This window comes from Ursus americanus, chromosome 23 (genome assembly GCF_024610735.1).
Source record: "Ursus americanus isolate L20-20 chromosome 23, mUrsAme1.1.p, whole genome shotgun sequence".
NCBI classification, from domain to species: domain Eukaryota; kingdom Metazoa; phylum Chordata; class Mammalia; order Carnivora; family Ursidae; genus Ursus; species Ursus americanus.
The window spans coordinates 24855842-25133887 of record NC_142149.1 but is presented as its reverse complement, the minus strand read 5'-3'; the positions used below and the strand labels follow the sequence as shown (position 1 = coordinate 25133887).

The 278046-nt window shown below is 54.2% G+C and overlaps 9 protein-coding genes, 1 long non-coding RNA gene and 1 other non-coding gene across 26 annotated transcripts in view; 3 read left to right on the top strand and 8 right to left on the bottom strand.

Moving 5' to 3' along the window:
• WFIKKN2 (WAP, follistatin/kazal, immunoglobulin, kunitz and netrin domain containing 2) overlaps nucleotides 1–1890 on the bottom strand; it is a 6872-nt gene extending 4982 nt beyond the window's left edge. The window contains exon 1 of one of the 2 annotated variants that reach the window (XM_045773084.2): nucleotides 1738–1890. Coding sequence is in view for 1 of the 2 variants with exons in the window: in XM_045773083.2 (XP_045629039.1) it covers nucleotides 648–848 (201 nt within the window). In the remaining variant the exon portion in view is untranslated. Of the gene's footprint in view, nucleotides 1–647; nucleotides 1559–1737 lie in introns of those variants that run through there. The other variant, XM_045773083.2, reaches the window with a different exon arrangement.
• A 44881-nt stretch (nucleotides 1891–46771) lies between these two features.
• Nucleotides 46772–52286, top strand: ANKRD40CL (ANKRD40 C-terminal like). Of its 2 annotated transcripts, none has more exons than XM_087854711.1 (4): nucleotides 46772–46811; nucleotides 49763–49831; nucleotides 50425–50609; nucleotides 51947–52286. In XM_087854711.1, exons 1-4 carry the CDS (start codon nucleotides 46772–46774, stop codon nucleotides 52088–52090), a joined length of 438 nt encoding a protein of 145 aa, XP_087710837.1. In that variant the 3' UTR covers nucleotides 52091–52286. The 2 variants fall into 2 exon arrangements, with proteins under 2 accessions (XP_087710837.1, XP_087710836.1); XM_087854710.1 differs by having other exon boundaries at nucleotides 49763–49837.
• Nucleotides 52287–55019: 2733 nt separating this feature from the next.
• On the bottom strand, nucleotides 55020–55128 carry LOC123776828 (U6 spliceosomal RNA). The gene has a single exon (XR_006775503.1). It is a non-coding gene; the product is annotated as a U6 spliceosomal RNA (small nuclear RNA).
• Nucleotides 55129–59430: 4302 nt separating this feature from the next.
• On the bottom strand, nucleotides 59431–86298 carry LUC7L3 (LUC7 like 3 pre-mRNA splicing factor). 7 transcript variants are annotated; one of them, XM_045773010.2, is made up of 12 exons: nucleotides 86055–86296; nucleotides 73838–73904; nucleotides 70717–70756; nucleotides 70031–70175; nucleotides 69590–69664; nucleotides 68498–68602; nucleotides 66968–67129; nucleotides 66288–66571; nucleotides 65283–65443; nucleotides 61540–61680; nucleotides 61329–61434; nucleotides 59431–59975 (listed from the first exon to the last, which is right to left on the bottom strand). In XM_045773010.2, exons 1-12 carry the CDS (start codon nucleotides 86151–86153, stop codon nucleotides 59942–59944), a joined length of 1419 nt encoding a protein of 472 aa, XP_045628966.1. In that variant the 5' UTR covers nucleotides 86154–86296; the 3' UTR covers nucleotides 59431–59941. The 7 variants fall into 7 exon arrangements, with proteins under 7 accessions (XP_045628966.1, XP_045628969.1, XP_087710632.1 ...); XM_045773013.2 differs by adding an exon at nucleotides 72675–72760 and having other exon boundaries at nucleotides 59431–61434; nucleotides 86055–86118; XM_087854506.1 differs by lacking the exon at nucleotides 61540–61680 and having other exon boundaries at nucleotides 86055–86297.
• Nucleotides 86299–94131: 7833 nt separating this feature from the next.
• On the top strand, nucleotides 94132–104880 carry ANKRD40 (ankyrin repeat domain 40). Of its 2 annotated transcripts, none has more exons than XM_045773108.2 (5): nucleotides 94132–94504; nucleotides 99335–99483; nucleotides 99863–100345; nucleotides 101404–101576; nucleotides 102432–104880. In XM_045773108.2, exons 1-5 carry the CDS (start codon nucleotides 94371–94373, stop codon nucleotides 102576–102578), a joined length of 1086 nt encoding a protein of 361 aa, XP_045629064.2. In that variant the 5' UTR covers nucleotides 94132–94370; the 3' UTR covers nucleotides 102579–104880. The 2 variants fall into 2 exon arrangements, with proteins under 2 accessions (XP_045629064.2, XP_045629063.2); XM_045773107.2 differs by having other exon boundaries at nucleotides 94135–94504; nucleotides 101404–101585.
• A 1503-nt stretch (nucleotides 104881–106383) lies between these two features.
• ABCC3 (ATP binding cassette subfamily C member 3) lies at nucleotides 106384–150304 on the bottom strand. Of its 2 annotated transcripts, XM_045773104.2 has the most exons (31): nucleotides 150182–150304; nucleotides 138735–138911; nucleotides 138243–138368; nucleotides 137889–138026; nucleotides 136358–136483; nucleotides 136088–136149; nucleotides 135262–135393; nucleotides 133847–134038; nucleotides 130637–130814; nucleotides 130377–130538; nucleotides 129736–129828; nucleotides 128488–128691; nucleotides 128235–128381; nucleotides 127770–127857; nucleotides 127357–127423; nucleotides 126988–127114; nucleotides 126731–126907; nucleotides 122820–122987; nucleotides 122315–122507; nucleotides 121162–121276; nucleotides 120840–120987; nucleotides 120533–120740; nucleotides 119932–120242; nucleotides 118257–118456; nucleotides 117968–118094; nucleotides 116603–116704; nucleotides 113588–113734; nucleotides 113287–113445; nucleotides 112517–112683; nucleotides 109586–109780; nucleotides 106384–107004 (listed from the first exon to the last, which is right to left on the bottom strand). In XM_045773104.2, exons 1-31 carry the CDS (start codon nucleotides 150209–150211, stop codon nucleotides 106896–106898), a joined length of 4575 nt encoding a protein of 1524 aa, XP_045629060.2. In that variant the 5' UTR covers nucleotides 150212–150304; the 3' UTR covers nucleotides 106384–106895. The 2 variants fall into 2 exon arrangements, with proteins under 2 accessions (XP_045629060.2, XP_045629062.2); XM_045773106.2 differs by lacking the exon at nucleotides 137889–138026.
• On the top strand, nucleotides 146422–157497 carry LOC123776817 (uncharacterized). The gene is made up of 3 exons (XR_006775488.2): nucleotides 146422–146619; nucleotides 152914–153094; nucleotides 157275–157497. It is a non-coding gene; the product is annotated as an uncharacterized LOC123776817 (long non-coding RNA).
• Nucleotides 157498–157546: 49 nt separating this feature from the next.
• CACNA1G (calcium voltage-gated channel subunit alpha1 G) lies at nucleotides 157547–219154 on the bottom strand. 2 transcript variants are annotated; one of them, XM_045773109.2, is made up of 37 exons: nucleotides 218435–219154; nucleotides 211280–211391; nucleotides 210926–211059; nucleotides 210420–210517; nucleotides 208262–208421; nucleotides 207454–207754; nucleotides 207204–207296; nucleotides 204285–205068; nucleotides 202030–202406; nucleotides 190197–190348; nucleotides 189233–189418; nucleotides 189023–189137; nucleotides 188774–188929; nucleotides 184272–184356; nucleotides 183994–184187; nucleotides 182729–183160; nucleotides 181716–181816; nucleotides 181388–181511; nucleotides 179571–179639; nucleotides 179242–179426; nucleotides 178308–178434; nucleotides 176603–176728; nucleotides 175917–176006; nucleotides 175146–175338; nucleotides 173188–173241; nucleotides 168018–168169; nucleotides 167129–167238; nucleotides 166350–166483; nucleotides 165988–166058; nucleotides 165773–165851; nucleotides 165556–165677; nucleotides 165014–165367; nucleotides 164197–164340; nucleotides 162122–162256; nucleotides 160191–160368; nucleotides 159736–159905; nucleotides 157547–158595 (listed from the first exon to the last, which is right to left on the bottom strand). In XM_045773109.2, exons 1-37 carry the CDS (start codon nucleotides 218674–218676, stop codon nucleotides 157861–157863), a joined length of 7074 nt encoding a protein of 2357 aa, XP_045629065.2. In that variant the 5' UTR covers nucleotides 218677–219154; the 3' UTR covers nucleotides 157547–157860. The 2 variants fall into 2 exon arrangements, with proteins under 2 accessions (XP_045629065.2, XP_045629066.2); XM_045773110.2 differs by lacking the exons at nucleotides 162122–162256; nucleotides 164197–164340.
• A 4890-nt stretch (nucleotides 219155–224044) lies between these two features.
• SPATA20 (spermatogenesis associated 20) lies at nucleotides 224045–232013 on the bottom strand. 4 transcript variants are annotated; one of them, XM_045773077.2, is made up of 17 exons: nucleotides 231862–232002; nucleotides 231029–231147; nucleotides 230721–230900; nucleotides 230520–230584; nucleotides 230221–230375; nucleotides 229991–230134; nucleotides 229687–229888; nucleotides 229173–229303; nucleotides 228968–229072; nucleotides 228666–228740; nucleotides 228359–228568; nucleotides 228085–228277; nucleotides 227601–227769; nucleotides 227093–227304; nucleotides 225534–225733; nucleotides 224600–224680; nucleotides 224045–224429 (listed from the first exon to the last, which is right to left on the bottom strand). In XM_045773077.2, exons 2-17 carry the CDS (start codon nucleotides 231103–231105, stop codon nucleotides 224259–224261), a joined length of 2370 nt encoding a protein of 789 aa, XP_045629033.1. In that variant the 5' UTR covers nucleotides 231106–231147; nucleotides 231862–232002; the 3' UTR covers nucleotides 224045–224258. The 4 variants fall into 4 exon arrangements, with proteins under 4 accessions (XP_045629033.1, XP_045629034.1, XP_045629032.1 ...); XM_045773078.2 differs by lacking the exon at nucleotides 231029–231147 and having other exon boundaries at nucleotides 230242–230375; nucleotides 231862–232013; XM_045773076.2 differs by lacking the exon at nucleotides 231029–231147 and having other exon boundaries at nucleotides 224046–224429; nucleotides 231862–232013.
• A 4068-nt stretch (nucleotides 232014–236081) lies between these two features.
• On the bottom strand, nucleotides 236082–245837 carry EPN3 (epsin 3). Of its 2 annotated transcripts, XM_045773027.2 has the most exons (10): nucleotides 245337–245836; nucleotides 241569–242245; nucleotides 240549–240667; nucleotides 239746–239826; nucleotides 239193–239324; nucleotides 238165–238252; nucleotides 237429–237698; nucleotides 237134–237250; nucleotides 236769–236999; nucleotides 236082–236557 (listed from the first exon to the last, which is right to left on the bottom strand). In XM_045773027.2, the coding sequence occupies exons 2-10, from the start codon at nucleotides 242104–242106 to the stop codon at nucleotides 236223–236225; spliced, it is 1911 nt and encodes a 636-aa protein (XP_045628983.2). In that variant the 5' UTR covers nucleotides 242107–242245; nucleotides 245337–245836; the 3' UTR covers nucleotides 236082–236222. The 2 variants fall into 2 exon arrangements, with proteins under 2 accessions (XP_045628983.2, XP_045628984.2); XM_045773028.2 differs by lacking the exon at nucleotides 239746–239826 and having other exon boundaries at nucleotides 245337–245837.
• Nucleotides 245838–246264: 427 nt separating this feature from the next.
• On the bottom strand, nucleotides 246265–265690 carry MYCBPAP (MYCBP associated protein). Its single transcript, XM_045773023.2, is given in 21 exon segments — nucleotides 246265–247025; nucleotides 247027–247107; nucleotides 248547–248717; nucleotides 248897–249036; nucleotides 249462–249577; nucleotides 250239–250360; nucleotides 250716–251141; nucleotides 251604–251750; nucleotides 252711–252898; nucleotides 253357–253546; nucleotides 254596–254704; nucleotides 255150–255265; nucleotides 255355–255470; nucleotides 256383–256533; nucleotides 257289–257404; nucleotides 257658–257712; nucleotides 257714–257842; nucleotides 258688–258791; nucleotides 258931–259090; nucleotides 259708–259835; nucleotides 265481–265690. Coding segments are annotated over 21 exon segments (2898 nt in total). The 5' UTR covers nucleotides 265557–265690; the 3' UTR covers nucleotides 246265–246968.
• Nucleotides 265691–278046: the final 12356 nt, after the last annotated feature.

The window sequence follows — 278046 nt, the reverse complement described above, 5'->3', positions numbered from 1 at the left end:
GAGAGAACTGCCCCAGCACCAGGCCTGCCCTGCTTGCCCGAGGCTGCTCTCATGAGAGCAGAAGGGAGAACCGAGGGATCTGGCAGAGTGAAACTTAGTCTGTTCCCCTCGCAGGGACAACCAGAGAGTCTATTCAGAGCTGTTCCCTCCCACTCTCCCCATCGGCCTGGCCTGATCTCGGGGTCAGGGTGTGAATCCCTGGGGGAGCGGGCCGGTCTGGAGGCCTCAGCTTTGTCAGAGAGGTGCAGGCATCAAGCCCACCCTCCCATCCCTGGCTGTGGGACCTCGTGCGGCTCACCACGCTGTCCTGAGTGTCTGCTCTCACCACCGATGCGGGCCTGAAGGGTCGTGCCAGTCCCCGCGATGTGCCTGGCTTGGTGCTGGCTCAGAGCAGCCCTCCTCAGGCATGAGACCAGGAATCCCAGGACTCCACGTCCCTGATGAACTTGGACATCACACCCACCTCTTCGTCTGATCCTTGGACTTGGACAGACATCACGCCCAGTTCATGTGGCCTGGGGCCCAACTTCCTTCCCGTTCCCAGATCCTGCCAGGGGGGGCTCCTGAGTCTCCCCAGCCCACGGCTCCCACTCGCCCTCACTAACGCACTCACGTGGTCCACGTCAGGCTTCTGGACTCCCACTCACCTGGTCCGTCTCACACTCGCGCTTGCAGGTGCTCTGGGCATCCACCCAGAGGTTGGGGTTCATGTCGTTGGGGCAGATGCCAGCATGGGAATAGCGGATGGGCGGCAGCGCCAGGCCCCTCGGGGGCACCCCAAGCAGCAGCAGCAGCAGCGCCGCCTGCGCCCAGTGGGACCAGAGCCGGCAGCACCCCAGGGCCCACATGATGCGGTCTGCGGGGGCTCGAGACCTCCCCGGCGACGAGGCAAGGAGCTGGGGCCCACCGGGGCCTTCTCCTTCTCTGGGCTGCAGGCACCTGCCCTCCCCACCCGAGCGGGCTTCCTCGCGGCCGCCGCGGCTGCCTCCACCGAGTCCGTGGAGCCCGCTGGGCTGTGCGGCTTCAGATAAAGGAAAGGTCTTTGCAAGGGAACTCCCTCTCCTGAGTGTGCAGGGAGAAGAGCCGCAGCAGGGGCCCGAGGCTGGATTTATATCCTGGGCGCGCCACCCGAGTGGGAGCGAGCTAACCTGATGCCTGTCACAGGCAGGCTGCTGGCTCCTCTGTCCCGTGGCTGATCACAGACTTGTTGCAGAAGGGGAAAAAAAAAGCTGGAAGCGGTTTAGGCGGCGTATCTGGCACGGTGGGACACCTGCTTGTTTTTGACTCCAGGAGGCCTTTAACCCCTTCAAGGGCCAGAAATGGCATGTGCTTTGGGGGGGAGCTGGCTCCAGGACACGCAAGCTCCCTGTAAAGGAGCAGTTTGTTTCCCTTTCCCCCACCTCCTCGGGCCGGGCCCCCTCCTCCCCGTGGCCACCTCCGAAGAACACACAATCGCTTGTTACAAGGAGGGACCTGCTGCCACAGGGTTAGCATCGCCCGGCCCGATAGTACATTTGAGAGCAAATGACGTGGAAAAACAACAAGTTCACGGCCATTCCAGGGCGGGCCCAAGCAGCAGCGCTGTGCTGTGTCCACCGCCTCCCACCCCCGCACCAGGTCCCTCTGCGGGGGGTGCGTGTGCACGGCGACAGCTCCCTATCTCTCGGTTCCCCCGCAGTTCGCGTCTCAAGTTCCAACTTCAGTGAATTTTCCCCAAATCATTCCAGAGACACATACCAGATATGCTCCGGCTCCCCCAGCTGCCGGGACGTATCACATTCCTTGCTCCTCCATTGACACACTCGTCGGCTCCAAGAAAACCTACCGGGGTAAGTGTCTCAGGACGGCGCTGGGCAGAGGCCGCCCTCGCTAACGACCACTTGGCCACTGCCTTGAGCTCTGTCGTGTGCCGGGCACCTCGGCCGTCCCCTGGGTTCCCCCCCGCTTCACAAAGGAGAAGGTTCAGGGCCAGAGAGGGCCAGCGACTCGCCCAAGGCCAGCCACCGCGGGCAGGAAGAGTCGTCCTAATTGCTAATATTTACTGGGCTCTTGGTGTGTGCCGGGCTCTCTGTATGCATCACGACTCTCCATCCTCAGGACAAACTACCTTCATTGCAGAGTGGAGGAAAAGACGCCCAGAGAGGCTAAGCAACTCACCTCCGTCGCACAGCTATGGGATGCCACCGTTAACACGGGAAACGCCAGCTTGCAGGGTGCAGGCAGGGGCCTCTGGGACCCCCACCCCCGCCCACCTGGCTGTCAGAACTTCTATCAAGGTACAGCTCCGACTCTGGTTTTATAGGAGAGACAAGAAGTTTGTGGAAACATCATGCCGTATGGGGGGTGTGGGCAGGGAAAGAGGCAGAAGCTGCCGCTGGAGGGGGTGGGGGCTGTTTCTCCCCCCTGTGGCAGGAAATGTCAGGTACCTCAAACACCACAGAAAAGTGAGCTGGCTAAACATATTTGCAGGGGTCACTTGACCAGAGGGTGTGAGGGAGCGGGGACACCGATCCCTGCAAGAGAGATGGCCTTCTAAAGGCCGAACCACAGAGGGTTCGAGGGGTGGTAAGTGAGCTGCTGCGCCCCAGGGATGGTAGATGGGGCAGGTCCAGCCCACGCCAGAGCCAGAAGGGACCTGGGAAGCCCCCAGCAGTGCTCTCATTTCAAAGGTGGGGAAACTGAGTCCTGAACCCAGGCCCCTTCTCTTCCAGGTCCACTCTCACCTCAAGGGCTAGGGTTCATCATCTCATTTGACTCCGAAAAGGCCGCACAAGACTTCTGATCACCCTCCAGACTTTTCCCCGAGGGGTGGCATGTCGCCTTCTCCGGGCCTCCGCCAGTTCTTCCCCATCGTGTGGGTCAGTCTGCAAGATTTGTCTTTTCTGCTTATGTCAAAGAGCTAATGAAGGGTGTCAGATCCTAATCCCCTAAATTATTGGAATAAACTTCTCTCCGAGGCCGGGCCCGGTAATGAAGTCAGACAGCGGGCGATGCCGGCTGCTTTGAATTCCCTGTAATTTCATAAACCCGTGTTCCAGCTGCTCCGAGCCGGCCTCAGCCCCGCGTTTGACGAATGCGGCTCGCGCAGCCTCCTTTGAAATCACAAAGGGGAATGGATGGTGACACATGTCTAAGCAGGACTAAGAAAAATTGTCATAGCCCTGTTACGTGAGGACAAGTGTCCAGGGAGAGGAGGCTTATCTCTGGGGAGGCACCTGAGACCGCCAGAGGTGATGGGAGGGCCTGGGGGTGGGCAGAGCAGAGGTGGGCGGCAGGGGACAGGCAGAAAAACAGGGGAAGCTCCTCCACCCCACCCGCTCCTCTCTCTCTCTCTCTCTCTCTCTCTCTCTCTCTCTCTCGTCGGGGTTGACTGAAAAAGGCCTCCATCCGCCCAGCTCGTCCGCCCTGTCAAGAGCCACGGGCCTCTTTCCCTCCCAGGGCCCCATTTCTGGCCATTCCACCCTGAGAACTTTCAAAACAGCATCAGGGAAGAAGGGGCCTAGAACACCCCGGCTCTCCCTCTCGGCGCTTCCAAGTCTCCCACAAAAACACGGCTCAGAATAATAAATAACATCTGATCAAGGCTCGGAGCCCACACAGCGTTTTCACCCCTATCGTCCCACTGACCCTCCCGCCAGCCCCAGGAGGGAGCCCGGGAGATGTCGCTGGAGCTCCGTTGTACGAGAGAGGAAACCGAGTCACAGAAAGGCTCGCTGGGCCTGCCCAGGGCCCCGCGGCTCCCAGCCTCCCCTCCCGGACCCCAGTTCTGTGCTCTTCACACAAGCCATGCACGCTTCCAGCCTCTCCAGAAAGGCCCCCGCTGGCCGCCGCGCCAGCCCAGCGTGTTTCTCAGCTGTTCTGGGAGCGCTTTGAAGTCTCCTCCTGGGCCCCTCCCACAGCCCCTCAGATCAGGCTACCCTGCCTCGGTCTTCTCCGGAGGGTGGCAGGCACCCCACCCTCACCAGAGCCCAGGTACTGAAGGAGGGCTCTGCGGCCCCTTCCCACCATCCCCCCCAGGCCTCCCAACCACCAGCAGGAGTGTCAGGGGAGCATAGCCGGGGCTGAGTCACCTGAGCAAGTGACCTGAACTCAGCTGTGTCACCTGCCTTTCCCCCTCCCCAGGGACATCGGGCTCAGCTTGGTCACAAGAGGGCTGGGCTGTGCCTTCGACTCAGAAGAGCTGCCTCCAGCTCCCACCAACGTGGAGGTGGAAGGAACACGGCCCCCTCACACTCCCCAGGCTGGGTTCAAGGCCAGCTCTAGGGGCAGCTGCAGGAAGTGACCCTGGGCAGTGGACTCTGGGTGACCCTTGACCTCAGGTTCACCTTTCACAAAACAACTTCCCAGCCACTGGGGCCTGGACAGGACAACACAGCTGACATCATTTTCCCGATCGGCCAGGCCTCTCCCCTCCGGAGACCAGCCGCACGCGTGGTGGGGACGACGGTGAGGCCACGCCAACATCTCAGATGCCATGGTGCTCACGCATGGACCAAACCTCTTGCCTCTTGCAGCATCTCCTCTCCTCTCTCTTTCCTTACTTGATGGTTTTTAAAACACCTACTATGTGCTTCGTTCTGGGTATACAGAGAAGACGACGGTCCTTATCCACAGAGAGAGCACAGCACGCAAACACATGACTTATCAAGTGAAGTCCATCTTGGAGGCCCCCACAAGTGCTGGGGGGGGCAGTGAAGGGGAGAGAGGCCCGGAGCTGCAGACGTGAGGTGGGGTGGGTCCTGAAGCCTGAGCGGGAGTCTGCAAGACAGAGCCCAGAAGGCGCTTTCCTCCACTCCCCGTTGGAAAGACCTGGCCCACACTGCGGCCTCCTTGGCCAAGGCCCTCCCTCTGCAGGGCCCAGGCCTCCAAAAAGGGGAGGTGAGAGGAAAGTCAGTAGGTTTGGGAGATGGGGTGGGGGTGGGAGCTGCAGGACCTGCTTCTGCAGGGGGGCGGCCCCAGCAAAGTCAAACCAGCAGCCCGTTCTGGTCCACCCTGCTTGGGCCCCCAGATCTCAGGCAGCTACACCTTCTCCCAAACAGTTGGGGGAGGCCAGCCTCCTGGGAGCCCCCTTGCCCGGATCCTTGATTTCAACATATTTGAGAGAAGGAAGAATGTAAGGAGCAAGAATCACGGCGCTAGGGAGAAAGAAGGCCCCAGCGAGGGTGCTTAGATGGGGTCTCAGAAGGCCCAGACTCCCTCGGCTGAAGGCAGCCTTTAGTCAGACCCAAGCCGGGGAATTCAATAAAGCGGGCAGCTCATTACCCAGCTGGGGACCCCCGCCTGAGCGGCCGCGGGCCTGGGTTACATTACAGGGCTGTGTGAACTCTCCCCTCAGAGTGAGACGCCACCGGGTTTTGGAATAATTATGAGGCCTCAGCAGATGGTGGAGGCCGACAGGGGAGGCCTTCAGCTGTGGGACACGTGACTTGTCAGCATCTGTGCAGAGCAGGACATGGGAGGGTCCCCATTGGGCCTCGGGAGAGGCAACACTGAATCAAGATCTGAGAATTACGGGGTTGGCTGTGGTGGCGCCTGGCCCAACCCCCTAGGCCAGCCAGGACTCCTTAGACCCCTGCCCGGGCTCGGAGGGGGGGGGAGTCCTGCTGGTGGGGCTGAGTCCCTGGAAGCTGGTTGGTGTCTGAACGGATCTGTGTGTCTTGAAGAAAGAACAGGAGACACAACTTCTGGGGACCTGTGAGCCCCCAGATGCCTTCCTGGAGAAGGTGGGCAGCAAGTGCTCAATGGATCTCAGCCCTGCGTCAGAGTCCTCAGCCACTGGGGCAGCTTCGTGGCACTAAGGTTGAGCACTGTGTGAGGAGTCCTGGATTCGCAGCCTGGTCCACCATCAACCCACTGCACAACCACCTCTACTTCCCCATCTGAGGCCCCTTCCAGCTCCCTCCTCTGTGATCCCGTGTCCTGATTCCCTTGCCTTCACAGACTCAGCTTCAAAAAGCCCCGAGCTGCTCTCAGCCAAGACAAACACGGGAGTGAAGAAGCCAGAAGGCCCCAGGGCTGTGGGGCTGCTGTGGGTCCCCTGCTCCGCTTTGCTGGGGGAGAGCAACAGCCCCTGTTTCCACACTTTCCAGGCCTGGGGGCTCAGGGGGGAAGGCCACACACTGGGGCATAGCCTCCCTCCTGCTCAGACCGTCCCTATCCTGGAAGCTTCCTCTGGCTACTCTACCCACAAGCTCCCTCCCTCTCTGCCTTACGGTTTTCTTCCTCCAGATGAGAGAGGAATGAGAAGGTCTCAGACCCATGGGTCTCCCTGCTCACCTGCACGCTGCTGCGCGGGGGGGCACGTGTGCTCTGAAACCAGACGCATTCCTAATCCCCGCTGCAGGGGTCCCACATGGTGGGGGGGGGGTGGCGAGAAACAGGCCTTTTCCCGACTGACCGTTACTTCAAGACTTCCGGCTTCAAGATGGCTTCCTTAAGGCTTCTCCACGCCTTCGAGATGAAGACCGAAGCACTTAACCTGGACCACCACGAACTTCTGCCTCAGTTTCCTTCCCCAGTCTTATCATTTGCTCCTCTTTCTCTCAAACCCTGGAAGCTGCCACATTGCTCTTTCAGATCTGTAAAAGCTCCACGCCATCTCTCCCCCTCAGCCCCTCCTATGTCGTCTTCAGCCATGGACACCCTCCCTTCTCCGGGCCAACTCCTACCCAGCCTATTCTAGAAGCCCCGAGCCTTTCAGGAGACCTTCCCGATCTCAGAGGCTGAGGAAGGCCCTCGCTACTTCTCAGTTGGGGAGTTCCTGGTATTGTTTTTACAATGAAAAAGCAAAACAAAACAAAAGGCCAAAACTCGGTTATAAAACCTGGGGTAGGGGCACCTGGGTGGTGCAGTCGTTAGGCGTCTGCCTTCTGCTCAGGGCGTGATCCTGGTGCTCTGTGATCAAGCCCCACATCGGGCTCCTCCACTGGGAGCCTGCTTCTTCCTCTCCCGCTCCCCCTGCTTGTGTTCCCTCTCTCGCTGGCTGTCTCTCTCTCTGTCAAATAAATAAATAAAATCTTTAAAAATAAATAAATAAATAAAACCCGGGGTAAGTTTTAATCATTGCACCCCGTCAGGACATATCGCTGTTCGAGTGGGTATAAATTGGTTCAGGGATAATGTCAAAACTCCACATTTGAGGCCCTTCGTGAGTGTGGCCTGAGCCCGTGACCTTCCTGGGATGCCTGTGATATCCCTGGGCACAGTTTACGTGGCATCGAAATGCCTCATCTATCACCCAGACCAGGCTGCGAACCCATGGCAGGCGGAGAGCGCATACTCAACCAGTGTATGTTGAATGAATCGATGATCTCATCAAGCAGACAGTGCCCTTGCAGAGCAGGGGTGAATATTCCTGGGTGTCAGTCATACCTGAGAGAGACCAGTTGTCCTAGGGCAGGAAACCAGAACTTGGAAGACCCGCTGGAGGCAGGCAAGGGAGGGTATGCTCGCCCCTGGGCCCCGCCAGCCACTCTGGGTGAGAAGGAGCTTAGAGTCTGCAAGGGGCAGCCCTGGGCTGTTTGGTTGGAGAAGGCTTGGGCATCATGTGGACAGCTCTGGAGGCAGAAGAAAGATGCCCCCAGTGGGGTCCACCACACACCCCCCCCATGCCGCTCTTCCTGCATGCATCCCCTGGCTCCTCCCCAGGCTTCCACGAGGCCCTCTTCAACCATGCTCTTCCCTGCTTCCAGAGCGATCTTTTCAAATTCCAAACTCGAACATGTCACGTTCCTTGCTCTAGAAGGTTGAATGATGGCTCCCCAGAAAGATATGTCCGTATCCTAACCCCCAGGACCTGTGAATGTGATCTTGCTTGGGAAAAGGATCTTTGCCGAGGAAATTAAAGATCTTGGAATGCGATTATCCCGGATTATCCAAGGGCGCCCTAAATCCAGTGGCAGCTGTCCTCATAAGAGAAAGGCGGAGGGAGATCTGAGATGCCGAAGAGGGGAGGGCCACATGTAGACAGAGGTAGACGGGAGGGATGCGGCTACAAGCCCAGGAGAGCCCCGGCCGCCAGAAGCTGCAAGAGGCAAGAAAGGGTTCCTCCCCTAAGGGCTCCAAGGAGACCGCAGCCTGCTGATCCCTTGATTGCGGCCTTCTGACTCCAGAGCTGCGAGACAGTACTTTTCTGTTGGTCTAAGCACTGTGTCTGGGGCGGGTTGCCACAGCAGCTCCAGGAAACGAATACACCTGCCTAGAACTTTTCAAAGCCCTTCCCAATCGGAATTGAATGGCCTCCGGAGCCCTCTGAGATCTGCTCCTGCCACCTCCCCAGCCTCACAGCTCGCCTTGCTGGTCCAGCTGGCATTCTCCCAATGTCCCACGAGGGTGTCCTGGTTGGCCTGCAACTGGCCTAGTTTTAGCATGAAAGTCCAGTCTCCAGGGAACACCTTAGTCCTGGGTGGAGAAGAACAGTTGCTCACCTGTGGGTACCATGCTGTCTGTACGTCGTTCAGGCCGTTCTCTCTGCTCAAAATGTCCAAGAAACTCTACTGCTGGACACCACCAGGAACAGTGCTGGCAGGGCAGTCCAGAGGCCAGGGGTAGGCCTCTGGGAGCCCACGCCTGGACCACACAGTGAACCCTGAAGACACTGCTTATCTTGCCAGGGACCCGGAGTCGGCTGGCAGCAGAGACGCGGGCCCCCATGGCCAGGAAGGGGAATAGAGGCCCAGGGTGGCCGCCAGCGTGAGGGTCCAGTCCCATGGGGATCTAGGTGCCAGTGAACTGAGACAGAGGAGTGACAGTGGGCGGCTCTCACTGCCAGGTCTGGGGGAGGTGTGAGCACACGCATTTGGTCAGCGGGAGCCCAACAATCCGGAGGGTTAAAGATCCAGTCAAAGGAACGGCCGGTCAGGAGTGCGTCCAGCTGCACGTGTCACAGAGCCTCTGACCCATGTGGCTTCAATGCCTAGGTGACCATTCTCACAGAGCAAGAAGTCCCCGGCAGCTTGGCTAAGTCCTCAGGGCCCTGGCTTCTGTCTTCTCTGTCCTCCTCAGCACGTGGCTCTTGTCCCTTACAAGCAGGGATGGCTGCCCCCCCAGACACTGCCTCGTTCCGGACCCGACTAGGAGGAAGGGCCAAAGCTCGTGGAACTGCATGCGTCTCCTCGGGGAGGGGACACCCACACAGGGGCCAGCACCGTCCCACATGACTAGCTGCATGGGGTCCGGAGGGTGATGGCCCTTGCTGTGCCGCAGGGGAGCAGGGAGTTCTCACTGGCTTCGGGCAGGGCGTCCACGGCATCCGCCACAGCAGGCTTTCCTGGGACCCACTAGCTGGTGGGGTGGCTCATTCTTGCAGCTCCTGGTTTTGTCTACACTGTGAACTAGCCTCTGCTTTTAGAATTGGAGTCAATGGCTATGCAGGGCAATGGGCTGTTAGGTAAGGATGGATGTGGGTTTTCGGAGATCCCCGTGGTTCTGCGGGATACCTGCAGGCTACAATAAAGAGGGGCCGAGCCAGGCCCAAAGGCCCTGGAAGCGGAAGTTGGAAGACTGCTCTGCCCACAGAGGATATGACCCGCTTTTTGTTAAACAGAACTTGCTCGCAACTGTGACCCCCAGGAGAAGCTGAGCAAAGGAGGTCCCTAGGAAGGGGCCTAGCCCACCTTGACAGTGACCATCTCACAATGGAACCCTGCCCTAAGGAAGGAAGGGAGGCCAGTGTCAGGTGAGAGCAGAGCTCTGGGGGCGTGTGCACGTCCACGGTCACAAGCCTGCATCAAGATGGAGCCCCAGACACGGAGGCAGGTGGTGGGAAGGTGGTTTAGGTGAGAGCGGAACTGCTGGGCAGGTCACAGCATACCACGCATACCACGCGACGATTAGAGGGGGTACGGGGCCAGCCCCAGGGAAAGGGTTTGTCATGCAACACTCATGCACTCGGGAAACATGGATTTTATAACTATGAGTGGTGCGTGCTAGGAAGGAGGCCGGGAGGCCGGGGGCATCCAGGGAGGGGAAGGCGTGGGTCAAGCGGAGGAAGCAGGGTCGAACTGAGGTGAGGAGGGTCTTAACCAGGTCAGCAGCAAGGCTGGTGTGACTGGAGTGCAGAAGGAGAGAGAAGTAGCCAGTGGCCAAGGCTGCCGAGGGGGCTAGACCCTGTTGGGTCTAGAGATTGTGGTGAGGAGTTTGGACTCAATGGTAAGACTAGGCTATGCCACTGGGACTCTGAAGGTGGTGAGGTCCCATGTGGCAAAGAGGGAGAGGGCGAAGAACCTTAGGAAGGCCCTGGGTTCATACAACGTAGTGGGGAGGGAGGCAGGCTGTCTGCTTGGGGCGAGGCGGGAGGGACGGCGGAGAAGAAGAGGGGGCGCTGGGCATGGCCCATATGTGTCAGTGCCTGGGGGCCCTCAGGGAAGTGGCCTGGGGGCGGGGGGGACTAGGCTGATAGGCCGGGGACTGCCCTATGCTTTCGCTCAGCTCATGAAAGTGGTGAGGGAAGGGGGGGAAGGGGAAGGAGGCGAGGAAGGGAACGCGGAGGATTACATGACTGCCCCCCAAAGCGAAGAAGAAATGTGCTCCACGGGGGACGGCCCTCGCCTGGGACAGTCAAGGCTGACAGCAGATCTCCTCACGACTCCCTCCAGGCAGCCGAGGCTGAGGAAGGACAAGTGTCGGAGTGACTCGGAGGCCAGGCTGTTGCCGGACCTCACTGAAGACTTTCCTGCCCAGCGGACAACGGGACTTGTTTAAATCAACACTATACAAACCTGTGGGCCCATGCCACCCGCTCCAGAAGGCCAAGGTCAAAGCTTCATTCGCACCCCCACCGGGACTCGCCCCTTTCAGTTCCTGCAAAACACCTCGGCTCATGGCTTTCCCTGGACTGTGTTCTCATCCTTGTTTTCCTCTTTAACAGAAACCCATGGTCAAAACGGTCTCAAAGTAAAGACACCCAGCAGGATGTGCATGGCCAGAGCAGTCGAGAGCTGAGCCCAATGGCTGGAAGCCTGGACCTACCCCGCAGGGCAAGAGGGTTGCTGTCCTCGGACAGGCTTTCCGGAGGCCGGCGCTGAGGAAAGGCTGCTTGGAACCCAGCCTCCCTGCCATCTGTGACCCCTGGGCAAGAAAACTGCTCCACGGCCGGGGTCCCCAGATGTCCTGACAGCAACACACAGCAAGAAATACGTTCTTCGTTGTGATTGGAGACACACAGGCGTAAGCACGCCTGAAACCAGAGTTTCACAACCTTTGTTTTTCTTTTAACCTTCAACAGACCCTAAGCCAACAGACCCAAGTCACCCTTTGGGTGATGATTATTCACTATTTACTCAGCAAGCATTTCTGAGGAGTCACTGTGTGTCCCGGGTTGTACTTAGACCTGGGGAGACGGGTGGAGTGGAAGAAATGGCCTCGTCGGTCACGGATTTGGAATTTCCGGGGTCGGAGACAGATCCTGGACAAATGCTCACACGAATGTAAATGGCACATTTCGGGGGTGCTTAGAGGTGCCAGATATACCCGGCAGTTGGGCCAGGCCGGCCTGCTCTCCTTGGCCCATTTCTCCACCTGCACAGGGCAGGGGGTCAGCTGGAGCTGACTCAGACCACCTGGCTGGCTCAGATTCCAAGGAAGAGCATCAGGGGTTAGGAACCCCGTTTCCAGTTTAGAGCTGGGGTCAGGGAAGGGCTTCCAGACGAAGTGGTGTGGACACCAAACGATGAGCCATAGGCAGCCAGGCAAGGAGGGAGCAGCACACAAGCAAGCTGTGAGGTGTCAGGCGACCTATATGGAACATTCCAGAACTGGACCACAGCCCCGGAGACTGGAGAGGAGTGAGTCCACACAAGTCCCCATGGGCTCGACTCAGAGGGGAGAGTCTCTAACGCAATGTCTACACCACCACCAGGAAGGAGGCCCTGATTTTACGTTCCATTTAAAAACATGTTTCCTTTGCACTTTGGATTTTGTTTGGGCAGGTGTTGGGGTGGGGATTTGAGAAAACAGACAGACACACAGAGACAAACCCAGCATGTAGCTGAGTGGAGCGTAGACCCCAGGAGACTATTGCGTAGGCACTGCTCTAGCTTGCCGGCGATGGAGCATGTAAGAACCACTCACCGTGTCAGTATTTGGGAATCTCCTGGGAGCATGAAGCAGGCTGAGGTCAGCTGGACACAGAATAGGGGCAGAACGTGGGCCAGGCGCATTTGTCAGGAGCCACCAGGAGAACTTCCTGCCGGCGAGGGGCCTGGAGGAAGGTGCCTCAGCGCCGTGGGCAGGCATCACAGCAGAAGAGAGGGGAGGTGCTTCCCCGAAGTCTTGGGAGGTGCTGTTCCTAACCTGGAGTCAGCAGCAGAGAAGTGGGGGTGAGCTAGAAGGTGAAGAGGGGGCACAGGATGCCTGTTTAAGGGAGTCAGTTCCTCCATACGGTCAGGTTCCAACCCGGGGACAGTGACCTTGAAACCCAGGGACAGTGACCTTGAGTCTGCATGTCTGCCCAATGTGGCCTCAGGTACTCCAGGATCAGAGGGGGCAAAGACCCCTCCAACTGAGAGCGAGGGTATTAGGGTGTCAGGATGAGGGTTCCATGACTGGACCCTCCGCCCCTCGGGGTTTCCCGGCCAGGGACCGCACACACAAAAGACAAGGGCCGGCAGGACCAAGCACAGTACCGCGTCCATCAATGTTAGTGTCTTAGGGACTGTGCCCGAGCCCCTCTCTGTCTGCAGAGACCCCCTAGTAAAGTAGACCCTGACTGAGGGGGGAGCTCAGGCCGGGAGCCTCAGGGCGGGCTTCAACCTCCCGGCGTCCTCCCAGGCTGCGCGCCGCGGGTCAACGCGGGCTGACTGACTGGACACCCAGCAGCGGGTGGAGAAGGTGGGCGGGAAAGAGGGGATGGTGGGGACCTCTACCAGCTAACCCATCCTGGGACAGTGGCTCCTGGTCTGGCTGCCACTGGGGAGAAGAGAGGAAAGAGAAAGGACCAGACTGTTTTCATGGAAGAGCAGAAGTGGAGAGAGGGCTTGTGTCAAGGCCAAGTACCTCTGTAAATAACCCCATCCCTGAGTAAACCGGTGTGAATGTGGGATCTTGGAACCCACCCTGGAAGGTGAGCCACTTTCCTCTCTCGCCCCATCTTCTCCATCTTCCATCTTGTCACAACAGATGAGGTGTCCGTCGATTGATTTAAGGTTGATGCTGCCACTGGTGTGCTGGATGTCTCCCCCTCCCTCCCCTTCCCTCCACTTCCCTTCCCTCCCTTCCCTCCACTTCCCTCTCCCCCCCTCCCCTTCCCTTCCCTCCCCTTCCCTCCACTTCCCTCTCCTCCCCTCCACTTCCCTTCCCTCCCTTCCCTCCACTTCCCTCTCCCCCCCTCCCCTTCCCTTCCCTCCCCTTCCCTCCACTTCCCTTCCCTCCCCTTCCCTCCCCTTCTCTCCCTTCCCTCCTCTTCTCTCCTTCTTTCCCCTTCCTCCTTCTTAACAACTTGATGCCATCAGTTACACCTCCTCTCAACTGGATCATTTCCATTAGCATTCAGACACCCTCAAGTCTCTCGCATCCTAAACAAGGAAAACATTCCCTCCACCCCACATTCCCCTTCCACCCACAACCCTACCTCTCATCGCTGCCAAGTCGGTCTGCATTTTCTATGTCCCTTTTCCTGCCCCCCCCAAGTCCACAAGCTCCGATCCAGCTCCCCACATGCACTTTGCCAGTGAATCTGCTACCAAAGCCACCAGTAGCTGCCTGTGGCCCCCAACCTGGCTTTCTCCATCTCTCTGGAGCGCGTGACCTTCTGACGCTTTGCTCTAGGGATATGACCCCCCCGCTTTGTTTCCACCCACCTCCCTCCCCCATCTCCTTACTACCCACACTGTTGTGCAGAGGGTGGTGTCAAGGCTGTGTGTGTCCTCACCACCCCTCCTCTTGCACCGCGCTGCCCCTCCCCCCACAGCCAGGGCTTTTCAGTGCTGGCTGCCCAGGGGAGTCATCTGGGAGCCTCTAAAAAGCACCAGCACCTGAGTGCCACCCTAATTAACTCGAAGTCTCAGGAGTGGGGCCCAGGTGTGACAGCTTTCGAGCTCCCAGACGAATCTGAAGGCTCAGCCAGGGTTTTGAGCCACTTGCCTAGATGGCCTTTCACACCACGACTTCATGACCATGACTTCGCCAGGAGACTTCAGAGGCATCTCTGCAGACCCTGAGACCTCCAGAAACATTCTTCGTTCCCCAAAGGCGTCTAGCCAGTTGTCTTCTCATACAGGAAGTCGATTCCGCTTACAACCCACTCCAGAGTCCGACACCTTCTTCTAACCTAAGCTCGTACAGTTCTTTTTATCTACGGGTCATCTTCCATAATGGACTAATAGGGAAGATATTTCCTCTCTGGCCTAAGACTTGAACAGCATGTCCAGAACCAAGTTTATTATTTTTTTTTCCAGTAAGGTCTATGCCCAACTTGGGGCTTGCACTCCTGACCGCAAGATCAAGAGTCACACGCTCTACCGACTGAGCCAGCCAGGCACCTCCAAACTTATCATTTTTATGTCTTGAATCATGACTGGAAAAAAATCTAGAATGCTAAAATGCCTTTGACTGCATTGGTGTAGGTCTCTGCTTCTCAATTTCTCTCTCTCTAAAAAGAAAAGAAAAAAAGAACTGCTTTCTGCTTCACGCTTCCCTGACCTGGGGAAACTGTCCTGCCATCCTGCCAGTCTCAGTCATCACGCTGCAACGTGACTACGTGTCTGCCCAACCAGACTTCCAGATCTTTGAAGGCAGGGACTGTGTCGTAGTCACCACTGTGTCTCCCACACCTAGCCTGGTGCCTCGCATACAGTTTTGTTGAATGATGAATAAAACTTTACAGGCGTAGCCCACAGAATAAGACACCACTCTGGTTGGTGTCCTTGCTGGATTTATAAAAAGAATACATGAGCTCTCAGCCTAGAAGCTATAATTTGGAAGATAGGCCTATACCGGCTGCAGAAAGTACACGGTCCCCCTCTGGCCCTGAACTTGAAGGAGGGTCTTGCAGAGAACCCCAAGCCTGGTACACATAAGAATCGCCTGGAGGCCTTGCAGAGCTTGTCCTGATACTACCGGGAAAGGGAAGTGGTCTTTTCACACACTCCCCCTGGCTGCAGACCACAATCGAGAAGCAGCCTGGCACTCCCCAAGGACAAAGTTTCGATCACTCAAATATTTGAGAAGTAAACCAAGGGAAGAAAAACACTGCAAGGTGGAATTTCACCAGCAGCCTAGGCAGGAACCAACTTTCTAGAACCAAACTTGTCCCGGCGCCCCCTGCTGGGGTGGGGAAGCCCCACGTGGGCACAGAAGGGACACTGCAGACAGAACACAAGGCTCACCGATCTGGCAGCCTCCCCTGGTGGGCAAGGAGACCTCCTATCTCCCCCTGGGAGGCTCGAATAAGTCATCTAAGGGAAGGAGACACGGCAGGGTTCAAAAGTGCTTCCAGGGTCATGGTGCTCCTGGCTGTATTCACCAGCCCCCAGCATACACCTGCCCTGCAAGGAGGCTCTTCTCCCTTCCAGTGGCATCAAGAACAGATCTGGAAATGCGGTGTCTAGCCGTGCGATGGACTATCACTCAACCACGAGACCACGATGCATGCTATAACCGGGGTGGACCTTAAAATCACTATGCTAGGGGCGCCTGGGTGGCTCAGTCGTTGAGCGTCTGCCTTCAGCTCAGGGCGTGATCCCAGGATCCTGGGATCGAGCCCCACATCGGGCTCCTCCGCTGGGAGCCTGCTTCTTCCTCTCCCACTCCCCCTGCTTGTGTTCCCTTTCTCGCTGGCTGTCTCTCTCTCTGTCAAATAAATAAATAAAATCTTTAAAAATAAAATAAAATAAAATAAAATAAAATAAAATAAAATAAAATAAAATAAAATCACTATGCTAAGTAGAAGGAGCTGGACTCCAGGGTCCGGTGCTACGTGATTCCATTTATATAAAATGTCCAGAGCAGACGCCAAGGAACAGAAAGCAGACTAGCGGTTGCCAGGACCTGGGAGGAACGGAGAGTGACTGCTAACGGGCCCAGAATTTCCTTCGGGGGTGATGGAAATGTTCTGGAAGCAGGTGATGGTGATGGTTGCCCCATACTGTAAATGTACTAAATGCTACTGAATTGTACACCTGACACATGGGTAAAATGGTAACTTTTATGTTATGTGTGTTTTCTCACAATTTTTGGACACTTTGTGGTTCTGTGAGAACCCCCGGGGCTGGGCACCCCTGGTCAGCTCAGAAGCTTAGGAGATCAGCCTGGAGATGGGTCTGGTTCCCCCAAACCAGGGCAGCAGCCAGGGCGCTGAGAAGCAACGAGCACCCGGTGCCTCCCAGTCACCCACGACTGTGGTCTGTTTCTACCCACAGAACACTTCCATCACCAAATGTGTGTGGGGAGGGCCCCCCACTAACCCGTTCCCCATCACCACTGCAGCTAGGTCTCCCGCAATTTAATTCGGTTCTGACACTGAGTACCCGGAGTTCACGTCCGACCCCGCAGACTAAGGGCTCCATCCCCCAGAACGGCCCCCACTCCGGATGCCAGGACTTCTGATTGACCAGCTGTAAATTTGGGGGGTTCCCACAACCCTCTCCCCAGATTTGAGAATTTGCTGGAACAGCTCACGGAACCCAGGGAAATAGATTACTTACTATTCCCAGTTTATTATCAAGAATGCCACTCAGGAGCCGTCGGATGGAGAGATTCGCAGGGCCAGGTATGGGGACATTTCTGTGCCGTTGCCAAGGGCACCACCATCCCAGCACCGTGATGGGCTCCCCACTAGAAGCTCTCTGAACCCCCTCCTTGCCCCATGATCTGCGCTGGGGGGGATGGAGATTTCATGACTCGGGCAGGGTTGAGTGCGTCATTGGCCGCTGGTGAGGGACTCAATCTGCAGCCGCGTCCCCTCCTGGGAGGCCGTGGCAGGGCTGTCGGGAGCTGGCCTCGTCCTGGTGGCACTTGCAGAGCCGTGAGGGAGCAGCAGGCTGGACTCGGGTTCATCACGGGGCGGGGGGCGCTGAGGAAGCCCAGGATGGTGGGTGAGCCAGACCAGCGCTGTCCCGAGCACCTAGGAGGAAGAAGGTTGAAAAGTGAGTCGGAGTCTGGCAGGGAAGGGTGAATGGAATGTTCCAGGCTGAGGGCAGAGGGCAGAGGAACCTGTGAGAAACCAAAAGATGCACACAGCTGACTGGATTCTAGAGACGCAGGAGGTGAGGGGGGAAGGATGTATCTGGAAAGATGGGCTAGAGCCGTGGAGGACAGGGCTGTGTGGTCGGTCCGGATGAAGAGGAGCGTGTCCCTTACTATAGGGACATCTGTGACTCCTGTCTGCTTCATCCTCTCTAGTCAGGTGACTACCAAGTTGCTTCCAAGATACCCGTTGCTTATCCACTTCTCTCTGTTCTCCTCGTTAGGCATCTGGTTTACGACACCATCGTCCTGGCCAAGAGTGGTTCCTCTACTCGTTTCATCTCCTTTCTGGCCCCTCAGAGGTCCCTCAACATCACGGTCCTGAGGAATCATAGCCTTCCTTGACTAACCCCAAGGCCTCTAGGCCTCTTCCCACCCCCTGTCCCCCAGGGATGGCTCCGATGAAGGATATGATGGGATGTCACCTGCCCTCGCCATGTTGCCTTGACTCCTCATGGTCACAAAGTAGCTTCCACCATTCCAACCCTCCACAGAGACCAACACACCCAGAAAGAGTTGGGGCATTTCCCTCAACAGCTGTTTCTAGAAGAGGAGAAACTCCTTCCCAAAGGCATCTCCACAGGCTTCCCTCCCTTCAGGTCCCGTGCCTAAATCAATCACTGTCCCGAGGAGTGAGACATCATGATTCCCCCACTGGGAAGGAGCCCACAAAGCCCAGGACTGCTGACACAAGAAAGAATCGGAGCTTCATCGGTAAGAAGGGCGGGGACAGCTAACGTCAGGAACAGCAGGTCACATTACTTCCTGGGAACTCGGCATTTTACTCACAAATCTCCTTCCCCTCTCCAGGACAAATCCATCCCAAAAATATCTTTGTTGGATGCCGCAGACACATACCCCCCGCCCATGGCCTTTCTTCGGCAGCGTCTCTCAGGGAAGGTCTGTGAAGACCCCCGCCCGGTCCTCCAGCCTCTGACCACACTGCGACATCCACCCTGAACGTCGCTGCGGCCCTGCACCCAGACCTCACATTCCTCTTCCAGAAGGTCATTCCAGATACCCACAACTCCTGCTCTGTCGATTTTCTCTTTTCTACAGTATTCTGCCAACAGTTTCGCAGAGATGGAACCCTGATGCATTTCTTGGCTTAGTTCCCCTAATACTGTGATTGGAGTTAAACACTGCCACACTTCCATCCCCAACAAACCCCCAATCTGACTGTGTCCTGCGTGGTGGAAGGGGGGGCTGGAACTCCCCCATATTCAAGGAACAGCTCTGGCATTGGCTGGGAAGGGATGCTCCGGGAGCTCAGAAGGGTGTACAAAATGGGTCTTAGGATCGGTTTTGATAGTGTCTCCCCCGTACAGACATGGAGTGCTGGCAAATGGCTAGTAACCAGTTTTCATCTCTCCCCCCCAGCACCTCTCGCCGTTTCATCTATCTGTCAGGAATTTGACTCACACAAAGTAATACATACTCAAGACTAATCATTTTCTAATGATTCTACTATATGGCTGGGAATGGGGGAGAAATATATTCCCAAAAGGAAAAATCAAGGTGCTGTTGGCAGGAAGAAAGCTAGGCAAACAAATGTTAGCATAATTCTGAGGCCTTTCTGCTGGCTCCCACCTTCTCCTCAAGCCTCCTGGCACAGTCCTCCCCCACTGCCCCCAGCAGTAGTTCCAAGCCTTACTGGATATTTCTCCATTCCCGGAACCTGCCTCACTCACACTCAACCCTGGACATTTGCACATCGCACAGCTCAGCCAAGCTAACTCCTACTCATCTGTCAGGTCTTGGTTTAGATGCCACTTCCTCCAGGAAGCCTTCTGTGATTTCTCAAACTGAGTTACATAGATCTCCTACGAGCTCCCATATCCATTTATATTTTATTTAACAAATATTCATTGGTCACCTCCTTTCTGCCCAGTTCTTCACCACTGTATTATCCTTGTCTGTATGTTTCACAAGATCTTATCTCACGGGGGGTCAGCATCTCATGTATCTTCCTCTCAATATGTCTCCATGACATATAACAGTACATGGAACAGTCAACACGTGACAAATTTTGTTGGAAAAGAAAAAGAATAATTTTTTAAATTGACGTGAAATTCACACATGACATAAAAATAGCCATTTTAAAGTGAACAATTCAGGGGCATTTAGTACAAATGTGCAAGCACCATCTCTGTCGAGTTCCATTTTCATCTCTCCCAACGGAAACCTTGTACCCACAAAGCTGTCACTCCCCATTCCCTGCCTCCCCACGCTCTTGGCACCCCTAATCTGCCGTGAAAGAATTTTTAAATAAATGAAAGTTGTCTGCCTTTGAGTTGGACAAATAATTTGCCTTTCTCTCTAAAAGCCAGTGGAGGCATTGCTTTAAGCAAGCTGCGCCTGTGTGGGATGGGTACACCAGAGACTTTCTCTGCTGCCGGCTGCACCCCGCCTGGCACCCCGAGGCCCCCTGAGGCAGCCCGAAGCACGCGGCCCTTTCTCTCTAGGAGGTGGACCCAGCTCTTCCAAAATTGAGTGTTTCTCCTCAAAACCTCCCCCTGAACTGGAAATGGTCCAGCGCAGTCAGCGAGTCTGGTCCCAGGGGTAGCTTTCTTGGGAGAGATGAGCCTTGAGTGCCTTCTTGAGGAATCTGTGCCTTGGGAACGTTCCCCAGGGAGGGGGATCAGGCTGCCAGGTGCGGGTGGGAGGAGGCTGTCAAGGGGGGCAGAGAGCACTCCGCTCATCGGGTCCACCACTGCGGGAAGGGGCAGAGCCCAGGCCTCAGGGCCTGCCCTCCCCACTCTTGAGGGAGCGAGCCTGGCTCGCCACAGCCCCCTGGGGGGGAGTGGGCTTAGCAGGGGCAGGATGGGAATGCAGGACGGGAACGCAGGCCTGCACGCAGTGCGCAGTGCGTAGGGAGGAGGTCTGCCCCCGGGGCCTATTGCCCTGGCGCTAAGAAGCAGGGCACCCTTCAGGGTCCTTGGATCCCCTACCATGCTCCTCGATGGCCCATGTTGACCCTGTTCATCTTCGTCTTGCCCATCGCCCTACCCCAGCAGCCTGGCTTTAGGTCAGCTTCTGGGGAACTGTGGGGGAGTGGAGGAAGGTGGAGGAGGAGAGAGGAATAGAACCTGGTGGCGGGGGAGGGCATCCTTACATCTCTTCTGGAAGAGGTGGGAGGATGAAGGAGGACCGGGGGATGGGGGTGACAAACCAGCAGCCCACCAGCATCTGCACCTCCACCCGCCTCTCCGCTGTCATGGCTCCTATGCAGGCGCCTCCCAGCCAGAGCAGCCCACCCACAGACCGTCAGATCATCAGGTCCTGCTCTAACACCGCGCAGTGTCCCGCCTTAATGTCACCCCACAGCGTGTCTTTTCACATCCCACATATTTCCTGTGGCTCTGTTACCAAATCGCTACGAATCTCCTGGCTTTAAACCACAGACTCGCCTGGGCAGCTCAGTCGGTTAAGCGTCAGACCTGCAATCGGTCACCATGTACCCAGAGAACCTTCCAGATGCTGTCCAGTGTGATCTTGAAAGAGTTCCAGGCTGGGGCAGGGTGGCTTCTGAGCCAGCCGGCCGATCCTCAGGCCCGTGGGTCCCAAATGTCGCCCTCCTGGGCCCTGCTGGGTCTCGCCAGGGCCTCTCCAGGGGCAGCCAGGGCCTGAAGCTCGGTATTGACACTTTCAAGGTGGATTCCCCTCCCCCACCCCCCGTGATTGCCTTTGATCAGCAACCCTCCCCGCCTCCCCTTTGTAAGGAGTTGTGAAATCAGAAAGTAGAAGTCTTCCCTTTCAAGACAAAAGCGCAGAATGACAATTATAGAAATTTCTTTTGTTTAGTCTTCTTATAAGGGAACAATGGACCAAGCAATTTCCTTGACATCCCCCCAAAAAGCAGTATTGTGGTTATTAAAATAGTGTGCTTACTCTGTGCTAATGGGAAAAGCTGGGGAATATTAATGAACTCCCGGGCTCCACAGAGCCCTGATTATCTGACTCATCAGGCAAAGGTCCCAAGGACAGTTAAAGGAGACTCTTCTCTGGCCTCTATCACTAAGAGACTTTGACTGCTGTCCCACCACTCTACTTAAAAAGATGAGAATTTTTTTGTTGTCATTTTTTTTCTAGAGTCTGCTTTTCCTTCTTTCCTTCCTTCCTTCCTTCCTTCCTTCCTTCCTTCCTTCCTTCCTTCCAGTAAGCTCCATATGGAGCCCAATGCAGGGCTTCAACTCACTACCCTGAGGTCAAGACCTGAGCTGAGATCAAGAGCAGGACGCTTAACCGACTGAGCCACCCAGGGCCCCCTGTTTTTCCTTTATAAATACAATTCTTCATATCTCTGTACATCAGTTTCCTCATCTGTAAAATGGGAGAAGCAGGGATTCCTACATATTTCGCAGGAATATTTTGAGGATTTAAGGACCAGACATCACTGAAGAGCTGTATCTGAAACTTAGAAGCAATAAAAATATTCGTCATTATCATCACCATCGTCACCATTATAAATATCAAGATTGCAAAACACAGTTTAGATAATTGCATGAAATCGTAAAGCATGGATAGGAGAGGATGCAAAGATTGTTCGTGAACTATACCTATTGTCAATCACTTCAGACAGAAAGCAGCTCGGGGAACTCACTAGATGCTTCTCCTCCCCCCCCCCCCCCATCTAAACTAGGTTCCTTTGTTTCACATACTAAGAAAGATCAAGCAGGAAAGTAATTCAGTCTGCTTTTGTCTGCAGACACAGGTTTTAGAATAAAGGTGCCTCTTGCTATTTCTGAATGTTGGTGAAAGCGAAGCTTTTATTTCTCTCACCCAGCCCTGCCCAGGCTGCAGGGTCAGGCCGGGACTCAGGCTGAAGCCCATTCTGGCTCCGGTGATGGCCACGCCAACCCCGTCAGGACCGGCTCTGCTCCCGCCTCTCAGCGGCTGGGGCTGGAAGCCATGGGGTGGGCATGGAGTTGCCGCCGGCTTGGGAGCCCCGGGAGGCCACGCTCTTCAGAGATGCCCCGGCTGTGGCCACTCTGGGGCTCTCCCCACCGTCCTACCGACAGAGGCCCCTTGGTCTGTTTTGACCAGTTTGAGTCGATTCTGTCAGACACCCCAACATTTCTGGGGATCCACAGAGATGAGAGAAACTCCATCACCATTCCCGCAACCCTACAGCCCAAAAGCCAAGCTCCTCAACAAGGAGAGAGGCCTGGCCTTAAGTGGCAGCCATGGGTCCCTGGGGGCGGGAGTCTGGGAAATGCGTTCACTTCCGTTCACATCTGCGCCCCCTGCTTTTCTCTGAGCTAGCCCCACCGAGAGTGGTGTCTTTTGTGCTGGGGACAGAAGATCAAACAGGATCCGAGCACAGATGCGCCATCACTTTGGAGACAGCTGGTCCTGGCTGAGGTCAGGGTCCCAGGTAGGAGCAACTCAAGCCACCTTCAGAGGACAGACTGACCATTTTATAGGGCCCCGGCTCCACACGCTGGTACAGCAGACCACAGCCCAGGGACCCGAAGCAAATGACTCGGCTTGTGCCCAGTGTGATCGGCAGTGTTCCCGAACATTTCCACATCCGATCGAGGCTGGGAGCCGAAAGTGCCGAGCAGGTGTCGGAATGGCTGGGGGGGACAGGAGCTAAGCGATCTGGTGGCCTGCAAGCTTTGTGGCTCCCTGGATTATCAGTCTGAGTTAATGCTGCAGTGAACAAGCCCAAGGATGATAATGGCAGAAACCCAGTGGAGTTCGTTTCTCATTCACATAAACAGTCCCAGGTGGGCCGGGTGCTGGTGGTTGGTTGGAGGTGGAGATCTCCAAATACCTGGGCTCTGCCGCTTTCCACGGGGCTTCCAAGATCGCCCTGGTGTTGACATCCGGTAATGCAAGGGGAAAGAGCGCGAAGAGCCACACAGGTGAGGATGACTTGTACAGTTACAGCAGGTCTAGAAGAATGGGCATATTTCACAGGCTAGAACCCAGTCGCGTGGCCACATCTGACTGTAGGGGAGGTGGGATGCGGTCTGGCTGTGTGCCCAGAAGGGCAAGGACACCAGTTTGCAGAGCAGCTCGCCATCCCTGTTGCACCATCCAGCTGTGGTTGCCATGGATATGAGGCTCAGCTATTTGCTGTGTCCGTGCTCCCCAAGTCCAGAGCCACCGGGCAGCCTCCACGGGGGAGCTCCTAGGCAGCGCCAGACTGTAAGTTCCACGAGATGTTAGCCCCCCCACCCCTGCCAACCTCCCGGGAAGGCTGGCTCCTCAGGGCTCGGTCGTCAGAGGGCAATTCTGAGTGGCCCTCCCGGATTCTGGATGTTCTGCCCTTCGTGTAGGACCTCGTCGAGCGCTTGTGACCCTTGACCTTGACTCCAAAGTGAGAGCCCCTCTAGGGTACCACGGCTAAGGGTTTTCAGATGAGCCTCTCACCCGCACTGCACTGCCTTCGTGACCAGGTCACCGCCCCCAGAGCACCCCCTCCTTCCCCCTTGACCCCCGCCAACCTCCCTCCAATACCACTTGCCCCACAGAGGCTCTTTCCCTGAAGGTTAGGCCGCCCGAAGTCACGGTTTCTACCCCAGGTGGGACACGCATCGTCCCCCATCCACTACTCGCCACCCAACAACCAATGACCAAGGAGAACATCTCAGCCACGTCTTTCGGGAGTTGGGGCGACAGTAGGATGACACCAAAGAGCCTTGGCTACGAGTAGCCCTGACCTCAAATGCCCTCTCGGCCGCTCGCTGGCCGGGTCTCTCGGCTCAATTTGCCTACCTTGCCGAGCCTCAGCCAACCCGGGGGGGGGGGGGGTGGAATACCTCTGTGCGGAACTCCGGCCTTCCAGGAGTGGGGGAAGTGGTGCGGGTTAGGCCTGGGGCGCAGTAGCCACATGCTTGGTTGCTGTTGTAACTGGGGGCTCCTGGCTGCTGCGGCGGGTTCCGGGCTTCGAGATGACGGGACGCTTAGGCCTCTGCCCACAGCAGGAGTCCCCAAGCAGCTGCAGCTCCTGCTCAGCCAGAGAGCCCCACTCCTCCGAGGAGGTGTTCCCCAACCTTCCAACGGTGCAAGGACAAGGTTCCAGCCGCCAGTGGCCTGTGACAAGCCGGGCCGCTCTGACCCCCGCTCTGACCCCCACTCTGCCCCCATCTCCCAATCGTCAAGCCCAGAGACGTTTCACTTCTTACCTTGCCTGACTTCTTGCGTGCATCTTCCAACGCTGCTGACAAGCACGTGTGCCCAAACTGCCCCCTCCAGCCTTCTGAATGCCTTTCTTTCTCTTCCTTCCTTCCTTCCTTCCTTCCTTCCTTCCTTCCTTCCTTCCTTCCCTAGGCTCCGCGCCCAGAGTGGAGCCCAGTGCGGGGCTTGAACTCACAACCCTGAGATTATGACCTGAGCCGAAATCAAGAGTCAGATGTTTAACCAACTGAGCCACCCAGGCACCCTGTGAATGCTACTTGCTATGGTTTCCAGACACTCCTGCAGCCTCCTTGGCCAGCCCCTCCTCTTCTGCCTTCCGTTTCCATGCCGGCATTCCTAAACACACATCCTTGGGCCTCTTCTCTTCTCTGTGCATCCCCCACATGACCCCACCTCTCCCTGGGGCTGATGACCACAGACGAGCCGATGACGCCCGGATCACTCCCAGGGCCCAGCGGCTTGCCCACAGCAGCGGGGATGACCTAATTCACAGACTGGATCTAGTCTTTAGGCCACTTCAAACCCCTGCATGCTATCCCATTGCCCAAGAGGAGAGAGGATTCAGTCTGGACTCCAGGGTCCAGGAGTCCTCTCATCTGGCCCTACCTCTCTCCTCCCCCCACCTCCCCCCACATTGCTGGCCCCGACCCTCATTTTGGTTCTTCCTGCCTTTGGAGTGATTCGCATCTTGAAGGCACAAGCATTGCCTGGGTCTCCACTCCTTTGACTTCCAGAACAACCCCATTCACCCCTCAGTAGTCATCCCAAAGGACAGCTCCCCGCCTCTCCAAGCCTAGCTGGGGTCCCTCCCCCAGCCCTCCCTCCGGTGAATGTTTCTCCTTGTTGTCACTTTGCTTTTGTCTCCCCAGGGGTACTGCTGAGTGAATGGTGCAAAACACAGGAAGAAATTAATGACGAAGCTGAGCCCGACCCTGGGGTGGCCCTGAGGAGACCCCCAGTGCCTGCTAGAACCTGGCTTTGCACCCAGCTCCGCTGCAGCCTCCCCCCAAGCCAGCTGGCCAGGGACCGTTGGTCAGGAAGCTCAGGCTACAAACCCTGGCTCCCTCCTATGTGTTACCAGCACATTGTCACTCATAACATTGTCCCAGCAGCGAGGGTCTGTGGTTGCCCGCCTCCCTGCTCAGCGGCGTCCGCAGTTGCGGGGGGTTCGAGGGGGAAGGGAGATGCCAACGTCCAGAGGGTATTCAGGGTGGAGGCTTGCTGGGGAAGGCCGAATTAGCTCATGGAGTGTATGGGTTGACCTGTGTCCCCAAAAAGATACGATGACATCTTGACTTCCAGTCCTCGGAATGTGACCTCATTTGGAAATAGGGTTGTTACAGGTGTAATAGGTAAAACGAGGTCATACCGGAGTAGGGTGGCCCTTCATGCAGGATGACTGGTGTCCCTGTAGGAAGAGAAGAGACGCACAGAAAGGCAGAGACCGAGTTGTGCCGCCGGGAGCCCAGAAGCGAGGAAGTGGGAAGTGCTCCCCAGCAGGATTCAGAGGCAGCTCGGCCCGCCAGCACCTTGACCTAGGATTCCGGCCGCCAGAGCCGTGAGACGATCCATTTCTGTTTGTTGAAGTCACGTAGTGTGTGGTTGTTACAGCACCCTGGAGCAAACACGCAGGGCAGAGGGCAGGCCTCCGATTTGGGGGAGATGTCTCTGATTACCTACAGTGGTTTTTGGAACCTCTGGGGACATTCCTGTCCCCAGTTGTTCTTCTCGTGAGGCCAAGAGGAGCAAAGACCCAGTAATGGAATTGCCAGGCCGAGAGTCTGGGGAGCCCAGGTCCCGGACCACTGCTTGTTCAGGGAGAGGAGAAAGCCAGCAGTGGGCACGCCAGGGCCCACGTCTTCTCACACCTGCGGCCTGCCACCCTGGGCCCAGGGCTGGCCCTGCCCCAGCCACTTGCACAGACCACCTGCTGTCCCCTCACTGCTGCCCCATCGCGTGGGCTTTGGATTCCAGTGGGCCAGAGCTCAGCCCTGTCCACCACGACCTGAGCAAGGCCCTGCCCGTCTCCAAGCCTCAGTTTCTCTCCTGGGTTTGCTTCAGCACCGGAGGCCCCTGCGTCGGCCCACCTGCTGAGCCCAGACGTCTCCTCCCTCTTCATGGTGGCAATGCCTCGGGACAGCTGAAGAGGCCCCATCATGTCCTGTAAAGAGAGCAGGAGGAGGGTCGCAGGCACTTGCCTTCAAACCCAGGCTCTGCCCATTCCCAGCTGTGGGACTCCCAGCTAGTTCCAGCCCGTGTGTCCGTTCCCTCCCTGCAAAGCTGAGCCAGCTGCAGGGCTGGGGGAGGTAGTTGACCAAAGTTAGCAAAGGCTCCTTCCCTGGCTCCTGAGCGGGCCTCGGGATGTTTATGAGAGCACCGGGGCAGCGGGAAAAGAGTGCGTGCCTGCTGCGGGCATTGCTCCGGGGGGACGGTCCTTAGCCTTTCTCTGGTTTGCAGAGGGGTCCGGAAGTCAAGACCCCTGCACAAATCCCTGCGCCTGAGGCCCTCAGCACACGGCCCACGTGGCGTCAAGCATCCTTCCCGGGCTCCCTCCTGCAACCCCGCACGTGCTCCGGAGTTCTGGTGGCCTGTGTCCCACACCCTTTGAGGAGAGGGACTCGCACAGGTTCACCCTGTTCACCACCCCCGACCCAGGGCTTGTTTGCAAAATAGGCTCTTAAGAGTGTCCCTTCCCTTCCCCCAACCCGCCTTGCTCCCCCTTGGCGTGCCCCAGGGTCCCGCCTGGCTCCCTGCCCGCCTCGCACAAGCCCTCTCCCCAGACGGGCTTCTCTGCTTCCGTCCCTTTGGCCTGGTTTCAGTGGAAGTGATTCCAGTCACCCTGACACGCAACCCCGAGGTCTTACAATAGAGGCACTTTTTTCCCCCCATAAAATCCGACTGGCACCGTGGTCCGCAAAGCCATCAAGGAGCAGCCCCTGCCGTCTTTACCATGTGGCTTCCCAGTGGCCTTGGGCATCCGTGTCCAGCAGCTCGGAGAGCACACGGAGAAGGACGGGGAAGGTCTTATGGGTTTTTATGAGACATATGTCACTCCCACCCACTTTCCGTCCCCAGAACTCCGCCTGTCTTAGTCTGTGGGCAGTTACAACGAAATAGCACAGGCTGGGGGCTTATAAACAACCAGCATTTATTCTCGCAGCTCTGGAAACTGGCAAGGCCAAGATCAAGTGCTGTGCCCTCACACGGCAGGAGCTGCAGGGAGCCCTCTGGGGTCTCTCTCTAAGGGCACTCACCCCATTCACAAGGGCTCCATCCTCATGACCCCATCACCTCCCAAACATCCCACCTCCTGATTCCATCACATCAGGGGTCAGGATCTCAACATATGAATCTGGGGGGGACACAAACATTCAGCCCTCGGCCAATGGCCACATCTAATCACAAGGAAACTAGGGGACAAGGTCGTGTGGTGTCACTGGCAGCAGAGGGCTTAGGTTGGGTGGGCGGCCAGCTAGTCCCCACCACGAGCTCTCCATCCGGTCACTGACGAGCCACTCCCCTCTTCTTCTCCTTCGCGGAGCACACTCATCGCTCCCCATAGAGACAGCCGAGTCCCCTGCCCTCCCTGTCTCCTGAGACCTGCGCCACAGGCCGGGAAGCCCAGAGGGGCGTGTTCTCCTTCTGGGTCCCCTCTGGATCCGTGTGATCTGGAAACCGATGAACTAAAAGGACAAGTTATCTGCGTCCTGCCCTCCCCTCCCCCACACCAACCCCCCACAGTATTGGACAGTAGGGCTGGGACAGAGCAGGCACCAAACAACATCCCAAGGGGATCTGAACACTGGGGGGCTCCGGGTGGGGAGGGGGCGGGGAACCCCGAGCAGGACGTTCTCTCTGGGACCCCTGCCTCCACCTTCCAGAGCTTCTTGCCGTTTGCTCCAACGGCCTATTTGAAGTGGGTGTGTTGGGGGTGGGCCCTCCTTCGCCACCTCCAGCCCCAGCTGGTCAAAGTTGTGAGGCCCCAAGGTAGTTTTAAGGCCCAAAGGGTTAAAGGCTTGTCTTTGGTTCAGGTCTCTGGCTTATGAGACAATACAGTTCCCTCAGAAGCTGAAGAGGCCCCTCATCTCGTCCCTTCCTGCCAGCATCAGGTGCCAGGGACCACATGCAAAATTCATTTTGAGACACAGTTCTCCAGACTGATTTTTTTTTTTTTTTGCTCGCTGGCCTCGGGCTCTCCTCTCTCAATGTACTAACGGCGATCCTGAGACTCGGGCCGGGAGGGAGGACGCTCCCCCCGCCTGACCCTGCACCAGGCTGAGGCTTAATGGGCTTTTGCCGCACAAAGCCTTGTTCAATATGATTTCCTTCTGTTTGGCATCTAGAAGCGGTTGACTTTCCCAACCAAGGCCCCACATTTCTGGAATCGTTCTATTTCATTTTAGCTGTGCTCGCAAATCAGCCAGTCCGGCCTGGGTTCATCTTAGCCTTCTAATTCCTTGCTAAATGCTGCCTGTGACAGCCCAGGCTCACTGTGACAATCTGTGTCACAGCCTCTTCCCCGGGAGCGACAGGCTCAGAGGACGGCGGTCCTGCTTCCCTCAGGCCACTGCACAGGCTGTTTCTCCTCCCTTCCAGACTCCGACCCCAAATCAATACCATACACTGTAGATTTTCGTTATGGTAACACCCGGCTCCTAGTACCAATTTCTGTCATACTTCGAGTAACACTAACTTCTCTAAGAGAGAAACCCCCAAATTTCGTTTGCCAAACACACTCTATTTTTTGTTTTTACTTGCCTAAAAGGCAGAAAGGCGGTGGGGGGAGGGGTTAGGGCCCTGGGTTCCTTGCAGTCGGTCCCCCAGTGACTCAGACACATGGAGTGCCATTTTCAGCACATGGCTTCTGAGTGAGACCTGCACCTCAGGATCCCGGCACAAAGAGACAAGAGCAGAGCAGGGGTGAGCCTGATTCTGCAGCAGAACCAGACCCCTCCGTCTACATACGGCTTCAGGGCTGCTCTCATGCTCCAGGGGCAGAGCTGACCCGGTGCCAAGGAGATTGTATGAGCCTAGAGTAGTTACTCAGCCCCTTGCAGGAAACGTCTGCCAAGCCCTGCAGGGGGGAGCTGGCGCTCTGAGGGGCCAGGGCCGAGTCTGGAAGGGCCATTAGGATGTCACTCTTGTTCCATCGGTCAGAACTGAACCACATGGCCCCCCAGCCGTCAGGGAGGCTGGCAAGTGTGTTCGAAGCGCACCCCCGGAAAGCAGGGGGACGAGGCAGAGTCACCGCCCAGCCAGTCCCCGCCGGAGACACCCTCCAGGCCATGTGGCTTCTGACTCAGCATGCTTTCCATGCTGCAGATCCGTGCCCGACGCCACTCGCTCCACATCCTCCAGCAGACCTTGATTCTTTCCCCCCCAAATCTGTTTCTCCCGCTGCAGTTCAGAATTCATTCACTGAAGGGCCCAAACCAGAAGCCTCCCAATTGCCCGTGACCTTCCCATTCCCTCGGCCCCATGGCCACGCTCTCCACGTGCATTGGAACTTACATCTCCCCAATCTGCCCCCCTCTTCTCTGGACCCTGCTGTGGCACTTGCATTAGCCTCGTGACCTGTGGCAAGGACCCCAACTGCTCTAAAGCTGGCATGCAGGGCTCCGGAGTTGGCTTCTTCAAAATCTGGTGTGCCTAAACCACTCCCCTGTATGAACTCCGTGCTGTCCCCAAAGGACACAGACCTGTCACCTGGGACCACCCATCTATGCAATGGCAGAACTGAGGTGGGAACTTTGGTTTATGAACCTCCAAAGACCCGTTGCTCCACTCCCCCATTCTTTGCAGGATAAACCTCCAGGAAGCACAAAGAAAATTCTTTGCATAGCAGAAACTCTCAAACCAGTACAAGGGGAGCGGCCCCCTTTGCACACTCAGGGAAGAATTTTACCATGGTCTGAGCTGTTGTGCTCTGCAGGGATGCAGCCAAGTACCTCTCACGGGTTCTGTCCCCTAGCCTCTCATTTTCACCTGTTCTGTCTGTCAGAGACGGCTAGTTCCCACAGCCTGATACCCAGGACATGTTCACAGAAGGAAACTTCACAGAGAGGCTTCCTCTGGGGCAAGCCCTTCCCAAAGACCCCTGAGGGTCACCGCAGCTCCACTTCTTCCTCTGCCCCTGCTCACGACATTTGAGGGACAAAAAGAAACCAAACTGGGCCAGGGTCCTCCTGGAGAATCTGGGTTTGGTCCTCAGCGCTGCCTGGGTGACCATTTTGTCTAATCGTGACTCCCCTGGTCACTCTCTGCCACTCTCCAGAGATTCCCTGTGACACCCATCCCTCTCTGAAACGATCTTATCTCACACAAGTGTGGGCTTATTCACCAGCCTGTCTCCCCACTAGAAAGCAAGGTACCAAACCGGAGTGATAACAGTGTCTCTCTTTTCCGCTGCTTCCCCAGCATCCAGGCAAGTGTCTGGTTTCTCCTTGGCGCTCAATAAATTTTTGCTGATGAGTGAGTGGATGGGTAGATGGATGGATGGATGGATGGACGGGTTTAGTGGCTCATGATACTCTGATGGCCTCTTGCTTCCCCCATGGAAGGTGGGGTTCCCCCAGCCTCCACACCTCCCCCCTCTGTCACTCTGCATTCCCAAAGACCCTTTGCTTCCAGGGAATTTTCATATCCAAGACTGAGCCCCTCTCCTGGCTCTCATCCAAGCAACAGTGACCCCATTTACCCATCTGTTTAGCAAAATGTCGGTCCTCCTTTACTCTTGCCTCCCTTTCCTCCAATGCTGTCTTGCAGGTATACCCTGACTCCGACCATCTCCCATGGCCCACCACCACCACCAACTCCCCTTGACAAACGCAAAAATCTCCCACAGGGCCCCTGGCTTCCCTGATGGAGTGGCCTGCAGGAAGGGAAATTTAGATGGCCTCACCCCCTGCTGGCCACCCTCTGCCAGCTCCCTTCACACCTGGAAGGTGTGTGTGCTCGCCAGACCCACAAAGCCCCACGTGGCCAGCCCTAGTTATCTCCATAGTCTTGCTTCCTCCCTCTCTCTGCTTCATACGCTCTGCTCCAGCTTCCCGGGCTTCTCGCTGCTCCACGATCATGCCTAACGCATCACTCACATGCTGCCCCCGTGCCTTTGCACCTGCTATTGCCCCGGCTTGGAACCTTCAGCTCCACGCATCCCTGCAGCTCACACTCTCACTTTGTTAAGTCTCAGCCCAAACATCTCATTACAAGGGCTTCTCTGGCTGCTCTGTCTACAACAGGGCTCATCCCTGCTTCCCGACTCTCATAGCACCTCCCAGACTTTGTTTCTGCATTTACTGTGTGTCATAACCTCTCAAGCATAAAACACAGGTGCTCTGTGTGCTGTTCTGTCCCCAGTTGCAAATGCCCAATAGACAGTAGTTAGGTGAGGGAGGAGTGGGATTCGGAGTTCGGGTCAAGTGCACAAGAGCCTCCACCCCCGCTGTCGTCCCTCCCTGCCTCCTCGCACTGGGCCATCTGTGGTCCCAGTGCCCGCCCCCTTGGAATCTGGCTCAGCCATGTGGCATTTTGGCCAGGAGGACTCTGGCAAACAAGACAGGAGCATAGACCCGGGCCTTTCCCTCTGCTCGTGCCCCCTGCTGTGCCGCGAGAACACACCCGGGCAAGCCTGCGGGATGATGAGAGACCTGTGGGTGTGTGGGGGGTAGAACATTCCAGGCCAAGGGAACAGCCAGTGCAAAGGTCCCCCAGGCAGGAGCTTGCTTGGTGTGTCTGAGAGAGCAAAGGGCCGGCGTGGCTGCAGCCCGGTGAGGAGGGGGACAGCTGCAGGGAGCTCACGCGGACCAGACCATGGAGGGCTCTGTGAGCTCTTGGGAGACGCCGACTGTTCCTCTGAGTGAACTGAGATGCTGAGGCGATGTGATCTGACTTAGGGATCTGAACGGATTCCTTTAGTGCTGCTGGGAGGCAGATTCAAGGTGAAGCGGAGCTGGGAAACCAGGGGGCCGGGGACATCGCACTGAGACCAGGGTGGCCACCGTGGAGGTGGGGAGAAGAGGCCGGATTCCCGCTGTGCTGGAAGCTGTGCGCTTAGAGGATTTGCAGAGGGACTGAAGGTGCGGATGAGTCCGTGAGATACGACAGGAGTTCTGAGCTGAAGACAGCCCAGAGACCCTGCCTGAACAGCCTTGAGGTCCCGCCCAGCAGTTCTCCACTCTCCCTTCCAGCTGCGTTGGGCTTTTTTTTAGTCTGCAAACACATGCAATTCTCCCCTGCCTCAGGACCTTGGCACGTGCTGTTGTATCTTTCTCCTAGGTCTTTGCTTGGCTAAATTCCATCGTGGGGTCATGGCTTAAAAGCACTGCACAGAGACCTTCCTGGGACCCCCCCCCCATTCACCCCTTTTTGTAGACTGTCCACGCTGTTACTCTTCCTCCTTCCACCCTGCTCTTTCCCTTTCCGGTGCTCGTTGTAATAACATACATAACCCTGTGCTTACTGGTTTGATGTCTGTCTCCACTGGACCACAGAGAGCAGGGCCCCTTCCTAGCCAAGCTCCAGAGACAGGCTGCCTGGATTCAAGTCTCTGTTCTTCCCATTTAAACCCGTGTGAATTTGGAAAACCTACTGAACCATGCAGCCTCAGTTTCCTCCTTGAAAACATGGCGGCAACTTTAAGGGCAAGACCCAATGAGATCATTGACATAAAGCACTGAGCTCCGTGCCCAGGCCTTTGTTCAATAAGCGTTAGCTATTCCGCTAGCCTGGTGTAAGAATTATCTAGAAGCACGTAGTCTGTTTACATGATTTAACTATATTTGGCCAGCTCTCCGAGTGGCATAAACAAACAGCACTCCAGGTACCAGACTGCTGAGATGAGGCAGGTTTGAAACTGCCTTTTGGCAAAGGCACATTTGGGGAAATAAGAGAGATGTGTGGCATTTGTTGTTTTTGGTTGCTTAGCTTCCAAATACCCATGGGGGGAGCATGAATCCCTAGAGGGGCGGGAAGCAGGGTAAGACCAGTGGGGCCAGACTCCCTCGCCCAGATCACTGCGGAGAGAGCCTGGGCACTCAACTGGACTCATCCCACCCAGGACTTTGTCACTGATTGAGGGTCACGGAGAAGCTGGGACCATTGAGATGTCACTCCTCTGGTGTCAGGGCACCAAGGGGTAGGGGCTGGCTGTCATTCTCGTTAGTCCTTCCCCGTGCTTCTGCCTCCTGGCCTTCTGCGTTCCTGCCCAAATGACCATCCTGGCTCTCCAGCCTACCCTGTGATTCTATGGGCCACCCATCATCCATCCAGAAAATTCCTTTCAGGCCGTCATTAACTCGAGTTGTTTTCTGTTGTTGCAAGCAGGAACTCTGACTCGTCCACCCTCCCAAAAGGCGCTGAGCACCAACCCTCAGACAACCTCCACCGTCCCCGTCGACTCCACCCTACACATTACTAGGAGCACAGGACTTCCCTGGAGTGCTACGGACCGTGAGTCAGTCTGTACAGCACTCAGAGTGCCCAGAACGCAGGGGAAGAGGTGTGGCGGGCTGCTATTTGGAAATATCAGTCAGGCGTCTGCTGGTACGTCATCCCACCCTGCCCCGCTGCAAACAGTAGCCGGGATGTCTCCAGGGCAGGGCTGTTCCAGGAGACGGGGAGAGAAGCGAAAGGAGCTAGGTATTGAACCTTGAGCTTCAAAGCCAAGGTCCTTGCCTCAGAAGCAATGTAACCCTGCAAGAGCGTGTTCTCCCCGCCCCCCACTCCCATTCCATCCCATTCTCTAGGTGGGAGTGGGGGGCACGCAGAACTCAGGCAGAGAGGGCCCGCTGCCTGGGTGAGGGCGTGGAGGGGCCACCCACTCCGAATGCCCGACATGTATTTACAAGTGAAGCGTGGCTTGCCTGGGCAAAGAGGGCCTGAGCTGGCCCCCTCCCCGGTTTCCCATCGAAGCGGCTGAGAGAGGGTTCTGGGGCCCGAAGAGGCCGGAAGTCTGCAGAATACAATGACAAAAGAGGCTGGATGGAGCGCAGGCCTTCTTGGTGAATGCTGGCAGGTGTGGGCACCAACAGGGGTGGGCACCAGCCCCGACACACGCCAGTTAACACGGGCCAACGGGACCAAAGCCCATCGTGATCAAGGCCAGTGGAGTGACCGAGATCAGAAGCCCTCTCCTACTGACAGCACGAGTTGGAGCCCTGGGGAGAAAGGGAAACTTGAGGAAATCCAGAATTCTTCAAGAAAATGTTTCTGCAGCATGCAACAGGAAAAACTGAGACGGGAGTTAAAGTCAGTTATGGAGGGACGCCGGGGTGACGCAGTCAATTAAACCACCCACTCTTGGTTTTGGCTCAGGTCGTGATCTTGGGGTCCTGGGATGGACCCTGGCGTAGGGATCTGCCCTCAGTGTTGGGGGAGGGGGTCTGCTGGAGATTCTCTCCCTCTGCCCCCTCGCCCTACTCATGCTGTTCTCTCTCTCTCTCAAATAAATAAAATCTTTTTTAAAAAATAAAGTCAGTTATGGAAAATAAAAATGTCCCCACGTCTGACTGCAAAGTCCCTCCCCCCACAAAGTATCCCACCTGAGCAACCCCACCACAGTCATTGCCCAAGAGAAAAAAGGGTGGACAGATCTTCCTGTGGCTCATTTAAGGAGAGTGTGGAGACATTCGTCGAACTTTGAAGCCTTGCTATAAAGCCTTGCTTTTATTAAGCCCTCACTGTGTGCCCGGCACCATGCTAGGCGCTGTCCATGTTATTTCTGAGCAAGGTGAGAAATTATTCCCATTCTACAGGTGAGAACACTGTTGGTTGGCACACAGGTATGGCACGAAAGTGGGGTGCACCGGGCTGATCTCCCACGGACGGTTTTCATCGTGGCAGCTGCAGAAGTGGGCTCCTCGAGCAACCGGGAAAACTGCTCTGGGGCTTTAAACCCGAAGGTGTTGCTGGGAGATGGGAGGCCTGGGAGGGACGAGGTAAAGGAGAGCGCAGGTTCTTGGAAGGCACTCAGGCAGGCGCGGGGCGCCCCCTGGTGGACATGACGAGAACAGCAGTTCGGTGGCTCCGACCGCGCCCAGGGCCCTGAGCAGGAGTAGGGGGGAAGCTCAGAGGAGGCGCTGAAACAGGCCCAGTGTCGGTCTGGACAACAGTGGCTACTCCAGGGGGACCAGGTCTGGGGAGGGGCATTCTCTGAGGACAGACAGCAGGAAAGAAAGCCACCTTCACTGAGCGCTGGCCATATGCTTAGATACACAGGCCCATGCGAACCAAAAGAAAACCAAGGTCATGACCTGAAGATTAAAGTTGAATTCAACTCAGAAAGAATTACATGGGACAAAGCAGATCTCTTTATAATGCGGAGGCGGATAAGAGCCCAGAGGACACACTGGGCACCAAATAACAACATAAAAACATATGTCCATCAAGAGAGTGAAAGCCAGGGGCGCCTGGGTGGCACAGCCGTTAAGCATCTGCCTTCAGCTCAGGGCGTGATTCTGGCGTTATGGGATCGAGCCCCACATCAGGCTCTTCCGCTATGAGCCTGCTTCTTCCTCTCCCACTCCCCCTGCTTGTGTTCCCTCTCTCGCTGGCTGTCTCTATCTCTCTGTCGAATGAATAAATACAATCTTTAGAAAAAAAAAAAAAGAGAGTGAAAGCCAACCACAGGGTGGGAGAAAATATTTGCAAATCGTATACTTGATAATAAGGGGCTTGTATTCATAATGTGTGCAAACATCTCTTACGACTCAACAATGAAAGGACAGCTCAACTTAAAAATGGACAATGAATTTGGGTAGCCATTTCTCCAAAGAAGATACACGATGGCCAAGAACATGAAACAATGTTCAAGGTCAATAGTCATTAGGGAAAGGCAAAACCACAGCGGATGACCACTTCACACCCACTAGAATGGCTCAACATAAGTGTGAACACGAGTGAGCGAGAATGTGGATAAATAGGAACCCTTTGACATTGACAGTAGCCTTGTAAGATGGAGTGGCCACTTGGAGAACAGGCTGGCAGTTCCATGAAATGTGAAACATACAGTGATCTTACGACCGGGCAAGTCCACTGCTGTATATACACTCAAATGAGATTTTAAAAAGAAAAATTCGTTTTCTTTTTTTTTTTTAAGATTTTATTTATTTATTTGACAGACAGCCAGCGAGAGAGGGAACACAAGCAGGGGGAGTGGGAGAGGAAGAAGCAGGCTCATAGCGGAGGAGCCTGATGTGGGGCTCGATCCCAGAACGCTGGGATCAGGCCCTGAGCCGAAGGCAGACGCTTACCGACTGTGCCACCCAGGCGCCCCGAAAAATTCGTTTTCTGAGAGAGAGAGAGCACGCACATGAATGCACAGATGGAAGAGAGGGACAGGGAGACAGAGAATCGCTACGCCCAGGGTGGGGTTCGATCTCACGACCCTGAGATCGTGACCTGAGCCGAAATCAAGAGTCGGTGCTGGACCAACGGAGCCACCTAGACACCCATGTTTTGTTCTTTTTTTTTTTAATTAAAAAAAAAATTGGGGGGGGTCACCTTACTGGCTCAATCGGTTAGGCCTGCTTAGGGTCCTGTCTCTCCCAGACCCTCTGCCCCTCCCCCAGCCCCTTTTGCACACACATGCACGCACTCTCAAATAGATAAATAAATAACATAAAATACACGTGTCCACGCAAAAACTTTCACGGAACGTGGACAGCAGCATTATTCATCACAGCTGAGACCTCACAGGTGCCGGTGGTAGAGTGGTGAGCACAGCGGCCTTCCTCAACAGCCCAACAGCCGAGACAGCCCAAACGCCCATCACGTGCTGAATAAAATGTATCATCTCCACCCCCTGCAAAATTAATCCGCAATAAAAGGCAATGAAGCGCGTACATTCTCTAATCTGGATGAACTCTGAAAATCTTACGCTAAATTTAAGAAACCAGACACAAGAGGCCACATATCGCATGACTCCACTTAAAAGAAATGTCCAGAATAGGCACACCCATAGAGACAGAAAGCAGATTAGCGGTCTCCAGGGGCTGGGAGAGCGAGAAGCGACTGCTCATGGGTCCCGCGTGTCTTTTTGTAGGATGAAAATGTTCTGAAATAAGACTGTGGTGATGGTTGCCCACCCTTGGGAGTATACTGAAAACCCTGAATCGTACATTTCTAAGCGGGGAAATTTTACGGTATGTGAATTATATTTTAATAAAGCTGTTAGTAAAAAACGTATACAAAGAAAAACTGTAGAAAATGCATGGAGGGGAGCCTGGGGGGCTCAGTCGTTTAAGCGTCTGCCTTAGGCTCAGGTCATGATCAGGCCCTGGGATGGAGCCCCACATCTGGCTCCCTGCTCACTGGGGAGTCTGCTTCTCCCTCTCCCTCTCCCTCTGCTGCTCTCCCTGCTTGTGCTCTCTCTCTTGCTCACTCTCTCTCCGGAAATAAATAAATAAAATCTTTTAAAAATATATTAAAAAAAAAGAAAATGCATAGAAAAATTGACAAATGGAAATACCTCTCAGCCCTTAACAGATCAGATATTTGAAAACAAGAAAAGGAATCATGCTTCTCAGAAGTTATATGTGGGGGACGCCTGGGTGGCTCAGTCCTTAAGCGTCTGCCTTCGGCTCAGGGCCTGATCCCAGGCCTGATCCCCTCCCTCTGCTGGGAGCCTGCTTCTTCCTCTCCCACTCCCCCTGCTTGTGTTCCCTCTCTTGCTGGCTGTCTCTATCTCTGTCAAATAAATAAATAAAATCTTTAAAAAAAAAAAAGGAACATTAATGCTTTCTCATAAACAACCTTTTGTTCAGAGAGAACACTGAGACCCCGTGGCAGAGCACTTGAAAAATGCATTTATATATAAAACGTACGCATACATACCTGTACTGTAACAGATTTTTTTCCAAGGACACTGCTAACGTCAGAGCCAAAAGGGGGCTCCTCGTGCTGACTGCTGTTATTCCACATTTTCCTGGAAGGAACGGTCCACACGATTCTACAAGAGAACAGAACCCGAAGGGCCGGTGCCCACAAAGGGCACAGTTTCGCGCAAGCGTGCCCTGGCTTCCGTTCGGCAATCCCACTTCGGAAAAGTGTCCTGCAGAAACACACAAGCGTTCGGGTGGGCCTCGTGCAAGGGACTGGAAGCAGCTCCGCCTGGTTGACAAATCCGCTAAAAAATTCCACAGCCACGTTCTGGAACACTCTGAGACACAGCCAAGGGTGGAAGTAGGTGTATGCATCTGTTGTTCTCCGGCAGAGGCAATTTTGCCCCCCAGGGGACATCTGATGACACCGGGAAACCTTTATTAGTATTACCCTATGGTGGGGGGTGGAAACCCGGGGTGCTTCTCATCCTGCTGGCACAGGACTGCCCCCAACAAGGGCTGATCCGACCCTGAGTATCCATGGTGCGGAAGCTGAGAAAGCCTGGTGTAAAGGAACAGGGAGAAACACCCACAAGGAATTGTGTCAGTGTTTTTCAAAGTTCAGAACCACACTAACACCATGATGCCATATATTTTCTAAGTATGTTTATGCAGCTATGCACATAGAAAAAGACATGAGAAAACTCATCCCAAACTGCTGATTCATGCATAATTCTTTCATTCATTCCACAAACATTGGGCACCGGGTTGGGGCAGGGGTCCCAGGCACCAGTCTGTCCTATGGCCTGGGCACGCATCAGGGAATAAGGCAGAGGAAATGTCTTCGTGGGACCCCAAGGTTTCTGGGAGGTGCCCGGGAGGACTGAATTTTGCACTTTCCAGGCTTTTGAGGTTTTGACTTTTTTTTTTTTTAACCCAGGAGTGTTATATAACTTTGTTGATAAAAAACAACAAATACCGCAGCAACCAGGACACGCACAGATGCAGAGGGGAGGGCAGGAGTCGGGCAGGGCGAGTCCCACAGTTCAGACCAGCAGGTGGGCTGGGCAGGTGCCGGGACGCTCACCCCTAGGTTTTCCGGCTGCTTATCCGAACCTCCTGGGGTGAGGAAGACACCCAGGACCCAAGAGAAATGCAGCAGCGGCCACACCAGGGGAGAAGCCCACAGAGGCCTGGAGTTGTCTTCTGACCCGCTGAACATTGTCCTGTGACGGCTCTGTCATAGCCCATCCTGCCGCCCTGCCGAGCTAAGCTCTTGGACTGGCCCTTGTTCCCCGCTTCCTAAATTCAAATCCCCTGTCCTGCAACCACCCCGGGGACGCGGCTCTCCACCCGCCCCTGGGGCTGGAGCACCACAAGATAGTTAAATCTCCCAAAGGTCTGTCCCGTACAAAGTCAGCATCTTTCTCCAGGGAGCCTTCTTGCTGATTCCAAGACCAAAGAAAAGCCTATATGGCCACAATAGTGCCCCTTCTCCCCAAGAAGAAGACAACGCAAAACAGCTGAGGGGAGGCGGGGCCTGCAGGTAAAGGGTCCTCGGGTATATGAAGGCCCCTGCACCTCCTGCCCCCTAGCGTGTACCCCAGGCCTTCGTGGGAATTGGCTTAGGGCCACCAGGACTCCCAGCCAGCGGTGACAAGAGACAACAACAGATATGGAAGGTATTTTTGCATATTCTACCCTTGAATTGTCCCTACAAGTAGAACAGATGGAATCACGAGTAACGCCCATTGCATAAATGAAGAAACTGAGGCTCAGGGAGAAGTTAATCACCGATGGCCTGCACTCACAAGTAATAATGACTCCTTCATCCACCCCCTTCTCAGCCCTCCCTTCCCAGCGCCCACACCCTTTTTAGAGAGCCCAAATGAATTTTTAGCTGGGTCTCCAATCCTAGAAGCCAGCATGGATTTTTCCTCGTTGATTTGACAGATCCTTATGAGGGCCTACTAAGGGCCAAGTACTACGGAGTGGGGCCACAGTCTTACCTCCCAGGAGCGGGTGCGTCCAGGAGTGAGCAGCCCGGGTGCACCTGCCTGGGCCCTGAAGGGTAAGCACAGGGCATGCGTGTGGTTTTAGCCTCCCTCTCCCTTGCAGCCTCAGGTCTGTTCAGGTCCAGTGGTGGCACAACACCCCTGGGTCTTCTGGGGGTCCCAGGAGCCCCCACTGTCTTCTCTGCAGCACACAGGTGTGGGGAGGGGACGCTCCATGAGGCTGCCATCTGGACCGCCCACCTTGATACCTTCCTCAGCCATTAAAAGTCTTCTTTTTTTTCAAAGTAATATACACGAATACTTAAAATAATAATAATAATTAAAAAAATAAAGCAGCTTACAAAGGGGGATCCCCAACCTCAGGGAACCAGCATCTTTTACAATGGTCAGTAGACCCGCCTGACCTTTGCCCCCAAAGGAGTCATTATCTTTATTATACTGGGCAGTAAAGAAACCCGCCCTTTGCTCTGGAGAGAGAGACACTATCTCTGCCTTCCAAGATTTTTAAGGATGTTTGTAGAGTGAACATAGTCCAGACAGAGACAGCCAACGCCTATGCCGTACTCACTGTGTGCAAGAGACCGGGGGAGACTCTCCCCACCATGAGAAAGACCTAGTAAATGATAAAGCCCAGACAACAGAAGAATGAGGAGGCTGCAGGGTATCAAGCTCCCACCCTCGGGGCCACTCTCCAGCTGCCCTAATCAATCTGGGTCTGGGGAGCAGACAATTAGGCCGCTCCCCCTACACCCCGGAGCCCAGAAATGTGCTGGACCTAAACCTGCCTAGCCATGCTTGCCATGCGATAAAGGCTCTGGTCTACATGTCCCCCTTGCTGCGCCTGCCTCCTGACCCTGGTGCTCCCCTGGCTGGCCCCGTGCGGCCCTCCCTTTCCTCTTGGGAATTCTCAGTAGCACTGTCCTTCCGGTGTTAGTGGTCTCCTGAGCTCTTGGCCTCACCTCAATAACCATAAAACCTACATTCCAACATTCCATCTCTTACTGTCTGGCAGAAATAACAAATCTTGACAGCACTCTGTTTGGGAGACCATGGGGAAGCCAAGCGCTCGTACAGGTGGCTGATGGGAATGCGAAAGGGTTAAGTATTAATGGAGGAAAATGTGGTTGTGTCTAGCAAAACGACATATGCATTTAGTTTTGATCCACCGATCCTACCTCTTAGGAATTTATCGAGAATATATACCTTCACCAAAAAAACATACATAGGCAGATTACTAATTATGGCATTGGTGGTGATCACAAAATATTGGAAGTACGCTGAATACCTGGATGTAGGCAGGTTGTTGACTAGACTACAGAATACTCACCCGGGGACGGGGGGAACTCTATGAACTGATATGATTTCCAGGGGCGCCGGGCCGGCTCAGTTGGAAGAGCACGTGACTCTAAATCTTGGGGTCGTGAGTTCAAGCCCCATGTTGGGTGTAGAGATTACTTAAGAATAAAATCTTTAAAAATAAAGAGATCAATAAAATAATTTCCAGATGGATTGTTTAGTGAATAAAAAGCAAAGTAGAGAAGAATGTATGTGCTACCTTTTTCTGTAAGAAAAATAAATAGTAAGGAAATAGACATCCAACTGGTGAATTCTCCAAAAAGAAACCTAGAAAGGATAGCTCAGAAACTAAGAAGATTAGTTTCCTCCAGGAAATAAAGGAGCGCAAATGGAAGGGGTGGAAATGTTGGATGACATCTCTATGAATACAAATTTCTGCATAATTTTAACTCTTAGAACCATGTCCAGGTTTTTTCAAGATTTTATTTATTTATTTCATTTTAAAGAGAGAGGGAGAGCAGGGAGTACGGGCAGAGGGAGAGAGGGAATCTCAAGCAGACTCCCCACCAAGCACGGAACCCAACGTGGGGCTCGATCTCATGACCCTGAGATCACGACCTGAGCCAAAACCAAGAGTCGGACGCTTAACCGATCGAGCCACCCAGGCGCCCAGAACCACATTCACATTTTACATACTCAAAAAAGTATCAACGAGGATTGGGAAGAACTCTAAAACGCACACGCAGACAATGAACCTAACTGTGTTTCAGATGAGTGGCCCTGGGACCACTTTCTGTGTGCCGTGGGATCAGCAGAGAAGTAAATATATGTAAGGGGTCAGGAGCCAGGTTTCCCGCTGTTGAGGAAGAGAGTTGTAATACGGAACTGAAGAAAGCGGGGAGAGCCCTGTGGTTGGGGGCTGTCGTTGGAAGTCTCAGTCATGAACTTGTGGTCTTCGATATAGAGACAGATGTCTATGCATATGCGTGTACGTGTGGTTCCAGTTCTGTCCACTCAAAGGGCCCTGAGGCATTCTTTTTGGCCTCCCTGTAGGAACGAGTACAGCTCTTCCCCCAACTAGAAGGAACCTGACTCCTCAGAGAAGTGGTGGATTCCAGGGCTGGGGTGGGGAAATTAACAACTTGAGCCCAGAACATCTGGATGTGCCAAAAATTAAGAAAGTGCCCATAAAATAATGGAGATACATCACAGGATGTGGGAAACAGCTGGAAGCACATACTGTATAAAGTTGGGATCATTCGAACATCAAAATAAATAATGAGAGGGGCGCCTGACCCGCTCGGTCAGTGGAGTGTGCAATTCTTGATCTCAGGGTTGCAAGTTCAAGCTCCACATTGAATGTAGAGCTTATAAAAAATAAAACCTTTTGGGGCGCCTGGGTGGCTCAGTTGGTTAAGCGTCCAACTCTTGGTTTCAACTCAGATCACGATATCAGGGTCATGAGATCAAGCACGGAGAATCTTAACCAACACTTAAGGTTCTCTCTCTCCCTCTTCCACTGCTCTCCCTCTAAAACATAAATAAAAATAAATAGATAAAATCTTTTAAAACCAATCCATAAAAAATTTAAAAATTTTTAAAAAATGATAGTAATGGATTATAACCCAGTGAATAAAACAAGAATCCCTGAGTCCATGCTGATGACAGATGAATGAATGAGAGGAAAGCTCTTCCTTACAATAAGAATACCAAATATTTATGTAGAAAGAATCATCGAATTAGGGGCCCCTGGGTGGCTCAGTTGATTAAATGTCCCAGCTCTTGATTTCAGCTCAGGTCGTGATCTCAGGGTCTTGGGATCGAGCCCCGTGTCGGGCTCCACACTCAGCCAGGAGTCTGCTTGAAGATTCTCGCTCTCCCTCTCCCTCTGCCCCTCCCTCACTCGTGCAGGTGCAAGGGTGCTCGCTCTTTCTCTCTCTGCCAAATAAAATAAATAAATAAAATCTTAAAAAAAAAAAAGAATAATGGAATTAGAGACTCACCATTGTGCAATCATTACAAGTTCCCACTGATTCAAGCCAAAATCTTCAATGAATTCTAATACTAAGGGGTGAAGATTTGAAAAATCCGGTTTCACAGTATCTCCCCATAAAATACATATGAATTGCAAAGGGAAAAAAACAAACCCTGCAATGGGAAAAGCTGGCAGACACCTCCTCTCCCAAGTAGTTGAAGTCACCATCCCCTCAGATGGGACAACCACCACGCGCCCGCCCCCTCCGTGTGATGCAGTAAGAAAGACGGGCCAGCTCTGCGGCGCCATTCCTGCCAAAGGGCTTAATTTGAATCCAATTGTGAGGAAACATCACACAAAACAAGCTGCGGGACAAATGACAAAATTACTGGCTTGGACTCTTCAAAAATGTCAATGAAAACAAAGGCTGAAGAACTATTCTGTATTAAAGAAATGTATGAGACGTGAATATTAAATGCAGTGCACGAGGGACACCTGGGAGGTCAGGGGGTTGAGCTCCTGCCTTCGGCTGAGGTCATGATCCCAGGGTCCTGGGATCGAGCCCCATGTCAGGCTCCCCGCTCCAGGGGGAGTCTGCTTCTCCCTCGGCCTGCAGCTCTCCGTGCTTGTGCGCACTCTCTCTCTCTGACAAATAAATAAATAAAATCTTTAAAAAAAAATTAAATGCAGTGCAGGATCCTGAATTAAATCCTGGACCAGGACAAACAAAACAAAACCAAAAAAAAACACTAACAGGGGTATTGTGGGTTCATTGATAACATTTGAGTATGGACTGCAGTTTAGGTAATGGAATTATGTCCGTGTTAGGTTTCTCGATTTGGATCCTTACAGCTTTCTTTTTTAAGATTTTATTTATTTAAGAGAGAGAGAGCGTGCACAAGTGGGGGGAGGGGCAGAGGGAGCGGGAGAAGCAGGCTCGCTGCTGAGCAGGGAGCCCGATGCAGGACTCGGTCCCAGGACCCCAAGATCGTGACCTGAGCCGAAGGCAGACACTTAACCGGCTGAGCCACCCAGGCACCGTGTCCAGATCCTTGCATCTTGATATGGAAGAGAATATCCTTGATATTAGGAAATACAGCCTGAGGTCTTTAGGGATAAAGGAACATGATGTCTACAACTTACTCTCAAATGGTTGAGGGGGGGAAATGTGCATGTGTATATGTGTGTATTATATATACATATATATGTCTATACATATTTAGAAAGAATATTAGAGCAAAGGTGGCAAAATGTGAACCATTGCTAAAGGGTATAAACTCTTTCCTGCAACTTTCAGGTCAGTTGGAAAGCAGCTAAAACTAAAAAGCTACCCTCCCACACAAAGAAGCTAAGACATAAATAAAAGAACCCACTAGGTGCCAGCCTAATGGATGAAAAAGCCCACCCCCCAGGCCTGTGTGGTTGTCTCCCCACCAAGCATGTTGCCTTCTTCCTAGCTAGCGGGCCCTGATTTTGAGCACCATTAAACTGTTTAAACTAGAGCATGTAATACTTTGCTTGAAAAAAGTTAAAAAATAAAAGGGGGGAGGGCGTCTGGCTGGCTCAGTCAACAGGGCGTGCGACTCTCAGCCTTGGGGCTGTCGATTGATTGGAGCCCTACGTTGGATGCAGAGATAACGTAAAAAAAATTTTAAAAATAGGGACAGCTGGGTGGCTCAGTTGGTTAAGCATCTGCCTTTGGCTCGGGTCATGATCCCAGGGTTCTGCGATCGAGCCCCGTATTGGGCTCCCTGCTCAGTGAGGAGTCTGCTTCTCCCTTTCTCCCTTTCCCCCCACCACTTGTGTTCTGTCTCTCGCAAATAAATAAAATCTTTTAAAAAAAACCTTTAAAAATAAATTAACTAAAATAAATTAAAAGACAAAAGAGAGAGAGAGACCCCAAAATGAGAAGAAAAAGTGAGGGGACTCCATGAATGAATGAATCCCTGAATGGGGAGCGAGTGAATGAATGGGCGGAGCAGCGAGTGAGTGGAAATGGACAGAGCCCTCTGTCCGAGCCTTTTCACCTCCGGCTCCTGTGCACCCCTAGGCCCCACCCATCCAGGTGCAAGGTGCCAGTTGGCTCTTTTTATGGCTGCCCACACCCTAGCGGCCCCACCGGCCAAAGTGCGCTTTCCTCCCCATTCTCAGGAGCTGAGGCCACACGGGTCCCTGCTGCTTTCTCCGCTGCTGGACCCCACCTTCCTCCACTCCTGGCAGAAAGGGCACCGCTGCACGCCGGGGAGACAGCGTCAGGCTGGTGACCAGGCCACCCTGAGCCAGCCCCAGGCCTGCGGCCGGCAGCCCAGGAGCCCATCGGTGAGCATTTCCCTTCCTTGGGTCTCCGTTCTGTTCCCTCATCTGCCCCTTAAGCAGTTTGATCAAATCAGTGGTTCTCAACTCGGGCCACGCATTCAGATCCACTGGGGACCCTCTTAACACCTCCAGGGCGCAGACGGCACTCCAGACCAACTCTGTGGGACCCAGGCACCCACAGGTTTTAGGGCTTCCCTGGGTGATTCCAATGCACAGTTAAGTTTGAGAACCTGTGAGCTGTGACCTCGTTGGCCCTTTCCAGCTTTCTGAGGCCCTGTCCGTTTGTCCTGTCTTCTGTCCCTGGAGGGGTGAATGAAATGTGAGACCCATCCCCGGACCTATCCGGGGGTTCCTATCCCTCTGCACCCCCTGGAGGCAGCAGCAGCCCTTTCCGGGGCTTGGCCCAGCCCCACGCACTCTTCCTCAAACCTCCCGTTCCAAGCCCCAGCCATCTCCATTTTTATGTTGGAAATCAAGGGATCTGGGATCATGGCCAAGACAGAGTCTCCCAGGTATGGGCTGGGGTCTTCCTGCTTTTTTGGCCCTCACAGCTGCTGAGGAAAGGGTTGGGAAAAAAGGGAGAGAGAACTGGGGAGGACAGAGAGCCTGTTCGATCCAAGAAACTAAGTGTTTGGCTCCTCCTATCCTTGACGCAGGAGCTGCTAACCTTTTCCAAGGAGGGCGAACCCAGCCTGGGTCCAGCTGGGTGCCAGGGGCTGAGCCCCCTGGGGGCACGTTTCCCACTGGTGTCACCTGCTGGACACAGCCTGAGAAGGGAGGAGGGAGCCTTGAACTTCCTTTGCGTCGTCCCCTGCACATCCTGCGGCACCCCCAGGAGTCTTACTTTGTCCATCTATAAAACAGCCCCCCCCACCCCATGTCACCGGGCCAGTGACAGACCCCATCGCTGGTTCACTGCACACAGAGGCACTGAGCTTTCAGAGGGGTTCCTGTGTAGCTGGGAGCTTGTGCCTCCATGCGAGAGGGGCTACTGACCTGACGGACAACAGAGCTGACCCATGGCCGAACCCCAACAGGACAGGAGGGAGAAGCCGGCAGGTGAGTCTGGAAGCCCTGTTTCCCACGTGGTCCTCAAGCATTTGGGAGGGGCTAAGGAAGGTGCAGGGAGGATGCTGCAGCCGGTAGGGCAGTGGCCCTTCGCAGCTCTGCCGCAGGTGGAGTCGGGAGCAGAGCGAGCAGACCGAGCGTCCTTTAGGGGAAGCAAGTATCCGCAGCCGTGAGGATGAACAGTAGCCGCCCGCGATTACCGATTACCGGCGCGCACTTCTTTGCTTCTTACGACCTTGCGAGGTAGAGATTATTAACCCCATTCTCCAGATCAGAGAGGTTAAGTAACTTGTCTAACGAGTCACTGCTACTGTGGCCGAGGGAAACTTCAAACCCAAGTCTGCCTGGCTTCAGAGGGCGTGCTTTCTGACTTCTGCCAGACCCGGAGCACACGCGGGGCATCTTCATCTGACAGGTTCATCAGAGAAGAAAACGCTATTACCTGTGGCAGGCGGGGCTGGGGGAGGTTCCTTGCGCTGTCTGCGTGGGGTGAGTGGGGGAGGGCATCATCTCAGGTTGGGTACCCGAGACTCTGCAGGGCTTCCCGGGAGAGCGGCTTGCTCCGTGGCCCAGAGCGCAGGGCAAGGAGGAGCCTGCAGATCCCGCTGCCTTGCGAGGGGTTGGGGAGGGACTGGGCAGTGCGGAGAGAGTAGTTTTTGAGCCAGAAGCAAGGCTGGCTTCTTGGGCCTGTGATCGCAGCAGCTGTGCAGAGTCCCACATTCAGAAAAGGTCCCACACTTGGGATTAAATGCGCTGTGGTCTCTGGCTTGACATTTTAAACAATTTTTTTTAAAGATTTTATTTATTTGAGAGAGCACGCGTGCGTTCGAGCAGGGGGAGAGGTAGAAGGAGAGGGAGGAGCTGACTCCCTGCTGAGCAGGGAGCCCAATGTCGGGCTCAATCCCAGGACCCTGGGATCATGATCTGAGCCCAGGGCAGACGCTTAACTGACTGAGCCACCCAGGTGCCCCATTTTAAATAATTTTATCTTGGAGTCTGTTTTGTGAGTGAAGTCAGCCGGGACAGTGGGGCACGTGCTGGGGCGTTGGGAGCTGGGAGCCTTGACCCACGTGTGTGCGCAGCCCCACTCCCAGCCCACCGCCCCTTCCCCACCAGAGTTCTGCTGTCTCCTTCGGCCCCTGGCAGGGACTCAAGCAAGAGCTGGAGTTGAGGCGGACAAGGGGGGCATGTTCCAGGGCGACAGGCAGTGAGGAGGCAGGGAGCTCTCCCCCACCCCCATCCAGGTACAGATGGGTGCAGGTGGGAGGTTGATTCCCGGGGGGTCACCCATCTGCCGTGGGTTAGGGGTGCGGCTTTGGGGAAGCCGTTTTGCACACCTTCCTTTTGTTCTGGGCTCCGCTGATGTCACTAGCCCTGGTCACATCCCGGTCCTGCCATGTACTCACGGGGCAAGCTCAAGCAAGTTACTTCACCTTTCAGCCTCCATTTTCTTATCTGAAAATGGGAATGTCAACACCCCACAGGATTTTTTTTTTTTTTTTGAGGACAGTGAGGTTTGGTTTTTTTTTTTTCTTTCCCAAATGCAAATCTGATTATGACACCTTGGGCTGAGAACTAATGGCTTGGTGTTGTTCTAGATAAAAACCAAAACCTTTCACCTGGGCCAGCGCTTTCCAATAAAAACATGATGTAAACCACATATTTAAAAATTTCCTTGTTAGCCACATTTTTAAAAAGACAGGTGAAAATAATTTTAATGTATTTACTTCACTCAATATATCAAAATTATCATTTCAACATAAAACAGATATTAAAAAGTAAATATGTTACATTTTTTTCCTGTCTTTGAAATTGTACTTTATGTATTTTTATGAAATGAGTGTATCTCGCTTCACACGACGAGCGTCCACCGAACTGGTCGGCCTGGAAGCGCACAGTCCGGCGGCTGCCAGGCCCACCTCACGCCGTCTTGCCACGCTCTCTGCCCAGCAGCCATGTTAGATGCCTTCTTTCCTCAAAAGCTCCACTCCATCCACACACGGTTCCTTTTGCTGTTTCTAGCCCTGGGGTGCTCATCTTCCTCTTTTTCCCTCTAGATCTGGTTAAGCCTACTCATCCTTCCATGTCAGCTCAACGCCCAGCCCTGAGGGCGCCCTTCCTTGACCCCTTCCCATGCTTTCATGCTGTTGTGTCTCTGGCCCTCGCCAGCCCCACGCCTGTAACTTCACATTTACTTGAGGTCACTGGGTCAGGATCTCTCTCTCCTCTAGTTTGCCAGCTCTAGGACAGAGACCGCTCTAGGTTTTGGGGTGGTGGCTTGAATCCTGACCCCAGGGCTTAGCACAGTCTCTCAGGGAGCAGGGCGGATCCTGAGGCCTGGCCCTTGGAAAGCACTCTAATGCTCACTGTCCTCTGCCTTCCTTCTGGTTGAGAAAATGCCTTATAAAGGGACTCTGCTCAAGAATTGGGGACACGAAGCACTCAGTGCCCAAAATATTTAAGTAGAAACTTGAGTTAAGTACACAGATTATAAATATTTCTTCCCCAGATTACATACCACTTAAAAATAGCGTCTCAGCTCCTTTTCACGATTTGGGCCATGATGAAGGAAAATGACTCTTCAAGTCGGAACATAATTACTGCCCTTTTCGTGACTTGGCTTTTCCCTCGAGGAGGAGGCGGAACTGGGGAGCAGGAAGTGGGGAGGGGGCACCGTTGTCCCTGTTTGAGAGCCAAATGCTGAGGTGCTGCCGTTTCTCAACGCTTTCTTTTTCTTTTAAGATTTTATTTATGAGGGAGAGAGAGAGCACGAGTGGTGGGAAGGGGCAGAGGCAGAGGAGAAGCAGACTCCCCACTGAGCAGGGAGCCTGGCATGGGACTGGATCCCAGGACCTTGGGCTCATGACCTGAGCTGAAGGAGCTGCCTAACTGACTGAGCCACCCAGGCGCCCCAACGCTTTCTTGTTCTAATTCCCTCCCAGATGAACATAAACGAGGCCCCAATCCACAGCCGCCAACGGACCCAGGGGGTGCCCAACCTGAGGACACCCGTGCAGGTGAGGACGCAGCCCCGGGGCCCCGTGGCAAAGCCAAACACGCCCTTCGGGTTCTTCTACCTTCAGTCAACACTCCTTAGGCCAGCGAGTGTGAAGACTCCCTCGACACCTCTGTCCCCCCACAAAAGATGGTACAATTCTCCTGCTTCTCAGGGCCTGTCACCTTGAAGTCCTGGGGAGGGGTGCAGTAGGAATCACAGGGAATCGTCTGCACGTCTACACCACAGCTTCTCAAGGATACAGGGCCCCAGGGCTCAACAGTTCCTTGAAGCTTTTCAAATAAACAAGTTTAAACACCTACCATGTACGGCTCGAGGGTGATACATTTAAATCTTATTAATTTTTTCAATCCCCGTCCGGCTTCAAACTGCAAGCTCTTTGGTGAGTATAATGGGGCATACACCCCAGAGCTTGCCCAGCACCCCAAGAAAAGCCTCAGATAATCTGAAGTTCCTAGACACCAATAAAAGCTCGGTGACCACCTCTTATGCAGTTCTTGGGACACGCTGTGCTGTAAGAATGGATGATGTTGTCAACTGAAAGGCTTTACATCGGGTGTTTTCTTTCTTTTACGAATGAATTTGCAGGGGATTTCGAGCTGGTGCTTAAAGTCAGAATCCAGAGTCCCAGAGAAAATGACTTCATTGAAGTTGAACTGAACAGAGGAGAGCTCAGTTACCAGAATCTACTAGAAGTCAGTTGCTCGGAACTGGGGATTGAACCGGAGCAAGTGAAGACAATCAGAAAGCTACCAAACACACTGCTCAGAAAGGTAGGGCTTGCAAGTATCTAAATGCAGACGTTTTCGGGGTTCTAAGTGGGCGAAATTAATGTTCTGTGAAGCTCATCACTTAGCTTTTGCATTTCTAATGCAAAAACAAATTTAAGACCCTGGGAAATGTGGGCTGCAGGGCAGCTATGGTAGCTAAGTAATTTTCAATCTGGTGCTTTTACCGATTTGCACACCTAAATTCATAAACCCTTTAAAATGGTCTGAATTACAACTGATGCCTAAGTGGAAGACTCAGTTCAATGCATTTGGCCCCTTCCATCTCTGCAAACCTGGCTGCAAAGCGGGCTGGTCTCCGGCAAGGAACAGATTACCCCACCTTTATTTGCCCACAACAGTTCAGCCTCTGTAATCTGGTAAAACTGTGTTGCATTTTTATAGATTTTCCAGATTCAAAATACAGTTCTCTAATTTCAGAAGAAAAATCTCATTTCTTTGGGCATTATTTCTTTAAAAGCTTTCAAAATGCCTTTAACAATTCTCCTTGGTGTCATGGCTAGTAGTATAGTCTTTGTAAAGGAATGGCAGGGTGATCGTATTTTCTAGATTTTTTTTTTAAATGCCCTTTCCTGGATTTGAAACAATGTGTATACAATTACTGGTGCATGCTAACTTCTTAATAAATGAGAGCTATAATTATTACTTTAAAAAAAAAAGTCCTTTTCTTACGCTGCATCAGTTTGGGACTATAGTCAGTCCCCTTAGGAACCTGGAACAGAGACCCCCCCCCCCAAAAAAATGAATGAATGAAAGAAACAAACTTCTCGGGGCACCTGGGTAGCGCAGTGGTTAAGTGTCTGCCTTCGGCTCAGGACGTGATCCCGGTGTTCCGGGATCGAGTCCCACATCAGGCTCCTCCGCTGGGAGCCTGCTTCTTCCTCTCCCACTCCCCCTGCTTGTGTTCCCTCCCGCTGGCTGTCACATAAATAAATAAAATCTTTAAAAAAAAAAACAACTTCTCAATTGCTACCTTAGTTTACCATGACAGAGAAACCAATACAGAAATATCCTGAGTTTTGGGGCATCTGGGTGGCTCAGTCGTTAAGCGTCTGCCTTTGGCTCAGGGCGTGATCCCGGCGTTCTCGGATCCAGCCCCGCATCAGGCTCCTCCATTGGGAGCCTGCTTCTTCCTCTCCCACTCCCCCTGCTTGTGTTCCCTCTCTCGCTGGCTGTCTCTGTCAAATAAATAAATAAAATCTTAAAAAAAAAATACCCTGAGTTTAGGCAAGAACCCAAGATGCTGGCCATTGGGACTTTTTAATCTTAATAATTTCACATGCTACCATTAAACCACTGTATAACTTCTTTTACATATTAAGGACAAAGACATTCGAAGACTACGGGACTTCCAGGAGATAGAACTCATCCTAATGAAACACGGGAGCTCTGAATTGGTAGAATACACACCATCCCTGACAGAGAAGCCCTGCTACAACAGCAATGCCGCAAAACTGACCTATTAGAAAAGCCCAGAAATGAAACCCCGGAATCACGTAACCGGTTTGCTCACTTCATGTGTATACTTTGGAAAACTGTTTCGTCTCAAACTTCTCTGGGCAGGGAGAAATTTCAAAAAGTGCTTTGACAAATAGAGCTATTTTAAAATACTGTGCGGGGCGCCTGGGTGGTTCAGGTCATGATCTCAGGGTCCCGGGATCGAGCCCCGCGTTGGGCTCCCTGCTCAGCAGGGAGTCTGCTTGTCCCTCTCCCTCTGCTCCTCCCCACTGCTCGGGCTCTCTCAAGTAAATAAAATCTTTTTAAAAAATTTGTGCAGGATGATACTTATCATAGCAAGTTTATTTTGTGGCGCTGTGCCCCAATCCTGATCAGCCATAGGTAAATACTAAGGTTCAGTCAGGACAAGTAGCCGAGGTCTGTTCATGTCAACTCCAAAAAGGGCAGGGTAAGCAGAGAGTACTGGGAAAGCCAAGACCCCCTTGGTACACTGGTTCAACCAGTGCCCCATTTTTTTTAAGACTTTATTTTTAATCTTTACACCCAACGTGGGGCTCAAACTCAAAACCCCCAGATCAAGTCACAGGATCCACTGGCTGAGCCAGCAGGTGCCCCGCCCCCCAGTGCTCCACTTTTAAAAGCATGTCACACCATAAGGCCGCCTGGGTGGCACAGTCGGTTAAACGTCCAACTCTTGGTTTCAGCTCAGGTCGTGATGCCAGGGTCCTGGGATTGAGTTCCACATCAGGCTCCTTGCTTAGTGTGGAGTCTGCTTAAGATTCTCTTCTCCCTGACCCTCCCCCCGTGCTCTCTAAAAAAGATCTTTAAAAAAATAAAAGCATGTCACACCATCACTTCCTATTTACACTTTAACTTGCCTATAAAATGGCAAGACTTAATAGCCTCGAGTTACCTTTGAGGCCATTTTGAACACACAACTTGTACAACAGCCAAGGCACAGCCCACAGCACTCAACTCTACTTATCAGATGAAAAAAACAAAGTCGGCACTCTAACCAACAACTAGCTCAAAGCTAGATTCCTATCACACTACCTAGAATCCTTCTGGGTCAACTCACCCAAACTTCTAGTTAAGAACTGCTGGTACCAGGCGCCTGGGTGGCTCAGTGTTGGGCTCTGCCTTCGGCTCGGGTCATGATCCCAGAGTCCTAGGATCGAGCCCCACATTGGGTTCCCTGCTCAGCGGGAAGCCTCCTTCTCCCTCTCCCACTCCCCCTGCTTGTGTTCCCTCTCTTGCTGCACGTCAAATAAATAAAATCTAAAAAAAAAAAAAAAAAAAAAAACAACCTGCTGGTACTTTGGAAGCACTCAGGTATCTTGACCCCATTTACCCACTTAACCCCATACACTGTCACTTCTCTTCACAGCCATTACTCCTGGACTCTAATTCATGGAACTGAGCTATAAAATACCAGAGCGCCTTCTGGGCAAGCAGTGTCTTGTCTCCCCCAGCACGTACTGGGCCACCATGCCGCCTCTGCAAATTCAGAACCTCAGCTTTGATGAAGGGTGGGGGACAAACACTACACCATTTCCCTCGCCCAACTGTCCAAAGAGCAAGGTTTTAAACAGATGTACCATTCCATTCATAAAAATATGAAGGGCGCCTGGGTGGCTCAGTCGATTGAGCATCCGACTCTTGGTTTCGGCTCAGGTCATCTCAGGATCATTAAGATCGAGGCCTGCGTTGGGCTCCACGCTCAGCGCCAAGTTCGCTTGTCCCTATCCCTCTGCTCCCTGCCACCCCCCGCCATCTGCTTGCACGCACTCTCAAATACATAAGATCTTTAAATTGGAAAAAAAAAAAAAAGATGAGTACATGAGACCTCAACCTTCCACTTGCTCAGCAGCCACGGACCTCTAGGGTGGGAGCACCTCCACTCGAAACTTAAGCTCAGCACGCAAGTCACAGGTCTTTCCGACAGCACAGCCCCTACTGCAAGCCAATTCACGTAGTACCGTGGCAGTGCCACAGGACTGTGAACAATGACAACCCCCAAGTGCCAATTCCAAGGTTTTCTCAATTTTGTTTTGAATAAGGAAAATTTGGGAAGGAGCTCAGGACTGGCTGTTAATGGCCCCAAATCACCCTTTGTGGAGAAGTGAGGTTTTAGGTGGTATCTTTACTACGGTAGAATCAATTTGAAAAAAATGTTGGGAGGAAACCTTGCACTGTCACAGCAACAGCACCTACACGCTGCCTCATGATTAATTATGGTAATTCGACGAGGGCAGCAACTTATCACCAGGTTGTTGAGCAAATAGCCATTCCAATGAACATAGTTTAAACAAAAAAAAATCACAGAAACTTATTTCCTATAACACGAATAGTCTAAGGCTGAAGATTGAGTAAAAATTGGAACTTCAAGAGTAATTCTCATTGTAATTTATACTTCATGCAGACTATGGAAACTAATTTGTGAAGGTACAATTCCACTGATTTTATGCCAACTTAATGTCATTTTAAGATTTTTAAGTGGCTGAAATGAATGAGGTACTAGGATGCTTATCCTGAAAGGTTCCAGAACACATGGTTAAAACAAAAAGATGGAATGATCTAGAATTCTTAGTCATTCACAACCTAATGTTTTTATAACGAGGTGACTGGTAACATAACACCCCCACTTCAGTCCCTCCTGTACAGCTCACAGGCCTGGAGAAGTTGCTGTTCCTATTCTGCTCACTGATCTATCCAAGGTTATCCCAACAGCACCTGGCACAACAGTACTCAGGGCCGCACGGAATGAAGCCAGGGTGAAGCCCTAAGCTCCGCTGGGGGATTAAAGGCTCGCCTGGGGACCACGGTTGGGGCTAAGAGTCCACTGTGGATACAGGTGAATTGCACGCACCTGCAGGCACATTCCTACTTTCAATTTCCCTTTTTTTTCCAGAATTTTGTCAGAGAGCGAGCAAGCACAGAAATATGGAACGCTTCACAAATCCGTGTGTCTTCCTCGCGCAGGGGCCATGGTCGTCTTCTCTGCATCGTTCCAATTTTAGTGTATGTGCGGCCAAAGTGAGAGCTCACTTCACGGTGCCCCTCATGAGAACAGAACAAGGCCAGAATGGAACAGCCCCTCTGATTCAACGGTCTAGTCTGAACAGGGCAAGGATGTGCTGACCACCAGCCACGTGTACTGCTCTTCTCACCCAGCAGTTCCCTTTCTGGAAGGGCATGAATTTGCAAGAAACGTACAGCAGGACAAAAGCAGCAGCTCCCTGGCTGACACCCAACTCCCAAATGACAAGTATGTAAAGATAAAAATAAGTGATCACAAAGAAAACATACACTTACGCCCTACTTCTTGCTTCTAAAGAACTACAATTAAGGCCCTAAATTTGGCGCTCAAGAAACCATACCTTTTATACCTGCCAGAAATTACAAGACGGTAAATTTCATTAAATACAGTATGCTTTTTAAGTCTATTTTATTAGTCACTACTTACACCAAAAGACCGTGTTCCATTTTTTAAATTTAAATTTTATTAAGAAATATCATACATACAAAAGCACATAAACATACAGTTTAAAAAAGAAACCGCCCACCCAGCTTTAGCAACAAAGCATCGTCAGCAGTTCCTCTGAAGGCTGTTCCTTGCCCTCCACGGTCTCCTCTCCCTGCGATGCAAGAGGTAACACTGAACTCCAAGTTATCATTTTCTTGCTTTTCTTTCATTTGCCATAGATTTAACAGCTTGATTTTGACCTTCACAGAAACGGAACCATAGTGGATGTATTCTTATGCAACTTGCTTTTCCAAGATTCATCCGTGTTCACACGTGTAGCTGTGGCTGACTTCTGTGCAATTCCACTGCGGGAATAGGCCACAGAATCTACCCAGTGGACTGAAGGACAGGTGGGGTTTTTCCAGTTTATTCTTGTTTTCCTTTTCTTCCTATTACAAACAACGCTGTTGTGACATTTTCACATCCATCTCCTGAAAACACGTGTTAAGAGTTTTTCTAGGGTATGTATCTAGGAGTGGAATAGCCACACAAGAAATTAGGGCACGGCCATTTATGCCAAACTACTTCCAAAGCTGTTGTTCCTAAACATTCTTAAATCTGTTGACAACTGAGCTACTTGGGAGGGCTGAGGAGAAGAAACAGATCAACTATGACTCTCAAACTGCATTTTCAAAGTAGGAAATTTAAAAATCTGATACAACAATGAAAAACACATTGACTTCTCCGCTTTGGTTTACTTGAAATGTATTTTTAAAAACTACATGTTAAAACTTAAAAGGGCGGTCTCCTACATCTCAATGTTTCTAAATATACGGAGTGAAAACAGCAAGATTCAAAACATATGGTGTACTTCATATATAAAAAAAGGTCTATACATATATGCTTACAGCCCCCACCACCCACCTCCCTCCAGAAAGAATAACTGTTAACAGTAGCTCCTGGAGAAGAAGAACCAGAGGGACAGGAAAAGGGAGAGATCACTTAACACTTCTACTGTTGTTTTTTGAACCACGTACAAGCATTACAATTGTAACATAAAATTCTTTAAAAGTAGTCCTTGGGGTTCTTTCATAAACAACTAAAAATCAGTCTGAACTCACACTTGAAAATCGGCCCTGAAAGAAGTCCCATCCCACAGATAATATACACAATAAATTCTCGAGTGTTTTCCTTTTGTTTCATGCACTTTAGAATAATGTTTAAAAATATTCACACAGCCCATCTAAAATGCATTTTTAAAAGCACGGAATGGATGCAAGCTCAAAAAACTCCCACCCTAAATTTTTCTGTTGTAACATCTCTAGAAACTTTAATCAGAAGGTGGCTAACAACCTGTATGTGGTCCAAGTGTTCTCAGACCCTGGAAACAGGGTGGTTTGTCTTCTGTGACACTAACTATATACTGGGGACACCAGACAGACTGCCTATGGTGGAATGTATAAGGACAGGAGATAAATATCTAAGCTGAAATATGACTGGCTTATTATAACCTCAAGAAGGCAAGAAATAGGTCTTAATCCAAACTGAAAAATACAGCTGACCCTTGAACATGAATGTGAACTGCATGTGTCCACTCATACAGGGATTTTCTACAGCCGATTATTATAAATGTATTCTCTCTTCCTTATGATTTTAACACTTTTTCTCTAGCTTACTTTATTGTAAGCATGCAGTACATAATACATATACAACATACATGTTAACAATGTTATAGGTAAGGCTTCTGGTCAGCAGTAGGCTACTAGTACTTTTGGGGAAGTCAAGTATACATGGATTTGACTGAATGGGGGGGTGGGAGGATGGCTGGCACCCCTCACCTCCCTCATTGTTCCAGGGTCAACTATAAATATACTGTTATCTGTTCGAAGGAAAAATGCCTTAACAAAACAGGAGGTGATGCTAGAGTCTTCCTACATGGCAGAGGGGAGGGTGCCAGAGCAGCAGACTCATTACTTGGTCCCCTTGAGACACACAATGGAAAGTAAGCTACCAGACCAGTACTACAGTTGAGGACTCCGGCCAATTAAACATTCATCCCATTTATTTTCATTAATGAACTTGTTTTAATTTCTTAACATACATGCTGAGATATTTACAGATTAAAGGTGTGTCTGAGACTTGCCTGAAAATGATAGGAGGCAGGGGATACATACACACATGCATATACACATATAAAATAAGACTGGCCATTGAGTCTTACTAGTGGTTGAGTTTTAATAGAGGCTAATTATACTGTTCTACTTTTATGTAGGTCTTAAGTTTTCCAAAATAAAACTCTGAAAAAATTTGATTCCTCTGAATCCATTCCAACCTTATCAAGTAATCTTCTGAGTAATAAAATCTGGTGCCCCTTAAAGGCTTTTCACACAGAAAATACACACTGACCATCTTGACAACTGTCTGGCCCTAAAGGCAGAAATGTGTATTTCTCACAGTAAATTCAATTAGCACACAGCCTCTATACTGGGTTCTTATGAATTTGCTAAAACTCATTTCCTCTTGAGCTGATTAAATTTTGGGTGTTGAGGGCAACCCAACTTGACCCCCAACTAAAACCAGACCTTAGTCATGGCCACACGAAGAGGCCAGGCGTCTCCCTCAAATCCTACAGAGCTTCAATCATGATGAACACATCTAAGTGTCCGCAGAATCACGAAGACGATGACGACTTCTCATGAACTCGTTTACTGTACCTCATTGAAATTAGTTACTAATTCGAGCTGAGGCAGAACAAATCTGGCATTTTAATTCCTTAATAAACTTAGTGCCTTAATACTTCAGCCAATTGTTTTCTGTTCTTCTTGATACCGAGTAACAGAATATGGCAAACTAGCACTTTAAGTCCTTTACTCTTGCAACCGCAATCTTGTCAAACTACACAAAGCCATGCTTGGCTGCCTGTGTGAGACTGATTCGCCATCTCATCCTAATCCTGACGAAGGCAGAGATAACCCTTCACCTCCCGCTGCGATCTCCTGGATCAGCTAGGAAGCCAGGAGCGCTCTGTGCTCCCAGTGTGATCTCACACCGAGCACCTCTGAGGTGGCAGCTTCATTACTTTCCAAAGCTCGGTGGAGGGTATTTTAGTACATTCTCTGACAGTTCACCACGCCCATTACACGGAATACAGTGGCCTAACAGTGAGGCACTGGACCGAGAGGCAGAGACCCAGGTTCCACAGGCTAGCTCGCTATCCACATGGAGCCATGTGACCTTGCATAAGTCATTTAACCCAATTACTTGGTTTCACTACCTATAAACGGACAGCAAGACTTGAAAACTATAAATCACAAAGAACTGCTATGACACATGTAGCTGGAGAGAACACTTTTACACAGTCGCCAAAGCTGCCTATAGATAGAAACATGCTGCCAAATTAGCTGTATGTGGGGGGAAAAATCACCTGCTTAAGCATCAGTTTTTGAAATAAATCATTATGTGTACTACACACCCCACACACAGAAATGAATACATTTGTAATCTGACAAGACCAGATTAAAAGAAATCTTGATACAGGATTTAAAACAAAGACCAAAAGCTAGTTAAAAGTTCCTGAACGCTCTTCTACATCATTCTCTCATAGCTAGAGGAGGATAGTGTCCATCAGAAGGATAGTCTGAATTTTCTACTACTAAAGGAATCTCTCAGGGGATGTAAAAATATATTCTAGTTCACTGTACATCTTTGCTATTAAAAGCAGAATTCAAATTTATTCATAACCACCCAAAATTGAAGCACCATTATTTAAACATTTAAACTGCGAAAATTCTATAAAAATTAGTCTTAAACAGAACAATCAGATAAAACTGTACACCAACACCTCTAGTAACAGTGCACCTCATATTTAAAACAAGGGACTAGTTCAGAGTCAATAGCTTTATTAGAAAAAGATTAATACTAAAACTTTTCAATGACAGAGACAATCAAATCTGTAACAGAAAGTCAGAGATACTTTATTTTCACTTCTAAATCCAAAGGCTAGGTATCGCAGAGTTGTAAAAATGGAATCCCACTTAGTCTGATTCACACAAATACTAACGTTTAACCTGTTTTCAAAGTCCAAGAATGAAAACTTGCAATTAAACACTGAGCAAGCCACATGTTTAGGTAATATTTCTTAAAAAGTCTTAAAGAAAAAAAATATGATACAGGACCTAAGTTTTCAGTGGCATATATATATATATATACTATCAACACACGTTCTGAAATCTGGTAAGGTCACATCAGTCCTGAATTAATTTTTAATAAAAAAACAAAAAAACAAACAAAACAAAACAAAACAAAAAACAACTAACTGAGCTTTATACTTTTTCTATGCCACTATAGTTTTCTTTCACCTCATTTTAATGTCGATCTTCACTTTATGTCGTTTTCAGTTTTCTTCCAAAAATCTTCGAACAGTAGTCCTACAATGCAAAATTTGGGGAAAAATGATAATTAGACAACATGTAAAAGGCAAATTTTTATGACTAAGTGTTGGCCCAGTCACTAACTGCTAATTAATATATGTACATGGAATGTTTGTATTCTTCTTAATTCTCAAGCATCAGTGTGGACTTAAAGCCTTGTGCCTGTGTATGCTTGCCTATGTGTGAATGGCTCACACACGGACACTATACTGCTGTCCTAGAAGAAGAAAGCCATTGACAAAACCAACTAATCGGTACTCCCTTTCATTTATTTATTTTATCCCAAGCCACTAGCCCAAAGAATGAATAGTTTATAGGTTTTAAGAACTCTTATAAAACCTAACTTTTAATAGTTCTTTAAAAACCCAAATTCATTCTATACGATTCATTGGTTCTTTCGTGTTTCAGAGATTGAAGGTGTCTATCCTCGCTACTCACTGCTGCTTTAAACGTTATCAGCCAGTGACTACTCCTACGTGCCTATGGCTGACTGCAAACGCTCCTACACCGTAGGAAATATTAAACACATACCTCTTAAAGACTTGAGAATTGCATTGAATGTAACAAGGCGAATAATATGAAGTGTTTATTGTATTTAAAATTCTTTAAAGATATCTAATTCTGGGCACCACTGCATCCCTACATACAGTTGAAAAAAAATTCCATTCTGTTAACATTTGATTTAAAAGTTTTCACGCAATACACAAAAAACCCCTCTGTGCTTCTTGTAAAGAACAAAAAAGATACACAACAGTTAAGCGTAAAGATCACAGGCAATAGCATTCAAACATGGATGTGGGTAGAGAAAGGAGTACCTGGCATGAGTACCTGCTTAGTTTGACTGAATCCTTGATTTTTAATTTGGCTTTTCATGGGCCGCTCACAACACCAACGCTGTGTGAGGTATGGTAGTCAGCTGCAATAATTCATAAACCCTACACTTCCATCAATCCAATGCTACTGGCTCTCGAGTTACAGAACAAACTGCATTAGAATGCAAGGCAATAAAGCAAAAAACTAGAAACATCCTTGACAAAGAAATACTAGCAGTTTAATTAAAACAAAGTAGTCCAACATGTGCCTCAGAAATATTTAAGTTTTTAAAGCATATGTCTCTGCCAATGTACCAACACAAGATGGACTTAATACCAAAAAGAAAAAAAAAAACAGTTCAACCTTTTTATTAAAAAAAAGAAAAAAAAAAAAAAGAAATGACAGCAAAATCCCTAAAAAAAAGGATAATTAACTTTTCAATGGCGACTATATTACAAACGTGGGCAATAATTTCCAAAGAGGCACACTAATGGGGGCACGAGTCTGCTACAAAATAGCTGAGACAAAACAATGTACCTCAAAATGTTTTGCAGGACTACACTGTCTTTTCCTTCAGAAGATGCTTTTGTAAGTCTTCTTACTCGGCTTAGCTCCATCTTCATCTGTGCATACTTACGCTGCACTGTCAAACAGTAACAAAAAGCCCTAATCAAAGTGAGAAACAATACACTTACCTCTGTCTGATCTGAGGTCTTATCAGATCAGTTTTAATTGGACTGAGTGTCACCTTCAGATTTAATGTCTTCACTGGTCCCATTGACCTCATTCTTAGTATCACTTTCCTTTGATTCAGTGTTTGTGTCTTCACTCTGTTTTTCTCGACTACTGGACTTCACACTACTTTTTTTATCATCAGATCCCCTCTTTTCTGCCATAAAAGAAGACATTGATCGTGGATTTTAAAGTAAAATACAATACATACATGACATTTTGAAAAGTGAAACAATTGAGAGATGAAAAGACAATTATTTCCCACAGAGTGCGAGTAACATAGTTTGGTGAATCTTATTAAAGGGATAAAATCTGTAAGTTATGAAGGAGGGAGAGGGCCGTACAGGGAATTGAGAGAAAGCAAAAGGTAAAACAGTAGGCAAATTCTCTCCAACTGGTGAGAAGCTACTAAGAACGGGCAACTCCAAATCCCTGCAGGATCTAAGATTTAAGTTTCATTTCGGGTATGGAATATCAAAAAGCAATGGAAAAGGTATGAAGATAGTACACAAAAACTGTGTTCACATGAAGTAAATTACAAAGGTAAAAAGTAAAAACAGTAACTGCAAAAGGTGAAAAAAGCTGAACACTTAATAGGCATGTTTCTCCAACTATAGATTTTTTAATGCAAAAGATTACTTACATATGTACATATTTGAATACCTAAGAGGTGCAAGCCCAATAAAAGAAAGTAGATCTCAGACCTCAATCCAAGTACTGAACTTTGGTGCTTTGCTAAGAAAAGTAATATATACGCCATCTCAGAGTTGTTTTTCCAAAAGGAGAAAATTAAAATTCAACTCAACTGCGAATAAAGAATGGAAAAAGTAAATCTCAACTTTTTCTCCTACTGTTTTCCCTGAAATGGTAAACCTCAGACTAGGGGTAAAAAGTGGTACATGGATTAAGTATATTCCAGCTTTTTTAGTTCCAAGTATTGCCTAACAAAAGAGTTCTACAGAAAATGTTAATGCAAACCACAAACTTTGTGGAAAAATTATTTTTCCCCATAAAACTATGTTAAGAATAGCTGGTCTAGCAGAGTAGTTCATAAGACAGAAAGACGATTTAAGAGAAGCACAACCCTCTACAGATCCTGGACAAAGTTGTTAAGACACAACAGCAAGCAACTGGGAGAGGGATGGTAATGAAAACAAAATATGGCAGGGGCAGGGGCACTCATTCAAGAATGGGAGAACTGAAGATCGTATGTGAAGGAGTGTATTCAGTCCGTAAGACTTGCAAAAAGCATACGAAGCACTGTCCAAATAGCTGACTGCGGGACTTGCTCCATGTCTGTCCGTCGACTTACGAGAACTGTGCCAGTACAGTGTGCTCTAACTGACCTTGTGGGAAAGTCCTCCCTTTGTGCCTTATGGGCTTCTCCGGTGCACAGGTAGCTTCAATGAAGAAGAGTCGTCTTGTTGCCCCGTAGAGGACTAGTAGTCAGTCCAATAATCTTATCTTCTGCCCTATGTAGATATGGTAGATCTTAATAGTCCTAAGGACATCCACAAAGTGTAGTGGATTTCAGGGCTATGGATTAAAAATGGAAACTCTCTTGACAAAGAGAGAACCCTAAATTGGCTGGTGTTAAGAAATACAGGTCTGTGGAAGAAACCACTTTTCGCTGTGGAGTTGAAGTGCTTCCATCGCAGCACCTGGAGTAGTGAACTCTGCTTACTCGTGCCATTATCAAGTGCTGTTCCTGCTCAGAGTTCAGGCCTTCAGTCATCTATATACCTAGGAGTGCCTGAACGGCTACACGGCATTTTCAAAAGCCAGTAAATCGTATCACTTCTAAAAGAGATCCCCAAGTTTAAGACAAATCTATAATGCATTCCCGATCTTTCAAGGTGACCTCATGCAGAGCTTTCTCTGAATCACATCTTCTCTTCTTCCTCCATACCTCACCAGGAAAATCTCGTTTGTCCATAATCCAAACACAACGCAGCTTATTTACTTAAGCAAAAGTTTTACTAAATTTTATGACGTCATTATCACAATTAGGATTTTTTATAGCTAAGCAATTCAGGACATCTTTCTGCTCTACCCAGAAATTACACGAGCATGTCTTGTTTTTAGTCAGGCCACTGCTCGTTGTTGAGCCCAGTTATGACGGCCAGCTAGCTTTTGTCCCCAAGAACCAATTCAACTATTTTACGTGCCGTGAAGTATGATATAGCAAAGAACTTTAATTCTCAAAGAGAAGTGATTAATTTGATCTCTGACATCCATTATTTGGCTCTTGAGACTGGCCCCATCACCCGAAAGATGCACTACATAAAAAAAGTCTTGCAAAAAACAGGTGAAACTCTAAAACTAATGTAAAATCAGGTAATAATCCTTTGTAAACTGCCTGTTGAATCACGGAAGTAATTTCTAAACTTAAAGCCTGTGACAGTAAATTTAAAAAACTGCCCTTGTTTCCTACTTTTTAACATTTGCTCCATGTTGTAGAAAAAAACCCAATATATGTAAATATTTTTTGAAAGAAAAGGTACACCTATGTGAGGAAAAATGAAAGTGTAAAACCAAAAAAATACGTCCACTGTTTGCACTGCTAGTTCTCTAACTCAGTCTAACAAAAACCCGCGTCTGGCCCCCAAAAAGCTCACAAATACCATAGAATAGTTCCATAGGGGCGCCTGGGTGGCACAGCGGTTAAGCGTCTGCCTTTGGCTCAGGGCGTGATCCCGGCGTTACGGGATCAAGCCCCACATCAGGCTCCTCTGCTGGGAGCCTGCTTCTTCCTCTCCCACTCCCCCTGCTTGTGTTCCCTCTCTCGCTGGCTATCTCTATCTCTGTCAAATAAATAAAATCTTAAAAAAAAAAAAAAAAGTTCCATAAAAGAAAATAAGAAATGAGTGTCACATGAAAGTCCAGTTTAATAAACGCGAACACAGCAGCACGTATGTCGGGTAGTCAGACATGGACACAGACAGGCAGAACAGGATGGGACACGCAGAGCCAAGAGAAACCCAAATCAGCCCTTGCTCTCATTTCTAAAAACCATGCTAAGCAGAACGGCCCAGTCAATATAAAATGAAAGATGTTCGAAGAATCTAAAGAAAATACAGAAAGGAGACCCTGATGATTTAAAAAAATTATCTTTCAGTAAAGACTAAGCTAAAAGATGAGAATATCCATGTGAAAACATGCCAAAGACAAAATGAAAAAGTCCATTAATAGTGCAGTGAACAGTGCATTCCAGCCACTGGAATGCCACCCAAAACCAAAGGGGAAGTACAAAGGAAAGAGTATGTTGTTTCAATAGAAAACATGGTTAAGACATGAGTAAAGGATTCAACTTCCGCAAACTCAGAGTTAATTATGCAGGTAAATGAAGGCTGCACATGAGGACCAATGCAACACAGCACACTCACTCTGCAAGACACACTATGGAACACGCAGCAGATAAAAAAGTGTTGCCAATAAACAAGTTAATAAATTCTACAGCCTAATAACCCTGAAAGGTAATGCAATACTTGGAAGAATCAAGACGATAAACCCTCAGGTGAACAACTGAAGAATGTGGTTTTAACATGTTCTAAGAGAACACCAGGTCAACTGTCATTCTCACAAATCAGAGCAGGAAAGGGGAAAATACTGCCCATCTCCTACTGAATGGTGTTTGCAGGAAGTAAAAAAGACAGCTTGAAATGGAACTCTGCCTATGTCCAAAGAAATGTGAGGGGGGGGGGGGAAGAGTGTGAAAATAGTCTCCTATTAATCAGTTAAATTCTCACATAAACTAACCTTTCTCCTTGGATTTTCTATCTTGTTCTCTGTCCCGACTTTTGCTCCTGTGCTTATAGGACTTTCGATCCCGGCTTTTTGATCTTCTTCGATCCCGACTACGAGATCTATGCTTTCTTTCTGATCTATCATGGCTTCTGCTTCTTCGTCGATCTCTACTTCTTCACATTGAAAACAAAAGGAAAGCAACTTCAGCTGACATTACAATGAGAAAAAACCTTGCAAAAATTAAACACTGTTCAATAATTAACAAGATTAAGTAAAAACCCTTTAAAAGGCAAATGACTATAATCCACAACTCATACATATCTACAGCAGAAATCTTAAGAACTGGACATTACTAAAAATCTAACTTCAATTTTTCAAACAGTGCTAAGATAGTCATCATCATGGCTTTTTTTGACAGGATGAGCGAGCACACGGGCTGGGGGGGGGGGGTGTCTTAAGCAGGCTCCACGTCCAGCACAGAACCCAATGCAAGATCAGAGTTCTCATGACCCTGAGATCATGACCTGAGCTGAAATCAAGATTCAGACGCTCAAGCGACTGAGCCATCCAGGTGCCCCTATCATCATGCTCTTTAAGACTCCTCCTCAATCCCACCACTAAAACAGTAAAGCTGATTTCATTTTTCATACTTTAAAAGAATTAGTTACGAAACACTTTAGTTCTTATATTCTGCGTGATGTCATCCAAAACAAGTAGGTAATTTTCAAAATAACTTATAATTTAAATGCCTTCTTAGAATCAGTGCGAAGAGATGCACTTAAAGAGACCATCTGGTCCCACGGACTTCCTAAGAAGAGTGCATCAAACCTCCTCGGGCTGGTGGGAAATAGCAAAGAAGTTGCCTTGAAGATGGACTGGCTTACTGATTCTACTCTCATAATCCATCCTAGTGCTTGACAATACTTAGGAGCTTCCCAAGGACCAAGGAAATAACACCAGCAATTGCATACCGCACCCTCGCTACGTGCCAGGCACTGTCTCATGTGCTCTATGTACCTGCTTCGCCTTCTTTCTCTACTTCGTGATCTCTTGTGGTCCCGAGACCTGCTGCATCTTCGGTCTGAAGTTCGGCTTGAATGCCGACTTCGTGAACGACTTCTCTTTCTTCTTTCTCTGTCCCTAGCCCTTTCTTTCTCTCTTTCTTCCTCTTCTCTCCGTCTTTTCCTTTCTCTTTCTTCTCTTTCTCTCTCCCGTTCTTTTTCTCTTTCTTCCCGTTCTTGCTTCTCCTTTTTTAAACGCTCATCACGATCAGGTTCTTCAGTTCTTTTTCTTAACTTTTCCTAAAAGAAAGCAAGTATGATTTTTATACAAGTATACCCTTAAAGACACTATGAAACAATGGGAAAATACAAAGCATGTGGAGATCAACGTATGGAATTTGATGCCCTAAAAGAAAAATGTAGAAATTACAATACCATATCTATATGCAAGATGTTGTTACTTGACTAAGTCCTCAGGGACAGTCTTTCTCCCAAATTCCTAGCACAAAAGAGTCAAGAAAATAAAGCCCTCTGATAATCTGATGAATAGCAAAATTTTATGGGGATTATCACAGTTTCAAATAACACATAAAGCAAAATATCAACAAGAGGCTTACATCTCTATGTGATCAACTTTTAGCCATACTAAAGTAGAGTATTAGCTGTGGCTAAAGTGCATACTTGAAAGCAGCTTACTTTTAATTCTTCTACAGTAGCTTTAATCTTGGCATAGCCCATGTGCTGCTTTCCCATCAAATGGTCATCTACCCGGGACTGGGCATCTCCTACTATCAAAAAGGCTCCACACACTTCACAAACTTCCATTTGTTTTTCTTGGGCAGCAAAACTTTCAATCGTCTGAAATGATAAATCAGTTATTGTAAGAGTATTTGAGGAAGACAAAAGAAACAAAATCCAAAAAAGCACTTACAACTGAGAGTAGTTTTCAAATTTTGTGTATTTCTCCAAAGCCCTAATACTGAGCAGCAACTGGTCAACTTTTAGAGCAGGGAAGCAAGGCAACAGCAGGCAACTTTCCAAACCACAAGGAAGTGCTGAGACCCCACCACTCAACTACAGCCAATGAACTGCCCACACCATCTTGGAAAATGTTAACAAAGCTACCTGTTCTAGCCCGAACTCATTTCTTAAGTTTCAACAGGCTAAAGGTGTGGCCTCCATATTAAAAATATTTTTCAAGGGGCGCCTGGCTAGCCAAGTCAGTAGAGCATGTGACTCTTGATCTCGGGTTTTGAGGTCAAGCCTACAATGGGCATAGAGCTTACTTCAAAAAAAAATTTTAACCCTAAAATGTTTAGGGAACTGAACTTACTGAGCAAAATCTGTACATATTCTATTGAATATTTGGGAACCAGTGGCGAATTACAGTCTACCATCAATATCCAAAACATCTATCACATTCTCTAATTAATACAAAAAAGTAGAAGGGTATACCAATTTTGAGCTAAGGTAAGTATGTATGGGGTAATTTATCATAACAAAGTTAAGGGGGCGCCTGGATGGCTCAGTCAGTCATGTCCAACTTTTGATGTCCGTGGTCTCAGGATCATGGGATCGAGCCCTGTGTCAGGCTTCCCACTCTCCGGGGAGTCTGCTTCTCTCCCTCTTTCCCCACTTTCATCATGTTCTCTCTCTAAAAAGAAATAAATCTAGGGGACCTGGGTGGCTCAGTCAGTTAAGCGTCTGCCTTCAGCTCAGGTCATGATCTCACGGTCCTGGGATCAAGCCCCATGTTGAGCTCTCTGCTCAGCAGTCTGCTTCTCCCTCTCCCTCTGCTCCTACCCCCACTCGTGCTCTCTCTCTCAAATAAAATCTTTTTTAAAAAAATTAATAAATAAATCTTTAAAAAAAACACGTAAAGAAAAAAGTAAAACCCAGGCCCTAATGAATAGTCATGATCTAAGGCATGGGTTGACATGCAGCAGCTAGAAGCTTGCTTTGGTAAACAAAGTTTAACTGGAACACAGCCACATCCATTTGTTTATGCATTATCCAAAGACACTTTCATAATGCAAAGGCAGAGCTTGGTAGCTGCCAGGGGCCTCGTGGACTACAAACCGTAAGTATTTACTGTGTACTCTTTAAGATACAGTCTGCCGACTTTTCATTTAGGACATCAGAAAACAAACAGATTCTCAAATAGGAATAGGTCCTAATAATTCACAGTGAACAGCCTGGATAAATCAAAATGAGGTTGCTACTCACCGAGGTTGTAGACCTAAGCAATTCTCTCTCTTCTTTTAACTGTTCAACTAATTTCATCATTCCCTGGGCTTCTTCTACTTTTCCTTCAGATCCTAATTCTTCAATCTAAGCAAGATTTAAAAAAAAGAAAGAAAGAAAGAAAGAAACACAAAAAAACCCACAAAGCAGTCAAGACTCCTTTCTAACCAAACTATCCAAGTATTCTTCTGTTTTTTCCCAAGCTTCATTAGCATTTTCATGGTTTGGGGTCTTTTGTTTGGTTTTGTTTACTGAAGGTGCTTTGGGTTAAATTTACCCTTTTGATTTTTTTACAGCATTAATGAAGTGTATTTGACATGCAATAAACTGCATACTTTTAAGGTGCACAATCTGATGTTTTGACAACCATGAAACTAACACCTTCATCTACAGAACAAACATCCATCACCCCAAATATCCTTTGTAGTACCTCCTCCCCGAGCAACCACTGATCTGTCACTATAGAGCAGTTTGCATTTTCCAGAATTGTATATAAATGGAATTACGTACGTATTTCTTTTTTTAGTGTGGCTTCTTTCACTCAGCCTAATTACCTTAAGATTCACCCCCCGTGTTACGTGCAGGTGATACACTGAACTACCGAGCAGTAGCCTACAGCACGGCTGCATCACAGCATTTATCCACCCCCTACCAACAGACATATGCACTGGTTCCAGTTTCAGGACTTTGCCAATTATGAACAAAGCTGCTGTGAACACTGGTAATGCAACTCTGTAAACATACACTTTGTTCCTCTTGGGTCAGTATCTAGGACTGGAATGACTCATGGTGGATCTTTTTTAACTTTTTAAGAAACACGATTTTCCAAAGTGCTTATACCGTTTCCCACCCCACCAGCAGTGTAGCAGTGTAGGACAGTACCAGTTTGCCCACATCTCCGTTAACACTCGGTATGGTCTTTCTCTTCTAGCCACTCTGACAGATGTACACTAAGTGTCTCCCTAATGACTAAGGCCTCTGAGCACCTTTACATGTATGTATTCGCCACCCTTTTACCCTCTTGGGTTCAATGTCTATCCCAAATATTTTGTTACTCATGTACACAATTCTTACCTGCTGTAGGAGTACATCAATTTTATCTGTTAGAACCTGAATTTTTTCTTCATTTTTGCCTGTTGGGCCAGCTGCCTATTGAAGAGATAATAAAACGTATTACCAATAAGAAACAAATATTCAAGCTTTCACATACCATACAGATTTGTATTAAATAGTTAAAATGTTGTGTCACAAGGATAGTAACTCAATTACCTTCATTTTCTGCAACTCAATTATGTATTTTGTCAGTTACTCGTAACTAGGAGAAAAATCTTAAAGAGTAGCAAAATGAACATTACTAATAAAGACTGAAAAAAAAGAATGCCTTTTAAGTTTATGTCATTCTAGACCACCACAAATTAATGGACTTGACCACAAGTTTCAATACTAGGGAGGTCTCTGGGTCTCTAGAGAACAAGGACACTTTTTACAAAGACTACAAATTAATTTCACACTCACCCCAGAGGACTGCTGGTTTTGAGATAATGCCAAGCGAGCATGCCCTCGTCTAATTCTACGCTCTACTTCTGCAAGTAAGCTCTGTAGGTATCGCAGAAAATCTCTCTCGTAGCCGACCTTCATAAAACGAGAACTCTTCTCATACCTGGTTAAGAATAAAAATTAATAAGCATTACTTTCTTTCCAAATCTTTATCCATTACAACTCACATATTCTATCTTAACTAATCTTATAGACTATTGCTCCGAAGAGTAAACCGGGTATGTAAGAAGTCAATTTCTAGTCTCTCATCCTGATAAAGGGAAGACAAGTACTTAGCATTATGTTTGGTTAGGAGCACAGACTTCACAGTAAGACAAAGCTAGGTGCTTGAACACCAGCTCTATCATAATACTGATCTGTGACCCTGGCCCCAGGGTAAGTCTCATTTATAAAATCAGGACTGTTAAAAACAAACATGATACAAGAAAAAGGCTTAGGATACAGTAGTACTTACGCATGTAATATGCACTCACATGGTGGCTAATTATCATTTTTGAAGCTATGACTTTCTACCATCCCACCTCATGAATAGTACCCGGCAAGACATTCATTTTATACTAATTCCAATTAACTTCTTCAATTCTTGTCCCCTTTAAACCAAAGAATGACTGAGCAGGGGGAAATGACCAAAAAAGATAGCTTACTGTTTTCGAAGGTTTTCATCATGAATTTTTTCACATGGACCTGAAAAAAAAAAAAAGATGAGAAATATGAATGTGTAAATTACTGGTGATGTTAACAACCTTTTCTCTTGCCAAAACTAAAGGAAGTTCTTTAAAAAAAAAAAAAGGAAAACAAGACCCATCTTATCACAGAATAGTCTGTACACACCTAAATTGAGCCTAATGAATCACAAAGTTATGTGCCCAAGTAAACACATGAAAACTGTTCTCCTTCATCTTCAAGATCAGTATAATACAGAGCAACGATATGGTAAGAAAAGAGAAGAAAACAGAGGGAGTTGGAGGAAAGAGAAATTGTACCCACTGCCACCCCAGAAAACTGTGATGAGGGTGAACCACTGGTCTACCACTCATCTTTTACTCATTTGTGGCATCTGTAAACCAGGCCAAATAGTACAAGAATGGTCAAGTCCTACTCCTTCCTACCTCCGGAAGGCAACCAATTTCAACCATGTCACCTACGCCTTCTGGAATTCATTTCCATGTTTCTAAATTATTTTGCTTTTTCTTGGTTTACCTTAGACATCAAATTTTTAGGTAAAAAAATTTTTAGTTGTTAAACAAACACTGTTTATATTTTGACTATGCAAGTACTATTACCTGCTGAGCCAAACAAGGGGCATTATGATGACTTAGGATATACTTCACATTTCTGCTGGAATTCTTTTCATTTACTTAAGATTTCTGTATTTCTGAACTCTTCTCACTTTAAGTCAGCTACAGAAATTCTCTCAAGATTCCAAATCTCTCAGATCATCAGCTTCCGTTTTGCCCCTGAGCTTTCTGTTTTGCTTCAATCTGGGCTGCTCACAAGTAACAGCCGCCATCCTGAGAGGTTCCTTTTCTGGTCTGCAGTGGATGCAGTTTACTGGATCTCTTGTTTTTCTCCTTGGTTTTATACCCATGTGTTGGTGGAGTTTCCAGAGAAAAGAACCATGGGAGATAAATTTGTTGAGATCTTGCATGTTTGAAAATGTCTTTTTTTCACGCTCATACCTTGAAGTTTAGCTATGTAGCTAACCTAGGAAAAATATTTTTTCACTCAGAATCCTGAGAGTGTTTCTCCAAAGTCTTCAAGCTTCTGGTGTTGTTACTGACAAATCTGAGGCCATTCTGATTCATAATCCTGTGTGCCCCCACCCCATTCCCATCATTCTGAAATTTCAGTGTTGCGCCTCTGAATGGATTTTTTTTCATCCAGTGTGCTGAGCATTTGAAGGACGCACTCGACCTACAGGCTACCGCCCTTCAAGTATTGCAAAATCTTTAAACTCCTCCCTTCTGCTTTCTCTAGAACTCCTAATTAGTGTTGTATTGATTTAATTTTTTCAACTTTTAATCTTTTCTGTCCTATCACCCAACATTCCAGCAAATTTCCTTGATTTTATTCTCAAACCTTTACACTGATTTTACTTCAGATTTCTTCGGTCCTAATTTCCAAGAGCTCTTTTTGGTTTTTCAAAAAGTTCCCTTTTTAATACAGCATCCTATTCCTGATACCCTCTCTTATTTCTCTGAAGATACTACATATAATTAAGACTTAGCATTTTTAGGGCACCTGGCTGGCTCAGTCGACAGAACATGCAACTCCTGATCGCAGGGTTTTGAGTTCCCATGTTGGGTAGAAAGCTTACTTAAAACAACAACAATAACAACAACAACAACAAAATATCTTTTCTTCTGCTTTCCCCGTCATCTCTAATTCCACTAAACTTTCCCCCACCCCTTGCTGGTTTTGGTTAATCTACTGTGTCGAAGGTTTTCTTCATAATGTTTAACTGGTGTTCCTTGGCTGGCAAAACACTTCCAAAATCTAACTGGAAGTTGGTATGCACAGGCAGGGTTTGTCAACTAATGGGCTTTACCAGAGGAAAATCAGGCAGCAAAATTCTTTTAGGAGATTCCCCAAGGGTCAGTACCTGTAGATCACTTCTCTGGAACTGTTCACTTTCTCTAAAGAATCCTCTTCTCTTCTGCCTGGGGAAAAACATCTGGCTGTATCCTTCTAGGAACAGGGCAGAGGAAGGGAATGGGAAAACCCCACTATTAAGAATATAGACTTAACTCTCTTAAACGTCTCTTTTTTACTCATTACTGCCCTGTGCTGTGTCTGGAATCCCAATATCTAGATTCGTCCAGCCCTACTGTGCTTCTAAGGCTCTAGGGCAAGCATCGTGCTTAAATAATTAACTTCTCTTTTATGTTTCTAGAATGATACTAATTATGTACCATCCTTGGGAGAAGACAGTCACTCTTTTTTTTTTTTTTTTGCTTTTGCATTCTGTCGTTCAGCTGAACTACAATCTCGTAGGTCCAATTTCTCCAAGAAAGAACTCCCTAGTGCCTCCTGGGATGCAGGGGTAGGAGATGGGAGAATCACCAGATGCACAGGTTTTAAGAGTCCCTCCAGGGACATTTGGGAATGGATTTTTAGTTGGAGACGTTTTTTGGTTGTCACAGCTGAGGGGTGCTACTGGCGTCTAGCGGGTAGAGGCCAGGAATGCTACGGAACATCCTACAACGCACAGGACATCCCCCCAAAACAAAATTATCCAGCTCAAAATATCAAATGTCATGGCTGAGAGACCCTTAACTAGACTAATCTTTCATTTTCAGCCCCATGACTCAACTCTGCCTTCTATGGTACCTGGTGCCTCCAAATGCTTAGCCTGTCCAGGGCTCTGCTATCAAACACTTCTTTTAATATCCCCTTCTGCAGGCTTTTAGGGTACAGGTTTCTCTGCTCTGTTGAGTTTGCTGCTACTCTTCCATCCACTTGTCATCTTCCAAAAATTTGTTGATATCTCTAACTGTTATATCTCCTCTTCTGTTTATATCTTTTTTGTTTTTAAATTTTCATTTAATGGAGGGTTTTGGGAGGGAGTGGAAACAGACATGTATGTTCACTTAAGCCACCATGTTTAACTAGACTGGCATTTATTAATACGTTCAAAAATCTAAGCCAGGGAAGAAATTATTTTATCAACAAATCTTATTTAAGAGAAACTTTTTGGAATTTATAATGTACCAGTTTTAATTTTAAATCATAATTTGATTAAAACTACATAGAAAATTCACTTACCAAGATCAGAACGAGTGTTTGTGAACAATTCCGCAGGACAAAAACCACAGAGATAATATTTACAAACCTGGTGAAGAAAAACAAAGGTACTTAACTTTAAAAAATATTCAGCTTTAAAACTATATTGGAAAAGGGTGCCAAATTACTATTTTCTCATTTCTTAACCTTCACCTTTCAACCAAATAAGAACAATTTTATTTGTTAAACCACATTAGTTAAATTAGTGACTTTTCAACTCCCAGACTTTAGTAAAAAATGTGCAGGACAGAGTTACCAGTATTTCCTACCATCTACTTTTAATCACCACTCTCCCCACATAGCAATAATATGGGAAAGATACCCAGAAGAACAAAAATTTTAATTTTATTAAAATAAAAACAAAAAACCTAAACTGTTATTATCTTTCTATCTCTGTTAAAGACCAGAACCAATTTATAGATTAGGATTTGGGAATCACTGTCTAAATTACAAATAACATTCATTTAAAGCAATCTGGATCAGTAGCTTCCCTTAATAGATCTTTTAACTGGCTCTAAAATGTACTGGATATTTTCACATACACCAGCACTTCACTGAGCAACTCCTGATGACCTCCTATGGTATGAGCAAAGGCTATTAAAAAAAACAAACTTTTAACTCTCTCCATCAGTATTTTTGTAACTCCTTCAGATATATTTCAAGACTGCTCTAGCTGACATTTAATTCTATACGCTGCAAACCAAAATCTGTAAGCAATATTCCCAAGTGTCTCCTTTCTTATAGTATTTCACTGTTATTGTATAATCAATGTAAAACTATGACATATGAGAAGAAAAGGTATGTTAAATTTAAGACTGAATGAGAGTTCTTTGTAGATCCTTACAGGATGTTAAATTTGACATAAATTATTTTCTTCCTTAAAGGTCAACTTTTTTTCTTTTTTTAAAAGATTTGTGTGAGAGAGAGAGAGAGAGAGAGAGAGCGAGCACGTGCGCGCAAGCACAAGCAGGGGAAGCGCCAGGTGGAACAGGCAGAGGGAGAAGCAGGCTCCCGCTGAGCAAGGAGCCCAACGCAGGACTCAGGGGACTGGATCCCAGGGATCATAACTTGAGCCGGGCAGACGCTTAATCCACTGAGCCACGCAGGCATCCCTCAACATTTAAAAAAAAAAAAGGCAATCTCTACGGGGCACCTGGCTGGCTCGGTAGAGTATACAACCCCTGATCTTGAGGCTGTGAGTCTGAGCCCCATGTTGGGCGTAGAGATTACTTTTAAATTGTTGGGAGTACAGATTACAAATAATTTCTACAACCATTGTGGAGCTCAAACTCACCACCCTGAGATCAAGAGTCGCATGCTCTACTGACTGAGCCAGCCAGGCACTCCGAAGATCAACTGTTTCACACCTGAAGTAATATGGTTCCATAAACACTGTCCAGAAGAATTAAGATCATAAAGAACAATTAAGATTCAAAAATCATATGTAAACAAGATTTAGTTTTGTATCAATATTAACCTGTTATACATAGCCATGTCAGAATATCTTTGTATCATTTTCTTTAGTACTTCTAAATACTGGATTTTATAAAATTACTCTTTGCAACTTAAACATTATTCTTACAAATAAATTATTAAAAAGACTCCTGTATGCTCACGTTTCTTCAAATTATTTCCAATTTTTCAGTGCTCATGGTTCCAACTATTTAACAAATTTCTAATAACTGTAATAATTACATGTAATAGCTTAGTAATAGTTATTGGCAGCATTTGCCATTATTTACATCTAAAAATTATACAGTCACATAGTAATTTAAAACCAAATTTAGTAAGTAGCGCTCATGAGTATGAAACTTTACTACTGTCCATCTTACTGTTTTTTTTTTTTTTTTAAGATTTTTATTTATTTATTTGACAGAGACAGCCAGAGAGAGAGGGAACACAAGCAGGGGGAGTGGGAGAGGAAGAAGCAGGCTCCCAGCAGAGGAGCCCGATGTGGGACTTGATCCTGGAACGCCGGGATCACGCCCTAAGCCGAAGGCAGACGCTTTAACAACTGCGCTACCCAGGCGCCCCTGTCCATCTTACTTTGATTTTATTGTTTTTAAAAGAATTTCTATTTATCATAACTAATAAAACGTTATTGTTCCTTTGTTTAAACTGGGTCAATCTCTATGATCCTCAAAAAAGGCTCATCATTAAAACAAAACAGGGGTGCCTGGCTAGCTCTGTCAGTAGAACGTGTGACTCTTGATCTCAGGATTGTGAGTTCGAGTCCCACATTGGCTGTAGAGGTTACTTAAAAAAAAAAAAGAAACTTAAAAAAAAAAAGAATAAATATCTCCATGGTCCCTCTACAGATTCTAAAATATAAACCAATACAAACTTTTTCTAGGAAGGAAATCATATTAATTCTTTTTGGTAATGGAGTATCAATATAGTACATACTGAATCTTGGTTTTAATAATATTTTTCACTGAAATCAAACTGACCCAGATCTGAGTTTGGGCTTTACCATATATTGTGTGGCTTTCCTGTAAAACTGGCCATTACTACTAGCTTCAAAGTTTGTCATAAACTGTCTGATATGTGTTGTTTTTTAAAACTACAATACTTGTGATTTTCCACACCTATGTAGTTTTACTATAAAACCTAAGCCTTATTCATACAAAGATGACTTTCTAAAAAACAGCAGATTCTTGGGGCACCTGGCTGACTCAGTTGGTGGAGCACGGAACTCCTTATCTCAGGACCATAAGTTCAAGCCCCACTTAAAAAATAAATAGACAAACGCAGATTCTAAGTGGTCAAAACTTTAAATGCACTATGTCAGTTTTTAAATAAAATACAATTTCAAAACAGTATTTTCTATTAAAAATAAAATGAACACTCTCAAATCTAGCAAGTACTGCACGGGATTTTAATTTAAAGTGGCACTTAGGGGGTGCCTGGGTGGCTCGGCCGGTTAAGCATCTGCCTTCTATTCAGGTCATGATCTCAGGGTCCTGGGATCGAGCCCCAAGTGGGGCTCTCTGCTCAGCAGGGAGTCTGCATCTCCCTCTCCCGCTGTCCCTCCCCCCTGCTCATTCTCTCGCTCACTCTTTCAAATAAATAAAAAATGTTTTAAATAAATAAATAAATAAAAATAGAGTGGTGGCACTTAGGGGCACCTGGTCGGCTCAGTCGGTGGAGATCTCTTTCTGGATCTTGGGGTAGTGAATCTGAGCGCCACACTGGGTGTAGATATTACTTAAATGAATTTTTAAAACAACCTTAAAAAACAAAGTGGCATTTAATTTTAAAAGGAATTTTATTTTAAAAGGTAGGAAATGGGGCGCCTGGGTGGCTCAGTCGTTAAGCGTCTGCCTTCGGCTCAGGGCGTGATCCCACTGTTCTGGGATCGAGCCCCACATCAGGCTCCTCTGCTAGGAGCCTGCTTCTTCCTCTCCCACTCCCCCTGCTTGTGTTCCCTCTCTCGCTGGCTGTCTCTTTCTCTGTCAAGTAAATAAATAAGATCTTTAAAAAAATAAATAAAAATAAAAGGTAGGAAATGGCACTTCAACAAACACTTAACATTGTACTAAAACCGGTGCAGGAAATCCAAAAATAAATTAAGACCCACTCCTCAAGATCACAGTCTAGTAGAAGACAGTCAAAAACAAAAAACAGAGTGTACTAGATAGAATATACATGCAACACTAGATACACAAGTGATCTTAGTCAGGAATGTCAGGTCATCACAGGTTGATGAAGCTTGAACTAGTTCTCCAATTCATAAGTAGAAAGACTGCAAGACATTCTAGGAATAAGGAAAACAACATGTGAAAAAGACCCAACAGTATGAAATGGGAAAGTGTAAACAGGTATGCTTGGAGACACAACACAGTGCAGAGGTTTGAATCTTGGCTGGCACCCACTGTGAACTACAGCCTTTAACTCTGCCTTGGTTTCCACATATAAAAAAAGGATTCCTTGAAAAGTTGAAAATAGAGCTACCCTACGACCCAGCAATTGCACTACTGGGTATTTACCCCAAGATACAAATGCAGTAATCCGAAGGGGCACCTGCACCCCAATGTTTATAGCACCAACATCCACAATAGCCAAACTATGGAAAGAGCTTAGATGTCCATCGACAGATGAATGGATAAAGATGTGGTGTAGCTATACAATGGAATATCATGCAGGCATCAAAAAAAATGAAATCCTACCATTTGCAACGACATGGATGGAACCAGAGGGTATTATGCTAAATGAAGTAAGTCAATCAGAGAAAGACAATTATCATATGATCTCACTGATCCGTGGAATTTGAGAAACAAGGCAGAGGACCATGGGGGAAGAGAGGAAGAAATGAACCAAGAAACTGGAGAGGGAGACAAACCATAAAAGACTCTTACTCTCAGGAAACAAACTGAGGTTTGCTGGAGTGGAGGGGGGTGGGAGGGATGGGGTGGCTGGCTGATGGACACTGGGGAGGGTATGTGCTGTGGTGAGCGCTGTGTATCGTCTAAGACTGATGAATCACAGACCTGTACCCTGAAACAAATAATATATTGTGTTAATAATTTTTAAAAAGGAGACAATACTGCACAGTGAGATTTTAACACTAAAATTATATGTATGTTACATTGAGAGAGAGGGGCAAATTTGCCTGATTCTTACAATACTGCGCAAGTTATTTTTTTTAAATGGTTTTAGGTACTATGTACACCATGTAAGACATGCCTGCCAGTGGGCTAACCAGGTGCTTCTTACCATTTAGTCCAATTACCCCATGTAAGACAAGGGAGAGCAACCACATGACCTGCCCTAAAGGTTATCTAGCTTATGGAATCCAGATTAGACCCCCCTTTCTTAATTTGATTCTATATGCTCTTTCCATTCTTCAACTCTCCTTAAGACACTACTGTAACACAATGGCACATCAAAATGTTACTCTACCCATTGGACTCTACTTAGACTGCTTCTTTAACCCTCTCCAGGGACTAAGGATCTTTAAAAATACTAACAGTCTTTTACTCAGCAAGTCTTCACTAAATATCCATCATGGAGCTAACAGTCTGATAATGAAAGGTGGGAGGGGTAGGTACCAAGGGAGTGGGGTGGCCAGAATTCTTGTGACTTATCCTCCTGACAAATCTAAAGCAACACTACTGACCAGAAGAGTTCAATCTCAATAGCATCCCTTAATGAATTCACTACCAGTGAAGAGAAAGCAGAAATACAAGCAATCTTGGAAATCTGACTCGAAATTTTTAATTGCAAATTCCTATCATATTAAAGACAAAATGTCAAAAATTAAAACAATTATCTGGCCTGTGATACAGTGCCTGGGAAAATGACATTTCAAACAATACTAGAGGGCTGTGGGACAATTTGGCAGCATCATCAAAATGTAAAATGTGCATTCACCTTAGCCATTATCCTTCTAGGAACCCATCCTACAAGGGACTCAGCTTTATGTACTAGAATGTTCACTGCAGCTTGGCTGGTAATGGGAAAAAAATCAGATATAATCTATATATCCCCTACAGAACAAAAAGTTAAAAAAAATTAAGGCAGGTTTATTATCTTTTATTTTTTCATTTTTTAAAAGATTTTATTTGAGAGAGGGAGCGCACAAGTGGGGGGGGGCGCAAAGGAGGAGAGAGAAGCAGGCTCCCTGCTGAGCAGGGAGCTCAACCCAGGGCTCTGGGATCATGACCCATGCTGAGGCCAGACGCTTAACTGACTGAGCCACCCAGACGCCTCTTTATTTTTTTTAAGATTTTTTTTTTTAATTTTAAAGTAATCTCTACACCCAACATGGGCCTCAAACTCAAAACCCGAGATCAAGTCACATGCTCTACAAACTGAGCCAGCCAGGACCCCAACTAAGGTAGATTTGTATGTACCAACAAAGAAAGATGCCACAATAGAAATGAAAGTTGTTAAATATATATTTATACGTTGTGTAATATTACATTAAGCTATCTATAGCTTTCACTTATATATGTGTATATGTTTGTAAGTTATTAGGAAAGGCTCAGAAACATACCAATTTTTAATTTGTCCAGAGGGATCTGGCAATGGGGAGGGGAGGCAAGGACAGACTTTCACTGTTTATTTCTAAGTTAAATTTTAATTTTTTACAGGAAGCATGTCTCCTTTGTTTAAAAAAAATAATTTTAATGGTGCTAAACTCAGAGGGAAAACATAAAATAATAAAATCAGTTCCCAATGTATTAATGGAATCAATCTTTAAAGGAAAGAACAGTATTTAGCGCAAAGACAACATACACGTTGGGAGACTTAAGCAAGCGTAAGTATCTAATACAAAACGTGCTGAGACCTCCATCTGAACAAAACAGTCCTATTTTTTTTTTAGCATTCACTATTCACTTCTTCAAGGCACAATCGGTTCTGGTCATCGATTTAGACCACTTCCGATCACAAAAGTATAGTAATACCTTATTGAATTGGTCTACACCCACTTGAATCAAACAGTAAGAGAATTCTTCCTTGAGCTAATCAAGTATTTTCAAAGCCGTCTGCATTATTTTTGTTAAACTGCTTTCCCTAAGTCAGTTGAATTCTTACTTGTTTCTGTCAGGCAAGCTAGTTACTATTTACAGATAGTAAAGCCTTCAAATCATTAAAGGACATGTAAATGTCTTTACAGACAACTATGAGTTTCTTTGGTATTCTAAGTTACTAACAACCTTGGATACATTTTTGGTTCCACGAAGTAACACATTCCATTTTATAAACAAATCATAAAAAGAATGTGTTTATTCAACTTCTATTTCTGGTCATCTTAACACTGGCATTTTAAAATTCATCATGTTGACAACAGTCAATCTGATATTCGATCTGCTTAGAAGCCTTCAATTGTTTCCCAATGTAATTTTAGTCCCAACTTTTTTCTTATAAGATTTTATTTGTCAGAGAGAGAGCGAGTGTGCGCGAGCGAGTGTGCGTGAGCGAGAGAGCACAAGCAGGGGGAGCAGCAGGCAGGGGGAGAGGAAGGAGCCCGATGTGGGACTTGATTGATCCCGGCCTGAGCAGAAGGCAGAGGCTTAATGGACTGAGCCACCCAGGCATCCCTAGTCCCAACTTTTAACAAGGCTTATAAAACCACTCAAAAGCAGATTGTTGCCCACCTATCCAAATGTCCCCTTCACCAACAAAGACTACAGCTGTAACACTACACAATTTTTCAGGCCTAAGATTTTCTCCAGCCCCTAGTAACATCTCCCATTCACTCAGGCCAATTCCTACTAATCCTTCAGGTCCCAGGATTTAAGGGCCACTTTAAGAGGCCTTTCCCAAGTACCCCCAGTCTAGATTATTAGATGCCCCTCTCATGTGTGCTTTTCTAGACCCTATGCATGTGCTACTGTGGCACATACCAAATTGTGTTACGGAAGCACATTTACTCCTTTACATCTGCCACCAGACTGATGGTTCTCTCAGGCCAAGTGCCGTGTCCATACTCTTACAGTGCTACATTTTCGTTGAATAAATGAATACAGGAAATTTCCCCAAGTTACAGCTAAGAAATGATGAGAAAACTGGGGCACGTGGATGGTGCAGTCGGTTAAGCAGCCAACTCTTGGTTTCCTCTCAGGTGGTTATCTCAGGGTGGCAAGATGGGGCCCCTCCGCAGGCTCAGCCCAGAGTCTGCTTAAGACTCTCTCTCCCTGGGGCACCTGGGTGGCACAGCGGTTAAGCGTCTGCCTTCGGCTCAGGGCGTGATCCCGGCGTTACGGGATCGAGCCCCACATCAGTCTCCTCTGCTATGAGCCTGTTTCTTCCTCTCCCACTCCCCCTGCTTGTGTTCCCTCTCTCGCTGGCTGTCTCTATCTCTGTGAAATAAATAAATAAAATCTAAAAAAAAAAAAAAAAAAAAAGAGACTCTCTCCCTTTCCCTCCCCCCAAAATAAATAAATCAATCTTTTTAAAAAAAGAGAGAGAAATGACGACAAGATTAAGCATATTTCATAAAACAACGAAGCACTATTACTAACTTAAACTACTTTCTCCCATTGTGAAGAAATCAACTCTAATGACACACATTTTTCCTAAAGGAATCAAACAAATATTAAAGAAATACCTTAATATTTTCAATGGGATGGTAATATTGTGGTTATGCCTTCTTGAAGTCCTTATATTTTAAAGATATACGATGATGTCTTTAAAGCTTAAGTGACAATTGCTTCAAAATAAAGTAAAGCATAAGGAATATAGAAACAATACTGGCAATGTGTTGATAATGTTGCATTGGGTGTGGGTACATAGAGAATTCACTCCAATTCTGTATATGTTTTGCAAAGAAGCAAACAGCAGTTATGTACAACACATAGACTGTGGCCAATCTGGAGAAGCCCAACAATTGCCACGTACTATAGATCATAGGACCGGAAATGGCCTACATTTCTGACAGGAAGAACATTTTAGTGACTCTGAACTAAAACTATCCAGTAAAATACTTAGATTAGATGTCATGCACTATAATTACTAATTTTTGTTTCCAAAGTTCACAAGTAGGGGCGCCTGCGTGGCTCAGTCGTTAAGCGTCTGCCTTCGGCTCAGGGCCTGATCCCAGAGTGCTGGGATCGAGCCTCGCATGGGGCTCCCTGCTCTGCAGAGCGCTGGGAGCCTGCTTCTTCCTCTCCCACTCTCCCTGCTTGTGTTCCCCCTCTCGCTGGCTATCTCTCTCTCTCTCTCTCTGTCAAATAAATAAATAAAATCTTTATTAAAAAAAAAAGTTCACAAGTAAAAATGTGGACAGAGCTTTAACTTTTCTTTTCCAAACAGCTTTCAGTGTCAATGAAAATATTTGTTAACATTCTGAAAATTTTAGAAAAGAACATTTAGTTCAATTCCCTCCATAAATTATTAAACCTTCAATGAACAGGGGGCATACTTGAATTTGATAAATGATGGAAGAAATCTCATTTTGGATATTATTAGAATCAGAGTTAGGCCAACAGTTAAATAATTTCACTTCTGAGTTCTAGATCTACAATGTGAAAACCTCAATTTGAATTATAAAATTCCTGTTATATTATACAAAAAATAATGAAAACTCTAGATCGAACTTTAAAATTCCCTACAAAAAATTAAAAAATAGGGGGCGCCTGGGTGGCTCAGTTGGTTAAGTGTCCGACTCTTAATTTTAGCTCAGGCCATAATCTTAGGGTTCTGAGATGGAGCTCTATGCTGTGCTCCATGCTGGGCTCTGCACTGGGAGTGGAACCTGCATAAGATTTTCTCTCCCTCTGCCCCTCCCCCTCTTAAATAAATAAATAAATAAATAAATGGGGGGTGTCCCCTACAATTTAAACTAATCAGATAATTAGAAGGCTATTCATGCCTTCTCTAGCGAAGACTGAAATCTCCCCATGTGGACACTAGCTAAAAGGTAGCTCATGCTAGGCAGTTAAAAATCATATGCTTTCCTCGTTACTGTGGTTGTTTAGAATTAACAGAGTAAACAAACTGCTTCATGCAAAAATACTAACCTCAAGGAAATGTAAAATATTACTAAGTTTATTACTTAGGAAATATTACTAAGGAAAATATTACTAAGTTAGGCAGTAAGATAAATGAGTAGGATAATACTTGGAACAGTATTAAAACTAATTTGACTTTAGCTGAAAACTACTTTCTCTCAGATCGAGACAGCAATCTACAAAAAGTTGGAAATGCTGTAAAACCCCAGTAAAGCACTTTTTAAGATTCAACCGGGAGAATGGTTACATATACACCATTACAAACACAGGAAAGGTCGATAATTTGCATCACCAATGCATCCTTCACTTAAAAAGGAGCTTCAAGTGCTACTAGCTCACAATTACAAACCCAAGACTAATCAGGTGGGTCAGGAAGCTATAGTTTACAAGCTTTAGAATGTGTAAAAGGCCATTTAAAGAAAATCCAGATTTCCGGGGCTTTCCCTCAGACCTACAGATCAGAATCTCTTCGGAGGAAGTACAGAAATCTGCATTTAAAACAAATTCCACAGGTCAATCAGATGCAGACATCCCAGAACCACCTTTACCAAGGTAAAGTTTCCATTTCAATTGTTAAACAAAATGACTCCACCCAACTGAAATAGCCTTTCCCATCTAGTGCAAAGGTAGCAAAGAAAATTTTCCAGATAGAATAGGAATGTAAAAATACTTTGAAATATCAGGTTGCAGTGATCCTGAAACCCCTTACAGTATATGCTGGAGTTGTCCATTTTTTCCCCCGGATTTTACCACCACCAACCAACAGTGTAAGAATATGTAAATAACCCGGAAGTGATGCCTTGAGCTTCCACAGCTTTATTTTACCCTGGTGTAATTCGGTCTTATACAGAAGCCATGTGCTTTGTTCCAGGTCAACGCCAAACACCCCATTCTCCCCACCCCGCAGACAGGAATCTGAAATACCAGTAATTAACTGTTTCAAATCCCTGGATTGAGAATGAAGTGCAACCTGTCATTAAAGGCATAAAAAATCTTGCACCGAGAGTTTAATAAATCAATGAGAAATACTGTAAATTGAAGATTATAGCTGAGATGACCTAAGACCTAAGTTGCATTTGCCAGAGCCCCACTGCTAACAGTAAGCCCACAGTATAGAAAGTAATAAGGCAATATAATACTACCAGGAAAACAAAGTTTCTTCACAACAAGTGTTCAAAACCAAGGAGGTATAGACTTTAGACTGCTGCAGTTGATAAGCAGGCAATCAAAAGCAATTTTTTCTTTAATCCAAAATATCCTATCTGCACATCAACTAAATCATGTTTTTGTTTTTTTTTCCAAGGCAAGATGGAAAGACTCTTAAGCAATAAAAGAAAAACTGACTTCACGGTGACAAATGCCTAGAAAGAAAGAGGGTCAAAACAAGCAACAAAGTTACTCAGCTTCCTATTTAACAAGCAGGGAAAAAACCCCAATGTCAAAAGAGAAAAGAGAAAAGAAAAGCTTTCAAAAAGCTTCCCCTCTCTCGAAGTCAATGACAATATGTGAATTTGACCCACACAATAAATTCTACCATAACCCTTCCCACTACTTTGGAATCAAGCAACACCCCAATACATCTTTTAGCCACTTACTTGTTAAAGATACTGAAAGGACTCATCTAGCACCGCTTTTTTCCCCTGCATTACAAAAGAGAAATTTTCCTCTGACCAAAGTCTACATTAAAAAAAAAAAAAGCAACTAACTTTTTTTAGAAAGCGTATTTGTTCAACTATACCTACTTTGATTAGTATCTGCCTTTAAATTACCACGTTGTTTGATTGTAACTGCAAGCTAAGTAAAATTAAAATCTACATCTGTTCTTCAGATTAAGACCTAACAAACATAACGCTGCGTGTTCAAAACACTTGAAATGGACTGGTATCTGCAGAAAGTTTGATAGAATTGTGGAAAGTGAACAGGACTAAAAAGATTAGGTTTGGTTTTCCCACTTAACTTGCCAAGAGACCTTGGGTAGCTTCTCAAGTCTCATCTGCGAAACTGGGGTTATATTTACCCTTACTCCTAAGGTAAAAAGGACCAAATTAGTTTTGCTTTATTCAAGTATAATTAACAATGCTTTATTAGTTTCAGATGTACAATATAATGATTCAACAATTCTATACGTTTCTCAGTGCTCCAGATACCTGTACTCTTATCAAAGTCGTCTTATGTGAAAGAAAAAAGCCTTAACAACCATCTACATGAAGGGCTTACTAAAACGTACTGCTATCGAACAGTATCTGTAAATCATCACGGGAAACCCTACCAAGTTATGATCTCTTAAAATTTTATTTCCTCATATAAGCGTCGAAATCGAACCATTCTTGAATACAGTGCCACGATTTTTACCACTAACCCTGGCCAGAAATTTCGGCCTAAATACGACGCTCAACCCAAGTAACGGAAAAATTTGCCTTTTTCCCTATATCATAATGAGTTTAAAACTCCAGAGCCTCTGGGTGCAATAAAATCCTTTCCCGCGTTTCCCTGCCTCATTAAGGTGCTTTTCAATTCTGCCAAGGGCCCTCTCAGACTTCCTTGATACTAACACAACAACAAAAACAAATCATCCCTCATACACTGACCCGGGCGGGCTCCTCCCTCCCGCCACAGGATTAGACACTCGACCCCGGCGCGGCCCGCGCCCCAAATCGCGCCACGGGCCGGACGGGCCCCAGCCCGCGCCACTCCCCTCCCCCACGGCGCCCGGGCACAGACCCAAGGCCCGCGGGACTTACGCTCTCGTGGTCCCACCGCACGTTGCTGCGCTTCTCGTCCGGGGCGAGGTTTCGGTCCCGGCCCATTAACTCATCCAACAATTGCGCGGCCGAAATCATGGTGCTTTTCTCGGGCGGCTGCTCCCACCAGCCCTGGCACCCGCCAAAGAAAACGCCGGCTACACAGTCGCCAACCTCTTCGGCCCGCTCGCAGGCCGAAAAGCCTCCTCCAAAGAGGAGCCGATAAGACAAAATGGCCGCCGCGCGGGCGCCTTCCCAGCATGCCGTGCGCGCGCGTGCGCCCGCGGGGACACGCCCAGATCTGGGAGGTGAGGACAGACCCGCTTCCGCCGGCCGGGGGGAGGGGCCTGCCGAGGCCGGGTTCGGATTCCGTCCCCGCCGAATGGCACCACTCTACTCCGCGCTTGGCGGAACCGAGGGCCACGCGTTTCCGAACGCTGCACGCCTGCCTCGCCAGGCGCCGGTATTCCTCAGGCTCTTTCACTGGGAGCCTCCGTGTTGAAGTTTGGACTGCTCTCCGAAATGAAGAAGAGGGTAGTGGAACCCTCCGCACCACGCGGTGCAGTCGGCACCATCTTCCAGTGGAGGAAGCTGGTCTGCGCTCCCAATTCTTGTTCCGACCTCCTGTTCCTAGTCAACTTGCGCTCGCCTCTTCTAACCCGGCGGTCCTCCCACTCCAATTCCCCTGATTCACTAGGTGGGAGATCAAGCGGGGAGAGAGAACACGGTTTCTACAAGGTCAGGCAAAGTGAGGATTTTTTTTTTTAATTATTCGAATTAGCCGAATTTTTAAAAAAAATTACTCATCTATTGAACAATTGAGTATTTATCCTGTGCCTGGTAAGCCCTTGAATTTTGAAGCTAAGTCTTTGCTCCTCCAGACCTTGAGAAGACAGTCTCTAGAGAAATAAAATGAAATCTATCAATATGAATTGTGAAGTTCTCCATCACAGTTAAGGGTATGGACTCTAAAGCCAAATCAGCCTGGTTTGGTAATCCTCGCTCTGCCGCCTTGTGCCTTTTTTTCCCCATCCGAAAAACGTAATTTATGATAACGGTCCTGTTAAAAAGAAATAACAGGCCCCAAACTCGAGTCCCTGTTGATAAATAAACCCCACTAAGACTTAATACGTAACCTAACTGCGGTTTTAGCCTCTCCCAGGAGTAGAATTTAAACCAATAAATCTGGAATTTCCTGATCAGCGCTAGGGAGGTCATTTGCATGATAAGACCCCTGTCTTCCCCTATGGGAGGGTAACCTTGCCTGTAACAACCCACTTTTACCGTCCTTGTCCCGTGATGCTTCTACCTCTAAAATCCTTCCATTTTGTACAGCTCCTCAGAGCTCCTATCTACTTGCTGGATGGGATGCTGCCCCATTCATGAATCCTTGTCATACAGCCAATTAGATCTCTAAATTTACTAGTTGAGTTTTGTTTTTTTCACAGTCCCCTACACACAGGATGTTATTGTGAAGGTTAAACGGATTGATAACAACGCAAGAAGTGTAGAAGAGACCCGACACGTTTTAAGTTCCTTTAATCATTAGCTGTTATAATGGTAAGGGGGAAAAGGAGGTATGGGTCAAGGGAGGCTTTTTTAAAATGGGAAAATAATATGTTTAACGTCAGAGGAAGAGGTGGAAGATAAAAGTTGTAAATTCTTTTTTTTTTTTAAGTTTTATTTTTATTTAAGTAATCTCTACACCCAGCGTGGGACTTGGACTCACAGCCCTGAGATCAAGAATCGCATGCTTTTCCTACTGAGCCAGCCAGGGGCCCCAAAAGTTGTAAGTTCTTAAGAAGGTGGTAGTAGAGCTCCCCTCTGTCTGCTAGATGGGATGCTGCCCAATTCACGAATCATCTAATAAAGATGATTAGATCTTCAAATTTAAAAAAGAAGAAGGATGTCACCCCATTGATCGCCAGGGTTGATTCAGCTGATCTGGCTGGTTAGGAGAGTGTCCCCTACCCCCCTCATCCTCACTACTCCACATGCATCCACCCACCCACCCCAAGTTATGCCCTTGGTCAAAAAGGACGAACTTCCCTGATAGAGGAGGACCTTGCTTCGGTCAAGGTTATACGAGTAGCTGTGCTCCCCTGCTAGGACCTCCAAACAAGCTCTCAAGGTCCATTCGTAGGAGAACATAGGGTAGTCAAGCTTTATTATTATTACTATTATTATTATTATTACTTAAGATTTTATTTATTTGAGAGGGAGGGAGATTCTCCGAGCGGGCGATCAGGGGGAGGGGCAGAGGGAGAAGGAGAAGCTGACTCCCAGCGGCACAGGGAGCCGGACTTGGAGCTCGATCCCAGGACCCCGAGATCATGCGCTGAGCCGAAAGCAGACACTTAACCGACTGAGCCATCCGGGCACCCCAAGCTTTATTATTTTTTAAAAAGAAAAAAAGAAAGGAAGAAGAAGAAGGAGGAGGAGGAGGAGGAGGAGGGGGAGGAGGGGGAGGAGGAGGAGGAGGAGGAGGAGGAGGAGGAGGAGGAGGAGGAGATGATGATGATGAAGATAATGGTCGTATAGGCTTCAGGGCATATTTGTAGCTGTTGGCCTTTGCTACAAGGAAGGACCTTTCTCACAGTGCCTGAGTGGCTTAGTGGTTAAGTGCCTGCCTTAGGCTTGGGTCATGATCCGGGGGGTCGTGGGATTGAGCCCCACATCGGGCTCTCTGTTCAGTAGGAAACCTGCTTCTCCCTCTCCCACTCCCCCTGCTTGTGTTCCTTCTCTCTCTCTGTCAAATAAATAAAATCTTTAAAAAGGAAGGAACTTCCTCCACTGGAACAAGAAAGAAAAAAAGACACATCAGTTTGTAGATGTAGCAGTAAGATCAAAGAGTTCTCAGCTGATGGCTACTCTTTGCTCAATGAAACATTTTTTTGAAGGTTCACCAGTGCCACTACCACCAAAAAGGGAAAAAAATTATACATCTTGAACCACCAAAAGTTACAAAACCTGAATGCAAAGTTACAGCTTTTACTCACTAAAACTTTTAAATCCAATTCCCTCATTCATTCCACAAACTTTACTGGTATATGTGCTCCGTGCCAGGATCTGTGCTCTGTGCCAGGAACTGGATTAGTGGCTGAGAATGCTAAGAGAGTTGTATAAGACCCTTTTCCCAGGGAGCTCCTGATCAACAGAAGACAAAAAAAAAAAAGGAACAATAACTTGAAATGAAATGAAAATGCTAAATGCCTTTGGATCTTATCCAGTCACACCCTCAATAAGTCATATACCACAACTCTCCTTTGCCTAGACTCTAAGGGCAGACACAATTCCATGTGTATTACAAGTACAGATAACGGATTCATTCACCTCTCCTACATTAATTCAACGAGCACCATTCTCATCTGTTTCAGACTCTGCTGGACATCAGAGACTCAGAAATAAAAGTATCTTTATTAACATCACAATGTCCAGTTTACCGTTAACTTCTACAGATTATATGAATTGGTTGTGTCCCAATGATGAGAAGGGAAGCGACTTAATCTTATCAGCCAGTGGTTTCCAGACCCCATTCCATACATGTTAGTAATAAAAAGTATTAATGGACTGAATTGTGACCCCTCTGCCTGCCCCTCAAATTCATATGTTGAAATTCTAATCCCCAGTATCTCAGAATGTGACTATAAGTGGAGATGGGGCCTTTAAAGAGGTGATTAATCACCTGAGTGGCTCAGTTGGTTAAGCATCTGACTCTTGATCTCAGCTCAGATCTTGATCTCAAGTCTTAAGCTGGGCATAGAGCCTACTAAAAAAAAAACTATACATATATATATGATTAAGTTGAAATGAGGCTGTTGGGGGATGGAGGTGGAGGGGTGGACAATCTGATATAACTGGTGTCCTTATAAGAAAAGGACGTTTAGGGGGCGCCTGGGTAGCGCAGTCGTTAAGGCGTCTGCCTTCGGCTCAGGGCGTGGTCCTGGCGTTCCGGGTCGAGTCCCACGTCGGGCTCTTCCGCTGTGAGCCTGCTTCTTTCTCTCCCACTCCCCCTGCTGTGTTCCCTCTCTCGCTGGCTGTCTCTGTCAAATAAATAAATAAAATCTTAAAAAAAAAAAAAAGAAAAGGACGTTTAGACACACAGAGGCACCAGGGAGGCGCACACACAGAGGGAAGACCATGAGAGGACACAGAGGGAAGATGGCCATCTTGCAGCCAAGGAGACAGGCCTCAGGAGAAACCAAACCTGCTGACACCTTCATCTTGGACTTTTCAGTTCCAGAACTATAAGAAAATTAATTTCTGTTGTTTAAACCACCCAATCTGTGGTATTTCGTGATGGCAGCTGTAGCGAGCTAATATAGAAATACCCACTGACCTGCCTGACTGCCTCTGCTACCTGTCCCCCACACCCTCTAAGCCCCAGTTCCCTACCACCATACACTATGGTCTGCCGCTCCAGGCATGGGATGCTCTTCTCTCACTCCAGCAACTACCACCCCCATCCTTCTCAGCTCAAGCATCACCAGCTCTGTGAAGCCAACCTGGACCCTCACTGTCCACCGGCCACACGCAACTGATTTTACCTTAAACAAACTTAGCACGTTTTGGAGTTGGTCACACAATATGGCAAATATGAGTCTTTCCCTTAATTTAAAATGGAAGTTCCTGGGGTGCCTGGGTGGCTCAGTTTTTTTTAGTGTCTGCCTTTGGCTCAGGTCATGATCTCTGGGTCCTGGGATGGAGTCCTGCATGGGGCTCCTTGCTCAGTGGGAAGCCTGCTTCTCCCTCTCTCTCCTCTCCCCCAACACCGTTCGCGTTCTCTCTCTCGTGCTCGTTCGTGCTCTCTCTCTCTCAAATAAATAGATAAACAAACATTAATTAACAAATAAATAAATAAAATGAAAGTTCCTTTCGGTCATATGCCATTTCTTAATTCATCCCTGTATTGCCAGGTTCCCACGCAGTATATAATATGTAGCAGGTAGCTCCTATTCACTCCTAACCCCATCTCTAACACCATCCCTACCGCTCCACTGCAACTCCCTTCTCCAGGGTCACCAGCACCACCACCTTGTGGCTAAATCCATTCTACACTTTTCAGTCCTTTCTTGCCCTTTCTGCTGCCTTTGACCCTGTGTGTCATTCTCTTTTCTCCAAATTTTCCCATTCCTTTGCTTTCCCTCCTACTATTCTGGCTGCAGCGCTTCAATCTCATTTGTGGATTTCTCTTCTGTCCGTCATTAAAACGGGGTTCTTTGGGGTTCTGTATTTGGTTGTCTTCTCCCAGCACTCAACACACTCTGTTGGGGCTATCCCTGCTATTCCCATGACTTCAGCTAGCACGTTTTACTGATGATGACTACCAAATCCCAATCACCAGCCCAGAACTCCTTTCTAAATGCCACACCCACATACACAACTCCTTATGGGCATCTCTACTTACATGAAAATCAGGAAAGAAAGCACAGGCTCTGGAGTCAAACTGCTTGAGTTCAAAGCCTTGCTCTATCACTAACTAAGCTGCATGGTGTTGGGCAAGTTGCTTACCTGTGCCCCCGACAGTAATGATGGTTCTACCTTATGGGATTGTCGTGAGAATTAAATGAGATAATCCAGGTACAGCACTTAAGGTAGTGCCTGGCAATGAATAAATGTTGGTAGGAGCAATAATTAAAGGTCTTTAGAAGGCTCAACTTGGCAGATTCAAAAGTCAATTCATCACCATACCTGAAACCTTTCCTTCCTTCTTTGACTCAAATCTCAGTAAATGGCACCCTTATCCCCCCAGCCAGAAACCTGGATGTTATCCTTTCCGGCCACCACTGTCTTCCCATTCTATCACGGGCTCTTCCCTGGCTCGACTTTGCTGTCACATACCTAGGATCTCCTGAGCCTTTCTGATGTCCAGACTTTACACATTCTATACAATCCGTACGACAATCCTGCAAAGTAGGTGCTATTATGATCACCTCTATTTTGCTGATGCAGAATTTGAGGCATAGAAAGGTTAAGTAACTCATCTAAGATTATATGAGTGGCAAAAGCTGGGGTGCAAAGCCATGCAGTCTGCTTTTAATCTTCATGCTCACAAACACGGTGCGGTGCCGTGTGCCCTACTGCTTCTATTGTAATACTTACCACATCTTATGTTGGTCTCCTCTCCCCTGCCAGACTGTGTTCTTCGAAATCAGGGGCTCTTGGTTTGTTTGCAGCAACACCTTCAGGGACTAGAATAGTGCCCGGCAAACAATGCATGCTGAATACACCCAGTGAGTTAGAGATGAAACAAAGTATAAAAAAACAGAGGTAAAAGAATAGCCATCAGTTCGCATTCTGTTATAACCACGGTTAAAGGTTTTGTTGGTGGAGAAAGTTGTTTTTTCTTTTCTTTTTTTTAACGTGAAGATAACAAGGAGAAGATTGGAGTCAACAATGAGCAGAGGTTGAGTTTAAGAAGATATTAATATTCACTGATTTAACAGTTATTGTAGGGCACATGCTGTAATCCTTTTAAGGAAGGATTCACAGACTGCCGTGTAGTCACTACCAATTTTTTAAAACTGCTTTTTAATTTTTAAAAATTGTTTTAAAAGATCTTATTTACTTGAGAGAGGGAGAATGAGAGAGAGAGAGAGAGAGAGCGCGCGCCCATGCACGCATGAGACAGGGGTGGGTCGGAGGGAGAAGCAAACTCCCCGCTGAGCAGGGAGCCAGATCCTGGGACTCGCCTCTGGGACTTGATCGTGGAACTCCAGGATCATAACTTGAGCCGAAGGCACTCGCTGAATGAACTGAGCCACCCAGGCGCCCCTAAAACTGCTTTTTAAAAAGGCCGCTACCTACTCCCATGTCACTCAAATTATGTTAAAGGACCCAATTCCAGTGCTGTGCACGTCAGGTTCAGATGGGGCATCATGCTGGATCTGAGAATTAAAGTTTAAATTGGGGGACAAATAAAAATGTAAGCTCAAGCTGAGCTCCAGTTTGCCTTGGGGTCCATTGAAGAGCGCAGTCAGTTTATATTCAGCACCACCTGGTGTGCACTGAGGACTGTGTGCATTACTGTGTCATAATAAACAGACATGGGTTTTTCTTGAACAGTAGCAAGAAAAATGCTTGCTGTGCAGACCCTGGGCAAGCCCCAAGAGAGGAAAATGAAAACGCGGTGCCTAGGTTTGTCCCTTCCTATGTCATCTCCTCTCTTTGTTCAGGCCTTCCTCCTTTCCGCCCAGGGTTATTTCCTTAATCCTCCTGACCCCACCTGCAAGATTCCATCCTGTGCCACTTTGGAGGATGTCTGGGAGGCACCTGGGCTCTGCAAAACAGTCTTCTGTGTTTCTCCCCCTCGGTAGTAAGCCAGTGCCCACCCAGGCGCTGAGCCTGGTGACATTGATCAGGCAGGAGCAGGCAAAATGCCGTGCCCAGACACACCACAGCTCTCCCCAGAGATCCTGGCATCCGGGCTGGGATAATGCCACCGCCACTGTGGTATTCTTCTTTGCTCCCTTTTATCCTTACATGGCCTTCCTGAAGAGTCATTAATCATGATTTATAAGCAGTAATAAATTACAGTTTAGAGACTCCAGGCACAATATAAATATTTTCCCTGAAAGCCACGTTAGAAGAAATCTCTGCCTAAAATGAGATGTAAAACAACAGCGATGGAAATAAATATTCCAACCGGATGGACCCAAGCGCTGTCAAGAGAAGAAAGGAACAGTGTCATCCACATCTGCAATTACGGGCATGTAATAGTAGGATCGTTTTCAGCCCACTTCCCCGTCCTGCTGGGCAAGCGTTGGCTCAGATCAGAAGAAGGAGCCAAACAGACTGCGGGGTGGGGGGTGGGGGTTTGCTGGTGGTGAAGAAACACCAATTATTTTTGATGCCTGGTAAACAGCCTGCGCCAGAGGATAAGGCTTTTCTGGCTCTCAGCGCTGCTTTCTTCTCTTTCCATGTGTCTGTCCTCCTCGCCTGAAGCCGCGGGGCGGGGAGCTCTAAAAATAGTCCATGAATCACGGCGGGGAATGTTGTGCAGCAGTTACATAAACAGCCAGCCGGGCGCTCCGGCCGCGGGTAGGAACGGAAAATATCTGGGTCAGGGTTGTCACTCCAAATAGGGTCCCCCGGAGTCGGCCCGCGGGAGGCGCGGCCGGGGCGGAGGCTGGGGCCTGCGGCCGGGAGCAGCCGGGGAGCGGCGGGCAGGAGCAGCAGCCCCGGGCCGGGCGCGAGCAGGGCGGGCGAACCCCGCGCTTTCCAAACCATGGCGGGGAGCGGGCCGCGGCGGCGGCGGCGCTGACGGGCCCGGGGCGGGGCGGGGCGGCCGGGCGGGGGCCTGGGCCCGAGGGGAAGATGAGCGCGCTCCTAGAGCAGAAGGAGCAGCAGGAGAGGCTGCGGGAGGCCGCGGCCTTGGGGGACATTCGGGAGGTGCAGAAACTGGTGGAGAGCGGGGTGGATGTGAACTCCCAAAATGAGGTCAACGGCTGGTAAGTGGGGAGCGGGGGAGGCCGAGGTCAGAGCAGCCGGCCGGGGCTCGGGGCGTGGGGCGGGCGCCCGCGACCGAGGCCCGGCGCTGCCCGCGGACGCCCGCCAAGGCGGGGCCCAGCGCCGGGGCCTCCGAGGCCGAGCTCTCGCCAGGCCAGCCCGGGCCCCCCCTCCCCCCACCCCTGCGCCGTGCAGTGGGGAGAGCGGCCTGCCCCAATCCCCGCCCACGTGGTCCTCCCGGGGCAGCGCCCACCCGGGCCCTGGCTGGGTCCCGCCCCGCGGAGCCCCGCACCCCTCCCCCTTCCACCCCGGCTTGCTGGGCCGAACCCTGGAGGCTACGATTCGATTGATTCGCACCCCAGTTCGAGTTTTGAATTATTTTGCCCTAGGAGCTTCTGGAAAACACCTGTGCAGAGCAAAAAGCATAAGCAACCGAGCAAATAGGAATCTTATAAATGAGCACGATTTCTTTTCCCAAGACCGGAAAAAAAAAATCACTTGCATCACTATTCCGTCTCTCTGTCTCACTGCACCAGTGATTTGCGGCTGCCTACAGCTGCCTGTTGAGGGAAGACTGACTCGTTTATCCCATGGAGTGTTTTGCTTTATTTTCTTATTACAATCTTAACTATCGAATTTGAATCAAGACTCTAGATGCCTGCCTGCAGACTGAGCCCTTCCCAATTAAATAGGGAGTCTCATTTTAGGATGTGCTGGTCAAATTTTTAGTGTTAAGTTACCGAATGTGGTGTTATTCTGTCCTCTTCACACTTAAATTTAAATTTTTATTTCCGAGTAATGCTTAACCAGCCTGTTTTGCTAGCTCAGGGTTAACGTGAGCTTGGAAAGGTTTTCTTTTTTAAAGTGGAATCATACATTTTGGAACCGAGAGGGCCACTGGAGATGGATGGGTCCAACCGCAGAGAATAACCTGCCCTAGGTGACACAGCTATCAATAAGATAGCCGAGCCCACAACCATGATTTCCGGACTCCCTCCCAAAGTTATCTACCTCCTAAAGAAAACAGCCTGGATAGCTGTCCCGAAGGCCAGGAAACAGTAGCCACTGCCTTTTTGTTTTGTTTGTTTTAAAAGTGTTTGCAAACCAGCTTGCTGGTGTGTGTGTGTGTGTGTGTGTGTGTGTGTGTGTGTGTGTGTGCGCGCGCGCGCGCGTACCTTTTCTGAGCGTTGCCCTGTGGTTCACAAGCTGTGACTCACTGTTTTGGCAGTGGGAGGCAGTGTTGTGTAGCAGCCGCAGCCTGGTCTTTCCTGCAGGTTCTTCTCCCTTCCTGCTTTAGCTAATACAACCTTGCCTGAGTCACTTCGTTTTACAGTTATTTGAGACGAGTGTTGTGACCACTGAAGGAGATGAAGCATAGTAGGAATCGCTAACATTTATTGAGTTTGCTCTGTGACACAGACAAGGCTCTAAGAGCTTTGCCTCATGATCTCATTCACAACTACTCAAGAACATAGGTGTTACTGCCTCTGTTTTACAGATGAGGAAACTGAGGCCCAGCAAGATTAAGTCATTTCCCCGAGGTCATAGAATTTACTAGAAAGGAAGCCAGCATCTGACTCCACAATGCGTGCCACATAGTAGGTGCTCTGTATATGTAAGTTGAACCTGAAGCGACCTGAAGAGAATCTTTATCAATCGGGGAGGATGTCTGTTAGGCACCTCATGTTGGAGGTTCAAGGTTGCATTCCTGATCTCCCCTGGTCCCCCTAACGGCCCCAGGCCCACTCCTCTGTGTCCTACTCAGCTCGGCGTCTGAGGTGCGGTGCTCAGGCCAGAGCCCTTGGTGCCCTCCTTGCCTTCTGTCTTTCCCTCATATTCCACATCCGGCCGGTCGGCTAATTCCGCCAGCTTTACTGCAGCTGTGGTCAGAGTCGGACCACTTCTCACAAGCTCTACCCCTACACCTCTGGTACGCGGCCACCATCATCCTGTTGCCCGGATTCTTGCTGCAGCCCCCCAACTCGTCCCCTCGCTGCTTCTGCCCTTAATACCCTGCAGTCTTTTCTCAGCACAGCAGCCAGAGGGATCCTGACCTAAAACCTAAGTCAGAAGTCGGATCATTTCACTCTGCTCAGAACCCTCGAATGGCTACCATCCCATTCTGAGTGAAAGCCGGAAGTCCTAGAGTTTCGGCTTCCTGTCTGCACCGTCCTCCTTACCTCTATGCCTCATCTCTGGATTTGCCCCCTTGCTCCCCTCCTCCTGCTCCCCTGGCCTCCTGGCTTTCCCTGAAACACCAGGCATGGTCCTGATTCAAGGCCTTTGTGGTTTTTCTTCCCTCTCTAAAATGTTTTTGCTCCCTCACCTCCTTCAGGTATTGACGTAGCTGTCACCTCAGTGAGCCCCTCCTCGGCCCTCGATTGAAAAGGGCACCATGGCCCTCCTCTGCCTCTGGCACTTTCTAGTCCTGTCTCTTGTTTTGTCGTCCCTGTGTGCTTCATCACCACCTAGCGTACTGTTTGGTTCATTTATTTGCTGACTGCCTCTGTTTCCTCTTCTGTAAAATGGGGGAATGTTGACAACAGCACTTAACTGATGGGTTGTTCAGAGATCGAATGAGTTAATATATGTGAAGCCTTTAGAACGGCGTCCCCCGTGTAAAAAGCATTGTTATCTGTGTTAACTATTGTTTTCTTCTTATTAAGCCTTGTGCTGGGTAATGAGATATAAAGGTTACCCTCAAAAAACGTAGTCTCTAGCATAGAAAAGCAGAGTGGTTCCTGCTTTCCATTTGCAGTTGCTAAATAACCACATTTTCAGCACTGATGAATGATGGCCAGTGCCTCTGGTCTGAAATACTTCCCCGGACTAACCGGATATTCCTGACTGCAAATTTAAAGCCTAAAGAGTTGAAGTCCAGACATAGAGTTCCCACGTCCATTGTAATTCAAGTGTGTGCATACCCCTTGCCTTTAAGGGACAAGTATAATGGCTCGTGAAGAAGTTGAAAACGCTCCGTGGCAGAGTTACCGCCGCCCAGAGCCACACAGGTCTGGGCTCTAAATGATGATCACTCAGGGCACAGGGTTGTGGCGATCGTGCCATGTTGACTTAACCCCACTTTACATGGTAACACTTTAGCTAGTTGGTTTTCCCAGAGCGTCTCAGACCCACTGGCAGTAAATTACCTTCTTCAGTCGCAAGCTTGTCACGAACAAGTGATTTACTACCAGCAAGTGAGTACTTTATTTCCAAAAGGGAACCTATTTTTCTCATCATGCGCCATTCATTTTTGAATGCTCGCTTATCATTATAATTATTCACTTTTCAAGCCTATGGCACAGACAGACAGACACACACACACACACACAGAGTCAGCTGCAGGTTGCCCACAATCAAGGATGTATTGGATCCTTCCACTCCGAGCAATGTCCACCTTGTTCTTGGTTCATTTGTCCAGTGATTAAGTACCTGTAAGTCCAAGCAGACACTTGCATATTTTCATGAGCTTCTGTTTCAGAAGTTGAGATCAAGCCTCTTCCCTTATTTCTCCCAAACTGGCAATCTTTTCTTCACAGTGTATGTCTTAAAGGTACCCAGATAATCTAATTCTAATGAGTAATAGTGCGGGGTATCACTCTGAAATATCAGTGGATTGGCTCCCAGCCAGCCAGACAAGCTCGCTTTTTGTAAATCAGAAATGTTTAGGAGGCCAGGGCCAATCAACGTCTCCCTGGAACCAAAGGAACTTTCTGGATCGTTATACTTCTGGTTTAGTGATCTACCCCTCACTGCTGAACATGTCGTTCTGTTCTTTACCATATCGTATTTGGCTGTAAGCTCTGAGGATATTTACCTCCGTTCAGTTAGAGGATTGATGAGTGAGGACATTTCAGAATGGAGGGGAAAAAATATTTTCCTTCTTTAATATCACTCAGCTTTGGCAACTGGGGGTGAATTTAGTAACTCTGAATCCTTTCATTTCTGTTAAGATGGAGTTTTTAACCAGCATGCTAATTATATTTCTAGGCGGTGTTAAAATAATAGCCCTTTAGAGTATGCGTAATCCCTTCCTATGTGTACAATAGTAAATAATTAGTTTTACTTAAATGAGTCTGATATGTTAGAAGAGTTTGTTCTTGAAAATTTTGGTCGTTGATGTACATTTTTAAAGTACCTTAGTAATTAGTCTGTGTGCAGCACCGTACGTTGGAGCAGATGAGCCTTCTGGAGAGAACTAGAGAAGCCAGCTTTTTCAAAAATGGAAATTTTAAAACCTTGTGTATGTGTGTGTGTGTGTGTGTGTGTGTGTGTGTGTGTGTGTGAAGGAAAGAAAAGGAAAAGGAAAAGAGTGAGCAACTGAGATTCAGCTGGGAATATCTCCTATAGCAATAATAATTTTAGCAGCAGAGCAAGCCGTAGGTGATTATTAGCCTGCTAATATTTAATCTTCATGTGTCATTTGGTGCATATGAAGCAAGTTGTCATTGTCCCTAAAAAGGAATGTGGCACTATCAAAACATTTTGAAGAGACTGGGGCAGTCTAATGAGCGTTCCTGAGGGGAGACCACTCAGCAGTACCATTAAGAGTTAGCTGCCCAGCCGGCCTCGTGGAAACCACTGAAATGAAAACTAGGATGAATTGGTTTTTCCCAAGGGCCCGGAATGAGATGTAGAAATAAATTTCAAGCATACTAAATATTTTGATCACCTGCTCTCTGAGAAGAAAAGTTGAGGTTGCCAGCCTGGCTCCCTGGTTCTAGCTGAACTCTTAATGGGCTTGCATTTATTTCCTGACCAGCACGTGGAATTTGAGATCCCGAATCCCCTCTTCTCTTGTAACTCACTCTTTTTTCCTTTTCTTCGGACAGGACCTGTTTACACTGGGCATGTAAACGTAATCACGGTCAGGTGGTCTCTTACTTATTACAATCAGGAGCTGACAAAGAGATTCTTACGACAAAAGGAGAAATGCCAGTGCAACTGACATCAAGGAGAGAAATCAGGAAGATCATGGGAGGTGAGTCTGTGTGTGGGGGCAACCTTCGATTTTGTCAAACTAATTTAAGACTCGCAGTGTTATTGGCCGCGTTCTTGATGCCAGTCAAACCACGAATCTGTTTTCAAAAGCAAAGATAATATTACTGTGCCAAGATAGTAATTCCACGTGCTTTCCAGACAAGTTGCTATTATCAGGTTTTATTTTTTTAATCTGTAAAATTTAAAGTGATAAAAATGGTGATCATAAACCTAACGAAATGCTTTGCCCTTCTGATTAATGCGGCAGTAAACACTGAACAAAATATGTCACATACCAAAGGACAGTAGCTTTCACAAGACTTTTTTCCTGGTGATTTTTAAAGGGCTGTGTAAATGTTATGCGTTTTCTTCTTTGTAAGTGGAGGAAGATGATGGTGCCGACAGCCTCCCCCAGCTGAAGAAGGAGTCAGAACTGCCCTTCGTTCCCAACTATTTGGCCAACCCAGCCTTCCCTTTCATCTACACCCCAGCGGCAGAGGATCCAGGCCAACTACAGAACGGGGGCACCTCCACACCTCCGGCATCGCCCCCTGCAGATGGCTCTCCTCCCCTGCTCCCCACCGGGGAGCCTCCCCTGGCTGGGGCCTTTCCACGGGACCACACCTCTTTGGCACTGGTTCAGAACCGGGACGTGTCTGCCCCCTCTGCCATACTCAGAACACCAGAAAGCACAAAACCGGGTCCTGTCTGCCAGCCACCGGTGAGTCAGAGCCGCTCACTGTTCTCTTCTGTCCCGACCAAGCCACCAGTGTCTCTGGAGTCTCAAAATGGGACATATGCAGGACCGACGCCAGCATTCCAGCCGTTCTTCTTCACGGGGGCATTTCCATTTAACATGCAAGGTAAGCCTGAGGCGGGAAGCAGCCGGCACTGCGGGGCAGCCGGTGTCCAGAGGTCTAGTGATGCACTTCCTCGTTGTTGGGGGGTGGAGGGGTGCATGGGGGGTGGAATTTATATATGTATCGAGAATCTGATCACAGACTCACACAAAGTTTGCAAGACTGGTATAAGGAGCTGTCTCTACTCAGATTCACAAATGGTTTACCTTTTGCCCTTTTACCTTGACATAGGTGTGTATTTTCTAAGAACAAGGATGGTCTCTTACGTAACCACAGTCCGGCGATCAAGTTTAGGAAATGTAACCTTGCTATAATACCATTCTCTAACCTAGGCCATATTTAGGTATTGTCAGTTGTCTCCACGGGGCCCTCTGCAGCTCTGTGCGCTCCCTCCACCCCTGCCCCCTGCCCCCTGCCCCCTGCCTGGGGTCAACCGTTGCGTTTGGATATCCTATTGTTCCATTTTCCTTTCACCTGGAAGATTCCTCAGCCTTTCTCTATCATGTTGGACCTCAACATTTTTGAAGAGTCCAGGCCAGGTATTGTGTAGAATATGACCCCAGCTGACCTTTCAGCTGTCTTACTGTGTTTATTGCAAGGGATTTCATCATTCATAGATACCTTTGGAGTCACAATTATTAAGTCCTTTTAGAGTCATTCCTATCCCATATCTTGCCTATGCCTTCCTTTCAGCTCTCTTTCCCTGATCTGCTCACGTGTGGTTTGATAACCAAACCCATTCGTCCACTTTACCTCCCCAGCTCCAGCAGCAGAAGTCAATTGTCCTTCTGCACACTGGATGGTTTTCTCCCCCGACACACCTCCCTTTTACTTTGTGAACCGCAGTCTTGGATGTCAGGAGGACAGTGCAGGAAGTGCCAGCAGAGCCAGGAGTGGGGCTGAGCTAACCCTGCTGACGGGGCTGGGTTTTCTCATGGGGTGGTGCAGGCCTTCGGCCCAGGGCATGGGGAGGTATAACAGTCTTCTGGAAAAGATCTTAAATTTTATCGGCTGACTGTGCACGCACCATCCGTTAACATTTCTCCCTCTTTTTTTTCTAGAGCTGGTACTCAAGGTGAGGATTCAGAACCCATCTCTTCGAGAAAACGATTTCATTGAAATTGAACTGGACCGACAGGAGCTCACCTATCAAGAATTGCTCCGAGTGAGTTGCTGTGAGCTGGGTGTTAATCCAGATCAAGTGGAGAAGATTAGAAAGTTACCCAATACTCTGGTAAGAAAGGTAAGAAAGGTCTGTTAAGCACGAGTAGTTGGTGGTTGGTTTTTTGCATTTGGAAAATACCCAGCTTCCTCCTTGGCTATATGAATCATAGTTCAGAACTGAAAAGAGACTAGAAAAGGAGCAAAGGGTGGTTTTCCAGAAGTTGTCACTGAGCTTTCTTTCCCTCTACTGGGTCTACAGGGACATGACATTTTTGAAAGTTGTAGGATACCAGAGAGAATTTTCTGAATTACCACTCACATGTACCTATTTTTGGTTGTTTGTGTAGTGATATGTAAGGATCACTTTAGCGCACTATCAGATATGGCCTGTGTTAAGAACCAGGTTAAATGATAGGGCAAATCCACATGGATACGTGTGTGGTCCTCCCAGCATCCGTGGCTTCTCAGGGCACCTGGGGAAAACGGATCTGAGTGGCCTCTCGCTTCAGGGGGTGCTCGTCCTGGAGCAGCTGCTGTTAAGGGCTTCTGCCTCTGTGCCAACCCAGCTCACGACCCCGGGGACTTTCCTGCACTGTCACCCATAGCCTGCCACCGGGATCTTCCTCTTCTCTTTCTCCTCCAATTCCTTCCCCTCCTCCCTCTCCTCCTCCTCCTCTTCATCCTCCTCTTCTTCATCCTCCTCCTCTTCTTCCTCCTCCTCTTTTTCTTCTTCCTCTTCTCCTTCCCCTCCAACTCCTCCCACTCCTCCTCCTCTTCTTCTTCCTCCCCTCCTTCCTCCTGCTTCTCCTCCTCCTTCTTTTTCTTCTTCACTTGAAAATGAGCTGAGATACTGGTATCAACACAACACACCAACCATACAGAGACAAGTGACTCCTCTGAATGTGTTCACCCTATTTTGTTTTAGGACAAAGATGTTGCTCGACTCCAAGACTTCCAGGAGCTGGAACTGGTTCTAATGATAAGTGAGAACAATTTTCTGTTCAGAAATGCTGCATCCACACTGACTGAAAGACCTTGCTACAACAGGAGAGCTTCCAAACTGACTTACTAATGCAGCAGGGACTTTTATAGCGGAGTATTGTGACAGTGCGCATGCCCTCTGGGCCAAGGACAAGCCATGGACTGTCATGCCTTGGGCGCCACTGGGTAGCATACACTAACATTCTGCCAAGGTAGGCAGCCCCTGACCTCCCCTCCCAGCAGCGGTGCCACTCTTCCAAGCCTCTTGGTGCACAAAAAACCTAGTGCTTGAAGCTGTGAACAGCTGAGAAGTGGTCTGGAGAGGCAGAAGCCGGCCATTCTCAATCCACGGTTGCATGTGCCCCGGGTCAGTGCACTGTCTACGCAGATGCGGAGAGAGCGCCGAGCCTGTGTGCAGCCACTCCTGCGGGCGGAGCACATGCAGGGCGGACATGCTCCCTTGGTGTCGCGCGCTCCCGCCTCTCCTGAATCAGGAGCCAGCGACAGAGGAAATTGGGGAAAGCACAGGTACTGGGCAAAGAATTTTAGTGTGACTGGTGGCTGTGAGGTTTCACATACCATATTTATAAATGTTACTCAGGTTCAAAGTATTTAAGAATACAGTTACCTAGTTGTAAGTATGCTGTTAACCAAAAGAGCTGCCCCTCCTCCCCCCGCCCCCTTTCTCCTCTGTGAGCACTCAAGACTGCTGCTCTGGCTCCAGTCCGCCATGGCCTGGATGGTCGTCGCTGCATTAACGCTGTGGCCACTAGAGGGCTCTCCGATGCTTTCCAAAAGAGCAACCGCTATTCCCCCCCACCCCCCTTTTAAATCTCTGAGGCCATTCCTGTCCTCTCCATGTTTAATTGCACCGTCTGAGAAGAGCACAAACATTGCTGGCCCGTGTTCTCCACTTTCACTTCCCACTAGAAATGAAAAGCAATTTTTGAAACTGAATCTGTTGCTATTTTAAAGGTTATTGTGGGAAACCGAGCTAAAGGAGTTAGCATCTTTATTTTTGTATCAAAGATAAAGGTTATTTTGAAATTATTAGGATTTTTACACAACTCTGAAATCTGTTGCTTTTGTAAACAAATTGTTTGATCTTAGGGCTCCCCCACTACCACCACCAAGTCCACTTAACCAAGTCAGCTGTGAGTTTGCCAGGCTTTGCTCTGGAAGACACCTGATTGAACTCTTGAGCGTGGCGTACGAATGTTTTCCAAGAGCGCATTCAAGAATTCTTTTCCTTTCCTTCAGTGTCATTAATGTTCAAAGAGCCACTGTCTTGTTGAGACAAACAGCCTAACTTTAGAAATAGGAGCGGGCATACCTAGACACACCGGAGGGCAGGGGTTCGAAGCCGGCTGTTAAAGAGCGCCCCTGCTGTCTTAAGAAGCTTCTTCCCCATAGTGCCTATAGTTTCCAAAGAAACTGAACTTCCCAACTGTGTTAACTTTATTGGAACGCTGCGACTGATTGAGCGAGGACGTGCAGAAGATGTCAGTGGCGGAGAATGTTGTGCTAAGCTCGTGGCCTCCTGCTGTGGCCTCAGGGCTGAGCTGAGGTTGAGGTATTTTCAAGGCCAGCTTCACGGAGTCACTGTGCTCGCTGACTTAACCGTATTCCACCAACTACTGATGGTGACTTACTCACCCTTGTACAGTGTTTGCACCACTGAGTAAAGGTTACTTATTATCCCTTCTCTGAAGTGCTTTAAAGAGGAAACCTCCCTTGTGTTTCAACCAATCAGAAGCTAGTTTACCTAGACCTACTAACCTTTTTTCCTTCCCTTTGGGAAAAGTTACAATTTACTGATAACATGAAGGCTAGTTCTGTCCCAGAGGAAATAAGTCCAGTATTAATTTATGTCGAAATCACTGGGGTAACAACTCTTCTAGCCATCTAGATCCATTAGAGACTCAGAGGCCGCGGAGGTCCCTGCCCCGTCCCCCAAGGCGGTGGGTGGAGGAGTCGCTCCAGGGCACCCCCCCCCCCGGCTTAGAGACCTAGGTTAGAGACGGAGGTGAGGGTGAGGGAGGGTCTTGGTGTCTCCGTGAGGGCTGAGCCCTCCACTGGCCTCTCTCCTCCTTTATCAAGTCTGTAGTCAACTGACTCCTGCGTCTGGCGGTGGGATGAGGCTGCACAGTTGATGGTAGGTGAGTTTAAAGTCTTAATCTATGCATTCAGAGAAATATTTTTATATGCTTTGTGTAATTTATAACAAGGACTTTTTTTTTTTAGCTTTGTTAACTGTGAATTCACCCCTCCTCCACCGCATATTTAAAGCATGTGTTCACACCGTGTGTAAACATTCACTGAAGACTTTTTTCTTTGTGCATTGCCAACTGTTCAAACATAACAAGTATTATTAAAATCAAATATTAACGGACTGAGCCCGTCTTCTTTCCTTTTGGCTTCCTAAGTAGCACAGCCCTTCTAATCCCAGGGGTTCAAATTCCTGGACAGTCCCAGGGACACAATGCTCTAGAGGAAGACTAGAAGGGAGCGTTCCCCCTGAGCTGAGCTGCTCCCCTCCTGCGGCTGCTGCGGAGCTCGTGGCCTGTCAGTGGCACCTGGAGACAGCTATTTTGTGCAGTGCCCTTCCTCCCGGTTCACAGCAGTGAGCTTCATCTCCCCGGAGTAGCTGAGCCAGCTAGATGGAGGTCACCCCCTATGAACCACAGTTTTTGATTATCCTATTTACTTTCCACAACTGAGCCTCTCCTTTGGGCTGTCAGCACCTGTCAGGGCCTCAGTGAGCTCAGAAGCAAACTCCCGAGGCAGGAGAGGAAATACAGCCTTCAGATCTCTAGCCGAGCTCGCTGCCGAGGGGATCTTTGTTTCTGTTGGTTGAGGGCGGCCGGAGCCTCACACAGCAGACGTCATGCCAAATTGGCCTAATAAATCAAGGAGCACAGCAGAGACCTTTTCTTAGCACCAAGGAGAGGCAGAATAATTTGGGCATTTGTGCTTTCATACTCGCTTTATCACAAGGATGGAAGTCTTCTTCCATACACTCATAAACATCCTGGGCAGAAACAGGCTGCCAAAAAAAAATGTGATTAACCTTTAACAAATGGTCCCGCAGCACAGGCCGACCCGATATGTAGAGGAGAACCAGATCAAAGGAGCCATCTCTGCACCCACCGCAGACCATTTAGGGAAGAAAGACAAACCCTCACCTCCAACCAGTCCCATCAGACAAAGCAGAAAGGTCAAGGGAGTGAGAGAGTCAGACCAGAAAACTTCGTAAGGTAACAAAGAAGAGAGATCCATTCCAAATAGAAGGCCTTATGCCAGATGGACTCTGACCCGCAGAAAATGAGCGCTCTGTTGGCTTGCTCAGGACCAAATGTAATTTTCCCCCTCAAGATGTGTTTACCAGCCCGGGACTGTCAGGGGCAGGGGGGATGGGGTGTGGCCCCCGGGCTGCTCTTTGCTCCCACATTCAGTTTTGGCCAGACGGGGGAAGATGAATGGCTCGGAGGCCTCACTGGTTATGGTGACCCATCTGGAACATTCTAAAGGAGCAAGGAAATGAAGCACCATGCCTGTCTCAGCCCCGAGAGGAGCAGGCTTGGAGGTCTGAGGGATGACATACACGAGAAGGTGTTCACGGCAGCCTTCCCAGGAGGCCTCAGGTCAGGTTTCAGGGGCTTTATTTCTCGCCTTTTTACAGTATCTGCACAACAGAGCAGGAACTCCTGGCAATTACCCAGTGAATTTTGGCTGTGAAGACGATATTTCTAGCCAAAGCTCTTGAGTCTGAAGTTTTCAGATAATCCCAGCCATGTGGATGTCTATAAAGTCTACCTCCACCTCTCCCCCTGCCTCCCCCAAAGGTCCTAACCCCCGAACCTAGTGACCAGAGAAAGGCTACGTCGGGGCGTACATATTGACCATGCAGCTTTATTTCATCAGTGTCCCGTTTTTTAATGGATTCAGGCCAGCACCCCAGAGTACAGGGCTCCATTCCTGAGGACGGCCTGACCTGGTAGTCTGCTGTTCCAGGAGGAAAAAGCTTTATTTAAAAAAAAAAAACAAAAAAAAAAAACTTCAGAGTAGAAAATACGAAAAATCATACAGAGTAGAGAGGTCATTCCATGAGATGATTGAAAACAGCCCAGTGTGGAAATAACACTAGGTTGGGAATCAGGAGACCCAGGCACCAGTCTGGGCTCTGCCTTAAACCAGCTGTGACCTCAGGCACACCGGTCACCTCTCGGGCCCTGCTTCCTCATCTAAAGCATTTAGCACAATTATTCCAGGAGGCACCTGATGGGGCAAAACTCCCAAAAAACGCCCCCAGCGTCTGCCATCAAGTCCATCTTGCAGACGTACTTGGTGTCTTTTTCTTTCCCGGTGAAAACCAGGAATGGCCAGGAGGAAGCCCCGGGAATATATTTTAGGCAAGTCCAGCATCTCTGGCCATCGTGTAGAAGATGCCTCTGGCTGCAATGAGGTTGGCTGGAGAATCAAATTCAGCTATCGTCCCTTTGTCCAGGACAAGGATCCTAGCCAAAGAGAAGAAGTGGTCAGGACTCCCATCAGCCTAGACCCGGCCTTCAAGTCCACTCCTCCCCTTCTGGGGACTGCTCAGGCCCTGCAGTGAGATGCCAAGCCTCCTGCTTCAGGCGACCCACCCAACACAGCCGCTAAGCCACACAGGCACGCTTGCAAGCCTGGTTATTTTAGCCGCTCCGTGTGCTCTCCTGGCAGATGGGGCGGTTTCTGGGATCAAACACAAGCTTCCTATTCATCTCTGCTAGTCGGGGCTCCGGAAATCTTCCCTAATGAGCCCTTCCCTCGCCGGGGTCACAGGCTGGTGCCCAGGGAGCCACGGGCCTGTGCGCTGGGCCCTGTGCGCTTCCATCTGCTTTGTGCCAACTCACAAAGGCACACGGCAGGAAACCAGGCTGTGCTGAGGCCTGACGCTGGAATCTGGGACTTTGCCGCAAACCTGTTGCTGCTGATGGGTGGATTCACTCACTCACACACACACACACACACACACACACACACACACACACACACACGCAGAGTCAGGCCTGGGCCTGGGATTCGAATCCCCAGCCAATGAAGCACAGGGAGCACCTGGGGTGGGGTCAGCAGCCTGGCTCCCAGGGGGACGCAGGAGCGGAAAGGGCCCTCCTGAGATGCCCCGTGATGGGAGGGCGTGGCCGTACTCTCTTTCCTTACCTATAGGGCTCCCGGAAACATGTCCTGGGAAGCAGTGTGCCTGTGCACCTCTCTGCCTGGCCAGTGCCTTAACTGGAACCCGGGAGACTGCCCCTCCTCCCTTCGGTGGTTTCTCACTGTTCTTAGGGTAGGGACGGACTGCTTTACCGTGGTCCTCGAAGTGCAGCATAGTGGGGCCTGTCCCTCTCTCCTCCTCATCTTGGTTCCACTGCGCCCTTCACCCTGTGCACTCCAGCCTCATGGGCCCTCCTACCTCAGGGCCTTTGCATGTGTTGCACCCTTTGCCTGAAATTTGTTTCTGTACCCATCTCCTCACCCACTCCCCAACTCTTACTCATCTTTTAGGGCCTGGCTGATACTTCCTCTTTTTAGGAGAGATAGTATCCTGGCTGCCCTGTATGGCTTGGCTTCCTCCGGTCTACACACATGGACCCCTGCTTCCTTCCTCCAGGCTCTGATTACATGTTCAATACATGATTATCTGATTCATTTCCACTGGTCCCTCTAGAATGTATGAACTCCCACCCTCCAAGGTTGGTTTGAGCCTTCTACCCTCAGGGCTGCTGGCAAATACCATTTTCAGTTAGGCCTGGGAACAGATCCTGTCAGCCCATCCTTGTCCCTCGTCTGGACCCAGGGTCCAATAACTCCTGTCCACCCTCTCTTCTCTCAGTGGAGTGCTGGACGGGAGTGAGGTAGGGATGGAACAGACAGATGGCCGCATCGGGCATTCTCAGCCTGGTTCTCAAGCCCCTGGGGGCCGTGTGGGGACGCTTGTGAGAGAGGGACAAGGTCTGCCCTGTTGCCCTGTCCGTGGCGTCCTCCCCACGTCTCCATGCCTGTGGGTGTTTATGTTGTGAATGAAGTCCTATTGATAAGCTCTCCCCACACTCCTTCAACAGAGACTGGCTGCAGCTTTCTCCCCTTCATCCCTCTGAGCTCCCACGTCTCCGAGGGGGCCAGTCTGCCAGGCCAGCACCGGGTCACTTCCATGAGGCCTGTAAGCCACCCAGCCCCTCACCTTGCCCTCCAGCACCACACCTCCAAACCACAGTGAGGTAATAGGTCTCCAGTTTTCCTTTTGGCTGAGTGGCTGCCTCCCCAGGGAAGACGTAAGATCTCAAGGGCAAGGCCCCTTCCCTAACCCTTAGACGAACCAGTGCCAGGGAGGGTTACGGAAAGGGGCTGGGGAGGAAACAAACACTTCCCAGGATCACCTGCCCTTGGAACGCTTCATTTCATCGACTCATTACAACCCCAAGACAGAGGTTCGGCCCCTTGGCCAAAGTTACACGGCTGCCAGCGGCTGCGGGGGCTGGACTCAGCCCTCTGCTCTCTCACCACAGAGCGTCTGCCTCTCATGGTGCTGTCAGGGTCCGGCCCCCCACAGCAGGGACCCAAGCACCACGTACTTCTCCCAGGGGCTCCCTCATGTGTACGCCCGGCTCAGACTGCGGGAGTGAGGTCCAAACGAGAAAGAAGGGATGGCGGTGTGGGCTCTCTAAACACCGGGGCTCAGGGAGTGCGGGTGTTGTCACCAAGGAGCCACCTCCACCTCAGAGCGTTCACAGAAGGCTGGAGGGAGGTGGCCTGGGCACGATCGCAATGCCTAGGGAGCCCCAGTGGGTCCCTTCCCTGCACAGCGGTAACCTGAAAGTGTCCCCTGTCCCAGAAAACGTCGCTGGGCACCCAAGTACAGATGACTCCACTCTGTCCTGTGTCCTGCCCCTTACCTGTAACTTGGGAAGCCCTGCTCTCCCCACTCTACCCCCCCGCCCAGGCCCTAGACAATCCCACGAGCTCTCCCGTGTCCAAATCAGCCGAATCTGCCTGCCCCTTCCCGGTGGCCTAGCTGACCCCGCCAGTTCCCCCCCCCCCTGCGTTCTGGCGCCCCACCTGGTGTAGTCCATGATGGTGTTGAGCCGGTGGGCGATGGTCAGCACCGTGCTGCTCTCAAACTGGGTCCGGATGGTGGCCTGGATGAAGTTGTCGGTCTCCAGGTCGATGGCTGCTGTGGCCTCGTCTAAAACCAGGATTCGGCTCTTGCGGAGCAGGGCTCGGGCCAGGCACACGAGCTGGCGCTGGCCCACGCTAGGAACAGGGAAAGCAGGCATCTCAAGCCAGGCACCCCCACCTGCCCCCACACCACCCCCCCCCCAGGCCCCGATCCCTGAACTGCTTCCATCTCTATTCCTTCCCCATGGCCCAGGACTGGCTTTCTGTCTAACCTCTCCCATTTCTGCCTCAGCCCCGTCCTCCCGTCCTCCCGGAGCACAGAGTCATCGAGGTCTGGACCCCACAGGGATGATGAGGGCCTGGGGTAGAGCCAGTGCTCAACAACATTGTGAAATCCAGTCTGTCTCTGGCACCCTCGGCCTCCTCTTTCTGTGCCTTTTTCCCTATCCTCACTCCTCAGCTAGTTTCCATGATGTTTCTCTGCTTTACTCTATCAGTCATTTACACTCTAGAGAGAAAACACTTAAATGGCGCTTCCTGGGTATGTCACGCATTACGCCATCCTGCGGAACTTAATATCACACAATGCTCCCAGCTCCATGGGAGAATGCAAGCCAGGACTCTGTTGTGGGAACAGGAAGGGGCAGGGCAGGGGAGGACATGGGGACTCCTGTGTCAGGTTCCTGGGGAGGTGGAGGAGAGATGGGACGCATACCTTCAACCTCTTGCCTTGGAAGCCAGAGCCAGTGAACAAAGCAAGGCTGTGTTCCCAACCACAGAGGCTGCTGTACCCCCACACCCAAGGACAAATACCTCAGCCTTTCCCAAAGGGGTGAGTCACCACAGCCCAAGTGAAGGCCAGGCTCTCTCCCTGGCCCATTCCCGCAGCTAATGAAGGTTTTGGCAGCGGAGTGAGCCTCCAGCTAGAACTCAGGGCTGATTTATGGTAGGACTGGCACAGGATGCCGCTTATGCTTATTAAAGTGGCTATAAGCTCAGCGAGGGGGTAGGGGAGCCAGCCCGGCTCAGACCCTGGAGTCTATAGGGATGGAGGAAATGCTCTAGGAGAAGTGCGGGTAGCAAGCAGGGGTAGGAAAATGGAGCAAACCCAGCTATGGAGTGCAGGGTCTGGAAGCTTGTGCTTGTCCCCCAGCCACCCCAACATGGCTGTGTAAGCGAAATCCAGCTGAAGGGCATACACAGTCTGCCAGGACTGCCTGGGGCGGGGGGCGGGGGCGTCCCACCCAAGGCTGTGATGCAGCGAGGAGGGGTTTGGGGCAAACCCCGTGCTCCCCTAGCCCTTGCTCCTCCCTTTGCTAGCTGAGCAGCTTTGGATACTAATTTTATACTTTGGAGCCTTGTTTCTGGCCCACAGCACCGCAGCAAAGATTAAACAAGATAGTGGGTGCCAAAGTGCTTTGAACACTACGAAGTGCTGAGCAAATGTAAAGGTTTTTGTTTTTGTTTCTGAGGTCTGGAGAGAGTCCATGGGTGTGGACCGAGCAGAATAATAGGAATAAGAATAGCTACATATCGCAGGAGTACGTCCAGGCTAAGGGCTTTCTTTTTCATCACAAGGACCTAAAGACTGTTCTGCCCAAACGACAGCCACTGGCCACATGTGGCTGTTGAACACTGGAAATATGGCTACTCTAAATTGGGATGTACCGTAAAGGTGAAAAGGACACATGGGAGTTCAAACTTACTATGAAAAAAACACAAAATATCCCTAATAATTTTTATATCAATTACTTGTAGAAATGATAATATTTTAGATATATTGGGATAAATAAAATACACTACTCAAGTTTATTTTACCTGTTTCTTTTTCTTTTTTTAATGTGGCTACTGGAAAAAACATTAATTACATATCTGTGGCTCACATTATATTTTTGGTGGGCAACACAGTGCAAAGAGGTATGGGACTGTTATTGTCCCCATTTTAAAGCAAAGGAAGAGGTAGAACAGAGAGGTTAAGCAACTTGCCCCACGTCACAAAGCTAACACAGATAGGGGAATCGCAAGCCTTTAGACTTAGTAAGAAGTGACTTCTGCCCCTCCCTGTTGCACAGCCCAGTGGCTGGGGACATAACACTGGGGCTATAAGAGAGCAAAGATGGGGGGCGCCTGGGTGGCTCAGTCATTAAGTTGTTGCCTTTGGCTCAGGTCATGATCCCAGGGTCCTGGGATTGAGCCCTGTGGCTCCCTGCTCAGCCGGGAGCCTGTTTCTCTCTCTCCCTCTGCCTGCTGTTCTCCCTACTTGTGCTGTCTCTCTCTCTCTGTCAAATAAATAAGTAAAATCTTAAAAAAAAAAATCAACGAGAAAGAAAAAGAAAAAGAAAGCAAGAAAGCAAGCAAAGAAGGGCTTGGAGAGTTTACTTTGCTCACTCCTAAGCTACAGATGAGATTGCAGAGTCATCTTGGGAAATATCTATGATGTCCGTAACACACCGTAGATTTCCTCTTACCTGATCCACAAGCTTAGTACAGACCCCCCACCCCCACCCCAGGCCAAGCACAGCACTGACAATCTCACAAGACAGGACTGAATAGGGCTTTGGGAGCTCCTGGACCTGATTCAAACCCCAGGCATGCCTTCTCCCAGCTAGGTGACTTTGGCTCTGCCTCAGTTTCCTCATCTGCAAAGTGGGACCATCACCACATCTGGGGCTTGTGTGAAGAGTCAGCGAGACGGTGCACCACGCCTGGCACACAGAATACGTACAATATGAACGATGCCCCCTAAGCCCACCCAGGCAGAGATGGGAGTGGGGAGGGCCGGAGGGGGCTGGCCCGGACTCCGTGTCATCTGATGCCAGATCCTCTAGCTGTCAGGGTGCTGTTCCTGACCCACCCAACCCCAGCTGTTACCTGAGATTCTCCCCACCCTCGGAGCACTGGAAGTCCAGGCCTGCCGGCTGTGAGCTCACGAAGGTGTGCAGGTGGGAAAGCTCCAAAGCTCGCCATATATCTTCCTCCGAGTAACGCCCAAAGGGGTCCAGGTTCATACGCAGGGATGCAGAGAACAGGATGGGGTCCTGGGGACACGACAAGGCCTCAGAGGAGGGCAGCTCAGGTCCCATGAGGAGCCACGGGCCCCAGGGCGGGGGATAAAGCAGGGGATTAGGTGGCAGCACTCCCGTTCTGTCCCCGGCCCTCCAGGAGGGAGGCCATGGCCAGATACATGCCTGTGGGGAACTGATAAACCCCAGCTTTGCCAATCACGAAGTCCTCCACCAAAGCAGAAAGCGGAGCCGCTAATCTGACTCCAAAGTGTCCGGTCAGCAGAAAAAAAAAAAAAAAAAAAAAAAAAACACTCCAGAGGAACCAGAAAGACTGATATGTAATTCCGAGCTGTGGAACAGGAAGACCAGGGCAGAGCCCGTCAGAGAGTGGGGTCCCTGAACGGTCCCGTGATCCTGGTCTCCACTGGTGGCCCAGGAGGTCAGAGGACAGAAGCTGACTGGGCCAGGCCACGCCGGACCCTTTCGGATCCATGACAGGTGGCCGCGCTGCGGCTCTGCACCTGCCGTGGGTCAGGGCTCCCAGGCCTGGACCCCAAGCTACAGAGCAGGGTAGGGCGTGTCCCCCAAGCCCCCTAGACTGTTGGTCAGCGTGGCCGGTGCATGTCAGGCTCGTACCTGGGGGATGATGGTCAGCTGAGAACGCAGGTCGTGGAGGCCAATGTCTGCCACATTGAGGCCGTCGATGCGGATTTCCCCCTCCGCCGCTTCCAGGATGCGGAACAGGCAGAGGGTCATGGACGACTTGCCGGCCCCCGTGCGGCCCACGATCCCCACCTGGAGGGGGTGAGGGGGCCGTCAGCCGGTGGGGAGGAGTCCGCGGGGGGCCTCGCCAGGCCTCCCCGGCTTCTGCGCCGCGGCACCTGCTGGCGCCCAGGTTCTGGCCACGTCCCACGCACCCCCCGCAGCCCCCGCGCACCTTCTCGCCGCCGCGCACGCGCAGACTCAGGTTCTTCAGCACCAGCTCCAGGCCGGGCCGGTAGCGCATGGAGTAGTTCCGGAACTCCACCTCGCCCTGCAGGGGCCAGCCCGCCGGAGGGCGGCTGCCCTCCACCACCCAAGGGGCCTGGGCACGAAGGGAAGAGGGGTCTGCATCAGGGTGCACCTCTTCCCCAGCCTGCCCTCTCCCGCTTGTCAGTCTGCCTCTCTCCTGAGGCCCCCTCCGTCCTCACCCATCGGGGTCCCTGGGGCAGAGTCCCTGGCGTCCCCTGTGGCCCAACCCTGTGGTTCAATGAATCCTTTATCTCTGCCTTTATTCCCTACAGAGCTCTGAAACCTTCCCATCCTGCCCTCTCCCACTCTCTCCTCAGGGCCTGAGCCGCCTCTCCCTGCCTGCCCTAGCCCCCTCTTTCACCATTCATTGAGTGGCTACTCTGTGACAGGTACTGGGATCGCAGTGGTGAACACGACAAAGTCTTTGCCTCCTTGTGAGGCTTACATGTAGTATGGGGGGGGGTGCATACCATCCACAAATAAGCAAATCTACATAATGTAGGAAAGTGATGAGTGCTGAGAAATGCTTGGTGTTGTAGAAGTACAGGGTGGTCACGGAAGGCTTCCTGGAGGAGGCAATATTTAAAGACCCCGAAGGAGGTGAAGCAACAAGCCAAGTAAATTTCTGGGGGAAGAGCATGCCAGGTAGAGGAAACAGAAACTGGAAATGCCTGCCCAGGTGTGTTCTGGAGCACCATGACAAAGGCGAGAGGTAGGAGACAGATATGGGTGGTCCCATCATGAAGAGCTTTGCAGGCCATTTTAAGGACTATGGCTTTTTACTCTGACTAAGATGCAGAGCCATCAGAGGGCCATGCACAGAGCAATGACATGATTTGATGTGTTTTTAAAGGATCCCTCTGGCTGCTATGAGAAGGGAGTGGGGATGATGGAAAACAGGGAAGCTAGTAAGGAGGTTCTTAAAATAAATTGGGCATAAGATGATGGTGGCTTTGATACAGGACCAGCTACCCTTTAGGGGGCCTGGTGCAAAGTGGAAATGTGGGGTCTCTTGTTTAGTAAATATGAAGAATGTCCAAGTGGTGAGAGCAGAACATTAAACCAAGTGTAAGGCCCTTCTAAGTGTGGGGACCTATGTGACTGTGTGGGTCGTGCGAAGACAAGCCCTGCTTTGAGACAGGGGAAGCCAGACTGCCATTAGTCAAAAAGCAAAGCAGCCAGTATAGACCATTCTCTAGAGGAGGTGTCAAAAGAATGGGCAGTGGGGTTGGGGGCAGAACTTCTCAGGCTATGGAGACAGGATCGTGTGTATGGACCAGGGGAAATGGGAATGTTAGATGTGAAGAGGGAGAATTTGAAGATCCCAGAGAGTGGGGGGTGAGGGGGTGATAGGAGATGCCCCAGGGAAGGCAGGGGAGGGGGAGGGGGCCAGAGTGGGAGGAACAAGCAGGCCAGGGGCTCAGTGGAGACTGATAGAGTGAGAGCCTGGGTCACAGAAGCCAGGCATGAGGGCCTTCCAAGAAGAAGGCAGGGGTCATTCTGTCTGAATGTCGCTGAGACGTTCAATTAGATGAGAACAGAAACGTGTCCCCTGGGTTTGGAATCAGGCAGGTCATCGGTGGAGTGACAAGGGCCAGAAACAGACTGTGGGAGGCAGATGTGATAAAGGGTGATAGGGAAGTGGGGAGAGCATATGGGGTTTAAAACAAGCTTCATGACAAAGGAGAGCAAAGAAACATAGGGAGAAGGGAGGTTGGTTTGTGTGTCTAAAATGGAAGCTACGAGAGCTTATATTTGGATGGGAATCATCCAACACAGGGAGCAGGCTGTAGGAGCGGGAGTATGTAATTAGGGAGGTGAAGTCTGAAGGGGCGGGTTTTGATCGGAGGAGGAACGCTTCCTACTAAAAGAGGAAGGAAGAAGGTGAACGGGCCACAGACACAGTGGAAAGTCTGGAGGCAGGAAGGTTGAAGGAGTTCATATCTCATACCCTGTTTTCTCACTGGCAAGTCACGTAAGGTCCATGGCTGAGCAAAGGGGAGGAGATGGGGGGTTGGAGGAAAGAAGGTCCAAAACAGATCTTTCTGGACGTGGGAACACATGCTTCTTGGGGAAGCAAAATGGGAACACGTAGCAGTGGTGTGTGGTCAAAAACTTGAAGTAAAACCAGTGGTTTTTCTCCAGCAATGTCTTAGCTGCTGAGCACGAGCATGTCAAAGGTAGACAGAGTGGCTCCACCGGGGAGGGGTTTTGTGGGTGAGGACCACTGAGAGAGGGGAGGGCAAGGGAGGCAGGAGCATTGGCCCCCGTGGGGCACAGAATCCAGGCTAGATGGGCTAGTGGACAGAGGGACAAAAGTAGGTCACGGGACTGGGGGTCCCAACGAGGACAAAGTTCTGGGACGGCAGAGGGTTTGGGGAATGTGAACTGGGAAGGCTAGGAAGGGTGGTCTAAAAACTCAACTTGAGATCTCAGAGAGGGTGCAGCTTCTGGGCTTGAATAGGTCTGGGGTGTGACTATGGGAAGAAGTTAAGTGGACCAAAGTCTGCACACCTCTCCTCCCAGCAGGGGACGCTTCCTTTCCCCGCAAAGGGCATGCTACCCCACCCCTGCTCATTCAACCCCGCTGATCTCTGGCTGGAATTCTCACCCTAGCTGATCACCCCAGCTGAATGATTCTCCCCTGTCTGCCTTCTCTGGGGACATCACCCCAGAGCTCTTGTCTTCTCGTGCGGAGCCCTGTCTTACCTCCTCTACGACAGAATCTGCTTGAGGATAGACCCTGTCTTGCTCAACTCTGGACCTGCTGGCACGGACCTCTGGCTGACGCTCAATAAGGCCATGAATGGATGAATGAATGAATGAACGAAGAGCCCCCCACATGAAGAGCTGGCCTTGGCATGCAGGGATGATGGGTCACCAAGCACCCCTCCCCAGCTATTCTAGAATCACCCTGCCCCAGGCTCATCCCAGTACCCACCTCGGTCTCCGTCTTGGAGTACTCCTTGACTCTCTCCACAGCCACAAGGTTGGACTCCAACTCTGACATCATTCGGATCATCCAATTCAGAGTCAATGTTATCTGGCCAAAGGGACTGGGTCACGGATATGGTGATCTCCCCTCCCCCTACAACGGCCATGGGAGGAGTTCCGACTCCCTGCTGACGCTCCTAGCCTCTACACAGCAGGAGGGCCTGGGCAAGCCCATAGGTGTGCCACCTGGGGCTCTAATCACAACTGTATCTCAGGCAGTGACCTTGCAGACTTGACCCAGGGCCACCTAGCCCCCATAGCTCTCAAATTTTAATGTAGTTAAGAAAGACTTCCCAGGGAATCTTGTTAAAATGTGGCTTCTGATTCAGTAGGTCTGTGGTGGGACTTGAGATTCTGCCTTTTTTTAAAAGAGATCTTATTTGCCAGAGACAGAGAGCACAAGCAGGGGGAGCGCAGGCAGAGGGAGAAGCAGGTTCCCCGCTGAGCAGGGAGCCCAATGTGCGGCTGGATCCCAGGACCCTGTGATCACGACCTGAGCCGAAGGCAGCCGCTTCACCAACAGAGCCCCTCAGGCGCCCCCAGATTCTGCACTTTTAACGGGCTTCCAGGTGATGCTGATGCAATCAGTCCCTGGACCACACTGTCTATCAAGGGGTCTTGATAGCCATGCCGAGCCCTGAGCCCCATCCTAGCCCTGCCGTATCAGAAACCACATTTTCACATGATCTCCAGTTGATTCAATAGCAGAGGAAAGTTTGAGAAGACTCATTTGTCAAGATCGTCCTTTGCTGACCAAAGCATTCAAGGCTTGAGCCCTCTGTGGCATTGAAAATGTGATCTGGGTCACAAAAATGCCCTGTGTAATTATTTAAGCCTTTGACAATACAGGCTGATATTGGGGTGACCAGCCTGCCCTCCAGCCCAGGCTTCTCTGTGTGCTTTCCCAGCAGGCCTGTGAGATGAGGTGTACTCCAGCCCTATACTTCCTGTCCCACTACCGCTGTCCGAGCTGACCTTCTAAATTCTGCACACAGGCGGGACAAGCTCTGTTCATCCTTTGGGGCCAAGCACCAAGATCATTTCTCCAACACCAAAACCCAAGTAGAGACTCTCCTCCAGGTTCTTACCACATTTGGGTCCTTCCTCCACAAAGACCTGTTCACCCTGCATTACAATCCCCTGTTGGTGGGACTGTCTTCTCTGCGCTCGACTGTGAGCTCACAGTCCTGGCGAGCAGAACCTGTGGCTGGTCCCCATACGGGGCAGAGCAAATGCTCAGGAGATGCTTGTGACACCTGTGTGGCCTCTGCCCCAGTTGCAGCCTTGCCCTGGGGCCCAGACCCCTGTGTACCTGTAAGGCATAGGACACAGAAAGGCCCACCAGCCCCGGACTCAGGTTGTTTCTGCCAATCACAGCAAAGAGTGCAGCAAAGAGCACAACACAGTTGCCCACGAACTCCACTTGGACCCCCAGCCACCTGGAGGGACAAGACAAGGAGCAGGTGCGGCAGGTGCAGAGAGGAGGTAATTTCCTGTAGAGGGGGAAGGAGGAAGTGGGACCCAGAACTTCAAGGTGTCTCCTGCAGAGATCCTGGTGGGAACTACCGGCGGAACAGGGGTTGGAGGACGAGGCTTCTGACCTGTTGGAGGCAATGTAGGCGTAGCAGCTCTTCTGGTTGGCGTCCACTTTAGCATCACTGATGGCCTTGAAGTCCTGGCTGCGGCCGTAGGCCCGAATGACGCTGGAGCCAGTCACCGTCTCCGAAAAGTGGGAGTAAATGGGCGAGCGGCTGATGGATTCCAGCCTCTTTAGCTGCCGTGATGTAGCCACATAGAAGCGCTGGCAGAGAATGGAGAAAGAGCTTGAGGTCAGCACCGTGGGACCCCTGACTCAGACCTGCATGCCCTCTGAACCCATCTGGACCTCCTCTCAGCCATCCCCACTCCCGCATAAGACTTTGCTTCCTATCTCTACCTGATGTGGCTTCAGAAACTCATTCCACCCTTTCCCCTGGGTCAGCTCTGCTGGGTCTTCCAGGCCGCTTCCTCCATGAAGCCTTTCGTGATTCCCTCTCAGTTCCTGACCCCCCTCATGCCCTAAGGGGCCTGGATTACAGTACCCACTCTGCTTGGCCTCCTAAATCAGTGACTATGCCTGTCTCCTCTGAGATGCCCCAGCAATGGGCTTACACAGTCAGAATATCACAAAATTTTAAAAAATAAGATAATTTTGTATTCTTTTTCTTAAAGAGCCCCTCCCCACCTCACCCCCAGTTTTTTAAACTTCAGCCCCACAGAAACACAGTTCTGCCTCCAGCTTCCATCCTCTAGTCTGTGGGCCCAAAGATGGCTAGGGCCTTACAGGTTGGGTATCTGAGAGTCCCCTGTCTCTGCACAGAGCACAGCCCAGATCACCTAAGCTTCTAGCCACCTTGTGGATTACCCTTCAGCGACTGACTAAACTCATGGCAGGACAGCAGCTCAGCAGCACAAATGCCTTACCGTCAGCCCTATCTGAATGTTACCAAGTCATCTGTGTTAAAAACACATACGCACATATATGTTTGGATATGTATAAAGGAAGGGAAGGATAATGTGTCTCACACTGTTAAAAATATTTTATTTAAAAATAGGCAGCAAGGGGTGCCTGATTGGCTCATTTGGTTAAGCGTCTGCCTTTGGCTCAGGTCATGATCCCAGAGGCCTGGGATCAAGCCCCACATCGGGCTCTCTGCTCGGCATGGTGTCTGCTTCTCCCTCTCCCACTGCCATTCCCCCTGCTTGTGCTCTCGGACTCTATCTCTCTGTCAAATAAATAAATAAATAAAATCTTAAAAAAAAAATAGGCAGCAAGAAGGAGTTCCCGGGTCAGCCACAATTTACAAGGATTTCATTTTATCCTAGCAACAACCCTATAAGGTAGATTCTATGATTCTGTTTTACAGGTGAGAAAAATGAGTTTCAAAGACGTGAAGTAACTGACTACTGTCCCTAACCAAATCCAGCGGCGAACTGCAGTCTGATTAAGTCCCAACCCGGTCGACTGTTGACACGAGAGCCCCGCCCGCATCAGCACCTCGCCTACAGAGAGCCCCGCCCACACCAGCACCTCGCCTACGGAGAGCCACGCCCACACCAGCACCTCGCCTACAGAGAGCCCCGCCCACACCAGCGCCTCACCTACAGAGAGCCCCGCCCACACCAGCACCTCGCCTACAGAGAGCCCCGCCCACACCAGCGCCTCGCCTACGGAGAGCCACGCCCACACAAGAACCCCGCCCACACGAGTGCCACGCCCACCCACTGGCCGCAGACCTGCATCAAGACGTAGAAGACCGCCAGGGGCAGGGTGACCACAGTGAAGAGCGGAGTGCTGGCCACGATGACCACGAGGGTGGCGAGGGAGTTGTAGAAGGAATTCAGCAGCATGAGGATAGTGGGGGCCAGCGCCTCATCGATGACGCAGACGTCTTTGGAGAAGCGGTTGAGGATACGGCCTGAGGGCGTTGTGTCGAAGAAGGACTGTGGCGAGCGCATGTTGTTGTGCAGCAGCGCCCGGTGAAGCGTGCGTGCAGCGTGGACACTGCCCACCGTCAGCGTGATGGCTGCCAGCATCACCAGGAGCCCTGTCGGAGGAGGCAGAGACGTGTTCGTGCACTGGGGCCGGGGGGAACATGCTGGGTTCAGGGCGGACAGGTGAGGGGGTAGGGAATGGCCGCGGTGGCTGGCAGGCTCAGAGACAGCTCCGCTAGGATGAGCTCAAGATGCCCAGAGGCAGGTGGACGGCTAGGGTGGGCGAGGGAGGCGCGGGCGATGGCCATGATGATGGAGGAAGACTCAGAGGCAAGGGCATGGTTTGGGGGATCCAGTGGCCCAGATGTGAGGAAAATACCTTACAGCTATCTCTCCCGCTCACCTTGCAGAATTCCCAGGGCAGCATAGACACCCAGCCTCATGGAGGTGCTATTCTGTCGGCTGTCCGCCATAGCCTCATTGGTCCAGGCACTGAGCCACACGTTGGCCCCAATGGCAGCCGCAGTTTGACCAGGATATAGGACGCAGATGGCCACCGTGGTATAGAACCCCATGGCCTTGGCATAATCCCACAACACACTCAGCTTCACCTGCATGCCATGGCAGTCAAGGACAGAGGACTCTCGTGAGCCCTGGGACTATGCAGGGCCTGCCCACCCTCTCCAGCCTTCCTCGTCCATCCTACTCACAGTGCCCATCTCTGCCTCCTCTTCCTGGATCAGCTTCCCCCTCGCCTTCGCCTCCTCTGCCTGCACTCCGTTCTCTGCTGAACCCAGGCGTCTTCGGGGCACAGGCCGGCCCTGGCCCTCGCCTTCCGAGGACATGACACTCAGCTGTCTGTGGAGGCAGCTGGTCAGGCCCAGGGAGGTGATCTCCAACAAACCCACAGGACAGAGCCCCAGGGGTTCTGGCTGTAGCTGGAGGCCCAGGCTGTGAGCGGCAGGGAGATCGCCCACCCGTGCCCCACCTGGTGGGGCTTAGGGAGGGCACCGAGAGCTCTCGGGAGCTCACCTCATAAACTGCTTCTGGACCTCATACATGACCGGCTCGTTATCCGTCAGGTCTGTGTGATTGCTCAGCGTGTCTTCAATCAGCAGCACCCCCCCATTCTCTGTGTCCTCCAAGGCTGCAGCAGGGTGGGAGAAAGGAGAAGTGGTAGATTAGCTCACCCTACAAGCTGCTGGTGCTCCCCAGTCCCCACACCAGGGAAGACGCCCCACCGGACACGCAGGAGAGAACATGAGAGGTGTGAAAGGACAGCAAGAACAAGAACAAAAATAAATGACCAATTTTGTGCTGGGAAAAAATAAAAGGCAGCAAGAAAGACTTAGGTTAGACACAGAGAAAAACTTCCCATCAGGGACTATGGAGAAGGTCTCAAATACAAGGGTCAGGAGCTTGGGCTCTGGAGGCACACTGGGTGAACTCAAATGCCACTTCCTCACTGCATGACTTTAGGCGGCCATGTAAAATGGAGATAATAATAGTACCCACTTCGTGGTGTCACTGTCATTGTGAGGATTAAAGGAAAGAATGTGTGTCAAGTGCTTAGCAAGGGGCGCAGCCCTTGTACATGTTCAACACATGACAGCCGTCTATGCAGCAGTAGGCAAGAAAACTCAGGAAAAGGTCTGTGAGCCAAAGTTCGGGGGTGAGGGGCCAGGACTGGACCACAAGGGGGTTCTTAGCGGCCCAGAGACTTCAAAACACTCCATGAGGACAGGGAATTTTCCATTTGTCCACTGCCATCTCTCAGTGCCAAGAGTAGTGCTAGGACATAGTAATTATTACTCAGTCAATCTTCGTTGATAACAAAATGACCTTTCCAAGCACTTGCATATTTACCAAATGACTTATCTGTGGAACAGTCTTGCCGCACAGACTGGGCCTGGGCCCTTATGCCCTTTGGACACATGGGAAGAGTGGGGCTCTGAGGCCTGAGCTGCCGATAAGGTCACACAGTGAGGGAAGAGGAGGGGGAGGCACTTGACGACATCCAGTTCACTTTCCCTCTTGGCGATGTCTGACTGTCACGCAGATGGTCCAAGTTCCTCAGAACCTCCCTTGTGTGACACTGGGCCCATCCAGAGACACTCAGAGACCCTCAAGACAGGGGAGATGCTGGGAGGGCGCGGGGATGTGGAGGGTCAGGGACGGCGGATACCGGTCCTGCTGTCCTCCTTCAGGCTCTCCTTGTCCTCCTCAGGAGCATAGTTGCAGAGGAAGTTGGCAAAGGAGCCATTGCGTTGCAGCAGGCCTGGGTAGGAGCCCACCTCAGACACCTGCCCATCAGCCAGCACTATGATGAAGTCCATCTGGGGCAGGAAGCTGATGCCGTGTGTCACCAGCACCCGCGTCTGGGGAGAAGACAGCAGGCTACCATTTCCACCATCCTTAGCACATACCCCTGGCATAGGCACAAGGCCGTGGAGTGAGTGTGAGGTACCCGTATGCCAGGGAGCATGGACAAGCCCATCAGTGACTCACCCCATGCTCACCGCTGCTGCCTCTGTGCCTCTGGGGTGGGTCCCCTCTGCCACGCAACCAATATTCCTGCTTCTCAGGCCTCCTACTCTTCCAGGTCTCCTCCAAACCCCTTGGCCTCCCACCAGTTCTCTCCTAGGGTCCTAGGTCTCCCCTTAGCCCCCCCAACCTCTTGGAGGCCTCACCTTGCCTGCCAGCACACCTTCTGGCCCAATGACTTGGTCAAAGATATGCTTGGCCACGTGAGAGTCCACAGCTGACAGTGGGTCATCCAGCAAAAAAAGATCAGCTTCACTGTAAACAGCTCGGGCCAGACTGACCCGCTGTCGCTGGCCCCCAGACAGGTTAATGCCCTGGATGGAGGAGAGAGGTGGGAGGTGTGTATTGGGTAGAAGGGAGTCAGACAGGCACAAGGGGACAAGGGCCCTGTCACCGTCATTCAACAAAGCAGACCTCGAAATTCTTATTTGATATGCCTGGTCTCGTCCCTGTGAAGCTCTGAGGCCACAGAGGAAGAGGTGGTGGCTCTCAAGACTCCCCCCCGGGGCAGGTGAGGACATCCTGCTCCCTTTGCTCCACTACCCTGCCCAGCTGGTTTCCCTGCCTGCTGCCTTTATATTCTGAAAGGCTGGAAATCCCCAGGGGATCCTTAATAGTCCTTTTAATGTCCCATCGCCCATCCAGTTTGCAGATGACTTTCATAACACTGATCCCATTTGATCCTCATGTCAGTCCTTTCAGGGAGGTATCATCAGCCCCACTTTCTAGGTGAAGAAATTAGAGCCCAAGATGTTAATGACTTTGTCCAAGGTCCTGAACTATTCAGGGCAGAAGCAAGAATGGAAAATCCTCAACAATCCCAAAATTCGACTCTGAGATTGTTCAGGACCCAGAGCAGAGGTAAGATCTCTCCTTAAACCCATGATGGGGAAACTGAGGCACCTAACAGTGGGGCTGGGCTCAGAAAGCAGACCCCAAAGATATAGCCTGCTTTCCTACCTCCTGCTTTCCTACCTCCAGCTTTCCTTATTCCCTCTGGAACAGGGCCCAGCTTTTTCAGGTACCCTGAGCAACTGAGCCTGGGGTGGGGTGGGGTGGGGTAGCAAGTGTGGGATGGGAGCTGGAGCTACTGGGGAGAAGCAGAGGGTGGACTGAGGCTCGTGAGCGTGCCTGCATTCAACTTGAGTTCCTACTATGTGCCGGGCACTAAATTGTGCTCAAATTGAGACACATTGTACAAAATAACTGGGCTGTACTCTTCAAAAATGTCAAGGTCCTGGGGCGCCTGGGTGGCACAGCGGTTAAGCGTTTGCCTCCGGCTCAGGGCGTGATCCCAGAGTTACGGGATCGAGCCCCACGTCAGGCTCCTCCGCTATGAGCCTGCTTCTTCCTCTCCCACTCCCCCTGCTTGTGTTCCCTCTCTCGCTGGCTGTCTCTGTCTGTGTCGAATAAATAAATAAAATCTTTAAAAAAAAAAAAATGTCAAGGTCCTGAAAGACAAAGCCTGAGGAATTACCCAGATTGACAGAGAATAAAGAAATGTGACAAGTAACTGCAACTCATGATCCTAGATTGGATCCTCGCCCAGGAAAGAAAATCGCGAAAAAAGACATTTACTGGAACAAACGATGACATGTGAATACAAACAGTGAATTAAATAATAATATTGTACCGATGTTAAATTTCCTGATTTTGATAATTTGACTAAAGTTTTGTTAGAGAATGCCTGTTTTGAAGGAATATGCACCAAAGTCATTAGTATTAAAAAAAAAAAAAACCCAAAGAGCTAAAACTATAAAACTCTTAGAAGAAAACACAGGGGAAAAGTTTTCATTGGATTTGGCAATGATTTTTTGGATATGACATTAAATGGACAGGCAACAAAAGTAAAAAAGATATACTGGATCATGCCAGAATTGAAAGCTTTTTTTTTTTTTAAGATTTTATTTTTAAGTAATCTCTACACCCAATATGGGGCTTAAACTCACAACCCCAAGATCAAGAGTCACATGCTCTTCCAACTGAGCCAGCCAGGTGCCCCAAATTTGCAAGCTTTTGTGTATCAAAGGACACCAGCAACAGAGTGAAAAGGCAACTTTCAGAATAGGAGAAAATATTTGCAACTCGTATATTTGATAGGGGGCTAATATCCAGCATATATAAGGAACTCCTACAAGTCAACAACAAAAAAACAAACAACTGGATTAAAAATGAGCAAAGGACTTGGATAGACATTTCTCCAAAGAAAATACACAAATGGCCAATAAACCCAAGAAAAGATGCTCGGCATCGTTCCTCATTAGGGAAATGCAAACCAAACCTTCAATGAAATATCACCTCACACTCATTAGAATGGTTGCTCTCAAAATCCAAAACCCCCTCTCCCAAGGAAAGAATCGTGCTGGCAAGGATGTGGAGATGGTGGAAGCCTTGTGCGCTGTCCGTGGGAATTTAAAATGGTGCAGCCAATGGAAAACAGCATGGCATTTCCTCAAAAAATTTTAAAAAATGGAATTACCATGGGATTTAGCAATTCCATTCTGGTATATGCTCAAAAGAAGTGAAAGTAGAGTCTCCAAGAGATATTTGCACACCCGTGTTCATAGCAGTATTTTGTCCACAATAGCTAATATGGTGGAAGCGACCCAAGTGTCCACTGACAGGTGAAGGGGTAAACACAATGTGATCTACACACATAATAAAATATTATCCAACCTTAAAAAGGAAAGCAATTCTGACACAGGCTAGAACACGGAGGAACCTTGAAGATAGGATACTACGTGCAATAAGCCTGTCACAAAATAACCCAGACACTGTCTGATCCCATTTATATGAAGGACCTGAAGTAGGCCAACCCCCTAGGGCCAGGAAAGAGAACGGCAGTTGCCAGGGGCTAGGGGGAGCGGGGGGAATGGGGAGTCGCTTAATGGGTACAGGGTTTCAGTTTTGTAAGATAAAGAGTTCTGGAGATTGGTTACACAACCTGGGAATATACTTAACACTACTGACCTGTACAATTACAGATGGTTAAGATGGTACACTTTACAGAGTGTGTAAGTTTGGCAACAATTAAAAATAAATTAATTTAAAAACAAAAGCTTTCACTGATGCCCCATGGTTTTTAGGGCAAAGGTCAAAACCTTAACCAAGATCTTGAAGGCTCTGCCTTGCCCTGTACCCACCTCTTCCTAACCTCCAGTTACATCAAATTGCACCAGAATGCCGGTCCACTCACCGTTCCTTGGCTCACACCGTCAAAGACTTTCCATCACTGTTGGTAAAAGCCTGCAAGGCCCTACATGACCTGGCCTCCCTGACTCCTCACTGGCCTCGTTGACTCCTCCTCACCCCTGCTCCCTCCTCTTTGGCCACACTGGCTTCCTTGCTTGTCCTGACTGCCTCAACACATTCCTGCCTCAGGGCCTTTGCACTTACTGCTCTCTCGGCTCCAAATGTCCCCAGATATGGACCACTTCCTCACTTTGTCTAGGTATCCCATTCTCAGTGAGGCTTTCCCAAGGCACCTTAATAATACGGCTCTGCATATATTCCTATGCTTTCCCGTTTCATTCTCTCCCCTTAACATTTACCTAATCTACTATATATGTCACATATTTATCTTGTTTATTATCTCTTTCCCCCACTAGAATGTAAGCGATATGAAGGCAGAGAGTTTAGTCTGGTGTATTCGCTGCTGTATAAGACTTTCTGGCATATGGTAGAGATGTAACAAAATCTGATAATGAGTGAATGACTGATGAGCTCTTCCTCCTCAGGAGTTAAGATTCAGCTCAAAAGTGATGCCTTTCCTTAGGCAGCTCCACCTTCACCGCCCTCCTTGACCCCTTGCACAAGCTTCCAGCCTGGCCGCCAGGACATTCTACAACCCCTACCTGTTCCTAAGTCAGCCTCTCCCATCAGAGATCCATCTCCCCAGGGCTGAGCACAGAGCTGAGAGATTCACATGAATGTGGGAAGGAAGAGAGGAAGGGAGGAAGGAAGGGAGGGAGGGAGGGGTGCATATATAGACCTGAGCTGGGCCGAGGTGGGCAGCTGTATGGGCTGACCCCTTAGAGGATGGGAGGGGGCCATGTACCTTCTCTCCAATCTCTGTCTTGTCCCCGCCAGGCAGCATCTCCAGGTCAGCTAGCAAGGCACAGGTTTCCAGAGCCCGTTGGTACCTCTTGGGGTCCAGGGCTCGGCCGAACAGGATGTTTTCCTGAAGCGTGCAGTTCTGGATCCAGGCCTGCTGGGGCACGTAGGCCACGGAGCCCTGGCCAGAGGAGAAGTTACCTCGGAGTCCACTCAGGCCCTGGCCGGGCAGCCCTTGCCAGGAGTTCTACCCTCTCTCACCTTCACACACACCGTGCCTTCCAGTTTCTCCATCTCTCCCAGCAGGGCAGACACCAGGGAGGACTTCCCACAGCCCACGGGCCCCACCACGGCCACCAGTGCCCCTTTTGGCACTTGGATGTCTAGGCTGAGGGCAAGGAGGCCGGGAGCCCAGTCAGAGGGAGGGATCAGGGTTTTGGTCCCCCAACCTTCCACCTAGAGACCCAAGCCCTCCTCCCTTTCAGACACTACCCTGAGAAGCGGAGGCTCTCCCCGCTTTCCAAGGCAAAATGGGGGCTCAGGGTGTGTGTGTTGGGGGGGAACTGGGTTCTGCTACTGATCTGAACTTTGGCCCATTTCAGGCCACTGAGAAGGGACAGAAGTTGGTACCTGTGCAGGGTAGGGGGCAGGTCCTGGGCCCAGGTGAAGGTGCCATTGTGTATGGTGACAGCATAGCCTGGGAGGACCAAGGTGTACAGGGTCAGGGTCAGGGGGTGCAGGGCAAGGTGGGGCGGATCCCTGGGGGGAGGGGCCAAAGGGAGAAGGCAGGAAGCTTGGGGTGGAGGAGGGATGGGGAGTCCTGGGGCGGGGGCAGGGAGCCCTAGGAAAGGAAGCAAAGTGGGGCAGGCCTGGGGGAGGGATGAAGTAGACTGCAGGGAGAGCCGGAAGAGGGAGAAGGTGGCGCTGGTGGGAAAAGAGGAAGAAGAAAAGGCAGTCACCAGAGGCAAGTCAGAAGCTTAGAACAGAAGATTTTCTGGAGCAGGGGCGGGGGCAAGGGCAGCCCAGGTAGAGGGTGTCTGGACCTGGGGTGATGGTCTTTCTTTCCACACACTGGGGGTCAAGTTCATCTTGGCTCAGGAAATGCTGGATCCTTTTCAGAGACACACTGGTCTGCAGGAGAGTGAGTCAGTCCTGGAAGCTACACTCCTCCTCCCCCCACCCCTCCCTACAGCCTCCCCCACCCCTCCCTAACTTCCTGGGAGAGGCAGAATGTCCTAAGGGCCCAGATGGGGTGCTGGGGCCCCTCCCATGACTGAGTCTTCTCTGGTTCCCACTGCCAAAGTTAGGGTTTAGGTTGGTAAGAGGAGGTTGTCTTCAGAGCTCAGGTTTCTGGGGACCTCACCTGTCTCCCTCTGACTCCAAATGACCCCTGATGCTAATGGTGCCAAATATCCACGCCCTGAATTCCAGGAACCCTCCTTGATTACGCCCTGACCCTAACGACCTGCCTGAACTCCCGCAGAGCGCCCAGCCCCACCCAGGCTTACCTGGATCAGGCTGCTGATTAATTGGGGCAGCATGTTGAGGGGAATCTTTAAAATATTGAACAGGGACACGGACACAAAGGCCTTCTCAGCATCCAGCACATTGTTTGGGTCCACAGACACATACACCCCAAGGGTGGTCAGGGTCACCTGGAAGGGCGTGGAGGGTGGGTGTCAGAATGGAGTCTGTTGGGCCCAGAGGGCTGGGCTGGCCAGGGGGGAGGCGGGAGACCAGCCCCAAGGGGGACAGCCTCACCAGAAAGGGGGTGCAGACCCAGGTGAAGGTGGAGATGGCTTGGAGGTACGCAGACTTGCGCAGCAGCCGGAGCTCGTCCTCGCGGATGCCCTCTACCTTCTCCGAGAAGCTGGGCTCCCAGGCATACAGCTTCAGCACCTTGATGCCAGCTAGGATCTCACTCATCAGCTTGATGCGCGAGTCCTTGAACTTCATTTGCTCTACCTGCGGAAAGAGGGGCAGTGGGGTGCCCTGCTCCCCTCCCAGACCTTTCTCGACAGGGGCTCCCACCTCCCGTGCACCCACAATGCACTGCAGCCATTCAGCCGGCTCCCAGGCCTCCTTCCTCCTCCCGCAGGGCCGGGGCTGCCCCTCAGCCCCGGGTGCCCCACCCGGCCTCCCCTTCTCCTCCGTGTGCAAAGGGAGAGGGACAAAGGGAGAGGGAGAGAGAGAGAGAGACTCTCCAGCACACTCCTTGCTAAGCGAGCAAGGAGCCCGATGACGCGAGACTCCATCCCACCACCCCGAGATCATGACCTGAGCTGAAATCAATCAAGAGTCAGACGCTTAACCAAGTGAGCCACCCAGGCGCCCCAGTATGCATATTCTGAAGGGAAACAACAGGATTCTGTGAGAGAGTAATGGGGTGGGGACTGGGAAATCAGAGTTTATGCTGAGGAAGATAGAGGAAGCTTGAGCAAGCAAGGAAGGAATGAGGTGCGTTCCAGGGAACAGTACATGGGGTGGCCCAGAGGGACGCATAGCCTGGCACTTTGGGGAAAAGAAAGAAGGTCAGAGGGGCTGCCGCTTGGCCATACCCCAGGGGGTGAGGGCTGGCAGGAGAGCAGGGGCCTGGGGGGTGGTCATAGGGAGTTTGTCATTTATTCTACATGCAGGGGGAAGCTACTGAAGACTCCAATAAATATTTGCAAATAGAGGACTGGACAACTGGCTATTCACACCGGGCACAGTGTGGGAGAAGGCTCTCATTAGACCGGAAGACACAGGTTTGAGGCCCTGCTGGGCCTGATTCTGGACTGCCCTCGCCTCTCTGGACTTTGGTTGCTCCGATGTGAAGCGAGAATGTTGCTAAAACCCTCTCGGGGATCTTGTGAGGATAGAGTGAGCTAACGTCTGTGGAAGTGGCTTATAGCCATCCTTACTCAGTGAGCAAGGCAAGGGAGGAGCTCGAGGTTAGTGAATGGCCTCCCCCCTGGGCAGGCGGCCAGGTGATCCAGGCAGGAGCAGCGAACCCATGGTAGCCCTTACCTGTAAAGCACGCATCTTCATGGCCACAGCTCCATTGAGTGGGATCAGCAAGACCATGAGAGCCACCCCCGCCAAGATGGAGGGACCCAGGTTCTGTGGAGACACGGGTGGACTGAGAGGACAGATAACTAAAGTATGTGCACAGAACCCCACAGACAGATGGAAGCCTATTGATCAGAAACACGGAGTCGGGCAGGAAGCAAAAGATGGTAGTCTTTTGCTAAAGGGATAGCGAAAAGCAGACCTACAGAAAAAGCCCAAATGCTGAGAACATGGACAGAAGCGGCCAGCCATCAGATAATGACAACAGACAGGGACAAACAGGCAAACATGGAAGGCTGGCCAGACACACGGGAAGGCAAATACAGACCGACCGACAGTGACAGCCAGACTCGCCCCCATCCTGCCTCCAAGTCCCTCTCTCTCCTTCCCTGGGATCTGGGAGAAGGCTAAGCGCAGAGGCTGGGAACGCTCAGCTGCAGACACCAGCATCCTCGCAGTCCTGTCCCCGACCCAAATATGTAGGGAAGCTCTTGTGTCCATCATGCAGCCCTCTGCTGACCCAGATTTGCCCTCTCTTGTCCTTTCTTGGCGGGGTCAAAGTCAGAGGAAGGGGGCAGAGGCCTGAGCTCAGGAGTCACCTGCCAGAGGAAGTAGATGGCCAGGATAATCTGCAGGGGTGCGGACCACATCAGGTTGAGGAAGGGAGCGAGGTCCATGAAGCGCTGGGCGTCCACAGACATGAGGTTGACAATTTCTCCCACAGAGGACTCCCGTTTGGCTGAATTGGTGATAACCAGGGCCTGCGGGTGGACAGCAGGGTAAGGGGCAGGGCCCATGAGCCTCTCCAGCACTCCCCAAGCTGGCCTCTGGAGCCGCCCGCTGCCCTGTTCCAGCTGACCTTCCGATAGATGACACCTGTGATCGCCATACGAAGTTTCAACGCCGACACAAACATTAAGTGGTAATACTGGTGTAAGATCAGAGTCTGCATCATGGAGCATGAGAACATCAGCCCGGCCACCAGGAAGCCCCACCAGGCGGGGGCCATGGGGTTGGAGATAAACCTGATTAGGATGCTGCAGGGAGGGAAGTGAGGCATGAGGGCGGGGAGGCTCCGCCAGGCTGCTCCCTCTACCGCCGCTCTCCCCTTCCGCCCTCAGCCTCCACTCTGGGCTGCCTTCGAAACCTCCCAGGTCGGGGCTGCTGGCCCCCCACGCCCCCACCCAGACCACCCCCACAGCCAGACTCAGCCCAGTGCTGCCTCAAGACCACGACCCACCAACTTTCCTCCCTTCTGCCCTCCCCTCTTCCCTACCTGCCATGGCCCCGCTGCCTGCCCCTTCCATCGCTCTCACTGCCAGCCTAACTGCCTGCCTTTCTTGCCTCTTGAACCACATGGCAGGAAGAAATGTCACATGTTCACAGATTAGACTTTCCTGCATCTTCTCCTTGGAGGCTGAGCCTACCACATGACCCCACAGACTCACCCCCCTCAAATCCAAATTCTACCCTCTCCAACATCAGCGGTCCCCAGGGCTGCTCAGTGACCTTCCCCAGGGCCCTAAGCCACCTCTTGTCCCCCAGCTCCCTTCACCTCTGTTCTCTTACCTTCTCACTGCCCGCACTCCCCACTCCGCTTGGTAGCTACCCACTTATGTCTTGCCACTTAACCACCCAGCGAGAACTCCCTTCCAACCACAGCCTTCCCTCCAAGCATTTGCTCTCTTTCTCCTCTGCCTCAGGAAAGCAGGTGTCCCTCTGGCTTTCCAAGCCCGGTCCTGCCCTGCTGAGCCCTGACCACCATCCACTTGGTCAGGAACACGCTCCATCACTGCTCCCCTTTCTCCCGATCATTGATAGAGCCACCTCTGCTGGCGGCTCTGTACCTTCACCTATTGGCTTGACCAAGTCTCTTCCGTGTTGGAACAAACCTCCCCTCGACCCCGTGGAGCTGCTCCCATAGCCAGGCCCCTCCTCCTGCTGTGTGTTGACTGCGTCTCCCGAAAAGATGTTCAAGGGCTAACCTCTGGCACCTGTGAATGTGACCTTATTCGAAGACAGGGTCTTTGCAGATGTAATCAAGTTAAAATGAGGTCATACTGGAGTAGGGTGAGCTCTAATCCAGTGACTGGTGTCTTTATGAGAGAAGAAAGGGATTTGCACACAGAGACACAGATGGGAGTGTGCACACGTGCGCACACTCACGCGCAAGCACACACACACGCACAGGGGAGAATGCTGGAGGCAGAGATTGGAGTGATGGGTCTACAAGTCTAGGAACGCCAGAGATTGCCGGCAACCACCAGGAACTAGGAGGCCTGCCACAGATTCTCACTCAGAACCTCTAGAAGGAGCCAACCCGCCAACAACTTCATTTCAGACTTCTGGCCTCCAGAACTGGGAGAGAACGAATTTCTGTGGTTTTAAGCCGCGCAGTTTGTGGTGATTAGTTACAGCAGCCGCAGAAATTGAATGCATTCTCTTTACAGGAAGTTTCTAGATCTCCATGGCCCTGCTCTCCAAGGCAGACCCCCCACTCTAGGCCCTTGCCCTCTGTCTCAGCCTCCATTCTTGGTGCTCATGAGCAAACTCTATGTTGCCTTCCTGCTGCACCGGAAGCCATGCCTTGTTCCAGAAGCATTTTCTGTTCTCTGCTCCATGATCCGTTCTCTCCACGACTCTGGCCCCTCCAAGCCAGTCTTCTGCTCACCCCTTATCTGGGACTCTGTCTGGGGCCCCTACATGAGCCCTCTGGGAGAGCCCGGCCACAGATACAGGACCCTGGGTTTCTACCCAATGGCTCTGAAAACATGGTCTCCAGCTAGCTGGGAATGTCCCCTTGGGGGCCTCCCCACACCTCGGGCCCAACGTCGCCAAGACTCAACTCACCACCTTGCCCGGTGCCCAGCCCCTTCCTTCCACTGCATGCATCGTCTCCGTGAAAGAGATTCGTCCCCCTCCAGTTATCCAGGTCAGCACCCAGGTGGCCCCTGACCCCTCCCTCATCCCCAGCAGTGCCTGAGTCTAGTCTCATTCCTGGCCTGGACTCACCTCTGACCTGATCAGCCCCCTTCCATCCATCCATCCACCCCCCACACGACTGGCTGAGATCCTTCTGAAATGCAAACCAGATGCCCCTCCCTGGCTTCAAATCTTTCAAGGATTTCCTTAGCTCTCCCTCTTTCCCCGTCCCTCTGGTCACCGTTTGCTCCAGAATTCAGAAATACCTGGAGTTCTTGAGTCATGCCGGTTGAGGCCTTGGTCATTTCGCATGGGCTGCACTCTCCCCCTTCCTCACCTAGTCAACTAGCACCTGCCGGCTCTTCCAAACTCAATGACCTCCCCTGCTGGCAGGGACATCCCTGCTCCTGCTCCTTCCCAGGCTGGCTTCCCTGCCCCTCCCGTGGATTTCCAGACACGTGATTGCAGCTCTGCCTGCACTCCCTTCTGATGGGTTTACACGCTGGTTTCTCCCACAAGACTTTAAGACCCTGTCTTATTTAGCTCTGTATCCCTCGTGCCTGGCCCGTTCCGGTACACTGGGAGCTCAATAAGGATTTTTGAATGAGAATGCAGACACGCATGAATGGAGGAACAAGGTGTTGGGGGGCTCAGCTGCTAGGCGGCTGTCCTTCTTACCCCCTCTTTTGAGAGCTCTTCCCAGTCCGAGCCACCCATGCGACAGATGACAGAGCCTATCAACGGGAAGGAGCACCACAGCTGGAGTTCAGGGCCCTGGACTCCATCCTGACCAGCTGTGTGCCCTGGGGCCAGCTTGCCTCTCTGAGCTTCTTCTTCCTCCCGTGTTTGTTGGCTTTGAGTTTCCCTGCTTCCTCTCTTGTAAAATGGGAAGAGGGCCACCTCTCCGTAGGATCGTAGGATCGTTGGGGGGGTGGTTTAAAGACAGGTTTTTAAATGTGAATCAGGAAACTGAGGTGCAGGGACATCGTCACTTGCCAAAGGTCACACAGCGAGGGGGGATAGGCCCCTCGGTCCTGGTCTAGGATTCATTTCACTGCATGTTGTCCCTCGGGGCTCAGTCCTCAGGGACAGCCAGCAGCCCCCACTAGCCCAGGGAGGGTGGCAGCCAAAGAGCACGTGGTCAGACCTGAGCAGCTGTGGGTTGACGAAGGACAGCAGGTCCTGGATCACCTTGAGGCCTATGCTGATGAGGAGGGTAGAACAGAAGGTGGCCAGCAGGGCCCGCAGGAAGGAGGGCTGCCGGGGCCTGGCCCGGCCCCTCAGCAGCACCTCATCTTCCTCGGACGCTCTCGTCCCAGATGCCGCCGCAGCCTCGTCTCTGGTTCAGGGAGGAAGGAGCCGTGGGTAGAAACGGGCACGTATGTCCCCAGGAGCCAAGCACCAGCCGGGGCTGGCGAGGAGCAGGGGGAGGGGGGACCTGCTTTCTTGGCTCTCAGGACTGGGAGAGCGATGGACACCATGACCTTCCAGGTGCGAATTCCCCCAAGTGACTCTATCTTCAGGTGCTTGGGGACCTGTCATGGGCTGTCCTCACTGCTACCCCAAGGGCTCTAACTCCAGCCATTCCCAGTCCTCTCGTGGCCTCCGCAGGGCAGGGTGGCGCCGGAGAGGCTGGTGACAGGGAAGGGAGACATGGGCGGGGAAGGAGAGTGACCTAGTCACTGGGGAGCCAAGCAGGGAGGGGGAAACAGGGAGAGGAAGAGAGGGGGTGCAGCATACAGACTGCGGGTCCGTCTGTCTTCTCCGAGGATCCAAGCCAGGGAAGCCAAGACACTGAGGACGGAGCCCAAGTCCCCGGCTCCTCCACCAGCCAGTGGCCAGTTAGGGGCTCTGGGTTGAGCAAGCCCTGAAGTCCCAGGCCCCTGGTTATGGGCCGGAGGGAAGGGGGTTCAGTCCTGGGGTCAGACATGGGGAGGGAAGGAAGACTCCGAGCTCCAGTTCTGGGGTGGGGCAGTTGGCCAGTTGGCCAGACGGGTTCCTTGTCCTTGTGCAAAGCTGCCAGTGGGAAGACCCTTCAGCCAGAGGGACACCTCCTCCAGCCCCTGCCTCCAAACAGGAGGACGCAGGATGGAGAGCAGAGGCTGGCCTCAACCTTCTCCCCCCGGCCCCCTCCCCTTCTGAGGGAAGTTCCTGGAAACCACTTTTCAGGCTGGGCAGAGTAACGCAGCTGTGGGCCAGACCCTGGGTGTGATGCCAGCTTGGCCACCAGCCACTAGGGGACCTTGAGGGCACTGTCCAACCTTCCTTCTTCCGCGTCCCCATCTCTGGAGACAACAGAGCCTCCCCCGCAGGCTGCTAGAGACTGAGTTCATCTACATGTTTAGGGCCATGCCTGGGACAGACTAAGGGTCACAGAAGTGTCAGCCAGTCTCTGGAGTCAGTAGAGCTGACGGCCTGAGTGTCCCACCTCAGCAGCCCCCTGCCCTCTTCTCCCCACCCCCACCCCTGCAATCACTTCAGGCTAGCAGCCTCCCCTGCAGGAAACTTGGGGGATGGGTAGTGGGGTGCGGGAGATATGGGGGACCCCCGGGAGGGCCTCACCGCTTGGCCTGCTCCTGAAGCTTCTTCCACTCCTCCAGCAGCCCCTGCACCAACTTCTGCGAACAGTCGTCCTCCTTCAGGGACCAGAGGTCCTGCTCCTCCAGGGGGCGCCGGTAGCCAAGGATGGCCATCCTGGGGCGGGCAGCAGCCCCACACAGGGGCAGAGCTTAGCAGTCTAGAGCTGGGGACCAGGGTCTCCAGAGCCCCAGGGTCTCCAGAGGAGGGTCTCCCTAAGGTGCTGTGGCCAAGGGCGGTGTGTCCTTTATTCCCCCAGGGAACAGGCTGGAGGTCACTGCTTCCCATGTCAAGTTCGTACCTCAGCCCTTTCTCCCCCTCCTCCCCAGATGCCCCGTTGACCCTTGGGGCCTGGTGATGAAATTCACACTGACTGGGGAGCCGGGAGAGGACAAGGCCGGGTGGATGGAGTCCCAGAACCAGGTGCCTCCTCCGTGCATCACCGACACAGTTATTCTCCTCAAGCCACTCGGTGGGGCGGCCAAGGAGATGACAAGCTGCAAGCTTATCCCAGACTGAAGAGCCGGGAACTAATTACAGCTCCCCTCTAGCCCCCTGGGCCTGTGCCTGTGATGTGACAGATGCCGGGCTGGCCTGCAGCTGGGACCACAGCTGGGCCAGCCCGGCCTCTGCACTCAGCCCCCAGCCCAAACAGACAGGTTTCCCTGTCCACCCCTGCCCGCAGGGCCCTCTGGGGTCAGGGTTTGGGGTAGGGGAAAAGAGCCAGGCTCAACTTCTGGCCTACTCCCCTTCCTCCCTACCTCCCTTTTCCTCCTCCCTCTGGCCCAGGCAGGAGGAAGAGCCAACTCACTTTGTGAACCACCAGAAAGACAGGCGGGAGAGGAAGCCGGCACTGAGTTCCGGGCAGGGATTCTAGAAGATGAGAGGGTAGGACAGGAAGAAGCCTCTCAAAGCAGAGCAGAGGGAGCGGGAGCCCTTGTTCCTTCCTGCCCCAAGCCCCAGTTGCGCAGATGACATGGGGATGGAAGGAACTAGAAGGGAAAGGGGCTGCTGGTAAGGGCTGGGCTGAGGCGTGGGCTGTGGAACCCCCACTACCATCCAGCTTCCATGGAAAACTCACGGGGTTGACATTCTTTGGGGAGAAAAATGGCGGCTTCTCCCTGAAGCAGGATAGGATGAGTGCAAAGAGCAGCAGGGCGAAGGAGACATAGAAGGTGGTGAAGCGGAAGGGGTCTGCGATCTTGCCCTGTGAGGAGAGGGGGAGGGCCATCAGAGGCTCGGGGAATTCTGGGCCCACAGTCCTGCCCCGAGGGGTCCTCTGGGGCGTCCGGCGCCTCTGGGGTAGGAGGCAGCATCCAGGTGGCACCTGGGTCTCCCACCCAGAGGGTTCTGAGAGATGGGGAAAGGTCACAGGGGGCCACTGTTCCGTGAGGACTTGCCAAGCACCCCACCTCCATCACCTTGTCCAACCCTCCCTACAAGGTAGGAAATCTAATGATACCCCATTTGCAATCGGGAAATCAGCCTCCAAAAGCCTAAGCAACTCACCTAGGATCACACAGACAGTAAGAGGAGTGTTCCAAACATAAGAACTAGGAAGATCGGTAGGAGAAGAAAGGGATAAAGAAAGGGGGGGGTGATCAGAAGGGGGAATGAAGCATGAGAGACTATGGACTATGAGAAACAAACTGAAGGCTTCAGAGGGGAGGGGGGTGGAGGAATGGGATAGGCTGGTGACGGGTAATAAGGAGGGCACGTATTGCATGGTGCACTGGGTGTTATATGCAACTAATGAATCATCGAACCTTGCATCAGAAACCAGGGATGTACTGTATGGTGACTAACATAATGTAATAAAAAAAACATTAAAAAAAAAAAAAGAAAGGTGGGGTGATCAGAAGGGGGAATGAAGCATGGGAGACTATGGCCTCTGGGAAACAAACTGAGGGCTTCAGAGGGGAGGGGGGTGGGGGAATGGGATAGGCTGGTGATGGGTAATAAGGAGGGCACGTATTGCATGGTGCACTGGGTGTTATACGCAAACAATGAATCACTGAACTTTACATCAAAAACCAGGGATGTACTGTATGGTGACTAACATAATATAATAAAAAAATATTATTAAAAAAAAAAAAAAAGAGGAGCGTTCCGAGCCTGCCCTTTGATGGCCTCCCCTTGACATGGAGAAACACCCACCCCATCACCACAGCGAAGGTCAAGACGAAGCCCAGACGACTGAGGGGAAGGGAAGAAAGGGGGAGAGCGGGATAATGGGACTTCCAGGTAGAACGGAACTATTCATGTGTGTCTGCACCCACGTGTTCATGACCCAGACGCTGGCAGATACCCCGTCAGACACCGCATTTGGTGGTGGTGGTCGTGGCTGCAGAACAGTCCCTTGCACTCCCGTGAGCATTCTACAAGAGCTGTGTCGGGCCCCCGTCCCCCGTGTTACACGGGCCCTCACCCCAGGCCCCCAGCCTGCTTCCCCAAAAAGATGCAGCAAATAGGGGACAACACAGAAAGGACTGGACAGAAGGGGAGGTCCTGGGAGCAGGGGAGGGGCAGCCGGGGACCCAGCAGTGACCTCGAGCCCTGAGGCCATCCCCCAGACAGGGTTGCCCCCGGCAGGTTCCCCTCCTTCCCTTTACCTTTGCCATGGCCGAAAGGATCTTGGAGCGGAAGGGGACAATGGCACAGACCACACACAGAAACCAGAAGATGATGAGGACCCCTGAGGACTGTACCCCCCGCAGCCGGTCATACTGGATTAGCAGGGTGGCCAGCAGCTGTGTAGGGAGGGCAAGGAAGGCTGGGCCAGAGCACCCACACCTGGACCAGCCTCTGTCCTCCCCACCCCACGTAGCCAGATGTTTTGCGATCACCCCATCCTCTTCCCACTGCTATGGTGTCTAGCCCTTTCCCGAGAGCCCACTGTTCCCCCATCACAGTCCCACAACCCGCTGGAGACCCTCCCGCATCCGCTTCCTGGGCCCCACACTGACCATGGTGATCCCCACCACCAAGGGGGTGACAAAGAAGATGGGGGCAGGGGCCCAGCCATGGACCAGGCCGTGGAAGGAGTAGAAGAGGTCAGCCCAGGAGACGCACCACAGCAGGACGCCCACGGCCTACAAACAGGGCACATATTGGAGACTCCAATCTCTAGAGGTAGGCACAGTTCCCACCAGAGAAGGGCCTCTTATTCTGAAACCACCAGACCTGCCCTAGGTCTGGCCCTGGAAGCTAGGCTGGGCACCAGAAGCTTCCCATGGGTGGGGAGAACGTTGGCGGAGAAGCTTCCTGAACTTCCGCAAGCAGAGACTATCTCATTTGACTGCAGACCCAGCTGGCAGGCTGCCATGGCCCTGGGTGTAGCTAGGAGACCCTGTCCAGCCGCTCATGGTGGTTTGGGGAGGGGGGCAGGAAGGAGAACCGTGAAAAGGAGAACCTTCCAGGTGCCAGCCCCGCCCACAGGAGATCCCGGAGCCCCTGACCGTCTTGAGCCTGGAGAGGTGGGAGAGGACGATGTAGCCTCGGTCATGGTGCCGCAGATAGAGCAGGTGGCAGGGCAGGGCGGCCCACAGATAGACGCAGGGCGCCCAGGCCAGCAGGGAGTTCTGGAAGCAGGGAGTGAGGTCCGGGTTGTCGGTGTGCACAGACAGATTGGAGTCCTGCGGTCAGAGAGAACAGCTCAGTGCTGCGGCAGCAGGCTGCAGAGTGCTCCCCCCACCCCCGAAGAAGGTGACGGGGTCAGACAGGTGCTCCCCGAGCTCTGGGGTCAGAAGGCACGTGAAGCTGACAGAGCGCCGGTGTGCACTCGAGCAGGTGCTGGAGGTGTGCGCGCTTGCCTACGAGGCCCCGTCACCTGCTTCCTCATTTTCCTCCCTCTCCGACTGAGGGATAATTGAAGCACAATAAACTGCACCCGTGTAAAGTGCACGACCCGAGGGGGTTGGCGGTTGTGCGCACTGGCAAAGCCGCCGCCACAGGACCGATGCCGAATATTTCCATCATCTCACGGGTTCCCTTGTGCCCCTTTGCAGCCCGTCCCTCCCAGGCAACCACTGCTCTGCTTTCTGTCATTCCAGAGTTCCACTCTTTTTTTTGTTTGTTTTTTTAGATCGATGTTTTATTTTATCCATGTAATCAATTGATGCATAAGGTTGAAGAGCCCACTTCTCTAAGCCTCTCCCAGGGAAGGGATAGGGGGCTTCTCTGTGCTTTCTTTGCTTCTCCTTGAAATTCAGGAAGGCCATCCATCACTCCACCTGCCTCACTGGCTAGGCTGAGCTCAAAGGAGCAAAGGGATAAAGAGAGAGCTTTGTAAATCACAAAGCCTCAAGTGACCAACCAACAATCCCCATTTGGCACTGTCCTGGTTTGAGCACTGAAAGTCTCCTGTCCTGGGGAACCCCTGAGTCCGGACAAGACCCCTTCCCATCTTTGAATAAAACTCCACCTACCAAGCCTTGCAGAAGGAGAAGGGGGAATACATTCAAACACGCATTTCAGAGCGGTCGTTTCTTCCAAGGCCACAAGCGAACTGATCTTTTATTCCCCTCTTGTAAAGTATTAGCTATACTTTCCAGAAAGCTCAGAAAATATAAGCAAGGAATAAAAAAACCCCACCCACAATCTCATCCATGTGCGGCAAGGGTTAACCCGTGAGGGTATAAAACTCCTTACTCCCTAACTGCCAATGTAAATAATCCCCGTTTTTATTTTCGTCTACGTTACAGACCTTCAGGTAACTTAAAAAGTCCAACCCTAAAAATGAAAACGGTACCCTGCCTCACCACTCCCCACCCCAAGTTCATTTTCCAGGGGTAAATATGTCCAGACTGGCTAACCTTGTCCTGGCGTCTACTTCCACCGTTTAAAGCAATCTGTTCTGACTGTTTTTGTTCGATTTACTAATTGTTTGATAATGAGGCCGCACCTGTCTTGTCCTTTCCATCTGAGTGTCCTCATCCTTCCAGCGTAGAAACCTCACAGGCTTTTGTTAAACCAATATTCAGAGTTGAAACTTTTGACTCTGTCAGTGTTCACTAAGACAAGCTCTATGTCTTTCAAGCTGTGTGACGTTGGGCAACGTGCTTAACCTTTGCCTCTCTGGGCCTTGGTCTCTTTGAGGGTAACGTCGGGATGATACCATCTCCCCCCTGATGCCTCCCACCCTGGCCCCTCAGCTGTTACACTAGCCCAGGCACTCACTTCCCCCTGAGCAATTTCCATGGGATTCTGGTCCCTTCCCTTCTGAGTCCTAGGAGCCCAGATCCCTGCCCGCACAAGGAGTCTTTTCCTTCCACCTGGCTGATATCCCCCTCTTGGCGTGGGAGTGCCCCAGGGCTGTTCCTCCCTCTTCTCCATCTGCACTCCCCCCCGCCACCTCCCTCCCCCCTGCCCCGTCCCAGCCATCCCATCTAGTCCCTTCTACATGTCACAGTGACTCTCCTTACCTTCTCTGCTCTTTCTTTTCTCTACAGCACCCGTCACCTCTAACACATGATGTACGTCACTGGCCTATTATATCTTCTCTCATCTCTTCCTGCTGCCATGTTATCTTTACTTCATTTACTGATGTGTCCTAAGCACTTACAACACTGCCAAGCGCTCAGAACAAAACGTGGTTAAATAAGTTAAATGAACTATTCGTTGAATAAATGAATGAATGAACAAAAGGATAATATTACATTTTCCCCTAAACCTTCAGTGGTGCCCTAAAGCCTAGAAGACAAAGTCCAACCGTGTTACTATGGCACTTGAGGCTCCCAGCTGGCCTTGAATCATCTGTCCATGTGAACTACTGAACTATCCAGGTGCTTCAGGTCTCCCACCTTAAGAAAATAGTCACGGAGTGGTGTGCACACCCTGCCTCCCCTTCCTCTGCTTCCCTTCTACTCTCGAGTTCCATCTGGGTCAGCCCTCTGCCCTCTGATGCCCCCGCCTGCAGCCGAGAGAGGACTCTTCCTTTGTGCCCCTTGTTTCACGCCCATGAACCTGCAGTCTTTCCTGCTGCTCATGGAGCCAAGTCCAAGCACCCCCGGGCTTTTCTTCCCACTGCCTCTTTCCCCTGCTGCCAGCTCACATCACACGAAATCTGTTCCGAGGGTCCCACTCCTACCCCTTTGCTCAACCTGCTTTCTCTCTCTCCCACCTGTCAAAATCCCAATAACTATAGGGAAGGGGTGAGGGGCCAGGCTTAGGAGCCATGTGGAACACCCTTCTTCTGAGTCAGCCCCTAGTGAGGGACCCACCTTTCTGGAGCATCGTTTTCCACTCGATGAGGCTTTGTTGAGAGTGTGCTATGAGTCAGACAGGGGTTAGGTGCACTTATGGCAGACTGGTCCCTGCCTTTAAAACTTTGGCGAGCACGAGGTCCAGGGACACGCTGCCTGGGGGTATTATATTCAAGCGCCAGTGGGCAAAGTTCACCCCAGCCCAGTACATCTTGTACTCTGGAGCCCTGCATTCCGTAGTCTCTCAAGCTATGTGAGCTAAGGACCCAACGAACCCTTGCTGAGCAACAGGCATGCTGGCCCAGGGCTGGGTACTGGGTCACAGAGCTGGGCACCCCCTAGGCCTGGTCAAGCACCCCAGGGGGAGGGAGGCAGACACATCTAATCCAGCTCTTTTCCCTTTTTAAAACACTTCTTGGGGCACCTGGGGGGCTCAGTCGGTTAAGGGTCCAACTCTTGATTTCGGCTCAGGTCATGATCTCAGGGTCGTGAGATCGAGCCCCATGTCGGGCTCCCGCCTCTCTCCCTCTCCTTCAGCCCCCCGCCCCGCTCGCATGTGCACGTGCTCTCTCTCTCAAATAAATCAATCTTTGAAACATTTATTCAGCTTGCAGGGCAACATGCTTAACCTTTGCCTCTCTGGGCCTTGGTTTCTTTGAGAGTAACATTGGGATGGTACCATCTCCCCCCTGCTGGCTCCCATCCTGGCCCCTCAGCTGTCATACTCATTATAAAATTACCGAAAAGTGCACACATTGTAAGTATACACTTCGATGGATTTTCACGCACTGAACACACCTGTGAAGCCAGCACCCATCTCAAGAAACAAGGCATTGCTGGTACCTAGCTGCCCCCTCCTCGGGCTCCCTCCCAGCCCCTGCTCCCTGCAGGGGATGCTGTCCTGGCTTCTAACAACGCGGGCTACTTTTGCCCATTTGGGGTCTTCCTATAAAAGGAAAAGATACAGCTTGGATCTTTCACGTCTGGCTTCTTTGTGGGTGTCATTCGAGGGGTGGAGTGTGAGTGGGGATTCTCCCTCCCCATCTCTGCATGGTGGCCCGTTCATGCCACGGATTTATCCATTCTGTGGCTCATGGGCAGCTGCACTGTTTTAAACTTAGCAAGTCCATTAAACCCATCCACTCAGTCCCCAGCCAGAGAGCCTGTCCCCAGGCCACCCCTAACTCAGACGGTCAGGTCTCCAGGCCTGGAGCGCGTTTCCCACCCCACTGGGTCCAGCCTGAGCTTCCCCTCCTCTAGGAAGCCTTTCTGGGGCACCCCTGCCTCTGACAGGACTTTCCCTTGCTTTACTCTGCATGTGGCAGCCAGGTAAGTGACTGTTACCCGAGAGCGATAGAGGCCCCTTATGTCCCAGCCGGCTTTTATTACAGCACTTAAACGTGGTCATTATCTGCTCGTTGTTTCAGAACAACTTCCAGGAGCAGAGAGGAGGAACAGTGTCGGGCCTGGCTCACAAAAGAGAAAGCAGGCTTCACCTGCTCTGGTGACAGGGCCACCAGGGCCTCGTGACACCCAGCCTGGGTTTCCCCCTACCTCCGCCCCTGCCCCTGGGAACACATCCCATCAGGCCGGTACGCAGGAGCAGCCCGGATGCGGGCTGGGTGATGCCAGATAAGGGAACGTGACGTAGCTGGGATGGAGCCCGAGTTCAAGGTCACGGCAGGGAATCGCTGTATGGATGTGCACGTGGGTGGCATGGCTTTCTGAGGAGCCACGGAAATGGGGGTGGGCTCCTTCCTCTCCCCGAAGCTCAGCCTCGAGCGTGAGTCCTGGGAGTGACGACCGCCTCTCCGCTGGCTTCCCACAGGGAGAGAAGGAGCAGCACTTCGCCCTGCCTCTCACAGGGCAGCACCTGGAGAGGCAGCCGCTGGAGCGAGAGGCTGCTGGGACCTTGTTCTGGTTTCATAGACAAGTGGCCTGATGGCAACGATCGAGAGATCTCGGGGGCGTGAAGCCCCAGAGGGCTGCTCCGACCCACCGGGAGACCCAGCCTGAGCTCCTTTCCCTTTCCCCACCTTGGCAGGGCCCGTTCCAGGGGACATCCTCCGTGCTCGTGTCCCTAGACTATTCACCCCAGAGCCCTTGCTAGGACATCAATGGGACAGGTCAGAGACAACACGCCCAGAACTGAACTCCTGCCCATCCCCTCCTCAGCAGCCTGCCCACCCTGAGGGACGGCCTCTGTTTCCCTCTTCCAGGTCCCAAATCCTTGGGGTCCTCCTTGATTCTTCTCTTCCTCTCACATCCTCCACCCAACCATTGAGCAAATCCTGTCCACTCCACCTTCAAATCACTAGGCTGAACTAGATGGAAATGCTCTATTCGACGGTTTCTATCTACAAAACGGCAACTTCGCCAGGCTCCCCCGATAGATCCAGAGTCTGACCACTTGTCTCCACCCCGCTCCCTCGCCTAGATTATTGCCTTAGCCCCTCTCTGGCCGTCCTGCTCCCAGCCCTGCCACTTGCCCTGGCAGACTTTTCCAGCACAGCAGCCAGAGGGAGATGTTGATGAAATCTAAGTCAGACCATGCCACCACGTCAGTCTCGTGGTGCAAAACAGCTGAAGGCTCTCCATGTCCCTCAGAGTAAAGGCCAAAGTCCCGTGTGGCCCTCAGGACCCTCTTGTCTGTCTCCCCACGTCTCTGACTTCATGTCCCCCACTGCCCTCTGTCACTCTGCCCTCAAGGTGGCAGTCCTATGCCTCGTGCTCAATACCTGTGAGTGCTCCTTCTCATGGAGGTCCTCCCTGACCTTCCTAATGAAGGCCGTACCTCACCCCCACCCCCACCCTGTCCCCGCACCCCATCCCTCTTAGCCCGTCCCATTTCCCCCTTGCAGCGTACTATAGAACTGAGTGATGTGCTATGTCTATTGCTCGTCCGTCTGCTCCCCCTGGAACACGTGCTCCACGAGGACCGGGTATTCCCCACGGCCCGGAACAGTGCTTGGCACAGAGAAGACTCTCATACGCCTTTGGGGAACACAGGAATGAGTGAGCGGACAGAGGAAGGAAGGGTGCCATCCGAAGCTCAGTTTCTGCAGCTGAGGGCCCGGGGGTATGGCATGCTTTCTCCCTGACACCAAGGCCACAGCTCTTGGCACCCAAAGTCAAGTGCGAAGGACAGGGTGGGGGGAGGTCATTCCTGGACCCCATGGTGCTCCCTGCAGCCCTGCTGGGCAGGATGGAGGATCCCTTCTTGAACCACTACCACTCAGCCTTTCCTGGGGGGGAGGGGGAGCGCCAGCTGCTCTGAGCTGGACTGGGAGCACGGACCCACAGCCCCTCCCTCGCTGTCACCACACAGTTTCCACGGTGACAACAGCTTCCTTAATAATGAGAATCAACAGCTGGATGGGGCTGATAAGGTCTGACACCCAGAATGGACCGCACAGGGGAAGGCCCCTCCGTCGGCACGGAGGCTGAAATCCCTGGAGACCCAAGCAGGGGGCAGGGGGGCCGGAGGATGTCTCCAGCTGGTCACAGCCCTCTCAGGGACTTTCCAGCACCCCCCACCCCCTCCTCCCCATCGCGGCCCCAGGCTTGTTGACAGACTCTGTGCTGGGGAGAGTAATTACTTCCTTAATCCTGTGCAGGAGGGAGAAGGGGGAGAAGGGATCAACTGACAAGTTCATTTATCTCGGCAGAAATGGAGGTGTGGAAGGGGCAAGGGCCCGCTCCGATCCCAGCTCTCGCTCGCTGCCCTACTGTGGCGGCAACGGCAGCCTTTGCAAGGGCCTCAGGGTGGGGGTGAAGCCCGCCATGGGCGGGGGGGGGGAGGCCCTGCCCCTGCTGGAGGGGGTGCCGTGGCCACCAACAGCGACTTTGGTTATTTGAGCACCCCTGTGCCCGGGGATTATCACCTCGTGTTCACAAGAGCTGAGGCCCACGGCTCGCTGGGGAGTGACCGCCCTGGTTCCCATGGGCTGGCCCCGGGGCTTGGACTCAGGCAGCCTAGCTCCAGAGTCCCCGTCCCAGCTCTATGGCACTTCCTCTACACCCCGTAGGGCTCATGACATCCCACAGGCGTCCAGATCCACTGAAATGTTGAAATTCTCCTTTCAGCTAACGCAGCCCAGCCCCCAATCACCCCCTTGCTGTGGTTCTTCTCCCCTGAGATGAGGGGGAGGGGCTGCAGTTCTGGGAGCCACTGGGCTAGAAACCTGAATGCCCAGTGAGAAGGAAAGAGATCCAATCCAAGGCTTAGGCCCTTGTTAGCACCCCCGGTACTACCTCCTGGCCCTGGCTCTGGAAACAGGAACAGCTCCGGGCAGGGCAGGGAGAGGCCTGGCCATCCAGCAGGGGCACATCGAAGTGTCACCCCCCTCTCAGGGATCCTGCTGCACCTGCTGCCCGGGGACAGGCCCCGCCAGGGAGACGAGACCCAGGCACTCTGATCCTGTCTCCTGCATGGGTCAGGGGGCAGGCGCTGTGGGATCCTCTCTCCCTGCAGAGGCCAGCCCTGGGCTCTAAGACCATTTCTCAGTCCGGGGGCCAGCAGACAGCGTGGCAAAGTTCCCTCCCAAATGCTACTTCTGACTCACTTCCTTCCCTAAATCTCTGGCCCTCAAGACCCAGGTCCAGGGGCTGTTGGGGAATAGCAGGGCTGGGGAGAAGCCAGCCTAAGGCCACAAGGGACCACGGACCCTCCTGCAGGAGCTAGGAGCTCAGCGGCTCAAAGCGGTCCAGCCCAGCCTTGCTGTCCTGCAGCTGGGGTGGAGGGAGGGGATTCTAGAGGCCCTCACCTGGCAGGGAGGACTGGGTGCTTAAGGGGAAAATGCTGGTGCTCAGTAGGCTGGAGGGGTGCCCACCTTCCACCCCCCTGCCTCCCTGATAGGCCTTGCCTCTGCCAGTCTGCCCACCGCTTTGCAAGTCATTACTTTCATTTGAGAGTCAAAGTACATTGAAATCAGAGTCCATTACTCCCATGCTCTGGTAATCACCTACTCGGTTGGGCAAAGACCCAAGAAGAAGCCGGAGTCCCTTATACCCTGTTTGGAGGGCTGTAATCATGACCACGGCCCTGAGCGTAAGGATCGGCCTCCCAGAATCAGCACTGGGAACCTGGACCTGAAGGGGGTCCTGGAGCCCTCCGAAGCTCAGCTGGAGCCCAGAGAGGGTGAGCGATTTGCCAAAAATCACAGAGCTAGTGAGTGACAGGATGGAACTAGCTGGACCAGGGCAGGAGACAGGGAGCTGAGGGCTTTGCTTCCCCTTCGGATGGGCAGACAGCCAATGGAACGGTGAGCGTGCCAGTGCCTGACCAGTGGCAGACTCGTCGGTCTCTACCAAGAGCTGCTGCTAGGCAAACTCCATGTCTGAAGCAGAGAGAGAGCCAGGGAAAGAGAGGTCAGGAAATCTCAGAGAAGGAACCGGTGAATCTTCTCCTGGCCACATCTTCCCTCGTCCTAATTGGTCACAGAATTTCAGGGTGGAATCCCAACTCCTTCCTTGTCTTGAATCCTCTCTCCAGCATCCCTCCCAAGCGGTCACTCACCATATGCTTGCATACCCTCAGTGCTGGGGAGCTCACTACTTTTCAGGCAATCGGTGCCATCTTTGGACCGTTCTCATGGTCAGGACCTTCAGATTTCTGAGCCCATGTCAGCTTCCCCAGCGCTTCCTGGGACATCAGATCAAGGCTAATTTTGCAAACAGGTCAAGACCTCCTGAGGCACTTGTACTCTCTTTACCACTTGAGCTCACCCCTGGGTCCACTGCTCATCAAAGAAGGTAATTCTCCAGGGAGGAGGCAATGGGCCAGCCAAGAAAGGGACACTACCACCTCTTTATTCTAGAGGCATCTTTGCTCTGGCCTCATCAGCCCGGGGCACTTCGGTGATAGTTCATTCATTTGGAATTTATTGCCACAAAAATTCTCCAGGCACACTCAGAGATGCTGGTCATCTACCCCAACGTGGCAGACGTGAGAGAGAGTCAAAGACAGAGAGAGACCGTTCACCCAGAGAATTCTGTGTGTGAGCACCCGGCTGTATGTACACAAGTCCAGGGGCTCAGGGACCCTTGGGAGTCTCCTGCCCTCTGACTCAGCTGGGGCTGAGGCCGATGGATTTAGCCACAAGATCCCCGGCAAAGAAATAGGAGCCCCTGGCCCCACAGCCCTGTAAGCCCCTTTCGTCTAGGCCTTCCCAGACCGAACTCCCACTTTGAACCTCATTTCTCTTTCACTTCCTTCATTCCCAGGAACATCAGGACCTGTCAGTCCCCCACAGAAAGTTTTGTAGTTCTCAAAATCATTTTCCCTTCCCCGCTCACGTGATCTCCACAGCAATCTTGGGAGGCGCTTAGGAGATGGGTTATTCTCCCATTTCACAGGTGGAATGACTGAGGCTGTGCGGGTAAGCTAAAAAAGGCTTGGAAAACAAGCGGCCCGACAGGCCTGAACTACTTTCCACAAGATGGGTCCCCTGCAGGCCCCTGAGATAAAAGATTCGAGGACAAGTCTACCCGAATAATATACAATCCACATGAGATGCGAACTAGCCCACCATCAATGGAGGCATCCAGAACTCCGGGCTTCAGGCCCTCCCTGGTCTCAGCGCTGCAAACTTCTAGCAGAGGAGCTGGGAGCCTTCCTGCCTTCTCCCCAGCCCACCTCCTGACTCCAACCACGTTAGGCTGGGTGCAGCCTGGCACGACTTTCTGGAGTCAGAAGGTCATGTGGAAGATGGAAGGTGTTTAGACTGGGAGGAGGAAGAGGAGTGATCTCCCTGTCCTTTGAGGTATCCAAGCAGAGACCTCCACAAGGGGTTCATCCTTTGGACATAAAATAGATTAACTGCCTCGCATGAACCCTGAGGTCCTCAGAGAAAGTCCAGACAGCTCATGAGCAGCAAGGAATCTAGGGGCAAGGGCCTAGAAGCCCCAGGACTCACAGACAGTGGCCAAGTTGGAGCCATAACTCAGGGGTCTTGCTTCCCAGTCCAGCGATCGGCCACTTACCGTTGTGTGACCTTGGCAGGTTCATTCTCTCCCTGGCTCTCAGCTTCCCAAGCTCTGGAGTAAAGGCTGGACTACAGCGGCTTCAAGCCCCCAAGTTCTACGGAATCTCTTAGATTCTGCAATATCATGGAAAGGTAGAGCCAAAGGGGCCCTAAGCGTGGAACAGGAAGGGAGTCAGGGGTTCCTCACCTCCACGTCCTCAAAGCCTGTCTCTGGGCAGTACTAGGCTCTTGGGGTTCACCGTCCCCCCAGGCACAGCGCGCCTTTGCCCTTGAGGCTTGGGCGTATTTGCCCCTTCGAGTTGCATGTCCTCTGCCCGGCTAGCTGAGACAGGGTGACCTTGTTCTGGCCATGCCAGCCAGGCTCCCCAGGGAGCTGTGAAACACAGTAGGCTCATGAGCCCAGGCACAACCTCTAGACTTGGTGACCAGCGATGAGTCCAAGCAGGATGACGGACGGGGATTCCGTGCGGATGGGCAAGAGGGTTGCACTGTCTTTGATTAGTGACCCAGAGGGAAAAAGAGATCCTCAAAGATACTATCTTATAGGTACTCCATTGTAGAGGTCCTGAGTTTGAAACACCCCAAGAACAGGGCTCCCGACTGGGTACGCACACTCTGTACACACACACACACACACACACACACACACGCATCCACACCCACACAGAGCACACCCATGGAAGGCACACCCCGGGCACACGAACATCGGGCACATAGGTACACATACTTGAAATGGAAAAAAGAGTTAGAGATTGAAAAATCAGAGGCCCTCAGGGCACCTGGGTGGCTCAGTCGATGAAGCATCTGCTTTCAGCTCGGGTTGTGATCCTGGTGTCCCAGGATCAAGCCCCGCTTCGGGCTCTCTGCTCAGCGGGGAGTCTGCTTCTCTTTCTCCCTCTGTGCCTTCCCCCAGCTCCCCCCCCCGCCTTGTTCTCTCTTTCTCTCTCTGTCTCTCCAATAGATAAACAAAATTAAAAAAAAAAAATCAGAGGCCCTGGATTTGAGGTCAGCCTAAGCTGGGCATCCCTCACATGACCATGGACAAGCCCCTTGAATCTGAGACCATTTTCTGAGCTCTGTTTTCTTCTAACTGGGTGACTTTGCAAGTCCCTTCCTCTCTCTGGGCCTCCCTTTCCCCATCTATAAAAGGATGGCTCAGTTGGTTAGGCATCTGCTTTCAGCTCAGGTCATGGTCCCAGGGTCCTGGAATTGAGTCCCACGTGGGACTTCCTGCTCAGCAGGGAGTCTGCTTTTCCCTCTGCCCCTCACTCTCTTGCTCTCTCTTCCTCTCTCTCTCTCAAATAAATAAATAACATCTTTAAAAAAAAATGGAGAGGGTTGGAGGGGGACTCCCTGCTTCCCAGCTTCTCTTAACTCCAGAGAAAAGAAGGTGGCAGGATTGCTTTTCAAGAAGAGCAGAGACAGCTTCCCAAACTACCAGCCGGGTTGAACAGGCAGGCACTCTGGATGCCGGAGGGAGGGTGCAGGTGTAAAGGTGGACAACTGAGCTCTAGTACATGTGGGGGCATCTTCCGATTCGAGCCTCCTTCCCCAGGCTCTTTCTGCGCCAGGAGGGCAGGACAGGTCCTGGAGGCCCCCAGGGACCTGGCTCGGGGCAGCAATGGCCAGACCTCCTCCCAGCGTCGCATCGCCCCCTCCCCAGGGCCCTCGCAGGGGCTGGCCGGTGCACGCCCTCAGGCCGGGACACTTCCTTACCCAGAACGTGGAGCCGCACAGGCCGTCCATGGGGCCGAGGCGCCGCGGCCAGGAAGGCGAGTGCGGCAGCCTGCCCAGGCAGGACCCAGCAGCGCCCCAGCCGCCTCCGCCCCCCCACAGCCCCCGCGCTCCGCCCCACCCCCCCTCCGCCCCGCCCGCTCCGCCTGGCCCTGCCTTTGGCTCTTTGGGTGGAATCTCTTTGTCCTTGCGAATTGCGACAGAGCCTCCCTGAGACTGCGGCTCCAGGAGGGACTTTGGGCCAGGAGCGTGGAGAGCCGCTGATACAGTGACGACTCCTTCGAGTGGCCAGTGGGCAGAGCCGGAAAGATGTCCCTCCAGATACTGAGGCTGATGGGGCTGGAGCAGGGTCCGTGTCCAAGAGGCATAACTCTGACGGGCCAATAAGTCATAGAGCTGTGGAAAGTGACTTAGCAAGACGTCCTCCGTGAATATATCCCTGGTGAGGTCAAGGTCATCTCTGGACCTCAGTCTTTGCATCCGTGAAATGGGAATGCTTACATGCCCAGCCGATGGGGAAGTCGACCTCTCTGTCCGGGAGTTACCTGGGAACTGGCAGAAACCAGCACATGACGCGAGCTGGTGTGTGCGGTGTGCCTAAGGACAGGGAATAGGACGGGGGCCGAGCGCCATACAGACGGTGGCTTCCCATGGTTCTCTTAAATTGCTGCCTTCCTAAGGTTCTGTGGCTCCCCGATCTCGTGCCTGTTGCTGCCGCACCCCTCTGTGCCTCTACTTTTGCTTCTGAGAAACAGGGATAATCCTAGTTCCCAGGCTGACTGCTCTGAGGAGAGACCAGCAAAGGTGGCCGTACGGCATCAGGTGTGTTGCCTGGCACACTTCGTAGGCCCCCCACACGGATTCATTTCCTCCACTCTGGCCCCCGCGGGGTGAGGGGTGGGCAGACGAGGCCCCAGAAGGATCCCCACAGTAGCACACTGCTAAGGCTGAGTCGTCACATTCTCCGTCTGTAAAACGGATTTGGGGTCTTCTTCTGCTTGCCCCAGCTTGGCCGTGTTGTGTCCTCCATCCTTCTATCTCTCACTCCCCCAGCAGGAGCACAGAAGCCAATTCACCGCCCCTTCTGGGGCTGAGAGAGAATCCCCACCCCCTCACCCTCCACCCCTGCCCCGTCTCTCTCCAGCCCTCCACCTCCCCAACCCTGTGGTCTTGGCTCTGTCCTCTGGGTCTGCCAGGTTCACCCCAGTGATCCCTTCCCTGGTACTTGTTCTCAAGAGGTGTTTTCTTTCTTGGCTGCTTAGCAGCAGGCGTGGGTGGGCCCGCAAGATAACACAGACGCAGCCAGCCACCGCCTGTCCCTCCCAGCAGGAAGTGACCAGAAGGAAGTCTCTGTCACGAGCTATTGGAACCAAGATCTGAGCCGCGCTGGACAGAGCAGGATGGATAAGGCTCCCCCTTCCCAGACAGAGGGATGGGGGGTGGAGGTCCACTTCGCCTACACGGGGCAAGGCCTCTCCACCCTTTATCTGCCCCCCTCCCTTCCACTGACCCAGTCACCCTCCACCCTGCCCCCATCTCTGAGCCCAAGACTTTCCAGAGCTTTCACATCTTGTCACAGAGTGCCTTCGGTTATATTTAGTTGTGAAGAGTCTGTCTTCCCTGCCAGTCTGAGAGGTCCCCAAGCACAAGGACCGACTGAGTCACCTCCCACCCCCCTCCCTGCCCCAGACAGTAACTTCTGTGTACCGTGTGACCTCAACAAGGCCTTTGAGGTCTCTGGGATGTGGTTTCTTGAACAACTTGGACAAAATGCCATCTAAGGTCTCTTGCAGCCCTGGTGACCAGGCTTCTGTGGTGAGCAACTGGGGCTCCTCCTCCAACCCTGCTTCTAGCATGGGGCCAGGACCCTTGGGACTGAAGAACTGTCCCTTTGGCACCTTCCCATCTTGCCACTGGAGAGCCCTTCCCGAGCTCGTGGCTTTGGGTGAGAACCTCCGGGATCATGGGAGGGGACCTTAGCAATCCTCAATGTCTCCCATCTCTCTCGAGGTATTCACTGGGGTTTTGCCGTTTCTGGCCCCTCTTAGAAGGTGATCCGTTTCGCACAGCCCTTGAATGATAACCATGAAACTCCTAGGACATGATTGTTTTGGCTCTATCAGAGCAAGAAAACTGAGGCCCTGAGATGTCTTATCCTGGCAGGGGTGGGAGGAGCTCCCCGGCTTCCGAGCGCAGGGCTGTTTCCATGCGGCTGCTTTGGGCAGGATGCATTTCTAGTGTCCCGAGCTGTTGCATTCATGCCCCACCCCCCAGCCCATCTTCAAGGTTGCTCGGCACAGTCCCCTCCCTACACCTCCCCTCCCTTTCTGCATTTGGCAAACTCTACCCATCCTTGAAGATTTCGCTCAAGCCCCACAGCCACCCCCCCAAATCTTCCATGAACCTCCCTCACCCCCATCCTGGGCTAAGGACCCTTCCTCTGCACCGCCCCCCCCCCGCCTTGTACTCACTGATTGTCTTGCTCACCTGCCGCAGGAGACTGTGTACATCTTCAGAATAGGAACCAAGCCCATTTGTTCATTGCTGTATCCTCAGCACCCGGGACAGTGCCTGGTAAAGTTGAGCCTCAGGAAATGTTTGTTGACTGACTAAACAAGTATCTCTTGTCCTTAGAAGAGGACTTAGTGAGGCTACTGTGGTCTCAGCTACAGTCCCAGCAGTGGGCACTGTCCACTCTGCTTTCGACTTTCTAGAACCAAGATGTTTCCAGCTGGAGGCTCCTGAGAGGAGAAATAAAGACCTGTGGGTTGGGCTGCAGCAGAGACAGGGGCTGCACCCCCCCCCCCAAGTTTTGTGGCCCAACCCCATCCTCCCCTCCAACTGACTGCAGCTCCAGGAGGGATGGACGGAGCGTGTGCTGCGCCTCCCCCACCGGTAAGCATCCCAGGGGAACCCAGCGGAGATTTCCTGGCAGGGAGATGGAAAGATAAGATAATTGCAAGGTACAGCTCTGAGCAGGAATGACAGCAGAGAGAAGAAAGCAGAGCAAGGCAGGGACAGGGAGACCCAGGGACAGGAAATGCTGCAAACGGGGAGAGCCGGGTGGGAACTAGGGCAGGGAGGGGTGTGGGATAGCAAAGGCTATTCTAGTTCTCCCCTTCACTCACTGCCTGAGTCTTTTGAGCCCCCGTGGCTCCTTGAAGGCCTGGAGCACCCCCGAACAAGATCCAGCTCCCCAGCTCCAGTCTCCCCCTTCTCTCCTCCCATGTGGCGGGGCGGAAACCTGTTTTGTCCAGATTCCAGCCTGGTGGGGGCCACACAGAGCCCCCTCGTGGCCTCCACAACCCGCATTGATCTCATTTGGCATGTATGTGAGCACTGGCTGCTGTGCCCGATTCAGGAGTTTTCAAAGCAAGAAGAATTAATTAGCTCCGTGGGCCACAGTCAGCAGCTCCCACACCTGGACTGGGGCTCAGACAGAGTTCTGAAGTTCTTAGCCGATTTCCCCCCTGGGTGTTTGCCGGACCTGCCACCTCCTTGACCTGCCTTGCTGTGTCCTCGGAGGAGGGAGCCAGCCCACAACCAAACTCGCTCCTGACAGCCACTGTCCTGGATGAGTCCTGGGTTCCCTGGCCTTAGGCAGGGATCACTGGGCGCTGTGGACTCCGCACTCCCAAGGCTGGGATTCCCTATGCACAAACACTTCATTGGGCCCGTGCGCGTGTTTCCTCCTTTGGAGGGCTATGCAGGGCACGCGTCTGTAGAAGGTGTCCGTCAGTGTGCTGTCCTCTCCCTGGCCAAGTCCCTCTACGGAAGCGGCACCAGGTGGGGGGTGGCGGTGAAGGTGCTTTGTGCTGCCACCTGGTGTCTGAAGTCCTCACTGCACTACAGCGCCCAGCCCCCAGGTCCACCGGCTCAGCGGGCCCAGGAAAGGCGAGGCGAGGAGGCCATGGGGCACCAGGTTGTGATGGGTGGGGACTAGGGGTGACGATGGAGGTGAAAGCTTGTTTGGAAAGTGGGAGAGGCCTGGGTGGAGCACAGGGAGAGGACCGGAAGGACAAGAGGGGTGGGGGAGCGGTGCTCTGTGGTTCAAGGGCATTATGCCAGGGAAAGGGGATGCCTGGTAAACTGGGTGATCGCAGAACCAGCCTTGGCCAGTTCTTGGACGAACACCTGGAGCTGAGGGACACCTCCCCTTGTGGTTAAACGTCTCTCTCCTCACAGGAGCGGAAGGACGGTGGGTTCCTTTAAGCTTCTGAGTATGCCGAGCCGGGAGCCCATTTCCACAAACACAAATGCAATGGCCTTGGAAAAGGCCTCCCCTGCCAGCAATTTCGGGATCAGGATTCCTTGCACCACGCCCCATTCCCTCCCCAATGAGAAGAGGCGGGGTTGTGTGAAGCCGGTGGGCTAGAGGTTGGCCAGACCTAGGATGACCCAACTCTGCCATCTCCTGCCTGTGTGATCTTGGGCAGGTCACTAACCCTCTCTGAACCCATTGCCTTGTGAAAAAAATGAAAGCCTGGTATCCTTGTTAGGGTGGTGGGAGGAGTAAGTGAGAGATTGCAGAGGGGCCTCTGACTTGTTTTTAGCACCAGCTCTGCTCTCTCCTCTTGCCAGTCCCCACCCCCCACCCCCAGGCAGACCTTTTCCTGGAGTCTTGGGGGGGAGGAAGCAGAAGACAAGCCCGAGGTGGGGGCCGGCCGCTGTTGACACAATTCCCCCTGAACCCCCAAGGAGAAGGCTGAGAGCAGAAGGGCCAGGGTAGATGTTCTTACCTCCAAAGGCTTCCACTGCCTTGAAGCTCCTGGCTGGTTCCAACCCTGCCCCCCACCCCAGGCCTTCATCCAAGACCTACGTTGCTGCCACCAGCCCCTCCTCATCCCAGCTTCCTGCAGGCTCCTCCACTCCCCACGTACTCTGAGCAGATACAGCCATCCAGACAGACGTCATGAGGTGTCCATCATCATTATTACTACTATTAATAAGAATCAGCAGTGTTATTATTTCCACTTTTTTTTTTTAAGATTGATTGATTTATTTGAGGGTAGGAGAGAGAGACTTTGTGCGAGTGGGGGGAAGGGGCAGAAGGAGAGGGAGAATCTCAAGCAGACTCCCTGCTGAGCACAGAGCCAACCTGGTGCTTGATCCCAGGACCCCGAGATCATGACCTGAGCCGAAACCAAGAGTAGGAGGCTTAATCCACTGAGCCGCCCAGGAGCCCCTATTTCGTTTTTAATGAGACATAACAGTTTCCATCATTGACAAAGATTTTCCGTTGTTTTGGGGGGGATTGTTGGGGGAAGATAGGTGGGGGAGAGGCCACGATTCTCTCCCCTAAAATATCTACTTTGACTCCGGGGCTTCCTGGGGGCAAGGGTGGGGGGAAGCCTGGGTTGGAGGAGAGGGGGTTATAGCCCAGCTCTCTGGCTTCATTTGACCCAGAATCCTCCAACCATTAGAAGAAAAAAGGCCCCAGAGCCCCCTCCCCGGCTCTCACACCCTCATCATAGACTGCTACAGGAGTCTACAAAAATATAAAAGCTTAATCTGCAGACCCAGGTGGACAAAACTCTAGGAATTTTGTACAGTTCTGCTTTAAAAAAAAAAAAAAAGGCAGCTCCTACAAGCAGCCCCCTCTCTCTACCCAAGGAGGCCAGAGGAAAAAGAGTTTCACGCTACTGCACAGCCCAAGAGGATAAAGCCAGGTGTTTGCTTCAAGAAGTATATTTCTGTCCAGAAGAACAATTAGAAATACTTTCGCCAGTTTAGAAAACAGGATGGGACAAAGCCTCCAGGTCCATTGGCCCCGCAGCCTGGCACCCCTCCCCATCCCAGGCTCATCCCAAGTTCAGAGGGGGGCTCAGGGGGTCCTGGCCAGCCCACTGGAGCTGCCTTTGAGGTTTCAAGGGTCCTGGGGTTTGAAGGTGCTGGGGATGAGGGGGTAGGGATGTTCAGGGGAGTGGGGTCAGGGTGGGTGTTTGTGGTGGCGGGCAGGGGACAGGCTGGCTGAGCCCGTGGTTGGTGCCTATGGCACTGCCTCTTGGCACCAGGGTTTCAGACACCAGAGTATTACCAAGATAGCCCCAGAAACGAGGTTCTGGGCCACACCAGTAGCCCCTCCTCCCCTCCCCCTCCTCACCGCCCTCCCGCCCCGCAAGCTGCCTTCACCCCCTTCCTCCTCGGTGGGTTCCCACTGGGCAGGCAGCAGCAGACCATGTAAACACCTTGATGGAGCTCATTCATCACCCTCCAGGGGACCGGCTCCGCAGTCCGCAGCCTGGCCGCCCCGGCCCCACCGACTCCCCCGGGAGGTCGCCTTTGAACTCGCGGCCCCCTCCGTCTCGGGAGGGAGCAGCCCGCTCTGTTTGTGCCGCTTAAGCCCACGGCCGGCCAGCTCGACGGAGCAGTGCCCACAGTGCCGGCCAGCGGGACCTCCAAGGCGGGAGGCTGACCCAGCTCAGCCCCCTGAAGCCAGGGGAAGGCAAACCCAGACGCGCTGGCCCCTCCCCCGCCAACCCGCAGATCCCGTGGGCAGCAGCTGAGCCCCCCCCCCCACCCCCGTCTCCGTCGGCTCCATTAGCCAAAACAGCTTCATTATGCCAATTTCCAGCTTTCAATGTGCGGCTGATAGCTGTCAGCAGAAATAAGAGTTAATCTGGAATGACATGCACAGAGCTGCCTGGCGTGGAGGAAGCGAGAACGCTGCGGAAGACGCAGACCCTGCTTGCCTAGCCTTCCAGCCAGCGGAGGGCCTTCCCTCCGCCCTTGCCCGCCGGGAGGTGAGGCTGCGAGGTTACAGCCCTCCCGGGGAGAGGGTTAGGTTCTCTCTGCCCCAGACAGACCGACAGACAGACACGCACACACGCACGCACACGGAGACAGCTCCCACCCCCTCCCTGCCCGCGGCCCGCTCCGCAGCTCCAGGGCCGGTCTTTCCCCAGTGGCCCCTGAAATGCCTAACTGTCCCTTTCGCTTTTACTCTGGACGGGGATTAATTTTTTTATTTTGGAAAATTACTTTATTATAGATATAGATATGTATGTATGTATATATATAAAAAGGTTCCATTTCATTTGTAAAATCTTTTCTCTTTGTCTCTTTTTTCCTACAGAAAAGGATGGCGAGGTTAAAGGAGAAAATAAGTTACATTACAGTTTCCAAAGTGGTTCTCGCTTTCCGCTGAAGATGGGCCACCGGCAAGGGTTGTAATGCACTCTCGGTCCCAGCTTGTGCTTTGCAAGAAGAGGGAATATAACTAGACTGGTTATTTTAGGTTAAAATAGCCAAGAGACAGACGCCTTCGCCTCAAAAATATTCTGAGACACATACAAGTAGAAGGAAACAAGTCTCTTCAGTCACAAAATGTCGTACATCCCGCATATACTAGATTGAATTAATTTAATAAAATAGAATATACATAGAGATTCTGCACAAACGTATTGCTTTCTCCCAGTAGCTCCTGGTGTTGGGAACCTCGGCTGCACTGGGCCTCTCTCTTTCTGCCTGGACCCAGGGTGGCCAGGGCTGCTGCTCCGAACGCTCTGGAAGTTCTGCTCGTCGGTTCCCAGCGCCACTGAGGCGGGGAGGAGCGCCTCCTTGGAGTCCATACGGAACGTTGTTCAGGAACATAGCCCGGGAGGAGGAGCTAGGATTTGGCACCCAGTGGAGAAAGGTGAGTGGGGGGAGTGGGGCAGGATTCAGGGGTCCAGGTCTGCTGGGTCAGAGGCTAACCCAGAGAGACTCAGCACGTCTTTCTTTGGGGGGGGCGAGGCAGCCATGCTGTCAAGGGGGCCGGAGGCCGAGGGATCCTTGGAGTCGCTGGACGGAGCCCTCCGCCGGAGGCAGACGCCAGGGCTGGGTGGGGGCCGAGGGCCCTGACTCTCTGGGGGGTCTATGGAGATACTAGGTGGGCTGAGTTTTTTCTTGGGCCGGCTTCCAGGCCCCCCCAGAGGCTGGCCCCCAAGGCTAGAGGGGTCAGGGCCCAGGCTGGGTTGGGAGCCGCTGTCCAGGCAGCTGACCGCGATGGAGTGTCTCCTCTGCTCATCGAGCCAGGACGCAGGCCGGCGCCGGCAGCTCTGCGCCTCCACGCTGTGACACTTCTTCAGGTCCCGCGGGGATGGGGGCTCCTCCTGGCTGCCCACGGTCAGGAGGTCTCCTGAAATCCAGCTCAGCTCCGTGTCTAGCTCTAAGCTGCTTCTGGTCTCTGGTGGGCCTTTGCTCCAGGTGGGTTCTGAGCCTGGGCAGGGGGCCGGCGGGGGCATGTGCTTCGAGATCTTGCTCTGGCGGCGGGGCTGCTGCTGCATCTGGGTGCCCAAGTGGCCCCAGAAGGAGGAGGTCCGGACCAGAGGCGGGGAGGGCCCACTCATCTCGGACAACAGGTCTTCCTGGCTGCCCAGGCCCTGCATGTCCAGAGAATCAGTCCTTATTGCTGCCTGTGGGAGGTGGGAGGAGAGATCAGCCCAGGGGCTTCCACTCCCCTAGGGACTGGCCTCTGCCCATGTCCCCCGCCCTCCCATCCCAGATAACCCCCTCCTTCCCCTGCAGGCCCACCCCAAGCAAGAGTGACAGTAGTTGGTCTTATTGGGAGACAGGGACCATGTGCAGCCTGATGTCCCCTGTCCTTCCCCCACGCCTGCAGGAATGGCTCTCGGAAGCTCCCAGCCCCCGGGGACACAGGAAAGCACTGGGACAGCTTTGCTCCCAGCCCTTTGCATATAGGCTATTTCTTTGGCCTTGAATACCCTTCTGGAATGACAAGCACTCCTCAACTTTACAGGCTCAGGTTCTCTGTGACACGGTGCCTGACAATCTCCATCCTCAAGTTAAAACTAACCCCGTCCTCCTCTTCGGTCCCTGCACCACACACACGTGCCTCCCGGCTGCTGAGCCCTACCGCCACAATGGTTCGACCACATTTATGTCTGCGGTTAGCCTGTGAGCTCCGGAGGGCAGGGGCTGAGTCCCCCGTGCCCGGCATGCAGAAGCTGCTCTGTGAGTCTTTGTAAAATGGACGAGGATGCCACCTGCATCCTCAAGTGTGTGGCGTTGAGTCGATTCTCACGTGGCCACGATCACACATGAAGGCACACAGGGCACGGGCTGTGGCCTTGTCACAGTGGGGACAAACAAGCCTTCCGTGACTGCCTGAGCCTCAGCTGTGTACCCGTGGAACGTGGGCCCCGGGCTTGGCCGAAGGCGGAAGTCCCTAAAATGTGCCTTGTGTCCCTTAGCTAAGTCTCGAGGTACAGAGGCTAACTGGGTCCGGGTAAGGGAGTCTGGAGATGTGGTTCTCCTGCCAAGTTGACCCATGTCCCTGAGCGACCGTGGCCTGGTCTCCAGGCCTCCTCAGTGAAAGAAGGGAGGGGGATACAAACACCACAAGGGCCCAGACCACCTCTGCTTTGCCCGGTATCGTGTCCCCGGTACCTAGACCTGCCTCTGGCACGTGGTCCGCGCACAGCACACGTCTGCTGGAAGAATGGACGTGGCAACCCTGGTCGTCACCAACAGCCTAGGGTTCCCAGCAGAGGGACCGGCGCCAGGCCCCGGCCCACCTCTCCACGCCTGCTCACCTGGCGCCTGAGCGGCCTCTGAGCCAAGGGGGAGCGGCCTGGTGGGGGCAGCTTGGGGATGGTGCCCCAGGCGGGAGGGCCGTGGGGCTGGAGCAGGTGGGGTGTGTCTTTGGGAAGCTGCAGGGTGTAGCTGGTGTCTGCTGGCTGGGAGTGGATGGAGAAGACAGAGCCTGTGGGCAGAGGAGGGAGGAGAGAGAAGAACTGGAAGGTCAGTGGTCTGGCTCTCACCTAAGTCCCTCCCCTCCACTCTCCTTCCCCCTCTGGGGCCTCTACCCTCCCCACAGACCACTCATCCTGGATTGAAAGCCACTTTCTGCAGGCTGGGGGTCCCTTGGAGGTTGGAGATTCCTCTCTTGCTGCCTCAGTGCCCCCTCCGCCCCCCACGTCAGGACTGGGCTGAGGCAAGGATGGGGTCTCCCTGTGTGAGCCGAGCCGGCCTGCCTGAGCCCTGCTACCTGACTGAGCTTTGGGGAGCCCCCAGCTTCTGGAACCTAGAGAGCCCTCGGCGGTGCTTCCATCCCGGCACATGAGGCTGTCGTTGGGCAGGGAGTGCGTCCGGCTGACCCCAGACTTCCGCACAGTCAGCAGGTCTGGTCCAGATGCGAGGGGCATCTCCCCGGGGTGGGGCTCCATCTGCAAAAGGAACAGGGGAGGGAGGTGGGGAAAAGAGGGGGCATCCGGATTGGCTACCTGAGGCAGAGCTGGACAACAGAAACCAGAAGCCCTCCCCCCCAGGCTCTGGCCCCATCCCCTCCCCCCACAGGGCAGTAATGGGATGAGTTAGTCGGAGGGGGAAAAGGGGGCAGACACATGGATGAACCCTCCAGCACAGCAAGGAAGCAGGTGGGAGGAGTCCCTGCCCCAGAAAGCTATCCAATACTGCATCGCCCCCCCCCCCCCGAGCCTCCTGGTGGGGTTGGTGGAGGAGTGAGAAGGTGTCCAAAAAAGGGAGAGCAGCCCCCAGGCCCAGCCCAGCAGGTGGTTCAAGAGGTGGTTGGGGGGGGGCATTAAGAGACTCTGAGCAGCACAGCGGAAGACAGAGGCCAAAAGCTAAAAGCACCCCCATATCCCTACGCTGGGGCTTTGGGGGGTGGGGGGAGGAATGGGGAGGATGCACCCAGTGAACAGGGCCTGCCTACACAGCAGAGGCTGCCTCACTCCCAGTACTTGAAGACAGCCCCGAGACCCAGCACTGAGCAGGAGCTGGGTTAATGTGGGTTCGATGACAGGTGACCGCTAGGGGAATGTCAGCTGGCTCACCTGCCTGCCTCCCCCACCTTTTGATTACTCAATGACTCTGGCAGGTGGCAAATGGGAGGTGGGGGCAAGGTTTGAATACCCTGAATTCCACGGACTCAGGGCCTCTCTTACTGGACAGATTGAGGGTGGGAGTGAGTTTTTTGAATTTATTTCAAAGAAAAGCAGTAATCAGCTTTTGACCCCAGATGGAAGGAGCCAAGGTTTGCTCCCAAAAGATTTCTCCATCACCCCGTGGCCACCTTCCTCCTTGGGGGTCCCCTATACCCTCCATTCCTAGTTCTCAGAGAGGCTGGAGGGTCCATGTCCCCACACAGGCCCAGCCAGTTAAGCGGCCCCATCAGGGGCTGTTGGAAGAGTCTGGAGCCTTTGCTTGCCCTCTCAGCCCACGCTCCACTTCTGTCAGGCACTCCAAGACCCCTAGGGACCCCCAGCCTGTGGTCAAGGCCCTACCCCAGCTGAGCCCTGCTGTGAGGAAGGAGCTCCTGTCTCTTAAGTCAGTAGAGGAGGGGCGAGGCAGGGCAGAGGGGGCTGCTCGCAGTCTGAAGGGGAAGGGGAGCTGGCCAAGGGTGGAGAAGCTGTCCCAAACACAAAGCACCCCTCCCCCCCAGGACATGGGGACACACAGGGACAGCGACCGGGAGACAGGGACAGCCCCCCAGGCGGAAGGGCAGAGTGGTACCAACAGAGATGTAGCTTTCACCCACTGCGTGGAGGGGGGAATGGCTCATGTGGCAAGGACGTGGGAAGGAGGGGTGCGGGGAGGGGAAGGGCTGGCTTGCACAGGCTCCAAATACAGAGACTGACTCCGCATCCAGGCAGGCCCCTTGGTCAGCTGCCAGATGCCACCTCTGTTTTGGGCTGTGTTACTCCTGATGTCTGGATTAACTTGTTCACAACTGTGCCCCTGGGCCCTTGAGGCCCCAATTTAATCTTGTCTAATTTCTTTGTCCACAGTGGGGAACTGGAAAGACCTAGCGAAGCCTGGGGCACCAAGTGTCTGCTGGTGGATGCCCCCGGGTGGGGCCTGGTGGCAGAGAGAGAGAGAGGAGGGGAGGGATCTGGAGCCCTGCAGCCAGCCCAGCCCCTGGGGAGGCTGGGGGAGCAGTAAGGGGCTATGTGTAAGTACATTGCTCTCCAGGGCACTAAGTAAGAGTGTGTGAGTGTCATCAGGCAAAGAGTCATCCGTCAGAGCTAGAGAGCAGGACGGTTCAGACACAATCTCTGACGTCAGAGACAGAGCCTCCATCTCAGCTAGAGGGATCTAGACAGGGAGAGAGATTATCAGGCATAAGAAACCAGGACAGCGCACACGCTCGCGCGTGCACGCACACATGCACACGCACACACACGCGTGCGCACACACAGAGCCCCCCTCCCCCCCTTTCCACGAAGCACAGAGGGGTGGGGGGAAGGCCTCTCTTTTCTCTCCCCACCCCTCTCCCAAGTCAACTGACAGCACCTCCCCCACCCCCGTTCAAGCCCCTCCTCTGATCAGAGAGGCTGCGGCACCAAAGAGCCAGAGCAGAACCCACAAAGCAGGAGAAGCAGAAACTTATTCTAAAGATACCCCCTGAACGGCCCCCTCCCACACTACCACCAGCCAGGGAGGAAGCAGGGAGCAGGGAGGGCTTTCAGACTCTCAGAAAGATGAGACCAGGAAAAAAAAAATGAAGAAAGGCCAGCAAAGCGCCTCTCTGCTCTCAGCACAGACAGAGCAGCGTGGGGGGCGCTGGGGACAAAGCCGCCAATCTGATGACTGTTTTCTGCCTATTCTCTCTGCTTCCAAAAGCCTGGCAGGACTTGGCCTGCCCCCAGATTCTGGCTTCTCCCCTCCTGGGCCCTCCTCCGCCTGCCGGCAGCTTGCCCGCCCTCTTCAGCTTGGGTTCTGGGAGATGCTCTCCTCCTGCCGCCAGTCTGAATTGAGCACGCTGGGGTGGGCCGCCGCCGTGCAAACTGGCTGGCTCACCGGGGAACTGGGGGGCGATTTCAGTGCCTACAGCACCCCGGGGGGAGGGGAGGGCCATCCCTCTCATCTGCCTGATCACCCCATCATGTCCTCTTCTCTCCCTGTACCCCCCACCCCCACCCCGTGAGCCTCCTCCAGGATGGGAGGTCTTGGGAAAGGATGTGCTCTCTCACTGATCATTCTAGGTCACTGCCAGGTTGAAGTCCCTGTAGCCTATCTGAGACTGAATCCCAAGAGGGGACTGAAGAGGTCAGGAACCCTAGAGGCAGTGTCCCTTCCTATGTGAGGCTCACTGTCTCTTTGGATCAAGCTACAGGTGTCCCAGGTACTGGGAAGCTGCCTTCCTTCCCCTCCACCTGGCAGAGACTGTGGAACACTAGGCTTTTCTATCTCCCACTAACAACCTGTTTCCTTGCCTCCACTCCAGGCCTACTGGGGGCTTCCCTGCAGCGCCTGACCTAGGAGAGATGGCAGGGCGCTCTGCCAAACAGAGGGGGTCAAGGGCAGCCAGACAGGTCACAAGGGGAGAAGAGGTGGGCAGGAGAACCTCAGAAAGCCGAGGAGCCGCGTTTCGATGGGTCTGGTGGAGAAAAACATGCAGAGCTGTGGAAAGGGACTGGGCTTACGAGGGACACCCAGTCTTATTTCACAGCGAGGTCCCCAGAACCCACTCTCAGCTGGAACCTTCCATTCGCTCTCAGGGCCAGGTCAGAAAGCACTGGCTACTGAGAGCACTCATCATGTCTGGTGGCTCCATGGCTAAAAAAGCCACCAAACAGAGGCTTTGGGGATGGGTGCTGGACAGAGGAAAGAGGCAGACTGTGGCCCAAGACATATCCCTCCACAGGCTCCCTGACCACCTGCACTATCCCCAAAAGACCTTCTCCCCTGGATTTGGCACCTCACTTCCTCCACTCACTAGGGTCCCACTGCCAACTTGTCTTCTGACCCCTCCTCTTCTTGTCCAGGTTCTTTCCGACAATGCCTTCTGTAAACCTCTCCTCCATTCATCCTTCTCCCCGGAAGTGCAATCTCAGTGTCCCTACCTTCCAAGTATGTGTTCCAAGGGTTGATCTCAGCTCATAAGAACCCCTGGCTGCCTCCTGCCAAGCCCAAAGCTCAACTGAGGCCCTGAGGCTGTTCTTTCTCTGGCCACCCAGTGGGCAGGAAACACGCCTCCCCCGAAGCACGGCACAGCATGGCACAGCCCGGCACAGCACGGGGGACACAGTAACCTTTGGTTCGGAGCCGCCCGGGCTGCGAGCGGGAGGGAAGGCAGAGGGCTGGCCCCCAGGGCCTGCCAGCTCGTCCATCAGCTTCAGCTCCCCTTCCAGAGAGCCCTGGATCAGCAGGGATATGGTGTCAAACAGCTGTCTGTCCTGGGGAGGACCAGCCCAGGAGGGGAGCCGGAGAGTCAGGGGAGTGGGGTTCAGAGGGCAACGAGGGGAAGTGTCGTGGTGGCGGGGGATTGACAAAGACACACAGAGGGAGAAAGAGGAGGAGGAGGAGGTCATACACACACACACACACACATAGGCACACACACACACACACACACCCCAGCAACAAAGAGACAGGAGAAGGAGGCGGGGAAAGGACAGAGGAGAGAAAGGTGTGGGAGGGGGGAGAATGGGAGCCGGAGATGAGAAGAGCTCACAGGGAGAGAGGGAGAGGGAAAGCCAAGGTAGGGAAAGGATTGAGAGATGGAGTCAGGCAGGTTGAAGGGTGGGAAGGAAAGGGGTTTGGTAATCGGGCAAGGGTAAGAAAGAAACAGGAGGGAAACAGAAAACTTAGCCTTGGACCTAAGAGCCAAGAAGGGGAGGCCAACTGGGCTGGAGGCTCAGGGCATGGATGAGGCAGCACACGTGCCCGTGGCTTGCTGGGGTGGCCCTGTGCTTCGAGGACAGGCAGCCATCTCTGGGGACGGGCAGGAGATGGCTCATGCCTCAGCATCTTGGCCAGAGGGGCAGAAGGACCCACCCTGTACACCGCCCACCTAGCCACTGGCCACCAGTCCCACGCCCCTCTCGGCAGGGGTGGCTCTCTGCTCACCGTGGGGTGCTCCAGGGAGAAGTGCGAGGCCGCTCCGGCGTGGGCCGCAGCGTGCGGGGCCCCAGGCTTGGGGCTGTCGGGGCCGTCGGGGCCCTCGACCCCAGGCCAGAGGAAGGGACTGCCCAGTGGTGAGTGGGGCTGCGGGCTAAGCGTCTTCATCTCCAGCTCCAGCTCGGCCTCCAGCTCGGCCTCCTCCTTGGCCTCCTTGTTGCTTTCCTCCAGGTGCTTCATGAGCACGGCGATCACCACATTGACCAGCACAAACTGGGCCGTCAGCACGAAGGACACGAAGTAGATGGGGGAGATGACCGTATTGTAGCAGGTGGACTCCTGGTCGCAGTCCCGGAGGGTGTCCTGCGGGCAGCAAAAGCATTACACACTGTCCCAGGGAGAGGGAGTTCTAGAGAGTTCCTGCATGGGGGAATCACACGCTTTTATTCATGGCCACTCATCTTGCCGAGGAATCTGGGCTCAAGGAGGGGAACTGCTTCCCCGGGGCCAGGGCCAGCCCCGGGATGGTCCCTGCGGCTGTGGGCGCTCACCTTCATGATGCCATTCCAGTTGTCACCTGTGGAGACTCGGAAGAGGGTCAGGAAGGCCATGCCAAAGTTCCGAAAGGTGGCATGCCGGCCCAGGCCCTCGCAGGGGTGCGTCTCGTCACACTCTAGAGGAGGAGGGCCGGAGAGAGGGGCTGGGAGTTAGTGCGGGAGCCGCTGGGCCTCCAGCCCTGGCTCCTCTGCCCTCCACACCCGGACTCACCCAGGTCTCCAAAGAGCTCCACACCCAGAGCTGCAAAGATGAAAAACAACAACATGAAGAGAAGTCCCAGGTTCCCTACCTGGAAGAGAGGAAAAGAAATGGGAAAGGTGCCACTGGGTCTCCCAGTCAGCTTCCGTGAGCTCCCTACTGCCTGTCCCTTCGGGAAGTACTCCCTCCTCCCCAAGAGGATCCCTCCCCCCTTCCCCCCCAGCTACCTGGGGCAGGGCCTGCATGACTGTGTCGAGCAGCGCACGCATGCCCACGGCCATCTTCAACAGCTTCAGCACTGCAGGACAGGACAGGGCGGTGAGCCGGCCTGCCGGCTCCCGGGTCGCACAGGGGGTGGAGCCAGCGCGGGGCGGGGCTGCCAGGGCTCCACCCCTGCCCTCGGCCCAGCCCCCAGCCCTCCCCTTCGGCAGAGGCTGGGGCCGGGAGAGAGACCCGTGGGAACACACACACACACACACACACACACACACACACACACACACGCCAGCCACAGAGCCGCCCCCCGCCATTTCCCCCTGGGTCAGTCACCGTGGGCAGGTGGGTGGTGGGCGCGCAGTCGGGCACTGACCTCGGGCAATGCGTAGCACCCTCATGATGCGGATGATGGTGGGGTTGATGGGCAGCGAGGCATTGACCTCGATCTCCTCCAGCGTGATGCCCATGATGGACAGCAGCACGATGGCCAGGTCCAGCTGGTTCCACCTGGAAAGCCCAGGACACAGCTCCCTGAGGGGGGGGGGCACCGTGGAGGAGGGGGCAGTGGTGGCAACACAAGTGACTAAGGAAAGGAGGGTGGAGGTCAGCCAGTGCCCCCTCTCCATCCTGTGGAGAAGGCATGGCTTGACTCCGGTCACCAAGGCACAGGTAGGACTAAGACTTTAGCTCAAGGACCTCTGCTTTTCATTTGTATTCATTCCTTCGGTTTTTTTGTTTTTTGTTTTTAATTTGGCACTTATATGCTGTTTACCAGGTGCCAAGCACTGTTTTAAGGGCTTCACAAATAGGAACTCAGAATCTTCGCAGTACGATTTCTCCTTTTTTAGGTAAGGAAACCAACACACAGAGAAGTTAAGGAACTTACCCAAGGTCACCAGCTTCTAAGTGGTGGAGCCAGGATCCGAATCTGGTCCAGGCAGTCTGGCTCCAGGCTCTGTGCTCTTAAGCCCAGTCGATTTCCAGCTGCCTGTGTCCCCCAGGCCCTGGATGCCCCCCACTCCCCCTTGCCATCAGCCCTCAGTGGGTCCTAGAGCGGAGGCTGAACCTCAGGAGTCCAGAAAGCTTTTCAGGTATTTCCCTGGGAGACGTGTCCTTTCCCCCACTCCCCCACACCCCACCACTCTCTGTTACCTGTCCTGGAAGAACCGACGGAAGCCAAAGGCCACGAGCTTAAAAACTGACTCCAAGACAAAGATGACAGTGAAGATATAGTTGCAGATCTTCAAGGCCTCGTCCAGGATCTGGCAGGGATTGGCGGGGGGGGCGGGGGGGGATCTATGCAGGGTCTCCTAAGGCCCAGGGGGGATGCCTGCCCCTCCCCCTCCAGCACACTCCCGGATCTGGGAGACAAGTGAGTCTAAGGGGACCTTTCTTTTCTGTCCCTGCCATGATGGTCGGCCATTGGCCACCACACCAGGATAGACGAGGGTCCTTATGCATGATCCAAACTTTGTGCTAAAAGATCTCTATCCTTGAGGGATGGGGAAGAGACCACATGAGAATGTGCCGGAAGGCATGGAAGACTAGAGCCTGGAAAGGGCCTTGTGCATAACTAATTCAACATCCCCATTTTATAGCTGGGGAGCCTGAGGGCTGGAGGACAGCAGACGGTGGCTGATCTGAGGAGTGGCAAGACCATTGGTGAGTTTGGAGCTGGACATTCACTAGAATCGAAACCCTGAAAGGGCAGACACTGGTCTTCACTGGCCCGCCTTCATTACCCTCAAAGGGTAAACAAGCCCATGGCAGGCACTCAATAAATATTTGTCGGGTGAAGAACTCAGGTCCTCCACTTCCTAGCTGTATGACCTTGGTCTAGTCACGGAACCTCTCTGAGGCTCAGCGTCCTCATCCGTAAAGCCAAGAAGAGACCCACTTCCAAGAGTCACTGCAAGGTGTAGGCAAGGAACTCCCACAGGGTGCCTAGGACATGCCCGAGGAACCCCGGCACAGGGGTCAGCCTCACCCCACAGTCCCCCGGCTGGACGCAGGGCCCGGAGGGCCAGTCACTCGCTCCTACCTGGGGCTGCTGGTAGTGCTCCATGGCCATGGTGACCACATTCAGCCCAATGACTCCCGTGATGAAGAGGTCCAGATAATGGCTGGTACACAAGTGGTGGACGAGGAGCCGGAAGCGAGAGTAGTCGGAGTAGTAGGGTTTGCACTGGGCCTCTGGGGGGGGGGCAGAGGGGAGAGCAGAGCAGCCATCGGGCTCCTGCCCACGGCGCCCCCGCCACCCGAGTCCCTCACAGCCGCCAGCCTCTAACGCCAGAGCCGCCGCATTCCAGTGTCCTCCGCATCCTCGCCCTCCACACACTGACTTTCTCGGGGGGCCGGGGGGGCTCCCTCGGCGTCTGCCCTCCAAGCGTCTGTTCTACAGGCTACGGTTGGGTGCAGAAGGGGTCAGGACATGCAGAGGCCCCCGCCCACATTAGACACCAGGTGAGCCCCGTCCCCGAGGCAGCCTCCAAAATCCACCATCCCCTCACAATGCCCTTGACTCGGTGTCCCGCAGTGAGGCCAGGATCAATACGGTGGAAAACAGCCAGTTTCATCAGGCTCAGAGGAAGTGCCATCAAGAGAGGCAAAGGCCCTTGCTCCTTCACCATGCTCAGCCCCTCAGGGGGGAGCAGAGCAGATTACCCAGAGCTGGGATTTGGGGATAACACTGGAGATTGGAAATTGCACATCTTCTTGGCTGGCCGCACTGACCCACCCTGAGGGCCTCCGGAGGGCCCTCATGGGGGGGGGCAGCGGGGTGCAGAGGGGAGGCCACAGGGCTCTTCGCTTCCCAGATTCATCTGGGGGGGGGGCTCCACCTGCAGGACTCACCCAGTTTCTAATGAGGCCATGCCCCGCCTGCTCCTGGGTGTCAGGGCGGCGTCAGACTACAGGCTGGGCTGGAAGCACTGTCTGAGATCTGTCAGAGGCATATTTCTCTTGTAATTAGTGAACCACTTAGTTATAAAATCATGATGCCAGAAGGTTGGCCCGCTAAGCAGGCAGAATGAATCTGGGGGCAGGAGATTGCAGGGGGCCCCTCCTCCAGGTACTGAGGAAAGGCCAGGCCAAGTTGGGGATGGATGTCAACGGAGGGCGTTGACAGATGGGTCTCCCAGGCAGCCACAAAGAAAGAAGAGGCTCCCCACGGGGAGGCTCGGGGGCAGCCGCAGGTCCCAGACAGCCCTTCCCCCTCGGAAAGTCTAGGGCAGAAGCCAGCCAGCAAGGGCTGCCGCCTCTGAGGCCCGCGCCAGGGGTGCCGGCTCGGGGGCAGCAGGAAGCTTTGGGTCCAGGCCAGCTCAGATATAAGTGTCCTTCCCCATGCAGAGGACTATTAACAGAAAGGTAAACTGAGGCAGGGAGTGGCCTGGGGTGGGCCCCCACCAAAGGCCGAAGGAAGAAGAGTGCCCAAAAGCTACACGTTCAGCCTCACCGGGTGCCACTCTCCAGCATCGGCCTAGAGGTGTGGATGACCAAGAGGCAGAAAGTCCCGAATGTTCTGGTGCACCATAGGGTGCGTTAGGCCATCATTTTGTTTTCAGAGATGGGCCAGCCAACTCTGGCTTTGTTAGCTCCGATGGCCCTCTGATCCCCAGGACGGGGGCAGGTAGAGAGGCTCGGGACGGGGGACAGCACAAGGCCACGGGTCATCCACACGGCGATTTTGGAGGGCGGACCAGACGAGCCGGGCCTCTTCCTTCCTTCCTTCAGTACCCACAAGAACCAGAGGGCGCTAGTCGCCCCACGGTGCCTCAGCAGCTGGAACGCTGTCTCTGCATTAATCTCCGTAAGTGCCAGAGCACCCGATCCCATTATGCTAAAATATGAATGGAGAATTAACTAAAATGTTTGAATACAATTAGGTTAGAAAAAGTGGCTCCTTATTAGCCCCCTTATTAGCTGAGACAATGCAGAGGAGAGGTGGGGAGAGGCCCCCCTCTCCCCTGTCCCCCTAGTCTGAATGCGTAGGCAGCCCCAGGCCAAACGGAGCTGCGGCTTCCCCCTCTGCCTTCTGGCCTTGCTCTAGCTGTCGAGGGGAGGCGGGCTGGGATCAGCCTGGGACCCTCCTCCACGCAGCCCAGAGGAAAGGGGGCCACAGGGCAGAAGGCAGGGCATCTGCTCAGAGTGACAGGTGCCAGGCCCTTGAGGTCTGCTCCTCCAGCCCCAGCCCCCACCCCAGACCAGCAGGTGCCGAGGCTGCCAGAAATCCCCCTTCAGAGCACAGGTCCAAAGAGTCCCAGGGCTGGTCTGATCAGCATGCCCTTTGGCCAACCCCTTTGTCTTACACAGGGAGAGAACAAGGCCCCGCACAAGTGAGTTGTCCACACATTGTGAGGCCGTGACGGAGCCAGGACCCAAACTCCCAGCCCAGATCTCTCGCCCGCTGCCTGGTGGGTTTAGACACAAGGCCTTGGGGCCTTGCCCCAAAGGGGCCCTTTGGAGAATTTGCCCAGAGGCTCTCGATGTGAAGTTTTGGAGGATATCACCCCCCTGTGGCTCCCTAGGCCTGGGTTCTTCAGGCAAGCACCTGAGCTCAGAGAAGTAGAGACCTCCCAGAGTAGCCTTGAACAGGTCTGCCGCTCCGAGGGCTCCGGCCATAGCCCGTCTCCCTGCCCCCCACCTGTAGGAGCTGCCTTAGGCAAAGAAAATGGCGGAGCTGGACAGGAGGGGGAAGGGCACCCCCAGGACTGCCCAGCCCCCAGCCAGGGGTAGGAGCCAGGAGAGGAGCCAGGGGGGCAGCAGGGCTGTGAGTGAGGGTAGCAGGCGCAGGGAGTTAGTAGAGCCCGAGGCCCAGCCAGGGCAGAGGGTGTGCAAGGAAGAGTGACAGGGAGTAGGCGGAAGGCAGGGGTCACTCCCAGGGACACAGGCCCCCGTGGCAGAGGCCACACTTTCAGCTGCCACGGCCAGGCCTGATCACGGGGTCCCGGTGGAAGGAGAGAGGGCGAGTGGATGTAGGTGCCACAGGTGACCAACAGGAGCGCACCTGAGCAGCCAGTGACCCCAGTCCCTCCCTTCGCCTGGAAGCTGAGCTGGACCCAGGTGTCCTGTCAGGCCCATTCCCCTGATAATCAATGAGTCTCTTTCCTCCTGCCTTTCCCCGGGGTCTGGCTGGCCAGAGTGGGAGTAGCACTGGCCAGGGGGTGTGGTACACAGTGGTGGTGGGGGTTCATTCTGCCCCCAACTAGGGGGTGCGACTTCATACCCAGCACACAGTTGGGTAGACCACGCACCATCGTCGCCGTCCCTTGGCAATGGACTGGAAGCGCAGGTGCTCAGGCCCTCCCCCAGAGCACTCCGTGAGAATTTCTAGGGCGCGGCTCAGGAATCTGTGTTTTACTATGTTCTCCAGGTGATTCTTATGTGCACAGCAGTTTGAAAAGCTCTACTAGAGACCACACAGAACACCAGGTTTGGGGAAGAGGGGCATGGGGTGGCCTGAGCCCCTGTGAGGGACCTCTGAGTGTTCATCACCAGCCGGAAAGGTAAGACACACTATGGTCATCAGGGCACGTGCCTGAAGGCGCCAACGGGAGCGTGGTGGGATGGGCCCAGAATGGGGGTGCGGATGGGGGGCATTGAGTGGGTGTCTTGGGAGGAGACCTTGGGGCCAAGAGAGCCTGAGTATGTTAATCCCTGGTCGAGAAGCCTCTGCGGGCCAGCCCCATGCTAGGGCGGTATTGGGGTACATGTGTGAGTGTGGAGGCTCCAGTCTACAGACCAGGTGACCCCATAAGGGACAAGCTGAAGCTCCTTCCTCCCACCCTCCCCCCACACACACCAGGAAATGGCAGTACAGCCTGACACAGAGGTGTGGGACCCCGGCAATCCAGACACGAAGCTGCTGGAGGCTCCTGAGCCCCCAGACAGACAGATGGTCTCTCAATGCCAAACACCAGAGCTCAGCACCATGGGGACAGGAGACATCAATCCTCAGGGATGGCCTCCCAAATCGAGGCTCAGGGGTTCCCTGAGCCCCCACAGATCAGGCAGCCTGACACCTAGAGGGCAGCGTCTGCCAGAGTCTGGCTTCTGGGGTAGCGCAGAATAGAGGGGAAAGGCCCAGCGCAGTGGTTTCCAGCCTGAAGGCCCAAGTCCCCCGCAGCCTGAGAAGGCAGCCACGTGGGGGTCCTTATGTTCTTTTCAATATTTCTAAAAGCTTAAAAGAAATCATATCCAGGCCCATGTGAAGATCCCACAGACTAATTTAATGGCAGAAGGGTTTCTTTGCTCTAGTTCTGTTCCGTGTGAAACCTTCCGCAGCTCTGGTTGGCAATTAGGTCTTCCTTTGATTAGCAAAAGCAGCGAAACAAAGTCATTACCGAGGTGCGCCTAACTTCAAAGGCAGGCTCTTTGAACGTGGGGTCTGCTGGAGGACACGATAAGGGGTGCCCTTGGGCACGAACAGGTTGGGAACCACTGGACAAAGACATCAGAGGGTGGAACGAGGCCCCGCAGCCCTGTCCCAGGCTCCCTGAGCCTCTGACCCTCTGCCTGGGGGCCGTGTTGGGGGACAGCAGCCTGAGGACCGGGTGGAGGACAAGCAGGACCACAGCCTTCCCAGGGACACGGCTCTCAAAGACAAAGACCCAACTCACCCCTGAAACTTTGGCTTTTTGGGGAGAGAAGCTTGTGGCTAACTCAGGCCTTCGATTGCCAATCCTGCTGTTTGTAGCGAGGACGTGGCCACCGCGATTACTTGACTATTAATGAGTCTGTTCAATTATTCATTGTTACATTTTTAAAACAAATCCTTCCCCTCTCTGCTCCTCTCATCCCGCTTGCCTGGATCAAAGTCTCCCCTTCAGACAAAAGGAGATGGGCGAGATTTGCGGCTCTAATAATCGAACGGTGTGACCCAGGGGAGGAGCGGGGGTGGGAACGGGCAGCAGGGGGCTGGGCAGCTGGGCCGTTGGAAGCCCTGAGGGAGAAGGAGGGTCCTCCAAGAGGTGCGTGAGGAAGGAGCGTGCAAGACCCTCCCCTCCCAGTCCGGCGTAGCACAGGCCTAGAGGATGACGCAGAGCCCGGCGCCCCAGGAACCCTCACTCCCTCACCCCAAGAGGAAGGAATCAATGAGCCAAGGAGGGGGGAGCAAAGAGGACATCGCGGCACGCATGAGGCGGGCCTGGGGGCAGGTAGGGCTTGACTGCCCCCGGGCCTCGCCCTGGAACCCGCAACCCCAGACGCAGTACCTGGCGCCGCGCTGGATGAGCTGCCGGAAGCAATTACATCGTCCAGCATTAGATCTAAAAGAACGAAACACGACATTGGTCACTGGCCAGACCGGCCGGGCTGGGCAGGGCCCCCTCTAGGCAGCGTGCTTCCCCTCGGCTCCAACCCTCACTCCGCCTATGAACGGGGTGCCCCGAGCATGGGTGGCTGGTCCTGAGTGTCCAGCCCCAGACTCCAGGCCCAGGGCACTTGAGGAAGATGAGCCATTGGGCCGGCTCCTCAGGGTCACAAGGGCAGGGAGACGGAGGCATGGGGAGGGGCAGGCAGCCTGTTATCAGAACAGATGTCCACTTCTCCCGGCACCTCGGCCTGGGCAGCACCTGAGATAGCTCCAGACCCCAGAAGGGGAGCCAGCTGGTCAGGCAGGGCCACAAGTGCCTCCTGCCAAAAGAGTTCCATCTGGAGAGGCCCCGCCCAGAAGGCAGACTGCAAGGAGGGGGGCGGATGGAGCAGGGGTGGGAGCTCGGCTGCTGGGGGTGGCGCGCCTGCTCGGCTTCAGGCATCCACGGGGACAGCCCAGATGGGGCTCCTACCCCAGAGTCGAGCAGGGGGCCTGGGGCGCGGGCACTGAGGATGTGGGACGTGGAGAACTGCAGCACCCACCCCTGCCCAGGAGCGGGTATCTCCTCTCCATCTCCAAGGGTCCTGAGGTCCTGCCCTACCTCCCTGGCACAGGGAGCTCTGGCTCTGTCCCTCCCCCGCCCAGCCCCACCCCCGCCCCACCCCCTCCCCTTGCTTCAGGTGTCCCTCACAGGTAGCAGGAGATAGGGCTAGGGGCAGAGCAGACGGAGGGACACAGCAGCCCCTAACCCCTTTGTTGGTACTCACATTTCAACAAACCAAAGGGAAAACTCAGAGCAGTGCACACATCTTACTGTCGTGAGGAAGACGGTTTATGAAAGGGTGGAGAGGAGGGAACCCCGCAGCCCAAACAGAGACAGACACACAAAGCCTTAGAGAGACCCACGCAGAAAGATACTCAGCGAGACGTGGGCCGTGACTGAGAGAGAGTCGCAGAGATAGCTGAGTACCAGACAGACGGACAGGGACCCCAAAGACAGGGAGACAGGTGCAGACACACCTGGAGAAACAAAGGGGCTCCAGCCTGTTCCTTCTCTCGCATCCTTCCTGGAATCTGTGTCTTTCCCCTTAGTCTGGGCCTACCCCTGGTGTAAGAGTGTGAGGACGGATGGGAGGGGCCTCCCCCAACTACCGCCAAGAGATGTTGGAGATCCCAGGTGAGGGGGCTGAGGAGTCTAAGGCCAGAGAGTCGTGAGCTTAGAGTTCCTATAACCTCATACCTCCCCTGAGAGATTCTTTCCCCCCACCCTGGCTTGGCAAAAAAAAAAAAAAAAAAAAAAGGCAGCCAGGAAGCCAGGGGCTTTTGCTGGAGATGGGGGGAGAGAGCGGATCTGGGGTTCTCTCACTCATTGTCCATTTGTAGGTTCCGCTGAGGCCTCGCTCAGCAACTACAGACCCTAGGCAGGCCCAGGTTCCAGGTGCTTGCTCCCCAACCCCAGGGCAGGCGAGTCTGGCACCTGAGCCAGTCCCTGGGTCTCTGGACACCGGCAGGCGGCCAAGTAGCGGGATTCGCATCCCATGAGGCTCCTCTGAGAGGCGAGCTGGGCGAGGTCGCGCATCACCTGGCGTCCTCTGAGGAGTATGATGCTGAGACCCGGGGAGCCCCGCCGGGGGAGGGGGGGTCGCTCCCCCTCCCCCGTGGGGCTGAACGGGTCTGCTTCATGCGTGCTCTAAAGGCTGACATGCTCTTGAGGGGAAGGAGGTGAGGAGGGGGGTGGGAGCACCTTCTCCCGGCCCCCAAACACAGCCCCTGGTCCCCTGCCGTCACAAGGCCAAGGTCAAGCACGACTCAGAGAGATGTGGAAAGACTACCGACCAGCCATCTGCTTCTCCTTACTCCTTCTCTTTTTCTCCAGTCTCCGTAGACGCTTCTCCTCCCGCCGCCGGGCCTCCTCCTCCTCCTGGTGCTGCCGACACTTGTGGAAGTTCTCCACCACCACGCCCACAAACATGTTCAGGACAAAGAAGGCCACGATGAGCAGGAATGAGATGAAGTACAGCAACATCCAGGGGTTGTGGTTCATGATGGGCTGGTGGGGGCCAGGAAGGACAGGTGGAGGCATCAGCCTGAGGATGCGTCAGACCCGGCTGCCTCAGGGGCTGCCCCACAGCCTGGGTTCCTTAAGACATGGCCTGCAGACTTAGTTAGCTATGGGGCCCCAGCAGGTGATCTAAATGAGTGATGTGGCTTTGGTGTTAGGCAGTAGGGAGGGGTGGGGACTGTGGCAAAGTAGAGGGGTAGGTATTCTATCCAAAAGGGGCAGCTGCTTCCTTGTTCCAGGTAACTCCTGCCCTGAAGGAACGCTAGCCCTAAGTTCCCAGGATTAGTCCTTAGACTAATCCTGAGCTGCTGCGATCCTGGACTTCCACGTGCAATCCACCAGTTTGAAGATGTTTGCCACTATTCAAAAAAGTGTAAACATATTGCAACCCAATAAAACACACCGGGATTTGGCCTGCAGGCTACCAGCCAAAGCCTCTGCTATAAGGGGTGAGGCCTCTTTGATGGCATTTTGTCCATCAGCCTCCCTCTTTCTGTCCAGGGCCTGCATCCCATCATGCTTAGAGCAGCCTGGGCCCAGGTGGATCCTGCCCACCCCAGCCCTACCTGTTGGTCCACACCCACAGCATCCAGCCCGTCGTACATGATGTCCACCCAGCCATCCTTGGAGGCCAGCACGAACAGGGACATCAGGGCCTTGGGGGAGGGGAGGAGGAGAAACCACCTGAAACCGAGGATGTGTGGCCAAACCACCCACCACCTGTCCCCAGAGCACCCCCTGGCAGCACCTCGGGGCCCCTCGCCTTTCAGGGGTCAGAGCTGAGTCACACTCAGCTGGGACGAGAGCTCTCTGTCCCAGGGCTCCATGGCTGGTGTGAAGCCAGAGGAGTCCTGGGAGATGATCAAGCCCTCTGACCTCGGCCAGGTGGAGCAAGGGACACCAGAGCCCCGGACATCCAGAAAGCAAAACCAGGCCGGGTCTGGGAAACACACCAGCAAAAGTGAACGAGCAAATTTGTTTTCTACACGGCTCTGCGTTTGCGAACACGGAAGAAGAGAAGGCGTCGCCTTGACGATATAAACGTGCCCCAAGCAGACACACACATCATCTCCCTGCATCCTTCCCCGACTCTCCATGGATATACCAGGATGACCCACGCACCCGCAGACGAAGCGGAGGCCCTGGCAAGTCAGTTGCCCTGTGCGCATCGGGACGCGTGGACTCGTGTCCTCTCCGGATGCCTGCCACCGCCACCGCCACCCCCACCCCCACCTTGGAGCATGGAGCTCACCTGGCCGAGGTTGTCAAAGTTGTACTTGTGCCGGACCCACCGGTAGCTGGCCTCGGCACAGTCAGACTTGTTGGTGATGTTCCTGGTGTCCTCGCCCTGGCATACGAAGAACTTCCCTTTGAAGAGCTAGACACACACATGCCCAGAGACAGAACTGAGTGAGCCGTGGCCACAGGAAGCCCTGAGCTCCCCAGCCCCACCTCTCCCGCACAAGCCCTGGGGCCCAAGAGCTCCAGGCACACCCTGGCTGAGGACCCGGTGTGCGGTGTGCGGTGGGGTCGGGGGAACACCGACAGGAACCTCCCCTGCAGGCACCCCTTCCTCTGGGCTCCTGGGAGCAGAGACCCGAGAGGAGAAAAGGTCAGCGGGGCAGGTGCCTGGGAAGGATGGGAGGAGGGGAACGGTCATTGGTTTTCTACAAAGGGAGAAGCCAGTGGTTCTCCAAGTAGGGTCCCTGGACCAGCAGCATCGGCATCATCTGGGAACATGCTAGAAATGCAAACTCTCGGGCCCACTTTAGACCCACTGAATCAGATGCTCTCGGGGAGGGGCCAAGCAGCCCGGTTTAAGGCTAGCTATTATGGACTCCACTTTACAGATGAGAAAACGAAGGCTGAGTAGTGAGTTCACACTCCGCTAGGGTTGAATAACCAGTAGGTGGCAGAAAGGGGGCTTGAACTCAGATATTTCTGACTGGAAAGCTCGCCCTCATTCTAGAACAGACCAGGCTATGACTGTGGGTGGGGAAGGGAAGGGAGGGTCGGGAGGACCAAGAGGCCTGGGCAAGCCGCTGAGGATGGACCTGAGTCCACCGGAAAAGCCCAGGACTGGGCTCCTGATGGTTCCCTCTGCTCATCCGAGCTGGCTGGAAGTGAGGGAAGGGGAAGGGGCACTGGGTGTGCCAAGAGGCACCACACAGTTTTGGCAAATGTACTCCAGCCTGGTCCCTGGGGCTAGAGAATTCAAGGAAACCAGGAACAGCCCTCTCCCCGGGGCAAAGAGGACACTCCAGGAAGCCAAAGGACGGGAACGGGAGGGGCGGTAGCCACCCAGGAGCTCCCCCGCTGTCCAGACGGCCGGCTGTCTACCCTGAAGCCGAAACAGCTGGAGCCGGGGGTTCTGGAAGGCTGGGGTGGAGGGGCTCCCCGGCTTCTGGGGGCGCCTGCTGAATCCTGCAGGCAGCTCCTGATCTTTTTTTCTTCCCGAGCCAGTTTCCTCCCTGGGCCAGAGGCCCAGTTTCCCCGGCAGCCCCCACTTCCTGCCTCGTCTGGGGTCTGCACCCTCCTGCCTGCCAGCTTGCCGCTAACCTGGCCCAGCTGTCTGGGCCCTGGCTCCCCGGGCCTGGCGCGCAGCCCGCTGAGTGCAAGCAGGGAGGGAGGGGAGGGGATCCCGGAGCAGACCAGGCCAGCGCCGCGTCTGTCCTCCAGAGCGCGGGGTGGGAGGGGGGCAGGAACAGCAGTCTGCAGCTGCCACAGGTCAGCAGCCTCCCTGAGGCCCTCGTCCCCTTTGGGGACCTCTTCTAGGCTCCTCGTTTTCTCCAAAACGCCCAGGAGGCAAAGGGGCCTGAGGCCTAGGGCCTCGAGGGAAGTGTCCCCGTTTATTCCTTTCTGGAATAAAGACAGCAGCAGCAGCTTGAGCCTCAGCAGTCGAGGGCCAAAGAGGAAGGCCACTCCTCGGGTTTCCACGACCCCCTGGCCCCACAAACCTGCACCCCCAGGATGCCAAAAATGATGAAGAAGGCGCAGCAGATGACCACGATGTTGCCGATGGGCTTCAGCGAGGACATGAGCGTCTCCACTACCAGCTTCAGTCCCTGGGCCCGGCTGATGACCCTGGGGAGGGACGGAGGGGAATAAGAGGGGTTCCTGCAGCTCAGACGCTCCCTTGTCCCTTGCCCTGCTGCCCCCCCCCCCCCATCTGGGCTCACCAGTCCCCATCCTGGACTCTGGCTTTCTGGGCTCCACGTGCAGAACACTCCTCTTTGCACGGGATGCCTGCCATGGGGACTCCCGGCCCCAGTCTCTCTAGACGGTATGCGGACACCCCCAACCCCTCCCAGCTCCCCCTCTGCTCCCAGATGTCAAAGTATGACCTGATGGGGTTGGGGTGGGGACTCAGCTCAAGGGAGGTGGGACTCAGGGATGCAGCGTGTCGTGGGGACAGCGAGGCCGACTTGCAGGGGGCATGGAGGGTGCAGGCAAGGAGGGGGAGGAGGTGGGAGGGGGATCATCACTAGTCAGTCAGTATTGTCCCCATCCGTGGAAAGTTCTGACATGGGAGTGGGGTGGGGGTGGAGGGTGATTGTGGGCGGGTCTCCTGAGACAGCAGATTCCCTGTCAGTGGAGTTGGCTGGTGGGCGGTCCCTGAGAGGCGTGTGAAGGCGGGGAAAGGAGTCTGTTACCTCGCCAGGGAGGACGGCCACCCCCAACGGTGCGACCCAAAGGAGAGCTTCAGCTGAAGGATAGGAGGGCCCTGCCCATGGCCTCTTATATTGTGGCCTGCCCCAGGTCGGGGGCACGGTAGCCTCGAGCAGCCTGTCCTGTGGGGGTCACAGGCAGGAAGCGGGGACTCGTGGGGCTCTCGCTGCACCGCGGGGTTGCTGGAGGCGGCCCCGAGGAGGACGCTCGGCCGGGGCGCACCTGAGTGGGCGCAGGGTCCGCAGCAGCCTCAGCACCCGCAGCATGCCCAGGATCTTGGTGCCGCTGTCGGAGACCATGGACACCAGGATGTCGATGATGGAGATGAGCACCAGCAGCCCGTCGAGAACGTTCCAGCTGCTGCGCAGGTACGCCTGCTCCCCGAAGCACCAGCCCAGCGCTACCACCTGGGGACGCCCGCCGCATCACTGGCCGCCGCCGCCCTGCGGTCCCCAGCCCTGCGCTCCGACCGTGGTCAATCTCTCCAACCCCCCTCCCCGCGCCCCCCAGGAAACAGAGAGCCCCAAAACAGCACCGACCCCCCCCATCACCTTCACGGTCATCTCTGCCAGAAAGACTGCAGTAAAGATGTAATTGGAGAGGGTCAGGAAGATGCGTTCCTGCAAGAGACAGCAGGCAGGTGTCGCCCACTAGGACCCCCCTCCGTGGCCCGGGCTGCTCTGCATACAGAAGCCAGGAACTGCCTCCAACATTTGACTTGGGAAAATGGCCCCCACCTTCCCCAACAAGGCAGACAACCTCCTCTCCCCAGACCTCTCCCTCTCCCTCTCTCTCTCTCTCACACACACACACAACCAGCGCCAGGCCCCCTGACTCACTTGCAGCTCTGTGGACAGTCTGAACAGCACTGCCTCCCGCCCCCCGAATGGCCTGGAAGGAGAAACGTGCCCCAACAGTGCTGTCATCTGAGCTCCGTATCTCAGAAACCCTCAAAACTGGAGCAGAGTTTACCTTGATCTCTGACCCCCCTTATTCCACTCTCCGCCCTTCTCCCCGCACTTGCTTTCCTGCTACATGGCCCAGAAGTGGAGCCACAGGGCAAGCAAGGAGCCCGACTAGAGCCCGTGTATCCCCTGGCACCATATGGGGGCAGGGTGGGAAAGGTGACCCGGCCCCCTGTTATCTGTAGGGGGAGTCCATCCCTGGGTGGCCAGGAGAGGGCGGACAGGACCAGAGAGGCATCAGAGAGTGTCAGAGAGAGAAATGGAAGAAGGGAAAGAGAGAAGCAGGCACAGGACAGAGCAAGAGGCGGAGGGGTTGAGGGGAAGATGGGGGGGTGAGATGTGGTGACAGAGGCAGAGGGCCCTGCAGCAAGGCTTTGGGCGGGTGGCAGACAACGGGGCCATGGGACCAGCCGTTCTTGCTCCACCCCACACAAGCCCCAGGGGTGCTCCCCTCAGCCACCTCTTCCTAGGCCGGCCCTCCATTCCAAAGGGTCCCTCCATCCCCACCCTGGCCTGGCTGGAGCCCACCCTAATGGGGACTAGGAGCCCAAGAGTGCTGAAGTCTGAATGGCAGGGTGGGGGGGCAGTGAGGAGAGATGGGGGGGCCACTCTGACCAAGTGGGGCAAGATGTCGTGAGGGGCAAACATTGTCTGGGGTCGGGGCCCATGGTGCCCGGCTGGGGAGAGACAGCTGCCAGAGCCAGCGGGGCCCATCCCGAAGAGGGGCTGGGCCCCTGGGAGTGTACGTCCCCATACTCAGGCCTCTGGCCCTTCCTCTCCATCTGAGGGGGACTAACAGGTTCACAGCCAAGCAGAAGTGACCGGTGTCCCCACTAAAGCACCTGAAAACCTACTTTTTTGTGACCTGGCAGGACCAAGAGGAGCGAAGGGCATCTCCCTCTTTCCTACTCTCCATTGCCCGTGAGATACGCTGGGCAGGACGTCTCCCCCCAGCAGCACAGAGGTCGTGGGCGAAACCCAGACCTTTTGCAGGGAGCAGGGGAAGCAAGACCACTGAGCCCAACCGGGGCCTCTCCTGCTGTTCGCATCACCCCAACACTCGCCGACTCATACATGTGCCCCTGGGTCTCTGGCTCCTGAGCACTGCTGTGCCTGGGAAGCCACGGGGCTCACTTTTCACCCAGGTAAGGAGGAGCACCCACCCCACCCCCCAGCTGGGCTGCTGTACCATAGAAGGGAAATAGAGGCAGAGGCAGGAGAGGGACATGGGAGGCAGCCCGGAGCGCCAGGCAGGGAGGCCTTAAAGGAGACACCTGGTCCCCTCCCTCCATGTCTCTCTGGGCCTCCTCGCCCACCTGGCTGGCTCTCTGAGCGCTAACCCCGGAGGGGGCTGGCACCCAGCAGACACCAACAACCACCGAGTTTAGTCTTTGGTGACTCACAGCACTGTGGGGGTCGATTTTGGGACGCTCCATGGCGATGGTGATGCAGTTGAGGAAGATGATGACAAGGACCACATGGTCGAACATCTTGTGGGTGATGATTCGGTGACATAAGAGGCGGAACCTGCTGGAAGACAGGCAAATGCTGGGCAGGGGGCGAGCAGGGCAGCAGTGAGAGGCCTTGCCTCGCAGCCTCTCCCCCTCCTGGGCCCTCCCAACCCAGGGCCCCTCTCTCACTTGCCCCTAGGCCAGGGGACACTTCTAGCATCGCTGGGATGCTGTCACGGGGTCATTTCCCAGGAGGAGAGGTCAGGGACCCCCTGCTCACCTTGACTGAGGAGGGAAGATGTATGCGGACCAGGAGTCTCGCTCACGGCAGCAAGCAGGCAGCCGGGCTCGGATCCACGCTCTCATCCGCTCCCCTCTGCTCTGTAGAAGGGTCACAGGACTCGTGTGCAGGGCCCAGTCCCCGAGTTCCCCGAGCCCACCGTGCTCCTCGTCAGCAGCTCCGTGGCCCTCATGCCCTGTCTAGCCTCTCCCGCGCAGCTCAGCCCTCTGCCGTGCTTCTCTTCCTTGATTCCTAAGACCCCCCCATCTCCCTCTAAGCCCCTTCTCATCCCTTGAGCATCACTCACTTCGCTCATCTTCACCTTTCCTCCCCTGCACCCCCTCTTCCCAGGCTGTCTGCTCTTATCCTCTCTGTCTCCAGCCCAGCCCCACCTGCCCTCCCAGTTTCCCTCCCCGTGGGGCTTGGAAGCCGTATCAATTATCAAACATTGTCCCCATCCCAGCTGTCTGTTCAAAGATACACCTGGGACCAGCAGACACTGGTCCCTTTCTCCTCGTGTGCTAACCCTGAGGTCCAGGTCCCTGTGCCCCATCCCCAGGGCTCAAGGTGGTGGTGAGGGGCCCAGGGGAGGGGTGAATGGGTAAGGGCGGGTGTGAAGTCAAGGCTTGTGATGAGGTTGAGATGAGAAAGGGGGACAGGGGAGGGCATCCATTTGGAGAGATGAGTGATGGGTATTTCTGAGTCACAGGGGGAGGGCCATGAAAGATTCATACGCATCTGCCCGAAACCATTCACAGCCACGAAGGACTGCAGTGCCTGCGATGACGAGGATCTGGGGCTCGGTGGGGTGGGCATCGGGAGGAAAGGGGCTGTTTGGGGCTCCGCTTTCGGGCTGGCACCCCTTGAAATCCCTGGGGTGTGATGGGGTGTGCTGGTAACTCCCTGAATGCCACAGAACCGGGAGGGGGTGGTCCAGCCCGGTGCCAGGTCAGACACAGCTCCCCTCGCTCAAGGTCAGGGGTGAGAGGTCACTGTGCCCACAGGGGCCTCACCAGGTTGCCCTCGTCATCGCCATCATCCCCATCCAGTGGGGGGTCGTCGGGCCGCAGGACCCGGGCCAGGCGCCCCGAGGCCGACTTGCCATTGCAGTCCTGGTGCTCGGAGGCTGAGCTGCGGCCACTGGCCGTGCGGTGCAGTGCGGGCACCTGCAGCGTGTCCGGCAGGTCGAAGGAGTTCTTGGCCTCCCGCTCCAGGGAGCCCCCGGGGCGCCGGTCGCTGCCCGCTGGACTGGCCCTCTCCTCTTCCGAGCTCTCGTCCTCATCCTGGCTCTCTCGGCCCTCACCTGACAACAGGGACCGCCGCTCCCCACTCGGACTCCTCCGCTTCAGGCTGGGGGCACGGCCCAGGCTGTTACGGCTGGAGCGCCTGCTGGTCCAGCTGCTTGCTGCGCTCCAGGGGCTGTGTGGAGAGCTGCGGGCGCTCGGCTGGGGGGGCAGGCGGGGAGCCAAGAAGAGGGCGGTTGCCACCAAGACCTCACAGGCCTGCACCCGTTCCCATGCACGCTGTCTCCCGTCAGCCCCTCCTGCATCACATCAGGAAAGGGGTGTGAGCAGGAGCCCTGGCCCAGACGCCTGGGTGCAGATTTCTTACTCCAACCAGCTGTGTGACCTTTGGCAAGTTACTAAACCTCTCTGTGCCTCAGTTCCTCATCTGTATATGAGCCTTGACTCTAGTACCTATTCCTCATTTAGACGACTGGCAGTATGCAATGACGGCAGGGGCACGGGCCGCAACGACGGCTCCTGGATTAAAGTGCCGGCTCTGTCACCAGCTCACTGCGGAACTTCCCACCAATCAGTCTGGTGATCTGAGACTCAGATCCCCATCTTAGAGATGGGGAGAATCATGATACCTCCCTCATAGGGTTGCGATGAGGATTCAGGGTGTTTAGAACATTTGGGAGCAGTATCTGGAACAGGGCCTGGTCCACAGTCATTAACTGCATGGGGTTTACGATTCTTACAATGAACTATTAAGAAGATAAGGACCCCCCCCCACTTCCAAAACGCAACTCAGAGGTTGAGCTTCACAAAAGATCACTGAGTTAAGGGACCGAAGAGTAGGATTAGAACACGGCTCTTTTGCCCCCGAGGCCAGAGCCCTACACCTGCCTGCGTTACTAGCCCTACTGACTTCCCTGGGGCTTGTCCAGCTGATGGCTCAGAGGCTGTCCCCCAGGGCCTGTCCACTTCCCTCCTCTTTTCTCTCCTGACATCTGCACATCTCCCACTGTCCGGCACCCCCATGCCCCCCATACCGGTGACTTCATCTCATTGGCCGCCCCTGGCTCAGCAGACCCGCTGCTGCTGGTGCGGCGGGAGGCGGGGCCCAGCACCTCGGCCAGGCCGGTGCTGGAACTCTTGGGGAGCGACATGGGTGTGGCGGCCGTGTGGATGATAAGAGGTGGCAGCAGGCTCCTCCGCAGCTCCGGGTGCTCCCCCAGGGACACCACTGCTGGCGGAGAGAGGGAGAGACCCTGAGTCCACCCGAGGCTGGCCCAGGGCCAGGGGCCACACCCCCAGGATAGATACTCACAGGCCAAGCGCTTCTTCCTGTCCCCATTGCCATCCAGGCTGGGTGAGAAGAAATCAGGCTCTGACTCGGACTTGGTGGCATCTCCCTAGGGTAGGGGAGCAGCGGGCCATTAGGACCCTGGACGGGCAGGGGTTAGTGGGATGGACTGAGGTCTCCCTGTCTCCACACACACACACACACACCACACAGAGGCTACAGGAACCAGCAACCACGGCACGAGGCATGCACTGGCACAGGCCAGACCACCCAGGCGTGGGGCCCAGAGCTCCCCAGGGCCCCCAACACCTCTGCCTCCCCCCAGCCACACCTCCGAGAAGGCCACGGCTCACCCCAGAGCCCACAACACAACCAGCCTGGCTGGGATGGGCTCCACGAAGGGCTGAGGGGAGAAGGGAGAGTGAGCCGGGTGGGTGGGTGGCAGAGGCCAGAGGGAGCTGAGGACCTAAGTGAGATGGTTGCTAGAGCCTAAACTCCAATTTGTGCCCTCTGCTTTCCTTCCATGGCTGCCCTCCCCCCGGGGCCTCAGACCTGAGGACCCCAGAAGGTGATTGAAAGACCCCAGACAGAGCAGCTCAGCCCAAAGAGGCCACTTGAGGCCCTCTGCTTCTTCCCCTCGTCTTCCCCAAGACCCCGCCCCTTCCCCTGGCCCCATTTGTACCTCTGTCCCTGTCTCTGGGGCAGTTTTTCCTTCTTAGCAGGTCAGTAGGTTCCCCAGTAATTACATACTTCTCCTTAAGAAGTTATTAAGAAATACTTGATTGCTACTTTTGATAAGGACATAAATATTGCGTAATTGGCATCTCAGGGGATCATTTTCATTAACTCAGTTTACATCCCTAACGAGGCTTTTAATTATCAAGCGGGAGCTCCAGGGGGCTGCTCAGGACGCACAGCACCGTGGGGTCCCGCGGGGATCCTGGCTCCGGCCCGAAATTCCAGTACCAGTGCGGGAACGGCAGAGCACAGGCTCAGCGTGGGGGCCAGAGGAGGAGCACGTCCCTGAATACCTGCTGGGCCTCCCAGGCGGTCAGGGGGCCAGAGACTCAGAAGTGGATTTAAAATTCTGGTACCTTCCGGCAAGAGGCACCTCCACCCTCACGTCCTCCACAGACTTGTCCTGAGCTGAGGCAGCTTGTGGGGTCTCCAATAGGGGCTCAGGGCAAGGGGGAGGGGAGAGAGAGGGGGGAACACGGTCTGCGGCCACGGATCCCGAGTCCACGGAGGTCCGATGGCTGGGACTCCTCGGGGACCTCAGTGTAGGCACGCACACACGGTGTCCCCCACACGTGCACACAGAGGATTCTAAGTCCCTTCCTTCTCCCGCCCCTCCACCAGTCCAGCGGGGGACGGGAACGGTGCCCTGGGCAGGTTGATGGGGGCAGAGGCCAGGAGGCTCCCCCTCTCCATGTCCTCGGCGGGGGAAGGGACTTAAAATCGAAGCAAACCTCACGACACCAATGACCACCACAGCTACCACAGTTGCACAGGAGCTGAGCGTGAACACGAGCACAGAGACGGGGAGGCAGAGTGGAGGGGGCACAGGGCACGGGGAGGAGGGCATGCCGACTCATGATCGCGTACCTACCCCCTGGGAGTCGACAGGCAGCTGAATACAGCTTAACTGTCCACTCGCATCTTCCCGTTTGCTGATTTCCTACAGGGAGACGGGGAGGCAGGGGACGGGCGCTGGTCACAGGCGCTCGGGCTTTCAGACATCAACAGTGTCGAAAGAGGGTGAAGAAAAGGATGGTGCAAACTGGGCAGGGTGGGAGGGGGACGAGACACCGGGGGCTAGGGGAGGAGGAGAAAGGGGACAGAACGGCCTTCCAGAATTCAACCACAGGCCCTCAGGCCAGAATGAATCTGAAGGGTGAGGGCAGAGGCCAGGAAGATGGGGAGAAGGGCAGGGAAGGAGACTGTGCCCCCCAATAATCCAAATAATGACAGCTACCCTTCACTGGGGGCGTGCCAGCCCTCCCAAAACTGCCTTATTAATACCAGCTCGCCTCTCGCAAGGTGGGAAGGAGGGACCACCCATGCCATCTCAGAGGAGACACCTGAGGCTTGGAGAAGCTGAGACAACTGCCACAAGGCACGGAGAATAAGAGGTGGATATCAGCCTCGCACCTGAGTCTCCAGCCCCGTGCTGGCAGGGGCCTGGGGACTGGGCGGAGAGGGATGGCGAGGAGGAGGGGCTGGAGGCAGAGGCTGGGAGGGGGCTGAAGGCCGGGAGCTGGAACAGGCCTCCCCACTCCCACACGCTCAGCCCGCGTCCCTCCAAATCAGACCGGGTCCAGCTGCTCCCACTGGGATGGGATGTGACAAGTAACACGGGGATGACAGCTATGATGTTGTTTAATATCAATTAATGGCCTCACACAGGGCCTGCCGCCTGTTCATTTAATTAAGTGTGCGGATGATAACTATACAGGGATTCAGGGCACTGCCCCCCGCAGTCGGGAAATCAACAGCCGAGCCAGCCCAGCCCCCTGGGGCTCCTCCCTCTTACCTCTTGGCAGGGTGGCAAGGCCAGCCAGGGGCTACCCTTGAGCCCTCCTGCTAGTGCCGCCCAACAAAATGGGGGCGGCCACTTCCTCTACCGAGGGGGGTTGCCTTGTGTGTCAAAAAGCCGGCCATCACAATAGCAAAAAGCAGCCTCTCCTGCCAGATTGTGGGGCTCCCTCAAAGCCACATGTGCAACCCCCTGAAACTCGTTCACTAGAGGGCAGGTGTTTCTGGACACATTCAGGTCACTGGCATGGAGTGACCGACCCTCCCCTCCCCCACCCCGGTGTTGGCCCCCCCACATGCAGGACAGCGGGCAGCTGGTCCAGCCCCTCCTGTGGGCACTCCAGGGCCATGCCCCTGCCTCCCCCGTCCTCCCCAGGGGTGCGTTGATCTGGACATCTTTTCTCCATCCCAGCCCAGGCCTGAAGCACCAAGCCCTGAGTGGGACCCTCTCCTAGAGGCACCTGTGTGCTACGCTGCCGCTTGAGGATGCTGTGGCCCCAGGCCCTACCCCGCCCCCCTCAGGCTGGGGCAGCCACAGGCCCCCAGCAGGGCCGGAGTGAGTGACCTGCCTTCATTCCCAGGCAGACCTCGCGGCTGCCTAGCAACCAGGCCGGCAGCACTCCATCTAACAAGGTGTTTGCTGGGAGGGGCGGCGGTGGGGAGGGGGCTGTCTGCACGGGCACCTCTAGGCCTGCCAGGTGGCCGACCGCCCAGCTGAGGGGAGGGACATAGGCTCGGGGTGTTCTCCATTTTCCTCCACGGAGTTCCTCCTGTATCTTTGTGAGGGCGTCTTAGCCATCGGGCACGGTGGTTTGGAAGGGGCTGCAGGGCCCCCATCCCCATCAGCGCCTCTGCCCACAGGCTGAGAGCAGTGGCTGAGCGTGGTAGGTATCCGAAGAGACCCTGGCTCTTCTGGGAGCACGGTGGCACCCCTTCACTTTTCAGGCCCCAGGGAAGCCCCAAGTAGGTGCCTTGCGCCTCCCCGCACAAGAGGCCCCGCCATCCCCCACGGCAGGGCGCGCCTCCCCTGCCAGCTGCCCTCGCTGCCACCCTGCGGGAGGAAATGCCATCACGGATCACTACAGAATCTGTGAGGCTGGCAGCAGGAGAAGGCCGGTGTGGGACAGCCACCCGCACCCCACCAGCCCAGCCGGCCTACGGGGAACGGCCCTCCCTCGCAAGGCTGGGAAAGAGTCGGAAAATAGATTTTTGTTTTTCCACCGTGTGCCGAGTATTTATAGACCCGGCCACAGCGGGAGTTTCCATCCGGGTCACCGGGAGAGAACTGGACCAAGAGCTGCTCTACGCCCAACCTGGAGCATTTCTAGGTTGGGTCAACCTGCCTGTGAACGATGCCCGGAGGCTGGGTCGGCCCGCAGCTCGGGGGAGAGGGGCAGAGCTGGGGGAGAGGGACAGCGTGCCGCCCTTCAGGCAGAAGCTGAGGCCTGGCACAGCATGGGCAGGGTCAATGTGAATCAATATTAATTGATGACGCTGCTTGTGACGAAGGTGATGGAGCCTGGGCTGGAAATAGGACGCTCGTCTCTGCCCTGCCTGCCGCTAATTGGGCTCATTTCTCACCCTGGGCAGCTTAGCCCTGCTTGGGCCCCGGTGGCATCTTCATCAGCTCGGCTAGAGCTCAGCTGACTTGCACACATGCTTCCCCCAGCCCTTGGCTCAGATGGGTCCCCTCCGGATGTCCCTGAGAGTACCTGTGCTCGAGATCCAGCTGCCCCTTCTGCCAACTTCTCCAGCTCCCCGGGAAGGATCTAGCCCACTTGGATACCGAAGCCCACTCAGCAGCTAACCTTGGCCCCAGGGATTCCCCTACAACCACCCTGTCTCCCCAGGGCTGAGGGGCTGCCTGAGACCTGGAGCCTTCCGCCCTGGCCCCACACTCCCACCCCCACCCCAATGCCTAGCCTGATGGGCACTTTTTGCAAGACCTCCCAGGCCAACCGCAGCGGCCTGCTGCGGGCAGGGAAGGTTACCTCCGCCTGGAAGCCCTCCACCAGAATGGCGACGAGCAGATTAAAGAGCACATAGTTGCCAAAGGTCATGAGGGCAATGAAATACAGAGCAGCCCAGGATGACGTGGAGGCCATTCCATTGTAGAGCACCTTGTTCCAGTCCTCCTGGGTCAGGATCTGCGGGCGGAGGCTGGGGGTCAGGGCCTTTGCCGGGGCCACCTCCCCTGCACCCCCCTCCCTCCGTCCACCCTCACCCGGTTACCCTGGCACCTGAAAGACGGTGACGATGGCCCAGAGCAGGGAGTCGAAGTTCTTCCGGTCCGGCAGCGTGTCCCCGTCCCGCTCCGATGCGAATTTGCAGCCAAAGAGGTGCATGCCCAGGATGCTGAAGACACAGGAGCCCCGGGAGCGGGGGTCAGGGCGGCGGCGCCCCGCCCCTCGGCCCGCCTCCCCGCCGGCGCAGGCGCGCACCGCCCTCACCTGAAGATGAAGATGAAGAGCATGAGCAGCATGCAGAAGGTGGCCACGTTGTCCATGGTCTTCATGAGCACCACGAGCTGCCGCTGCAGCGCCGGCAGGAAGCGCACCAGCTTCAGCACCCGCATCAGGCGGAAGGTCCGCAGCACCGACAGGCCGCCCCCCTGCTGGCCCACGATCTCCCACACGCTGCAAGGACGGCAGGGAGCCTGAGCCCCTGCGCCTCGCCCTCCCTGACCCCTCCCTCAGAGAGGGCCTTGGCCGCGTCTGAGGACCCGGGCACGCCCGCACGGCCTGAGGAGGCGGGGCGCGGGGGGCCCCTGGGGCTCCAGAGGGGAGCTCCTGAGATGGATGCAGGTGACAGCTCCAGCCCTATCCCCCATCCGGGCCCACGATCACACCCTGGCAGCGGAGAGTGCTCTCCCAAATTCTGGCCAATGCAATGGCATGCCGTTATGGAATAGCTGCTTTGTTCTCCTCTAATGAAATCTAAAGCCAATTCCAGAAAGCAATAAAGCAGCTCTCCTGGCCCCAGGCCTAGGGGGACAGAGCACTTTCCCAGGGTCTTGGGAACCCTAAAGCAAGTTGCGGGTGTCTGAGACGGTTTCCAAGCACTTTGTGTGCACGGACAGCTGGCCGGGCCTCACACCTCCTTCAACTCCTCTGCAAAGCCAGCTCCCAGTCCTCACTCACCCCGGGCCCGCATGGGGTCAAGGGCAAGAAGTAGAGACAGGAGAGAGGAGACTGCACAGGGGTCTGGCCAAAGGAGACGCAAGGCCAAGTTCGGCCTGAGCAAGGTAGGGCCAATGGAGGGGATCACCCACCACTGGGGGAGCAGCAGGGCCTGCGGGTCAGGGGGGGCCTGACTCCAAACCCCTCCGCCCCAGAGGGACAGGCTGAGCAGCATCTCACCCAAGCCACCCCACGGGCATTCCTCAGGTGAGGTGCCGTGGAGGGGCGGTCACACCTGATGACAACGATGACGCCATCGAAGATGTTGTAGGGGTTCTTGATGTAGCCAAAGGGGCCGTACACCAGCAGCTTCAGCAGCATCTCCAGGGCAAAGAGGCTGGTGAAGACGATGTTGCTGATTTCCAGAGCGTTGGTCAGCTCCTCGGGCTGGAGGGCGGGGCAGGGCAGGAAGCAGCCGAGGCTCATCCCTGAGCCCCTCATCCCTGTCCTCCCTTGCAGAGGGCCACCGGGAGAGGAGTCGCAGGAATAGTCAGCTGGGGCTGGGGGGAGGGCAGGGGGGCAGTGGTGGTGGGGGGTGACCAGGCTCTGGAGGGGGACCCTCCCCCAAAGGGTCCATGAGGAAATGCACTTGGGGCAGCCGCCGCACAAAATCCCTGCTCTGGGTCTCATGCTTGCAGGAAGCCTGAGCTCTAGGTTCTGCCCACCTCCTGCCAGGACCTCCGACAGCCAGCTCATCCTGTGCTGCCACTCCAGCTCGGCAGGCCACGGCCAGCAGCACGGTGACGCTGGCCGACGTCAGAGCGTGATTGCCAAGGCCCCACACAAGTACACAGACACACAGTAACACGCAAAGTCACACGTGCTCTACGATTACTCTGTGGACTTGGCAGCGTTCTCCTGGACAACTGTTGGCTACGCTGCCTCCTTCCAGACACATGCAGACACTGCACACCCCCACACACGGCACACACAAACACACATGCACTCACAAACACACGCACAAGCAGGCACACGCACACAGACACATGCATGTGCGTGCAAACATACTGATGGGCAGAAGGGAGACTCCAAGAAGGGTTGTCATAGACCAGGAGGCACCTGGCGCTGCTACCTGAGACTAGGGCACCTGGGTTAATTCCCAGCCTATTCCCTGCCAATTCACTGTGTGACCTGCAGCGAGAGTCTCGACCTCTCTGGCCGAACATGCACCACGGGCGGTAACTGACTTCTATGCTTCTACCCAGGCTCTGAGACACGGACCAAGGACACATCCTCGAGAGGTCAACAGAAATGACGAACTTCTGCTATTCCAGCTCACTAGTCACCTCCCCCGCCTTCCTTCTGTCAATATTAAGTGTCTACTGTATGCCTAGCAATGCATCAGGTATTAAAGCAGCTGCCAAAACATGCCCACTATGTTTCCCGCCTCCCGGGAGCCCAGAGTCTCGCTGGAGACAGGTTGTACACAAAATAGCTAAATATCCACAAGAGGCCTTAGATACTCAGATGCCAAAATAAATTCTCCAGACAGTAAATCCAAGAGTCTAAGGGAGAGACGGCGAAGGAGGGACACCCTGAGAAAGCCTTAGTCAGGAGGCAGCCCTTGAAATGGACTCCGAAGGTTTAAGTGGGGTCTCCCCAGGGAGAGGGGCGCAGAGGGCATCACAGGGTGGAGCACAGGCATGAGCCACGTTTGGGGACAAAGAGAGGGGCAGGGCTGGGCTGAGGCCTGGAGATGCAGGGGGAGACATGGTTGGCTCCGTGGAGCCCACTGCCTACCTAATGGGGTGTCTCCATCACCCAAAAGCCCAGTTTCAAAGCAGCTCAAGAAGTCTGAGTTCAAATAAACAAGCCGATGAAGCCCTCAGTCCCTCAGCCACGTCCCCCTGCTTGCCCAGCTGCCTCACCTGGCGGGCTGCCCAGGGAGGTCACCCGAGCATGGAGCCAGGCCTGGACGCCACCAAATGTATCCTAATGGCCTGACTTTGTGAGGCCAGCCTGGGTAGGAGGTGGGGAGACCTGGAAGGAAGGGCCTTCGGACCAGCAGGTGAGGAGGGTTTGGGGTCAGAAGCTGCTCAGAAGGGGAGAAGCTCTCAGCCTGTGCTTGGATTCTTTCCAACGGCAGCCCCCGAGGGCAAAGCCGGGGTCAGCAGGCAGGGCTGAGAGCCAGCTGTGGCGGCCAGTGTGGCGAGGAGTCCATGGGTCCAGCAGATCCCAAGCAAGTCCTTGCTCCCCCACCTGCAAGTGGGGGCTGGAGGGGGCACGGCCACCTGACCTAGTGAATAGGGTCACAGAGAGATAGGACCTTGGGTCCCTCCGGCATTAGTGCAGTGCAGGTGGTGGGGAAGGGTCGTTGTCAGGGGCAGACAAAGCTCAGGGCTCAGACCCCTCCTGACGAACTGGATCCCCACTCTGTGCTCCCAAGTCCAGTCTGCCAGGGAGCCGTGGTCAGCGAGCCTGCCTCCCTGTCCCTCTGCCGCCCGCCCAGCTGTCCATCCTTGGATTGGATAAAGGTGATAAGCACAGACACACAGGGGGGCTCTTGGGGGGTTCCCAGGCTCGCCCTGTGTCTTACCGCACGCCATCCACACAGTGGCCCTGGCACCCTCGCTTCACAGATGAGCAGAAAGGTCAACAGTTGGTGAATGGCTGGTTCAAAGACACAGGGCAGGGACAACCAGGGAGTGGGACCCAATCCCAGCTCGTTCTGACCCCTGATAGTACTAGGCAGTCAGGATTCAAACCCACGCCGGGTGACAGCAAGGGATGTGTGAATCCAGGCACACGGATGGACTGAATTCACGATGTGCCTTCCAAAGTGTGTAAAATTATATTTCACATGAACTTAGATGTATGATTAAAGAACAAGTTGATTTGAAAACACAGCTGAGGTGCACTGACAATGGGTGAATTTTATGACATATAAATGATGCCTCAAAAAAGAGGGCCAAAAATAAAAATAAATAAAACATTTTTAAACAGTACCTGAAAGCACAGTAGCTTTTGCAATCTTGTATTGACTGCACCAGTGATTCTTAAAAGCACACCCAGCACTGGGTATGTGGAGGGGGTACTCCCAGCACTTCCTGATGAGCCCCCCCGCATCCAAGGGGGTCGCAGCCATCTGTGCCTGATGGCTCTCGGCTCATGGACACCTGCCACCAACCGGCAGCCTCATCAGAAAGACAGCGCGGGGTTCCCCCAAGGCCTGCATCGTAGGTCCCGGTTGAAGGGGTTTTGCTCCAGCAAAACCTGGAGCCCCCGCCTCACCCTCCAGGCAGCTTTGGGACTGGAGCAGCAGGGGGAAAGGAGAATCAGGCGCTATGCCTCAGCCCGCCCTCCGTCTCCCGCGCACTCTCCCTGCACGCACCTCAGGGTGATGGCTATTTCCTCCCGAGGCCCCGGTATCCCCTCTTAATCCATGGGAAAAGGCTCTCCTCCCCTAGACAGTTCTGCCCAAGTTACTAAATTGGAGGCTGGGAATGTTCTGCAAATGCAGGACGAGGACACAGAGACACAATCTTAGCAACACGGTTGCCCCAGGGACCAGGGCCATGATCACAGCCACTGCGGCAGCAAACAGCAGGGGAGGGAGCCGACTTCTGCGGGTCCCCTCCCTGGACACGGCCCTGGCTGATTGCTCCCTCCCAGGATTTCATTTCCTCCCAGGCTCTGAGACAGCCAGGTAAACGGAGGCTCCAAGGGGTGTGGTGACCTGATGGAACTGCTTAGGAAGGTACAGAGCAAGGGCTGCCCGCACTTTCCCCTGCATCTTCCCATACTGCTCACCCCCATCCTCCAAGAGAGACCCCGTGCAGCCGCACCCAGGCCCATCAGCTGGGCACCAGCCCCCTCCCCGACTCACTCCTGCTGCCAGCAGGTCCCTTCTCAGGTCTGGACCGTATCCTCCCTTCTGTTCACAAACATCAAGGCCCTGTGGGGGCTTTTGGGAACTTGAGGCCTGGCAGCCTGAGCTTCTCCCACCGGGGGACCCAGGCTCTTCTCTGGGAAGACCTAACTGTAAATGCCCCATCTCTCAACACTTCCCCTCCCCTCAGCCTGTCACCGCGGAGCAACTGTAACTCCCCATAAGCTCCTCCAGACTTCCCAGCACCAGTACCCCCCTGAAACCCATAGCACCTCCATTGTCCAACCCTTAACAGGCCCACTGTGTGCAGCACACTGGCAATCAAAGCATGGGGTTAAACCGGAGTGTGGGAGGTCTGAGAGCTCTGAGACTCTCCACCTGTGTGACCTTGGGCAGGTCCCTTAACCACTCTGATCCCCAGTGGCCTCTTCTGCTAAGCAGGGTAGCATCACCTCACGGCCAGGCTGCTCGGCAGAAGGCGGGAGTTAAAGACCGTGAAAACACCCAGCCCGGAGCCACGCTCAGGCAGCCCCATGGGCACTGACAGTGATAGCGGGCCTCACACGTGGCAGAACAGAACACCTGCAAGGCTGCAGCAAGCACCACGCTGGGGATAAACACCGGGAGCACCCCAGGAGCTCAAACCCAGCTGAGGCCAGTGTCAGTGCAGAGAAGAACCCCATGGAGGGCATCCCCGGCTGATGGCAGCATGAGCCCAGGTGCAGAGAAAGGACTGCACGGAGACCAAGAATCCAGTGGTTCTCCCAGAGAGTGGAAGGGGTCCATGGGGGACACGGCTGCAAGGTCGGCAGGGCCCAGGCAGGATGGCCTTGACTCTGCTCCCCACCCCGGGCTGGGCTTGCCTCTGCCCACAATGCTGCCACTGGGGCTTCGAGGGCAAGGGGAGAGGTGTGCAGAGCGGTGTATTAAGAAGATTAATCTGGCTGCAGCGGTGTCAGCATGCTGACGGCTCAGAGAGACGGAGAGATGGAGACCAATTCGGGGGATACCGCGGCGGTCTGGGCAGGAGGCCTGGGAGCCGGCTCGGGCACACAGGGAAGGCAAGAGGGGAGGACGAGCCGGGCAGCCGCTGAGCAGAGGCTCGGACAAGTCACCCCAGCCCTGCCCAAGCACCCCCACACCCTCAGCTCCTCAGCTCCCACAGCTTCGCTGACCTGGAAATCTCTGCTCCCCAGTTCTGACTCCTTGGCTCACTTCACCTCGGCTTTAGACAGTCCTGCCTGCTGCACCCCCACAGCCGGGAGGGGAGGTCCAGGCGGGGCCTCAGTGATGGGGTAAGGGTCACTGGGACCTCTCCCCTCCTCCTCCTCCAAGGGAAGTCAGGAGACACCTGGGTGGCAGGTGGTTTCCAGGAAAGCCCACAGGCTTCCCCATACAGGTCATGGCCTTGCTCTTTGCAGACCCCTGGGAGCTCCACGCAGATCTCCTTCCAGCCCCTCATGCACACTGGACCGGGTGCCCCCTAACCAGGGGCGGCTTTAGCCCCTCCCCACAATCTCCTGCCAGCTCCTCGAAGCGCCCCAAGTAAATGCCCAAGCAGAGTAGGCGCAGGGCACCCCCAGCACTTGCTCATCCCAGGGCCAGCCGACCCGAAGGCCGTGAGACTTCAGCCTCCGAGCTGGGGCCCCTGCCCTTCACCCGCCGGCACCGCCCCTCTGCAGGAGCCCCTGGTGGACCACCGCAAGGCTGCCCTCCTGCCGGGGACTTCAGGGGGCGCCTGCAGGGCCGGCCCCAGCCCAGGGGAGTCCCCACCCCCTCCGCCTCCGCCGTGGCTAAGGAATGGCTGAGTGTCGCTTCGTCACGGGCCTGTGCTGACTGGACAGGGCAATGCCAGCGGGGGGCCTCACGGCAGCTCTCCACCTTCCCTCACCACCCTCTGCTGCAGGGGCGCCACTTCTCCCCGGCTGGAGCTGCTCCAGACCCTCCCCCCTCCCCACGCCCCACGCCCCCCCATCCTCCCCCACCCAGTCCCCACTCCCAACCTGGCCCCTGCTGCAGGGGGCTCCACTGCCCTCCCCACAAATAGCTCTGCGACCGGCAGCCTACTCTTCTCTCCTCCCCTCCTCCACCTGCACCTGCATCCCCCTCCACACACACCCCACACCCCCCGGGCCCCAGTCTTGTCCATCACTTACCCCTGTTTCCCTCACCCCTCCAATCTCCTTTCCTGGCCTCAGAGCAGAAACCCCCCTGTGAGTGCAGGCCCAGTCCCCCCAAACCTCAGGCCGCAGCACCCCAGCTCTCTCCAGACGCTCTTCCAAGCCCCCCTCTTCGCGGATGCCAGGGCAGCACCCGAGCCTGCTGCCGGCCCCACCTGCCAGTGCCCTTGACTTCCCTGACCCACCTCCTGCCCACCTAGGGCTCCTCTCCTGCTGCCTTTCCCCCTGAGTTCAGTCAGACCCACTCTCTCCCCTTGGCCCCCAGCTCCCCGACTCCCACCCCGCAGCTGTCACTGGGGTGTGGACGACATTGCACAAGCTCCCTCAGAGCCCTTGGTTCCTCACCCAGAGAGCAGACCCGCCTTATAGCGTCCCCTAGAGCCCGCGTCCAGCTCAAAGGCAAACCCTCTCACCCCCTCTTCCAAACTGCCCCTTCCCTGACGGCCGGCTCCACCTCCCTCCAGAATTCTGTCTTGGAACCTGGGTGTTATCTAGGGTTTGTGTGGGCCCTCTTCCTTCCCACAGCAGTGCCGGGCCCACAGACCCTGCCAATGGATTTGCTGCCCCCACCCCGTTCCTTCCACCACCACCGTACTTGGGGCCCTCACTGCCTCTGATCTGAGGGACAGAAATAGCCTCTGGGCCCCTCCCTCGACCCTGCCCACTGGCATCCACCGGAATCTCAGGCTTCCTTCCACACCGCGCCCCCGACTCACATCACTCCTGCTCAGACACCTCGGGTGGGGGAGGGGGAGGCACTGACTGTCCTTCAGAGTGTCCCATGCCCCCCTGTGCCCTTCCAGGCCAGGCTGCCCGAATTCCCCTTCATCCTTCCACCGACACCTCTCCGCTCCTTGCCCCGGCTGCCACTCCCGCCTGTCTTTCCAGGACCGCTCTCAAAAGCCACCTCATTTGTGAAGACTTTTTAAGCTCCCACCTGGGTGTAAGCCTCTCTCCTCTGTCCCCAGAAGCCTCCCTTAAGGCATTTGGCATAACCGTCCATGAAGCAGAACTTTTCAGCTAGAACCTAAATTTCTCCGCTGCTTCTAGCTCCGTCCCCCGCCCCCTGCCATTCTGTTCTTCTATTCTAGCGTGCCGAGCACAGGAGGTGTTTGCTGAACTGGGGGAGCCTAGAGCCAGAGGATGCCTGAAGGAATATGAGCACCCCGTTAGCCAGCCGTCTCCAAAAGAGCACCCATGTCCCCCCCTACATCTGGAGAGACTTTGGAAATCTGGGGCCAGGGCAGCTCTAGAAGGATCTTCCCCCAATGTCCTGCTTGGCTGCAGCGTCCGTTCCTGAGCCAGGGCTCCTCTGTCTGGAGGCCAAGAACTCCTGGAAGGCCCAAGGGATAGGCTTGGGGTGGGAGGTGTCCATAAACCCTTGTCCTCAAAGGCTGCACTTGGGGTGTCCATGCATGTGTGTGTTTTCTGGGGAGAGAGTCCCCGGTTTTCGGCAGGATCCCAAAGGAGTCTGTGAGGGCCCTTGAAGGTACGATCTGCCACATCTGGATTCTCCCCCACCCCCAACCCCACTCCATCCCCAGCTTCCCCCTCCTTGAACAGCTGACCTCACTCACTTATAAATAGAAACCCTCCCTGGACATGTAACTAGAGTGACAGGATGGGTCTGAGCAAGGAGCAGAATCATCACTGGCCCTGTCCTCTCTTGGCCGGAGTGGTGGTCCATTCAGGACCCTGGTTCTTTCTCATCTGCAGCCCAGGAGACCGCTGGGCCCCAAGCCTCTCCTCCACCTCACTCTGTTGTCCCTCTTCTAGAAGACGAAGTCAGCCTCTGCCCTCAGCACCCCAGAGCCAGGAGGGGGGTGATTAGGAAGCCCCTGTGCCCCCAAGACCCCTCCCCGCACCCCCCTTCCTCCTGGAGCAGCCTGGCCCCAGGACAGACCCAGGCAGAGGCAGACCCAGAGCTTCGGAGCTCCAGCAACCTGCTAGCTATGGCCTGGGATGTCCCACGGGATATCTCAAACATCCTGCTCAAGGCCCAGTGCTCCCACCCCAAGCAGGAACCTGGTCTCGTCCTTGCTGCTTCCTTCCCCCACATCTCCAACTGGTGTGGAGTCCTGCAGATCCAGCCAACAGCCAGCTCTCCCTGGCCCTCTTCCCTCCGCTTCCAGGGACAGAGATGCGGGAACTGCCTGGGCCACTGCAGCAGCCCTCTCATCGGCCTCCCTGCCTCCTGGCTCCCCTCCTTGGCTCCAGAGGACTTTTGACAGAACGCAAACCTGCTCCTATCACTGACCTGCTTACAACCTCTTTTGGGAACCTAACGCCTTCAAGAAAAAATCCCAACTCCTTCCTGTGCCTCTCAGGACCTGGCCCTGAATTTTTTTCCAAACCGGTCTCCTGTCACTTGTCCATCCCAGCCCCCACCCAGAGCCCCACTCCTTTGGAACTCCTTACAAATCTCTCGGTTTTGGTGTGCGGTGGATGGTGCCTCTGACCCTCCCCCACATGGTGCCCTCCACGCCCCCCTTCACTGGCTATGCCTTGCTCTTCCTTCAGACTCAGCTCTCAGACCACATCCTGCATGGGGCTCTCCCGGAATGCCTCCTCCAGTCTGGATCCCGGACTACTCCACACATCCCTCTCTGAGCGCCTAGGGCATCAAGTAAATGTGACCTTTCACTTGCTGGTGACCTCTCTGAAAGGAAGGACACAGTGTCCTAGGCCCAGTGTGGGCACATGTCTCTTCCTAACCCCACATTCAGTGACGTCATGTTGCTAGCATTTACACCATGGTAATTGGCAAACGCTATAAACGCCACAAATCAGGATGTTTTCTCCCAACTCCAATGTGCAGGACATGTGTGTGGGATGGATGGATGGATGGATGGATGGATGGATGGACGGATGGATGGACGGAGAGAGAGGAATGGATAAATCACAGTAAGTTCCTTGCTCCATGTTCTGCCCCCTCACAGATGGGGGGCACACACGTGCTTGCCCTCCGTCAGATCACACCTCCATCCTCAAGGCACATGTCCTCAAGTTGCTCCCTCCTCAGTGTCCTGTCTTTGTCCTCCTCACCAGTCCTTCTGGGAGAAATAGTCCTGCCGGTTCTCACCAGCCAGTGGGTTAAGGGATGGGGGAAGCAGGAGGGTGTGGACGGCATGGGTAGGGTGGGGTGTGACAAAAAGGGTGCTTCTTCTGCTGGTAGAGAGGGGCAAGAGGGGTGTCACCATCTCCAGCAGGGAAACTGAGGGGTAAGGTAGGTGACAGTGGGAGAGGACAAGCCTGAGCAGGGCAGCAGCAATGGGCAAGAAAGAGGGCTGGGCTCCTTGCTGGGGAAGGACACAATACCAGGATCGATGGACACAACCCCCTCGTTCAGGGTGCTGCAGGGGCACCTCGTTGCCTGTCGGCATGTGCTGCCACTCTCCCCCAGGCTCTCTTCCTCCCGTGGCTCCTCCTCCCCTGCTGGGAGGCTGCATCTGAGCCTGTGTCCCCAGCCCTGCCCTGCATGTCCTCGTCTGCATCTGGGCCTCGCTCTCTGTCATCAGCTCTCTCTCCCCATCTCTCTGTCTCCGTCACCCCTATGTCTCTATGCCTCCATCTGTCCTCATCTCCTCCCCGAGTGCCCATCTCCCCCTCCCTATCTAGGTCCCTCGCATCCCTGCATCTCGGTCCCCCCATCTTGATGCCTGCCTCTGTCCCCACAAGTCTCCGCCTTGCCCTCTGAGATCCTCTCTCCTGGTCTCCGTCACCCCCTCTGTGTCTCTGTCTCTCGGCCCCCGCATCTCCTGACTCCCTGGCCTGCTCCCCTCAGCCTGCTCAGATTCCGAGGCACAGGCAGCAGGAGGGCAGGACGGCAGGACGTTCCCGCCGCCGCAGTGCCGGTGAGCACAGGGCCATGGCTGCTTCTAGGATTTCTCAGCACCCTGGAGCCTGAGGCCGCCAGGCAGCAGTCCGTCATCTGCCCAGCCTGCTGGGGACTCCCACTCACCCCCGTGGGGCCCGTAGCAGCCAGGTACGCGGACGGACTCCTCCCTGGAGCAGACACTGTAGCACCATGGAGTGGGGACTCCCTGCGGCTGAGGGCCTGGTGGGGGGTGTGCCCTGCTTTCCTCAGGAACTTGGGCAAGGGGAGGCTGCAGGCGCCCCGACCGATGCCCTTTACTTCCTCCCCTAGGGGGTATCCTCCTTGACGTCTAACTGAAAGGCTGCTTGCTGCCTCTTCAGCCAGCCCTTCGTCTCTGTGACTCAGCTTCTCCCCAGCCCAGCCAGAGCCTCCACCAGCAGCCTCCGCCGGCGCGGACTGCGGGGTGCAGCACCCCCGAGGGGGACGGACCTCGGACCTCCCTGGCCAGAACTGGGGTGAGGGAGGGAAGGCTGGGGTTCAGAGTTATGGGAGGTGAGGGCGGCCACCGCCTGGGTGCTCACAGCGGAACGGGCCGCCCCCAGCAGCCTGGCAGAGTGGAGCACCTCTTCCCAGGAGGCTGGCTGGGCGGGCGTGTGCACACACACCCACGCCCCGGGCGCCCAGACACAACACGCTCACCGCAGTGCCGTGCTCCCCACCTGCTGGCACTGCGGCTGGTGTCCTGCCCCCTCCTTGCACCTCACCTCCCAGAAGAGGGAATCGCTCAGAGCCACCTGGTGGGGGGAGCGTGGAGGCTAGAGGAAGGGGCGCCAACACGGTGTGATGGTGCTGGAGGAGGGGCTGGGGCTGGGGCGCATCTGGCTGGACAGGGCAGCCGGGTTAGGAGCTGAGTGGTGAGACGCAGAAGGAGCAGAGGTCAGCAGAGTGGGGGAGGGGGCTCGGATCCCTCTGAGAAGTGAACATCTCACATCAGCTCCAGGCCTGGCTTGGCGCTATGCTCCTCAGCCTCGCCCCAGACCCTCCCCCACCCTCCCCCACGAGAAGAACCTAGCCGCTGTTGCCAGCCCCTTCGCCACTCCTCCACGGCACCGTCATACCAGGGGCTGGGCAAGTGCATTCCCTTGCCTGACCAGGAAAGGTCAGGTTCCGGGAGTCCAGTCCCCTGCCTGAGCCTCAGGGAGGCAGGAACACCCGGGAAAGAGCACAGAAGGGCCTGTGGTGGCAGCACGTGCTGACTGTACCCCCCCCCCCCACTTTTCCAAGAATCAGCCAAAGGGGTGACCTAGACACTGGGGCAAGGGGCTGCCTTTTGGAAGGAACCCCCATGGGGCCTGCTCCCACCCCTAATCAGTTTGGGCGGTTGAGGGCAGTGGGGTCCCCAGTCCACCCTTCGTGTCCTCACACAGCTCTGGGAGTGAGAACAGCCTTCTTCCGCTCAGCCCAGATCCCCTTGCTTGCAGCCATCGGCCCCACAAAACAAGCCTGCTCCCTCTTCCACATGACAGCCCTTCAAATATTTGAAGACAGCTCGCCTGTCCCCGCTGAGCCTCCTCTTCTCCTGACTAAACATCCCGGTTCTTAGAACGATCCCTCAAACACAATGGTTTCAAGTCTCTTCACCATGCTGGGCGTTCTCATCCAGCCAGCCGCCCCACTCACAGCAAGGCTCCTGGAGCGGAGGCCGGTGGCAGATGGCCTCCCTCCCCACCGGACAGGCCTCAGCTCCACCCAGGCGCAGCCACCAACCCTCTCCTTCTCACCCCTACCGAGCTCCAGTCAGTCACACCCCCAAATACTCAGTCAGGTGAAGGCTGGGGGGCCCAGCACTGGGCTAGGGGATCCCCCAACACCTTCTCTCCCCTCTGTACCTTCTCCAAAGACCCAAATCTCTTCCAATGACTTGTCCCTCCAGAGAGGCCCTACCCACGTCTGATGCTCACCACTCACTCATCCTTCAAAGCCCACCTCCTCTGAGCAGCCTTCCCAGATAGAACACCCCCAGCTCAGATCCTGCCCTTGCCTTGGGCGACCTCCATACGCAGAAACTGTGTGACATTCACTGGTTTTCACCCTCCGGAGTCCCCACACTTTGGTGGGTCTCCCTCCTGTCCTACCCGCCATCAGGCTCACGGCAAGCAGAAGAAACTGGAAACAGGGGCCGGAGGGGAGGAAGGCAGAGGGCCACCAGCCCCAGGGACCACGCCCTTGCCCACGCCCCTACCTGTTCGTGGTACTCGATGCCCATGCTGAGTGTGTTGACCAGGATAGCAATCATGATTCCCCGACCGAAGTACTTGCTGTCCACAATCTTCCGGAAGGTGTCACAGATGAGCCTCCAGAAGGCCAGCACAGAGTTGGGCTCCACATCCAGCCCCAGGCTCCGGCGGCGCCGGCTGTGGGGGTCCCGGAGATCACCGCGCTGGGCGTCCTGTGGGAGCTCGTACACCGCCTCGCTGTCTGAGTCGGGCATCTCATGGCCGGCGAGCTCCACCTGCCCTGCCCCCGCCCGGGAGCAGTAGGGGCAGCTGTCCGGGCCACAGGCTCCACTGTTTGCCTTCAAGCAAGGGCTAGAGATCTTGCAAGAGCTTTGGCACGTGCCTAGGACAGGAGGGTAGAGGTTAGAGGCTCCTGGGTTTCTTACGTGGGGCAGCCCTTCCCGCAAGTTTGGAGTTCTTTCAATGACAGGGGTGCTACCCACTTAGCGGGCCAGGGACACTGAACGCCCTGCAGTGTGGGCAGTCCTGGGCAACAGAACACCCCCAAATGCTAGTAACATTCCCCTGACAGTCACTGCTGGGGGTCCCAGGGTTTGGCAGGTGGCCTTGACGTCCCCTGAGGTCCTGGGCAGCTCCCCTGTCCGAGGAGCCTTCAGCAAGGAGACTAGACCAGCCCTCCTTCCCAGGAAAGCCAGCCCCGCACCGACACTGCTCCGAGCAGCCTTTCCCAAGGCTCCTTAAGACACACACCCACAGATTCGTGCTCATGGACATCCACACCCAGACACACCCACACGTGCACTGAACACACAGTCGTGTGCACATGTACTATGTACATAGACGTACCATTTGCGAGCCACACTTACCTATACAGCCAAACACACGTGTGCACAGACACGAGCACGTTATATAACACGCATGTGCTAGGCATGTGCACACGCGAGCATGTGTATGGACCAGAGCACCCCGCTGGTGTGCACACACACGTAACTGCACGTATCAGACACGCGTGTGCACGCACGCAGGAACGCTAAACGTGTGCGTGCATGTGCACACATACACGCACTGTACACCTTCATGCACACACACACACCAGGCCGCACACACCCACGCGCACAGTGACCTGTCCCAAGACACCAATGTCCATTGAAATCGGGCTTGGATCATAGAATCTGAGCGCTGGAGGGAAGCTCAGAGGGCGCCCAGGAAAGCACGCCGGGCGAGGGGCAGGCACCTCACTCAGGGCCCGGCCCCAGGAAGCACCCAAAACGCTTCTCCTTCTGACTGCACCCAGGACCGCGGCCCCAGCCCTGCCTGCTACACAGGAGGGAACTAAAGCACGCGTGCGTGGGACTGGCTTCCGTCCCACGGCAAGGTGGCCGGAAAGCTGGCACACGAGCCCTTCGCACGGCGTTCTGTGACGGCACCTTCCTGTCCCGGCCCACGTTCCCGCATGACATCCCACTCATATCCCACTGCTCCCACGTGCCACATCCTTCCTGAAACACAGGCCCTGGGCTTCGGCTACAGTGACTCTGTCTTTGGGGGAGGGCCCGCCACCCCTGTCTGACAGCGGGGGGGACGCCCACAGGCAACGAGTGTCTCACTTCCCCTGTGATACCGGGTGTTCCTCCCACCTGACTAACAGCCCCCTGAGGATTTGCTGCTCTAGGCTCCCGGTCTCCCCGAGGGGAGCCAATGAAACTCATGTTTCCTGGAGTCTCCTTAGCGTGGGGCATGATGCCGGCCACGGTCACACACCATGCCCCCTCGGGGCCTCGGGGCCAGACGGCCCTGAGTTCACCCCTCACCAATGGTACAATCTTGGGCCAGCAAGTCAGGCAAACTCTCCGGGCCTCCTTTTTCTCATTGGGACAACGGGCACAATAAGAACGCTTATCATCTAGACTGTTGAGAGGTTCCTGTGGGATTGTGCCTGCAAGGCACGTGACAGGCACAGACCAGTCGGTCAACAACTGTCAGGTCTTGCAAACAGCGTGGAGCGGAGCATACAGCAGGTGCCCATGCTGTGGTAGTTTTTGTTCTCATTACGATGCAAGAATGAAGATTCCCATTTGAAAGGGTGAGAAACTCAAGGCTCAAAGAAGCGAAGACGGGACTGATTGAAGGTCCCAAGACCTCGGAGTGGCAGAGTCGGAATCAGGGGCCAGAACTTCGGATGCCAGGCCCCCAGTCCTCTCTGGGACACCACCCGGCCCCTCGGCCAGGGGCCCCAGCATGCACACCCCCCCCTTCTCACCTGTGCTCTGTGTCTCCAGCAGCTTGTGCATGGAGCTGTAAGGCCCGGGCGGGATGTTGAGGCTGGTGAGCGTGGGTGGTCCAGAGGTGGGGGCCGCCTCCACTAGCGCCTTCTCCTTCAGCATCTCGGGTGCAGGGCTGGCGTGTACAGTGGGGTACACCTTCCCGCTGCCCACAGTCCTGCCTGATGCCTCAGATGGTGACCTGGGAGGGGGTGCCTGGCAGCGGACCGGCTCCAGGTGGCAGTCGGCATGGTAGAAGCTATGCACAGATTCTGCGCCCCCCGGAGGGCCCCCCGAGAGGGCGGGCGTCGAGGGCGGTGGCAGCATGAGCCGGCGGGACCCACCGGCATCCCGGTCCTGAATCTCCGGGCTGGCCCGGGGGGCCCGCAGCGTCCCGTTGCCCAGGTGGTAGTGGTGGTGGTGATGGTGGTGATGATGAACCAGGTGGTGGACGGACGGACGGCGGTGGGAGCGAGAGCAGCTCCCGCCGGGCTGGGGCTCCTGGCCTCCGCGGGGCACGGGGCTGCTCAGCAGGCCGGCCCGCACGCCCGCTGCCCGGGAGACCTGGGCCAGCCTGCGGGCCGCTTTCCGGAGGATGTACACCAGGTACTTGAGCAGCTCCTCGTAGCAGCTGCCTGGCTCAGAGAAGCTGGCCAGGGTGCTGGCGTTGGACAGGAACCGCACGCGCTGCTCCCGCATCAGCTGGCTTTCCCGCTGCTTGGTCTCTGAGAACTGCGTGGCAATCACCACCAGGCACAGGTTGATCATGAAGAAGGAGCCCACCTGTTGGGGTGGGGACAGGAAGAGGAGATGTCCTGAAGAAAAGGGCACCGCGGGGCCAGTTGACGCATCCCAAGCGCTTCCTACGGTGCCAGGCGCTGGGCTCAGTTACTGTCCAAGCATGATCTCATTTCATTCTTGTGACAGTCTCCAGAGGTGACACCTTTATAACCTCCGTCTGACAGGTGAGGAAAGAGGCTCAGAGAGGTCAAGGCATTTGCCCAAGATCAGTCAGCTAACGCCCAGCGAAGCTGAGACTTGAACCATGCGCTATGGAATTCCAAGGCATTGTTATTGATCGTGATGGTATCCTGCAAGGATTTCTCCCGAACTCCCTGCCCCTACCCATGGCCAGCCATGGAGATTCTGAGCACCCCTCCCCAGTTCCCATTAGGAGCAGAGAAGGCTGTAGAGATGAATGCAATCTTGGGGACGTGGGATTCTCACGTTGGGTTGAGCCTTTGAGGTCTTGGCAAAAACACTGTTCCCAAGACTCCTGAATTTCGTCCCACTTTCAGCTGCACAACCTTGGGTGAGACCCTCAACCATGGGGCCTCACTATCCTCCTGACTGTTGGCCTGTATCTTCTTTCCTGGCGCCTCTCCCCTCCCCCAGCCAGGTGATGGGCTGAACCCCAATCCCTGCAGACTAGTCAAGCTGCTGCCCTGACTTGCTCACCCTCCCTCGTTCCTGTCCCTGTGCCTCAGTTTCTCTAGGACTCTGGGATGGCCATCGCTGGGACAACAATCCAGAACGAAGGAAATGAATATTTATGGTGACGAAGCGGATTTTTTTTTCTAGATTGTGTCCTAGTAATTATGATAATTAGTTTCACTAATATGATTCCAGAGAGCTGTTTGGAAGATTTTTCACGGGTTGTGTGGGTGGAAACTAGGCCCCTTACCACCCTGTCTGCTTCCTTCCCCTCCCCCAAGCCCAGGAAGAGAAACATACTGAAAAGACCACGCTTCCCAGAGGTGCTGGCCTCGCTGCCCCTCTGGGGATGGTGGGGGATGGGAATAGGTGCCAAACCTGGCCCCTCTTCCCCATGCAGGGGCAGGAGGGGGTGGCCTGGAGGACTGGTTCTCTCCCAGGACCTACCCTCTGCCTCTCACCGAGAGCTGCCTTAGTCTGTCTCCACCTGTCTCCGGAGTTTGCCCTAGGTCCTGAGTTGATCTCAATCTGTCTTCAGCTCTGTCTCTCAATATCTGTCCCTCTCTCTGGCTCTGTCACTGGCCTCTTGGTAACCTGGAGAAGGGCTGGATGTGGAGCCCATAGCCTGGGGTTGAATTCCCTCTGAAGCTCAGAGTGCTTGTTTAGGAGATGCCCTCCCCCCTCCCCGAGCCACCCGACCTCACAGGGGACTGCCAGGATTTAGCGGGCATCAGCCAGGTCAATCCATGGCAGACGCGGAGCCCATGGCGGGATCAGACAAACAAGGAAACGTGGGTTTCCTCTCTGTAAAATGGAGATGATAACGGGATCGCGGCGAGGATTAAAGGCCCAGCCCATGAAAAGTGCGGAGAGCAGTACTGGTGCATAGCAAGTGCTCAATACGTATTAGCCGCAAGGAGTAGCAGTTCAGTTATGAGCCAGGAATGCTAGGGATGACAGCTCTAAAATGGTGTGACGCTTGCCTCTGTCTTCTGCCCTCGTGAAGCCTTGCAACTTCTGAGCTGGAAGGAACGAGAGGCCGGGCAGTGTCTCTCAACACTGGATGCCAGGGATTCTGGGCGGTACACTCCTGTGTTTGCAGGACTGTCGTTTCGGGATGTTTACCATCTCTCCCCAACCCCCAACCAAATGCCAGTAGTGCTCCCCTAGACCTCATGAAAAACAGGACCACCCTTTGGTATTTCCAAATGCCCCCTTGGTCAAGAATCACCCATTTTAGTGATGAAGAAACAGAGCCCTAGGGTGGGACTGGGGGGCTCACGGGGACTGACTTGCCCAAGGTACTAAGCGATGGGACCAAGCCTTGACCTTGAATTTCCTCCTGACTCCTCACGACCGGTGCCCTCTGTGCCTGAGTCTCTGTGGGACCTGTCCTGAGACCAAGCTAGCCTTCCCCTCTCTGGACTCCCCCCACCTGTTTCCCCAGGATCCCCCTTCCCACAGGGGCCCAAGGAATCACTCACGATGATGAGGAGGATGAAGTAGATGAAATTGTAGAAGGAATGAGCATCCATCACGAAGTACATGATGTCGACCCAGCCCTCCAGCGTGATGACCTGGGGAGGATACAGAGGGACAGGCTGACTCGGCGGGGGGCATCCCCAAAGCCTCCTGCGGTCTCCTTAGAGGCCCCGGCCCCCTCCCAGCCCTGAGGACGACCACTCTGAGGTCGCTTGCGTCCTGGGGAATGTCCCAGTGCCCAGGCTGTCCCACCTGGAAGATGGCAATCCAGGCATAGCCAATGTTGTCGAAGTTGATGGCGCCCTTGAAGGGGTTGTGCTCCCCTGCGGAGCAGTTGGTGTAGTACTGGTTCCAGTTGACGCAGGTGGTGTTGCTGGAGCTGTTGTAGGCCTCATAGTCCAGGCCGCAGGGGGGGCCGCCGCCGCCCTCCCCGCGCAGCGTGGGCACACTCCTGCACGAGCGCATGCCGTTCTCCCGCGGCTGGGAGCAGATGAAGGGGTTCTCGTCCTCGTTCTCCGTCTGGTAATAGCGCTCCAGGTCCACGCTCAGGGGGCTGCAGGGGGGACAGGGAGGAGCTGGGAGCAGGGGTCTCCAGGGAGAGGTCCCAGGAAGGATGAGCTGCGTGGGCGCAGTGAGACCTGCAGGGTGAGTAGGGCAGGAACGAGAGTCGGGCACGCATCGGGCAGGGGCAGGGATGTGTGGGTGTGGGTTGGAGGGCACCGGGACTGTGCGGACAGAGTGTGAGATTCCAGAGTGGCGATGAGGGAAGGTTATGCCCTAAAGTGATGCTTTTCCAATGTGGCCGCACATCAGGCTCGCGGTGGATCTGGTAAGGGTCCCCACGGCCATGCTGAACCCCAGGCTGATGAAATCAGAGCCTGTAGGGGGACCCAGGCCCCAGGAATTTTTTTTAAATTCCCCAAGTGACTCCATTGTGTAGCCGAGTTTGAGAACCAGACACGTCACCAATGTGAAAACAGCAAGGTCAGCGGCAACAAGGACTGAGGCAGCTCCCAGCCCCACCCCCTCCCAGGCCACCCCCATCCCAGGCGACACTCACAGGCTGAAGTTCTCCGGCAGGAAGCACCGGTTACGAAGCAGCCCTGCCCACAGCTGGACGCCAACGATGCCGAAGATGAAGAAGACGAAGAAACAGAGGAGCAGGACGTTGCCCAGCATGGGCAGGGTGTCCAGCAGCAGTGTGACAAGGATACGCATGCCTGTGGGGGCAGAAGCCACGCTGGGGGTGCCAGGCTGGCCGGGCCCAGCAGCACTCCCACAGGGGGCCCGTCGGGCTTTCCGGGGCTGAGAGGCCTGGCTCAAGCTGGAGGGGAGACCAACAGACACCCTCTAACTCCACAGGCAGGCCTAGCCTCCTAGCCCCTGCCCGCTACCCCTCTCGGCCCATCCCTATCCATCAACCCACAGTACCACCGAGGATGAGCCAGCGTGATCAAGGGTTCCAAAGCTCCTCTCCCCTGCACGCACCCCACCTAACTGCCCACATCATCTCAGCTTACAGGAGAGGATCGAGGAGGCTCAGAGGACTGCCATGACTTGTCTGGTATCACAGAGCTGCCCAGCGCTCTGCTTCTGGACCCCACCTCCCAACACACACATACACACACACACACACACACACATTCTCTTCTTACTTCCTTCTCTCACCCGGCACAGTCACCCGACCTTTCTAAGTCATCTGTTATCACCACTGCATTGGGGAAACTGAGGCAGAGAATGCCAGGAGGAATGTCAGCAAGGAAGGTTCTGAGCCCCCTGCCGAGTCCATTCTCTGTTGGCACAGATCCTCACATCCGAGGCGAGGAGACGCAAGGCCATCTTTCAAGTGGCCATCAATTAACAAGTCCCTCTGCAGGGAAAGCCGCCACAGCCCCGTCCCCCTCTCCCCAAGGCCTGTTGGAGATACTGCCCTCCCTCCTCCCTCCAGGTCCAGGACCCCATCACCCCACATGGTCTGAACCAGCCCCAGGCCACCCAGCCCTTGTTAAGCACACAGACCTCTAATGGCTGGTTTTGACCCCGAAGCGCCACTCATGGCCCCTGCCCCTCCAAGGAAAAAGCTTCTAGGCAGCAGCTAATTAACCCTCCCGGTGCCTGTGACCGTCCTGCCTGGCCTTTCCCGCCTGGCCTTCTCACTCAGTCCCTCACCGCCCTCCTCCAGCCCCAGCCTCCTTCGGCTCCTCTGTGTTCCAACTGAGATCAATTCCTCAGGGTTTGCATTAAGGGAATTACACCGGTGGTTAGACAGAGGCCTATAAATCTGCCAGCCGTCACCTGGGGTGGGAGAGGGGGCGGCAGCACGCACACCCCTCGTCTGGAGTGCCTGTGAACACTGCCGCCCCAACGCCCGGAGGACACACTGAGCAGCTCTGCCCACCCGAAGGCAGCCGCGTCTCATACACACGCGCACACACGCACGCACGCACGACACAGGGGGCTGCCGCTACACCAGGCACAGAGCCCCAGAAACATGCCCCTACCCCCCCGACTCCTGGGGACTGCAGTGGACACCATTTGCAGCCTATGTAGGTTGGGGAGCTGCAAAGGGGGCCTGAGCAGGGGTGGGGGGGGCAGGATGTAGGGGAGCTCGAGCTGCCAAAGCTTGGCTGGCTCGGGAAACCAATGCGGTTTAATTTAGATAATGGTCCCGCAGTCGGTTGCGGCAGCGGGTTGGAAGAGGATGGGAAGGAGGAAGGGGACACCGGCGGAGGGTGAGACACGGAGTGGCCTTGTCTGGAGAGAAGTCATGCTCGGGGAGGCCGATACGGTCTCACCCATGAGAGCCCGCCTGCGTTAGAGGCTGTTCTAGCTAGAAAAGGCCGTTACACGTTGCACCCACCCCTCCTGGCCCACCAGCCTCTCCACCCTGTTCCCTGCAGGGAGCGGTCTTCTAGCTGAAGGGAAGGGGTCCTCTGAGATGTGTCTGAGACTCTGATCCCAAGTCCGGTTTAAATAAGGGGGATGGTCTTTCCAGGTAACTCTCACAGGGCCACAGGCAGGTGCAGGGGCTCGGTTGGGCTCCGTTGGGCTCCAGCGGCCCCGGCTCCCCAGAGAGCCCTTCTCTGATGAGGTCTGCCTCACAGTGCCAGGCCCTGATGAGGCCGGTGAGTGGTCAGGAAGTAGGGGTGGGATCTGGGATTTCCATATTTCCTCTTGGGGCTCTCTGTCCAGGGGCTGAGGGCCAAGGGGTCACTCACTGGGCACCCGGTTAATGGCCCTGAGCGGTCGCAGCACACGGACTGTCCTGACAGCTGAGAAGCTGACGTTCTGCAGGTCCAGGGAATACTCCAGCATCCTGCAGGGAGGGGCCCAAAGGGAGGCCCTTTGAGTCTGAGGCCGCCATGGGGGTCAAAAGAGGTCAATGAGGAATCCTGCTGCGGTGGTGAAGAGGACCTCCGGCTCCTCCCCCTCCTCCACCAAGGGACCCCGGAGAGCCGGCTCTCTGTCTGGGGGCAAGGCCACCCCCAAGCCAAGGACAGATCCCCCCTGGAGAATAAACAGATGAGGGTGTGGATGCAGGGGCTCGAGCGTTATAGGCAGGACAGCCTCGGACGCCGAGTTGACAGCCAGGGAAAAAGCATGGCCGGAAGTGGGCCAGGCAGGGGGGCGGCGGGAGGGGTGGCAGTGCTGGGGCCTAGCACCCCGGCCCTGGGGCAGGGACTGATCTGCTCACTGCTCTCCCACCTCCAGCCCCGGCCCTCACCCTGCAATGACGATGAAGAAGTCAAGCCGGTTCCAAGTGTCTCCCAGGTAACACTTTTTCCCGAAGATGCCCAAGGCCACCATCTTCACCACCATCTCCACAGCGAAGAAGGCAAAGATGAAGTCGTCAAAGGCCTGATGTGGGGATGAGAGGCTTTTGAAACTGGGGGGGGGGGGAACCGTCCCCCCCACACACACACACTCCTTCCCCCATCAGCAGGGTCAGGGCTTCTCAGAGTTACTCAGCAGTTACTCAGCCCAGGAGCTGCCCCCTCTGGCCGCCACACACACACACACACACACACACACACACACACACACACACATACACATACTCAGACTCTCACACACTCACCTGCAGGATCCGGCAGCGCTGGGAGTCACAGGCGATGTCCTCACACGGCCGGAACATGCCCAGGGTCACGCAGTTGAGAAGGATGACCAACATGCTGATACGCTCAAACCAGGTACCCGGGGGGTCAAGGAAACAGCTGGCCGGGGCAGGAGCCGCGCCCACGCGCCCCCCCAAGCCCGGCCCCAGCGCCTCCCGCTTCTTGTCCACGCCCTCCCCACCCCCGCCCCAGGACTCGGCCAGGTGCAAAGGGAGGGCCCACGTGTCTGACCGAGCCCAGGCCCAAGCCCACCTTGGCCGCCACCTCTCTGGACCCAGCTTCCTCAGCTGTAAAGTAGGAAAAGCCACAAATACCCTGACTATTTGCACAAGCCATTTGGGGGATAAAATCGATGGTGCCTGTGGAAATGCCAGACACCGAGAGTGTCTGAATCCTGCTCTCCCTATCTCCCAGGGAAGATGTGAGAAGCAAATGAGAGAATGTGGTGAATGTGTGACACAAACCTAAAGTCGGATTCTGCCCGCCTTACAGTTTACCAAGCGCTTTCACGCCGCAGCACATCTGATGCTCACTACAGCCCCGTCAAGTATCCGGGGTCCATCCTGTTCTTCCCCGGAGCCCAAGCGCACCAAGGCCCGGGAGAGCCCAAGTCCTGCGCTGAAGGTCATGCGAGAAGCCGCGATGAGACGGAGGGGTCCAAGCTCCCGATCCGGGGCAGTCGTTTCCACAGTGGCTCAGGCACGCAGGGGAGGGGCTGTCAGGAGCGAGCTGGCACCAGACAGACAGGCAGAGGCGGGCAAGAGGGTCCACGGCGGGAGCACTCCTCCACCACACACCGGAGCCAGACGCGGCCTCCCTCACCAGCCACCCGCCCCCCGGCCCCTCAGAGCCCTCAGACAGCCTCCAAACACACTCGCGCACTGAACTAATGAGGACCCATGCACGCCAGTCCCGGGGCTAGACGTAAGTCCCCAACCCACACAGAGTAGACAGTACTCTGCACACACGGACCCCGAGTCTTTCCACGTAGTGGATTTTTATTAAGGGGCTCACTTCCAGCCCGTCAACAGGAGAATGTACAAAGTGGCCTCTGGACCTGAGAAGCTTCTGGACACTGGACTCACAGATAAGTGACCCGGTGTCCTCTTTTTCTCAAAGAAAATACAGGATGGGGAGAACAAAGAGGATAGAAAGGCGCAGAGACTGGAGACTGCGCAAAGGAGGGGCCTCAGGGAAACGGAGGTGGGGAGGGTGTCCTGGCAGGCCAGGGCACGACCCACCGAGCCAGACTGTGGGCCACGGAGGGCCTAGAGCAGGAGGAATCTTCCTGCCATAACCTCACTCCTGGAGTGAGAAGGCTCTGTCCGGGGACCCCAGGACTTTCCTCCCAGCTAGTCCCAGCCAGCCTCCCCCTCCCACCTCTGTCCTGAACCTCAGGCCACCCAGCTCCTCGGCAGCTCGGGATGCCCTCAATCCCTTTCCAGGCCTCTGTGCCACCTGGGCCCTTTGCCCTCATGTCCTCACATCCCTTCCTACCGACAGGCACCCAAACAGGCCGAGGCTTTGCAATTTCCCATGCCTCCACCTCTTCACAAGAATAAGAGTAAAAAAAAAAAAAATCATTCTAGGTTTTTGGGGTAAGTAGATGGAAGGGGGAAATAAAGAAGGTGCTCTGTTTCCATGGAGCTGTTTTCCAGAGTGGAGCCTGAGCCCCATGGATGTCTCCCCAGAAGGGGGGTCAGCCAGGGGTCACCCTGCAAAAAGGAGGATGGGGAGGGAGCTCCCTTGGGGTGATTCTTTGGAAAGGGAAGGACACAATTACCCTCAAGAATTGGTCTGCTTTCCCCAACCCAGCCCCCTCTTCTCCTCTGCAGGGAAGGGACCCACGTAAGCAGATATCTCTCCAAGGGGGACTGTGGGTAGTTCTCTTGGGAAGAGGGGCTCCCAGGACACCTGTTTGGACCCCTCGAACGGCAGTGACTCCACCATGCAGTCTGTGCACTGGTCTCACCTCCCTTGCTGAGGCGGGGGCACTCTGACACGTGTTCACCTCCCCTCCAAAGCTGATGGCAGTGCCTGGCACGGAGCAGATGATCGAAACGCAGGGGAAATGAACGAACGAACGAACGGATGAATGAATTGATCAACCCATCAATCTCCCTGCTCAGAAGCCGGTGTATCTCCCCATTCATGGTTTCCTGCCTTGTTTGCCTCAACAGAGATAAACTGATAACTATGGGGGGAGGGGCAGAAGTGACACCAAAGAGGAGCTGGGACTCCTTCTGTCCCCACCTTATACGTTCACACTGGGGCCTCCTATAGCTAGATTCTGCCTCCAAATAACCCATCTCCAGCTCTTAATCAGGGAAACCCCTTCTCAAGGGCCCCCTTGGCAATTTAGCGTACTCCCAGGTACATCCTACCTGCCCTCTACCTTTCCCCTTTCCCTACAGGTAAGCATAAATGGACAGGGAAGGCACGAAGGCACAGGGAAATCTGGGACAATCTGAATTGAGAAATAATTAATGAGGATGGGGGTCTTTCACCCTTCTCAGGGTAGGGCTTGTTTCCTTGGGAACATGGCCTTATGTCACTGTGCGATGTTCCTCTGTTGCCATAACAACGGGAGGATGTGTCACCAGGTGGTGTGGATTTGTTGCTATAGCAATTAAAGAGACCCCTCACACATGAACTCCCTTTAACCAGACTGCTGTCTTGTCCTCACACAGGGAAGGGAAAGCAGGAGACCCACAGGTTATCAGGTTGGGGGGAAACCATGTGACAAATCCCCATGGCAACCAAGGGAACGGGGGACACTGGTTGCCATAGTGACTATGAGAGACCTGTGCAGTCACATGTCTACTGTTGCTATGGCAACTGTCCGGGCTGGAGTGGATCCCAAAGGGGGAGGTGGGTAGGGAGAGGGGAGGCTCTTTCTTCTCCCCACAACCCACCATCCAAAGCAGAGAAAAAGGAAATGGCAGGGCGAGGAAACCCACTTCTATTCCTCCTCCTCGTCTCCCTCCAGGAGAGAGAAGTAGAGCGTGTTATCTGTACAACTGAGTCCTCTCCGCGGGGCTTTATCTAGAGCCCTTGCCTAGCCTGGCAGCTGTAAGGGAGGGGGAGGCAGGGAGAGGAGGGAGGAGGACTGGGGCACCTCCAGGGGCATGGGGCTCGGGCGTGATTGAGAAGGGAAGCAGACCCTCCAGCTGCCCCGCTCCCCAACTGGAGCCTGGAAATCTGAGACTGAGGAGCACTGAGGAGGAAATGGGCCTGGACCCAGGAATCCTGGCCTCCTAGTATGAGCTGGGAAGGTGGGATCCTTGTCTCGCCCACCCCACAGAGAGGCTGGCATCTATGGGGGAGTCAGCATTCTGGAGGGGGGGGTGGAATACAGGGGCTCAGCTGTGCGGCCAACACTGGGGAGGCGGAAAGGGGGATTCCCCCAGCCAAGCCCCCACTCCCACAGCCTGTTTCCCAGTGGTCTCCTCCGCTCCAGCCTGTGGGCTTGTGGGGAGAGAGGTTTCCAGCTGAACTGAAAACTGAAGCCCGAAGAAAGGCAGCCGGCCCCACCCAGAGACAGAGATGTGAGACCCAGAGACACAAGAGAGCCGGCCTGCTGGAATCTTTGGAAGGGGAAATAGGCCAGAAATCTGATTCAAACGTCTGTGACTCTGTGACTCTGTGTGTGTGTGTGTGTGTGTGTGTGTGTGTGTGTGCGCGCGCGCGCGCGCACACACACACACACACACACACACACACACACACACACACACGTGTGAGCAGTTGTGTCTGTCGCCACCCTGGCTGAGCCAGGCAGGGTGGGGTGAGGGCTGGGGAGGGAGTGAGCGAGGGGTGGGGGGGGGGTGGAGTGGTGGGGGCAATCCCAGGAATGGCTCCAGCTGGCGCTATGGGTGATGGGGAGTCCCCCAACAGTTCTGTGGAGTAGAGTGGGTGTGTGACCCAGAAGGAAGGTGGGCCTGGGGCAGAAGGGCTGCCAGGGGGTGCTCTGCTCCCCCAGCCTGTTCAATTCCCCAGCCCTCATCCCCAGAACCCCTTCTGGAGAGTCTTGGGTTTTAACATGAGAGGAGGGAATTGGTGAGGAGACAGGAAGAACGCCCCCTCCCATTTCCTCTGAGGACCAAAATGGAGATTTCTCCCTAGGTAAGAGAAACAGGCAAACTTGGGGCACTAGGACAGTGGCAAGGAAAACTCCAGAAATTCCTGGTGCCCCCTCCCCTCCAGACTCACACACAGTGACGCAGTCACACACTCACACTCACTTCTGGAAGCCATTAGGGCTCCTGCCTTTCGGGCCTCCCCCTTCTCCTCCCCCTACTCCTGGCAGGCTCCCTTCTCCTCCTCTGGCCCCCCTCCCACTCCCCCTCTCGGCATCCCAAATGCCAGCCTGTGATTTCCAAATGAGAAAAAGCTGTGCTGGGCTCTGAGCTTGGAGAAACTCCTACACAAACTTCCAGATGTGACACAACAGCGGGAGAGGGAGTGCTCAGGATCCCCTTCCCGGGAGGGGCGACGCACTCCCTCACACTTCAAGAAACACATACTGGAAAGTCCAACTCCCTCCGCTATAACCGGGGAGGGGGGGGCTACTGATGTGAATACCCTTGGTTTTCCCAGTACCAGCACAAGCACGTCGGAGCCTCCCTTCCTTTTGCTGCCCTCCCTTCCCCCCATACACACACACACACACACACACACACACACACACACACACACTACTTCCTACCTGAGTCTACATCTCCTCTCTAGGAAACCTGGTGTGTTAGTGGCTAAAAGAGGAGGGGCTGGAAAAAATGCCAACAAAAGTCTAACTAGCTTCAGTTAGTGGGGGAGGTGTCCCTGTGTCCCTCAGACTCAGAGGTTTGGAGAGCCTTGTGGAGCCAAGGGAAGCCTCACTGATAACCAAAAAGAGAGGAAGGGAAAGACTGAAGTCCAACAGCTCAGAGCCCCTCTGGCAATGAAAAGACAGGTTTCCCTTGACACTCAGCTGTGATGGGATTTGTGGGGCACAGCTTAGGCAGCCCCTTTCCCAAGAAATTGTTCTCCGCCCAGGTTCAGTGACTCGTCTAGACCAAGTGAGGCCAATGCCCCACACCCCGGACTCCCACCACCCCAGACATAAGCCTACTCCTCCAACCCCAAAAGGAGCACTGGCGTCACCTCTCTTTCCTCCTTCCAGCCCTCTCCACTTGCTCCCTCCCAGAGCTCCTCAAGGAAGGAATCTGCCCTCAGACCATCAGATAACACCTAGAGATGGGGCAGGTGGGAGATGCTGGCCCAGAGGTCTGGTTGTTTTAGAGGGGGAGGGAAAGGAGAGAGAAGATCTCTCTATCTCCCCTGGACTCCTGAGGAGGAGGGGAGGGGGTGAGGGCTTTTTACCATTCATGGAGAGGGTAGGTGGTTAGGGGCAGAGAGGAGGGATGCCCAGAACCCATCTTCTCAGAGACATTTGTTCCCAACGTCCATCTCTACCGTGGAGAAAGAGGCCTGGAGGTAGGGGTGCGGAGGTGGGGGAGGAGTCAGAGCCCTCTGAGACCCCCACCTCTCTCTCTCTCTGCAGCTCAGAGAGAAGGGAAGAAGGGGTAAGGGAGGGGAGAGGGTGTAATGAGGGGAGCTTCCTAAGGACCTGCCAGGTGTTGAGGGTGGGGGTTGGGGGGGACCCTAGCTCACATCCCTGCTTTGCGCACTAGAGGCAGCAGAGCTGCAGAGCGAGGGCGGCACCAAGCTCCCCCCACCTCCCCCAAAGCAGAGTCCCGGTTGGGCTCTTGGGGTTTACAGGGGAAACCTGAGGTCTCCTACCCCGGTCCAAAAGAGCCTCTGAGCTGGGAGGAAGGAGTCAGGAGAAGCTGTCAAGACCTGGGATGGCACCGCGCCCCCCCCTTTCCTTCCGGCAGTGACGGGACCCACCCGGAGCCTGGGAGTCCTGCATTAGTCAAGCGGCGCTTTGTGCTAGGGGCTGAGGGGGAGAGGCCAGAGGACTGAGGGGGCTGGGGTCTCCCCTATCACTCCACACCAGGCGGAGGATAGGGGGCAGTGCCAAATCTATCTCCCTGGAATGTGGGGCTTGCATTCCACAAACCCAGCCAAGGAGTAGACCCTGGGGTGCTGGACCCAAGTCTTCCTTAGCCAACCAGCTCACAGTCTCACTGTTCCCCCAATACTTTCTCAGAGGCTGTGGTCTCCCGTACCTGCCCCGCCATTGGGCGGGAGCACTCTATTTGTGACAGGGTAACTTGGACCGGCTTAATCCCATCCCCCGCTGGCCAAAGCTCTTGCCACAGTCTTCCCCTCCAAAAGAAGAAAATCTAGCACAAAACTCCCCAACCCCAACACAAAGCACCCGCGCTGAATGGAGAATTAGGGAGAAGGGAGCCACTCCAGGCAGTGGGCTCCAGCTGAAAGGGTCTCTACTCCAGCTCTGGGGGCAGACAGCTTCCCCTTCACCACCACATCTTGTTCTCATTCTGCGCCCCTGACATCAGCCGCCGCCGGAATCTCCTTGTTGTGCCTCCAACCCGCGGGTGGGGGTGGGGGAGTTAGGACCTGGTCCCCGCCCCCCAACATCTCCCTCTGGGTCAGTAAAAACCCTGGCCTCAAGAACCAGGTTGGGAGTGGGGATCAGACCCTAGAATCCACCTCAAACTTTGGAGCGGGGGCAGGAGGGAAACCCAGGAGATCGCAGTCCCCCCTCCCCCGTCCCCGCAGCTTCCTCCCCACCCCACCCCCCCAAACTCGGAAACCCAACCCAGCTCGCTAACGGGCGGCGGGCGGAGTAGAGCTCCCAGGCTCCCGAAGCTTCCCACATCTGGAGGATGACGACCCTCCCCTGCCCACATCTGGAGAGCATCCAGCTACAAACCAGCGGGGCACGTCTCCTCTCTTTTCCTGGCCTGGATCCCAACCCCCCAAGGAGGACTGAGGTGTGTGTACCGAGGTGGGGCTCGTCTGGGGTATCAGCCAAACCTGCTCGCGTCTCCGCTCCCACTCTGAAGCCCCCTCCCTCCCTTAGCAGCCCCCTCTCCTCTGCCCACCTTCCAGGCTCACTTCTCCGACTCACCTGGCTTTCGGTCCCCTCCCGCGGCGCGGCCCGCCCCCCTGCGGACCCCCCAGCCCGGCCGTCGTGCCCTGGAGGATATGGGTTACAGACCGTGCGGAGACACCAGCTCCGCGGGCGGCTGTCCTGGCTCAAGTAGAAGAAAACCACCGGGGCCAGCGCCGGGTACGGCAGCCCCTCCGCCTCGGAGTCCGCGCTGCCCGGGTCCTTTTCCGCCGACCCCGGCCCCGGCCGGCCCCCGGCCCCCGACAGGTCGTTGAGCCGCATGAAGCTCCGGGGCTGTCCTGACTCCTCGGTGCCCGCTCCATCCTCCTCCTCGTCCATCCTCTGGCCAGCCGGGGCCCCGGGCGGTCTCGAGAGGGGCGAGCGGCGCCCCTCAGAGGAGGTGTCCTCACGCCACCGGGGGGCCCCGGCGGGGGCGCATCTGGGGGGCTCTAGGGCGCAGGCTGTGCCCCCGGGAGGGCCAGTTCAGCCCAGCTCCCCCTGCCCTCAGGGGCATGCTGCCCGCGGGGCGCCGGGTCGCAGGGAAGCCCCGCCCGGCGCGAGTCCCGCTTCCCCAGGGCTCCTGGGGCCCCCCGGGCCAGCCGGCCGGCTCCCCCTCACTTTGTTCCGGCTTCTTCGCTTCGCGCCCAGGCTCCGGTCGCCCGATTCGGCGCTACCTTCGGCGAAGCGGCCGGGAGAGGGGGAGAGAGAAGGGGGTCGGATAGCTGGGGATACGGGGGAGGGGCGCCCCCTCTTCCCGCGGCGCAGCTGGAGCAGGATCTAAGGGGTCAGCATCGTCCCGGCTCCGCGCCAGCGGCGGCGGGGGGAGGGGAGGAGGGATCTCTTTGGGGGTGGGTTTGGAGGGGGTGGGGGGCGGCTCCTTCCTCCGCCCCGCGGCGGGCTCACGGTCCGGGAGGGGCGGGGAGACGGTGGGGGGCCGTCCCGGGCGGGGGTGGAGGCGGAGATGCCGCCGCCGCAGCCGCCGCGGTGGCTGCCGCTGCCGTAGCTGTCGCCGGCGCCACTGCCTCCTCCTCCGGCCGAGACGCGGAGCGAGCAAGCGAAAGCGGCGGCGAGGAGCCCGGCGCACACCACAGCTGGATCCCTCACTCCAACTTCAAGCCTCGGCCCCGCCTCTCCCCAGCCAGCCTCGCAGCCAATCGCTGCGCTCCGCCGGCCCCGAGCCGCGCGTCCATTGGCGGACCGCCGTGGCAGTGCGGGCGGGGCTCCGGGGGAGAGAACCACAGCTGGAATCCGGTTCCCACCCCGAAGCCCAGAACCGCCCCTGTCCCCTCCTCTTGCCCCTGGGTCCGCTCCCGAAGGCCAGAGCCAATTAGACGGCTACCCAGACCGAACCCACTTTCCTATTGGCCGCTGGGGTCTCTGGGACACCCCTGGAGGGAGCCCCGGGGAATCAGAGTATTCGGCACCGGGTGCTGGGATAGCGCTGCCGGCCCCGGGGCATCCTTTGTCCACGACCCCTGAATTGGACCACAGCCGGAGGGTGGGGCTCAGTTCTGGGCGGGCCTGGAAAAGAGAGGCTGGCTGCCGGGCTGTGGGGTGTGACCAGGATCCCAGAGCGAAATCCTGGGTCTCCACCTGATTAATCGCCCACCCTGGAGTCGAACCTGCGAGCAGGACCGAAGAAGGGGAGGAGCTGAGCAGAACGTCCAGGGGGTAGGGCTTCAGGTTGGGGGGGGCGGTCTTGGGGAAACGGGCGGAGCCAAGGGAAGTCAGGGGCGAGCAAGGTCTGGGCGTGGTTTCCAGCAACCTCTTGGCCTTGTAGACCCCTCTCCCAGGTCCGCTTCTGCGACTTTGGCCCTGACCTTCTAACCCTGACCCGCTGACCCTGACCTCAGGTCAACACTCCTGAGCTTCATTCTCTCTGCCGCTAAAGATCCTTTGAAGGCTGTGGATCTCTCGCAAGGCCTTCGCGCTTGAACACGTGGCCTCAGACAGGTCTTGCTGGTCCCAGGGCCCAGGGCCCCCAGAGCAGCTGAGGAGCAGAGAGAGAGGATCCCGCGAAAAGACCTGCGGGGGCCTCGAGTGTGTGGGAGGGGATGGAAGCACGGAGCTGGGCTTTCTGAGTCTTGACCCGTAAAGTCTCACCAACCCCCCACTCCGTGCCTCAGTTTTTCCTCCGGCGTTCCAGTATGGCTGGGAGGCCGTCTGCAGGACAGGAGCTCCGAGTGGCTGCCCTCCTCGCACACCTCCGCTCTACCCCGAGCGGGTCCTCGAGGGTCTGCGGCACAGCCGGGGCCTCGCCCCGCCCCACCTCCCCGGGTCCCCGGGCTGTCGGCTCCAGTCCACTCTCACCGCCGCCCCACCAGGCTGCAGGTGCGCCCCGGGACTGCTGGGCGCTGGAGAGAGGTGGGGGCGCGGAGGGCATCGACCGTTAGACGTCGGGAAGCACTTTCCACCTCTGGGAAGGTAGACACGGCGACGGAACTAAGCAGGTCAGTCAATTCTCTGTCCCGAGACTTTGGGGCGCTGACGCCACTGCAGAGAGGCAGAGGCAGGTACCGGGTGACCTCCCGCCCCCGCCGCCCCCCACTCCCAACGCTGCGCCACCCGCGCAGCCCCCGCGCGCCTCCAGCCGCCTGGGGTGGGTGTCTCAACTCCCTCGAGGGCAGGCTGCGGGGAGTGAAGTGGGGAGGGCCACGCCGCTGCAGCCTCCCGGGTTGCCCTTTCGCCGAATCCGGGCACCGAGTTGTGTAAATGAGGCCGAGCTCATTTGCATTTCATGCTAATGAGCAGATCCCTTAAGTGCCTTTCCCTCCTGGCGGGAGCCTCTGCTCTCATTCCGAGTGTGCCGTGCCAGGCTTGGACTCTCAGCGGTCTTCTGGGAGAGGGGCCTATTTCTGGTTCACTCCACGTGTCTGACACCTTCGTCCCTCCCGCAGGTCCTCAGTCGGCCTCGTTGGTCTGCCCTTCCCCAACAGGGTCAAGAAGCCCCAGGGCTGACACCAGGAGGTAGTGACTTTAATCAACCCCTCTTTGCAGAGGGGACAACGAGCCCAGAGAGGCTTGCCCAGCCCAGTGGTCAGGTTTCCTGGTGGTCAGCAGGCCCCACACCTCCATCCATCATCCAGGCCACCTCTGTCTCTGGGCGGAACTCTTTTCTAGAACATACTCAGACAGGGGGCAAGGTGTGGGGCAGACACACATTTACTTCCCTGGCCTGGGGACCTGGGGTGACCTGCCACCCTAAAGCATCCTGACCCCTGGGTGGGGGCACCAGGGGACTCCGACATCCAGTCAGAGATGCTCTCTTCGCCTGAGGGGGGCAAGGGGAAGAGGGAGGCAGGACCTACAGAGAAGGCTAAAGGAGGGGTGATATCTTTAACTCCCACCCTCCAAGCCTTGGCTCGGCCATCACCTCCTCAGAGCAGCCTTTTTCAGCAAGTGCTGTGGTGCCTACTATGTGCCAAGGTGCTGAGGACGCAGTCCTGAGCCAGACAAGAATCTGGAACCTCCCAGCACTCCGTGTTGATGTGTGTGGTCAGGCAATGATTGTCTGTCCCTCTAGGCTCTCTGTTCCCTCAGGGCAAGGGTCCATTTTGCTCATCGGAGCCTAGCCCAGTCCAGCTTGGTGCACAGTAGGTACTTAATAAATCTTTATTAGATGAATGGGTAACCTCAGACAGGAAGGAGAATGAGGGACAGGACGTTCCTTGGGCCTCAGTTTCCTCACAAAGAATTTAGGCCTAAGTGTTCTCTGAGATGATTTCTGGGTTTGAGGGAGAGCCTTCATACGGGACCTGCTCTGCCAGCCCCTTCAGCCCCCTCCCACCCTCTCCCCTTTACACCTCCCGCACAGCCTGGCTGGCTCCCTCAGCAACTGAGACAATCTTCCCATCTGTGAGGCGCTCTGCTCAGCGATGACACATCATCCCATGTCGTCACCTCGCAGCCTTGGGAGTTGGGTGGTGGTGGTTCCATTTTTTATACGACGACTGAGGCTCAGACAGATGAGATTAGTGAAGTGACTTCTCCAACTGTGAGGTCCCGTCTCCCCTGGCACGGGCCCCCAACTCCTCCAGGACAGCCCTGCTGGCAGAGCAAGGAGCACATGCAAGAGGGACCAGCCAAGGGAAGAGGGGCAGCAGACGTAACAGCCCGTATCTGAGCAAGACTGATGCTCAGCCTTGCCCTCGTCAGCAAATGCTGGCTCTCCCGGAAGCCTAACCTGTTAAGGCCCTGACTCCTTCCTCTGAACCTCTTACAGCATCCCTTTGTCAAGCGCATGCTTGGTACCAGGGGAAAGGAAAGGGGACACAGAGCAGAGGGAAGACTATCTAGAGAGGGGTAGGAGACACCAAATGCACCCCCTTTCATAGCCATGCCTGTACCTCCTGGGGAAGAGGAAGGCTCAGTGGTTTTTATGGTCCCCTGAAGACAGCGGAAAGAACCAGATATGCTGAGTGGTCTCAGGTGAGTCTCTGACCCTCTCTGGGCCTCGAGTATCTATCCACAGGCAGCCAGAGGTACCTGCCTTGTCACCTCATTCGTGAGGGTCAGTGAGACGGAGACAGAGGGTTTTGCAAACTGCCTACAATTTCCAGAGCCAGGGCTGGCACTGCCAAAAAGGCCACCTGTGCTTCACCAGCCGCCCCTCCCCCCTCACTGCCCCCCAGACCTGGCTCCTCTTCCCGAAGCCTCAGACTTCCTGCCCGAGGCTGAGCAGGCTCCAGCCAGGAGAGGGCCACCTGACCTTGTTGGCCGGAGCCCTAATCCCCTCCAGATGGGCCGGTGGCTCGCACCGAGGGCCCAGCTGCCGGTCAAAGCTGAGCCTGGTCCTACTGACCATGTGTGGCGGTGTGTGACCATGTGCAGACCCTGCAGTGACGGTCCAGTCTCCCACTTCTCCCCAGTGCTGACGTCCTCACAAGCAGCAGTCCCATCTGAGTCTCCTCTCGAGCAGCCTCTTCTGGCTGTCTGTGCTGCTTGGCTCTGGGGCTGCAGGGGTGCCCAGGCTCAGCAGACCCCTGAAGGGTGTGGGGAGGGAGATAGCTCCTTCGCCATTCCCCGCCTGTCAGCCCCATCCCACTACCCCTGCCCTTCCCGAAGCATGCGTCCCAGTGCCTTCCCGGAGGTGGAAGCTAGATGGGGTTTCTGGGGTCTGTAAAGATGCGGGCGCCAAGGGCAGGACTTGTGAGCATCTGAAGGGACAGGAGGGGGTCTCAGAAAAGTACCAGCTTTCCCTGCAGTAGGAAGGACTCAGATTTAGAGAAGGACTTCCAACCCGATAGATGTCCCAAGTGACGGAGCGCCCTCCTTGGACTGGTCTGAGTGAAAGCAGGGGCACGGACAATATGACCTCCTGTGGGGCGGCCTTGGCTCCATCCTGGGGTAGGGCTGGGGGCTGAATGGACACCCCAAAATAAACATCCCTCGTCCTAAGAACAGCAGCTCCCATATATACCAGAGCTTATGCAAATGTCACCATTCCATAAAAAATAAGCGCTCATATAAAGCATCCCCTTTCTCTTCCCAGCTTAAAACAGGAGACAGTGGGAAGGGGAGGGCAGGCCCCTTTCCGAACCCCATGGAGGGCCAGGATTGGCCTTTCCCCCCCAGGGCAAGTCCGCACCCCAACCCCCACCCCCAGTGGTCATTACGGGCCCCCTGCCCTGAGTTTAAGCTGCAATGACCACGACTGGGCAGCATCACTGGCGAAGGTGGAGGGGTGAGCTGGAGGCCCCCCTCTCACAAGCAAGGCGGAGGCCCCGAGGTTTCCGCGGGACGCTGTTAGGTTTATTCCAGGATGAGTGGGTGCCCATGAGGGGAGCGGTGAGGATGGCCAAGGGCACCTGGTGACAGGGTGCCCAGGGATGGCCGCAGCGTGTGCAAGACCCTACCGGGCCTGAGTCTCCGGCCAGCTGGGAAGCTCGGCCTCCTGCCCCCGCCTGAGGCGGCCGAGGCAGTCACTGGTGTAACAGTTTCCGTAACTCATTGGGCTCCGTGATGGGCATCGAGCAGGCTTGGTTCTCACACACGTAGGCCGTGGCCCGATCTTCCAGCCGCCGCAGGGTACTGAGGAAGGGCAGCTGGCGGGACAGGAAGCTGGAGGGGTCTCCGTTGGCCAGGATCAGCACCTGTGGGAGCAGCAGAGTAGACGGTCACCTGGGGGGCCCTGGGACACTGGTGGGGCCCATGGTGGCTTTCTGTTCCGAGGCCTCCAGAGGAGGGGATAGTAGAGAGGTGTGGAGGGGCGGGGGCCTGGGCAGGGGAGTTGGAGGTGGGGGTCGGGCTCACAGATTCTAACCTTGTTAGGGATGTAGATGGAGTGCACACACTGCAACAGAGCCTTGGTGTCCTTGGCCTGGGGGTCTCCACAGATCACGATCTGGCCAGAATCAAAAGGGAACTCCAGAGTCGGGTGCAGGGAGCCGGACCCAGGCCTCCCTGAGGTTCCCCGTGCTCCCTCCGCTCCGCGCTATAGCCCCAGGAAGGAGCGCAGACGTGGCTCAGCGGCCTCCAGACCAGCTGCCTGCAGGCTGCCTCAGACGCAAGCTCAGCAAGCGGGGACGTGGACACACACACCCAGGACACACAAAGTGACGGTGTCCTACACAGCGGCTGAGATGCGAACACGGGGAGACACCCCCCTAGGTGCAGACACCAGCTCACGACACACACACATACGCACAGAGAGATGCGGCAAACATGCAAATACAACCTGAACATAACCGCATACACACGCCGACAGGCGAACACGGACCGCGAACGCTCACCGGCACGCGCTCAGCAGCCTGCAGACACAGTCGCACACATCTAGACATGCACACGCAGCAAGAACGCCAGGAGGGGCTTGCACGCAGATAAGCACAGGGCTGCACTCACACCGACAGACCCAACCACACAGACACACCGAGACCTACAGAGAAACCCTTCACCAGCCCCAGGGACGCATCTCTAGCCCCCGCCGCCCGCCCTCCATGCGCTGAGAGCCCCAGGAACAGCCCATGCCAGAGGCCTGGCTCCTCGGATGCGCGCTCACTCGGACAGCTCCGCCGCGTAGATCAGCTCATAGGGATATCCCCATGCGACACCTGCACACATACTCCGAGATGGCCATGCACTCACAGACCTGAGCTCTGGGGGACAGCCCCAACCCGCGTCCCCAGCCCCCACTGCAGCCCCAGATCCCCTCCCACTCAGGGTCCCAGCGCAAGCCCCTGCGCACCCCCCACACATACCTGCTTGAGGGTCTGCTGATGGGCTGAGAGGGCGCGGACCATCTCGGGCAATGCCACGGGGACGCGGCGCATGCGCTCAGAGAAGGCGGTCAATAGGCACACACACTTGTCCATCCAGTCTTTGTGCCCCGTAAAGCCGTGCAGCCGAAGCAGATTGTGCGCCGACACGGAGTTGGCACTGGGCTCCGCGCCATCCTGGTCTGCAGAGGGCAGCGGGGTGGGGGCGGTGAGGGAGGGTTGCTGAGTCCCGGGGCCCTGCCCCAGGACTATGGCCACAGTGGTGGGGGTTGGGGATGGGATGGGATGGGAAAGAGTCCACCCCCCTGCCCAATCCTGCCCCAGCTCTGATGGGAAGGCCAGCACCAACAGTTGCTGATCTTTTGCTCTCGGCCATTTACCCCAGGGTGAACGTTTGGCCTCCCAGCTCTCCCGTCTCACTGTGGACTCCTCAATCCAGCCACCCAGCTGCTCAAGCCAGAGTGCCATCATCCTTGCCCTCCCCCCCTCCCACTTCCCACTTCTAATCCACCCGTAGTCTACTGGACCTGTGGCCAGAGTAGACCTAAATCCCATCACTTCTCCCCATCTCATTCTTCTAGCTTGTCCACGGCCAGCCCTCACCAGGACTGAATGCCACTAACGGCCTCCTAACTGGTCACCCAGGTTCCCCTGCTCCCTTCTGAAGGTCCCTTGTCCACCTTCAGTCAGAATGATATTCCTAGACCTAACCAGACCAGATCACAACCTACTTAAAACCTTCCAAAGATTTCCACTCCTTGCCACACCTGTAAGACCCTGCAGGGATCCAGCTTTGTCCACGTGGGCGCCTCCCCTCCCCTGGCCTCGGCCCCATCCTCCTTTCTCCAGGCTTCTCTAACCCTTGGCTAAATGACACCTGTCCCAGGTTTGTTCCGCCCTTCCCCTAGCTGAGTTGGGCCCCACTGTTCTTCTCTCTCCAGGTCCTTTCATTCCTTCTGTTAACATTTATGGAGCACATGCCACGTGCCAGGCCTACACTAGACTCTGGGAATGCAAAAGGAAGAGGAAAAGTCTTGCTCCCCAGGTGCTTACATTTGAGTTGGGAGACCATGAACAGAGCAGACGCATCAGGTGATGGTGAGCCGTACTAAAAACGGAAGGGGCCAGGCACCTACTTCTTGATGGCGCTCACATTGTAACGACCCATCTGTGCATGCACTCTTGTATGAGTCATTACAGTTTACTAGCTGTTTCCCCTGCTCCACCGTATTTCGGGAGGGTAAGCCTCGTGCGATATGTGAATCCGGCCATGCCAGTCACTGCCGCCCAGTGTGCTACTCGGAATATGGCTGAGTTCATCTCTATACCCAGCCTGGAAGTTAGTGCCAACGTTAGCTCTGTTTCACACATTAAGAAACTGAGGGTCTGGAATAGAATGAGCCACACTCCAAGTCAGGTGGTTAAAAAGGGGTGGCAATGTGAACCCACGCTGGCTCTTCACCACCAGCCTGTGCTTATCCTTCCTGCAGGGAAAACCAAGCCCTCACTGGGTCCACGTCAGCTCCACACCCACCACTGACCGTCCTTCAGACGCAGGGGCAGACCAGCCCCCAGTTCGGCCTCACTGCAGAAGTAGCCGCCGCCGCGGGTGTCCCAGAAAAGCCTGTCCTGCGTGTCCTGCAGCCGCAGAGCCCACTCGAGCCAGGAGCTCTCCTGTGAGGCCTCGTACAGGTCCAGTAGGCCCCGGACTACAAAGGCGTAGTCTTCCAGGAAGCCCCAGCAGGGCGGGTTGCTGGGGGGACAGGCATTGGGGAAGGGGCTGGAGACGGGCCCCGGGAAAGAGGGGCTTTCCCAGATGAGGCCCTTGGCCAGGACCCTTTCATTTAACCGTCAACGTCTAGGTCTTGAGTGGGTACCTTTAGCTGATTCCCGGGTGAGTAACTGGGCCCAGGGAAGTTTAGAGCTCACTGCGAGTGGATGGCAGAGCTGGGATTGAGGCCTACCAGGAGGCTGAGGGGTAGGGAGAGGGGCAGAGAGAGGCCTGGGATGCCCAGGGAGACAAGGCTTCCAGGCTGCCCCACCCCTGACCTGTGCTCCACGGTTCCCCCGGGACCCGCGTAGCAGGTCCGCATCAGGCGGCCTCTGGCCACGTCAAACATATGCCGTTTCAGGAACTTGGCACCATTGATGGCACAGGTGATCAGCCTTTCCAGGCCCAGGACAGCCCCAGTCACGGCATAGCCAGACACCATCAGTCCTGGAGGGGAGAGACACCGGTGGTTGTGAGAAGCTAGCTGGGCCCTTCCAGGTACGGCCGTGCCGAACCCCTCCCCCCCAAGCCTTGACACCTCTCTGGAACAAGGAGGCGAATGAGTAAGAGCTCCTGCCCCCTGTGTGTGACCTGGAGTGGGTCACTTAAGTTCTTCAAGCCTCGGTTGGCTCATCTGTAAATTGGGGATGATACACCGGATAAAGGGAGAACTGATATCTAGCAGGTGCCTGACATCTAGAAGGGGCCTCGAGAAGGGTAACTCTGTAAACGGGGATCAGGCGTCAGGCATGGCCACCCCACCGTTCCAGGCGGCCAGCATCTTGCTGTCCAGGTGTGGCTTCGGCCGATGTTTCCGGGCCTGGAAGAGCTTCTCCAGTCCCGTGTTGAGCAAGGTCCGGACAGCATCCACGTCCAGGCCAAAGCGGGCAGCGGTCAGTTCCAGCGAATACCGGACAGTCAGCACATTCTGGCCCTGCAGCTCCCCCTTGGGGTCCTGAGGAGAACAGCCCTTGTGAGAGGGAGTCCCCTCACCTGCAGGGCCTCAGGACCCCTCCCCGGCCGCAAGCATCGTCACCTGACTGGGGCTGATATTGCCAGCCTCCGTGAGCCCGTAGTGCTTCATGAGGAGCTGGCCCGAGGTCAGGGGCTCAGTGGCACCCAGCACAGGCTCAGGAAGGAGCTGCTGGACCTCTTTCACTGTCCACACATAGAAGGCACCCTCTTTGGGCCGCATGCCCCGCTCTGGGGGGGAGTCTGCGTCTTCTGCACTATAGAAGCCTCCAGACTGTGGGGAGAGGAGAGCTGGCTGGCCCCAGCCTTCAGGGCAGCGGAGGCCCCAAGCCCTCCCGCAGCCAGGCCCGCCTGCCTCAATGGACACACACCCGATGACTCAGGTTCCGAGCCACGTACTGCAGGATGCCTTTGGCAACGTCGGAGTAGAACTCGTCCCCGGAGATCTGAGGCGGGAGGAAGGAGACTGTGAACAGAGGTCTCTGGGATGGCCTGGGTATAGAGAGGACAGTCAGCATTCTCCCAGGAGGGTGGGGAGGGAGCCTGGGCACATGGGAGGGAATCGGGGTGAAGTTAAGGGGCAGTTCCAGTCCCCAAGAAAGTCCCTGGGGGGGCAGCCAGAGGTAGGTGGACAGGCTAGGTATCCTTGCCCTGGGCCGGGTTCAGGCGTCACCTGGAAGGCCTGCGTATAGGCCACTGCGAGCTGTGCCTGGTCGTACAGCATCTTCTCAAAGTGGGGGATGTGCCACTGGCGGTCAGTGGAGTAGCGGTGGAAACCCTGTGCCAGGCAGGACATGGGGCTGGAAGCCGACCCCAGCCTCTGCCCCCACCCCACTGCCTCCTGCTGTCCCTCCCAGGGAATGCCAAATCCGCCTCACCTGTCCCACGTGGTCTCGGATGCCCCCGTTAGCCATCATTTTCAGGGTGTGCAAGGCCATCTGTTGGGCCCGAGAGCCATCCTGGGTTAGTCGATGGCTGAGCCAATAGGAGAACAGGAAGTTCAGGATCACTGTGGGCACCAAGAGCACTTGGGTGAGAGCATGGGGGACACAGGGGAGGGGGCAGAGATCCGGGTGATCGGGAGGCCTCTGGCCAGGCTGGGGTTAGGATTTCACTCAACAGGCTGACTTCCGGGACAAGCTGGAGGTTAGGAGGTCAATGGTCAACACGGAGAACAGAACAGCGTTACGCAGGTCAGTGCCATGGGGTTGCCACTCAGACCACAAATTAGGTCTTCACGAGAGAGCCACTGGCAGGCGTGGAGGGGAAGGAGCTCAGTGGCCAGTCTGGAGAGCAGGCAGTTAATGACCCAGCTAGGGGTCAGAAAAGATGGGCCGGACAGGCGTCGAAGGGCTGGGATGTGGGTGGGGCAGGCATGGAGGGGGCACGGACCCGGCGTGGGGAACTTGGGGGCCTCCGCAAAGCCACCGTACTCCTCATCATAGCCCTCATCCAGCTGCTGGAAGCAGCGGCTGTTCATGGTGGCGGCAGAGGGGGGCACCTGCCGGTCGCCCATGCTGATCTCCGAGCGGGCCAGCAGGGCCGTGGTGACACGCTGGCTGTTCTCCAGCAGAGTGGTCTTGTTCTGTTTCCACTGTGGGAGGCAGTTTCCACTGGAGGTCAGCAGACAGTGGGGGCCCCTCGCCCTGGTCCCCCCCAGTCCCCACCCCTCTCCACTCCCTGGGAGCACACCCACCTGCTCCCGTATCCTCAGCAGCACCGTGCGGAAGCCAACTCGGGTCAAGCCATCCTCAGGGGGAAAATAGGTGCCTCCCACAAAGGGCTGGAGGTTGGGAGTCAACCACACATTCATGGGCCAGCCCCCACCGCTGCTGGTGGCCTGGCAGAGAGAGGGCGAGGGTGAGGGGAGCGGCCCCCTGTGCTCGGACAACCCCCCCCAGCCCGATACACGAGGAGACTGCTCACTTGCACAAAGGTCATATACACCTTGTCCACATCCGGCCGCTCCTCCCGGTCAACCTTCACGCTGACGAAGTCCTCACTGAGCAGGCGGCCAATCTCCTCGTTCTGGAAGGATTCCTCCTCCATCATGTGGCACCAGTGACAGGTGGAGTACCCCACTGGAATGGGGCCATGGTGGGCCGGGGGGGAGGGGGGTACCAGTGACTGGTTGGTGGTTTCCTGGGAGGCCCCAGGCCCAGAGGACCCTTCCCTTCTCCACTCCTGCTCCCTTCCTCCCATCCCAGGGAAGGTGGCTATGTTACCTGAAAGGAAAATTGGCTTGTTTTCTTTCCTGGCCTTGTCGAAGGCTTCCTGCCCCCAGGGATACCTAGGCCCGGCACAGTTGGGCATCATTCACTAGCCCCAGGATGGGTGGGATGCAGGGGCAGGGGGGATGCAGGAGGGGCTGAGAGCCCTGTTGCCTCCCCCGGGGTGGGGGGAAGGGCATCAGGAGTGGTCCTCACCAGTCCACAGGGTTGTAAGCATGTTGCAGGAGGTATGGTGACTTCTCATTGATCAGGCGATTGGGAACCTTCTGGAGTGTGGATGGGGAGCAGCTGGTCCGGCTTCCCTTCCCTCCAACAGGCATGGGCACCGTACTGCTGACAGTCACACTTCGGTCCTTGTCCCGGGAGGAGCTACCCCTGGCACGGGCAGGGGGTCAGGTGAGGGGTTTCCACCCACCTCCCCCAGGGCCTACCCCAGATGCCCACACCACTCCATCTGCCCTCCATCCCCTCTCCCGGAACCCCCTGCTCCCAGCCCAACCCACCTTTCTGAACCACGGGGGAGACCGTGGCCTTTGTGCTCCCCCTTGTGTTTTTGGGGGGGTGAAGGAAGGTGGCTCATTGGGGGCTCCCTGCCAGGTTAGTCTCCCCCAACCTCTCGGACCTGGCGGTGGGAAGGATGATGACTGTGAGGTCAGGGTGAGTCACAATGGGCAGAATGGTCCTTCAGTCTCCATTCTCCCCCCCCCCACAGGGCCCCTCCTGTGATGGCTGCGCTGGAGGTGTGTCTCCGGCCGGCCTGGGTTGGTGATCTGGGCGGCAGGCTGCCAGCTGCTGGTGGCTAGACAGGGCAAGAACTGGATCTGGGACTGGACCGGGTGAGGGGCAACGAGAGGAAGATCGACACTAGGGACCTTCTCACTCAACATGCATCCCCTGGGTACCTCCATGAGGCCACACCCCCAGGCTGCCCAGGGAGTCAGAAACTGGCTCAGATCTCAGGGGGCTCAGCCTGGGAGACTGGCAAGCAGGGCAGACCTGACAGGCCCCTGCAGCCGTAAGGACTGTCACAGGTCAGCCCAGGGTGCCGCTGGATAAGGACCCTTGGTCCAGCATTGGGGTTCAAGGAAGTCTTCCTAGAGGTGGTGTCAGGAGAGTCCCCGAGGAGCTAGCCCTACGGCAGGAAGGGACCCAGGAAGGGACCGGGAGACAGCGGAAGGAGGGCATTACTGCCTGGGCCAGGTCGCGGGAGCAGATTGGAGTGGGGAGGACGTAGGAGGGGTGGCCACGGGGCCACTGGGGACCAGCACAGTGACAACCGGTCCCGGGGCCCTTCAGGCGCAGGGCTTGCCGCAGCAGCCGACTCACCCACCCATACCTGCGGCTCGCGGCGAGGCCGGGCCCGGCGCGGGGCAGCGGGAGGCCGCGGCCCAGCCGGGCCCTTGCGCCCAGCATGGCTCCTGCTCGGGACGCTGCGGACTGGGAGGGAGGCCTGCAGGCTGCGAGGGGCGGGCCAGGGCACCTACCCAGCCGCTGGCGGGTCTTCTCCGGGAAGCCCGGCCGCCGAGTGGCTGGTCTCCGCGCGCCGCCCGGTGGCCGAGCGTGGGATTGCAGCCCGTGCAGCGGGGCTTAGGAGACCCGCCAGGGCGCGGGTCTATGCACAAAATTGGGCGGACTCAGCTAGACCTAAACCAGCTGCTGCGGGAGGATCACCCTCATGGGAAGAACATGCAGGGTTGTGAAGGTGTCAGGGCCGTGGGATGCCAGAGGCTCAGCTCATTTTATCCAACCCTTGCTCATTTACAAATGGGAAATGAGGGGTGAACAGAAGGCAGTGCTTGTCCAGACCCACCTGGCCAGTGAGCTTGGGCTCTGCCGCTCCATCTCCAGACCCTGCTCAAATCCCACCCACTCCAAGGAGGCTTCCCTGAATAATAACGATGAGCCAAAGTCGTGTCCTATCATGTACTTTACACGCTTGTCTCATTTGCTACATTCAGCCAATATTTATTGAGTGCCTACTGCCTGCCAGGCACTCTGCTTAGGTACAATGGTGGGCGGAGACAGACCAGGCTCCTGCCCCTGGGTTGCTCAGTCTGTTGAAGGAGACAGAAGTTAATCTGACAGCCACACACATGAATGTACAACCACCCACTGTGCGAAGTGCCATGACTAAGTATAACCAGGAGCCTGGTCTGGTGGGAGAGGCGAGGCAGGAGGTTTCCCTGAGGGAATCACATTTGTGTAGCAGCCATGGAAGAACAAGAGGATGGGGTCCAGAGAGCACATGGGGGGAGTGCTGGGGAAGCAAGAGGAGCAGATGTGCAAAGGCCCTGTGGCATAGCAGTGAGTCAGGGCTGAGGCATGAAGGCAGGCACGGCTGCAGGGCAGAGAGCAAAGGGAAGAGAGAGATAGGAGAGATGACGCTGGGAGTTTGGAGGGAGGGCAGGCATCCAGGTCCTGGAGGGACTCAAGAACTGTGAGTTAGGAGTTTGGGTTGTTGATGAGAAGAGAAACAGATTGAAGGGCTTTGGTCAGGGGAGTGACCCTGCACATTGGAAAGGTCCCTCTGGCTTCCTAGTGGAGAATGGACTGGAAAGGGGCACAAGTGGAAACAGGATCGGTTAGAAGGCCCTGGCAGGACCCAGGGGAGATGGTGGAGGTCTACACCTGTGAAGGGGAGGTCGTGAGGGGAAGGTCTTGAGGCCTGTGGAGGAGGAGACATCCTCAGGATTGGCCGTGAGGGAGAGGGAGGGGCCAAGACTGGTTCGCAGAGCAGGGCTTACGCTGAAGGGTGAGGCCATTTGCTGAGGAGGGGGCACAGAGAGGCTCGGGGGTGGGGGGGGGTTCATGAGGTCATTTTTGGACACGTTGGTTGGAGGTGCCCTTGAGATGCAAGTGTGGAGAGAACGTGGAGAGGAGAGGTTGGTGGGAGGAATGGGGGGGTTCAATGCGCGGACAGTGCAGGCATGGAAGGGCCCATCCAGGGAGCAGCAAGAGGAGAGAAGCAGACTCAGGTCCGGGCTCAGGGAATTCAGGAGCGCACCCATGGAAGACACAGAACGACCGGAGGGTCAAGGGAACACCAGGAGAGGGTGGTGTCCCAAAGGCAATGGGACAGACAGTTGTAAGGAAGAAGGGTCCTCATGGTCGGGTTCTGGAAAAGCCAACCGGGATGGGACAGAAAAAGGCCTACTGGCTTCAGCAACATGGGGGCCGTTGGGTGGGCTTGGCAGACATTAGAAGCCGACTGGACTGGGTCAGGAGGAGAGGAAAGAAAGGGGACAAAGAGAGGTAGCATGGGCGCTTGATATGAGGGGAAAGATGGAAAGACTTTCAAGATGGATGAGGCCCATTATGGCAAATATCAAGGGGAAGGATTTGGTTGAGAGAAGACAGTTGAGGACGTGAAGGAGAGAAGAGATCTCTGAGAAGGCTGGGGTGGTGGCAGAAAGGTTAGCAGGCCAAGGGTCTGGTGGGTGCTCCCTGGAAGGAATGAGATTAAGATCAGAGAACAAGAAGCCTGCCTTGAATGTGAAGGAATCTGGGGTGATAACAAGCCCAAAAGAGTGACCATGGGTTAAGGGTAGCTGAGAGGCCAAGGTCGTCCTCCTCAATAATGGAGTCACGCAGGGTTAAGCAAGATCTGGGTGAGGAGACTGTGAGCCAAGACCGAAGCATGGTGGGGTGAGGTGGAGCACAGCCCCGGGTGGAGAGCAGGCAGGACGGCTGAGTGGCTCCAGCCTCCAAGAAGGAAGGTTCTGACAGGAGGCAAATGGTCCAGAAGTAGCTATGGGGAACAAGGCTACCAACCTCTTCTCTGTGGGGGTCAGGCAGCACCCCTTGGAAGTCCTCAGGCAAGTAAAGTCCACAAGGGAGAGCCAGTATAGAAGAGGGGGGCCCAGGTAGGGGAGGGGCGACGGGTGAGTCAGCAACCAAGTATGGAGAGCTCCCAGGCGTGTGTGGCCGAAGGGAGATGGGGGCTGGACTCTGGGCGCTGCCTGGCAAGACCAGGAATGAGGGGTATGACGGGCTCATTGCTCACGGGTAGTCTCTGAAGAGGGTGGGCCCTGGGCCAAGTGGACACTGGCTGGGAGGAGCCACAGAGCAACCTCCTGAGGAAGGAACTCTGTTCCCATTTGACAAGTAAGGAAATGGAGGCAGAGTCATAGAGAGGTTAAGTAATTTACTCAAGGTCAGGGAGCATAACCACTTATTACTAAGTGATTATTATTATTATTAAGTGCAAATCTTGGAGCAGAGTTTTGAACTCTGTCGGTCTGACTCCGAAGTAGGGCTCTTGTCCATCCTGCCTGTAACAGCCATGGTAGGTCTCCCTCCCTCCCTCCAAAACAAAACAAAACACCAAAGCAGTTCCCTTCCCCAGTTCCCCCTTCCACTTAAGAAAGAGAGCAGAATCAGATCCTCCCCCATTTTGGTGTTTCTGGTCTACAGAAGGCTGTTTCCCCTCAGGGACCCAATAGGGGGTGAGGGCTGGTAGCAGGGCCAGACCCTGACCCCTGAGGACAAATCAGGGTCCGGTGGTCTAGTGGTGGGAGAGCATTGAGGAGAAAAGGAATGGGGGTCACGATGGTGGCCCTCGGGTGAGGTACCATGCCCTGCCCCTCCCCTTGGGTCCTCAGACCCGACCTAAGTCCCCCAGGAGGAGTCAGGCTCTCTGGGCAGGGCTGAGATAGAATTTCTTGCCCTGGTGAAGGAAGGCGGGGGAGGGTAGAGCCAGATTTAAGGTGATTCAGTAAAACAAACGAGCACAAGGGCTCCAGGACCCGGCTTGTCTCCCCACTGAGTTCTGAGCTCTTTGGAGGCTGTGGGCTTAGCAATTCTTGGATCCCTCCCAGGTGAGCCCAGCACTTTGTTCACAGCAGGTCAATATTTGCAAATGAAACCTGGGGCCCAGCCTGGGAGCTCGGGGCTGTGGAGCCAGTCTGAATCCCAGCCCCAGTCCATGCTAGCTCTGTGATTTTGAGCATGCCGCTTAACCTCTCTGAGCCTGTTTGCTCACCTATAAAATGAGAGCAGTACCAAGGGCTATGCGCTTGGTTTAATGCTCTCCTGCCCCCATTTTGAAATTCTTAATTTGGAGCAAGGGCCTCGCCTCTTCATTTTGCACTGGGCCCCACAAATTATGTAGCCAGTCTCGAGTGGGAATAGTATGATCTACCTCGGAGGGTTGTTGTAAGGATTAAATTAAATAATCTGTCTAAAGTGCTTAGCACAGAACGAGTGCGCAACGAATGGGAACACCTGCCTGCTGTTCCCTGCCGTGAGATCATCCCCAGTGCTGATCTGTGGTAAATGAATGAAATGAGAGAATGAGTGAGAGCCTGGGGAGCATCTGGAAGCGAAGGTGCCAGGCTGTGGGGGTTGTAGGGAGAGTGGGAGCATTTGTGTGCCCCACACTGCGGAGCACTTGTTTCCACGGCAGCCGGAGATTCGCGCTGCGGTCCTGACCCAGCCGCCACGCCTCGCAAAACGTCCGCGTGGTGGGAGCTGAGGAAGCGGGTTCCAGCCTTTAGGGCGCGGGCGTGGTCTCGGCCCCGGGGAGTCGTCAGTGTCCCGCTCCAGGAGCTCCCGAGGGGCTGCGGAGGCCGGGCCGCGGGGCGGAGTCTCAGCCGTTCCGGGCTTCCCGGGACGGGTCTGGGGTGACAGCCCCGCCCCGCCCCGGGGGGCGGGCCCTCGCGCGCATGCGCCGGGCGGCGGGGCGGGGCGGGGCGGCGCTCAGAGGAAGGGGTTGGTGCCGGCCTGCGGGGGCGGCTGGAGCGGCCCGGCGGAGCCCGACGTGGGCAGCAGCGGCTGCGGCAGGCTCGCGGGCGGCGGCGTGAAGGCGCCCGCCTGCGGGAAGACGCTGACCGAGGCCGGGAGGGTCACGCCGGCCGGCACGCTGCTGAGCGGGAGGGGCAGGGAGGCACTGTAGGTCATGGAGCCCAAGGGCGCCCCGACCGGCCCGCTGGCCGCCAAGCCCAGCGCCGGCGACCCGGTGCGCATCTGGTTCAGGGTCGGCCTGCCCTGCTCGCCCGCACCGAACGGGTTGGTGGGGGATGGAGCGCTGAGACCTGCGGAACGAGAGTGGGTGGGGAGCTTGGAGCGCGCCAGGGGACACAGCCCTAAATGGGGCGGGGGGGGGAGAGGGAGTCAAGATCTGGAGTCTCAGAAATAGGGAAGAAGAGTAAGATTTTTAGGGCAGGGGCTGGGCTCTGAAAAGAGTGATGGGGAGAGCAGGGAGTCCCCAGTGTTGAGACCCGGTGGGGACAAGGGGTGTCCTACCTGTCAGGAAGGGGTTTCGGGTCTTTGCGGCCTGGGGCGCCTTGACTAATGAATCAAGGTTGACCAAAGAGGAGGCTGAAGGGCCCAGGAAAGACTCTGGAGTACGGCGTGCTCGGGCCTCCTTGCTGGGCTCGGTTAGCGCTTCCCCCAGTACACCTAGGTCAAAGGTATCTAGCTCCTTGGTGTCATTTTGCTTGAAACTGGGGATGGGGTCTCCAAACAGGTCCAGTTCTGGAACAGAGATGATAGAACTCATTGGTAGGGAGAGGGAATGGTCATTCTGTGGGAAGAAGAGGACAGAGGTCACCTCTGGGTGGGCCCCTCATTCCCCAGAGCTGTATCATCCCCTGCCTCCTCCTGCTTACCCACAGGACTGCTGGGCTTCCCAGAGGGCAGGACCTGGGCACACTCTGGCCCCTCCTTGGTCTCTGTGGATACTGGAGGTTTGGCAAATGGGTCAAAGGGTGAGGTACCACCTAGAGCTGGCCAAGGAGGAAGAGGGAGAGGAGGTGGGTTGGCAAAAAGGGCAGGCACTGGTCTGACACCTTTCAGGCAAGCAGTCCTCTTAACATGGACAGAATGTGCTGCCCCTTGGCACTGGAGGGAGGGGACCCAGCAGTCCTCCAGCCCTTCACCCACACCCTCTGGCCCTCTGCTTACCAGGTGCACTGGAGGTGTCCACAGAGGCCCCCCAAGGGTCAGCCCCAGTGTCGGGGAGTTTGTGGTGGGGGGAGTTCTGTGCCCAGAGGTCTGTGGAAGGGGGTCTGGCGGGCAGCACTGGGGTCCGGCCCCAGGGCTCAGAGGAGGAGAGCATAGGGGGCAAGTCCCAGGGCTGGCTTCTGGACAGGGCACTTCCTGAGGGAACAGGAGACCAGGGGTCTGCAGAAGGCCCCCAGGAGGAGCCACTGAGCTCTGTGCTCGACTTGAGACCTAAAACAGGAAGAGCACAGACATGACCTCAGGCCCACCTTTACACCCAGTCCAGGGCCCTTCCCAGTTACCCAGACCAAGTTGGGAGGCCAAGGGTCCCATTTCACAGCTGGGATGCTGCCTCAGGATCCACCCAGCAAGCTGGAGCCCATACTGAGCAAGTTATGCCAGGAGCCTGGACTCCCAGGCCTGGGCAGCTCTGGTCACCCTCCCACTCAGGGAGGGGCCGGGACAGAAAAGCCAGGGTGACCAGGGGAAATGAGAGAACATCTCTGAGCTGGGCTCTTCAGACGTGCTCTCCCATCCCTCACTACAACCCCGTGTCCCAGAGGAAAGCTGAGGCTCAGAGGGCTGAGTGACTTGCCCAGTGGTCCTCAGCTATGGGGAGGGGGTGCCAGCAAGTGGCTGGAAAGGAAGGGGCTTTCTGGGGCCAGCCTGGGAACCTCTTGCAGCCCTGCGTGCCCACCTGGGATGTCCCATGGGTCAGCGGAGCAGTGAGTGGAGGGCAGGGCCGGGGTGGGTGCGAAGATGTCTGCCAAGTCCAGGATGGAGGACTGTGGAGTGGGAGAGGCAGCCATGGCTCAGAAGTGGGCGAGACCAAAGAAAGGGCGGTCCCTGGCCTGTCTCCCTCAGTCCTGTTCATTCTCTCCTTTATTCATTTCACAAACATCTACTAATGATCCCTCACCTCTGTACAGTGTTTTGCAGTTTATAAAATGTTTCCTCATCCATTTAGTGCCGGATTTTCATAACAACCCTGTGCAGAAGGTAGTGCGGGTAGTGGTGTGCCCATTTTACAGATGCGCCACTTGAGGCCCAGAGAGGGGAGATGCTTTGTATGAAGTCACACAGCTGGGGAGAGGCAGAGCTGGGCTAAACCCAGGCCTGCCTGACCTCTTCCTCAGTTGTCCTGATCCCCAACCCATCAGTAGTAAAAGACAAATTTGATGACAAGTCTGCCCTCCTAAGTCAGAAAGTAGCCACCGTGAGCATGGGCAGAAAGGGGATAGAGACATCCTAAGGGTAGCATGCGGCACTTTGGAGGGTGGCTTTGTTCCCAGCAGCTACCCACTCCCCTATGCTTGGAAAGTATGTGTATGAGCCCAAGATATTGTCAGTACCATGTGCCTGAGTCTGGCCCTGCCAGCTGCTTCCACAGCATCTCATAATCCTACACCGCCAGAGGTGGAGCTGTCCAACAAAAGGGGGAAACTGAGGCCAGCAGTGATGTGCCCCAAGTCAGAGTAGCAGCAATCCAGAACCTGAATCCTGGGGCCTCAGATCAGGATTCTTTGTATCCCCCTTCGCTGTCAGCTCAGTGATCAGCCTGTGCAATCTGGGACTAGGGGCTACTGCACCCCTCCACTCTCATTTTCATTGAATAAATGCTTAAACAGCACTTACTAAGTATGAAGCATGGTTCTAAACTCTACAAATATCAACTCAGTTCATGTCGCAGGCTCGGTCAGCCCATGCGCTGCAGCCCCTCCCTACCTGGCTGGTTTTCAACTTCTCATCCTCCTCCTTCTTCTCTTCTCTCTCCGGCTCTTTGTCTTGCCAACGGCGGACCATGGCCCCAGTGCCATTGGCCACAGGGGAGTCATCTCCCCGCCAAGACCTCACCTCCTGCAGAAGGCAAGAGGAGTGAGGATAGCATGAGCCTCCCAGGCTGGACTTGAGGGGACTGGAGCTGAAGGTGAGAAGAGTGCAGTGAGAGAGAGGTTAGGCACAGCAGAACCACTGGGTGAAGCGGGAGGAGCCTCGTTAGTGCCTGTGTAGCACCTGCACCAGCCCCTGCACCTGCTCCTGCACCTGTCACTGCACCAGCACCTGCACCTGCTCCTACACCAGCACCTGCTCCTGCACCAGCCCCTGCACCTGCACCTACTCCTACACCAGCCCCTGCTCCTGCACCTGCACCAGCACCTGCTCCTACACCAGCACCTGCACCTGCTCCTACACCAGCACCTGCACCAGTCCCTGCACCAGCACCTGCACCTGCACCTGCACCAGTGCCTGCACCTGCGCAGGACGCTCGGCCCACTACCTTCTCATGCTCCTGCCGGCTCAGACGCAGAGCCAGCTGCAGCTGCAGATCCTCATCCCTGTGGGAGGCTGGGGGGACCGGCTGTGAGGGAGGAAGAGAGGGGTGAGCAGGGCCCAGTGCTCCCACTCCCGGCTAGGAGGGCAACATAGCCCGGCAGAGGGAAGGGGATGGAGGGAGAAGTGCCCACCCTGAGTGGGTGTGAGCGGCCTGCCCCCAGGCAGCCAGGTGGGTGTGGCCTTCCCCCTGCCGGGATCTGCAACCAGTTTCAAAATCCAAAAGATTGATCCTTTTCTTCTCAGTTCCCTGAGTGCCCCCAAGCCCTGCTATGTGAGGACCAGCTGCTTCCCGCCCAGTCTACCTGGATCCACAGAGGTGATGGCAGAGAGAATGATATTGGCGGGGGGGGGATCCCTGTCCTCCCAAAAGGACAGCTGATGGCAGGGATTGTGGGGTCAGCCTATCTCTGTGTCTCTCAGCACACTCACTGCTTCCCTTCCATGGGACCACAGCAGGCCCAGAAGACACACACGTACCCTCAACCCACCAGCTACTCACTGCCCTTTCTAGCCCCAGCCAGAGGGGACTGGAGGCAGGTAGGCAGTCCCTGTCTGAACAATCGCAGGGACAAGGACAGGCCCTGTGCTGTCCCTGGGAGCCATACTGGGGTCTTGGGGCCCAAAGTAGAGGAGCCTAGGAGTCAAGGTGTGGGGCATCTGGGTACCCTTCCTTCCTCCCTCTAGCCCCCCCCCACATGCCACCCCCAGCCCAGCTGTGGGGCTTCCCCGGCTACCCCAGGGCCTCACCTTCTCAGCCTCCTCACGGCTCATGGCCAGGGCCAGCTGCAGCTGCAGCTCCTCTTCTCCTGACGTCTGGGGCCGGGCCTGCTCCAAGTCGGAGGTGTAGCGGGGGGATGAGGAGGAGGCTGCAATGACCACCACCAGCTATCACCGGCTCTCGAGGCTTCTGTAACCACAGAGGAGCCCGCGCCTCTCCCCTCCCCCTCCCCAGCAGGAAGCTAAGGTTCAGAGAGGGAAACTGAGGAGGAGGGAAACAACTGGCCATTGAGGGCTCCAGGGGACCAGGCAGCGTGCCTGGCACTTTGTGTAAGATTTCCCATTCCACCCCCATCAGAGATTCCAATCTCTCCTTTACAGGGTTGCCTGGCTGGGGTCCTGAGGGAAGACTCAAAGCCAGGTCCCCTTGTCCAGGTCCTGCACTCTTCCAGTGGGGTCCCATCCCGCCTGGGGTCCGGTGAGGGGGGAGGGTTCGAGGTTCCAGTCAGTCAAACCGGCATGCCTTCAAGGGCTTTACGAAAGGAGGGCCCTCCTGAGGACCCCTCAGAGGAAGCCCACAGTGGGGCAGGGAGGAGAGTCGAGAAGAGCTCTGCAGCCACCCCCGTTTTCAAGGACAGTGTCCTCGAGCAGGGGGTCACGAGGAACGCCACTGATGGAGTGCTCTGTGCCACGTGGCTGGGCACAGGCCCAAGGGCGTTCCTGGGGCTGGTCTCACCTAATTCTCACATCCAACAACTGGAGTAGATAAGATTCCCCCTACTTCACAGGTGAGGAAGCAGAGATTCAGAGAGGCGGCCGTCTAGATGACTCAGCTGGAAAGGCGCAGAACGCAGCCTGCTCCCGGACTGACCGCAGAGTCCGGCTGCGGCTCCCTGACCAGCGGGCAGCATCCCGCCGCGCTCTGCGCTCACTGGCAGGGCCCTGCGGCGCCAGGCGTCTGTCTTCCAGTGCTCCCTTCCTCATCTCCCTGAGTGCTCGTGACATCCCTCGGAACTCGGGCCGCACCCCCCGCCCCCGGGGCTCACTCACAGTTGTAGGAGGACGGGGACCCGCGAGAGCGGCCGAGGCCCAGCTGCCCGCTGCCGATGCCCGCGCCCTCCAGTGCCATGCGTTCCTTGGTCTTGAGGGCGTGGGTCCGCTCCTGCCGGAGGCGCTCCTCATCCTTGAGCAAGGCCATCACCTGCTTGACCTTCTCGCGCACGTTGACGCCCTGGTCCTTGCCGTCACGGTCGATGTACTGGAAGTCCTTGAGCGTCTGGATGGTGTAGAGGTTCTCGCGGCACTGGTGGGCCACCCGCTCGGAGCCCGTCTTGAGCAGGTAGTCCAGCAGCGTCAGCGCCTTGTACACGTGCCGCCAGTTCTTGCCGCTGTCGTTGAGCCGCCGCCACAGCATGCCCATGACCTCGGCGAAGGCCACTGTGTTGAAGGTCAGGTCGGCGATCTCCGACATGAGCGAGCTTGGCGGGCCCCAAGGGTCGTTGCTGGTGGCCTCGCGCACTTTGACCTCTGCCTCCGAGTAGTTGTGCACGATGTTCTTGACCTGACGCCGCAGCGCCGACGTCGTCATGGCTGGGGACTTGGCGATGGGCGGCCCCCGCCCCAGCTGGAGGTGGAGGGCCGAGGGCCACCGTCTCGAGGTCACAGTCTCCAGAGATGGGCCGCCGTGCTCTCAGCAGGGCGGCTGCGTCCTTGGGTTCCACATGAGTCTGAGGAAGAGAGGGACGGAACTCAGGGGCGGTGGCCCGCCTCGACGGTCCCGCAGCCACGGACTGAAGGCCTGGCCAGGGGTCCCCGCGGCCAGGAGCAGCCTCTGGCAGGCACTTATTTTTATTTTTCTTATTTTACATAGAATTCGGCAGGCACTTCTAGCGTCGTGTGCTCATTGCTCATCACAGTCGTACTACAAAGACGAGATCGTTATTACCTCCGGTCACAGACGGGGAAGTGAGGGTCACAGAGCTGGCATGAGCCATGACCTACCCCAGCAGACACCCTCCCCCACCTGCCAGCTCTTGCCCTTAGCGAGACACACGAAAGTCACCCCCAGGAATGCCAGCCCGCCCTGCTCCTGCTTGGCTACGGCTCCCATTTCTGCCGGGATCTAGCTTAGGACGTGTCCTTTCCAGCTCCTCGGACCCCATTCTCTTCCTTTCTCATGGCGTTAGTTTGCGCACCTTAATTCATCCAACGTCTAGTCCCTGGGCCCTTCTCTGAGCCCCACCCCGTGCCAGGCACAGAGCACAAGTCCTGGCCCACACACATCCAGCTGCAGGGGCAAAGACGATTCAGTCGAGCATGGGCATGCCCAGGAGCACCCAAGCTAGGAAAATCGGGGGGACTTCCCAGTGGAGGTGACGGCCAGAGATCTGAAGGGAAGGTGAAGCTGCAGGGTGAGAAAGGGTAGCTCAGAGGGAATACTTGAGCTGGGCCAGAAGCCTAGAGAGGAGAATGGGGCAGGAAGGGGGGGCCTGCCTCTCAAAGAGACCTAGCCACTGTCACCCCTGTGGTACACACCAGAGCACTGAGGTCAGGGAGGGTCGTGGCCTGCCCACAGTGGCATGGTGTACAGGCGGCAGAGCTGGGACAAACACCTAGGTCTCTAGAAGACGAATCCCATACTTACTGTCAGGGTTACTGGTTTTGTAATTAATTCATCTGATTGCTTTATTCAGTCCCATCTTGGCCAGAATGTAAGCTCCCTGAAGGCAAGTCTGGCCTAAGCGCCCCAAACCTGAGGCCTTGGGTGTGGGGCAGACCCCTGATACCCCAGCTGAGGGGGAAACAGGGTCCACCCGCTGCCCTCCCCACCCAGCTTCAGGACTAGGCCATCTGGGGAAAGCAAACCCAGGTTCAAGACAGAAAAAGGTTCTCCCAGGGCCCTACCAGAAACCCAAACCAGAATCCCCCTGCCACAGCTGTTTCTCTGGTACAGGTACACGCACACACAGACACACACAGGCTCGACCCACAGAGCCTCCACAGCACCTGTGAACCCCCACCAATACCACCACCACCTCTCAGCTCTACCCTGGGTCTCAGCAGGAGTCAGAAGATGCCCATCCTGCCCTCCCCCATTTGGACTTTCCTCCACCCAGCCCTGCCAGCCCTGGGCTCAGTTCAAAGCAGCCAGCAGGCCTTGGCAGGCTTCTTCAGGGCCCAGGTGCCTGGGAGAGCTTGGGCCCAGAGGAGGGGATCCCGTGGGACAGCAGGAGGATGGAATGCTGGCTGAAAGGCTGCCTACCTTCTGCCTGCTGTCTGTCCGTCCAGCCTGGCAGGCCTTCTGTGGAGATGCCACGGCCAACACTTGTTTAACTCTTGCCCTCCCCCTCACTAGTGACTCAGACCTGTCTTTACCTCCCCAACCAGTGGGCTGGAGGGTGGCAAGAGTCAAGATGAGAAATAATTGTGCGCCACAGCCCGCCCTGAGTGCATGGCCCTCCCAGTGCTGGCCGCAGAAACCAGCAGAACCAGTCAGGCATCCTGACTCCACCAGCAGCCCTACCAGAGCCTGGCTTCCCCGGTGCTGCAGCCCAGCCTGGGGTCCTGGGAGGGGCCCCGCAGCTCGCAGCTCGGAGCCTGCAGCCCTGCCTGGACTCTCCTTCTAGAGGGGGAATCGGAGGAGCTTTCTCTGCACACCTTTGCCAGAGCTGGGGCAAGGGATGGATCAGAAGCCTCTGGGAGGTGCCTGGACTTCCCTCTCCTAAAGTTAGAAGGGACAAGGTGCGGAGGAAGAGGGGGCAGGGTGAGCCCCAGAGAGCACGGAAGGGAGGGAGGAGGAAAGGAAGGAACGAAGGAACGAAGGAACGGGAGAGACAGCTGGGAGCCCTGCCAGCGGTGTTACAAGCCCAGGGTTTTATCGAACACAATATGCCCAGAAATAAAAGGGAGTGAAACAGAAACCCAGCAGCCAGTGGCGGCAGCGGCAGGCCCGGGCGGGCGGGTATGGAATTACTGCAGTGACCTTGAGCCAGACCCTGGCAGGTGGAGGGAAGGACACAGAGAAGGCAGAGCCTGAGAGGCTCATTCAGAGATGGCGGGGGCGGGGGGCAGAGGCAGGAGGGTATGGGGCAGAGTGGGGAGGGACCGGCTGGGGGGGCAGGCCCTGGGGCACAGGTCTCAGCTCTCTCCTTTATATAGGGTGCCAAGGAACCCTTTACAGGGGTGAGGGGGGTTCTTTCCTCAGGACTGGGGAAACTGTCAGGGCTAAGGAAGTAGAGGGCAGCCCCAGAGCAGGGATTCAGGGAGAAGGAAGGAGCTTAGATATGTTGAGTCACGTGCAAGAGTTTGTCCAAAGTGTGTGTGTGCCCCACCAGCCCGGAGCGCCTCCTAGCCTCCGCTATGACAGCCCCAACCTCTGCCATGAATCAGGTCCGCGGGAGCCACAGGGCGGGGAGCCGAGGGAGTGGGAGTGAGTAACTCCAGCCGGTGGAGGGACAGGTGTAAGCTGGAGCTCTAAGCTTAAGTCAGCCCCGGGTGGTTGCGTCCTGGGACCCTGGAAGGAGGTGGGGGCTGCCCTGAGGCTGGAGGTGCAACAGGGGCTGAGGAGCAGGGGTGGGCAGAGGAGGATGGAAGTCTGTGGAGAATGCCACCAAAGATGCTGGTCCCAGGGTGGGGAGCCAGCCTGAGTCCTGCTTCCTGGGGGCCGCAGGGAGGGAGAGGGAGGGGCAGCAGGCAGGATGCCTCCAGGATCCTCTGTGGCCCTGTCCTCCTCCTCCCTCTCCCTGGAACCGGGGAGGAAGGCAAAGCCCCAAGCCTTCCCTGAGAGGCACCCCCGCGGCCAGGGAGGGGCCAGCTTACCTCTGGTGCAGGCTCCCTTGGCCCCAGCCCCGGGACCTCAAGCGGCCTCTGCAGTGACCTTCCGACCCGCGTGGCAGGGGCACAGCACAGCCTCGAGAGCGTCCCCAGGGCCATCCACCATGGACCCTCGTCCTGGAGATGCCCACCCTCTCCCAGGAGGCTCAAACCCCTTGGAAGGGTGGCGGCAGGGTCCCCAGAGTGGGCTGCAGCTCTGCCTCTTGCCTGCCGGTCTTGTGGCCGCCCAGCCGGCAGGCAGCACTCAGCACTCGCAGGAAAGTTGCTCGTCTGGCCCGGCCGGTCTGCCTCAGCAGTAACAGGACACAGGAGGAAGCGCAGGGCTGGTTAACCCCTTCCTGCTGGCCAGGCGGGAGGCACCTTCGGAGGCGGGAGGCCTGCCTGCTGCCTGTCCCCAGGAGGTACAGATCCAGAGCCAGGGCTGGTAGCCCACTCCCACCCTGCAGTGAGTTAACCCTTCCACTGCCTCAACAGGAAAGGGGGGTGGGGGGCTTCAACACCCACCCCACTCCTGCCCATCTCCGCTGGGCCAGGAAAACCATTCCCCCCCGGGGGGGGGGTGCTGGCCTTTGGTGGGTTTGTTTTCTGTGGGCTCCAGCTGGCCCCCTCAGCCACCCTGAAGGGGCCATCCAGGCTCCAAGCGTAACCCCTCTCTGCCTCTCTGAGGAACAGAGAGACCTGCTCTCTCTAAAACTCCTCCCACTCTCAGCTGGAGGGTGCTGAGGCCCTTGAGGGTTTTGTCAGAAGCGCCAAATGCAAAACCAAGCAGGTGGGAGGCTGCGGCCAGGACCCCAACTCCGGCCCCCACTTCTGCTCCACCGGCACTTAAGGCAGTGAGCCCAGCGTTAGCCAAGTTGCTCTTCAAATTCTGGAAGCCTGGAGCCCACCGGGCACAGGAGGTCTGGCCCAGAATGATGATTTTGGACAGAAAGCCATTCGGGTACCGAGTCTGAGCTGACAGCTGACTTTCCTTTCCAGGAGCCCCCTCTTGTCCACTTCCCATTTCTCGGAGCAAGGGCGCGAGCATAATGTCCAGAGGATGCTTTCAAGGCAAAAAGTGGCTCAACGGGGCCAGCTGGCCTGACATGAGGAGGGGAGGAGACAGGCTGCCGAGGACACAGGGATCTGGCCTCTAGGGTCTGACCGTGTGGTGGGCATGATCCCCAGGAACTGGGACCAGGCCCTCGACCCAGCTGAAGTGGGAGGATCTCAGGGAGGTAGGCCCCAGGGGGTCCAGTTCCCCTGGTCTCACGCTTGGTCATGCTGGGTGATGACACCTGGGGAAGACCTGGTTTCAGGAAGCGTGACCCCAAAAGTGTGGGTCAAGGAAGGTCAGAGGAAGGGATTTCAAGGGGTGATGCTGTCTGTCCTGTCACCTGATTCATTCCTCATCCTGGTACCGACTTGCTCTTCTGCTCATCATCCCACACATCACCTTCCGGGTGTGTTTCTCCTTTCTCCTGTCGGATGGCTCCAGGAACTAGGAGGAGGAGAATCTAAGGGAGGTGGGACATGGGAGACCCCGGCCATGAGCTGCCCTCATCAAGATCCGACATCCAAGACATGAAGGCCTAAAGGAAGTGGTGGGAACCTAAAGGTTCTTTATTGATTTGTTTGTCAACCAGTTTCCCAGAAGGCCTCTGGGGCACATGAGTCAGGTACAAAAACGTAAAGTCTCCTCGACATCCTTTACGGGTCTGAGCTCGTCAGCCAGGACCATCAGATCAGTCACCAGGGTGTCCAGCAGCCCATAGACCTGGAAGAACGGGGTGAAACCACAGCCAGAGGTTTGCTCTGCGGACAGCGACCTCCCAGCCTGCGATGAGGCCAGACAGGTCTACACCAGGACGGAAGAGCCGCAGAAGGGGTAAAACCAAACCTGCGGCGTTTCTGTAGAACTTTTGTTTTTACGAATAGTTTTATTTTTCAAACTGCCTGGGGAAGTAATCCTGCACCAGGCCTTTGGGACATATGGGGGCACAAGAGCCTGGAGTGGTTAAAGGGGCAATTCCAGGGAACGGTACCATGTAGCCCCGGGGGTGGGTGGTCCAGCTCCACCCTGGCCACCCAGGGGTCAGCTTTCCTTCTGGTAAGATCACAGATCCACAGACTGAAATGTCCCCAGGACCGTGCCCTCCCATGGGGCTGGACCACAGGGGCCTTGACAAGCTGATTCTTCATTGCAGAAAGCCCTTGGATTCCTTTCTAGACCCTATCAACCTTCAGAAATCGCGTGATGTCACCAGCAGCAAATGGAACTTCTGCTCAAATGCGATCCGGGACGTTACCACAATGTCCATGACGCAATCCCTACTATCTAGCCGTCCACACTGGAGGCAGACAAAGCACCGCCATTAGACACGGTGACGATCGAGTGTGGCTTTGTGGACCTCTCTTCCGAAACAATAACAAAGAACGGAACACAATACCTGGGTGAATCTCTCCGGACTTGCAGCTTAAGAACATGCCAGCATGAAGTCTCGCCAGTGCGCCCCAACCCTTACACTTGCTGGAAATTCACTCTACGACAGGCTGTTCCCCCAAGGGACACCTCTACCAAGTGCACCTCATGCAGAGGGGAAGTGGGAGCAGCAGAAAGGGGAGGGGCTGCCACTCTGTGCCTCCAGTCTGTTTTCCTAACTGCAGCCAGAGTGATCTCCCAAGTCACACTGTGTCACTCCTCCATTCGAACCCCTGCGGACTTCTCACGTCACTCAGAAAAACCCTAGGTCCGCACAGTGGCCTGCAGAGCCACACCTGACTTGTGACCTGCTCCCTCTCGGTGGCCTCCCTGTCCTCCGTCCTCCCGGCCCACTCTCTCCCCTGAGTTAGCTGCCCCCTCTGCCCAGGGCACTCTTCCTCCATGGCCACAGGGCCACCCCTCATCTCCCTTCAAGCCTGTTCGATGTCCCCTTCTCAGGGAGGCTCCCTGCCGGCACCCAGGCCTTCCCCACCCCTGGCCCCCGGTTCTCTCTCTCTCTCCCAGAGTGCTTGCCACCTAACATACAGGGTGTGTCGCTTATGCACGAGGTCTGTCTTGCACACTAGGATGCCCTTCACAAGGGCGGCTCTGCTTCCGTCTTCCAGCATGGACACACTAGGCATTGATTGCTTTTGGAATCAACTGGATGGATGAGGGAGGGGAGGAAGGCCCGCAGAGCAGGCGTGAGCTGGGCGCAGGGCTCGTGCCCTCACCTCCGTCTGCAGCCTCTTGGTGTACTTCTCCATGACCAGGGGATCTATGGGTTCCTGAGAAGGGGTCGTGCTGTCAGGGGCAGGGTCTTCCAAGGAAAGCCTGTCCCGACTTGAAGACTTCATCGGTTTCTTGTCATCCTTTGCCTTGTGCTTCTTGCTGTTTGAACGGTCCTGCTTGGAGAGATGGAGACATGCATAGCCTTCAGGAGCTCCCCAGGGAGGTCCAGGGCTTTCTCAAGAGCAGCTCACTGGGAGAGCCAGGGCCTCATGCTAGAGTGAGCGCCCACCTGCCACAGCCCCTCCGACACCTCCTGAGCCCCACCTGAGGCCCACCCCATGTCCCGGCATGCCTCTTTCCCTGGCAACTTGGCTGCTTTTTTGTCCTCTTTGATTCCCAGCTGCTTCTTTTCCTGGGCTGCCCCTTTCCGGTCCTCCTTCCCAAATTTCGTAGTAGTTATTTTCACTTCCGTGCCAAGAGGAGACTTTCTATCTAAGGGAGGTAAGTGGAAGACCACGTGACCTGGCCTGTGGACCCCACAGGCAGGGTGGGAAAAGCCAAGGGCCCTGAGCCTTTCGTGCTCCCAGACAGAAGCAGAGCCCCCAGTTCAGGTGTGTGAACTGCAGGGCAGGGGTGGGACGCCTGGTTCCAGTCCCAGCTCCACCACCGCCCCACCTATGTGTGGCAAGTCACAGGACCTCTCTGGCACTCCACCTGTAAAACCAGGGGACTGAACGAAGGTGGTCACACAGGGGGCTTCTAGGTCCCAAATCCTGACAGTAGACAGGAGGGTAACGGGCCCTACTCCATGGATAAACCTGACAGAGGTCACCCCAGAAGGGCGCACATGGCTGAGGTGCCACTGCCAGCTGGGGGGAGGGGTGGGGAGGCTATGCGGTGGGTGGCGGCAGTCTGACCTTGGTCTTCTGGAATGTCCAAATAGACGGTCTCCTTCTCGGGCAGGCCCAGCAGAGCCCTCAGCCATAGGGAATGGCTCACCAGGCCATCGATCACATCCCGCCACAGCTGCAAACTAGAGAGCAAGGCACACTGGAGAAAGCCATCACCCCTCATTTGCCCTTGAACGTGCGGAGGCATGGGTCCTTCCCTTCTAAGACAGGGGTGCCGGGGGCTACCATGGACGGGCCAGCAGCCTCACCAGCACCTGTGCCCGCGCTCAGATAGGGATCTGGCTTCCCTCAGGCAGCAGCCGGGAAAGAGTGGCCTAGGACAACGGTTAGGTCAGTCCAGCCTCCAGCTTGAGACCCTGGCTAGACTTGGGTCCAGCCCGAAGGGAGTGGGGGAACTTGCGTGAGATTTCCTGAGGGCCCCACCGCAGGCACCCACGCATAGCCAAGCAAGTTCCACAGGAGAGATGAGGCTTTTCATGGCCTCACTGTGCCCCTTCCTCACTGCCCTCTAGTTCCTCGTTGGCCCATTCCTCTGCTCATTGAGAAGGAACCGGGCGAGAGTGGGAGAGAGACTGGGTGCCCCCTCTGCTCTAACTGCTCCAGAGGGGGGCAGGCGGCAAGGGGGCTGCTGTGGCAGGTGCCAAAGCGGGGAGTGTCTTCAGCACCTTTCTGCACCCGGGCTCCAGGGGAGCCTTAGGACTCGTTCCCAGAACCACAGGCTAGACGCCACAAAGGGGAGGCGGGGCCAGCTCTGGGTGGGGGAGGGGAGAGGGGGACACTTACCACACTTGGTGCAGGAAGTCAGACTGCAGGGGCCTCTGCTCCTGGCAGAGCTCCAGGGCTGCTTTGTTGAGCCTGACGAGGGCGTCTTCCCTCTGGCTCTCCTCGGGGAGTGCCATCACTGCCTGGTGGGGTTGTAGGTACCATGGGCAGCGGTCCCACCCAGGACACCAAAGGTCCCTGCGTCCTCTAGTGACGGGCCTGGTGCGGTGAAGAGATGGCCAGGAGCAGATGCGGCCATGGAGCGCGGACCTCCCCCAGAACTATGTACCCATGAACCGCTTCTCCAAGGTATGCCTGGGTCAGAGAGGGAACCCGCCTCCCCACTGCACTATGACGCCTAAGCACCCAAGACAAAGAGATGACCCAAGAGACTTCTTCCTCCAGGCCCTCAGAAGGGTTTCTTGGCCCATGGGGGCCAGGGGGACTGCCAGGGCCGGGACCTCCATCCTACCCACCCCTGCAGAGCCAGGGGAGCACCTTTCTGAAATCTTCCAAGCAGAGGTTCCATTCAGGTGGGGGAAGGCCATCCAGCTCCCAGGGGCTCTTGGTGTTCCGCGGGTCTGGGCTCCCCGCCACCAGGATCTCCTCCATAATGCTCTTCCGCTGGGAAACCCGGGCCCCTGCCCCAGGCTTCTGCAACCCAAAAGCATCTCGGGAGTCCCTCAGGGTTTCATTCTCTGGCTGGGACAGCTGGGATTCTGAGACGGGGCTCTTGAAGTGTGCGGAAGGCTCCCTGATCTCGGAGGGCTTCTCGGAGGAGGCTGGCGGAGTCGCGGCGGCCCGGGTCCTGGGGCTGAGGTGCTCCTCCTCGCCGGGCCTGGCCTCCTGGGCCTTGGGGGTCAGGACGAAGTACTGGCGCCACAGGCCGTGCAGGCTTTCTACCACCTGGTACTGGTAATGCAGCTGCAGCAAAGACAAGCGAAGCCACGTGATGGGGAGGTGGGGGGGGTCCCCAGAGTCCCAGCCGGCCTGCTCCGGTTTCCCCATTCCCTCGAGAGCAAGAGCACGGATGGAGGCTACAGGGAGGCAGCCAGCAGGAGCCGCTGCGGCCAGAGCAGCTCCTCACTTCCCCTTCCAGCTTGTCTCCAACTTAGAGCTTTTTCAGTATTTGCATTTCCAAGTAAGATGGGGTTTGAAGGAAGGAGCTTGTGAAGCTCTATCCTGACCAAGCATCCACTTACTGCTAAGTTATCTTGGGCTAATTACTTAACCGCCCTGGGCCTCAGTTTCCTCACTGGAAAGCGAGGAGATACATAGTACCCCCGTCCCCGAGCTGCCGTGAGGAGAAAGTGAGTTACTCATGGAAGGTGCTCAGAATGAGCCCGGGACCGCGTGAGGGCACAGGGGCCGCCGCTGGGCCTGTACCCGAGGATTCTGATGGTGGAACCAGTCCTCCTCGGTGAGATAGGCATCCACGGGGGACTGTGCACGCTCCGGGGTCAGGATCCCGCTCAGCAGCTCCTGCAGCACGCTCTCCACGATGGTGACTGCTTCGTGGGCAGCCAGCTTGCACTGGGGAAAGGAAGGCGTGACAAGATGGCGGCTCAGGCTTTTGAAACCATGTTGCATCCTCAAGGGGAGCCAGAGCCCTCAGGACTTTGTGCCTTCCTAGGGGTTGAGCTCCTGCCACCGTCTCTCTGTCTCTCTCTCATACACACAGACACACACACACAAATGCTCACACACTCCTGTTCCCAGACTCAAAACCCCTGGGTATCGCCAAATATTGCTGTTCCCTAAAAGAGGCTGACAGGCTATGGGGGGGAAGCCAGGCCCAGAGGTGTTGCTCCCTCATGGGGCCAGAAGGTCACACAGTCAGCATTTCCCCCAGGTTAGGAAGAAGGGAAGGAGCAGGGGCCACACGGTTTGGGCCCTGGTGCGAATGTGGCTTGGTCACACGGTTGGTGTCACAGGAAGAGTGGGAGGGGGCGTCTCGTGTGAGAGGGAGGTCCTACAGTCAGCAAGTAAAGCAGACGTGGCACTTGTCCACGTTACCTGTGCTCACGGCGGGCCAAGCCCCAGCTAAAGTAGTTGGCTCCTATCTGGGGGCCACAGTAGAAACAGGGCAGCTTTCTGCCCCAGCTGGCCAGCTCTGGAACCAACTTGGGGTCCAGGGCCCACCTCACTCTCTCCAGGTGTCAGCCCCGCTAGTTAGGTTGTTCTCTCTGGTTTTGAAGGGTTGTCAGTTAAATCCCACCCACCAGATAGCGTCAGACAACAGTGAACAAATGGCCCTTCCAGCAGTTCTGTGGGCCTCCAGGCTGAGTGGGGCAGAAAGCTGTTCCTCCTCCCCCCACCGCCCACCTTCTACATCACAAAGCCCTGGGGAGTGTGTGTGGAGCAAAGCAGCTGCCCCTTTGTGAAAATTTCACCTCTGGGGCTGGGGGAAGCAGGATCCCCGCAGGCAGCACCAGGAAGAAGTCCAGGAGAACCTATCTGGTGTCCACGGGCCCCAGGTCTTGCGTCTCTTACCTTCAGTAACTTCCTTTCTTCCCTAAAAATGTCCTGGGTGAGGGAGACAGCGTAGAGATTGACCTGCAGGGGGGCCCCTCCTAATAGGGTGGGGTGGGTCCCAAACTCCCAATATTCCCTGAAGATCCCAGCTTGCAAAGACTTGAAGAAGAAGGTAAAGGTTTTCGTTTCTCCAGGCAGAATCACACCTGAGAGGGACCAAGACAGAGGTGTTCACCACACAGGAGCTCGCTAGGCCCCAAGCCTGCATGTATACGGTTAACTGAGCCCTAAGCCTAGGCATATACAGTTAACTGAGCCCCAGGCAGAGTGACCGACCATCCCGGTTTGCCCAGAACTGAGGGGTCTCCTGGGATGTGGGACAAAAACTGGGAAGTTCCAGGCAAACAGGGATGGGGGGGCATCCTAGCCTCAGGCCTGAGCATATAGGTAACTGAATCCCAGGAAGTTTCTGCTCCCTGGTGACTCGCCTCCCTGTGTTCTCAAAAGTTTGACCGTCCCCCCAACAGACATGAACAGTTAGGAGCAGACACAGAAATGGGAGGGATGAGGCAGGGGACAGCGGCTCAACCTTGCAGGAGCATTGGCCAAACTTCGGCTCCTCACAGAGCGAGGACAGGAGGCAGGGAGCAGGGCAGCCAGGTACCTTCCCGGTTGTTGAAATAAAACCGCGGCATCCTGTTTCTCTTCAGGCCTTGGAAAGAGTCCAGCTGGGACCGCCGCCGCCAGTCGTACCAGATGGCCACTGTGCCGTTATTGACCACGGTCAGTTCCGAAGATGTCTTCTCCCCTTCTAGAGTTTCGAAGGTCAAGCGGACGGCAATTCCAACATGCTTCTAGGGAAGGAGGAGGTGTGAGAAATGTCTTTGAGGGAGGCTCTGGTCGACGGTGACCAATTCATCCTGGTTTGCCGGGGACTTTTCTGAGTTTGGCACTGAAAGGCCCGTGTCCCAGTCCTCCAGGGCCTGGGTGCTCCGAGTGCTGTCATTGTGCCCCAATAGTGGCTATCTCTGAGGCTGCCATCCCCAGCAAGAAGGGGAGAGAAAACAGATTTTGTATCTGATGAAGAGTCCTCCTCCTTAGATCTGGAGCAGATCTAGTCTAGACAGGAGAGCTAGTCTTTTTTTTTTTTTTTTTTTTTTTTTTTTTTAAGAGAAAAAGAGAGAGAGCCAGGCATGTGTGCGAGTGGGGGTGGGGAGGTGGACTGGGGGTGGGGGAGGGGCAGAGGAAGGAGAGAGAGAGCATCTTTTTTCAGTTGTTTTTTTTTTTTGAAGACTTTATTTATTTGAGACAGAAGGAGATAGAGAGCATGAGCAGGGGGGAGGAGCAGAGGGAGAGGGAGAAGCAGACTCCCCGCTGAGCAGGGAGCCCGACGTGGCACTGGATCCCAGGACCCTGAGATCACGACCTGAGCCAAAGGCTGGCGCTAAACCCACTGGGCCACCCAGGCGCCCAGGAGAGAGAGACTCTTAAGCAGGTTTAACACCTGGCATGGAGGGTGACATGGGGCTCAATCTCATGACCCTGAGATCATAACCTGAGCCGAAATCAAGAGTTGGACGCTTAACCGAATGAGCCACCCAGGCGCCCCTGAAGACTACTTTAGAACCTTCTTAAAGCCATACCTGTTTGAGAAGGTTTGCTTATTTACATGCTTGGGGCTAGGTACAAACTGGGTGGCTTGTGACAGTCTCTTTTCAGCCTTGTGATTTTATTCCGGCGCAAGTTAGCACTGCTGTTACCATTTTCAGACATGCTGAATGCATGACCAGATAAAAATGCAAATAGGTGACCGTCCAGGCTCCTTGTGACAGCCACAGCCACCTTGGGACTGCACCTCTGGAGGCCCTGCCAGCAGGGGGGGTGAGGGTGGAAGCGGTTTTACCTTGTCCTGTGGGTTACTGCCTCTAATCCAGCAAGCTGGCTTCCCACAGAACAGCAGAGAAGGGCCAAGAATAGGCACGGGGACCACATCAGGGTAACTGGCGAAGTCTCTGCAGGAAAAACCAATGACTTTTTCCCGGAGGCTACCCCAGTCTTGCCCCGTGGAGCCCAGGGAAACGGCTGCCAGGAGGTCTGGAGAGGTGCCTGGCTCTGCCCTCTGACGGAGTACCCTCAGCTCCACTCGGGCTTCGCTTCGTCCTGCTCTATTCCTACAGGTGGGCACTTCCTGGATACACAGAAACTCTTCACTCACGGCCACTCGGCACACACGGCATTTACCAGCAAAGGAATGGCTGGGAAATCCCCATTAGGGGCTGGTTCCTGGAAGGGAGCAGAAGGTCCCAGAAAAGCTGGCGTAGGTGTTGGAAGGGGCCCAGAGAGAGGCTGGGACAGAGGCACCTGGATTTCAGAGTGGGGGAGTCTGCCCTTTACACTGTGGGTGCCGAGGGAAGCCACGCTTTCCAACCTCTCCCCCCAGGGCCCAGGCCAACTCACAAGGACACCGTGTCTTCAGAGGAACTTTCCTGGCTCCTGTCAAATACTGAGTTGTTTTCCACCTTAACAGACGTGAAAGGCTGCCCTCTGCCCACCACCTCTAGGCCATCGATATCCTCAGAGAGACCAAGAAAGGGAAGATTAGCTGACTGAAAAATGGGCGCGTGGCGAAGGGGCTTCAGAGCCGGCCCAGAGGCGTACTGACCTGCTGGCTGAAATCGAGCTCCGCCAGGAGCCTCTGCAGCTCTGTGCGCCGGTAGATCAGAAACAGACTCCGATCCCAGGTGTAGCGGTATCGAGCCTCCTCCTGAGCCGGCAGCCCTAAAGCAGCGGGGTCCAGGGGCCCTCAGCACAGTCGGCTGCGGTGGCCACTTCCCCACCCACTCTCAAGGGCTCTGCGAGCACCTTGGGAAAGGGGAAAACACAGCTTCCCTGTGCGGCTGGACTCCGCTCCTCCCGCCCCATACCTACGGCCTCAGCTGCCCTATGCGGGAGTCCTCCAAGATCAGCTTGCCACCCTGCAAACCTTCGGGTCATAATCATAAGAGCAGCTACATTGGACCGAGTGCTTACCAACCAGCCCAGACCTCTTTCTACACACCCTGTCTCCTTTAACACTCCCACATCCCACCGTACTTTACAGATGGGGAAACTGAGGACCAGAGAGCTTAAGTAACTCGCTGGAGTTGGCAAACCCAACACAGCTGGGGGCTGACCCCAGGCGGCCCGGCAGCCTTCAGAGCAGGGCTGCCGCATAGAAACAGCACGCAAACCACAAATGCAAGCCACCGACGTCATTTAAAATTCCCCAGATGCCACATTGGAAAAGGTGAAAAGAGACAGGCTTGAGATTCACTTTAGTAACATCGTTTAACCCAAGAGATCAGAAATAGTAGCATTTCAACATGTAATCAATATAAAAATGATTAATACAGTATAGCTTTCAGTACTAATCTTCGAAACTCAGTGTGTAGTTCACACAGCACGCCTGCGTCCACACTGGCCACATTCCAGGTACTCGATGACCATGAGCCACGGCGGCCGCGTGGACAGAGCAGCCCCAACGGCCCCTGCTCCCACTGGCCTCCCCCTCCCCCTTCCATCGCCGGCTTGCCGCAGGGGCTGCACCGCCAGAGGTCATGGGCCTCCATCACAGGCCGTTCTCACTCCAGAGAGAGTCCCCCCTCCGAGGCCAGGCGCAAGCTCTCGGTGCGTCTCCAGCCTACTGCTTACCCATCTCCGCCTGGATGCACTGGGGCTTCCTGACGTGAGTGATGGGTTCCAGGAGGCCACGCTGAGCTTTCGTCTTTGTCATTACCAGACCCGTCAATTCATCTCCCAAGTATTCCAGGCGACTCCAGAACCCACTGGTCTCCTCACGGCACTGGCCAGGAAGGACATGGGAGTCAGATCACCTGGGCACTTGGGAGAGAGGCTGGTGGAGGCGGGGGGCCCCGGGGGAGAAGAGCACCACAGACTTCAGATGCCCTCCGTCGGGGGATTCACTGCTGCCCTGAGAGCAGGACAGAAGCACCCACTTTGTCAGATGGCCAGACCGGCCAGACGGATGGCGTGGGCCCACAGATGCACCGCGCTGACAGACCACAACACAGGATGGTGCCCGGGGTCACCTGCAAGCTGGAGCCTCAGCTTTCAGGAGAACACTGAGACTATTCTAATAACCCAGTACCCGTGATATCTTTCCCCTCACGTTGCCTACCACTGACCACCACAGGCTGAGTAACCTAGCTAGCCAGGCGGCCGAACGCCTGATAAATGGACCAATAACAGGATTTAGTGAAGGCCTCGAGGGCTTAACAATGCCTTGCAATGAGCACACTTTCTTGCTCCTAACTCTTTTTTTTTTTTTTTAAAGATTTTATTTATTTATTCGACAGGATAGAGACAGCCAGCGAGAGAGGGAACATAAGCAGGGGGAGTGGAAGAGGAAGAAGCAGGCTCATAGCGGAGGAGCCTGATGTGGGGCTCGATCCCATAACGCCAGGATCACGCCCTGAGCCGAAGACAGACGCTTAACTGCTGTGCCACCCAGGCGCCCCTGCTCCTAACTCTGCAACCTGAGGAGCTATCCCCGGGCCCAGACCCCTCCTCACAGCGCACTTGGAACTCTGTCCTTACCTTCCCATCATGCTGTGTTGGGAGTAGGCGGTCAATGAGCTCCCGTTCCTCCTGGATCTGTCGGTAGGTCTCCCCAGTGTGCATCAGCAGCTCGCTCACTGGCTTCTTCAGGTGTTCTAGAGAGCGCAGGAGCCAAGAATGCAGCCCAGCCCCTCCCTCAGGTCAGAACAGGGGCCCTAACATGAGCCTGGTCAGCCCCATGGCTGGGCCGATTTCAGGACCCACTAAGAGCAAGACGCACTTGGAGTGGTTGGCACAGTGTGACCAGCCTGAATCCAGGCTTGGGCCAGGGGGAGGGGACAGAAAAACACGGCAGCGGAGCCTCAGTGGTGGCCGAGGCCCGGCGGGAACCCTGTCCACTTGGCTCACCACTGAGGGCTTCCTGCTGCTTCTTCCGCAGGGCGATGTGGCGCTGCCAGTTTTTTGAGAAAGTTGTGCTGAGGAGGTGGGGCCCAGGGATGGGGCTTCTTTTCTTTGGGGGCTTTCTGCTTTGGCTCTTCTTTAGCCGAGATGAGGGTCACCAGACCCGGCGGGCTGCGTATCAGCTCGGCCAGCTGCAAAGTACAGGGAGAGTGCGCGGAGGGTAGCGAGCAGGTGTGGGGCCGGCGCCGAGTGGAGACGTCTCCAGGCCTCACCCCTTGCTGTCCTCCCCCTCTGCTCAGAGTCCCTCCTCTTCTGGACCCTAATGTAGCAAGGAACGGAACCAGGGAGCCTTGGAAGCCGCCGTCAGAGCCCTCTCCTTCAGATGGGAACCTTTGTTCTGAGACAGTGGTTGGCCACTCGCGGTCCCTCTGTCCCCCTCACAACTGACGCTAATTGACACCTCCACCTGCAGGGCGACAGAGCCATTTTTATAAGACCCCAGGCCTCTTAGCAGCAGACCCGTCAGAGATGTTTAGCCTGGAGCCAGGGAAGCAAAGGAGCTGAGAGCGAGCAGAGCACTGCATGCCGGGGAAAGTCAGACAGACAGACAGACAGATGGACACACGGCCCCAGGAGCTGTGGGAAGCCACCCCCCTTCACCGTGTGTCCCCAAGAGGAGAGCAGGCCAGGCTTTGGAGAAGGGATAATGAAGCTGGTGCACAGAGAAGCGGAGGGCAACAGGGGAGCGGGAGCCCCGAGCCCTGATGCCTCTCTGGGTCCAGTCTAACTGGAGCCAACACACTCTGGCTTTGGGGTTCCTTGAGGCACCTCTGTATTCTTATAGTGAACCGCTGACTTCAGCTGAAGCTAGTTTAAAGGGGCTTCACTCTTGGGGGGGGGCACGAGCACTTCAGATTGCAGGGCTGAGACAGAACTGTCTCTGTAACCCCAGTGCCCCAGTCCTGCTTGACTCCGGTGGTTAACGCCGGCATGACTTCAGGGACTTCTCCCCTCCCAGCAGCTCTTACAAACCAACCTGGGTGTTCCCTTGAGCAACTGCAATTCTCTTAAAGTCCTGGAGACTCCCCAAGATGTGATGGGGCAGGATCTGGTCACAGCCATGGAAGCTGTCACCTGGGCCTGGGGGAAAGAGGAGGGGAAGGGCTAGCTCATGTCAGCGTTTCGAGGGGGTTACTTTCCGACGGTGACCCAGCTTCCTCTCAAGGCCGGCCCATGAACTCAGGAGGCCAGGGCCGCCAGGGCCAAGGCTGGGCCCTACCGGAGTAGTCCAGGGGCTTCGTGGCTGCATCTGGGGTGGCAGGACGTGCTACTAGGTGGCAGACCTTCCTCTTCAGATCCTTGGGTTTGAGTTTACGGACGATAAATTTCTGCGTAATGGCAGGTCTAGCTTGTGTCTCAATAAAGCGAGGAATGTGTTGCTAAAAAAAACAAAACAAAACAAAGCAAGAGGAGAATTCCACTTGAGATCAGGAGGAGGAAAAAAACACCACCCATCTCCTCTGTCCTAATTCTTGGTGGAATTCCTGAGAGCTGACAAATCTGTCGCTACAGCTCTGTCCATATGGTCTGTCGAGGAAATGCCGAGGCAACAGACGTAAGGCTCAGTAGTGTCTGGGAGGAAAAAAGGAACATTTAAATCCTCCAGACAGTGCAGGTGAGAAGTGGCTGACTCTTCCAGGTAAAGCAGGGAGTTAGGGTTTAGCAGCTGTACCCACGTCTGTAACGTGCTTCTCAGACTCATTTTCCCTTCTGTAAAATGGCGGCGACAGGCACTTGCCTCCATGGGAAGCAAGACACCTCAATACCTCATTTCCCTAGGGTTCTATAGGACTCTTTGCAATGTTAAAACAAACAACATAGTAAATTCCTTTAGATGCAAAAGTGCAAAGAATCCGTGTTCAATTTTTCCATGGAATTAGATACTCCCTCTGAGTTGGGAGATGGTGGAGAGACAGTGGATATGGTTGATGTTCTAGACCACACGACCGACCCGGAAATGCTCCTGCAGGAAGGGCCCCCTGGACTTTATCCTTACCTTCTTCAGGTCTTCCTTCTTAATGGCTAAGGCAAGAATGTCATCCCCTTGTAGGACATTGCTAACGGGCTCAGGTTCCTCCTGAATGGGGGGTGTGAGCTGTTCAGCTACCTTTGCCCGCTTCTTTTCTAAAGAAAAGCAGAAAGGTACAAGTGCTGAAATATATGTATATATTTCTAATATACAGTACATATTCTAATATAGATATACAATACATTCAAATATATAATAGCTACTATCTATCTACATTAGATTTCATGGTAGAAGGCAGAGCTCAACACCCAGAGAGATAGCAGAGGCTGCCAAGATGGCCTGGAGCTCTCTCTTGAAGGTCCCCCTTGGCCTGCTACAGTTACTGGAACTTTTGGAGCTGGAGTTGCGATCAGAAGATAGTCCATTCCGGGCTGTGCTACTTATAAGCTATACAACCTTGGGTATATCACCTAGCCCTCCTGGTCTCCGTCTTCCTTTTGGTAAAAAGAGAAAGCTGGACTAAATCAATGGTTCCCAAATATTAGTCAAACTCTTCAGAAGAGTTTGACTGATACAGCTTCCTGGCTCCTTCACGGGTCCAGGGCCAGGGGAACTGTAATTTTTAACAACTCCCTAGGTGGCTCTGATGCATAGGAGTTTGGGACAACTGGACTAGATGCTTTCTCAGCCTTCCCCACTGCTGGCATGGATTCACTGTGCTAGGTGAAGGCGTCAGGTTTCTTAGGACACTGGCTAAAATGCAGATTTCCTGGCAGAAGCAGAACTTTCAGCCCTGAGCATTTCTTTCACATTCTTTCATTTAATAAATACTGTTTAAGCATCTAGCCAGGCACTGTGCTAGGCTCTGAGACACAAGGCCGAGTCTCAGGCCTCCAAGAGCACAAGCCCATGGGAGACAAGACTGCCAAACAGGGTCACTATAGGGGTGTCCAGGGGGACCCCAGCCCCATGTGTGGGGTGGTCAGGGAGGGCTTCCTGAGGAGGTGATGTTTAAACTGTGAGCTGAAGATGACAGAACTTAGACACAGGAAAGGCACTGGGGAATAGGCATTCCAAAGGACAAGCACGGAGGGGCCTAGAGGCAACAGAACAGAGTGGGCACCTGGAACTCCAAGCATGGTTTTTAAACAGCTGGAGTGCAGCACGGTGGGGGGTAGGATGCGGTGCCTGGGGAGGGAAGTAGGCGCCACACGGCCAAGAGCTTAGTGAGTTGTGTGAAGGACTTCGGTCTTTACCCCGAGGATCACAACACAGCAAGGAATGCAGCAGGGGTACAGGATGGAGGTGCGGGGACTATCTAGGAGTCTACCGGGGGAATGAAGGGCTTGACAAAAGCAGCTCATGGGACTGGAGGAAACTGGAGAGATCCGAGCCTCTTTCTCGCACGTGCAGCCAGAGCGCAGCACTGAGAACTCGGGGACAGAGCGAGCCACTCCCCAGCGAGGACACCCTCCCTGCCTTCCGGCCACAGACGTGGGTTTACAGTTTCAAATGCATCTTGTTTCTCTGGCTGGGGTCCTCCTGTCTGCTGCCCCCTGGTTTAGAATGATTGGGATGCAAGGCCTGACACTGAATAATCAAAAGGAAGCCCAAGTCCTGCCTGCAGGGACTTTAAAACAAATTTGGGTTTTGTCCACTGCTACTCAGAGTGCTCTAATCTTTAAGGGGCCATATTACTAAAAAAAATCAAAGCAGGGGTTTTGATGACCCAAATCAAATGTTTTTAGGAAATGCCCACATGGTGGCCAAAAAACCCAGGCCAGAATCATCCCAACGTCACTCTCAATACGGCTTATCCGTCAGAGTCCTCTCCTCAGCAACAGGGTCAGCAGACACCCGGGAGTATCCATCAGTTAAACCACATGGCTCTGTGTGCGGACACACACACACACACACACACACACACACACACACACACGCAAACAGGGCTGACCGGCTTGACCCCGAGTTCTGGCCCCACCCGCTGCCATCCGTGGAGGCGCAGCCTTAGGTTTTCATTCCCACTTCCTCTCTCCCTTCTACACAAAGTCGCCAACGTTGGTGGTAGTCCAAGAGAGAGCTGGTAGCAGTTGAAGGCCTGCTTTCATACATATTTTGGGATTTGGGGCGCCTGGCTGGCTCAGTTGGAGGAGCATGTGACTCTTGATCTCGGGGGTCGTGAGTTCAAGCCCCACATTGGGGGCAGGGATTAAACAAAAAAATAAATAGACTTCACATAAATAAATATTTTGGAATTATTTATATTTTCCAGGACATCTGTTTCCTCCGTCTGTCACCTCGGCTGGGTCTACAGCTTCCCAAGGGATTACACATCTCCAGATGTGTGCTTTTTACTGGTGGGTGTATAATTACCATGTGTAAATTTATAAACCTTCAACATGGCTAAAGGTTTCCAAAATCGTGAAACTCGGCTCTGAGGTTTTTCTGAGGTTATCCTGAATGCAGTTCAAAGCTCTGTTAGAGCATACAGTCGGGGGCAGTGTGTTCCAGTTAGCAAAGTCTTTAGAAAAATGATATATACATTTTAAACTTCAACTCACCCTAGAGAATATTTACCAAGCAACTTCTTTGTGCTATAAACTGCAAAGAAGATAGTATAAGCGGCGAAGAGATGGCTCCTTCTCTTGAGGAGCTGAAAACGGCCGCAGACACTCACACACACCAGTGTCACGTAAGGGCCTGAGTTAGTGGCACAGACAAGGTGTTCGGCTACGCAGCAAAGAAGGAACAACCGATGTGGCTCATACAGGTTAGGGCTGTAAAGAAAAGTTCAGAAGAGCAGGCGCAGGGGTCAGAGGCTGAGTTAGGCCCTGAAGGACAGGAAGCCTTCGGATAGGCAGGGGAGCAAACAGAGGTGTTCCATGTGAGGTCACGGAGCAAAGGTGGAGGCAGGGCAGAGCATGGGGACACAGAAGGCTTGTTGGGGAGGTGGGGGTGCTGGTGGGGATGACAGAAAAATCAGGGCACGACAGCTTGGTAAAGTAAGGCTGAAGCATCTGTCTTCTTGCTGGCAGGAAGGAGGTTCGGTCCAGGAGAGTGCGTTGGTAAAAGCAGCATTTCAGAGTGATTCATCCAAGGAGGGTAAGCCAGGTGGACTGGGGGCCGGGCGGGGGAGGGTGGTGGTTTGGAGAGGCATGTTAGGGAGAGCAGGGAGGAAGGACTAGTGTGTGCGGGGTCATTTCAGGACCTGTGGGAGGACTCGGCAGGGTCAAGCTATGTCTCACTATTCTCAACTTATGGAGGCTCGGCTATTTCCTGTTCTTTGGTCTGGAAACCCAAGCTGAGTGGGACTTCTGGTGAGCCCCATAGCTGGCATTTCTCCCTTGAGCCTGGCAGCTGCGACGGGGTCAGAGACCAGCCCCCTTGCACAGGGCAGTCGGGTGACATTTCGTCTGGAGCTAGGCCAAGCGGCTGGAAGCAAGGTGCTCAAGTAGGGCAGGGGTGGGGGGAGAAGGGGGAGAAGCCTTGGAGGGAGAAATAACCTGGCCTCGAGTTTTCTGTTTCTTGGGTTATCTAAACGTTATCCTTTTTCAGTGTTGATCAAGGTCTTTGGGAAATTCTGACTTCAGGATTGCACTGGGGAAACCAAGGGAGAGGCTGTCCCTACCAGGGCTGAGCTTTACTTGATCGGGGAGGGGCATCTGGGACTGCTGGGAGTCTTCCTGGATTCGTACAAAAGCAGGGAGAAACCTGAAAGTCAAAAGGGCTCAGGTCCCTAAACAGAGTTATAGTCACAATATTTGCTTGCCTTTTTGCTTATAATTCAGAGACCCTGAAGAAACACAGCACAAGATTATATTTGTGGATTAGTTGTATTATATTGGGGGGGGGTAAAAGTATTGTCCTACTACATTACTGACATCCCCTGAGATTTTTTGGGGGGGGAGGTATCTTGCACGCTCAACTAAACACTGTTTTTTTTCCCTCCGTACCCTGATGCATGTTCTCAACTCAAATGGCTATTTAACCAACTATATTTCCCCTTCTTAAAAATAAATATGTAGTGATAAATCTCTCCTTGATTTGTTTACAGCAGAAAGTTCAAATCTGATAAGATGCAGAAACTAGGTGTGCAGGAGGCAACAGCTAGGAAAGCCCTTGACTGCCCTTGGGAAAAGGGCCCAGCAATTTTTCTCTCTTTGTCTCTTGACTGTTAAGAACTATATCATGAGGGGTGCCTGGGTGGCTCAACCGGTTAAGCATCTGCCTTTGGCTCAGGTCATGATCTTGGGGTCCTGAGATTGAGCCCCATGTCCTTGGTGGGCTCCCTGCTCAGCGGGGAGTCTGCTTCTCCCTCTCTGTCAGCCCCTCCCTCCACCAGCTCTTGCTCAGTCTGTCTCAAATAAATAAATACATCTTTAAAAAATTATATCATGAAACAGCATCTCAACCCAGCCTAAATTGGACTTTTATACTATGAAGAGGGATTAAAGCCAGCCATACTGACTAAGCACGCCTCCCAGGGGCCTCCGCTTTCTGCAGACCTGCCCCTCTCCTCACACTCAGCTTTCACCACTGCTCTAAGGCTGGCTTTGGGTCTCCCCAGGGCCTGCAAGAAAGAGCACGTCCAGACTTTCTGACCTAGCAAGTAAAGTCCTTGCTTGGTCTGGCCCCTGCCTACCTGTGCAGCCCTACCTGGCTCCCTCCTTCTCCTCCACACCTACCACCTCTGCCCTGGCCACCAATGTCCTAGTTCCATGCTTCAGTTCATGCCGCTCCCTGCTCCCTAGACCTGGAGAAGCAAACCGCCTTTTGGAGGGGGAGGGGAGGAAGGAGGCCAGCCACAGATGTCACCTTCTTCAGAAAACCTTCCCCCCGAATTCTAGCATCTGAGGCCTGGGTTGGGTGCCCTGAGCCCCCTTACCCACCAGGGATCCCTATATCCCTGCATTGATATTTGCCAGGTTCTTTCTCGGGCAGTTGACTAGACTCTGTGTTTCTTGCGGGCCGGGGTCACACAGTGAGTCCTGACACCACTGCTGCCCAGCACGGTGCGCACAGGAAGCAGGCCCTCAATCAATGGAAACAGCACAAAATGGAGACAGGCGGTGAGCTGCAAATGGGAACATGTCCGTGGGGGTCAGTCTGCAGTCAGACACCCTGGGACTCTGCCACCTGCAACCAGAGGGTAGCTGAGGCGGCCAGGAAGTAGTCATGTCTGCGACAGGCTCCAGGTTAAACAAGTGGGACAGGGGTCATCTATCCTGAAAGGATATACATGGTGGGAAACAGAACTGGCCGAGTTAGGCATTACTTCTGGGTTTTTCCAGCAGGCCTCTTGGGAGAACACGCTCAAAGAATCCCCCCGAGGTGTTGGTTTCACTGCCTCAACATGTTTCTTGCATTCTTTCCTGAATTTCTCTTCCCAAGGACTCCCCTTCCCGGCCCGGCCCTTCTGAAACTCTGTCCTGACTCTTCTGCACCCCACCCGGTGGAGGGCTCTTGCCTTGAGTCCCATCCTAAGATATGGTTAGAGGAAGAAGTCTCCTATGCCTTCCTGCCCAAGGCTATCTCCCCAGCAGTTGATCCCTGAGGCCTCTGTCAGTCTTCCTCTGTCCCCATCCCCAAGGCTCAGGGCACTGCCCCCCCCTTCAGGGGTCGCTGCCTTGTACATCATCCTTGAGGTATGGGGTACTCCTTGTTCGGTACCCTATTCCCCCGGGATCTTTACCTCCATCCTGGTGTCACCCCCGTCCTCCAGGCCCCGTGTCGCGAATCCCATCCAAGAACCCCAGCCCCTGTCGGGTTCTCCTGAGCTCCCAAGGCAGCCAGCGCCAACCTTTAATGATTTCTGCGGCCTCCAAGAATCTGTTTGCAGGTATTCTGAGGCGGGACTCCTTCTTTAGAGACTTCATGGTGTCGCCCTGGCTGTGAGCGCGGCCCTGCGCCGCGGGGACCTGGGCTAACGAGGATGTGCGGCGCCCCGGCGACCCCGCGCGCGCGCCCTCCCGCCAGCGGCCGCCAACGCGTCCATGGCAACCAGCGTCCCGCGCGGGGGCGCGCACCCACCGATCAACTTGGGCGGAGACTGCTTGGCCGCCATCTTTTTCATCCGGCCACGCCCACGCGCCCGCCGCGGGCCGCTCCTCCCGCGCGCGGATCCGGAGCACACCGCCAGGCCAGGGGCGTCACAGGGGGCTCCGGCGAGCGCCGTGACGTCAGCGGCCAGCGGGGGCGGGGAGAGGACCCCCAGTGCTGGGGGAGGCGGGGAGGCGGGGAGGCGGGGAGGCGGGGAGGCGGGGAGGCGGGGAGGTGGGCTGTGTCCCCGCCGCCCTGGCGCTGGCCTTCTCTCTGCTGGCCTCCAGACAGCCGCCAGCCGATCGTTCCTTTTATACCATGCCTAAACCACCTGCGTGTCTTCCCGTGGGTTTCAGTGACCTGATGGCCCCTGCCTGTCCCCTGTGTCCTCCCCCCCCCCCCACCGCCAGCACTAGCTGCAGGCCCTCCATCACTTCCCGAATAATCCAGGCTTTTACCCCGACTTGGGCCCTTATACTGCTGGTTTCCGTCCTTGGAGATGCTGCCCTTGACCCCTGAATTTAAAGTAGCCCCTCTGTGGTCTCAACTTTATACTTGCACCCGGTTTTTTTCCTAGAGCCCTAAGGCATTCTTGAGTTATCCTGTTTGTTGAGGGGCCTGCCCATTGTCCAGTTCGAGTTCCTTGTGAGAAGGTAAACTCCGTAAGAGCATGGCAGGCCTGTCACTTGTCCCCACCCCAACCTAAGTTTAGCACATAGTAGTTTGAGTGACTACTACTGTGTGGAGTAATAAAGGGGCTTTAGAGCCAGACCTCCTACTTGCTAGCTGTGTGTTCTTGGACCAGCCCCTTGACGTCTCTGAGCCACACTTTTCTCATTTATAAAATGAAGGTCATAATGCCTCCCACACAGGCCACTGTAAGGATTAACTGAGAGTATGCATTTAAACTACTCACTTCAGGGGGTGCCTGGGTGGCTCAGTCGTTAAGCGTCTGCCTTCGGCTCAGGGAGTGATCCCCCCGTTCTGGGATCAAGTCCCACATCAGGCTCCTCCGCTGGGAGCCTGCTTCTTCCTGTCCTACTCCCCCTGCTTATGTTCGCTCTCTCTCTCTGGCTGTCTCTCTCTGTCAAATAAATAAATACAATCTTTAAAAAAAATAATAAATAACTACTCACTTCAGGACCCTCCATAAGCTGTAGAATCTTCTCAGTCAATTCTCAAAATGATGCCCGGGTTGGGAAGATGTACTCCATACCCATTTTACAGATGAAAAAACTGAGGTCCACAGAAGAGGAGAATATAAATTCACCTGACTAGCAAGAAGTACAATTTGAACCTGGTTCACCCAAATCCAAGGCCAGGACTTTTTGTGCCCTGTCTTCTGGGCCATGTCCGAGCTTCGCTGCAGTCTGCCCTGGACAGGGGAGGAACTAGGGAGGATGCCTGTAGTGGTGGTTAGTCTCCGGGCTCCCTGTCTGTTCCCCATTACTGGGCCTCTCCCTGGGGGCACAGCCTCTTCATGCCTCTCTACATGGTCACTCCTCTTGTGATTGAGACATCCTCCATGGGCAGCCTCTGTTTTGTTCTCAGAGGCCCAAGCACCAGCTTCCTTCCACACCCCCCACACCCCCAGAGAGCTCAGTTCACTCCATGAACATTTATGGAGCACTGATGATACAGCAAGCTGATCACTATGTCATCTGGACTCACCAGGAAGCAGACACTGAGATGGGGTTAGGAGTGCAAGGTATTTATTGCCTGGAGGAGCGGGAGTGTGGTAGGGCCTATGAAAGATGAGGAGGGTGGGGGAGCACGACTGAGCTGGGAGAGCCTCAGACTGTGTTGCATAGCTGACAAAGTGGTGGACCTGTGGGGCAAAGAATGTTCATTAGAGGCTGTCTGCCAACTGTGCTCCTTGCAGGTGAAGAGCGAGTTCTTTCTTGAAGAAACAAACCTGGAGCTCTGTGACATATGGAGGAAAATAAGAAACATTCTCTCTTGCCCTCTGGGTACTCAGAGTCCACTCTCGAGCTAAAGACAAACACTCAGTGAAACTTATTCCAAGAGCCCAGCTTCTGGAAGGCCTTTTAGCTTCGGGAGGTTGTACAGCTTGTGGGTAGCCTGGCTAGGAGCAGGACAGAGGGGGGCCATTCAGGGAGGGTTCCGCAGAGGCTAAAGGACAAGGGAAGAAGGGGGTGAGAGAGGTGCTTGGTTAGGCGGGGACGCAGCCTGGCTGGGCTCTGCTGCCATCCCCTGAGGGAACTTGGACAGGCCCCATCCCCTCTCTGTGCTTCATGAAGGTGTCAGACCACATCAGACCTTTGGAAAATCTAAGCAAAGCTGGGAAGTTTCTCCCCTCGTCTGTGCATGTGGGTTTTTAAAAAAATTACTATGATAAAATGCATGTAACATTCACCATCTTAATAAATGCAATTCAGAGGCATTTAGCACACTCACGGTGTTGTGCAACCCTCACCACTATCTGGTTCTAGAATGTTTTCATCATCCCCAAAAGAAACCTTGTACCCACCAGGCAGTCACTCCCCATCCCCCTCTCCTGAGCTGCAGGCAACCACAGATCTCCTTTCTGTCTTTATTGATGTGCCTATTCCGGATGTTTCCTGTAAGTGGAATCACACTCTGTCGGGCCTCTTGCGTCTGCCTGCTTTCGCTCAGCGTAATGTTTTCTAGGCTCATCAATGTCATAGCACGTGTCAGTGCTCCAGTCCTTTCTACAGCCCAATGATATTCCCCAGTGTGCTCTCCCACATTCTGTTTATCCACCATCTGTGCGTTTGGTTTTGCATATGATTTTGCATTCAATTCCAGGGACTCCCTGGAGTTTACTCATGTGTCTCTGGGGTGGGCTGAGGTCAGTTTGCCTTAGACACAGAGCTGGGTCATCTCAAAGTGGATTTCCATCTCAAAGTGGATTTCCAACTCTGTACTCAGTGGGTAGTGATGAATCATAACCTGGGACCGGCAGAATGTGTATCAGGGGAGGCTTCCTGGAGGAGGTTTCATTTGAGGTGGGCTGCTGAAGATAAGAAGGCAACAGGCAGGTCCTTGTGGGGACAGGGCAAGAGCTGAGGCCCCAGTAGGAGAAAGCTCTGGGGGTGGAGGGCGGGGCAAGGACCAGCATTATTTAGCTGGAGCAGTCTCCCCCCAGCCTCCCATACCCCCAGCAACCTTCTGGAGCCCAGGGAGGAGGCGGTGGCTGGGTCGACAGAGGGCACAACCTCAATTACCGCCTTATGTCTCAGTTTATTTCCACCCAGCCAGGTGCCGGGCATGTCGTCAGCCTCTCTTTGCAGAGGCTAAATAGCCTCCCGAAATAGAAACTGTGTTTCCTCCACAGGCTGCACCGCCCCCTGCCAGGGCCCAAGGCTGGGGCAGCCTGTTCTCCAGCCCTTCACATCTTGCTACCCACCCTCACCTCTGGCTCTCTCCCCCCAGGTCAGGCCCCTGCTTCCGCCTCACCTCCACAGACACACCTGGCTCGGTCTCCACATCTGGGTACTCCCCTCTCGTGGGGCCGCTGGCCTCTGAAACAACAAATCGCACTACTAGCCTCTTCACCGGATGGTGGCTCAGCGAGCACTCAGCGGCCATCTTAGATTCTTCTGGGCCCTGAAGTCAGGCCACAGCTGGACTCTGTCCCCAGAAGGGACTGACCTCAGCCTCAGGGATGATGCGCAGACTCCGGGCACCACCCCCAGGCTCAAACTGCCCTTAGTCTCCCCAGAGAAGGACACAAGGGGAGACTTTTAGGAGGCTGCGACAGAGGAGGGGTGAGGAGCAAGGGGAGCCCTGGAGTAAACTGTGGATTTGCATCTCAACATTGCCCTTTCCTAAACCATCTCTCTCCTCTTGGGAGTGGGGACAGCACTGGCCCCCGAGTTGCTGTCACCCTCTGTTGTCTCACCCTGTTTCGCTCTCCTCAGAATCCTTACCCCATCCTTCTGGACAGTTTGTTGGTCTGCCCCCACCAAAGCGTGAGGGCCAGGGGAGCCTTGCCAGTCAGACTGGGGGCTGTATCCCAGTTCCTGGAATGGTGTCTGGCACGTGTAAAGCCTTCGACAATGGGTGGGGGTGGGGGAAGCCTGGAGAAGCATCAGTAGGTTCCGGGTAGCTGCCTTCCAGTATCTGTGGGGCAGGGAGACAGCCTGGCCCCCTGTGCAACAGCCCTCAAAGGCAAAACCATAAACCACAGTGACATTCCCAGGAGGTGTGCTGTAAGACTTTCCTAAGAACCAGAGCTTGCCGCTGGTGTAGAAATCGCTGGGACCATCTGCCTGGACTGCTGTCAAGAACGTGCCCGAGGTGAATGGACCTGGAGGTCTGGGGCTCTGTGCTGAGACTGGCGTTTCCTCTGCCTGCTCCTTCCCTCTCTCGCTCCCTCCCGCCTTGTTCTGGTCACGAGAAAGCTGCTTGCTGAGGGAAGAATCAGGGCCAAGCGAGCTGACTCACCTTGAGGCCTTCCTCCACTAGATTGTGGGGTACCTGAGGAGTTGTCCCGGTCCCCCAGTGAGAACACCGTTCTAGTGGTGCATGGCCTCGACCGGGGAGGGAAGATGCTGATGAAAGGCTCTGGGCCCGAGGCTCTCTTTAGCTGTGTGACTCAGGCCCTGGGCCCCTCCTCCCCAGCCTCCCTTACAGAATGGGCTCCATGCTGCCTTCCCTTCATCCACTTCCCAGGATCAGTGCAAGGAGAAAAACAAAGTACGCTGTGTGTCAGGCCTCTGAAAACTGCAGATGAAAGGGATTGTTGTTAAGGCCCAGAGCACTCCAAACCACTCATTTCTCTCTTAGACTGTGCGGTAGGCAGAATGATGGCTCCCCAAGGATTTCCACGTCCTCAACGCCAGAAGCTGTGAATTTGTTACCCTAACAGCAAAAAAGGACTTCGCAGATGTGATTTGCAGATGAGGATTTTGAGAAGGGGCGATTCTCCTAATTCTCCCATGGGCCCAGTGTAATCACCGGGTTCTTATAAGAGGGAGGCAGGGGGGTGAGAGTCAGACAGAATGCCCAGTTAAAGTAGAATTTCAGATAAAACAAATATATACAAGGCGACTGGGGGGCTCAGTCGGTTAGGCGTCTGCCTTTGGCTGAGGTCATGATCCCAGAGTCCTGGGATGGAGTCCTGCATCAGGCTCCCTGCTCAGTGGGGAGTCTGCTTCTCCCTCTGCCCCTCACCCCACTTGTGCTCTCTCTCTTTCTCTCTCTCCAATAAATAAATAAAATCTTTAAAAAACCCAAATATATACATATATTTTTTGGTGTAAGTATGCCCCATGCAATACTTGGGACATACACTAAAAATGTATTCTATTATCTGAAATCCAAATGTTTTTATTTTTATTTATTTATTTATTTGTAAAGATTTTATGTATTTATTTGACAGAGAGACAGCCAGCAAAAGAGGGAACACAAGCAGGGGGAGTGGGAGAGGGAGAAGCAGGCTTCCCAGCGGAGCAGGGAGCCCGATGCGGGGCTCGATCCCAGGACCCTGGGATCACGCCCTAAGCCGAAGGCAGACGCTTAACGACTGAGCCAACCAGGCGCCCCTGAAATCCAAATGTAACTGGGTGTCTGTATGTTTATTTGCTGAATCCGGCAACCTGAGTCTTGTCGCAGGTCACATAGCTTGACAGAGCGAAGGGCCTGGCCTTGAGCAGATTGGCCCAGCCACCACACACCAGCCTTGGACTCGCAACTCAATGGAGGCTTCAAAACCAAATGTAATCTGAGACTTGGAAGCCCATCTCATATCTTTAAAATATCTAAAATGGTCACGAAAATCAAATTTTATTTTATTTTTTTTAAATACTCTCCATGCCCAAGCATGGGGCTTGAACTCATGACCTTGAGACCAAGAGTCACATGCTGTACTGACTGAGCCAGCCAGGCACACCACAAAAATAAAAATTTAAAACACCACCCAGGGGCACCTGGGTGGCTCAGTTGGTTAAGCGACTGCCTTCAGCTCAGGTCATGATCCTGAAGTCCCAGGATCGAGTCCGGCATCAGGCTCCCTGATCAGAGGGTAGCCTGCTTCTCCCTCTGACCCTTCCCCCCTCATGCTCTCGCTCTCTCTCAAATAAATAAATAAAATCTTTAAAAAAAACCCACACAAATAAATGTTTCTCTCTATTACATGTATACATAAACATGCGTCTAAAGTATATAAAATCGAAACTGTGTATGAAAATAAGTGGAAGAAGAAGCTGTATGCTAAGAAATGCTTTTTTTAAAAAAAAGATTTATTTATTCATTTAAGAGAGAGCACATGAGCAGGGGGAGGGGCAGAGGGAGAGGGACAAGCAGACCTCCTGCTGATCGGGGAGCTCAATCCCAGGACCCCAAGATCATGACCTGAGCCAAAATCAAGAGGCAGATGCTTAACCGACTGCACCACACAGGCGTCCCAAGAAATAATTTAACATATATTAAGTATGTGAATTCAGTCTCTAAAGGTCACATGCCTTTCAGGAATTTCTTTTTCTATCAGCTCAAACTGGACCACCCTACAGGTCCCACAGAACTTGAGCTAAAGGGCAGCTAACCTCCCTGAGGCCTCACTATGGCCTGGGCAGCCTTCTAAGGACTTCAGCTGTACTGATTTTTTTTTTTTAATTGAGAAAAAATTCACATGACACGTCACATAACACAGAATTCACCATGAAGGGGCACCTGGCGGGCTCAGTCTGGGGAGCATGTGACTCTTGATCTCAGGGTTGTGAATTCGGGCCCTGCATTGGGCACAGAGATTACTTACAGAAAAGTAAAAACTTTTTTTTTTTTTAGATTTTATTTATTTATTTTTATTTTTTTAAAGATATTTATTTATTTAAGAGAGAGCGAGAGAGAGGGCATGAGCTAGGAGAAGGAGCAGAGGCAGAGGGAGAAGCAGGCTCCCTGCTCAGCAGGAAGCCCGATGCGGGCCTCTAATCCCAGGACCCCGGGACCAGGACCTGAGCTGAAGGCAGACGCTTAACTGACCGAGCCACCCAGGTGCCCTAGATTTTAGTTATTTACTTGAGAAAGAGGGAGCAAGTGAGAGAGCACAGGGGGGGAGGGGCAGAGGGAGACGAAGACGCAGAGTCCCCGCTGAGCAGGGAGCCCGATGCGGGGCTCCATCCCAGGACCCCAGAATCATGACCTGAGCCGAGGGCAGAAGCTTACCTGACCGAGCCACCCAGGTGCCCCAAAATCTTTTTTTTTTTTAGATTTATTTATTTATTTGAGAGCGAGAGAAAGAGAGCAGGGTAGGAGGGGCAGAGGGAGAGAGACACTCAAGCTGACTCCCTGCTGACTGGGGGCTGAATTCGTGGTTTAATCTCACAACCCTGAGATCATGATCTGAGCTGAAATCCACAGCTGGATACTTAAATGACTGAGCGACCCAGTCGCCCAAAGAAAAATAAAATCTTAAAAAAAAAAGAATTCACCATTTAAAGTGTATAATTCAGTGGTTTTTACTATATTCACAAGGTTATGCAACCATCACCACTATCTAGTTCCAGAACATTTCTGTCACCCCAGAAAGAAACCTTATTATCCATTAGCAACCGCTCTTCGACCGCCCCCCCACCCCATTCCTGGCAAACACTCATCTACTTTCTATCTCTATGGATGACCCTATTCTGGACCTTTCATATATATGAAATCATACAGTATGTGGCCTTTCGTGTCTGGTTTCCGTCACTTAGCATGATGTAATCAGGGTTCATCTGTGTAGCCCGTATCCGCATGTCACCTCCTTTTATTGGTGAATAGTAGTCACTGTATGGACGTACCACATTTTATTTACCCATTCATCCGTTGACGGGCATTCGGGTTGCTTCCACTTTGTGGCTATTGTGAATAACGCTGCTGCGAACATTTGCGGTCGAGCTCGTGCGTGAACTTGTTTTCGGCTCTCTTAGATACGGGCCCAGGGGTGGAATTGCTGGGAGCTGGGGTAGCTCTACGTTTAACTTTTTTTTTTTTTCTAAGGATTTTATTTATTTATTCTACAGAGAGAGACAGCCAGCGAGAGAGGGAACACAAGCAGGGGGAGTGGGAGAGGAAGAAGCAGGCTCCTAGCGGAGGAGCCTAATGTGGGGCTCGATCCCATAACGCCGGGATCACGCCCTGAGCCGAAGGCAGACGCTTAACCGCTGCGCCACCCAGCCGCCCCTCTACGTTTAACTTTTTAAGGAAACAAACCTTTTTGTTCTCGATGCAGCCGCACCGTTTTACATTCCCATTCCACACGGTATGAAGGTTCCAGTTTCTCCACGAACTCACCAACACGTGTTATTTCCTTTTCAAAAATAATGATAACCATCCTCGTGGGTGAGCTGACATCTCACTGTGGTGTTGATTTGCATTTCCGTAATGGCTATAATGATGTCAAGCAGCTTTTTGTGTACTTATCGGTCATTTGTATAACTTCTTTGGAGAAATAGCTATTTAAACCTTTGACTGTTTTTTAATTGGGTTGTCTTTTTTGTTGTTGAGTTCTAGGAATTATTTATACATGCTGGATGTCAAACCCTGGTCAGATGTATGATTTACAAATACTTTCTTCCCTTCTGTGGGTTTTCCTTTCACTTTCTTGACGGTGTCCTTCGACACGCAAAAAATTTTAATTTGATGAAATCCAACTTACATATTTTTCTTTGGTTGTTTTAGTTACGTGCGCTAACTTCTTGAATGTTTACAACAATCAAATGAGGTGGAGAATCTTATTAGCATCCCCATTTTACAGATGAAGAAACTGAGGCACAGAATGGTAAAGTCCCTTGTCTGAGATTAAGCAGCAAACAGGCGACAGAGCTGGGATCTGAAGCGTTCACACACCAGGGCCCCAGAAGGGAACCATTCACCCTGTGCTCAACCTGGGGGCGCATGAGTAATCCTTACATTGTTCCTGGACCTTCAGACCTTGTTCAAGGTTAGGGCTGCCTGCTTGACAGTTTACATCGTTCATTTGTATTGCTCATGAATTACCCTGAAGGGTCAGTCAGGGGCGGGGAGGTGGGGGTGGAGGAGGGGCATTTGCTTCCTCGGTGATTTAAAGCAGCCTTCAGGATCTGAGACCTTGCTCACCTTGTCCCCCACTGGTGCTGCCAAGAGCCTCAGAAAGGCATTTGGCCTCTCCCTAGGGTCTTGATCACAATAAAAAAGGTCATCAAAGAAAGTGAGGCCTGTGTAAGTTCGTCAGGTTCAAGGGCAGTAGAAGCCCCAGGCTGAGTCAGGAACAATAGGAATGGAGCTAAGGATGCCCAAGGTCTAGGGAAGAATGAGGGGCAATGGGCACGAGAGACCTACTACTCGGGAGGTGGGAGCAAAGGCAAGGCACACTCTGAGAGTGCGCTCCGGGTGTCAGGGGCCTGGGAGGCAGGTGCGTATCCCTGCCTGCATCGCTCAGCCACCTGAAGAATGGGGCCAGTCCTGTCTCACCTGCTGGGGGAGAGCAAGGAACACTGGGATAAAAAGTCACCGAGGGAGGGGCCCTTCCTTCCACTATGGGTGATGCTACCTGGAGGCTGTCACCCTGACCTGTGGCACACACCCTCCCAGCCACCTGGGAGGTGGGAAGTTCTACAGTGGGGTGGGAGGAAAATGTTTCCAAGGCTACCTACTGGCAAGTTTCAGCATCCCAGAGAAATAACAGGTGCCTTTTGGGCACCAGGAATTCCTGTTCGGGACCTGTCTTCCTTAGGGCTGGCATGCCCAGGGCACTGTAAATCACAATGAAAACACTAACAGTAGTAACTACTGCATTTGTCAAATGTGCATTTTTGCCAGGAATTATACTAGGGCTCTTCCTGTCTATCCATCTATCCATACGTCCATTGGTCCGTCCACCCATCCATCATTGCCAACCTTGGAAAAGGCACAGCCCCTGCCTTCAGAGGCGAGGAAATGGACACTCACAGAGTGAGTGGCTTAATTAAAGTCATCCAGCTAGTAAGTGACCCTGGCCTCCTCCCAGGGGCATTGCTACGACGGCCACTCAGGCCACACCCCAGGAGCCTGACTACCATCTTACCACCCCTGCCCCAAAGAAGGGAGAAGGGGCTGGTGCTCAGGCTAGATGTGAAATGAGAGCTGTCGATCCAAGAGGAAGAGGCGAGACCTGCGGGCTACAGCAGTCACAGGGGCCGAGGGCTGCTGCCGCCTCCAACCCAACTTCCCGCTCAGACACCCCGTGCAGGAAGCAATCTCGGACATTGGCTGGCCCTGTGGTCCTGAAGCATGGCTGCGCATCAGGTCTGGGGAGTCTGGGGGCGCCTGGGTGGCTCAGTGGGTTAAGTGTCTGCCTTCAGCTCAAGTTACGATCTCAGGGTCCGGGGATCCAGTCCTGCATCAGGCTCTCTGCTCAGCGGGGAGCCTGCTTCTCCCTCTCCCTCTGCCCCTCCTATTTATTCTCCTATTCTCTCTTTCTCAAATAGGCAAAATCTTAAAAAAAAAAAAAAAAAAAAGAATGTGGTGAAACCCAAGTTTAAAATAAATAAGTAAATAAAATAAAATAAAGTAAAATAAAATAAAAATAGAGATTCCTGGATACAGAGATTTGGATTCCGGAACGCTGAGAGGGGCCCGGGAATGTGAATTTTATGGCGCATCTGGTGGTTCTGACCCAGAGCCAGCTTTGAGAAGCTGGGGCAGGTCCAGCCCCTTCACTACACCCCGTCACGAAACGCTAGATCTCAGAAGAGGGAACCGTCCTGCCTCCGGTCCTCGGGCGGGCAGCCGCGGAGTGGAGATTCGGACCCAGGCAGGCCTAGCCACCAACATTAGACGGCGTCTCCTAGGAAGAGCAGCCAACTTGAGAGCGGACCCCCTCTCTGGAGCCTGGAACTGACAGAGAAGTCGCAAGGAAAAAAGATGGACTCGATATGTCAATATTGGACAGTTGTAGAACACTTATTTCCAAATAAGTAAAAATCCATGAAAGATAAAAAGGACAGTATACTGGAAGCAATTCTTACAGCAAATAAAACAAAAAGTCTATTAATACAGTTATAATATGTATTCTAGTCTATCTAGACAGTTCACTCAACTCGATCAGGAAACCAAGGTTTTCGTTGACCAAATAGGCGAAGAGCTTAAATATGCATACGACACAATAATTAGTAAATAAATATTTAATAGAAAATGTTTAATCTGGTTGGTAAACTTTAATATGTAAACTAGAACAAGGTACCCTTTACACAATATTTTTAAACGATATTTTTATATATATGTATATACACATATATATGACCATACGCACATATATAAATTTGTAGAAAAGGACCAGGAAGGATACACATATGGTGGTAGAGCTGTCTGACTGCCTCTTAATATCTATTCTGCCCCCCAACCCCCCAGTTTTCTAAATCAACGAAGCCCTTCTATTATGGGGGATGGTGGGGAAGTAGCGACATGCTTAGTTTAAAAATCACACTTCCTATGGGGGCGCCTGGGTGGCACAGCGGTTAAGCGTCTGCCTTCGGCTCAAGGCGTGATCCCGGCGTGATCCCGGCGTTATGGGATCGAGCTCCACATCAGGATCCTCCGCTATGAGCCTGCTTCTTCCTCTCCCACTCCCCCTGCTTGTGTTCCCTCTCTCGCTGGCTGTCTCTACCTCTGTCAAATAAATAAATAAAATCTTTAAAAAAAAAAATCACACTTCCCAGCCTCCTTTGTGGGTAAGAGTGGCCAGTTAGAAGCAAGCTGAGGTCATAGGGCAGGGGGACTTTGGAGGAAGCTCTTTAGAGGGGGCTGAGTCAGCTGGAGGAAACACCATTCCCCCTCCAGCCTCCACTCTTCCTATTGCCTGGAATGCAGACATGATGGCTGGAACCCCAGGGACCGTATTACACCATGTGGAGCCTTTACAGATAGAAGTTAGGAACTGACAAGAGAGAGCCTAAAGTTAGAAGCTTGGGTTTTTCATGGCCAAGGATCACAGGCCCACCAGACCAGCCCTGAAATGCTCTGTCCAGACCTCTGCTATATGGAAGAAAAAAATATATATTCATTTGCTGAAGCTTCTGTTACTTTGGTTTTCTGTCATATGCACTTGAACCTAAACTTAGCTAGACATGTCAAACCTCTGCGGAGTATAAAGGGGGATTTTCACACTTTACTTTCTATACTATGGTATGGCTTGAACTATTATTCCTTTTTACAATAAGAATGTATTCATGTGTTATTTGTATCCACATCGGTTCTGGAGCCCCAGAGAATGCAAATTGAGTGCCAGCCCCCCCCCCCCACTTCCTATCTGGGTGACCCTGGGCAGTCAATTAACTCTCTGAGCCTGTTCCCTCATCTATAAAATGGGCATGATAATAATAGAACTTATCTCATTGGGTTGGCGTG

What these genes read in the sequence shown, in the direction of transcription:
- ABCC3 (XM_045773104.2), bottom strand. Translation starts at nt 150,211, where the DNA reads ATGGACGGCCTGTGCGGCTCCACGTTCTGG. An exon ending in TGTGCGGCTCCACGTTCTGG is followed by an intron (nt 138,912 to 150,181) that starts GTAAGGAAGTGT and finishes CTCTGACCGCAG; the next exon opens with GACTCCAATCTGTCTGTGCA. An exon ending in TCCTTTCGGCCATGGCAAAG is followed by an intron (nt 136,484 to 137,888) that starts GTAAAGGGAAGG and finishes CTCTCCTCACAG; the next exon opens with GGCAAGATCGCAGACCCCTT.
- ANKRD40 (XM_045773107.2), top strand. Translation starts at nt 94,371, where the DNA reads ATGAGCGCGCTCCTAGAGCAGAAGGAGCAGCAGGAGAGGCTGCGGGAG. An exon ending in CAAAATGAGGTCAACGGCTG is followed by an intron (nt 94,505 to 99,334) that starts GTAAGTGGGGAG and finishes TTCTTCGGACAG; the next exon opens with GACCTGTTTACACTGGGCAT. An exon ending in AATCAGGAAGATCATGGGAG is followed by an intron (nt 99,484 to 99,862) that starts GTGAGTCTGTGT and finishes CTTCTTTGTAAG; the next exon opens with TGGAGGAAGATGATGGTGCC.
- SPATA20 (XM_045773076.2), bottom strand. Translation starts at nt 231,938, where the DNA reads ATGCTGGGCGCAAGGGCCCGGCTGGGCCGCGGCCTCCCGCTGCCCCGC. An exon ending in TCCGAGACCACGTGGGACAG is followed by an intron (nt 229,073 to 229,172) that starts GTGAGGCGGATT and finishes TGCCTGGCACAG; the next exon opens with GGTTTCCACCGCTACTCCAC. An exon ending in GGGGGAACCGTGGAGCACAG is followed by an intron (nt 227,305 to 227,600) that starts GTCAGGGGTGGG and finishes CTGTCCCCCCAG; the next exon opens with CAACCCGCCCTGCTGGGGCT.
- ANKRD40CL (XM_087854710.1), top strand. Translation starts at nt 46,772, where the DNA reads ATGGCCGAACCCCAACAGGACAGGAGGGAGAAGCCGGCAG. An exon ending in ACCTGAGGACACCCGTGCAG is followed by an intron (nt 49,838 to 50,424) that starts GTGAGGACGCAG and finishes ATGAATTTGCAG; the next exon opens with GGGATTTCGAGCTGGTGCTT. An exon ending in CAAACACACTGCTCAGAAAG is followed by an intron (nt 50,610 to 51,946) that starts GTAGGGCTTGCA and finishes TTACATATTAAG; the next exon opens with GACAAAGACATTCGAAGACT.
- EPN3 (XM_045773027.2), bottom strand. Translation starts at nt 242,106, where the DNA reads ATGACGACGTCGGCGCTGCGGCGTCAGGTCAAGAACATCGTGCACAAC. An exon ending in AGAAGTTGAAAACCAGCCAG is followed by an intron (nt 238,253 to 239,192) that starts GTAGGGAGGGGC and finishes CCCACTCCACAG; the next exon opens with TCCTCCATCCTGGACTTGGC. An exon ending in CCGAAACCCCTTCCTGACAG is followed by an intron (nt 236,558 to 236,768) that starts GTAGGACACCCC and finishes CTCGTTCCGCAG; the next exon opens with GTCTCAGCGCTCCATCCCCC.
- CACNA1G (XM_045773109.2), bottom strand. Translation starts at nt 218,676, where the DNA reads ATGGACGAGGAGGAGGATGGAGCGGGCACCGAGGAGTCAGGACAGCCC. An exon ending in CTGCCGGAGAACTTCAGCCT is followed by an intron (nt 207,755 to 208,261) that starts GTGAGTGTCGCC and finishes TCCCCCCTGCAG; the next exon opens with CCCCCTGAGCGTGGACCTGG. An exon ending in CCATCGTCACCGTCTTTCAG is followed by an intron (nt 188,930 to 189,022) that starts GTGCCAGGGTAA and finishes CTCCGCCCGCAG; the next exon opens with ATCCTGACCCAGGAGGACTG.
- LUC7L3 (XM_045773009.2), bottom strand. Translation starts at nt 86,153, where the DNA reads ATGATTTCGGCCGCGCAATTGTTGGATGAGTTAATGGGCCGGGACCGA. An exon ending in TTGATGTACTCCTACAGCAG is followed by an intron (nt 68,603 to 69,589) that starts GTAAGAATTGTG and finishes AATCTTGCTTAG; the next exon opens with ATTGAAGAATTAGGATCTGA. An exon ending in TAGAAAATCCAAGGAGAAAG is followed by an intron (nt 61,681 to 65,282) that starts GTTAGTTTATGT and finishes CTTTTATGGCAG; the next exon opens with AAAAGAGGGGATCTGATGAT.